The 288,358-nt window shown below is 40.1% G+C and overlaps 2 protein-coding genes, 1 non-coding gene and 1 pseudogene across 4 annotated transcripts; 3 read left to right on the plus strand and 1 right to left on the minus strand.

The window, feature by feature from the left end:
- The first annotated feature begins 4,516 nt into the window (after nucleotides 1–4,516).
- On the plus strand, nucleotides 4,517–91,992 carry Tbc1d15 (TBC1 domain family member 15). Of its 2 annotated transcripts, XM_004650108.3 has the most exons (18): nucleotides 4,517–4,592; nucleotides 22,893–22,991; nucleotides 24,119–24,193; nucleotides 32,431–32,569; nucleotides 43,572–43,782; nucleotides 49,786–49,888; nucleotides 51,081–51,131; nucleotides 51,416–51,613; nucleotides 60,604–60,732; nucleotides 61,459–61,562; nucleotides 63,546–63,640; nucleotides 70,804–70,920; nucleotides 80,619–80,719; nucleotides 84,834–84,933; nucleotides 85,778–85,875; nucleotides 88,269–88,385; nucleotides 89,032–89,118; nucleotides 90,683–91,992. In XM_004650108.3, the coding sequence occupies exons 1-18, from the start codon at nucleotides 4,554–4,556 to the stop codon at nucleotides 90,899–90,901; spliced, it is 2,082 nt and encodes a 693-aa protein (XP_004650165.1). In that variant the 5' UTR covers nucleotides 4,517–4,553; the 3' UTR covers nucleotides 90,902–91,992. The 2 variants fall into 2 exon arrangements, with proteins under 2 accessions (XP_004650165.1, XP_004650166.1); XM_004650109.3 differs by lacking the exon at nucleotides 51,081–51,131.
- Nucleotides 90,131–90,237, plus strand: LOC123461804. The gene has a single exon (XR_006637869.1). It is a non-coding gene; the product is annotated as a U6 spliceosomal RNA (small nuclear RNA).
- A 17,982-nt stretch (nucleotides 91,993–109,974) lies between the features above and the next one.
- On the plus strand, nucleotides 109,975–242,384 carry Tph2 (tryptophan hydroxylase 2). The gene is made up of 12 exons (XM_004650111.2): nucleotides 109,975–109,992; nucleotides 115,141–115,298; nucleotides 118,228–118,368; nucleotides 123,046–123,229; nucleotides 123,349–123,449; nucleotides 132,541–132,608; nucleotides 155,296–155,492; nucleotides 163,615–163,750; nucleotides 189,269–189,395; nucleotides 228,826–228,921; nucleotides 241,574–241,707; nucleotides 241,871–242,384. The coding sequence occupies exons 2-12, from the start codon at nucleotides 115,194–115,196 to the stop codon at nucleotides 242,043–242,045; spliced, it is 1,464 nt and encodes a 487-aa protein (XP_004650168.1). The 5' UTR covers nucleotides 109,975–109,992; nucleotides 115,141–115,193; the 3' UTR covers nucleotides 242,046–242,384.
- On the minus strand, nucleotides 177,337–178,751 carry LOC123461590 (annotated as a pseudogene).
- Nucleotides 242,385–288,358: the final 45,974 nt, after the last annotated feature.

The following is a 288,358-nucleotide window of genomic DNA, read 5'->3' on the forward strand; positions in this document are numbered from 1 at the left end:
AGAGGCAGATAGAGAGAGAACAGGTGTACCAGGGCCTCCAGCCGCTGTACACAACTCCAGATGATTGTACCACCTTGTATATCCACCTTACGTGGGTCCTGGGAAATTAAACCTGGGTCCTTTGGCTTTGTAGGCAAGTGCCTTAATGGCTAAGTCATTTCTATAGCCCTCATATAGATTTTTTGTTTTGTTTTGTTTTTTCAAGGTAGGGTCTCACTGTCTAGTGCAGGCTGGCCTGGAATTCACTATGTAGTCTCAGGGTGGCCTTGAACTCACATTGATCCACCTACCTCTGCCTCCCAAGGTCTGGGATTAAAGGCATGTGCCACCATGCCTGGCTCCTCATGTAGATTTTAAAAAATATTTTATTTTTATTTATTTATTTGACAGAGAAAGAGGGCGGGAGGCAGGGGGAGAGAGGGAGAGGGAGAGGGAGGGAGAGAGAGAGAGATAGGAGAGACACACCAGGGCCTCCAGCCACTGCAAATGAACTGCAGACATGTGCGCCCCTTGTGCATCTGGCTAATGTGGGTCCTGGGAAATTGAACCAGGGTCCTTTGGCTTTGCAGGCAAACACCTTAACCACTAGGCCATCCCTCCAGCCCTCCTCATATAGATTTACAACCACTGAAGTCAGAATATTTTAAAATTGGGCTGGAGAGATGGCTCAGCAGTGAAGATGAATGCTTGTGAAGCCTAAGGGCCCAGGTTCAATTCTCCAGTAACCATGTTGCACATGGCTAGAGGCTCTGATGTGCCCATTCTCACTCACTCTCTCTCCCCCTTCTCTCTGTCTCTAACAAATAAGAATGTTTTAAAATTAATATAAATGAAAATAAACTTGAGCATGGATGTACACACCTAGTCTCCAGGACCCATGTAAGCCAGATGCACAAGGGCGCACATGCATCTGGAGTTCGTTTGCAGTGGCTGGAGGCCCTGGTGCACTCATTCTCTCTCTCTCAAATAAATAATAAATATGTTTAGAAAGCTTAATTTTGCTCTATGCATTATTTATCTTGTGCCTCTGGCTTTATATGGGTACTGGGGAATTGAACCTAGGCTGTTAGACTTCGCAAGCAGGCACCTTTAAGTGCTAAGCCATCTCTCAAGCCCCATTATTTGTTTTCCTTGAATTTCTATTTAATTTGCTTATTTATTTTGATATTTGCTGTTCTCATTAACGGTTTTCTTCAAATGTATAACAGTCTATAGTCCTTGTGTAGATGGGGATCAAAAGCTGGTTGGAATTCTGGATAACACAGGTTAGGCTAATCTTTGTTCTTTTCTAAAGTAAATTTTATTTATTTATAAGCAGAGAGAAACAAGAGATACACAGAGAGAGACCACAAATATGGGTATGAGTATGCCAGGACCTCTAGCCACCAGAAACGAACTCGTGCTGCATGTGCCACTTTGTGCATCTGGCTGTACATGGGTACTGGGAAATCAAACTTGGGTCCTCAGGCTTTGTAGGCAAGTACCTTAATTGCTGAGCCATCTCTCCAGCTCTGTTAGCTTTGTTCTTCTGATCATATGGTTGGGTTATTTCAGTGGAAGTCACACCTGTGAGCATCTGTAGGTCTGATTCTTTTAGCTGGTCAATTTCTCCAGAGAAGATTCTTGCAATGTCCCAGCTGTGAGCAAAGCTCATGCTCTTGCCACTACTTTGACTATGCACTAAAACAAAGTGTGTGGTCTGACTCTTATTAAGAGATTACAAAAGGTAGATAGGAATTAGTGGAAAGACTAGGGAAATTTCAATAGATGAAATGTGACATGGATAAGTGCTGAATGACAAACAGGCAATCAGAAACTGAGGAGAAAAGCAAATCAAATGGTAATTAAATACTGTAGTCCAGAGAAGTGAATGATGGATGACTCTCAGGTGATAGCATAGCTGACGGAGGCATGTATCTGGAATTACATCACTAGTCAGCCATAAAGTAGCTTGTGACTCTTGCAGGTCACCAATCTCAAAGAGATTCTATTTTTTAAAAATCTGAATGGGAAGATTATCTCTAAGATCCCTCCCAGGTCTAAAGTTCCTTAAGGTGTTTACCACTTAGATTTGTTTGCATCCTATATTTTTGAATGATGAATTATAATTAGGGAATGACTATATTGCTCATAGGAATCAGCCCAGGAACTTTGAAACTACTCACTCATGAAAGCCATAATTAAGTTATATGGAACTCAATTACTATTTACATTAAATTTTATATGTATGCTACTTAAAAAAACCCCTCTGGTCTACTTGCTAGATATGCACATTATGGTTTTTCTCTTTAATCTAGTAGAAGGCCAAAATCTGAAAGAAACAAGTTGAAATTCTGGCCTTGTTTCTTCCCTTTACATGCAGACATAGGTATTACTGGAGAAAGGAAATTGGTGTCTTCATTCCATGGACTATTGTTCAATGAGGGAACTAATTCTAATTGTTTACACATTTATGTGGTATCTATTATGTGTCAGACATTTGTGCCAGGTGTAGTCATTGTGGACATAAAAAGCTTAAGAATAAAAATCCTTCCAATAATATATTGAGTAGTGGAAGGCAGTTCAGTAAGCTAGAGTACTTTCAGTGTGATATATGGGCACAGTCATAGTGTGATCTGTGACTGACGGCTAGGGCTAGGCCAGCATCACTCCTGCTTTTTTCTGGTTTCTAGATTTTCCCTTTTTCTGGAGTTACCCTTTTCTCAGTCCATGTATTTTGAGTGAACCTGGGGGCATAGGACTCAAACCTGGCCAATTGCAACATCGTGTGCTTGGCTCAGAAACAAGTGTGGTATAAGCCAAGCCAGAGAGCTTCAGTCAGAAACAATTTTATAGTATTTTGCTACATAGCCCAGGTTGGTCTCTAATTGACTATGTAGCTCATGCTGGCCTTGCATATGCAGCAATCTGCCTGTCTCAACTCTCCAGAGCACCTCCACACTTGGCTAGCCAGAAGCAATTTTACAACAAAACAGTACACTTTTTTCTTCTCTAAGTAAATAAATAAAAAAAACCCTAAAATTTACTTAAGATTTATAGACTTAGGCTGGATGATGGCTTAGCAGTTAAGGCACTTGCCTGCAATGCCTAATGACCTGGGTACCCACTAAAACCAGATACACAAAGTGGCACATGTATCTGGAGTCCGTTTGCAGTGGCTGGTTCAGCAGGTATTGGGGTTTGGTTGGAAAATTGGGTCTGAGCAGACAAAACTAGGAGATAAAATTAAATGGTAAGCAGGGATCATTTGTGAGGGACCTTGTATGTAGAATTTGAACTTTTTTATTGAAATGATGGAGGAGCCATTAGGTGATTTTAACCAGGGGTTTACATGATCACGTTAGATTAGGTTGATGCACTGGGGAAAGTTGAAGAAGGGGGATGAATTCAAGTGGCACAGGAGTTATCCAAACCAGTGGTACTGAGGGATCTGTACACGAGACAGGTATTTACTGAGCACTAGACTGCTGACATGGCTAATCACATCAACTTTTCTCCAAAAACAGAACATATTTTTCTCTAACCATACCCCATCCCTCTGAGCTATTACTTCTTTGTGGGGGTGGAGCCCAACTTTTTCGTGTGTGTGTGTGTGTGTGTGTGTGTGAGAGAGAGAGAGAGAGAGAGAGAGAAGGGGGGGGGAGGGAGAGATATTTGGCAAGCCAGGGCCTCAGCCACTGCAACTGAACTCCAGACACGTGAGCCATTGAGTGCTTGCGTCTCTATGCCTCCGGCTTACGTGGGACCTGAAGAGTTGAATGTGGGTCCTTGCGCTTCGCAGGCAAGTCCCTTAACCACTAAGCCATCTCTCCAGCCCTTACCTTAGTAGTCCCTTGCAGGTATAATGCTGTATTTGACTCAATGCCAGCTTGGGCACTGGGAATTTGACCTTGGTTGGAATCTCTTCATGGTCAGCGTTCAGTCTGATGGTGCTATGCATGCATGTTCATCTGAGGTCCTGCCATCATCCCTTTGGTTGTCACTTCGCCTCAACAGGCTGTAACTCCTTTCCACTGTTTGAACAAAGGTTCAGGCGCTTCAGGTGCAAAGTGACTTTTTATTCTAGAAGCCCAGAGCGCTCCTTAGAACATCCTTTCACAGCACTGAGAAAGAACCAAATTAATGCCCTTAGAAATGTTACCATACACACACCGATTTGGGAGGACTCCACTCACAACTCCCACTTTACATTCTAAAACCGAGGTTTGGCGGGTCTTGCTAGACTTGCCTAAGGCTGCAAAGCCCGGGACGTTGTGTGCTGGCTCTCAATGTGGTCCTCCTTTCATGCCTCTAAAACGATGCGCCGTGGGTTCGAAGAGTCACGCCCAAGAAAACCACAACACCAGCACGCACAGTTTCGGAGGTTTCCTGAAAAAATAAACCAGCACCAGCGCAATTTAGCGTCACGGGCTTGGCAGGGTCCCAGCGCACGCATGCGCACGCGCCATCGTGAGTCCCCCGCCCGGATGTCGCTTTAGCTTCACCGGATGTTGTTGGGAGTCGGAGAGGCACGTGAGGTGCCGCTACGTCATCCGCAGGCACGCGCAGGAAACATGGCGGCCGCGGCGGCAGCGGGCGCTGTGAGCGGGAAGGTAAGTAACGGCGCCCGGGAGCACCCTGCTTCCCGCGGGTTGGCAGGAGGGGAAGCCAGGCCCTTCCGCGTTCAGGACGGCCGGTGGCTGTCGGGCTTCGGACGCGGTGCCGGTGTCATGTGTGTCCCACGGAATGCCGGCTCGGGCCGGGAGCTGGAGCCCCAGTTCCTGCTCCGCGGCCCTGTAAGGCCTCGACCCTCGGGTTCCGCGTTCGCGCTCTGCCGGGAGTCCCGGGGGCGTGTTGCCTTCCTCGGGGACGGCTGTGTTCTTGGCTCCATCCTGCTTCCCTTTATCCTGACTCCGGCCCTCCGGGACTCCTGGGACTCCAGCGTCTGTTCAGCGTGAAGCGCTAACCTGACTTGCCTCTGCCCTCCCTGGCTTCCCTCCCGTGGAGGCGAGCGTCTTGTCCGGTTCAGGAGGACCCGGCTAGGAGCTTTGCAGCCGCACTCGAGAAGCAGGGCCTCGGGCCCATTTCACGCCTTGCCCAGGTGGTTGATGGTTGGGAGCGGACAGGTGTGTTTCCACAGAGAGAACTGAAGGTTTATGCCGTCCTTTGGAGGTCTGAAAAAGGCTCTGTTGAGACGAGCATTTTCATTTTATTCTCTCGATGTCTCTGGGTATTTCTTTCGGAGTGTCTGGTTGCTGTTTTACAGAGACTTGCTAGCGACACTCTGCTAGTCCTGGAGGAGCTGACTCCGTAGGCACAGCTTGTGCATATTAAGGGTTTTCAGCTTTATGGCATGCATCTGGCTGCGTTCCCCAGTGCAGGGTTGTGTCGTAAACATCTGGGACGGACTGGTAATGACTCATAGGACGTTAAGGACTATAGTCATCGCAGATCGCGTCCTCCGTTCCTTGAGTTAGGTTTGCCTACTCGGTTCTCGATGCTGCATTCCATCCACTCCATTTTGAATTAATTTGACAGCATTTGTGGTTTGACCTTTGAAGTAGCGGACTTGGCAGAATAATTTTGCCGTTGATCTGAGATTGTTGATTTGAGAAATTAGGAAATTAGATATCTGGGTTCCTATGTGTATAATGGAATGCACTCTAAGGAATACACAAAAACATAAAAGGACTTTAGGTATTTACATGTATTTTCCCTTTTTAATAATAAACACAATTTTTGGGATTTCCTTGCTCTTACCAGTTTTTGCTTTATATTTGAGGTGTATGCTGGTTATCCACTTGAGTCCCTGCAGAATAGAAAAGTTATCCTGTTGGACTTATTATTTGGAGAAGAGATCTTTACAATTAAAACTAGAATTAACTTTTCCGGTTTGTTCTGAAAGAACCTGAGAAAGCAGTGTGAAATACAAAACACCTCATCTCCATTTTCCTTGCAGCCATTACTTTCCATAGACCGACTTGAAATTAATCTTATATTTTATAACTATGCATTTTCACCTTATTCTTACTTATTGCAAATTCATATCTATTCCTGTCTCTACTGAAACTTTATTCCATGTAAAAAACGTACTTCTCTCCTGTTTAATGTTAACCACAATCAGCAAAATTCACTCCCTGACTTTAGTTCCCGGTTTAAAGGCCTCATCATGTATCTGGTTGCATGGAAAGCATCCAATTGTATAATACAATCTAATAACCCATTCCCACTAATTTTACAGAAAATAATTTTTTTTCCTGGTTTTTCGAGATAGGGTCTTGCTCTAGCCCAGCCTGCCCTGGAATTCACTATGTAGTCTCAGGGTAGCTTTGAACTCATGGTGGTCCTCCTACCTCTGCCTCCCAAGTGCTGGGATTGAAGGCATGCACCACCATGCCCAGCTACAGAAAATAATTTTGAATTTGCTGCATTTTAACTCTCAATGCCTGGTTCATGCCTTCTACTTCAGTCTACTTCTGGTGTTGAGCTACTGGGTGATATTTCTCCTTGTTTGCAATCTGTCCTTCCTAATACCTGCACTGGTGGGGATGTCTGTGTGCAGAAAAATATGATTCTCTTGCTCTAGGAAAGCAAATGAGAAACTTGAACTTTGTTAGGATCGCCATTCAAATAAGGATCCAAACTGATTAACTTGCTGTAAAAAGATATGCTACCTTTATGCTTCCTTATTTCCCATCTTGTTTGATAGAAAAGGAATATAGAAAAGTTTGTGTTTGTGTATACATTTTCTTTTCTCTCTCCCTTACTTCCAAGGTTAAGACTGTGTATTATCTCTACTACTTCCTTCAAAATTCAGCTAAGACTACCTCTGTGTGCACACATTTATCACCTCCCTTATTATTATTTTAGGAATTAAATATACCTTGTTTTAGGGCTAGGACAATAGCTTAGCAGTTAAAGGTGTTTGCTTGCAAAGCCTGCTGCCTTGAGTTTGGTACCCTAGTATCCACAAAAAGCCAGATGCACAGAGCAGCACATTGATCTCGAGTTTGCAGAGGCAAGAGGCTGTGATGCCCATGTGCATGTTTTCCCTCTCTCAAATAAATTGATAAATTAAAAAATTAAAACCTTGTTTTAGAAATCATATATCTATATGTGATTAAATACATATGTACATGGAGAGAGAGAAAGAAAAAAAAATATGGTCATGCTGGGGCCTCTTGTCATTGCAAATGAATTTCAGATGGATACTGAGCCATCTCTCCATTGTCTACAAGTCATAGAGTAGTTTAAAAAATTTTTTTTGCTCATTTTTTACTTATTTATTTGAGAGCGACAGAGAAAGAGAAAGAGGCAGATAGAGAGAGACAGAGATTGGGTGTGCCAGGTCCTCCAGCCTCTGCAAATGAACTCCAGATTCGTGCTCCCCCTTGTGCATCTGGCTAACGTGGGTCCTGAGAATTCGAGCCTGGAACCAGGGTCCTTAGGCTTCACAGGCAAGCGCTTAACCACTAAGCTATCTCTGCAGCCTATCATAGAGTAGTTTTGAAAGATAATTAAACATCCTTATTCTAGGGACTCAGTGGAGGGACGATTCAGGAGGAGGGAAAGGGCATCATGATCATTTTCTATTATATCTATAGACCGAGGTTTTTTTAATAAAACGTTTTTAATAATTAAAATTTATTCTGTATTTGTGCAACTTTGAGAACATTACTTAACCTCCCTGTGCCCATTTTCCAGTTGTGTAAAATGGGATAAATATGCTTTCATCATGGACTTGTGGATAGATTTAATGTGATGATACTTGCAAACCATTTTTGACAGTTCTTGGCATCAAGCATGTGCTTATTAAATATTAGCTGCTATTGCTACTGGTAAGGAAGATCATTCAGATTGTTTCACGATTGTCAAGTTAGTATTGGTTTGGATGTTTATTTTTGCTGGCAGTTTTCTGAAGGAAATGGAAGTTACATCCAAATATCAAAGTAATATAGTTCTATAAATATAGGGAAAAGGCAGTAGCAAAGTAAATACAGTTAGGAATTGGAGTGTGATTTTTTTTTTTATACTTAAAAAAATTTTTTTTGTTCATTTTTTATTTATTTATTTGAGAGCGACAGACATAGAGAGAAAGACAGATAGAGGGAGAGAGAGAGAATGGGTGCGCCAGGGCTTCCAGCCACTGCAAACGAACTCCAGACGCTTGCGCCCCCTTGTGCATCTGGCTAACTTGGGACCTGGGGAACCGAGCCTCGAACCGGGGTCCTTAGGCTTCACAGGCAAGCGCTTAACCGCGAAGCCATCTCTCCAGCCCTGGAGTGTGATTTTTAAATTTTTGTTTATTTTTATGTATTTATTTGATAGTGACAGAGAAAGAGGCAGAGAGAGAGAGAGAGAATGGGCGCGCCAGGGCCTCCAGCCACTGCAAACGAACTCCAGACGCGTGCTCCCCCTGTGCATCTGGCTAATGTGGGTCCTGGGGAATCGAGCCTTGAACTGGTGTCCTTAGGCTTCACAGGCAAGCACTTAACCGCTAAGCCATCTCTCCAGCCCTGGAGTGTGATTTTTAAAAAGTATTTTATTTTTATTTATTTATTTAAGAGAGTTAGAGAGGGAGAGAGAGAATGGGTACACTAGATCCTCCAGTGGCTAGAAATGAACTCCAGATGCATGTGCCACCTTGTGCATTTGGCTTACATGGGTCCTGGGGAATAAAACCTGGGTCCTTTGGCTTTGCAGGCAAGTGTCTTAACCACTGAGCATCTCTCCAGCTCTGGAGTTTGATTTTAAGTTAAGTTTAGTTACTTACATGTTGTCTGTATTGTCACTATGTAGTCTCAGGGTGGTCTCCATCTCACATCGATCTTCCTTCTCTGCTTCCTGAGTACTGGGATTAAAGATTTACACTACCACACCCAGCTTTTACAAGTTGTATTTTCTATCAGCCAGGAATTTTAGAACCCATGGTAGACTAAAACAACCCCCTCCCCCAAAAAGTTTCTAAAGAACATGTGGTCTTCTGTGAGTTATTTCTGTGTAATATAATAAATGTGATTGTATAGCATACTCTAGGCTTTTGGTAAGAAGAAAAATAAAAACCCCAAATGTTCTATAATATATGACAATGATTAGATTATGAATATGGGATACTGTTGCAGGCAGGTTCGCATTGCTGGCAGAAATTGCCCAACCAAGAGCAGCTTGTGGGAAAAAAGGCTTACAGGCTCGAGGGGGAAGCTGCATGATAGCAGGGGAAAATATTGGCATGAACAGAGGTTGGACATCACCCCTTGGCCAACATAAGGTGGACAACAGGAACAGGAGAGTGTGCCAAACACTGGCAAGAGGAGACTGGCTATAATACCTATAACCTCACCCCTCAAACACACAGTCCCCAGGAGGTGTTAATTCCCAAATCTCTATCAGTTGGGAACCCAGTGTTCAGAACACCTCAGTTTAAGGGGGACACCTGAATCAAACCACCACATTCCACCCCAGCCTCCATAAACTGATAACCATCCATGATGTAAAATACAATGCATTCAGTACAGCTTTCAAAGTCTCCACATTTTTTAATCAATCTTAATAATGTTCAAACATCCCCATAATCCAAGGTCTTTTAAATGAGCCATAATTAAAAAAAAACCCAAACCATAAAGACACAGAAGAAACATTCACACTGCAAAAGATGGCATTTGGACATAGCAAAGAAAAATTCAGCCAATACATGATTTAAAACAACCAGGGCAAACATCAGACTCCATAGCTTTAAGTCCAGCAATTCTAGTCAGGGACAAATTTCCAAGTCCAGTAATTTTAACTAGCAACAAGTCTCTGGAGTTTCAATTCTGCCCCTCCAGCTAGGCTACTCACAGTCCTGGAAAACATCCAGGGCCAGCAGCTCTCCCTGGTTGCCATCTTGTGTCCTGGCATCTCCACTGGTTCTCTATTGCAAGCCATGGGTCATCCTCATGGCTGTATTGGGTCTCCATGCATGCATCCAGAAAACCTGCTTCACACTACCCATGGCCATTTCCAAAAGATAAGACCACATTGCAAATTCAATGACCCTCTCTTTCCTGTATTTCTTATACTCCACAATACCATGTGGAGTGCCAGTTTGGTAATCTAGGGGGGAATGAAGCATACTTTGAGCCACAGGATAATCCTTGAGAACTCAGGCCCCTTCAAAAGAGTCTGTATTCTTTCTGTTGCCCCAGTTCAGGTTACCTGGCCCAATCTCGAAGCTTGTAATTTCTCAATTGCAGCTGAAGGCCAGGAGTTCACCGAAAGATTCCTTTTTTTTTTCCTTGTGCCATGTCCCTCTGAACACACCAGTCCATTTCTACGCAGTGCAACCGTGCACAACTTCTCAGGACATGGGCATAACAGCAAGCCTCTTTCTCACCTCATAAGCCAAACCTCATAGCCCATAGTTCTTTACATTCAGGTCTTTTAACTGACCAGAACAGTCCATCAAGCTGTATCCACAGCACTGCAAGGTGTCTTTTAGGCCAAAGTTTCAAATCCTTGCACATGCCTCTTGAAAATCAGCTCCAGAAGGCCAAAGCCACACAGTCAGGTGTCTAGCAGCAATGCCACTCTTGGTACCAACATCACTGTTTCAGTCAAGTTCTCATTGCTAGCAGAAATCACCCAACCAAGAGCAGCGTGTGGGAAAAAAGGTTTATTTTGGCTTATAGGCTTGAGAGAAGCTCTATGATGGCAGAGGAAAACGATGGCATGAGCACAGGGTGGACATCACCCCCTAGCCAATATGAGGTGGACAACAGGAGAATGTGCCAAACACTGGCAAGGAGAGACTGGCTATAATATCCATAAGCCTGCCCCCAACAATACACTGCCTCCAGGAGGTGTTAATCCCCAAATCTCTATCAGCTGGGAATTTAGCATCCAGAACACCTAAGTTTGTGGGGGGCACCTGAATCAAACCACCAGAGATACATAATCAGTTCTCTGATATTTGTCTGGAGTTCATTTGCAGTGGCTGGTGGCCCTGGCGTGCCCATTCTCTCTCCCGCCCTCAAATAAATAAATACAATATTTAAAAAAAATGAAGATGTTAAGTCTTCATTTTGTGGGGGGGAGGATTCGAGATAGGGTCTTGCTCTAGTCCAGGCTGTTCTTGGGCTCTTGGCAATCCTCTTACCTTTGCTTCTCAGGTGCTGGTATTAAAGGCATGTGCCACCATGCCTGCAAGTCTTAATTTTGATGAGACATAGCTTCTGAGACAAATGAGTTCTTCTCATCTAACCATTCAGTGTTCATTTATTTCCTTCCCTCCCTCTCTTTGGTTTTTCAAGGTAGTGTATCACTGTAGCCCAGGATGACCTGGAATTCACTATGTTGCCTCAGAGTGGAATTGAACTCATGTTGATTCACTTCTTTCTGCCTCCCAAGTGCTGGGATTAAAGGTGTGCACCACCATGCTCAGCTTGAAGGTTCATTTTCTGGTGGAAGAAAATCCTTAGGAAATCTTTGTGCATTTCCTTTTTGTACTGTAATGCATCTGATTTAATATAATGAATATGTCAGCATAAGTCCTTCATTTAGTCATTTTTTAACTCCTTTAACTGCTACATTTTTCTTATGTCTGACAGTCTTTGTGCTCTGATGTCCTTAAGAAGCAACATACTTGTTTTTTATTGAGAATTGTACCATTTTCTGTATCTCAAAGGTTCACTCTTCTCCTGGAATGTCAATGGTGTGTTACCTTTATAACCATCCCCTACATTTTTTTTTCATGACTGTATGTGTGTGTATGTGTATGGCTGCACATGTGTGTCTAGGTTTCCTTGCATATATGTGTGCTTGTGAAAGCCAGAGGTTGGTGTCATGTGTGCCACAGCCTCTGGCTGCTGCACACAAACTCCAGATGTATGCATCACTTTGTGCATCTGGCTTTACGTGGGGTATTGGGGAATCAAACCTAGGTTGTTAGGCATTGCAGGCAAGTGCCTCAACTGCTGAGTCTTCTTTCCAGTTGCCTCCACCCGGTCACCTTTTTAACACACATCACTCGGTAGTCACTGGAGCTTACCAGTTAGGCTGGATTGGCTGGACAGTGAACCCCAGTTATCCTCCTGTTTCCCTGGGCTGGTGTACAGGCAGGTGCTGTCTTGTCTGGCATGTTCATATAAATTCTGAGGGTTGAACTCAGGTCCTCATACTTTCAAGACAAGTCTTTTTTACATTGCAGGCTTGTGTTCTATTTTTTTAAATTTGATTTTTATTAACATTTTCCATGATTATAAAAAAATTCCCATGGTAATACCCCCCACTTTCCCCTTTGACATTCCATTCTCCATCATATTACCTCCCCATGTGTTCTATTTTTAATTATTATTTTCTCAAAATATTATTTATTTCAAGTGGGGGAGAAGGAGTACTGTTATGTACATTAGGGCCTTTTGCCACTGCAAATGAACTCCATATGCATGCACTTTCAGACTTTGCAAGCAAGTGCCTTTTAACTGCTGAGCCATTTCTCTAGCCCAGCCTTATGTTCTTTTGAAGGATTTAGTAGAAGGTTTTAGAGAGGAGGCAAAATATGGTGCTTGAGGAAAAAGATGAAAGATTTTCTGGCAACAGATAAGCAAGAAGGTTGTGTTTTCCAGGAGCTGTAGTATCACCATAGTGGTAAAGAATAGAAGTCAGCCTGATTTTAAACTGTTAGGATGTGATCAGATGTACAGTTTATAAAGATTGGCTTTGGTACTTGGTTATATACTTCACATCTTACACAGATTTTGAAGGTGACTAGGTAGGGAAAAGAGAGACCAGAGTGTTATTTGTATAAACTGTCCTAGACACGATGACTGATCAGTGTCACAAAAGGACCTAGGGGTTGTAGAACACAGGCTTGGGATGGTGAAAGAGGCATTTAGGATAATTGAATGGATGTGATGTCATTGATAGTGTTGAAGTATTGTTTACGTGGAGGAATTGAGTTGAAGAAGCCTTTGGACTTTGAAGTGTGTACGTGTGTACACTAACAGGTTATACTCTTTTATCCTCTCCCTCTGCTCCCATTTCTCTGGAGCCCTCATCAGTGGGGTTATGATAGTCACTGTGGGGTCATGAAGGCCTCAGTCCCTGTGGGGTCAGGGAGTGGGGAGGCTGTGCCTCAGGGTATTCCTACCCATGCTGTGGGTATTTCCATCCCCCTCTTGTGCAGTGTTCCCTGGATCATGGCGGTCTGAGTAGCCTCTGGATTTCTGCTTTGGTGGGTTTTGCCCTGGAGCTGGTTGTCAAGCTAGTATAAGAGCACTATTCATGTTGCTGCTTCCTTTGCAATTTCTTCTGGGCCCTGACAGATGTGGTAGAGGTGGCACATCTCGTGGAGGACAGTGGCTGTTGTGGTGGTTTGCATTATGTCCCCCTGGTAGACTCAAATATTTTATTAAAGCTCGTAACTTGGATTTCCAGCCGCTTGGCTGGAAAATGTGTTACTGGGGGCAGATCTGGATTCCAACCTATTTGAGCTCAGCCTGGGGTTCCTGGAGTGGGCTTGGCTTGCTCATGGTGCTGCTGGTGGTTTTTCTTTCTGTGTGGATTTGGAAAAGGGGGTCAGCTTCCTCTACCATTGTGGAACTTCCCCAGGATCTGTAAGCTTCAATAAAGCCCTTCCTCCCAAAAACTGTGCCTGGTTTGGAATTTCTTTCCAGCACCCTGAAGCTGACTACAACAGCTGTCTTTTTGTCTTATAGATCTTGGTTCTCCTGTTTTCTCTGCCTTCTGTAAAGCAAAGCAGATTCACCATCCAAGAGTGAGAGCAGCCTGGGTTAAAGGGGATATGTACAGTTATTCGAGAGATTTTTTTTGGTGTGCAAGCCCACTCTTCTTTTCCAGAGAGAAGTAGGGGATTCTCTGTAGTGTGTTTTCTGTCCATGGTATTCTGACTTGTTTTCCTGTACCAGATATGAGTTCTCTCCCACTGAGTGGGCCTCATGTCCAATCAGAATAGTTGGTTACCAGCAGAGCCTGTGTGCCACTATTGCACAACTGTGTAGTTCTTGTCCAGCTGGTTGATTTTGTAGTATGCAGGGTCACCTTCTTATTCATGCTGTTGGTGACTGTTGTCTTCAAGCAGCTTCCAGCACAATGAGGGCTAGCCAGGAGGGAGCTAGTTTCCCTTTCTGTTCTAGCATGGTATTCCCATGTCCTGTAACCACAGTCTGTGGTGTCTTTAGCAATAGTGTCTTACCTTTTAAGAACTCTTTAAGTAGCATATTTGACATAGTTCCTTTGCTAAAAGGTTATTGCCATCAGTGGGCATCATCAAAAATTTTATAAATGTATGTAATCGCTTGGGCATCTTGGCAAATATTTAAGAAGAAATGAGAGCCTGGAAGGCATGAGAGGGTTTTACCCCATATGGAAAACTTTTATTTTTTTACACATTGTTTCCACCTTTGGGGGAAGGCAGCCATTATACTATATTGAGTAGATTTTTATCTTTTTAGTATTATCAGAACCAGGTTTGATGGCACAGGGTCATAATCTCAGCTACTCAGGAAGTACAGCTACAGAGTGAGCTCAAGGCCATCTTGGGAACTCAGTGAGTCTGTGACTCAAAATAAAAAGTAAAAAGAAGCCTGGGAATATAGCTGAATGGTAGAATGGTTGTCTAGCTAGAGTTTCCTAAACTGTGGATTGCTACTGTACATGGGTTCCAATAACTGAATGTAGGCACTGTGAATAATTAGGCAAGAGTAGAAGGTTTCTGCTTAAATGATTAAAAATTAATTCAAGCCTTGTGAGTGCTGGGGTTAAAGGTATGCACCACCATACCCAGCAAGAAATTTTTGTTTTTTAAAATTCTTTGGGGGGGCTGGAGAGATGGCTTAGCGGTTAAGCGCTTGCCTGTGAAGCCTAAGGACCCCGGTTCGAGGCTCGGTTCCCCAGGTCCCACGTTAGCCAGATGCACAAAAGGGCGCACGCGTCTGGAGTTCGTTTGCAGAGGCTGGAAGCCCTGGCGCGCCCATTCTCTCTCCCTCTATCTGTCTTTCTCTCTGTGTCTGTCGCTCTCAAATAAAAAAATAAATTAAAAAAAATAAATAAATCAGTGGCAAAAAAACCCACAAAAAAAAAAAATTCTTTGGGGGCTGGGGAGATGGCTCAGTGGTTAAGGTACTTACCTACAAAACCTAAGAACCCAGGTTTGGTTCCCCAGTAGCCATGTAAAGCCAGATACACAAGGTGGCATATGAATATGGAGTGTGTTTGCTGTGGCTGGAGGCCCTGATGTGCCCATTCTGTCTGTCTGCCTGCTTACAAATAAATAAATAAATAAATAAAAATTAAAAATTCTCTGGTCTAATTTTATTGTTAAAGATGAAAGCATATTTGAATGTAAATGAGATAGATATGCTCACTTATTTATTTAACTTTTTATTTTCTTTTCAATTTTTTTTTTATTAACAACTTCCATGATTATAAAAAATATCCCACGGTAATACCCTCCCTACCCCCACTTTCCCCTTTGAAACTCCATTCTCCATCATATCTCCTCCTCCTCTCAATCAGTCTCTCTTTTATTTTGATGTCATCATCTTTTCCTCCTATTATGATGGTATTGTGTAGGTAGTTTCAGGCACTGTGAGGTCATGGATATCCAGGCCATTTTGTGTCTGGGGGAAGCACGTTGTAAGAAGTCCTACCCTTCCTTTGGCTCTTACATTCTTTCTGCCACCTCTTCTTCAATAGACCCTGAGCCTTGGAAGGTGTGATAGAGATATTACAGTACTGAGCACTCCGGTCACTTCTTTCCAGCACCATGATGCCTTCTGAGTCATACCAAGGTCACAGTCATCTGAAAATTCAGAGCAGATTCTCTACCAAAAGTGAGAGTAGCATTAATATATGGGTATGAACATTAAGAGAAGTGCTTACTAGACAATTTGATGAGCATAGTATATACATTTATCCAGATGGCAGCAGACATAATCCCTAGGGCTCATGGCTACTCCTGTTTTAAGTTTTCAGTATCAGGGATGTATTCCCTCCCATGGAGCAGGCCTCCAGTCCAATTAGAGGGCAGTTGGTTTCCACCATGATAGACGTGCCAGTATTGTACCCATTGTCTCATTTGGCCTGGCTGGCCAAATATAAGTGTCCACTGTTGAGTTTCTTCACTGGTGATTTCTCCTCCTCCCATTGAACTGCATGCAGCATGGCTTCTTCCAACTTTCTGTCAGCTGGTCTACATGGAGGAGGTTATCAGCTTAGTTCCAGCAGGACTTCTCAGTGGCTTTGCAGCTCAAGTATGTGGAGTCTTCAGCAATAAGGTCTTACCATCTATTCCTCGTGGGAAACCAAGGGCCTCAGCAATGGCCTATAATGTTTTGGGGGCATCAGGGACCTCCCTGGCCAACAACTCACTGTAAGGTATCCCATCCCTGGCACTGAAAATTTTCTAGCAACAATCTATGGCTCCTGAGTGTTCCATTGTCCAAAAAAGTAGGCTTCCATATCACTTATTTATATCCTCTTAGATTTTGGTTAGCCCTCCCTCCACCTTTCCTTTACTCAGTCTCTTCCCTGACCTCACTTTGGACCTTTTCACCCCCATTAATCTGTTCTTCTACTTACATATATACAATACCATCATATTAAATACTCCGTCCCTCCCTTTTTCTTCCTTTTATGTCTCTTTTCTATTTTACTGGCCTTTGCTACTGAGTTTTTTTTTCTACTCACACAAAAGTCCAATCATCTGTAGCTAGGATCCACATATGAGAAAGAACATGCAATGCTTGGCTTTCTCCGCCTGGGTTACCTTACTTAACATAATCCTTTCCAGATCCATCCATTTTCCTACAGATTTCATAACTTCATTTTTCTTTACTGCTGAGTAGAACTCCATTGTATAAATGTGCCATATCTTCATTATCCACTCATCAGTTGAGGGACATCTAGGCTGGTTCCATTTCCCAGCTGTTGTGAATTGGTGCTCACTTATTTTTGCATCAAGAATTAAATCTTCAGGCGGGTGTGGTGGTGCACGCCTTTAATCCCAGCACTCCGGAGGCAGAGGTAGGAGGATTGCCATGAGTTTAAGGCCACCCTGAGACTACATAGTTAATTCCAGGTCAGCCTGGGCTAGAGTGAGACCCTACTTCAAAAAAAACAAAGGCAAAAACAAAAAGTAAAAAAAAAAGAAACCTTCCAGGAAGGAAGTAACTTTTTTTTCTTCCAGTGCTATGGCTTAACCCAGGGTCTTATGATTGGTAGACAAGTGCTTTATCACTAAGCCATATTCTGAGCTTTGGAAGTGGCAGATTTAAAGTTAACAAAAGTATATTGCTGGGCTGGAGAGATTGCTCAGTGGTTAAGGCATTTGCCTGCAAAACCTAAGAACCTGGTTTTGATTCCCTAGTACTTATAGATGCACAAGGTGGCACATACATCTGGAGTTGATTTTCAGTGGCTAGAGGCCCTGTTGCGCCCATTCTCTCGCTCCCTCTTTCTCAAATAAAACATTAAAGAATTAAATCTTGACTAAATATTTGATACTGCAAGACAGCATCTTTAACCTTTTTCAGTTATGACATATTTTGACTTTATAATCATTAATGCTAAGAACACTGATTCATGTCAATACATGGTATAAAATGGCAGAGGTATGTATATTTAGGGACTGTGGTTATTTTAGTTAGGTGTCCCTTATAAACTGGTATTCTGAATGCTAGTTCCCCAGCTGGTGGCAGTTGGTAATTGAAGCTTTGCTGGAGGAGTGTATTGTTGAGGGTGGGCTTATGGTTGTTATAACCAGTGTTCGGCGCACACTCCTGTTGCTGTTGTCCACCTGATATTGGCAAGGAGGTGATGTCCAGCCTCCATGCCACTTTCTCCTCTGCCATCATGGAGTTTCCACTCTAGTCTGTAAGCCAAAATCAACCCTTTGCTCTCACTAGCTGCTTTTGGCAGGGCAACATGAAGCAAACTGCAATGGACCATTTCAGAAATTTTCAAATTCTGTCCTAATATTGTATGCTGTAAAACATACAGTACTCTGAAAACGGAGCCAGTGTGTTTCAGTCAGTGTTCAGCGGTATTGCATACTATGATAACATGTACGTTACAACCTGTACACATTGTGTATTCAGAACCAAGGTTGTAATGAAGTTCCACTATGCAGTGTGGGCAAGCTCTGCCAGAGACTTCTTGGACTGATTACATACTTGATTTTGAATATTTATGTGTGTGTGTGTGTGTGTGTGTGTGTGTGTGTGTGTGTGTTAAGAGAGAGAGAGAGAGGCATATACATATACATATCTATACATATATACATACATACATATATGTGTGTGTGTATATTGAGAGATGCATATGGGTGTGCCAGGGCCTCTAGCCACTGCAGACAAACTCCAGACACATGTGCCACCTGTATATCTGGCTTTACATGGGTACTGGGGAATTGAACCTGGGTCCTTAGAGGCTTTGCAGGCAAGCACCTTAACTGCTAAGTTATGTCTCCAGGCCCCAAAGAATTTCTTTAAAAAGAAGAGCAACAACAAATTTCTTGTTGGGTGTGGTGGCACATGCCTTTAATCCCAGCACTCTGGAGGCAGAGGTAAGAGGATTGATGTGAGTTTGAGGCCACCCTGACATATAGTGAATTCCAGGTCAGCCTGAGCTACACAGTGAGACCCTATCTTGAAAAACCAGAAAAAGAAAAAGAAAAAGAAAAAAAACAAGGCCCCCCCCCCAGCATAACCTTTTATTCTATCCATACCCTACTGGTGCCTGTGCCTTTAAATCTTCCACCTCATCCTTTTAGTCAGTGTGAACAAACTCATTTTCCTGTCCGAGATGAGCCCTTCTCTTGAGGGTGAGGTGCCATCTCCTCTAACTGCTTAATAGACACCATACTCTAGTAATGCTCCCACTCTCTAAGCATAATTACCTTGTTCCCTGCCTTAGATCATGCTTATGATTGATGCTCCCAAGCTCCCTCCTGCTACTGCTGTCTTTCTTACTTCCTGTCGCAGAACATTCATGTACATAGTAATTATAAAATACTATTCAATTCTGTTATCTTTGAATTGGCTTAAATCAGGCTAATTTCTAACTACCATTTTTGTATATTTTTGAATTTATTATTTATTGGCAAGGAGAAAGAGAGAATGAATGAGAATGAGAATAAATGAATATGGGAACACCAGGGCCTTTTGCCACTGCAAATGAACTCTAGGTGCATCTGGCTTTATGTGGGTCCTAGGGAATCAAACCTGGGCAGTCAGGCTTTGCAAGTAAGTGGCTCTGACCACAGAACAGTCTCTGCAGCCCATCAATTATCTTTTTAATTCATTTATTTTAAAAATATTTTATTTATTTGAGTGAGAAAAAGAGACAGATAGAGAATGGGCATACTAGGGCCCCTACCCACTATAAACGAACTCCAGATGGATGCACCACCTTTTGCATCTGGCTTCTGGGTGATTGAACTTATGCTTATGCTGGCAAGTGCCTTAACTGCTAAACCATCTCCCCAGCCCCAATTACTATTTTTAAAAATAATTTTTAACTTTTAAAAATTTATTTACGTGACCAGGGGTGGGGGTAAGGAGGGAGGATGGGCATGCCAGGGCCTCTAGTCACTGCAAATGAACTCCAGATGCATGTGCCACTTGTGCATCTGGCTTACGTGGGTCCTGGGGTAATTGAACTTGGGTCCTTTGGCTTTGCAGGCAAGCACCATAACCGCTAAGTAATTCCTCCAGCTCCTCCCCCCCTTACTACTTTTAAATGTGTGTACATATGCACACATAGGGCAGAGAGAGGCAAGATCAGCATGGACAAGCCATTGTTGATTGAAAATGTGTTCTTTCATCAGATTCAAGTATGTAGGGGGAAGACCTGATTGGTTTGTACATTCAAAGGCCCCCACTGAGGTAGTGTGCTAGATTATGGGTGAAACTACATCAGACACGAGTTCCATTCCTGACAAGGTGGAGTGGCATCTTCTGGTTCTCTTTTTGGGCTCCTGTCCCTAACTGAAACTGCTTTCTCCCGAGTCTCCTTCATTAGTACCTATCTTTTCTGTTGTACCATCCCCTCACCATCTCATATAAAATGTTTATGTCCCCAAATTATTATTTCTTTGAAAATTCCTAAAACATCTGGGATCCTGCAGATTGGAATACAACTATCACATATACTCCTAAAATTACTTAATCAGTGGTGTCCGTATATACTGAAACTTAGCAATCTTATTGATTTTTGGTTTTTCAAGGTAGGGTCTTTCCTGGAATTCACAGTGTAGTTAGTTAATCACACAAGTGAGCTCCTGTGGTAGAATGTAGTTAGGAACCTCTGGCTTAGGATTGTCTTAAGGATTAAGTTTTTATTTTTATTTTTTGTGTGTATGGTGTTTATGCATAGATATGTGCATGGATGGACATACGTATGCAGAGGCCAGAGGGTGACGTTGGTTGTCTTATGTAACCTTCTCTTTTGACTTTATTTATTTATTTATTTTTGTTTTTCAAGGTAGGATCTCACTGTAGCTCAGACTGACCTGTAATTCACTATGTAGTCTCAGGGTGGCCTTGTACTCATGGCAGTCCTACTCGAGTCTGCCTCTCGAGTGCTGGGATTAAAGGTGTGAGCCACCACTCCCAGCTCTACTTGATTTTTAAAATTCTTTTTTTTTGTTTTTTTTTTTTGAGGTAGAGGTTCACTCTAGTTCAGGCTGACCTGAAATTCACTATGTAGTCTCCAGGTGTCCTCGAACTCATGGTGATCCTCCTACCTCTGCCTCCCAAGTGCTGGGATTAAAGGTACGTGCCACCACACCTGGTTTCTTTTTTTTTTTTTTTTTAATTTTTATTTATTTATTTATTTATTTGAGAGCAACAGACACAGAGAGAAAGACAGATAGAGGGAGAGAGAGAGAATTTGGCGCACCAGGGCTTCCAGCCTCTGCAAACGAACTCCAGACACGTGCGCCCCCTTGTGCATCTGGCTAACGTGGGACCTGGGGAACCGAGCCTCGAACCGGGGTCCTTAGGCTTCACAGGCAAGCGCTTAACTGCTAAGCCATCTCTCCAGCCCCACACCTGGTTTCTACTTGAGTTTTTTGAGGCAGGGTCTCACTGTAGCACAGGCTGATCTGGAACTTACTTTGTACTTCCAGGCTGGCCTCGAACTCAAAGCAATCCTACTTTTGCCTTCCAAGTGCTGGGATTAAAGGCATGCACCACCATGCCCAACTCTTTTTTTTTTTTGGAAACAGGATTTCTTCCTCCCCCCCCCCCATTCTCGTGTGTGTGTGTGTGTGTGTGTGTGTGTGTGTGTGTGTGAGCAAGTATGGGCGTGCCAGGGCCTCCTTCCACTGTACATGAACTCCAGATGCTTGCACCACTTTGTGTGCTAGTATTAACCCTAAAGTATACATAAAATATTGTTGTTTTGTATTGCTTGAGATTGAGCCCAGTGTTTATATGTAAGCACTATTTCATTGATCTATACCTTGACTCCAAACTACAAATTTAAAATGGAATTTATATATTGAGTCATATAGCAATTAGTCTGAGATCTTTGTCTAATGGGGATGATTAAGAGTGTGATTATCCATAATCTGCAAAAAACATATTGTCATGTGTATTGAAGCAAGCGTCCTTCCAGTCTTTTTGTTTGAAATTTCTTTTCTTTTTTCTTTTTTCTTTTTTTTTGAGGTAGGAGCTCACTGTAGCTCAGGCTGACCTGGAATTCACTATGTATTCTCAGGGTGGCCTTGAACTCATGGTGATCCTCCTACTTCTGCCTCCTGAGTGCTGGGATTAAAGGCATGCGCCACCACGCCTGGCTTGAAATTTCTTTATGTGTAAGAAATGCCCTTTAGATACATGTTGATTGTCCCTAATCTGAAAATTTAGGACCTGAAATGCCCGCCAATCTAAAATTTTTAACTTTTCCTTGTTGGCACAAAACACCTGACAAAAATTAGTTTAAGGAAGGGAAGCCTTTATTTCAATTTACAGTTCTAAGTTATGTGCATCATGGTGAGACAGGGACGCATGGTAGCAGGAGTGCTCAACCAACTCTTTTTTGTGGTATTTTCAAGGTAGGGTCTTACTTTAGCCTGGGCTGACCTGGAATTCACTATGTAGTCTCAGGGTGGCCTCCCAAGTGCTAAGATTAAAGGCGTGTACCACCATGCCTTGCTCCAACTTTTGTTTTTATGTAGTGTAGGACTTTAGTCCTAGGAGTGGTGCTACCCACAGTTATGATGGGTCTTTCCACCTTAATTAATCTAATCAAGATCCTTTCCAGACATTCTCAGATTCTCACCTTATCTGCATAACCCCTCACAGATTCTAGGTCCTGTCAAATTGACAAGTCAGTATAAACAAACTGGCATCATGCCAGTGGAAAATTCCATACCTGACCTCACCTGACTGGTTGCAGTCAAAATGCAGGCACTTTAAATATATTCTTTCAAATGATCTTCAGCAGCTGTGTGTAAGGTATATATAAAACACATGAATTTTGTGTTTAGATTTGGGCCTTATCTCAAGATAGCCCATTATATATATTTAAATATGCTCAACTCTGAGATACTTCTAATTCCAAGCAACTAGTGATATTTATTTATATATAAGATAATCAGATAAGCAGGCATTATAAATCTCTCTCTATATATATTTTTATTTACTTATTTGAGAGTGACAGACAGAGAGAAAGAGGCAGATAGAATGGGCGCGCCAGTGCCTTTAGCCACTGCAAATGAACTCCAGATGCTTGTGTCCCCTTGTGCATCTGGCTAACATGGATCCTGGGGAATTGAGCCTTGAACCAGGGCCCTCAGGCTTCACAGGCAAGCGCTTAACCACTAAGCCATCTCTCCAGCCCACATCTCAAAATATTTAACAAATGTTGAAATAAAAATAATAGTATCAATCTTACTTTTGCTATTTCAGATTATATATGAACAGGAAGGAGTATATATTCATTCTTCTTGTGGAAAGACCAATGACCAAGATAGCTTAATTTCTGGAATATTGAGAGTTTTAGAAAAGGTAAGTTTTGGTAACTAATTTATTAAGTAATTTCTGTTTGGGACATTATTAGAAAGGATAAATTTCACATGTAAGATTAATGATTAATAGTGGTTCTAAATTTAGCATGGAAATGATGTTAGAAATAAAATACCTTAGATAAGCCAATAGTTGGTCAGGAAAGATGGCTCAATGGATAAAGTGCTTGTAGTATCTGAGTTCAGATCCTTAAACCCATATAAAGCTGGACGCTGTGGTGTGAGCATCCATAATTCCAGTGTGCCTGTGGTGAAAAGTGAGACAATAATCGAATTGTTCAGATGCTCATAGGCCAGCTGGTTTGGTGAATGTAGTGGTAAACAGTGAGAGACCCTATGTCAAGGTAGAAGGTGAGGACCAGCACCCAAGGTTATCCTCTGACCTCCACATGCACACTGTGGCATGCATGCATCTGTACTCATACACATGAATACACATATACACATTCCCCCACAAATAAATCATTTAAAAAGATTTTTAAAGTTTATTTATCTGTGAGAGTGGGGGTGTCGGAAATGGGTGCACCTGGGTACCTATACACTGCAAACGAACTGCAGATGCATACGCCACCATGTGCATTTGGCTACTTGGGTTCTGGAGAGTTGAACCCTGGTCTTTAGGCTCTGTAGGTGAGCACCTTAACTGTCAAGCCATCTCTTCAGCTCAAATAAATTCATTTTGGGAGGGGGTGGTTTCAAGGTAGGGTTTTACTCTAGTCCAGGCTGACCTGGAATTCACTATGTAGTCTTAGGGTGTCCTCAGACTTGCAGCAATCCTCCTACCTCTGCCTCCTGAGTGCTGAGATTAAAGGTGTACGCCACCACACCCAGCTTTAAATTACTTTTTTAAACATAGATAAGTTAATCAAATGACATGGAATATTTTAAAATGTATTAAGAAACATCGTAGTAATATAAGTTTTTCATGATGAACTATAAAGAGAATTAAGAATTTTTAACATTTTATTGTAAAATAATGGTAATAATCATAGTATATCTAAAATGCCAATATTTAAGGGACTAAAGTTTTATTTAGGGTTCAGATATTAAAATGGATTAAGGATATACCCTAGTGATGATTGTAAATATAATTCATGATTTCTTTTTCAGGATGCTGAAGTGATAGTGGACTGGAGACCATTAGATGATGCATTGGATTCTTCAAGTATTCTCTATGCTGGAAAGGTAAGGTATTTAAACATATGATTAAGGAAATGCCATTTCTTTCTCTTATTTTTGGGTGTCCATAATGTGTGTAGTGTGCATATATAAGTTCATGTGTGGGTGGCCTGTGTGTATGTGCGCACATGTGTGTAGAGTCCAGAGGACACCATCAGGTATTATCTCCAGGCATGCCATGATCTGTCACTGGCTTGCAACTCACTACTTAGGCTAGACTCCCTGGCTAGCAAGCTCCAGTATCTTCCTGTCTCTGTGTGCTATGCCACTGCTGTGACTACTGACATATGTCACCATGCCTGGTACTTACATACGTACTGGGAATCGAACTTGAACCCTCATGTTTGCCTGGCAAGTAGTTTACTGACTGAAATATCTTCCTAACTCTGAGGATAATGTTTCTCAAATAACAGCTTTTTTTCTCCCTTTTTATTTTATTTTTTGTTTTGTTTTTTTGGTTTTTCGAGGTAGGGTCTCACTCTGGTCCAGGCTGACCTGGAATTAACTCTGTAGTCTCAGGGTGGCCTTGAACTCACGGCAATCCTCCTACCTCTGCCTCCTGAGTGCTGGGATTAAAGGCATGCGCCACCATGCCCGGTTTCTCCCTTTTTATTAACAAATTTTTTTAATTAACATTTTCCATGATTATAAAAAATATTCCATGGTAACACTCTCCTTCTCCTCCACACTTTCCCCTTTGAAATTCCATTCTCCATTACATCCCCTCCCCATCTCAATCAGTCTCTCTCTTATTTTGATGTCATGATCTTTTCCTCCTCTTGTGATGGTTTTGTGTAGGTAGTGTCAGGCACGATGAGGTTATGGATATGCAGGCCATTTTGTGGCTGGAGGAACATGTTATAAGGAGTCCTACCCTTCCTTTGGCTCTTACATTCTTTCTGCCATCTCTTCTGCATCAAATAACAGCTTTATTTAGAGATAAAATTCATACAACAAAAAAGCCACATGTGGTGCTGCACCTTTAATCCCAGCACTTGGAGGTAGGAGTATTGTTGTGAATTCAAGGCCACCCTCAGATTACATAATGAATTCCAGGTCAGCCTGGGCTAGTGTGAGAGCCCACCTTGAAGAAAAACAAAAACAAAAAAAAAGAAAACAAAACAAAAAAAATTGCACAACATAAAATTCATCCTTTTAAAATATACAAAAGTGGTTTTTAGTGTATTTACCATCTCTCCAGCCCTATGATAGGTTTTGATCTCTATATCAGTCACCATCACCTTGGAACTGGTTGTTGTAAGGCTAGCAGTAAAGAGCAGTATTCTTTTTCCATTTTTTTTTAAAAATTTTTTATTTATTTATTTGAGAGCGACAGACACAGAGAGAAAGACAGATAGAGGGAGAGAGAGAGAATGGGCGCGCCAGGGCTTCCAGCCTCTGCAAACGAACTCCAGACGCGTGCGCCCCCTTGTGCATCTGGCTAACGTGGGACCTGGGGAACCGAGCCTTGAACCGGGGTCCTTAGGCTTCACAGGCAAGCGCCCAACCGCTAAACCATCTCTCCAGCCCTCTTTTTCCATTTTTTATTGTTATTGACAACTTCCATTATTAAAGATAATAACCCATGGTAATCCCCCCTCCATTTTCCCCTTTGCAACTCCACTGTCTACCACACCCCCCCCTTCTCAATAAATAAACATATGTGTGTGTGTATGTATATTTATATAATTTTGGCTTTTTGAGGTAGGCACTCACACTAGTCCAGGCTGACCTGGAACTCACTATATAGTCTCAGGGTGGCCTTGAACTCAAGGTGATCCACCTACCTCTGCCTCTCTAGTGCTGGGATTAAAGGTGTGCACCACCATGCCTGGCCCCTTCTCAATATTTTGATGTCATAATCTTTTCTTCCTACTATGATGGTCTTGTGTAGGCACTGTGAGGTCATGGATATCCAGGGCAGTTTGTGTCTGGAGGAATGCATTATAAGGGGTCCTACTGTACCTTTGGCTCTTACGTTCTTTCTGCCACCTCTTCCACAATGGACCCTGAGCCTTGGAAGGTGTGATAGAGATGTTTCAGTGTTGAGCACTCCTCTGTCACTTCTCAGCACTAACCAAAAGTGGGAGTAGCATTAATATATGGGTATGAACATTAAGAGAAGTGCTTACTGGGAAGTTTGGTGAGCATAGTTTATACATTTAGCTAGACACCAGCAGAAGTTACACTGTTAGGGCTCATGACTTTCTCTGTCATAGATTTTCAGTATCAGGCATGTATTCCCTCCCGTGGAGCAGGCCTCTAGTCCAATTAGAGAGTGATTGGTTTTCCCCATAATGGACATACCACTATTGCACCAATTGGCTCATTTGGCCTGGCTGGCCAAATTTAAGGCTTGCAGTGTCCACTGTTGAGTATCTCCACTGGTGATTCCTCTTTCTCCCATGGAACTGCATGCAGTGTAGCTTTTTCCAGCTTTCTGTCACCTAGTATACATGGAGGAGGTTTTCAGCTCAGCTCCAACAGGATTTCTCAGTGACCTTGCAGCCCAAGTATGTGGAGTCTTCAGTAGTAGGGTCTTACCATCTATTCCCGGTGGGAAACCAATGGCCTCGGCAATGGCCTATAACGTTTTGTGGGCATCAGGTACCTCCCTGGCCAACAACTCACTGGAAAGTATTCTATCCCTGGAATTGAAAATTGTTCAGTAACATTCTATGGCTTCTGAGTGTTCCATTGTCCAAAAAAATAGGTTTTCATATAATTTATTCTTACCCTCTTAGATTTTGATTATCCCTCACTCTACCTTTCCTTTACTGAATCTCTTCCCCTGACCTCACGTAGGCCTTTTCACCCCCATTAATCTGTTTTTCTACTTACATATATACAAGGCCATCCTCTTAAATCCCCCCCTCCTCCCTCCTTTTCTATCCCCTTTCTGGCTTACTTCCCTTTGCTACTGACTTCTATTCCAATTCACATACAAGTTCAAACATTTGTAGGTAGGATTCACATGAGCAAGAATACGTGACGTTTGGATCTGGGTCTGGGTTACCTCACTAAGTATAATCCTTTCCAGACCCATTCGTTTCCCTTCAAATTTTATATTTCTTTACCAGTCAATAGAACTCCATTGTATAAATGTACCATGTGGTGGTTTGATTCAGGTGTCTCCCATAAACTTAGGTGTTCTGAATGCTAGGTTCCCCAGCTGATGGCAGTTGGAAATTAAAGCCTCCTGGAGGTGGTGTAATGTTAGGGGCAGGGATATGGGTGTTATAGCCAGTGTCCCCATGTCAGTGTTTGGCACACTCTCCTGTTGCTATTGTCTACTTTTGGTGGCCAGGGCACCCCTCAGTTCATGCCATTGTTTTCCTCTGCCATCCTGGAGTTTCCCCTCGAGCCTGTAAACCAAAATAAATCCTTTTTTTCCCTAAAAGCTGATCTTGGTCGGGTGATTTCTGCCAGCACTGTGAACCTGACTGAAACATACCACATCTTTATTATTCACTCATCAGTTGAGGGACATCTAGGCTGGTTCAACTGCCAAGCTATTGTAAATAGAGCAAATGTCTCTAAGGCAGTGAGACAATCCTTGGATATATGTGTAGGAGTGCTATAGCTGAGTCATATGGTAAATATATTTTTAGCTGTCTCAGGAACCTCCATACTGATTTCCACAATGGCTATACTAGATTGGATTCCCACCAACAGTGTAGAAGGGCTCCTCTTTTTCCACATCCTCACCAACACTTATTGTTATTTGTTTTCTTGATGATAGCCATTTTGACAGGAGAGAGTTGAAATATCAAAGTTGTTTTAATTTCCATTTCCCTGATTGCTAAGGATGTAGAATTTTTTTAGATGTTTATATGCTATCTGTATTTCTTCTTTTGAGAATTCTTATTTAGCTCAATAGCCCCCCCCTTTTTTTTTGAGGTAGGGTCTCACTCTAGTCCAGGCTGACCTGGAATTCACTATGGAGTCTCAGGGTGGCCTCGAACTTACGGCAATCCTCCTACCTCTGCCTCCCAAGTGGAATAGCCCATTTTTTATTTTTTTTTATTTTTTTAATTTTTATTAACATTTTCCATGATTATAAAATATATCCCATGGTAATTACCTCCCTCCCCACCCCCACACTTTCCCGTTTGAAATTCCATTCTCCATCATATTACCTCCCCATTACAATCATTGTAATTACATATATACAATATCAACCTATTAAGTATCCTCCTCCCTTCCTTTCTCCACCCTTTATGTCTCCTTTTCAACTTACTGGCCTCTGCTACTAAGTATTTTCATTCTCACGCAGAAGCCCAGTCATCTGTAGCTAGGATCCACATGTGAGAGAGAACATGTGGCGCTTGGCTTTCTGTAGCCCATTTTTTTTTTTTTTTTTTTTTTTTTGTTGTTTGTTTGCTTTTTTTTTTTTTTAAAGAATTTTTTTTTTTATTTATTTATTTGAGAGAAACAGACACAGAGAGAAAGACAGATAGAGGGAGAGAGAGAGAATGGGCGCACCAGGGCTTCCAGCCTCTGCAAACGAACTCCAGACGCATGCACCCCCTTGTGCATCTGGCTAACGTGGGACCTGGGGAACCGAGCCTCGAACCGGGGTCCTTAGGCTTCACAGGCAAGCGCTTAACCGCTAAGCCATCTCTCCAGCCCTGTAGCCCATTTTTTTTTTTATTGGGTTGTTTGATGTATAATTATTTAGTTTTTTGAGTTCTTTATATATTCTGGATCTTAATCCTTTGTCAAATATATAGCTGGCAAAGATTTTCTCCCATTCTGTAGGTTGCCTTTTGTTTTGTTTTTTCGAGGTTGGGTCTTGCCATAGCCCAGGCTGACCTGGAATTCACTATGCATTCTCATGGTGGCCTTGAACTCACAGCAATCCTCCTACCTTTGCCTCCCAAGTGCTGGGATTAAAGGTGTGCACCACCACGCCCAGCCTTGTAGGTTACCTTCTTAAAGAGCAGTATTCTTCTTTATTTATTTTTTCCTGTTTTTTGTTTTTTTGAGGGAGGGTCTCACTCTAGCCCAGGCTGACCTGGAATTCACTATGTAGTTTCAGGGTGGCCTTGAACTTACGGCGACCATCCTACCTCTGCCTCCTGAGTGTGCTGGGATTACAGGTAGCAGTTAAACACTTGCCTGTGAAGCCTAAGGACCCTGGTTCAAGGCTTGATTCCCCAGAGCCCACATAAGCTAGATGCACAAGGGGTTGCATGTGTATGGAGTTCATTTGCAGTGGCTGGAGGGCCTGGCACACCCATTCTCTCTCTCTCCCTCTCCTTCTTTCTGTCTCTCTCAAACAAATAAATAAAAATAAAAACAAAATTAAAAAAAAGTGTGCCACCATGCCCGGCCTGCGCTTACTTTCATGTTTTGAATATACAGGCACATTTTTCTCAACTATAGGGACATATTCTGAGAAGTGTACTTCAAGGTGATTGCATCATTATATGACTATCATAGGTTTTGTGGATGCAAACTCAAGATGGTACTGATGAGTCACTTAATGTGGCCAAGAAATGTTTGTGTGAGGTAGCATGCAGTTTTGTAGTAAACTTCTTTTATGTAAATAAAATGAGGAAAGTCTAAACTGATGATACAGTATTGTGTAGTAAATTCATAAGGCACTGACATAGTCATGTATCATAAGTATGTACTGTATAAAATTGCTTGTGCTATACTTGTGTGTGACTGGTAGTGTAGTAGTTTTTATTTAAATAAGCATCACCACAAATACATGAGCAATGCATTGTACTTCAGTGTTAGACTACTGCTAAGGCATTGGGCAACATGACATTTTCAGCTCCATTTTAATGTTTCAGGGCCCCTGTCATATATTTGGTGTGTTGGTGACTTGAAGGTTGTTATGTGGTGCATGACTCTAAGTAAATTTTATTATATACTAGCCTTTTTAAACTATTGGCTAGTATTTCACTCACTACTCCTTCCTTACTTATTATTTCTTCCAGTGATAGATATTTTGAATTTAAAAATTCAGTTAAATTGCTTTCTTAAGTCAATACTAAGGAGTATTTTCATTGACAGTGTAAGATAGTGCATTTTCTCTTACTCTTTTGTATTTGTTGTTGCCTTTTTAGTAGGGCAGAAATAGAAATCTTATTATTATTATTTTTTACTTTTCTTTGATTGCTACTGTTATTAAAAATCTCTGTTTTGTTTTTATATTTCTTGTCTGACTTGCCTTTTGACACCATTTCCTTGTTTTTCTATTTTCTTCTCAATAAATTGGTTATAGTTGTTTTATAGTTTGGATATTTCTCTTTTGTCTGTCATATATTTTAGAATCATTTTATACTGGTCTCATTTATCTTTACCATATATACTATTTTTATTGTAAAAACAATAAAATTGATTTAGTCAAGTTATTTACATTGCATTTTAGACATTTGGTTGTATTATCTTTTTAAAATTGAATGTTTGTAGAGAACATATATAGATGTGTTGTTTTTAGCTAGTTTTTTTTTTTGTTGTTAGAACAACTCAGCAAAATAAAATTCTGGTTTATTGTTGGACATTATTTCAGACATACATCAAAGCTGGGCATGGTGGCACATGCTTCTAATCTCAGCACTAGGAGGCAGAGGTAGGAGGATCACCATGAGTTCGAGGCCACCCTGAGACTACATAGTGAATTCTAGGTCAGACTGGGCCAGAGTGAGGTCCTACCTCAGAAAACAAACAAACAAACAAACAAAAAAATTACATCAAACTGGCCAAAAAAAAAATAAGTAAACGGCAACTTTATAAACAAAAAAAAATGAAAAAAGAAAGATCTTTTATCTTTGGCCTTTTTAACCATCTCATACAAACCAACTACTTGTAGTGCAGCTAGGTATATACACAAAAGAAGTTACTTGAATACTTGGAGTAAATTTTTTTTTTCTCCTTTGAGGTAATGGTGAACATGGTCACACCACGAGTAAAGTCAGAAGTACGACCGAGGACACTCTGAAGGCTTTTCTGGTCTTCAGTTTTCATTAAAAATGGCTGACCCCTGACAATATGTACAAAAATGTGAAATATATATATAAATAAAAATTTTCCTGTTAAAATACTTTTAAGAAAAAAATGCAAGAACCCTGGAAGTTTTGGTTTTCTCCTCCCCTGTTGCAGATCTCACTGGTTTTGGTGTGGTGGTGAAGAGTGTGTTTCATTATGTGAGTGGCACTTCTGGTGGTTGGTGGGCAGGCCTGCCTCTTAAAGGTGACAACATTTAGGTTCTGGGACGGGAAGTGGAGGGTGAATAGGTCAAGGTGGCCTTTTGTCCTTTTTTGCTGTCTAGTCATCTTCATAAGCCTTCTGCTTCTTGGTATCAACACTGTCATCCTCCTCATCTTCATCTCCATCCTTCTCTTCACCGTCACTTTCTTCGTCCTCTACTTCCTACCTTTTTCATCTACCTCATTGTCAGCCTCCTGTTCTTCATTTCCACATTAGCATTCCCATTGGCTGGGGCTTCTCTTCCATTTGCTGCCTCTTCTGCAGCTTCCTTCTTTTCCTTCAAATCCTTGGTGGAGAGCTCAGAGCTGGTGTCCACAGATGAGTCTGACATGTTGCAGCGTGCCAGTGAGCTGATACAGCAGGTAAAGGAGAAAAGCAAGAGTTTGAGGACTCTGGCAGAAATGTTGCCAGAGCTGGTGGCTGGAGGGAAAGAAGGCAAGTGGCAGATGTGTCTATGGCGAGCAGAGGGCTGGAGCCTGGGAACCATGCCAAGATGGCTTTTCTGAGCAGCCTGTTAGCTAGTTTTGATCGTAATTAAAAAATACATAGCTAATTATGGCTTATGTAAAGTTCTATGGGTAGTTAATTTCTATAAATACTTCTTGGAATCTGGGATGTGGAAAAAGAGGAACCCTTCTACACTGCTTGGAATCTGAGGTTGAGGGCTTTTTGCAGTGGTTTTCTTGCTTTCTCTTGTAAGATAGCTGCCCTAGTTCTAGACACCAAAACTCCATTCAAAACATGAAAATGAAGAAAAGGGACAAAGCTTCTATTATGAAAGCCAAGGAATTTCCAGAAGCCCTGACTTGGTTTCTGCATGTTTTGTTGGTAGCCCTAACTGCAAAGAGGTCTAGGCAAGCTTCTCTTGCTGTTTTGGTAAAAATGAGCACTGGGGAAAATAACAGAAAATAGTTTTTAGTTGTCTGCCATAACTTACAAACTTAATATATAGGACCTTAGATATTATGGGCCTGAAAGTACTGGTTTTATTCTTTAAATGCTATGTATTATTATTTTAGGATTCCAGTTCAGTTGTAGAATGGACCCACACCCCAAAAGAAAGAGTTCATCGAGGATCGGAACATCTGAACAGTTATGAAGCAGAGTGGGACATGGTTAATACAGTGTCATTTAAAAAAAAACCACACACCAATGGAGGTATGAACTAAATCTTTTTGTCCCCCCCCCCCCAAGCCCCCAAGGTAGGGTCTCTCCCAGGCTGGCCTAAAACTCACTCTATAGTTCCAGGCTGGTCTGGAACTCACAGCGATCCTCCTCCTACCTCTGCCTCCCTAGTGCTGGGATTTAAGGTGTGCGCCACCACTTCTGGCTTTGAACTAGATCTTTTGAAGTCTTAAAGCTGATTTACCACAATATGCCAATAAAACAGTGCAAGGGAAGTACTCTTAATGCTCCTCAGTCAGAGGAAGAATGACTTCAGTATGTATAGTGCATCATTAGTTATGTTCTATTTTCATCTCCTTTTTATTTTTTATTTTTTGTTTTTTTTGAGGTAGGTCTGGCTCTAGCCCAGGCTGACCTGGAATTCACTTGGTAGTCCCAAGATGGCCTCAGATTCACAGCAATCCTCCTACCTCAGCCTCCCAAGTGCTGGGATTAAAAGCACATGCCACCACCCATCTTCTCTTTTTGTTGTTTTGTTGGCTAGGACTCTAAAAGAGGATTTCAAATTACTTATTCTATTTGTTTTAGTTATAAATGCCAAAATAGAAACCCTATTATCTTTCAGCAGAATGTCGTGATGCTTGTCTCTAATAGTAGCACCGAGTGGCTGAGGCAGGAGGTTCATAAGTTAAAGGCCCACTTGGACTATATAGTGACTTTCAAGCTATCCTGGGCAGCATAAGATTCTGTCTCAACCCCTTCCCCACAAACCAAAACAAAGCAAAACCACTTTATATCTTATTCTACTATTTTTTATAAATTATGTTATTTCATCCTGAAGCATCAGGGGAGATGCAATATACTACTAAGACTAACCATTCTAATTTAAGGGTTTATGAAGATTTTCATAGCTCATTGAAATACCTTTTTTTGTGTGTGAGTTGTTGTTTCCCTTTGTGTATTTCAGTCTGTATTTGCTATGTGGTGATTATATGCATACAGTTATAAAAGGCCAACCTAACAATTTGGCATTGTTATATATGGTAGTTCATGAAAGGAAGCTCATAGACACTAGAATTCATACACCAAATATAATCCTGCCAGTCCATCTGTGTTGTGGCCAGCCTGATTCTGATCTCTTCTGAAAGTGTTGAGTATGTGATAAGAATTAAATGCCAGTTTTTGAGTGTCTCTGTGTGGTGTGTGTGCATTATGATCATACTTGTGTGGATATGTGCGTATGTGCATGCATGTGGAGGCCAGAAGTCAACTTCAGGTCTTCCTCAATTCATTTTTCACCTCATTATTACTTTTTATACCTTATGTTTTAGAGAGATGATATCTCCCTGAACCTGGAGCTCACTGATTTGGCTAGATGAGCTAACCAGGAAGCCCCAGAGATCCTCTGTCTTTGCCTCCTCAGTGCAGGAATTACAGGCATGGGCTGCCATGTCCAACTTTTACATTTGTTCTGGGATTCAAACTTGGGCTGTCGTGCTTGTGTGGCAAGCACTTTAGTAGCTGAGCCATTTCCAGAGACCACAGTTTGATTTTTTAATATTGATTTCCTTTTTATTTTATAATGGAAAAGACATTTTCTCTCTCAATGATTTTGGACTGAATTTAGATATGCTCCATGTCTGTCCACTTGAGGGATAATGAAATCTTAAGGGAGTGCACATTGATTACACTTACATAACATAGTTACTAAGTAACATTGATCCTTTTTTTCTTTTTTTGGCTTTTCAAGGTAGTGTCTCACTCTAGTACATGCTGACCTGGAACTCACTATATAGTCTTGGGCTGGCCTTGAATTTATAGTGATCCCTCAGCTTCTTGAGTGCTGGGATTAAAGGTGTGTGCCACCAGGCTCAGCATAATACTTATTTTAATGTATGGTCTGTGGAATAATTCTTCTCCTTATATATAGTAGTTACACTTTGGACTTCATCATGTTTAATGGTATTTCACAAGCTTTTGATAACAGGTCATGCATGGGCATGGTTGTTTTGGTGGGTGAGGGAAAGTGAGGATAGAGGGCATTTGAGCATTCCTTTTCTACTGAAAGGGGAGTGTAATAGTTACCTTCTTGTTGCTGGGACAGAACATTTAATTAGAAACAGCTTATGGAAGGAAAGGGTTTATTTCAAGCTTACAGTGTCAAGAGGAAGTTCTTCATGGTGGGGAAAGTATGATAGGCCTGAGCAGGAAGCCTGGGTCACATTTTCCCTTCAGTGGGAAGGAAGTAGTCTCAGTACTGGTCTTGGTTTGTGCTACATTAAATCCCCAAAGCCTGCCCCTAGCAACACATTCTTTTCCAGCAAGTCTCCATCTCCCAAAGGCCCTACAACTTCCCCTCATCCTAGGGTCCAGATTTTCAAAGCATATGAGCCTATGGGGGACATCTTATTCAAAACACCACAGGGAAGTTCTTACCAGAACAAGGTTGCTTGTGAAGTGTCAAAGAGAGATAAAAGCCAATGTTTTAGTATGGGGAATGTGAGGTAATACATTTTTAGATTGTCAGGATTGGTATATATAAAATGATTATTTCTTTTTTTTTTTTTTTGGTTTTTCGAGGTAGGGTCTCACTCTGGTCCAGGCTGACCTGGAATTAACTCTGTAGTCTCAGGGTGGCCTTGAACTCATGGCGATCCTCCTACCTCTGCCTCCCGAGTGCTGGGATTAAAGGCGTGCACCACCACGCCCGGCTTAAAATGATTATTTCTTGTTTATTGTTTAATGCTGTTAAATTCTTTAAAGATAATAGGTCATAAGAAGGAGCAAACAGACTGTATTCAGGATTTCATAAACATTACATGGATGAGAAAAGCATAACCTGGCCAATAAAGTTTTCTTTTTAAAAATTTATTTGTAAGCAGGGAGAGAGATAGTGTGAGGGTGCACCAGGGCCTGTAGCCACTGCAAATGAACAACAGATGCATGCATTTCTTTGTGCATATGACTTACATTGGTACTGGGGAATTGAACTCGGCTCATTAGGCTTGGCAGGCAAGTGCGTTAACTGCTGAGCCATCTCTCCAGTCCGGTAAAGGTCTCTTTTAAGAGTAATATATGTGATGGTTAATCCCTGGCTGTAAATTTAACAGGATTTAGAATCACCATGGAAGGGCTTGGGAGATGGTGTGGTGGTTCAAGGTGCTTGCTTGCAAAGTCTGTCAGCTTGGGTTTGATTCCACAGTCCCTACATAAAGCTATAAGAATGCACCTGGAGTTGTCAGCAGTGAGAGGCCCTGGTGTGCCCATATATACACTTCTCTCTCTTGCTTTTGCCCCTCATCCCCATACACTCATCTCTCGCAAATAAAATAATTACCATGAAATCAAATCTCTAGTCATGTCTGAGGAATTTTATTAATTAGGTTAGTTGAGGTGGGAGAATTCACCCTAACTACAAGCAGCACCAATCCCATGGGCTGTATTCCTGGACCTTATGGAAAGGATTGCTAGCTGAGCATTCATTCCTCTTTACTTCTCTGTTGATGTGATGCCAGCTATCCAATCCTGCCATGCTTTCCCTGCTCTCATGGGCTTCTGCTTGAAATAGTAAGTATTACTGGTCAGCTATTTTGTCCCAGCAACAAGAAAGTAACTGATATGTTGTGTCTCTGCCTTGGCTGCCCATTAAATTTACCTAAGGGGGTTAGGTTTAAAAACAAAAACAACAACAGCAAAAAATCAAGCTCTGAAGAACAGAGGCTAGGCTTCAGTAGTTTCTAAAAGATCTTCAGGTGATTTTAATATATTGTTAGAGTTGAAAACTGTTATTGTGTAGCTTAGCAAACAACTACAAATGTAAATACTACTTATATGATTTGGCCTCAAAAAGTGACTTACAAAGTAAACAGATTGTATTTTGCAGTTCTTAAAAGTTAAGGAGGTACTTAATTGGCATGTATTGATTACACAAAATAATGAGTTTCATTATGACATTTTCACATGTATGTAAGCTATTTTGATCATGTTCAGCTCTTCTCCTTCCCACAATTTCCTTTTTTCCTAATATTCCAAAGGAAATAGTTTCTAAAAATTGAATTTCTTATACATTTAAATGAAACATTTTAATATTTTATTTTATTTTGTTGTGAGAGAATATTGGTGTACTTAGGGCCTCAGCCACTCTAATTGAATTTCAGATGCTTGTGCCACCTAGAGGGCATGTGTGATCTTACGCTTGCCTCACCTTTGTGCATCTGGGTTACATGGGATCTGGAGGGTTGAACATGGGTCCTTAGGCTTCACAGGAAAGTGCCTTATTGCTAAGCCATCTCTTCAGCCCTGAAACATTTTATTTTATTTTATTTGAGAGGGGGGCTGGAGAAATAGAATGGGCACACTAGGGCCTCCAGCCACTGCCAATGAAGTCCAAATGCATGTGCCACCTTGTGGATCTGGCTTATGTGGGTACTGGGGAATTGAACCTGGGTCCTTAGGTTTTGCAGGCAAATGCCTTAACAGCTAAGCCATCTCTCCAGCCCTTTTTTTCTTCTTCTTTTTTTTTTTTTTTGAGGTAGTGTCTCTCTCTGGTACAGGCTGACCTGGAATTAACTATGTAGCGTCAGGGTGGCCTCAAACTCATGGAGATACATCTACCTCTGCCTTCTGAGTGCTGGGATTAAAGGCGTGCACCATCACACCTGGCTACTCTAACCCATTTATATATTTTTTTGTATTCACAGAAAATGTTTTTTATTTTACTCACTTTTTAGCCTGAATATATTTTACTTTGCCTATTATTTCTGTTTTCATGATACACAAAGGATCTTGAGACAAACCTTTAAAAATGACTGTCAGGGCTGGGTAGAGGCTCAGTAGGTCAGGGTGCTTGCTTGTAAAGCCTGATGGCCTAGGTTTAATTTCCCAGTACTCACATAAAGCCATTGCACAAAGTACTACAAGCATTGGGAGTTGACTTGCGGTGGCAGGAAGCCCTGGCACACCTATACATACTCACACACATACTCTTTTCTCTTTTTCTATTAAAAAAATTAGGGCTGAAGAGATGGCTTAGTGGTTAAGCGCTTGCCTGTGAAGCCTAAGGACCCACGTTAGCCAGATGCACAAGGGGGCGCATGCATCTGGAGTTCGTTTGTAGTGGCTAGAAGCCCTGGCGTGTCCATTCTCTCTTTTTCTCTGCCTGTTTCTCTCTGTCTGTTGCTCTCAAGTAGATAAGAATAAACAAACAAAAAAAATTTAAAAATTAAAATAAAATGACTGTCAAAGACAGACTTTGTACTTTCTAAGAATATTTAACTTTACAGTCCTTAAATTTCTATTGCCAAGTCCTTTGTTCTATTTATTAGATTAAATGTTTTGAAGGTGTTTCTTTCCAGAACATACTGTCATATTCTGACTGTAAACCCCGATCAATAAAACACCATGTTCTATTCAAGACTTATGAAGACATACTGAATTGTTTTTATTTTACTGTTCAGCTATTCAACTTTCTCATCTCAGTGTGTTGAAGATACTTTATATATATATATGTGGGAGCATAGTAAGTTCATAAGAACTGATTTTACTTTTACTGACCTTTTTTATGGAGAAATTAACTGTTGGCTTCTTGCATTTTTCTCTTTAAAAATATTTATTTGTAAAGAGAGCAAGAGAGAGAGAGAGAGAGAGAGAGAGAGAGAGAGAGGGGAGGGAGGGAGAGAAGGAAGAGGGAGGGAGGGAGGAAGAAAATGTATAGGTTCACCAGGGCCTCCTATACCATTTGCAAGTGAATTCCAGATGAGTATGCTGCTTTATGTGTCCAGCTTTATGTGAGCCCTGGGGCGTTGAACCTGGGTCACCTGGCCTCACAAGCAAGTGCCTTCAACTGCTGAGCCATCTCTCCAGTCCATTGTTTCAGTTTTCTTTCATAGCCATTATGATTTTCATTTAGTTGTTTATAGGTGATCACTGGCAGCATACTTGTTTATTGACTTGGTGCTAAGTTTGTTTTTTTTTTTTAATCATTTTTATTTATTTGAGAGAGGAGAAAGGCAGAGAATAGGCATACCAAGACCTCTAGCCACTATAAACAAACTCCAGATGCATGTGCCGCATTGTGCATCTAGCTTATGTGGGCTTGGGGAATCAAACATGGGTCCTTTGCCTTTGCAGGCAAGCATCTTAAATGCTAAGCCATCTCTGCAGCACAGTGCTAAGTTTTAATGTATTTATTAAGCAACTCTTAGATTACATCATGTATGCTAATCACTCCTTTAGCACTAGAAATACACTTGAAAACAGTAAAATTGTTGTTCTTTTGTTCTTTTGAAGCTTGTATTTTTTTTTTTTTTTGCTTGTGCATATTATGTGTGGTGTGTATGATATATGCTGGTGTGGTGCCCACTGCATGCACATTTAGAGGCCAGACGAGTATGTTGGTGTCCTTTACATCTCTTACTTTCTTGTTTTTCTTTGACATGGAGTCTTTTACTGATTCCCCATGATGATGAGCCTGGTCCCTTCTCCCCACAGGACTGGGGTTACATATATGTGTAGTCATGCCCAAATGCGTACATGCGGGAATCTTTCATGTATCTGAACCCTCAGATCCTTATGTTTGCACACTTAACTGCTGAGTCACCTCTCCACTCCTAAAGCTTGAATTTTTTTTTTTTTTTTTGAGGTAGCATCTCAGTCTAGCCCAGGCTGACCTGGAACTTACTGTGTAGTCCCAAACTGGCCTCAAACTCACATAAACCCTCCTACCTTTTCCTCCTGAGTGCTGGAATTAAAGGTGTCACCATGCCCACCCTGAATTTTAATAGCAAGATTTGTAGCATTGACTTGTAATATATCTCTTATCTTTGTCAGAGCTTTAAGTGAAACAGTGTTTGAGCCATTTTATACTTATGCAGTATGTAGTATATTTATGTAACAGGTAAAATATCTTTCCCACTAAGAGAAAAAATATAAAATCTTTACTAGTCTTCTTCATAAGATTACACACACACACACACACACACACACACATATTTGTTTTTTTGAGGTAGGGTCTCACTCTAGCCCAGGCTGACCTGGAATTCACTGTGCAGTCTCAGGGTGACCTGGAACTCATGGCAATCCCCCTACTTTTGCCTTCCAAGTGCTGGGATTAAAGGCATGTGCCACCACACTTGGTTCCATCATAAGATTTTTATTGCTGGTACATTCAAAGTATTAAAATCTTTTTATCACAACTGACTGAAGCTCTCACTTCTCATAACCTGCAACCCCAGGGGGAGTACTAGCAGTCCTGCTGAGGAGGGCCTTGGACCCTCAGCTGAATGGGGGCAGGGAGGAGGGAAATGATAATCTTAACATATGATGTGTTCATGCAAATTTTTATTTAATAAAAAATCTGTATCATTTTGGGTGTGGTGGCACGTGCCTTTGCTCCTAGCACTTAGGAGACTGATAGGAAGATTGGGGTTGAGTTTGAGGCCAGCCTGGAGCTAAAGATTGGGTTAGAGTGAGATCCTACCTTGGGGGGAGGGGGGAAATATATATCTATATATCTATATATATTCTAAAACAATAAATTATATCTGGTTTTTATTGCTATTTTTCTATGAAAATATTTTTAGTCTTTGCAAATCTAATAGCATATATTGTTTTTCTAGTCAGTTTAGATATTTTCACATTTTAAAATTTATGGATAAGTTGGAATTCTTACAAGTGTTCTTACTTTGCTATGAGCTTGTAGTGGTGTTCAGAGCTCTCTACCAGTGAAACACATAGTCAAGTGGGCTTATCCACTTAGTCTAGTATCAAAATTTGATATGAAGTTATTGAGGAAGTGAGGTAGGTCAGTGATGCAGAGAATTACGGTATCCTCTTTGGATATCTCTCAAGTGGCCCCATTAGAAGATGATGGAACTGTAATGTTCCTTATTACATAGGAAGGTGACATACATGTAGGTCAGCACTGATTGAGCTTTCTTTTGATTAAGTAGTTTTGTAAGCACTTGTCACTGTGTAGTTTATGGGATGGAATTCATAAATGCCTTGAGTAATAGCACAGTATATTTCTTTTGATAGCATAAGAGAAAATGTGGCTTTTTAAATATCACCTATTTATGTATGAGATAAATTATTAAAACTAAGTAGCTTTTTATATAATTTGTAAGTATTGGAATCATTAGTAAGAAGAAATGCATTTTATTGCTTTGTATTTTTTAATTTAATTAGTTAATCCAAAAATTTATTAACAATTAGGCCAACATTCATAGATCTGGGGTTTTAGCTTTTATAAATATACAAATCTACAATATGTTGGATTCTGTATAACTGGTTTTAATTGAGTTCTAATTTAGTAGAAAGTTAATTTAGCAGGGCTGCTTATGTATGTAGCCCAGTTGGTATAATGCTTGCCTAGCATCTGCACAAAGTCCTGCCCAAGGCAGACATGGTGGCACACCTCTGGATCCCAGCCCTTCAGGAGGCAGGGTTAGGAGGGTTAAAAGTTCAAGTTCTTTGTCTATATAGGGAATGCCAGGTCAGTGTGGGCTACATAACACCCTGTCTGGAACAAGAAAGTAGCAAGTTGATTTAATTAATTTTTTGAAGTTTTTCTATCTTAGTTATCTCTTCATTTTCAACCCCCTTCTTTTTGCAAAGTGTACATCTGAATATTTATTCAAATGTTACTTTTTTCTTTTTTTGGAGGCAGGGTCTCACTCTATCACAGTCTGGTTGGAATTCACTCTGTAGCCCAGGCTGGCCTTGCACTGATAGGAATTTTCCTATCTCAGCCTCCCCAATTCTGGAATTATTGCATGCCACCACACCTGTTATTTTTTTTTTTTCAGTCTGTATGTACATGGGTATGTGTATGGTCTGTGTGTGTGCATGCACAATATGTACACTATAGTATAGTGTGGTAGTTTGAGGACAGTGTCAAAGTATTTCTCCTCCTCCCACTTGGCTTGAGACATGGTTCTGCTGCTGCATGTGCACTAGTCCAGCCAGACTAAGAGCTTCAGGATTCTCCTGTTGCCATAGGTACTTTGAGATTACAATGTGTGGGCCACTTTGCATCCTGCTTTATGTGGGTGCTGGGATATCTTACTGGGGTTGGCAGGCTTTACAAGGAAGTGTCTTTAACTTTTAAACCATATCCCTATTCCACAGGAATTTTTTTTTTTAATTCATTTGCAAAGAGAAGGAGGGAAGGGTGAAGGGAATGGGCACACGAGGGCCTCTAGCTGCTGCAAGCAAACTCCAGACAAGCGAGTGCCTTTAGCAGCTAAGTCATCTCCCCAGCTCCAAGAATTACTTAAAAAACATTTTATTTATTTATTTATTTATTTTGAGAGAAAGAGGCAGATAGATGAAGAGAATGGGCACACCAAGGCCTCTAACAACTGCAAACGAATTCCAGATGCATGTGCCACCTCGTATATCTGACTTACATGGATTCTAGGGAATCGAATCTGGGTTCTTAGGCTTCACGGGCATGTGTCTTAACCACTAAGCCATCTCTCAAGCCCAAGAATTACTATTTTATCAGAATGTTTACATTTGCTATAAATGTATTAATTGTGGGAAGTAAAAAAAATGAAGTATTTGTTAGTTATTGTTAAATAAAGTGAATCTTGTAAGAGAATTTTGCTATTTGCAATAAGTATTAACTGTATAACATCATATTAACTATATAATAAGATAAGCATTGAATTTTGTCAAGTACTTTCTCTGTGGCCAAGTATTATCTCTTAGAATTCTGGGAGGTAAGTATAATTATCTCCATGTTGCAAGTAGAGAAATGTTTGGTTGTTTACCCAAAATCATTCAGTTAATACAGTGTTGATGCTACAATTTGAATTCAGCCACCCTGCCTTCAAAGCCATGGCATTTTTGGGCAAAGCTTTTATTTTACACAGGGATAACATTTTATTTTTTGAATTTGTGTATGATAGTATATAAAAGCCATTTCCTTTTTTCTTTTCTTGTTTTTTGTTTCCCCTGAGGCAAGCCCAACAGAATGGTCTTATTTTTTTTTCCTTTTAGAGAAAGAAAGAGACAGACGAGAGAGACAGACAATTGGCATGTCAGGGCCTCAGTCACTGAAGTTGAATGTCAGACGCTTGCGCCACCTCGTGGGCATTTATAGCCTTGCACTTGCCTCACCTGTGTGCGTCTGGCTTACCTGGGATCTGGAGGGTTGAACATGGGTTCTTAGGTGTCATAGGATATGCTAAGTAAGCAATCTCTTCAGTCATGGCCTTTTTTTTTTATCATGAGAGAGTGAGTGTGAGAGAGTGAGAGAAAATTGGCACGGCAGGGCCTCAGCTGTTGCAATTGAAATCTAGACACATGCATGTGTGTGACCTTGCACACCTGTGTCACTGTGTGTCTGGCTTATATGGGATCTGGAGAGTCATACATAAGTCCTTACTCTTCTCAGGCAAGTAACCCATCTCCCCAGCCCAGAAGCCATTCTTTAAAGGAATATCTTGTATTGCAGTTTCTAATTCAGGTCAACTATTATATAGTAAGATGAGTGCTATGGTGAGTCCCTGGTTAAAAAGTTCTTTTCGGGGCTGGAGGCATGGCCTTGTGGTTAAAACGTTTATTGCGAAGCCTAAGGACTCAGGTTTGATTCTCTAGTACCCACATAAACCTAGGTGCACAAGGGGGCGCAGGTGTCCAGAGTTTGTTTTCAGTGGCAGAGACCCTGGTGCTCCCAATCTTTCTCTCCCTCTCTTTCTCTCTGCCTCTTTCTCTCAAATAAAGAAAAAAGTTCTTTTAGGGGTGAGAGTGATGGCTTAATGGTAACGGTGCTTGCCTGTGAAGCCTAAGGACCCAGGTTTGATTCCCCAGTACCCATGTAAACCAGCTGCACAAGGTGGCATCTGCATCTGGAATTTGTTTGCAGAATGGGTCCTGGTGTGCCCATTCTCTCTATCTGCCTTTCTCTGTTTCTCTTTGAAATAAGATTTTATATGTAGATAAAAGTTCTTTGAGGCCGACATGAATAGCATTGTCAATACCTTTAAAAAAGGTGAACAAAAATATCTTGCCCCGTTTTCTTGTTTTTAAGATGCTCCAAGTCATAGAAATGGGAAAAGCAAATGGTCATTCCTCTTCAGTTTGACAGACCTGAAATCAATCAAGCAAAACAAAGAGGGTATGGGCTGGTCATACTTGGTATTCTGTCTAAAGGATGACGTCGTTCTCCCTGCTCTGCACTTTCATCATGGAGATAGCAAACTACTGATAGAATCTCTTGAAAAATATGTGGTATTGTGCGAGTAAGTATCAAAATTATTTCCTACTTATTAAGACTGGATTGTTTTTATCCCAAGGCAAACTGTTCTTGTCATCAGGGATTAGTAGCATGTGAATTTATGAGAGTATGAGTAGCTTTATTTTTTTCTGGTTTATTGACTTTGAGTCAGTGACTGAATAAAATTTTGCCATTTGGGTAATTTGAATCCGAGATTGATGCAGGATTTTAGGACTCAGGAGGGGCCTCCCAAATTTATGAACCCCAATTTTGGGTCCTTATTCTAAGTAGAGAGGAGAAAATAGACGAGAGGACAAGAGACAGGGCACACCAGGGTTCCCAGCAACCACAAATGAACTCCAGATACATGTACCACTGTGCCTCTGGCTTTATGTGGGTACTGGGGAATCAAAGCATGGGTTAAGCTTTACAGGCAAGTGCCTTAACTGGTGAGCCACCTCTCCAGCCTGCTGTTTGGATTTTATTGTTTTTGCTTTTTGAGACAGTGTCTTGCCATGTATCCTGGGGCTCACATTGAACTTGAAACCCTTTTGCTTCAGCTTCTTTAGTGCTGGTATTACAGGAATATGCAATTGGCCTGGCTTGGTGAATAGGCTTAGTTTTAAGATTGTATTTTAAATGTGGTAGACAAACATTTGAACTGAAGAAAGAATCAGTATAAGAACAATCAAACTGGTCTTAGAAAAACAAACCAAACCAAACCAAGGATGTGAGTACCTAATTTGAAAAAGAGCCTCAGTGGAGTATCAGATAACATTTGAACCTCCTGCTATGTTCAGTGAAGTTGATACCTGCCCTGCTAAGCTCTGTTTGTATATTGTTGTTTTCTTTTGAGACAGGGTCTTAGGTGCACAGGCTGGTCTTGAATTTGATATATAGCAGAAGCTAGCCTTGAACTTATGATGCTCCTGCCTCTACCTCCCAAGTACTGGGGTTGCTGATACTTACTCCCATTTACAGGAACTCTGTTTATGTCTTACCTTTTTTTGGGAGAGGGGTTTCAAGGTAAGGTCTCATGCTAGCCCAGGCTGACCTGGAATCTATGTAGTCTCAGGGTGGTCTTGAACTCATGGTGATCCTCCTACCTCTGCCTCCCAAGTGCTGGGATTAAAGGTGTTTATATCTTAAACATCATCACATGCCATTTTGTCCTTTGTTCTAGTCACATAGTTTTGAGTTCTTTAAATCTCCTAAACTCTTACTGTCATTTGGTCATTTACATACATTGTTTTGTTTGCTTGGCTCCTCTACTGATCTCTGAGCTCTCAATTTAGTCCCATTTCCTCAGAAAGGCTTTCTTGGATACCCCCTTTCCTATCTGATGCAGATTTCTGCCTTCACCTTCCTGTCACATTTCCTCCTATGCTTCTTCCTTCATGGTACTTGTGAAGATAAAATAATGCTGTCCATTTACTTCTTTTAGGTTCTACTGGAGAAAGTAATCTTTATAAATACAGGGATGGCATCTTGTTTTCACCTCCCCCCTGTTCCTAGTTATAGAGCCTATTACATGATAGATATGTACACAGAGTTGAATGAATACATTCTTTCTCTTTCTCTTTTTTTTTTTTTTTTTTGAGACAAGCCCAACAGACTGGCCTTTTTTATGCAAGAGAGAGAGAGAATGAATTGGTGCACCAGGGTCTCTGGCCACTGTAATTGAATTCTAGATGCATGAGCCACCTAGTGCACACGTGTGACCTTGCACAGGTTCATTACCTTGAATCTGGTTTATGTAAGACCTGGAGAGTCAAACGTGGGTCTTTAGGCTTTGCAGGCAAGTGCCTTAACTGCTAAGCCATCTTTCCACCCAGGGTCCCCACCCTTTTTTTTTTTGTTGTTTTTTCTTTTCTTTCTTTCTTCTTTTTTTTTTTTTCCTCGAGGTAGGGTCTCACTCTGACCTGGAATTCACTGTGTAGTCTCAGGGTGGCCTCAAACTCACAGCGATTCTCCTACCTTTGCCTCCTGAGTGCTGCGATTAAAGGCGTGTGCCACCACACCCAGCTTGCTTTTTTTTTTTTTTTTTTTTTTTTTTTTTTTTTTTTGAGGTAGGGTCTTGCTCTAGCCCAGGCTGACCTGGAATTCACTATGTAGTCACAGGCTGGCCTTGAACTTATAGTGATCCTCCTTCTTCAGCCTCCTGAGTGCTGGAATTAAAGGCATGCACCATCACACCTTTTCAGGGCTTACTTACTATATCTTAGATGTATTGCTACATCTTGTAGGAAAGAGAACAGTGATCAAAAAAGATAAGGCCACTGCCTTCATGGGCTTTGTAATATTTGTGTAAAGACCAACATCAGTTAAATACATGTAAATTTTTAGCTGTAATAAATGATGTGAATAAGAGAGATATGGTACTGTAAGAACATAAGAGGCTAACAGGCACCTTTTTGTGTGCAGTGGTAATTGAAACTATAGGAAAGATCAAAGTTATCTAAAGGGATGATATAGTGGAATGAGATGTGAGCACATGCAACTTTCAGTGATTTGGTCAGAGAAAAACTAGCAAAGTAGCCTAATATTCCTGCATTTTATTCTCATTGGACATACTTGTAAAATTTATGCCACTTCTGTTTTGTATATTGTCATGTGATGATTGGGGACAGTTAACCCTTTGTCTATAAATAATCTGAAATGTGTGACAATGGTATGTCAAAATGTTTTGCCTCTAATAGGCTAAGTTGAAAATGAGTGCTCCTTACTCCTTTTCCTATCACAGATTAAGTCCAATTATATTATGCCTTCTAGCCCACGTATTACATAATGAGTACAAATAGTAGAAGAAAGATCTTCTAAATAGTTGCCAATCCAAACTCTACAAAATTGTATCAGCTAGCTATATCAGATTCTTTATTATTTACTTATTTATTTATGAAAGCACAAGAGAAACAAGGAGAAGAAAGGAGGGAGGGAGGGAGAGACAGCATGTGTGCACACCAGGACCTCTAGCCACTGCAAACAAACTCCAGATGCATGTGCCACCTTATGCATCTGGCTTTACATGAGTACTGGGGAATCAAACTCAGATCCTCAGGCTTTGCAGGCAAATGCCTTAACTGCTGAGCCATCTCTTCAGCCCTCAGATTCTTTTTTGAAATAAATTCTCATTGTGTACACTCATTGAACATGGTACCATTTTACTGAGGGACACTTTTGTATAAGTATCTCTCTCTCTCTCGCTCTTTTTTTTTTTTTTTTTCCCCGAGGTAGGGTCTCACTCTAGCCCAGGCTGACCTGGAATTCACTATGGAGTCTCAGGGTGGCCTTGAACTCATGGCAGTCCTCCTACCTCTGCCTCCAAGTGCTGGGATTAAAGGTGTGTGTCACCACGCCCGGTTTAAGTATCACTTTTAATCATAGTCCCACCATACTCCCTTCCCCTGTCCTTTTTCCTCTCTGTTCTTCTAGAATTTCATTTCTACTTTCACGTCATTCATATATATATATATATATATATATATATATATATATATATGTATATATATAAATATAAATAAATATATATATATATATACACACATACACATACATACACACACATACATACATATACGATTTTATGTATGCAATCTAGAAATGAGAGAAAGCATTTCTCTTTCTGAGGCTGGCTTAATTTACTTAATATGATTACCTCCAGTTGCATGCACTTTCTACATGCATTACATTCTTAATAAATTTCATTTTGGAAAAATTCCATTGTGTCTGTAGTTTACCGATCCATTCTTTTGTTGCTGAACACCTGGGTTGGTTCTGCTACTATGCTGTTGTGAATAGTTCTGCAATAAGCTTTTGTGTATAAGTGTCTCTGTATGTTGTCTTGCAGTTATTTGTATTAATTCCCAGGGAATGGCTTACCTAGGTCATACGGTAGGTCTACTTTAGTTTTTTATTTTAAGTAAAAATTTTTTAAAATTATTTTTATTTTTGAGAGAGAGGGAGAGAGAAAATGGGTGTGCCAGGTCCTTGCCTGCTGCAAATGAACTCCAGATTTGTGTGCCCTCTTGTGGCATATGTGGGACATTGTGTGCTGACATCTGGCTGCATGGGACCTAGAAATTTGAACGTGAGTTCTTAGGCTTCGCAGGCAAGCGCCTTAACCGCTAAGCCTTCTCTCCAGCCCTTGTTTTATTTTTTTTTAAGGGACCTCCATACTGATTCCCATATTCCTGTTTTGGATTTCATATCCCTTTAGTATTACTGTTGTATCTTGTTATGTTAGAATTGAGAAGAGATAAATGTTACTAAATTATCTTAAGCATTTATAATAAACCAGAGGCATATAGCAACAAAACAACACCTGTAGTTTTTATTTTAAACACAGAAAAGATAGAGATTTATTAAAGCTGACTTACTGAGTTCTAAAACTTACTGGATAGAAAAAAGATTCAATAATTTGTCTCTCATTATGTGAAATTAGTTGTCTATTTGGAAAGCATGTAAATTATTTTCTAGTTTTTGGAAGTCTGGAGACAGACCCATTTCTAGAGTTCTAATAAAAATCAGAAAGAAAAAAAAATGCTGGGCGTGGTGGTGCATGCCTTAATCCCAGCACTCGAGAGGCAGAGGGAGGAGGAGCACCATGAGTTCGAGGCCACCCTGAGACTACATAGTGAATTCCAGGTCAGCCTGAGCTACAGTGAGACCCTACCTTGAAAAACAAAACAAAAAACCCCAGATACTTGTTACCTGAAGTGCACATAATGAGCTTGTCAAATATTTTCACATATATTTGTTTATAATTATGGTTAGTATCATTAATGATCTTTACCAAATACTTATATTTTATATTTTTAATATTTTGTATTTCTTTTTTCCCCAAAGGAAGGTCTCAGTCTAGCCCATACTGACCTAGTACTCCCTCTGTAGTCCCAGGCTGGCCTCAAACTCACATTGATCCTCCTGCCTCTACCTCCCAAGTGCTGGAATTAAAGGTCTGTGCCACCACTCCTGCTAACTTTTGTATCTTTAAAAAAAATACTATTTTCTTCTTAAAATATTTTATTTTATTTATTTATGAGAGAGGGAGAGAATGGACATACCAGGGCCTCAAGCCACTGCAAATGACTCCAGATGCATGCACCCACAAGTGCATCTGCCTTATTTGGGTTCTGGGGAATCGAACCTGAGTCCTCAGGCTTTGCAGGCAAGCGCCTTAACCTCTAAGCCATCTCTCTAGTCAACATTTTATATCTTTAAAAATTTTTTTTGTTTATTTTTATTTATTTGAGGACAGACAGAGAAAGAGGCAGAGAAAGAGAGAGAATGGGCATGCCAGGGCCTCCAGCCACTGCAAATGAACTCCAGATGTGAGTGCCCCCCTTGTGCATCTGGCTAACGTGGGATCTGGGAAATCGAGCCTCGAACCCGGGTCCTTAGGCTTCTCAGGCAAGCGCTTAACTGCTAAGCCATCTCTCCAGCCCAACATTTTTTTTTTTTTTTTTTTTTGTTTTTCGAGGTAGGGTCTCACTCTGGCCCAGGCTGACCTGGAATTAACTCTGTCATCTCAGGGTGGCCTTGAACTCATGGCAATCCTCCTATCTCTGCCTCCCGAGTGCTGGGATTAAAGGCATGTGCCACCATGCCCGGCTCAGCCCAACATTTTATATCTTAATGATAACAAGCCATGGAAAGAATTTGGAAACTAATTCAAAAGATGTTTCCTTATTTTGTGTACACACATGCACACACACTCACTACAAACCTATAATTGTTTAGTTTTCATATATATATATATTTTTTTTTCTGTTGTAATTATAAAAATGAATTTAGGTTATTTTAATATACATTTTATATTTGTTACATTTTAAAATGAGTAAGTTTAATATTTTATGTTTCACATAGTTATGGAGCTCACTTAAGCTATTCAATATTTGTTAGTATGTTATGGGAACTTTGTAGAACTGGAAATTAAGATTTTTTTAAATTGTTGTTAGGAAAAATAATTATGTAGTGTTAAATATTGATTCCTTGTGCCATATTCTACAAATTCCTTTTTTCATTACAGATCACCACAAGATAAAAGAACACTTCTTGTCAATTTTCAGAATAAGAGCCTTTCACAGTCTTTTGAAAATCTTCTTGATGAACCAGCATATGGCTTAATACAAGTATGTTTCTTAAATTTGTCCTGACTTATGTTCATATGATTGTATTATTTACATATACTATGTCTCTTGCTTTCTTAGGATTCATAATGAGGCAGGTTTTATAATCTCTATGACACTCTATTCTCTAATTTTATATATACTAATATGAAGGTCTAGGAGATTGCTCATTTCATAAAGTTGTCTTGCAAGCATGAAGACCTGAGTTTGTTCTTAGAACCTATGTAAAAAAAGCTAGAAATGGTGGCATGTGTTTATAGCGTCAACACTAGGGAGGCAGAACTAGATTCTTGGGACTTATTGGCCAGATTGTCTAGCTTTAGCTTCATTGGTTTGTTCCAAAAGGTTGACATTTATCTTTTGGTCTCCATACACATACATCTACATGTACACACACTCAGGCACACTTATAAGAAACACTAGTATTATCCATATGCTTCTTTAATCCTTAATTATTGTTAAGCCAGCTCTTTATCATAATACTGAAGTAGGATGCAGTAACTATTTACTGTGCTTTTTGTTTAGGTGAAGGGTTATAGGGCAAGCCACTTTGGCTACCAAGTTTATTTTAGTTTAGGAAAAACTAATCCACCCTGAACTTTTATTTTCCATTTAATTAGGTTGTTTTGGGGTTATTATGTGTCTAATTGCCCTAAGTGTTCATGTCTTTTCCTAAACATATGCACTGAACATGTGCAGGATTTCACTGAGATTGAGTAAGTCATGAAATGGTTGTTTTCATTTAGTTACTTAAAAAAAATGCTCCTGTGCTTACTGTATTTCTGAACACCACCCCCCCCCCCCTTGAAGATGTAAAGGTTAACAATATAAGGTGAAAGCTTCTAGAATGAAGCCAGGAGAGCTAAACACTTTAAAAAAGCGAGGAGACAGTTACTCTTTTGAGGATAATTATTTACTAAGTAACTTTCTGATGACTTAATGAGCAGTTGCTTTGGGCTTTAGATGTCAGAATTCTAGGAGTTAATAGTAGACAAAAGCCTTTTGCTCTTTTCTAGGACCGCATTGCCTGAGAACAAATTACTGTTGTTGGCATGAGTTTTACTGTTAGTATAATTAGATTAAAATGTCAGCTCTTACATAAACATTATGAACTTTTCACTTAAATGCTTGTCTGTTGTGTTAGTGTGGTAATGCACACTGTAGAAGATGTACATATGCATTGTTTTTTGTGAAGGCAGGACTGCTAGACAGAAGAAAGCTGTTGTGGGCCATTCACCACTGGAAAGTAAGCACTGTGTACATTTCTGATAAATGCAGATTGAAAGAAGCTGCAAATCATCTGTTCACTTGAAGTTTAATCAGTAGTTTTAGCTGCCGTTTGTTATGCTATTTTAACCAAATGAAGATTGTCTTATTTAAATTTTTCTTCCTAGAAAAAAATTAAGATAATCTTAGAATATTCTGTTTTAGTTCTGATTTCTTTCCTTTTAAGAAGCTTTGCTTTTTGCACCTCATGGCAGTTTTATTCTATTTGAGTTAGTAACGCTAATATTTTTTTCTACTATATAGAAAATTAAAAAGGACCCTTATACAGCAACTATGGTAGGATTTTCCAAAGTTACAAACTACATTTTTGATAGTTTGCGAGGCAGTGATCCCTCTACGCATCAACGACCGCCTTCTGAAATGGCCGATTTTCTTAGTGATGCTATCCCAGGCCTAAAGATAAATCAGCAGGAAGAACCTGGATTTGAAGTCATCACACGAGTGAGTGGGGATTCATATAAATATCATTCTTAACATTATAATAAGAGAATGTGTGTACCAAATACTATAAAAATAGACTCGGTTCTGGTGATTCTTATTTTTCCATAAACCATTCTTAACAGTAGTTTGCTGACTAAAATAATATCTGACAATAAATACTAATCCCCCCAGCATTCCATGATTTGTTCTCTCTCTTACACTGTCTTCAGTAATGTTTTGTCTTTCTTTTCTATGTGTGTGTGTGGGGGGGATAATGACCAAGTTGTAATTGAGTACCCTGGGATAACTTTTTCTATTGTTTCTTAGCTTTGCCCCAAATCTGTATGCTTTCTGTGTAGGCAGCAGAGGTGTTTAATCAAAACACTTCTTTGGACTTTTATTCTTTTTTAAAAAACTATTTTATTTATTTATTTATTCATTCAAGAGAGAAAGAGAGAGAGGGAGGGAGGGAGAGAGAGAGAGAAGAGAAGAGAATGGCTCCATGTGGCCTCTAGCCATTGCAAACTAAACTCTAGATACATGAGTGATCTTGTGCATCTGGCTTTACATGGATACTGGAGAGTTGAACCTAGTCCTTTGACTTTGTAGGCAAGCACCTTAACCACCAGGCCTGGCCTTTTTTTTTTTTTTTTTGACAACTTCCATAATATAGACAATAAATCATAATTCCCTCTCCCCTCACTTTGCCTTTAACAGCTCCACTCTCCGTCATATCCCCTCCCCCTCAATTAGTCTTCTTTTATTTTGATGTCATCATCTTTTTCTCCTATTATGATGGTCTTGTGTAGGTAGTGTTAGGCACTGTGAGGTCATGAATATTCAGGCCATTTTATGTCTGGAAGAGTGCATTGTAAGCAGTCCTACCCTCCCTTTGGCTCTTACATTCTTTCTTCCACCTCTTCTGCCTTGGACCCTGAGCCTTGGAAGGTTCATGTTAGAGATGTTTCAGTGCTGAGCACTCCTGTCACTTCTCAGCACTATGGTGCCCTTTGAGTCAACACAGAGGTCACTGCCATCTGAAAAGAGAAGCTTCTCTAACCACAAGTGAGAGTAGCTTTAATACATGGGTATGAATGTTAAGAAAAGTGCTTACCAGGCAGTGTAGTGAGCATAATATATGTATTTAGCCAGATGCCAGCAGGCGTTATACTCCTAGGGCTCATGACTTTCCCTATCATAGGTTTTCAGTATTAGGCATGTATTCCTCTTGTGGAGTGGGACTCCAGTCCAATTAGAGAGTGGTTGGTTTCCCCCATAACAAACATATCACTGTTCTACCCATTGGCTCATTTGGCCTGCCTGGCCAAACTTGAGGCTTGCAGTGTCTACTATTTATTCACTGATGACTTCTTTCTCCCCCATGGAGCTGCATGCAGTATAGTTTTTTTTTTTTTTTCCCAGCTTTTTGTAAGCTGGTCTACAAAGAGGAGGTTTTCAGCTCAGCTCCAGTAAGAATTCTCAGTGACCTTGCAGCCCAAGCATGTGGAGTCTTGAGCAATAGGGTCTTACCATCTATTCCTGTTAGGAAACCAAGAGCCTTGGCAATGGCCTGTAATTTTGGGGGGCATCAGATCAGGGACCTCCTTGGGCAACAACTCACTGGAAGGTATCCCATTCCTGACACTGAATATTTTCTAATTACAATGAATGGCATCTGGGTACACCATTGTCCAAAGAAGTAGGCTTCCATATGACTTATTCATATCCTCTTAGATTTTGATTAACCCTCCCTCCACCCTTCCTTTACTCAATCTCTTCTCCTGACCTCACTTAGGCCTTTCTACCCCCCGTAATGTGTTCTTGTACTTACATATATACAATACCATCTGTTTAATTCTCCCCTCTCTTCCCTCCCTTATAGTCCCTTTCTAGCTTACTGGTCTCTGCTACCGAGTTTTACTCCCACTCACATACAAGTCTAAACGTTTGTAGCTGGGATCCACATAAGAGAGAAAACATGTGGCACTTGGCTTACCTCACTAAGTGTAATCCTTTCTAGGTCCATTTCCCTGCAAATTTCATAATTTCATTTTTTCTTTACTGCTGAATAGAAAGAACTCCATTGTATAAATGTGCCACATCTTCATTTTTCATTTATCACTTGAGGGACATCTAGGCTGGTTCCATTTCCTAGCTATTGTGAATGAAGCAACAATAAACATGGTTGAACAAGTGTCTCTAAGGTAGTGAGATAAGTCCTTAGGATATATGCTTAGGAGTTGTATAGCTGAGTCATATGGAAATTCTACTTTTAGCTGTCTCAGGAACCTCCACACTGATTTCCACAATGGCTGTTTCAGATTATAATCCCAACATTCCCACTGCATTTATTGTCATTTATTTTCTTGATGATAGCCATTCTGACAGGAGTGAGGTAGAACCTCAAAGTAGCTTTAATTTGCATTTCCCTGATGGCTAATGATGCAGAATATATTTTTAGATGTTTATATGCCATCTGTATTTCTTCTCTAGAGAGCTTTATTTTGTTCAATAGCCCATTTTTTTAATTGGGTTGTTTGATTTCTTATTATTTAGTGTTTTTTTTTTTCGAGGTAGCGTCTCACTCTAGCCCAGGCTGACCTGGAATTTAATATGGAGTCTCAGGGTAGCCTCGAACTCATGGAAATCCTCCTACCTCTGCCTCCTGAGTGCTGGGATTAAAGGCATGTGCCACCATGCCTGGCATTATTTAGTTTTCTGAGTTCTTTGCATATCCTAGATATTAATCCTCTGTCAGATGAATAGTTGGCAAAGATTGTCTCCCATTCTGTAGGTTGCCTCTTTGCACAGTGTCTTTTGTTGTACAAAAGCTTTGTAATTTCATGAGTCTAGTGCTTGATTAATGGTTTTATTTCCTGAGCAACTAAAGTTATATTCAGGAACTTGTTTCCTATACTTAGTAGACATGTGCAACCTTGCGCTTACCTCACCTTTGTGTGTCTGGCTTACATGGGATCTGGAGAGTTGAATATGGGTCCTTAGCCTTTGTAGGCAAGTGCCCTAACCACTGAGCAATCTCTCCAGCCCAAGGATCTTGCTCTTTTTTTTTTTTTTGTGAGGCAAAGTTTTATTGGGTAAAAAAGAAAAAAGAAGCTGGTGCATCAGGTCTGCATCTCAGACTTTGGGATCTCAAGATGCAGCCCTGATCTCTTTGGAGTATCACCTTTTATTGGAAATAATCACATGATGTTTATAATAAAAACAGGATTAGGAGTTAAACCACAAAATTGCATACTGTTCAACAAGGGTGGGCGGCTATTACAAGAAATCACAAGGTTGGTTATATAGTCACCTAAGTGGAACTGAGGCAAGAAATATGCACAAAGATATTTAGAAACAAAGAGATACAGGGGGATCTTGCTTTCTAACTCAGTCTGCAAACCTTTGTCTTTTGGTTGGGGCATTGAGGGCATTGATATTAAGAGTTATTATTGAAAGGCGTATATTTATTCTTGCCATTCTTCTTGTTTTGTAGTTCTTCTGGTGTTTTTCCTCACTCTTGTATTAACTGTTATTTGAGTATGGTTTATTTTTTCCTGTTTCCTTAAGTGTGTGCTTTTCTTTCTTTTTAGCATGGAGAATACTTTCAAGTATTTCCTGTAGAGCTGGTTTAGGTTTTATATATTCCTTTAGCCTGTTTTTGTTGTGCAATGTCCTTATTTTTCCATATATTTGGATGGATAGCTTTGCTGGGTAAAGTATTCTTGGTTGACAGTTGTTATCTTTCAGAACTTGGAACACCTTATTCTATGCCCTTCTGGGTTTTAAAGTTTATTTTGAGTAATCTGCTGTTATCCTGATGGGCTTGCCTTTGCATGTGACTTGATTTTTCTCTCTAGTTGCTTCAATATATTTTCTTTGATTTTTTTTTTTTTTTGTTTTGTAGTCTAATTATAATATGATATTGAGAGGTTCTTTCCTGATTGGTGTTCTCAAGGTTTCCTGTGTCTGTATTGGCATCACTTTCCCTATTGGGGGGAAATTTTCTTCTATGATTTTGTTGAAAATACTTATGCCTTTAGAGTGAAATTCTTCTACTGTGCTCTGAATTCTTATGTTTGATCTCCTCATAGTGTCCCAAATATCTTGAAATTCCCCTTCCTACCTTCCTACTAGTTTGTCTTTCTCTTTTGTTGGACTATATTACATCTGCTATCTGGTCTTCTAGTTTAGATATTCTGTCTTCTCCTGTATCCATTCTACTGGTGAGACTTTCTACAGATTTTTCTATTTGACGTACTCTATTTCCTTACTCAAGTTTTGTATTGACCTCCTTCTTTCATTAAGTTGGTTTTCTGTGTTATCTTGGGATTCTTCAGGAGTTTATTCTCTTATTCTTTTGATTTCTTTGAGCAGAGATATAATCATTGTTTAAAAAAAAATTTGTCGGGCATTTCATCTAAAACAGTCTTAAAGGTGGTCATTTCTAATGAATTTATAATTTTTAAAATTTTATTTATTTATTTGAGAGCAATACACAGACACAGAGAGAAAGAGGGAGAGAGGGAGGGAGGGAGGGAGGGAGAATGGGCACACCAGGACCTACAGCCACTGCAAACAAATTCCAGATGCATGTGCCACCTTGTGCATCTGGCTTATGTGAGTTCTGGAGAATTGAGCCTTACACTGGGGTCCTTAGGCTTCATAGGCAAGCGCTTAACCGCTAAGCCATCTCTCCAGCCCAGAATTTATAATTTTTGATGGACTTGTATTGTCTTGATTTTTTGTGTTTCTGGATTGAGCAATTTACTGGCAAATTCTAAAATTCAACTGAGAATATACACATTCAGTCAAAACCAGCACAGAGTATTTATGCAAGAGTGGGGATTAAAACAAACAGATAATCTAATAAAGCCCAAATCCCTAAAGGTGTGTGTTGCCCCATACCTTTAATCGTGATAACTGAGAGGTTGAGATTTCTGGTCTGAAATGGGTTCCAGGTGAGCCTTGGACCAAGTGAGACCCTATCCACAGCAATGACAGAAGAAAAAAAGACAAAGGTCCTGTAAATTAGGAAAAATCAAAAGCAGCAGTAGGGCTGGAGAGGTGGCTTAGCAGTTAAGCACTTGCCTGTGAAGCCTAAGGACCCCTGTTCAAGGCTCGATTCCCCAGGTCCCACGTTAGCCAGATGCACAAGTGGGTGCATGCGTCTGGAGTTCGTTTGCAGTGGTTGGAGGCAGGCCCTGGTGCACCTATCCCCCCCCGCCTCTCTTTCTCTCTCTTTCTGTGTCACTCTCAAATAAATGAATAAAAATGAACAAAAAAATAAAAAAAAAAAGCAACAATAGTCAACACCAAGAACATGTAACCTTTTCTGACATGGAAAGAGTGATTAGCACTTCTAGTGCAGGCCTGTGTACCTGACTTTGTGTAAGTAGGCCCTGTTACCATTTTGGATGGCTTCCAATCTTACCAATGCTGAGTGCCTACCTCCATCCCTCTCTTATGCTGTGTACTGTTAGGCTGCTTGGGTTGCTGGATCTGGTGTTCTGATCAGCTGTGCTGGATGCTGTGCAATGAGTTCTCTGGTGGTTCTTGTGGCATTGGTGGTTGGGATATGAGATGCAGGATGCCTGGTGTTGTACTGGAGCTGCTCAGCTGGTCCCGTTTGTCTTCTTCTTTAGCAGCTGCTCATCTGGTCCCTGATGTCTTCCCTTTCAGGTTTCCTGACTTTGGGAAGATGCTAATGTGAGTGGAAAATTCCTTCACCTGATTTCTGCTTCTGCAGCTCTGCGCTGGATGTGGGGTGCGTGTATCGGCTGCCTGGGTTTCAGCAGGATTCTGCCTGGTTTCCTCCTTTCTAGATGATCTGAGTCTCTGTTGCTTTTCTGCTGTGATTGATAATTCCTTATTTGCCTTTACTTTTGTTAGAATAGTGTATTTTGTTGTTGTTTTGCTAATTTCCCTCCTTAGGCTACTTTGGCATGGCTACTATGCCGCCATCTTACCAGGAACTCCAGCTTTTTCTAAATAGCAATATTTTCTATGTAAGATGCATTTTGGCCCTGAATTATTGCAAATCTTTATGTACGTTCAGTAAAGATTTTGAATTTGCTTCAATTCTAGGCTTGCTCATAGTTTAAAAATATTGGGCTGGAGAAATAGCTTAGTGCTTTAGGTGCTTGCCAGCAAAGCCTAATTACCTGAGTTCAGTTCCCCAGTACCCACATAAAACCAGATGCACAAAGTGGAGCATGCCTCTGGAGTTTGTTTACAGTGACTGCAGGCCCTCTCATGCCTATTCTCTCCATCTGTCTCTCTCTGCTTGCAAATAAATATATAAAAATTCTTATAAAATTATGAATATCAAAAAAACTATAATGACTAAAAGTCTGGATATTGAATATGAAACTACTAAATTACAAACAATAAAATATAAATATATTGGGTAAAAATTATGAATATCAAAGTTATGGTACTTAATTATTTTATCTTTAGATGGTATTTTCTAAATTACCAACATCTGTTAGCAGAATAAAAATTGTAGAAATTGCAGAATAGAATGGTTATTGAATCAATCCTGAGAATTACAAATTTTAGTGTGGATTAAAAGTGAATTTTAGAATATGATTAATGGGATAATTATATATACTGTTTCTCTTTAATAATATAACATGGGAAAAAAGGAGTTTGAGAATTCTTATTTTATTGTTAAAACTTATGTCCCTAAGAGTCAGTAACAGGAGGAAACTGTGTCAGCATTATACTCCTTTAATTTTATAAATGTTCAATGAAGTATGGTTTGCAGCTTTTAAAAACTATTTTTTTAAACTGTGTGTGTTATGTGTTTCTTTGTGTGAGAGTGGGCTTGCATGTGTTGTGGCACATGTGCCTTAAGTATCAGTTCTTATCATCCATGTTGGTTGTTCACACCACGTGAGCCAGGCTTGTTGGCCCAGGAGTATACAGGGATTCTCTTGTCTCTGCCTTCCATTTCACCACAGGAGTGCTGAAGTTACAGATGTTTACACTGCTATTGTATCCAACTTCATGGGGTTCTAGGGTTCTGAACTCTAGGGTTTCATGCTTGAATGGCAAATGCTTTACCACACAGTGTCATCTCCCTGGTCCAAGGACATTTTTTACTCCCCCATGGTAAAGGTCTCGCTGTAGTCGAGGCTGAGAATTCACTATGTAGTCTCAGACTGTCTTCCAACTTACTAACGATCTTCCTACCTCAGCCTCCTGAGTGCTGAGATTAAATGCATGTACCACCATGCCTGGCCTTAAGAACTATTTTAAGCTAATAAGTAGTAACTCACTCAAGTCAGTTGACTAAAGTTTACTGGGCACTGATAGAACTGATCAGACTTTTAAATTTTATCCTGTCCCTTACCACATATATGGAATGCAGGTAGCCTTGTAAGCAAAATTCAAATAACTACTAATAGCTTCATTGTACATTTGTCCTTATCTTCATATATTCATTGTTCTAAGATGTACAGAAAAAAAAATCAGGTTTATTAAAAAAAATTCTGACTGGAGCTGGTGAGATGGCTCCAGGATAAAGCAGGCTGGCAAGTTAGTTTAGCTGAATCATTGAGCTTTAGACTCAGTGGGAGACATTGTTTCAAGGGGGGAAAAATTAGGTAGAAAGGACTGAAGATATATGATGTTGACTTTGGCCTCCATATGCGTCCAAGTGCATGCACATACATATGCACAGATGAATACCACATATTCATAACACAAGGAAAAAAGTTGAGAATGCATGGGTAGTGGTATGTGAAGTGTTTTTTTGAAATAATTGAAATAATATTAAAGAATTAAGAGGCAGATGGCCTCTTAGAAAAATATTGTCATGGTTTTCTTCTATGGATCTGTTGATTTTACTATATATTCAGCTTTAATATTTACCATGTTTCCTAGCTAAAGAAATATTTAGGTATTGACAACTGAATACAGTATCCACATATTCAATGTGTTACCATTTTTAGTTTTGATAGGTGCTATTGCTGGCAATGAAGTTGTGTCAGAGAAATCTGATGTCTACTACAAATAAATTTACCTAGCCAAGTCCTCAAATTCAAAAATACTCACTGAAAATTTCCGGTGGGTGTCTTGGCACACACCGTTATTCCCAGCACTTGGGAAGCTAAGGTAGGATTGCTGTGAGTTCAAGGCCAGCCTGAGACTACATGGTGAATTCCAGGTCAGCCTGGGCTAGAGCGATCCTACCTTGAAAAACAGTAACAACAACAAAATATTGCAAATGCAGTTAAAAACAGTTTAAAATTAAAAAATACATACATGGGGGCTGGAGGGATGCCTTAGCAGTTAAGGTGTTTGCCTGCAAAGCCAAGGGACCCAGGTTTGATTTCCCCAGGACCCACATTAGCCAAATATGCAAGGGGGTACTTGCATCTGGAGTTCGTTTGCAGTGACTGGAGGCCCTGGCCTGCCATTTTCTCTTTCCTTTCCTCTCTCTGTCAAATAAAATAAAAATAAAATATTTTAAAAAATATACACGTGGGACTGGAGAGATGACTCACTGGTTAAGAGTGCTTTTCAGGCAAGCATAACAGCCTGAGATGACCCTAGTTTGATCCCCCAGCATTCATGTAAACAGCTGGGCATGGCCATGCATGTTGGTAACCCCAGTCCTGTGCCGAGCTAAGAGATTGGAAAATCAATGAGGCTTATGAAAACAGCAAGCTCCAGAATCAGTAAGAGAGTCTGTCTCCAGTAAACCCGTGGATGATCAATGAAAGTTCTCTGGCCTCTGTGCAAGTGGTGCATGCATTTGCAGACACACATGCCACTCCATACCACTCCACATATATGACGTACAGACTAAATTAATTGTGTGTTTTATAGGAGGAACAATGTAATGCTAGCTAATATAGTTCATAAAGTAGATCTTGGAAAATAAGGAAAGATAATAGGAGTATTAGAACTAGTATCTGAAAAGTAGTATATTACACCTAGTTTCTGAAACTCTTGACTTCATCTTACTTGCTTGCAAAGTACTTCTGTTGATCTTATTTTAGATTGATTTGGGAGAACGACCTGTTGTGCAAAGGAAAGAGCCTGTGTCACTGGAAGAATGGACTAAGAACATTGATTCTGAAGGAAGAATTTTAAACGTCGATAATATGAAGCAGATGATATTTAGAGGGGTAATTTAAGTACTCTAATTGATTATAAACCACTATCAATCAGAATTTTCTTTCTTGTTTTTTTGAGGTAGGGTCTCACTCTGGCCTAGGTTGACCTGGATTCATTATGTAGTCTCAGGGTGGCCTCGAACTCACGGTGATCCTCCTACCTCTGCCTCCCAAGTGCTGGGATTAAAGGCATGCGCTACCACGCCTAGCTCCTCAATCAGAACTTTTGCTTTTGGTTTTCTTATAGAGAAAGGAAGAACTTCATTCTTTGATGAATGATACCTTAAATTTTCTTTTTTTTTTTAATTAAGTAGTTTTGTATTTAGCAAATACAGTCAGTTTGGTACCATTGTGTGAAATAAAGTGAGAAGTTGTCATTGTCCTTGGCTGTTGAGTATGGGGGTGCCCATATTCCTCAGGGAAGATAATTCTTTTTTGAAGTTCTGTGGGTTATGTGAAGGTGTTTTGTACCCTTGATAGTCACTTTGTCCAGTAAGGTTGGACTTAGACTCACCAGCCCCACTGTCCTCATGCAGTTTACTGATACCTCTATTATTTGAGCTTTCTGGCTACTACTCACATCTTCAGGTTCTAGATGTAAAAGAGGCAGTAGTATATTTACTGAATTGATCTATTTTGGGGGCATAAAATTAAGTATTTACCTATACAAATTTTGTGAACTTACAGTACTGTGCTCATTCTTTTTCTAATGTGATTAATAAGAATTTTTTCTTTCAGGGTCTTAGCCATTCATTAAGAAAGCAAGCATGGAAATTTCTTCTGGGCTATTTTCCTTGGGATAGTACTAAAGAAGAAAGAACTCAGTTACAAAAACAAAAAACGTAAGTAAGTAGTCTGTATGTGTTTTCATCAAACAGATTTAAGTAACCTAACCATATAAATTAGGGTTTTTAGATGAGAATTTGGAATAGATTAGGAAATAGGAAAATTATTCAATTTTTGTTGTCTTAATTTAAAAGTTATGAAAACTAATTATTTAAAACCAGAAACTCTAGAAGGATCTAGTTGAAGGTATTATGTCCCTCACCCCCTTGGTTTTTCAAGGTAGGGTTTCATGCTAACTCAGGCTGACCTGGAATTCACTATGTATTCTCAGGCTAGCCTCAAACTCATGGTGATCCTACTACCTCTGCCTCCCGAGTGCTGGGATTAAAGGCGTGCACCACCATGCCCAGCTTGGTATTATGTTTTTGAATGTGTAAAATGATAGTAGAATATTCTGGTCTTGTGACAGCTTTGTTCAATCCTTTTGCATACTTAAAAGATAATTATTGAAGTAAATACTAAAAATAGACATCTTCATTCATGTTGAAAATTTAATTATGAAATTACAAAATTGGGTCATAGGAAATGTTAATGTTACTTTTAAGTTATTTTTGTGGTGCTTATATATATGGATAACACTCAGTGTTTCTTTATTTTTTGTTTTGTTTTTTGATTTTTTGAGGTAGGATCTTGCTCTAGCTCAGGCTGACCTGAAATTACCTATGTAGCCTCAGGGTAGCCTTGAACTCACAGTAATCCTACCTCTGCCTCCTAAGTGTTGGGATTAAAGGTGTGCGCTACCATGCCCAGCTCTTTTGTATTTCTTATATTTGCAAAGAAGAAAACGGCCAACTTTTCAGATACACTTCTTGCAGTTATTAGTCTAGTTTTTGACTTAAGACCATTTTCAATCATATGTGCATATCCAAAGTCTTTTTAAACTTGTCTTTTTAAAAAAATTTTTACATTCAGAAGCTTCTGGAGGGTTGAGGAAATGGCTTATTCATTAAAGGCACACATTTTCCAAGTTCTCTGGCCAAGGGTTTAATTCCCCAGCACCCATGTAAAGCTGGACACAAAGTGGCACATGCATCATGCATCTGGTGTGGCATGCCCCCTCCCCCAATGTACGTGCATGCATCTTCCTTTTCCCACTCTCTGCAAACAAAGTTTAAAGTTTCTTCAGTAAATTGGTAGGAAAATAGAACTTAAACTCCCAGCTTTAAAAAGTCATATAGGGGGCTGGAGAGATAGCTTAGCGGTTAAGCGCTTGCCTGTGAAGCCTAAGGACCCCTGTTCGAGGCTCGGTTCCCCAGGTCCCACGTTAGCCAGATGCAGAAGGGGGCGCACGCGTCTGGAGTTCGTTTGCAGAGGCTGGAAGCCCTGGAGCGCCCATTCTCTCTCTCTCCCTCTATCTGTCTTTCTCTCTGTGTCTGTCATTCTCAAATAAATAAATAAAAAAAAAAAATAAATAGAAGAAGCTGGAAAACAATTTAAAAAAAAAAGTCTTATAGGGCTGGAGGGATGGCTTAGTGGCTGAGGCATTTGCCTGCAAAGCCAAAGGACCCAGGTTCGATTCCCCAGAACCCATGTTAGCCAGATGCACCTATCTGGAATTCATGTGCAGTGACTGGAGGCTCTGTCGCTCCCATTCTCTCTCCCTCTTTCTCTGTCAAATAAATAAATAAAAATATTAAAAATGTCATAGATTCATATTTATAATTATTTGGAAGCCTTATTAGCTAGAATATTTAATAATTGATAGGAATTTAGAAATTCTTTCAATAATTGAAAGATTTTCTTAAAAACATCCTAAAATTATTGTAGTAATTAAATAAAGCATATCATAAATTTTGTGATATACGTTAGTTTTCCTTTGCTTTCATTCACATTTAACTTAAACATTTCACTGTTAGGTTTATAAACTTATACCCTGCTAGCTGATAAATACCTTGTTTAATTGGGATTTTCTGTAAATAGTATACCAGTGTTAAAAATAAAATGTTCAAATAACTTTGGTGTAAAATTATTTTCTTTAGTGATGAATACTTCAGGATGAAACTACAGTGGAAATCTGTGAGCGAGGAGCAAGAGAAGAGAAATTCAAGGTTAAGAGACTATAGGAGTCTTATCGGTAATTTTTTAATTACTATGGAAATGCAAAAGGGGTTTATGTTGGACTCTTGAGAAAATAAACAAAGATTCATGGTATTAGAACTCAGAAGAGAAACAGAATTAGAATATAGGATTGTGAGCTGCTTGTTGGTTATTATTCTTCTAGTACACATAGGAATTCAGCCATTTTATGTGTAAGTACAATGGTGTACTTAGTTTCACTTCCAAAAATGTGAATGAAGAAAAAGACCATTTTCAATTTATTTGCCTATTGAGTTTATTTAAAAGGATTTATTATTTTCTTACTATGAAAGTGATGTCATGGAAAACTTAAGAAATGACAGATGAACAAAAGGAAGAAAGTAATAACAAATATTGCTTCTGCCACTCAGAGGTAATATGGTAGTAAGTTTTGGTTTATATCCCTCTAGAACTTCTAAAATGTCTATGTTTCATTTTTTAAATAAATAAATAAATGATTCTAAATGAAAATTTAGAAAGCCCAGTGTTAGGGTGATTCAGTAACTTTTGTAATATAATTACTGAGATCTTGGCAATAGTCCTTTTGGTTGAAAACTTATCTATATTCTGTGTCCTGGGAAATAGATTTTTTCAGTAGGGAAAAACAGTAATGAACTATTTTTTGTCCTCTACCCTTATTTTGACATAAAATAACTAGAAAGAATCTTAGAAGTCAACTAATTTTAGTATGTTAAGCTTTAAATTTTTAAAAAACGTTAGTGTGTGTATGTGTAGACATGGGTCCACATGCTGCAGTGCATGTGTGGAAGTCAGAGCACAACTTGGAGGTATATGTGCTCCACCTTCTTTGAGACAGGGCCTCAGTAACACCTCCCATTGTCATGGGTGCACTGGGTTTCACAGATGCATGATAATGGCTTTATGTTGCTGCTGTGTGGAGAACCTGGACCAGAAAAATCTAAGATATTTTCAGTCTTGCACTTTTTTTTTTTTTCTATTTTCTGAGCTAGGCCCTCATGCAGCCCAGGCTGGAACTCCTGATTCTCTTGTCTTTACTTGGCACATTCACTTCACCAAGCTTTTGTGTCTATGATTTGAAATTAGACATACTTTTGTTTAGTTTGTTCATTTTTAGAAGAAGAGAAAACTGAAGTCTGGAAATATGAGTCAACTATTTTCAGCCCTTTATGTAGGTAACTCCGTGGTCCAGGCTTAATCGTACTCATACCTAATTCTGAGTGCTTTTTAGCCATACTTTCTACTGCCATAAGCATGTATGTAAGAAATTAATTTAAAAACATTCTTTTTCTTTAATACTTTTTTTTTCCACTGTATTGTTAAAAGGCTACTAAATTTTTTGGAGGGGTACAAGTTTACTAAAAATAAATATACATAGTAGGCTGTTGACCTTGTAGGTCATATCGAGAAGGTAGATTTAATTTTAAACATGATAAGAAATAGCGCATTTCAGCAAGAGTATCTTATTAATATTGTAAAATCCTTTTTTTAGTCTACTGTATGGAAATGGGTTATATCAAGATGAGAACAGGACTTAGGAGGTCAGTGTAGTAGGAAGCAGAAGTCCTAGCAACGATGGGGGTAGAAAAGTAGAGAAACATGTGAATCCATGTTCATGTTCCTATTTGATGATGGAATTGACAAGCTCTTCTGTGTGTTGAATCTTGGGGGAGATAGGACTCAGTTTCTTGGGTGCTTGGTGAAAACTGGGATATAAAGAAATTGAATTAGGGGTTAGGTGTGTGTGCGCATGTTTGCACACCACAGACACACACCCCTGTTATAGTACTTAGTGTGTTATATATATATACTTAGCTTTCTGAATTCATAAATGGTCACATAGGCAAAATTCTTGTCCTCAAGGAGCTTTGACTACTCTGGGGAAGAGCAGACAGTAAATAGGAAAGGAAAATATGTGATAGCAATAAGTACTAAACAGAAAAAGGCAAGGAAGAGGGTTAGGAAGTTTGTAAGGTGCTGCACCCACAAAACCTTACTCTGAATCAAAATTTCTAGTGATCTTAGTACTGTTTACCATGATAAACCCAAGCCTTTACCCTTGTAGACATCCCAGTCACTCCCAAAGTAATACCTTCACTTGGCATTTAGGACACTAAAGTCTCATGTCCTTTCTTCCACCATCTCTTTTCACAGTTACCTTTGCTATTTCCAAAATTTTTGTGTTTATAAATGAAAGTGGCTTCCTCTTCCTCTACTTTTTAATTTAATTTTTTATTTTGATGTAGAGTCCCACTCTTGCCTAGGTTGGCTTAGAATTCACTATGTAGTCTCATGCTGACCTCAAACTCAGTGATCTTCCTCCCTTTGCCTCCCAAGTGCTGATACTAAAGCCATCCTCCACTATGCTGGCTGGTCTCTTCTTTTCTGACTGTACTCCTGTATAGTTCTTTTTTTTTTTTTTTTTTTTTGGTTTTTCGAGGTAGGGCCTCACTCTAGCCCAGGCTCACCTGGAATTCACTATGTAGTCTCAGGGTGGCCTCGAACTCATGGTGATCCTCCTACCTCTGCCTCCCAAGTGCTGGGATTAAAGGCGTGCGCCACCACGCCCGGCTCTCCTGTATAGTTTTATCTGTTTTCCTAAGCCATTGTTTCATGTAGTGTCATACCACACATGTTAATGACCCTAAGTTTACTCTAGGTCCTCTTTCTCTCTCTCCCACTCTCTCTCTCCCTTTCTCCCTCTCTCCTGAACTTTAGCCCTCTTACCAACATGTTAGTTTGTGGACATCTCATAGTTACTGTCCATAACTGCATTCCTAAATGGTACCTTCCAAACTTGTTTCTCTCCTGTGGGTTTCCACAGTATTAGTAAAACAGCACTTTTATTTCTCTAGCTGCTCATCCTAAAAGCCAGGGAGTATTCCTTGCCTCCCTTGACTCACATTGGGCATTAGTTAAACCTTCAAAATACATACAGAAATTCTGATCTCCTCTCCAACTCATTCTACTCCCCATCCTAAATAGCTCCATTCTAGCCATGTAGTTCTTTGTTCTTCAAACATTCAGAGGCCCTGAGCAGAAACAAGTCTCAGCTTTGCTGTTTCCCTCTGCTCCAAATGCCCTTCATCAAGAGTTGGATGGCATACAGCCAGCTCCAGTTTCCTCAAGTCTCTGTATAGATCTCACCCATTTACCTGCTAGGCCCCTGGGTCAGCAGCCATTGTCTCTCACCTGGACTTATAGCAGTTGCCTTAAATGGCTTGTCTCATTTAGTATGTTTTTTCCCTGGACAGCAGCTTGGCTTTTCATTCACCTGAGTAAAAGCTAGTCTTCACAAGCCTATATGTAAATCTGTACTTAAACCTCCTCTCAGAACCATATCAGTTTCTATATATTGGAGCCACTCTTGCCTCCATGTTGTATCTCAAACATGCAAAAGTCTCTTGAGGTGGAAGCAAGTCTAACACAGACAAAATGATTAGGGTAAGTTTAAGAGGGAGGAGGAGAGAACTGTGAGACAACAACACAGAACCATACAGATGGGGAAACATTGAGGCAGCAGTTACGGGGGTAAGTAGAGGTAAGAAAGGGTTTTCATGATAATCAAAGAAAAAAGCAGCATGATTGAATGCTAAAGAAATGGTCTGATAAAGAAGAACTGACCAAACTGGAGGGGAGCTAAGAATCTCAGATGAGCTACCCAAGTATTCCATGAGTTTGTTGATAGCCATTGATAGTGCATTCCATACACAAGAAGAAAAGCTCCTGTCTTAATTCACTGTCATTGGAGCAATTTATTGTGCTTAGAAGAAGGGAGGCATGATTGTGAATTCTCATGCAGTTTTGTCATTAAGATAGTTGGGAACTTGTAGAAGTTACCTCTGAGGTAGTGTATAAGTTTGAGAGCTAGGATGTGGGAAAAGATGGAGGCTTAAAGGAGAAAGAAAATTGGAATAGGGAGAGAAATGGGACAGAAAAAGTAAGTAATACCTGATTGCTAGGCAGCATTAAAGGTCCAGTTGAGGTTGGTGATGACTGTCAAGGGGGACAGTCAGCACAGTTGTTTTTCTTTAGCATTTTTTAGCTATGTTAGGTTAGATTGACTGTTGGGTTTGACCAGGGCCTTCAAAACAGAAGTACTTATACACTATACTATTATATACCTTTTTCTGTTGTAGTTGTTTTTTGAGGTAGGGTTTTGCTCTAGCCTAGGCTGACCTGGAATTCACCATGAAGTCTCAAGGTAGCCTCAGATCCATGGTGATCCTCCTACCTCTGCCCCCCAATTGCTGGGATTAAAGGTGTGTATCACACCTGGCTATGTATTTTTTTTTTTTTTTTTGAGACAAGCTAAACAGACTGGCTTTTTTTTTAATGCAAGAAAGCAAGAGAGAGAGAATTGGCGTCCCAAAGCCTCAAGCTACTGCATCAAACTCCAGATGTGTGCACCCCATTGAGTGCATGTATAGTCTTGCGCACTTGCATCACTGTGCGTCTGGCTTACATGGGACCTGAAGAGTTGAACATGAATCACAGGCAAGCATCTTCACTACTAATCCATCTCTCCAGCCCTATATATTATTTTTGATCCTTTATTTATTTATTTGGTTTTTCGAGGTAGGGTCTCACTCTAGCTCATGCTGACTGGGAATTCACTGTGGAGTCTCAGGTTGGCCTTGAACTTATGGCAATCCTCCTCCCTTTGCCTCCCGAGTGCTGGGATTAAAGGCGTGCACCACCATGTCTGGCTCATTTTTGATCCTTTTTGTTTTTTCTGTCTGAGTTATCAATACTACATATCTAAGGAAGAAGTATTGACAGTTATGAGGGTATGAATAAACTTTTTCCTGTGTTTGAAATACCTACTAAGGAAAGGAGACTGTTAGAGATGTAGAAAAGGGTTAAGTAGTTAAGAAAGGATAATAGAAAAGTTGAATATGATTAAAATACACCATTTGTCTTTATAGAAGTGACATAAAAAAGTCCTTTTTACAACTTTTAAAAATGGTGATGAAAAGATGACTCACCTGTTAAAGGTGCTTACTTGCAAAGGCTGCTGGCTCCGCTTCAGTTCCCAGATCATCTAAGTAAGCTGGATAAAAAAGGTGGCACAAGTGTCTGGTGTTCATTTGTAGGGCATGAGGCCCTAGTGTGCCCATCACTCCACATGCAAAAATAAAAATTTAAAACCTTTAAAATATTTACTAAAGCTAATAATCTATATTTGTATTTTAACTATGTGACAAAATTTACTATGAAGTGAGAATTATTTGACATTTTTAATTGAATTTTCATCTTTGTAGCATACAATTTTTATAATGCTTTTGCTTATTCTGCAAAGTATCCATAATTGCTTTAAAAAATCAAATTAGCCAAGTCTGGTGGGGCACACCTTTTATCCCAGTACTTTGGAGTTAGAAGAAGGAAAATTGTTATTAATTTGAGGACAGCCTGGGACTACAGAATGAATTGCAAGTCAGCCTGGCCTAGAGTGAGACCCTGCCTACCTTAAAAAAACAAATCAAATCAAATGTATTTTAACAGAAAGCTAGAATATTGTTCTAGTAGTTTAATTTATTATTTATTTATTTATTTGAGCGAGAGAGAGAGAGAGGGGGGGGGGGGAGGCGCGCAATGTCAGGTCCTTGAGGCCCTGCAAATAACCTCCAGCTGCATGTGCCACCTTGTACATATGGCTTTATGTGGGTACTGGGGATTCGAACCTGGGTTGTTAGGCTTTGCAAGCAAGAACCTTAACTGTTGAGTCATCTCTCTAGCTCATGTTCTAGGATTAAAAAAAAAATTTTTTTTTGTTATTTTTGTTTGTTTATTTGAGAGAGACAGAGAGGGACAGAAAGAGGCAGATAGAGAGAGGGAGAGAGAATGGGTACGCCAGGGCCTCCAGCCACTGCAAACGATGTTCTAGGATTTTTAAAAATATATTTTATATAATCTAAGCTCACATTATTTATTATTAGATTCTACTCTGTTATAAAACACTTCCCCATTTCTTTGGAAAGAGTTTTTAGAAAAATTTCAAAATTATTTAGTTTAATAGGGGTGATAATTATAGCTTCATAATAGATTTAATTATAGAGTGAATTGATCATTTTGATTTTGTGTCTTCCTGGCTTCCTGAGGAATTCAGATAAAAAGAATGTTTTTTTTTCATTTGTAATCTCTCATAACCAGATACACTTAGTAGGCATGAGTGGGTATGAGTTGAATTCTTGGTACTATATTGAATGCATTCATAGTAATGTTTTCGTTTCTGTTATTAATGTCAGAATGCCATTTCTAGCATATGGGTTTTAATGTTTATAATATCCAAGCTGAATGATGCGTATATGAAAATAAGGAAGTAATTTGTTATAGGAAGTGATTATGGAACATGACAAAGGGGTTGATAGTATTGGTAATGAGTGAGGAAATGGTGAATGAAACAGCTCTTTGATTTATGGCTGATTGGATGGTTGCCTTTTAAAAGAAATTGCTAAGTAATATAAATTAATGGTGTTGCTTTCAATTTACTAGAAGTGTTTTCCATTATGCATCTAAAAGGTGCTTATGCTTCTTTAAAACTGAAAACTTAAAAGTTTGCCAATGAGGAAGTAGACTAGTTTTTGAAAAATGTTCCAAAATATGACTTTACTACTATTATATTTTAAATATTTTTACTTGCAAGGAGAGATTATGATAATGGGCATGCCAGGGCTTCTTGCTGCTACAAACAAACTCCAGCCACACGTACCATTTTATGCATCTAGCTTTATGTGGATACTGGGGAATTGAACACAGGCCGTTAGACTTTGCAAGTCAGTGCCTTAACTGCTAAGTTGTCTCTTCAGCCCCTTTATTATTTGGTATGGCATTTGATGGAGTTTCCTTCCCCTTGTTATGTATAGTTTGGTCAAAAGTAAAATTAGGGGCTAGAGAGATGGCTGGTTAAAGGCACACTCATCCTTGATGGCCCAGGTTTAATTCCCCAGTGCCTGTGTGGAGCCAGATGGACAAAATGGCACATGCATCTTGAATTTGCAGTAGCACGAGGACCTGGCACACTCATTCATCTCTCTCTCTCTCTTTTTCCCTTCAAAGAAGTAAATATTTAAAAAGTAAAATTAACAACCAGAAATTCTTTACTTGTGAAGTATGAGTTCTTGAAAAATGTGTTTTTTTTTTTTTGAAAGTTTTCAAGTATCTAACACTTTCCCTTTTTAGAAAAAGATGTTAACAGAACAGATCGAACAAACAAATTTTATGAAGGCCAAGATAACCCAGGACTGATTTTGCTTCATGATATTTTGATGACCTATTGTATGTATGATTTTGATTTAGGTAAGTTCTCCTTAAAATTGTAATTTACAAAAGACTTTTATATTTATTTATTAGCCTGTTAGAGTAATTGGTAGGGTTTGTTTCACAAACCTACAAAACTCTAGTTTCCCATGGAAGAGCCCTAGGTTGCTGCAACTAAGCACATGGGCACTATTGAATAGTTTGAGAGAATTATAGTGACCTCTGAGGGCACTGCTATATTAGCTGAAGTTGTTAAGAGAGTTAGCATTAAATGTGGCATTCCTTTTGATGAAGTCATGGTTTTGCAAAGCTGAGTGGTTGGCCTTGCTGTGATAAGCAAGTGCTGAGTGAAAACAGACGAGGAACTGGAAATGAAGATCATGGTGTCCAGTTAAGTTTCCAGGTTTGGGAAGTAGTATAATGTCCAATAGGTGCTGAGTTCATTGTATAAAAACACAGGCTGACTGACTGTTACCTGAAATTCTGTGAATCAGAAGTGTTCCAATGTTTTGGAACCAAAGAGTTCCAACTTGTAGCACTTTGGATTTTGCAATATTTACATAAATTTTCCAGTTGAGCATCCCTAATCTGAAATCTGAGATGCACCAAAACTTGAAACTTTCTGAACTATTTAATGAGCTCTTATTTGATGGAAGAGTATGTAATGATGAAACTGTTCATTATGTACCTTAGGAAAATCACTGATGTTAAAAATACCACTAAAAAAGTTAAGAACCATTGCTTATGCTTTTTCCACTGTGAAGAAAAATTCTAATTTGAGATCTCAGATAAGTAGTGAACGTTATTTTGTGAGGAATGTAAGACATCTTTCTTTTTTTTTTCTTTTTTTCCATAAGTGTTCCTACCAAAGATGAGTTGTTTGGGTCAGGCCAAAGCAAGTTGATCAGGGAGCCCTGGTGATCCTCCTGTCTCTGTTCCCTTGGCTGTGGTTATGGTCTGTGTACCCTTGCCAGACTTTTTACATGGGTGCTGGGGATTGAACTCAGGTCCTCATGATCGTGCAGCAAGCTCTCTTAACCGCTGTGGCATCTCCCTAGCTCCCAATATATAGGAAAGGGATGATAGGGGATAGAAAACTAATATTATAAGGGACAAGAAAGCTAGAGCTGTTTCTTTGAAGGACCAACAAATTCCCCAAGCATTAGCCTTTAAGTAGATATAAAAAATATTTATGTGCTGGAGAGATGGCTTAGTGATTAAGGTACTTGCCTGTGAAGCCTAAGGACCCAGATTGAACTCGCCAGAACCCACTAAGCCAGATGCACAACGTCACACATGCACACAAGGTGGCACACACCTACATCTGGAGTTCTATTGAAATGGCTAGAGGCCCTGGTACACCAGTTCTGTTCCTCTCTTTCTCTCTCTCTCTGTCACTCTCATTAAAAAAAAAAGTTTATGAGGAAAAGTTTGAGTTACCTTATGTGAATGGCTCCCAGCTAAAGAATAACAGAATTAGGTGCTTTACCCTTCTGTAGAGCTTTGGATGTCTTTTGGAGCACATGAACACTTAAACCCACAAGTTTATATTTATGTAAATTACCTTGACATTCTATACATAAGTTACAGGAAAATGCAAACTTGTTATGGCTCTCAAGATAACAATTTCTCTCTTTTTAAAAAAAAAAATGTTTTATGGGCCTGGAGAGATGGCTTAGGGGTTAAGCGCTTGTCTGTGAAGCCTAAGGACCCCTTGTTTCAGGCTAGATTCTCCAGGTCCCACATTAGCCAGATGCACAAGGGGGCGCATGCATCTGGAGTTCGTTTGCAGTGGCTGGAGGCCCTGGTGTGCCCATTCTCTCTCTCTCTCTCTCTCTCTCTCTCTCTCTGCCTCTTTCTCTGTGTGCTGCTCTCAAATAAATAAAAATAAACAAACAAAAAAAAGGAGCCTGCATGCTCCTCTCATGTTTGCCATTTAAAAAATATTTATTTGAGAGAGAGAGAGAGAGAGAAAGAAAGAGGTAAAGAGAGGGCAGGAGAGAGAGAAAAAGATTTGGTATGTCAGAGCCTCCAACATGAACTCCAGATACATGCTCCTCCTTGTGCATCTGGCTTACATGGGTCCTGGGGAATTGAACCAGGGTCCTTTGGCTTTGCAGGCAAACGCCTTAACTATTAAGCCATCTCTCCAGCCCTCTTTTTTTGCTTTTTTGATGTAGGGTCTCATGCTAGCCTAGGGTGGCCTGGAATTCACTATGTAGTCTCAGGCTGGCCTTGAACTCATAGCTTTCCTACCTTGGCCTCCTTAGTGCTGGTATTAAAGGCATGTGCCACCACACCCAGCATGATAGCAGTTTCTTTAGTGACACTAAATTGAAAATCTCAGTTTTCTTTACAATGTAAAGATGTAGGCAGTCTTTGTCTATCATCTGTAGTAAGCTTCAGATTGGATCATTAAAAGCATGTTGGCAGAATTATTTTCAGGTTATAGAGTGCTGGCTTACTTGATTTGACTTTAATTTTAATTGTAATATCTTTTTGAAGAAGTGGAGGGGAGGGAGGGAATTACCATGGGATATTGCGTACAATTATGGAAATTGTCAATAAAAAAAGAAAAAAGAAGATGGGAGAATTCAGGGGATGTTCCATAGCTAAGCTCACTGCCTGAATGTTCTGCTGTCTTGAAATTCTATATGCCAAAAACAAAACAAAACAAAAAACAAAAGCCAAAACAAAACAAAAGAAGTGTAGAAGCTTTCCCCATTTTGTAGATAAGGTATATTGGTTCAGGGAATGACTCAAGGTTGAACAAATAAATACTTGTGTGGGGTAGAAACCCTAATCTTCATTGCTGGGTGAGCTTTAAAAAAATATGTATATTTATTTATTTGAGAGAGGGAAAGAGGGAGGGAGGGAGGGAGGGAGGGAGGGAGCAAGCAAAAGAGAGAATGAATATGAATGGGCATGCCAGGGCTTCCAGCCACTGCAAACAAACACTGGATGCGTGTGCCACCTTGTGCATCTGGCTTACATGGGTCCTGGGGAATTGAACCAAGGTCCTTTGGCTTTTCAGGCAGGCGCCTGAACTGCTAAGCCATCTTTCTAGCCTGTGGGTGACTATTTTAAAATTTATTTTTATTTTTTGGTTTTTCAAGGTAGGGCTTTACTCTAGCCAGGCTGACGTGGAATTCACTATGTAGTCTCAGGGTGGCCTTGAACTCATAATGATCCTCCTGCCTCGACCTCCTGAGTGCTAGAATTTAAGGTGTGCACCACCATGTCCGGCTGATGGCTGACATTTTGACATCTATATTTTCTATACCTGTTCATTGCATTTTAATTACATTGCTACTGGAGAGAGTAGGACCATTGTCTTTCAGTACAGCAGGCATTGATTCATGCTCTCTGGTAATAATTATGAGACAGAACTTCATATACAGCCATGTATTGTGGCGTGAGTACATTTCAAGAAATGTATCAACTTGTCATCTCTGTTTGTCTACATGAACACCAGACACTTCAGGCAATTCATTTATCTTAGACATAGTCCAGGTTTCCACTAACAACTGGGTCCTATGAGTAGCTGAGGTAGCTTTTATACAAGCAATGGACCACATCTTCTTAACTAGAGCAACCTGAACAATACATTTACTCTGTCTTATAGGTGAGTCCATCATTCTGACTTGGTTGGCTTCTTAGCCTACAGATGATGTACAGATATGTATACATGCATTAAATTCAGTTGTGTTAATAAGGAAATAAAGGTGATCAAAAGCAGAGAAGGAAGGTTAATTTTACGTAATAAATGTGAGTTTTGTGCTTTAGGAGTTATCTACAGGAGAAGCCCCCCCCCCCCCCCCCCCCCCGTTAAATTGTGTATGCTCAGAAAGATGACCCTGAATTGTCAATAGCAGGCTAAATTATAAAAATACTGTAGTGAGAAGGCACTAAAGTGTCAAATGTTTTTTTTTAATTTTTATTTTTTTAAGAGTGAGAAAAAGGGAGTTGGTGTGCCAGGGCCTCTAGCCACTGTACTTGAACTTCAGAAGTATGTTTCACCTTGTGTGTCTGACTTATCTGGGTTCTGGATAATCAAACCTAGGTCTTTAGGCTTTGCAAAGATTTTTTAAAACTTGATATTTCAAGAGATAAATTCAGTTATCTGAAAAATTGGCCTGTATATAGATGGCATTTTTCTTTTAAGTTTAAGAAAATGTACCCTAAGATAAGGAGTTCATTCCTCATACCTTTCCATTGAAACAAATTTCCTAAAAAAATAATTTAAAGAAGCACTTCAGAATTTGCTGTCCCACTGATTAAGAAGTACATCCATCAGCAGTAGTGCAGAATAATTGCCACTCAGTGCTAACAAGTTTAAACCTTTGTTAATGTAAAGAAATTTGTACATTAATTCTACCTCCATACCTCATACCCATATATAAAATGGATTATTTACTGGCTACCATATGATGAAAGTTGATTGACCATGTGCTTCAGCTCAAACTTACAGAAGAGACACAGTATATCATAGAAAAGCTGAAGATTTAAAAGGATTAAATGAGCTTGTTAGGAATACTTATTTTTCACAACTTAATAACAACACCCCCAAAAGGTGCTTAATAAATTCTTTGAATAGCACACTTTAAACAATTTATTTCATAAACCATATGCAGTCAGATTCAGAGCACTATTCTCTTGCACATTGAATTCAGATTAAATTTCCTTCATATCTTAGGTGGTTGAGACTTAATACTTGTGGTTTATTTCACTGTCAGTGTCAGGTTGGAAAGTTCTGATGATAACAATTTGGCCTTTGTGTTCATTACTCTCTTGTTGCTGGGAAAAAATTATCCAGCAAAAATCATTTTAATGGAGGAAAGGTTTATTTTAGCTTACAGTTCCAGGTTACAGCCCATCATGGCAGGAGAGGCATGATGGCAGAAGTTTGAAGTAGCTGGTCACCTTCAGCCTACAGTGAGGAAGCAGACGTAATGAACGCTAGTTCTCAAAGAGCTCTCTTCTTTTTATACATTCCTGAACACTGGTCCATAGAATGGTGTCCTCCAGTTAAGGTGGGTCTTTCCACTTCAGTTAACCCAATCAAGGTAATCCCTGAGAGGGGATTCTAGATCTTGTCAAGTTGACAACCAATATAAATCGTCACTGTCTTCCCTCCAGTATAGTTAGTCTTTTCTTAAAATACTGGATTATTTTTAAAACCATGTGCATAAAATTATAGAAATGTTTACATTTAAATATTTTAGCACATGCCATTTTTCTAGTTCTTATCTCTAAATGTTTAGATTATTCTGTTGCCTGAAACTAATAACTGATGGCCTTCCATAGGAACCCAGACATCTTTTTTTTTTTAAAATATTTTTATTTGTGAGTTACAGAGAGAGAGAGAGTGAGAGCGCGTGCACGCGCGCACGCACGCACACATCAAGGCCTCCAGCCATTGCAAATGAACTCCAGATGCATGTGCCATCTTGTGCATCTGGCTTACGTGGGTACTTGGAAATCAGGCCTTGAATCAGGGTCCTTGGGCTTCACAAGAAAGCACTTAATTGCTAAGCCATCTCTTCAGCCCCAAACACAGATATCCACTTAATGCTGGTAGGAGTAGAGTTTTATTTTCCAGCATGGTAGGGTTTAGACATAATGAAGTAAAAACAAGGGTGTTGGGGTCTGGTTCGCATTGCTGGTAGAAATCACCTGACCAAGAGCAGCTTGTGGGAAAAAGGTTTATTTTGGTTTACAGGATTGAGGGGAAACTCCATGATGGCAGGGGAAAACAATGGCATGAGCGTAGGGTGGACATCACCCCCTGGCCAATATAAGGTACACAATAGCAACAGGAGAGTGTGCCAAACACTGGCACGGGGAAACTGGCTATAACACCTATAAGCCCACCCCCAACAATACACTCCCTCCAGGAGGCATTAATTCCCAATTCTCCATCAGCTGGGAACCTAGCATTCAGAACACCTAAGTTTATGGGGGACACCTGAATCAAACCATCACATTCTGCCCCTGGGCCCCATAAACTGAATACCATACATGATGTAAAATGCAATGCATCCATCTAACTTTAAAAGTCCTGATAGTTTTTATCAATTCCAATGATGTTCCTATATCCCCATAGTCCAAGATCTCTTAACTGAGCCATAATACCAAAAAATAACCTCAAAAAACCCATAATGGAACAGAATAAATATTCACACTACAAATGATGGCATTGGGCATAGCAAAGAAATATTCAATCAATACAAGGTTTAAAGCAACCAGGGCAAACATCAAACTGTAACTCCAAGTCCAACAACTAGCCAGTGACAAATCAAGTCCGAAATTCTAACCAGCAACTAGTCTGTTACTCCAATTCCACCTCTCCAGCTAGGCTACTCACAGTCCTGGAAAACTTCACTGGGGCCAGCAGCTTTCCTTGGCTGCCATCTCGTGCTCCCGGCATTTCCACTGGGTTTCCACTGCAATCCGTGGTTCATCCTCATGGCCCCACAGAGTCTCTATGCAGGCAACCAGCAAACCTGCTTCACACTGCCCATGGCCATTTCCAAAACACAAGACCGTGTTGCAAACTCAGTGACACTCTCTTTCCTCCATTTCTTATACTCCACAATACCAGGTAGGGTGCCGGTTTGTTAATCCAGAGGGGAATAAAGCAGACTTTGAAGAAGAACAAGACACTCCTTGAGCACTCAGTCCCCTTCAAAATAGTCTACATTCTTCCTGTTGCCCCAGTGCAGGTCAGCTGGCCCACTCTCAGTTGTTGTAATCTCTCAAAAAATTTGCAGGTGAACAGGCAGCAGTTTAGGCCCAAAGACTTTTCTTTCTGTGCCATATCCCTCTGTTCATACCAGTTCATTTCTACGCAAAGCAATCTGCACACCTTCTCAGGACATGGGCCTAAGAGCAAGATTCTCACACAAACTGCTAGCCCAGTCCAAGCAAAGCTCTTTCTCACCTTCATAAGTCAAACCTCACAGTCCATAGTTCTTGCTGCATTCAGGTCTTTCAATTCTGACTAGAATAGCCCATCAAGCTGTACTTAATAGCACTGCAAGGTGTCTCTTAGGCAAAAATTTCAAATGCTTCCATATTCCTCTTGAAAATCAACTCCAAAAGACTAAAGCCACACAGTCAGGTGTCTAGCAGCAATCCCATTCCTCAGTACCACTTTACTGTTGCAGTCAGGTTCGCATGGCTGGTAGAAATCACCCAACCAAGAGCAGCTTGTGGGTAAAAGAGGTTTATTTTGGCTTATAGGTTTGAGGGGAAATTCCACGATGGCAGGGGAAAATGATGGCATGAGCATGGGGTGGACATCACCCCCTGGCCAACATATGGTACACAATAGCAACAGAAGAGTGTGCCAAACATTGGCATGGGGAAACTGGCTATAACACCCATAAGCCTGCCCCCAACAATACACTCCCTCCAGGAGGCATTAATTCCCAATTCTTCATCAGCTGGGAACCTAGCATTAAGAACACCTAAGTTTATGGGGGCACCTGAATCAAATCACCACAATGGGTGACATAACAGTAGATGATAGAGCAGAAGCTCATAGTAAGTTTAGCTCCAAGTGTATTTGTAAAGAGTTCCTGAGGTGATCTAAGTGCCTCTCTCTATTATAGTTTGATCTTTTTCTGAAGAGATTTTGGCTTTTCCTGTTTATTTCCACTGTAGGAAACATATACACTAAGATGGTAAAGAGGTCCTTTTACTAGGAAAAAGAGGAAGAAAATGATACACAGTTGTTTATCATTTCTAGCAAAGCTATCTTCACCCCCCTTTAAAAGCGTTCTCTTTGCCGGGCGTGGTGGCGCATGCTTTTAAGCCCAGCACTCGGGATGCAGAGGTAGGAGTTCGTGAGTTCAAGGCCACCCTGAGACTCCATAGTGAATTCCAGGTCATCCTGGTAGAGTGAGACCCTACCTGGAAAACAAACAAACAAACAAACAAACAAACAAACAAACAAACAAACAAACAAACAAACAAAAAGCATTCTTTTTAAATGGTTTCCCTGTAGGAAGATTTTTGATGAATGCAAGCTTTGGATCTTCAAGTGAAAGATTTGTTTCACAGACTTTTCAATCAATAAGTCTTTGTGCTAGCCACAGGCTTAAGCATGCCTTGGCTACAGAGGAAGTTCAAGGTCAGCCTGGTCTACTTAGGAGAGTCTGTCTAAAATTAAGAAAAAAAAAAAGATTGGGGTTAATGCTTGGTTAGCATGTGCAAGGGTCCAAATTTCATCCCGTTACCACCACCACCACCAGAAAAAGATGAGAAGTCTATAATTTTTTGTTTGTTTTTGGAGGTAGGGTCTTACTCTAGGCCAGGCTGACCCGGAATTCACTATGTAGTCTCAGAGTGGTCTTGAACTCATGGAGATCCTCCTACCTCTGCCTCCCAAGAGCTGGGATTAAAGACGAGCATCACCATGCTGAGTTCAAGAAGTCTAATTTTAACAACAGTTAACGAAGTTGAAGGCAGGACATAAGTAAACAGGCTTAGTGAACTCTCTTGCCCTTTTGTTGGTTAAGAATTGATGCCTGAAAATGAGTTGTAAAACAGGAAAATTTTGCAGGGGTAGAAATAGGTTTGACATATCCAGGTGAAACGCAAAATCAACACACTTTTTTTTTTTTTTTTTTGAATAGAGGCAGGGTCTCGTCTCTCTAGCCCAGGCTGACTTGGAATTCACTGTGTAGTCGCAGGCTGGCTTCAAACCTAGCATGATCCTCTTACCTCTGCTTTGGCCCAAGTGCTGGGTTTAAAGGCCTGCACCATCACACCTGGCATCAACTTTTGTTTGAAAGGTTTGATTTCTTAACTAGCCAATTTTCCATTTACTCAAGGGCTATTACTAGTGATTATCATTATTCATATTTAAATATAATACTATATTACTATGATAGTATCAGGAAAAGTAGTTAAAGTGGTAGCTTCAGCTGAAAAAAATACTGATTGGATGAAACCCACTTGCTAGCCTTGTCTGGGTTTGGAATTGTCAAGACAAAAGAGAAACATAGCTTTGATTACTACTAGTGGCACATGGTGTTTTGTTTGTGATTTCCTTTGTAGCGTTAACCAGTGGTAGGCTTGCTAAAGCAGTTGAACCTCCTCCAGGTGTCATTTTGCTTGGCTTACTCATGGGTAGTCTGGCATTGGTTACCACTCTGGCCTCTTCTTTATCCCCCTGAATATTTGCATCTTTCTTCCCCGACTATTCCTTCTCAAATCTCCCTTTGGGTGTATACTCCTACATTTAATTTTAATTTAATTAATTTATTTTTTGTCAGAGCATTACTGAGATACTCATTCTCTCTCACTTAATTTTTTTTATTTTTTTGAAGTAGGACCTTGCTGTAGCCTAGGCTAACCTGGAATTCACTTTTTAGTTTCAGGTGGCCTTGAACTCACCGTGATCTTCTTGCCTCTGCCTTCCAAGTGCTGGGACTAAAGGTGTGCGCCACCGTGCTGTCACTCACTTATTGTTTAAAAATGTTTTTTTCTTCATGAACCCCAAGGTGCTGTCACTCACTTATTGTTTAAAAATGTTTTTTTCTTCATGAACCCCAACTCTGTAATTTTTTATTTTTTATTTTATATAAATTATAACAGGTTATACTCTTTTATCCCCTCACCCCAGCTTTTGATTCCAAAGGAAAGATGTATTTTTCAGTTAAATGATGATGCACACAAACGAACATGCAAAACTTAGGTTTTCAGAAACTTTTCTTTCTCCTTTTTAGGTTATGTGCAAGGAATGAGTGACTTACTTTCTCCTCTTTTATATGTTATGGAAAATGAAGTGGATGCCTTTTGGTGCTTTGCCTCTTACATGGACCAAATGGTAAGAAAATGGATTCCTTCCTTTATGCAGATAGATTCTGAAAAATTTAGTTGTAAAATCTTAAATAAGATTGATTTTAATATCTAGCTCTTATAATGGAACTTAAGGACATTATGCCATGCTTGTTTTATTTTTCTTTGTTTTTAATAACCTTTCAAGAGGCTTGAAAATATTGGAATTGTTCATATAAAAAAGTGGATAATATGTGCCTTCCATACAGGAAGTTTTAGGATTCAATATCCGTAAATGCCTATGTTCTGCAGAAAAGCGGTGAGGTATTACAGAATATTGATGAATTAGATGAACTCAGTTTTGTGAGGTAGTTGAGCTTCATATCACAAATTTCAGAGATAAAGCTTAGTCATGCCAAGTAATATCCTTACCTTTTGTGACTATCTTGGATCGTGTTATTATAGCACCTGTTTTTCCTCCACATGTGCTTTTCAGATGTTTGTAACTCTGACACTTTCTTAGCAAGGCATGGTTATTTTCCAAGAAGTGTTTGATTACTAGGGGTGAAATGTGTTTCTATATTCATACTAGAAAAACATTTTATTTGTCTTTGTCATTATATATTTGAGGCAGAGTACTTAGACATTAGTAAGAGCAGATATTATCAGCAATAAGTAGGAATGTATTATTAATGTATGAAAAAAAAAAGGCAGAGGAGGGGGTATGATTATATGAAACCATATAAAATCCAAACACCTGAGTACATAAGTCACTGTATTTTTTTACAATAGACCTAATAGATTTGATATTCAGTCCTTATGTCAAATATAGAAATGGCTTGCTTACAAGACTTTGAATCTATAGTCACCTAAAGCATTTCTCTGTAACACATGATTTAACTCAGGGATTCTGGGGTACAAATGTGACATTTGAAAGTTGTGCTTTTTATTTCCTTCTATGCTTTCCCTCTTGTTTGTTGTTGTTTGCCCCTCCAATGTTTTCCACTTTTGTCTATTTCTTAATTTTATTGCTCATAGTTTGAATTCATTTTCACTTCTTTTCCAAATGTATACTTGATTATTTCAAAATGTTGTTTGATGGTTGAATTTGAACTTGCTTAGCTTTTGCCATGAATATCAGTTTTTGAATTACTTGGAAGAATTGTTAGTTGTAACTATAGCTGGTCTTATCTTTCTGATTGTTTGATACCACTTTCTTGGTCTTACTTATTCTGCTCTAGAAACCTGGGGCATTTGTTTTGAAGGTCTGTACAACTGATTACTATGCAAACCCCTTTCTTCCTTCCTGGTGTTTGTCCTCTTCATTAGCTAGTATGTTCCTTGATTAAGGGGTCATTGTGCCCCTATTTCATTTGTAGCATACCAGAAATTTTCTAATGCTCTACATGAAGTGGTTCAACAGATACTTGTAGAATAAACACAAGAATCCTTCCTCAGTGTCTTGTTTAAACTTTTATTTAAAGTAGATATTCCCCCTCCCAAATTAACATGGACAGTGTGTTTAGTTTCTTACTGTAATAGTTTTCAACAAAAATAAACAGGTAATTTGCATATTTAACCATATTGACATATAATGTTACATACATACATGCATGCAGATGTGTGCATGAATGTAGGTCTTAGAGTATTTTCTGAATATCTGTAGTTAACATTTTATAGTCTAGTTCTTATTTTTATGTATTAAGTTTCATTGTCTTCATTTTATCTTTTTCTTAGTAAATTTTTTGTGTTTGCCTTTTCCATTGAGGATAGTCTGTCGATTTTTCCATTCTCTAGTTTAAAAAGATCTCTTCTTAGTCTATTAACAACTTATAATGAAGAAACATAGTATTTTGATAAGAGAGCTGTATGTGGCAATCAAAATAATCTGCACGATTACTTTCCATTGCTTCTCTGTTGGTTTCATGTCTTCAAGTCTGCTGTGCTTTCTGACTCCCTGTTCTTGTTTTGCAGCTTTCCATCATGTAAGTTTTATTGCTTTTGTGATTGCTCACCTGATATCCACTAGCTTGCTTTAGTTGATGTATTCGCATCTGCAGTTGGTCTAGACATACTTGTCTTTTGTTATGAAAATATTTGCGAAGATCAAACAATCTAGTGAACTTTATTGCTGTCATCATCCTTTTGCCATATAGCTTCTTTATAATAAGCACAGTGGATAGCAATGCCTATGTCATGTATCTCATCAACCCTTGAGTTAATTGTTATTAATTTTGTCCTTTCCTAACTTGTATCTGGGAAAGCCATGTCTTGGAAGCCTGCATTTATTTATTATATTAGTTCTTCAGCTCATTGTAGAGAAAGAGCTTTTTCCTTTTTTAAAAAAAATTGTTTAAAAAAATTAATTAATTTGAAATAGAAAGAGGTGGGGGGAGAGAATGGGTGTACTAGGGCCTCTGGCCATTGCAAATCAACTCTAGATGCATGAGCTAACTTGTGCATGTGGCTTTACGTGGGTACTGGAGAATCGAACCTGGGTCCTTTGGCTTTGCAGGTATGCGCTTTAACCCCTAAGACATCTCTAGCCCAGAGAAAGAGCTTTGTGTTTTTTTTTTTTATTGTTGTTTGTTTGTTTATTTTCTGAGGCAGAATCTTGCTCTAGCCCATGCTGACCTGGAATTCACTACGTAGTCTCAGGGTGGCCTTGAACTCATGACGATCCTCCTACCTCCACCTCCCGAGTGCTGGGATTAAAGACATGCACCACCATGCCCAGCTGAGAAAGAGCTTTTTAAATATTTTTTTTTTCATTCATTTATTTGGGAGTGACAGACAGAGAGAGAAAGAGGTAGAGAGAGAGAGAGAATGGGCACACCAGGGCCTCCAGCCACTGCAAATGAACTTCATATGCATGCACCTTCTTGTGCATTTGGCTAATGTGGGTCCTTAGGCTTCACAGGCAAGCCCCTAACCACTAAGCCATCTCTCCAGCCCAAAAGAGATGTTTAAAAGCAAAAATTCTTTCTAAACTGGTAGTTCTTGTAAAACACTGTGATTATACTGTAAGAAGGTGTGAGTGGGAACACATTACAAGGGTTAGGGCAGTAGGTCATCATAGAAGGGTAGGGAACATGAGTTAAAGGGCTCAGAATAATGGCTTTGAAGAAGCCATTCTAAGAAGAACACAAATAACTTGTCTATGGGCTGCATTTGCTTTGTAGAAAAGAAAAAAATAATATTTATTTGTAAGCAGAGAGAGAGAGAGAGAGACACACACACACACAATGGGCATGACAGGCTCTCTAGGCACTGCAGATGAACTCCAGATATATTTGCCATTTTGTGTGTCTGGTTTCATATAGGTACTAGGGAATTGAACCCAAGTCACTAGGCTTTGCAGTCAAGCAAGCTCTTTAACTACTGAACCATCTCTCTAGTCCCAGGGCTGCATTCTTGATGAAAAATTATCTATATCATATCTTTCATATATCTTTATATGAAAAATTAATATTGAGTCATTAGTAAATATTTACTTTAAAATAGCTATAAGTTTAGTACAATGTACACATACACTACATTTTTTAATGAAAAATAACTTTTCCAAATGAAAATAGATTGTTTTAAATTGCCTACTTTTAAAAATGTCTGGCTTAGTAGGAGACAACTGGATTTCCATACCTGCTCTTATATTTAGTCTGTAAAGTGTACAATGTAAGTGATGTGTTAGTTTGGTCATGAAAATGATTTTGACCTCACAAATTCCCTGTTTTTATCAAACTTATTAAGCAATTAGTTTCAAATAAGCCTTGTTAAAGCTGTTAATGTTATTTTATGTGGTAAATTGAAGTAATACTTAATAATGGAAATAACTTGATAAATGTTTATTTCCCAAATATGTGCTCCTTTCACCAAGTCTTGTATACAGTATAAAAAGTAAATGTTTTATTTAGCCTGTTTATGCTATTCTGTCTTCATCTAAATTATATCAATAAACCGAAAATAATTCTTAGTTTGAGTACAAGGATTATTTTCTCTTCCTAACCTTTTTAATGTTGCTTTAGCTTTTCCGTTAGTTGTTAAAATATAACCAGTATCGTAGATGTCCAACATTTATCCTTAGAAATCATGTTTTAGTTCTCAGTAATTCTGTATTATGAAATATGTATTAACTATTGTGTGGTATTAATTATTTCCTTTAAAAGCATCAGAATTTTGAAGAACAAATGCAAGGCATGAAGACCCAACTAATTCAGCTGAGCACTTTGCTCCGATTGTTGGACAGTGGATTTTGTAGTTACTTAGGTAAGTTTGGTGAATGAGAACTATACTGAGTAAGCTATAGGGTAATATATATAAAAGATGAGGACTCCTTTGAAGACAGAAATGCTGTTGCTGTTGTCTAGGTTCCTCTTAGGAATACCACTTTTGGCACCAAACTATCTTTAAGAATTCTGTCTCAAATTTTTATTCGTTTGCTTAATGTTCAGTGGTTTTTATAAGTTCCTATAAATTTGATTTGCTTCCTTGAAATGAGAGGATGCAATTAAATATATAAGGGTCCTTCTAATCACCTAAGGTGCATAGAAGAATTTGAGCGTTTCAATCAATAGCAAGGTAGTTTCCATTTAGTTCACTGTTTCTGATGGTCCTCAACTGAGACCGTTACATTTACATAATGGGCTGAACCTGTGCCACCTTTGAGAGCTGCTTCAGGAGTTTTTTTTACCTTTACTGTGTATCATGAGTACTTTGGTGATCACTTTTGAATAATCAGTTTGCAACAACTTGTTTCTTTACTAAAATTGCCAGTTTGTCCTTCATGCTACCATCTTGCAATAAGGTGACAATTGAAACAGTATTAAAAAAAAGAGAGAGAGCCGGGTGTGGTGGCGCATGCCTTTAATCCCAGCACTCGGGAGGCAGAGGTAGGAGGATTGCCGTGAGTTCAAGGCCACCCTGAGACTCCATAGTGAATTCCAGGTCAGTCTGGGCTAGAGTGAGACCCTACCTCAAAAAACCATAAAACCAAAAGAAAAAAAAAAAAAAAAAGGAAAAATTTGAGTATGAGGAAGATTCCTGTGTTCTGGCACAATTAGCATAAGTGTAAGCCATATGTTTTTGATTTTTTGTTTTTCCTTCTGTATAGAATCTCAGGACTCTGGATATCTGTATTTTTGCTTCAGATGGCTTTTAATCAGATTTAAAAGGGAGTTTAGTTTTCTTGATATTCTTCGATTATGGGAGGTAAGTTAATATTTATTATGGAAAGAAACCATTTATTCTAGAGTATAAATGGATCCTCATAGCTTAACTGAAGTTTCTAAGGCAAGTTGTTTACAAAAGTATGAAAGATTTGTACTCTTCCCCTTGAAAATTCATGTTCATGGGGCTGGGGAGCTAGCTCAGTTGGTAAAGTGCTTGCACCAACAGTGAGAACTGGAGTGTGGATCACCAGCATTCACATAACTGTCTGGTAGGTGGTCCACCTACAATCATAGCTGCCTGGGGCAGAGATGGGATTCCCAGAGCACGCTGGCTAGCTAGTATAGCCAAATTGCTGAGGTCTGGGTGAAGTGAGAGATCCTCCCTTAGTAAATAAGGTGGACAGTATCAAGGAAATACCTGACGCTAACCTCTGGCCTCCACACACGTGCATGCACACACGTGTATGTATACACACATACCCCAAATGGACTCCACACATGTGCATGCATGCATGTGTACACACACACATACACGGAATAGCTGATCTTTTTAAGCTTTATTCAATTTATAAGTTGATGAGATTTGAGACCAAAAGTGGCCCAGAGTGAGTTCCCTAGACCATTTGCTGCCTGTATTCCTTCTTTGGTAGACTTTACTTTATGTGAGGGTATGTGCCATTTTTGTACAGAACTATTTAGCATTCAAGGAAGTTTTGTGGGCTTGCCAGTTGAATTGCTGCTTAGTTTGAACCTGAGGTGTTGGGAGGGAGCTTTCTTCTGCTTTCAGTTTCTTTTGCTCCCTCCCCTCCCTTCCCCTTTTCTTTCTTCCTTTTATTTTTTGAAACAGGTTCTCACTCTATAGCTTAGGCTGTCTTAAACTCACTATATAGACTACATTGGTTTTAAACTCCTGGGGATCTGCCTGCCTTGGCCTCCTTGAGTGTTGAGGTAGTAACAAGTGCAGCACACTTAGCTTGTTTTCCTTTTCAAAGAAATTTTAAGTTACAACAAAATGCTAAGGTTTATACAACAACCATATACACACATATTCAAAAATATGTATATGTTTTAAAAATTAAGGTACAGTTAATCTTCCTTACCTCTCCAGTTTCATTTCTTCCTCCTCAGTTTAAAGATATTCATTATTGTGTTTTTGGTGTGTCCCCTTTTATTCTGTTTTGAACCCAGGGCAATTTGCACTGAAAAACAGAAAAATTACTATTTTCAAGTGTGTGTTACAAAGAAGTCAGCATACTTTTTAAAAAGTGAAATATTAGTATAATTACTGATTGTTGTCTTGTCTTTATAAACATTAAGGGATGATAGACATTTTACTAAGGAAATACGGAAAGCTGATCCATTTGGAGAATAAACTTACAGTGAAACCCCACATGTACAGCTCGAAATAGATTCCTATACTCTTAACCATACAACTGTTCAGGGAGGCTGTGTACTGATTTAAGGATTTGCATTGTACTTACTTCTGAAGTTAGATGTAAAGCTACCATGATGTCTGCATGATCTCATGCTTAAAGTGTGTCAGATTTGTTGAGTTAGAATCTCAACTCCAAAGAATGAAGATTACTACCACATATCTGGAGTAACTCCCCAGTATGTGTTTAACAAATAAGTTGAAACTTTTAATGCAGAGTTCGAGGTGAATGTCATTGTAACTAATCTTTTGAAAATTAATACTCTTGATGAACTCCTTTTGAAAATAGTAAAAATACTCAGATATGCTCTACCAGTATTTCTGTGGGTCTTTTTCTCTTCCAAGAAAAGGTACTTGATATATTAGCCCAGGAGAAACAAAGGTTCTGTGTCTTATGAATTGGCTATATTCAGAATGAAGTACAGCTGTTAATCAGTGTTTTGTGGAATTGGGTATAAGTTTTTTAAAGATTGATAATTTATAAGCAAGAAAACAAAGGCTTATAAAAATACGGAGGATGCATCTAACCCTTATTCATTAAATTTAATCTTATGACTGTGGCTCATTGATTAACAATATCATGTTGATTGGGATCCATAATTTGCTTACTATAGTTCCTAAGAGACCACAGTTGAAATTCATCCTTTGTTAAACTTGGTTTTTGTTACTTTGTAGCTAAAGGTAAGACTCTTTCATTTCTCACTTGGCTAGCTATAAAAACTAGATTGTGCCAGCTGGGCACATTTATTTCTTCAGTTTAGCATTGTGTTTTTTTGTTTGTTTGCTTGCTTGCTTGTTTTTTTGAGGTAGGGTCTCGCTCTAGCCCAGGCTGACGTGGAAGTCACTATGTTGTCTCAGAGTGGCCTTGAACTCATGGTGATTCTCCTACTTCTGCCTTCTGAGTGCTAGGATTAAAGGTGTGTGCCTGGCCCAACATTGTATTTTTGAGGGAAATATTTTAGAATTAGTATAGTTTACTAATAGCTTCTCTTTTTTAATAGGTAATGTGGACTGACCTGCCATGCAAAAATTTCCATCTACTTCTCTGTTGTGCTATCCTGGAGTCAGAAAAGCAGCAAATAATGGAAAAACATTATGGCTTTAATGAAATACTTAAGGTTGCTATTCTTTTAAATTCTACTATTTTGGCTGTCTCTCTATATGGTGGTTATCCTTGGAGTGCATTTGAATCGCTTGAATGATTTACATTGTATCATTGATATCTTGAGCTAAGACTGGCTTTCTGAGAATGGCGCTTCACCAAACACATATTGACCAGTTATTTTCTCCTGGCTTTTTAGGAAGAAAAATATATTCAACAGATGTAGTTGAGTTTTTCTTTCACTTATAGTTTTGAAATAGACCTCAGGTGGCTACTAGATTTAATGTTTTGTAAACCTGCTAGCTACTTTTCAGCTTTAAAACTTGCAGTAAAGCCAGGCGTGATAGCACATGCCTCTAATCCCAGTACTTGGGAGGCAGAGGTAGGTGGATCACCATGTGTTTGAAGCCACTGTGAGACTCCTTAGTAAATTCCCAGTCAGACCAGGCTAGAGCGAGGCCTTACCTCAAAACAAAGCAAAACAACAACAAAAAACTTGAAATAATCTAAATGAAAGCTATATTGATTTCTGTGGATTTTCTTATATGAATATTTATATTTAAAGGGTTTTATCTACAGTGAAGTATAACTGATAATAAATTGTTTATACAGTAAAATATAATAGAACTCTCAGTTTTTATTTCATTTTATTGATATTTTAGCATATCAATGAACTGTCCATGAAAATTGATGTTGAAGATATACTATGCAAGGCAGAAGCAATTTCTCTACAGATGGTACAATGCAAGGTATACAGTGTTTCAAATAATTGTGATTCCCTCTCCCCTTCTTATCAAATCTGAAAAAAAATTCATCCTATAAGTAAGATAAATGGAAGTTTTAGCAAGTTGAGTGCAGACACAAAGCATTGAGCATGATTTTTTTTATTAGTTTAAAATTTAGGACAGTTAATTAAAAACAGTTGGCTAATTATGCCAGATTGGAAACATTTAGTAAAATAAGGAAAAATGGCAAAAATGTTTAAAGTATTTCTACAAGTAGAGACTGTTGAATTTAATCAGTGATTTATAGTACATAGCTTCATGAACATAGACTAGGATCTCTAGTATCACCCATTAAAGATAGGTGTTAATCAGAAATCAATAATATGTGATAATCTGTCTCATTGCATTTGTGTCTGTCAGTCTTGTATCTAGTAACAAGGCAAATTTAATGTATTGCCTGAATTCATACCAGATCAGCATAAGAATAGTTTTGTTGTGTTTTGGCTTTTGCATTAAAAAAAAAATGTTTTAGGGCTTGCTGGGCATGGTGGCTCACACCTTTAATCCCAGCACTTGGGAGGCCAAGGTAGGAGGATTTCTGTGAATTCAAGGCCAGCCTGGGACTACAGAATGAGTTCTAGGTCAGCCTGGGCTAGAGCAAGACCCATCCTCAAAAAAATTTTTGTTTTACCTTGTATCATTTGTTTGTGAACCAAAGACAGTTGTTGAGTCTATTAGTTTTTTTTGTTATTGTTGTTATTTGGTTGGTTTTGGTTTCGTTAGATAAGGTCTCACTCTAGCACAGACTGGCCTGGAATTCATTATGTAGTTTCAGGCTGACCTTGAACACATGGTCATCCTTCTACCTATGCCTGGAATACCAGGATTAAAGGTGTCGAGACCGTGCCTGGCAAACATTTATTGTTATGCTGTTCTGTTCTAAAACATATTGATGAGATTACTTTGTATGTGTAAGGAGCTTGTGTTTACTGAGTGAGAGATGTGATATAAATATTATTATAAAAAGGAAAATTCTGTGCTCGCTTTGGCAGCACATACACTAAAATTGGAACGATACAGAGAAGATTAGCATGGCCCCTGCGCAAGGATGACACGCAAATTCGTGAAGCGTTCCATATTAAAAAAAAAAAAAAAGGAGAATTCTAATGTGAGAAAACTATGAAGCCAGGCATATTGATTGATGCCTTTAAACCTTGAGAAGTAAAGATAGGAAAATGAGTTCTAGGCTAGCCTCAACTGCTTAGTTTAAGGCCAGCCTGGATTACATAGGACACTGTAGACTTTAAAAAGCAAAGAAAGAAAGCAAACAGTCAAAAATCCCAAAGAAAAACTATATGTTCCTGCTGGGAGTCAGGTACCATTTAGGAAACAAAATACATAGCTAGGATTTCATTTGGAGTGGGAAGGTAGATGTAAGAAGGATGAATGACATTTGGATTATACACATTCTGTAATCAACTAGTGTTAAATATTACTCGAAAAAGCAAAATAATAATAATAATAATAATAATAATAATAATGATAATGTTACTCCATGTAGATTTTATATTTTATTTTTCATACTCAGGAATTGCCACAAGCAGTTTGTGAGATCCTGGGACTTCAGGGCAGTGATGTCACAACACCAGATTCAGACACTGGTGACGATGAAAATGTTGGCACAACTTGTCACCCATCTACATTTCACAGCAACACCTCGCCTGCTCCTGCTGCCAGTGAAGCCAAAGATGACCGCCCAGCACAGATGTTAGTGTCCCAGAATGCCAGCAGATTAACGCCTGCATGATCATTTGTCTTACATCTTTTTAAGAGATACTTTTGCAATGCCTTTAAGTACACAAAAGGTGGACATTTAAAATCTTGGCGTTGGTCATGCTTTAAGATTTATGAAAGGACAGTGTATTGATGTTCTTGCATTAAAGCTTTACAAAGTTTTAAACTAATTATTTTTGTAGTTACTTCTACCAAATAGCCTTTCCTTTTCAATAACATTCCTTAGTATTTTTATAGCCAAGTTCATTTTATTTTGTGCTAATGAACTGGAATTGTATAAATATTACAAATGGATGCATTGGAAATTATGCACTTTGAAAAACACTGTTTACTCTTTAGTGAGCTTTGGGTTCGATTAAATGTTGAGCCTTTATATAGCATTCTGCACAAAGAAGTAGATTGTTATCCAGTGATAAAATTTAAAAACAATAAATTTTTTTCTATTGTTTACAACAGTTCTCAGCTTAAATATTTATGCTAATTGAATGTGATTTAAATTGGGACATTTTCATAGATATAATTAATGTGTAGATGAACAGTTTCGGACATAGTAAGTGGATTGGCAGTATATTTTTTACATTGAATTTTTCTTCACTTGTATATAAAGACTACCTGTAAGTACTATTTATGAGTATAAGAAAAGATTGGCATATTTTCTTTAACTGAATAAACTTGACTGTTGATTTATATAACCTGATTCAACCAAGTTAATACATGGCTTCAGTATGAGAACTTTTCAAAACTATTTTCTTAACTGAACATTTGTTTCATGAGACTACATTCAACCCTGTCTATACCTGGCATAATTTTAAAATTAATTGCTTGCAACCTCACTTTACTAATAATGTTTATTATGTTTCCTAATAATGCATTGACTAATCAGGTCTTTAATTTTTTATAAAATCCTCTTTGCAGAAAGTTTATGTCAAAAAACTGAAGATACTGTCATAAGTCTCAAAGTAATACTTTTTTTGTATATGAACCAAGCTGTTGTTTTTACCATGCAGTATTGCATGATTTCAAGTTATGTGGAATTAACCTGATTCCAGTTTAATTGTAATTTGTAACTCCTGTACATATCATTAAAATAAATCAAAGCTGAAATAGTGTTTCTGGTGAAATTACACTTAGCATTCATCTGCCAGCTCTTCATCAGAAGGAAAAAAACCTGAGGTGGACCTCAGTGTGTCACATATATTTTATGTTAGTGAAATGATCATTTGAGAAGTTATAAACATGATGACTCCATTTATACCTGAAAACATTTTTATCAGTATAGAAATGGGCAGTTCTGCCTTGAAGGACATAATTATCTGAGTCAGTGAAGTGCTGATAGTACACAGTAAAAGTTGTATAGCTTTGAAATGGTCCAGGAGAAAGATTTTTCTCCCCCAGAAACTTAGGGAGGCAAATTAACTTTTCCAAACCAGCTGAATATTAACTGACAGTCATAGCAGTAGAACCATTAGATTTTAGTTTTTAATATCGTATGTGTTATCTTTCATCAGTTAATAATGAGTAAGCCTGTTTAGGGGGGAAAGAAAACCTGATCAAAAACTCTGCATCTCCAGCTTTTCATTTCCTGCTATTCAGGAAATTGCTCAGAACATCTTGATGTCCTCCTTGTTCTTCCTGGACACGGGGTGTTTGGTCTTTTTCCTACGTAATGTGATATCTACTCCAGATTAAAAAAAATTTAATATATTCAGTAAGTTGAACTTTTGTCAAGTTTTATTATAAAACTGCTTGTTAAAACAATTTTTACTAAACAGTATTCATTTCTGTCTAGCATATTTTGATATGGAATACAGTATACTTTAATGGAAAAGTCTTAATTGGTTCATAAAATATAGTGAACAAATACTATGTAAATTTTAGCTGTTAAGATGCTAACATACACAGTTCAGGTTAACTCCTTAGTCTAACCTTTGAAAAGTATAGTTCAGTTTTTGCAGTATAGTGTTGAACATGTATAACATGTGCAGGATGTGCTGCATTATGTGACACATAAAGTTGTTAAAATTCAGATAGTCTCTACTTTTGACTGTGAGAGGTAGTACATTTTTAAATCTAGAATGAGTGTTGAAGAATCAGTTTTACAGTTAAGAACCTCCCTGTTTTGACCATTTCAGGTGTCCAGAATCTTCATCTCTTTATATGTAGAGAGCTGTAAATAGTCTTGGTGACTAGAGATCTTTTTGTTGTTGTTGCTGTTGTTGTTTTTCAAGGTAGGGTCTCATTCTAGTCCAGGCTGACTTGGAATTAAGTATGTAGTCTCAGGGTAGCCTCAAACTGACAGTGATCCTCCTACCTCTGCTTCCTGAGTGCTGGGCTCAAACATTTTTTAATATATATATATATTTATTTGCAAGGGAAGAGAGGGAGAGGGAGAGAGAGTGCATGCTCACATGTATCCATGTTCTAGGGCCTCTTGCTACTGCACACTAACTCCAGATACATCTAGTACTCTGTGCATCTGGCTTTATGTGGATCCTGGGGAATCAAACTTGGGCTGTCAGACTGCAATTAAGTATCATTACCCCTATTTTTAAATTTTTTTTTATTGACAACATCCATAATTGTAAACGATATCCCATGGTAATTCCCTCTCTCCCCCCACTTTTCCACTCTCCATCATATCCCCCTCCCATTTTGACGTCATGATCTTTTCCTCCTATTATGATGGTCTTGTGTAGGTAGTGTTAGGTACAGTGAGGTCATGGATATCCAGGCCATTTTGTGTCTGGAGGAGTACGTTGTAAGGAGTCCTACCCTTCCTGAGCCTTGGAAGGTATGCTAGATATTTCAGTGCTGAGCACACCTCTGTCACTTCCTTTTAGCACAATTCCTTTTGAGTCATCCCAAGGTCACTGCCATCTGAAAAGAGAAGATTCTGTAACCAAAAGTGAGAGTAGCGTTAATACATGGATATAGACATTGACAGAAGTGTTTACTGGGCAGTTTGATAAGCATAATATACACATTTAGCCGGACACCAACAGACATTCCATTCCTAGGGCTCATGACTACCGCTGCTATAGGTTTTCAGTATCAACATTGTCTTTCCTCCCATGGAGCGGCTTCCAGTCCACTTAGAGAGTGATTGGTTTTCCCCATAAGAGACATGCCACCTTTGCACCCGTTGGCTCATTTGGCCTGGATGGCCAAATTTAAGGCTTGCAGTGTCCACTGTTGAGTCTTCCTGGCACTGAAAATTGTCTAGTAACAATCTATGGCTTCTGAGTGTTCCATTGTCCAAAAAAGTAGGTTTCCATGTGACTTACTTATATCCTCTTAGATTTTGATTAGTCCTTCCTCTACCTTTCCTTTACTCAGTCTTTTCCCCCGACCTCACTTAGACCTTTTCACCCCATTAATCTATTCTTCTTCTTACATATATACAATACCATCCAAATACGTAGCCCCCACCCTTCCTTTCTCTTTATATCTCTTTTCTAGCTTACTGGCCTTTGCTACTGAATTTTCTTCCTACTCACATAGAAGTCCAATCATTTGTAGCTGGGATCCATACATGAGAGAGAACATGTGACGTTTGGCTTTCTGGGTCTGGGTTACCTCACTAAGTATAATCCTTTCCAGATCCATCCATTTTTCCTGCAAATTTCGTGACTTCATTTTTCTTTACCCCTGGGTAAATTGTGTAAATGTACCACATCTTTAGCTACTCATCAGTTGAGGGACATCTAGGTGGGTTCCATTTTCTAGCCAATGTGAGCAGAGCAGCAGTAAACATGGTTGTACAAGTATCTCTAAGGTAGTGAGATGAGTCCTTGGGATATAGGCTTAGGAGTGGTATAGCTGGGTCATATGGTAGATCTATTTTTAGCTGTCTCAGGAGCCTCCACAGTGATTTCCATAATGGCTGGATTGGATTGCATTCCTACCAACAGTGTAGAAGTGTTCCTCTTGCCAGCATTTATGGTCATTTGTTTTCATGATGGTAGCCAATCTGACAGGAGTAAGACAGAATCTCAATGTAGTTTTAATCTGCATTTCTCTGATTAGGGATGTAGAACTTTTTTTTCTAGATGTTTATATGCCATCTGTATTCTTTTTTTGTTTTAGATTTTATTTTTATTTACTTATTATAGTCAGAGGAAGGGAGAGAGAGTGAGGATTGGGTGTGCTAGGGCTTCTAGTCACTGCAAACGAACTCCAAACTCATGCACCACTATGTGCATCTGACTTATGTGGGACATGGAGAATCGAACCTGGGTCCTTAGGCTTCACAGGTATGTGCCTTAACTGCGAATCCATCTCTCTAGCCCCTGTATTTCTTTTTTTTTAATTTATTTATTTGAGAGCGACAGACACAGAGAGAAAGACAGATAGAGGAAGAGAGAGAGAATGGGCGCTCCAGGGCTTCCAGCCTCTGCAAACGAACTCCAGACGCGTGCGCCCCCTTGTGCATCTGGCTAACGTGGGACCTGGGGAACCGAGCCTCGAACCGGGGTCCTTAGGCTTCACAGGCAAGCGCTTAACCGCTAAGCCATCTCTCCAGCCCTAGCCCCTGTATTTCTTTTAAGAACTCTATTTAGCTTTATCACTCATTTTTTTAACTGAGTTGTTTGGTTTCTTATTTAATTTTTTGAGTTCTTTGTATATCCAAGATATTAATCCTCTGTCAGATGTATACCTGACAAAGATTTTCTCCTATTCAGTAGTTGCCTCTTTGCTCTAATCACAGTGTCCTTTCTATACAAAAGCTTTGTAATTTCATGAGGTTCCAGCAGTTGATCTGTGGTTTTATTTCTTGAGCAACTGGGGTTATATTCAGAAAGTCTTTGCCAATACCAATATGTTGATGGGCTTCCCTACTTTTTCCTCTGGCAGCTTCTGGTCTAATATCAAGGTCTTTGATCCATTTGTACTTCATTCTTATGCTTGGAGAGAGATAAAGATCTATTTTCATCCTTCTGCAGATACATATCCAGTTTTCCCAGGCACCATTTGCTAAAGTGGCTGTCTTTTCTCCAATGAGTATTTTTGGCATTTTTGTCGAAGATGAGGTGGTTGTAACTACATCTGGGTTCTCTGTTCTGTTCCATTGATCTACATGTCTGTATTTGTGCCAGTGCCATGCTGTTTTTGTTACTATGGCTCTGTAATATAGGTTGAAATCAGGTATGGTGATACCACCAGCCTTATTTTTGTTGCTCAAAATTGTTTTAAGATATTCGAGGATTTTTGTGCTTCCAAGTGAATTTTTGGATTGTTTTTTCTATTTCCATGAATAATGCCATTGGAATTGTGATGGGGATTGCATTAAATATATAGATTGCTTTCAGTAAGATTGCCATTTTCACAATATCGATTCTTCCAATCCAAGAACAAGGGATATCTTTTCATTTCCTAGTGCCTTCTGCAATTTCTCCCTTGAGTGTTTTAAAGTTTTCATTGTAGAGATCCTTCACTTCCTTGGTTAGGTTTATTCCAAGGTATTTTTTTTTTTATGCAATTGTGAATGGGAGTGACTCTGATTTCATCCTGTATGTGTTTGTTGTTAGCATATAGGAAGGATGCTGATTACTGTGTGTTTATTTTGTATCCTGCTATGCGATGTGGTTATAGGTGTTTATCAGCTCTAACAGTTTGCTGGTAGAGTCTTTAGGGTTTTTATGTATAGAATCATGTCATCTGCAAATAATAACGTGGTGTCTTTTCCCTTTTTGCTTTATTGCTATGGCTAAGACTTCCAGTACTATATTAAATAAACGTGGGGACAGTGGATACCCTTGTCTTGTTCCTGATTTTAGTGGAAAACCTTCAAGTTTTTCTCCATTTAGTTTTAGGTTGGCTGTAGGTTTAGCCTTTATTATGTTGAGATATGTTCCTTCTATTCCCAGTCTCTGTAGGACTTTTATCATGAAGGGATGTTGGGTTTTGTCAAATGCTTTTTCTGTATCTAATGAGATGATCATGTGATTTTTGTCCTTCAGTCTAGTTATATAATGTATTACATTTATTGATTTGCATATATTGAAACATCCTTGCATCTCTGGGATAAAGCCTACTTGGTTGAGGTGAATGATCTTTCTGATATATTCTTGTATTCTGTTTGCCAATATTTTGTGGAGAATTTTTGCATCTATGTTCATGAGGGAGATAGGTCTGTAATTTTGTTGTTGTTGTTCTGTCTTTGTCTGGTTTTGGTATCAGGATGATGCTGCCTTCATAGAAGGAGTTTGGTAGAATTCTTTCTTTTTCTGTTTTATGGGAAAGTTTAAGAAGCATTGGTGTTCATTCTTCCATGAAAGTCTTGAAAAATTCACCAGTGAATCCATCTAGGCCTGGACTTTTTTAGTTGGGAGATTTTTGATAACTGCTTGGATCTCCATACTTGTTATAGGTCTATTTCAGTGGTTAATCCCATGTTGATTTAATTTAGGTAGGTCATATAAATCAAAGAAATCATCCATTTCTTTCAAGATTTTCAAACTTAGTGGAGTATATGTTCTGATAGTATGTCCCTATGATTTTTTGAATTTCTCTGGTATCTGTTATAATGGCACCTTTTTCATTTCTAGTTCTATTAATTTGTGTCTTTTCTCTCTTTTTGTCAGATTTGCTAAGGGTTTATCAGTCTTTTTTTATCCTTTCAAAGAACCAACTCTTTGTTTCATTGATTGTTTGGAATGATTTTTGGTTTCTATTTCATTAATTTCTGGCCCTAATCTTTATTATTTCTTCCTGTCTACTGATTTTTGGTTTGCCTTGTTCTTTTGTCAAGGCCTTAAGGTGAAGCAGTAAGTTCTTTACTTGTGACCTTTCTAATTTCTTTTTTCTTAAAATTTTAATTTTTATTTATGTATTTGATAGCAGAGAAAGAGATAAAGAGGAGACAGAGAGAGAGAAAATTGGCATGCCAGGGACTGTACCACTGGGAACAGCCTCTGGATGCATGCACCCTCTTGTGCTTCTGGATTATGTGGGTACTGGGGAATTGAACCTGGGTCCTCTGGCTTTGCATGCAAGCACCTTAACCGTTAAGCCATCTCTGCAGCCTTCTAATTGCTCTTCCTTTCTTGCTTGGTTTTTTTTTTTTTTTTTTTGAGATAGGGTCTCACTGTATTCCAGGCTGACCTGGAATTCACTATGTAGTCTCGGGGTAGCCTCAAACTCATGGTGATTCTCCAACTTCTGTCTCCTGAGTGCTGGGATTAAAGTGTGCCACCACGCCTGGCTCTAATTTCTTAATATAGGCACTTAAAGCTATAAATTTTCCTCTTAGGACTGCTTTTATTGTGTCCCAAAGGTTTTGGTATATTGTGTTCTCATTATCATTTGACTCTATGAATTTCGTTCTTTCTTGATTTATTCATTATTCATCATTTAGTAGTATATTGTTTAGTTTCCATGATTTTGTGTATGCTCTATATCTTCTTTTGCTATTGATTTGTAGTTTGATCCAATTGTGATCAGAGTACAAGAAATTATTTTAATTTTCCTGTATTTGTTAAGATTTGCTTTGTGTCTGTTTTAGAGAATATTTCATGTGTAGCTTAAAAGAATGTGTATTCTGCAGCATTTGGATGAATTGTCCTGTATATATCTGTTAGGTCCATTTGTTCTGTGACCACATTTAATCCAGATGCTTCTCTGTTTATTTTTTTGACCTGTAACAATGAGCGTGGGGTATTGACGTCACCGACTGCAACTGTGTTTGGTGTTATCTGTGACCTTAGTTCTAATAGTGTTTGTTTGATGAAGTTGGGAGCCCCCAGGTTAGGTGCATATATGTTTAGGATTGTAATGTCCTCCTGTTGGAGTGTGCCTTTAATTAATATGAAGTGATCTTCCTTACCTTTCCTAACTAATGTTGATCTGAAGTCTACTTTGTCAAATAGTAGAATAGTGAGCTCTGCTTGTTTTGTAGGCCTGTTTATTTGAAACACCATTTTCCAACCTTTCACCCTAAGATAGTGTCTATCTTTTAGGGAGAGTGATTCTTACTGACCTTGATACTGCCCAGAGTTTTTTTTTTTTCTTTTTTTTTTGCAAGGCTCCAGGGCAGGTTCTGGGTTCCAGGCTGCTGGCACACAGGCTCCGACTCTCGGTCGCCGGGAAAACCCGCGATTGTAGTCCTACGCCTGCAGCCACGATCGTAGAGGCTGATTTTTTATTTGTATATTAGAGACAGAGAGAAGGACAGAGAGTGAATGAGAATGGACGCACCAGGGCCTCTAGCTACTGCAAACAGACACCAGATGCATGCACCACCATGTGCATATGGCTTATGTGGGACCTGGAGAATCAAACCGGGGTCTTAGGTTTCACAGGCAAGTGTCTTAACCTCTGAGCCATCTCTCCAGCCAAGATTGTATATTTTTTTTTAAATTTATTTTATTATTTGAGAGAGAGAAAGAGGGGGAGAGAGAGAGAGATAGGCAAACACCTTAACCACTAAGTCATCTCTCCAGCCCAGATTCTATAATTTTTGAGTGAAACTTTTTGTTTTGTTTCACTCCTAGGGATGGAGCCACGCCGGGCATGGTGTCGCATGCCTTTAATCCCAGCACTTCTGCCCAGAGTTTTTAAGGATACTGCCTGGCTCTCATGGGGGGTGTCATATAATTGCGCCCTTTACTATAGATTGTAGAAAGGTGAGTTTCTTGGAGGCAACAAATTGAAGGGTTCTGTTTTTTAATCCAGTCTGCAAACCTATGTCTTTTGGTTGGGGTATTGAGGCTATTGATATTAAGAGTTATTATTGAAAGGTATGTATTTATTTTGCTCTCTTGTATTAACTAGCATTTGAGTATGGTTTATTTTTTCCAGGCTATTATATGTGTACTTTTCTTTCTGTTCAGCATGGAGGATCCCGTTAAGTATTTTCTGTAGAGCTGGTTTTGTCTTCAAATATTCCTTTAGCCTGCTTTTGTTGTGGAATGTCCTTATTTCTCCATCTCTTTGCAGGATAAAGTATCCTTGGTTGGCAGTTAATATCTTTCAGAACTTGGAATACATCATTCCTAGCCCTTCCGGCTTTTAAAGTTCATGTTGAGTAATCTGCAGCTATTCTGATGGGCTTGCCTTTGTAGGTGACTTGCTTCTTCTCTCTAACTGCTTTCAATATATTTTCTTTGGTTTGTGTGTTTAGTAGTTTAATTATAACATAGCTAGGATAATTTATTATGCACCATACCATTTTAGTAGACGAGTGTATTTTGCTGGTTTTCTTTTCTTTTTTTTCCAAGGTAGGGTGTTGCTGTAGCCAAGGCTGACCTGGAATTCACTCTGTAGTTTCAGGGTAGCCTGGAACTCATGGAGAGCCTCTTATTCCTGCCTCCTCAGTGCTGGGATTAAAGGTGTGTGCCACTTTGAGCAGTAAGGAAATAGCTTTTTAGGGAGAGTGATTCTTACTGACCTTGATACTGCCCAGAGTTTTTAAGGACACTGCGTGGCTCTTATGGGGGAGTCATATAATTATGCCAACTACTATGATTGTATGTATAAAGTTACCAAATGTTTATGGACTTGAGTGCAACCATGTGCCAGAGTAACATTATTCTGGCTTGGGCATTTTGGGGTTTTGGGAGTATACACACATGGTATACAAAATTTTGGGTACCTATGTGTAAAATTTTGGAGAGAAGTCATGGTTTCTCAGAGCAGTCTGTTTTATCTCATACATTGAGAATAAATTAGTGTAAGAATAATAGAACTTATGAATCATGACTGGTTTAGTGTGACAAACCACAATTAAAAGAGTGAGTGCTAATTTTTAGACCCTTGGTCTGTGTTATCAAAATGTGTCTGGGGCTGGAGAGGGCTTAGCGGTTAAGGCATTTGCCTACAAAGTCAAAGGACTTTGATTCAATTCCCCAGGACCCATGTAAGCCAGATGCACAAGGTGGCACATGCGTCTGGAGTTTGTTTGCAGTGGCTGGAGGCCCTGACGTGCCCATTCTCTCCCCCTCTCTCTCTCTCTCTCTCTCTCTCTCTCTCTCTCTCTCTCTCTCTCTCTCTCTCCCTCCCTCCCTCCCTCCCTCCCTCCCTCCCTCCCTCCCTCCCTCTCTCTCTGTGTTTGCCTCTTTCCCTCTCTCAAATAAAAAGAATAATTTTTTTTAAAAATGTGTTCTGGTTCTCAGAATCTTTGTAGATAATACCAAGACCTCTATTTTAACAGGCATCCAAGCCCCTGAAAGTTAAAAGCACTAATAGTGTATAATTTATTTCATACATGTTGATTGATGACCAGCTAGGCAAATCCTTAAGTTTTTAAAAAACTAGGTTCTTGAATTTCACAGGTTTGCGCTAGTTGTTTGCTGTTTGTAGTATGTTGACAATCACCTTGGCCTATTCTATCTAGATTGTCCTCCTCAACTTTGAACTTTATTTTATTTTTTAACATTTTGAAGAAAATTAAACTTCCAGTGTTACTTTACTTTGAATAGGAAACATTTATTTGGAACAAACCTGGAAAGGTCCCCATGGTATCTAATACCACTATGTGACACTGTTCACCTACACTTGCTTTTACTTTTAAGTAAATACACTGCTACTTGAACATCGCAAGTGGATGTGGCCCCATGGTGTCTTATATGGGGATTTTCAGTTGTGGGTGGTTTTTATTTTTTTATTTTTATTTTTTTGAAGTAGGGTTTCAACTCTAGATCAGGCTGACCCGGAATTCACTATATAGTCTCAGGCTGACCCCAAACTCAAAACCTCTGCCTCTCGAGGGATTAAAGACATGTGCCACCACGCCTAGCTGTCAGTTGTGTTTTTTTTTTTTTTTTTTTTTTCTGGTTTTCTACGTAGGGTCTCACTCTAGTCCAGGCTGACCTGGAATTCACTATGGAGTTTCAGGGTGGCCTCAAACTCACAGCAATCCTCCTACCTCTGCCTCCTGAGTGCTGGGATTAAAGGCGTGTACCACCACGCCCAGCCAGTTGTGGTTTTTGATTATTCCAGGTATCAATACTTACCCTGCTGTTAGTAAGTAGCCTGACATTTACTGTTCATCTTGCCATCAGGAAAATAGTGTTGCCCTTAAATGGAAAGGTGGGAGGGAGGTGGGTAGTTTATACTGGACATACTTTTTTTTTTTGGTTTTTCGAGGTAGGGTGTCCCTCTGGTCCAGGCTGACCTGGAATTAACTCTGTAGTCTCAGGGTGGCCGTGGACTCACGGTGATCCTCCTACCTCTGCCTCCCGAGTGCTGGGATTAAAGGTGTGTGCCACCACGCCCGGCTATACTGGGCATATTCTTACAACTCTTGTTTGATATCCAAAGCTTTTCTTTTCACCATGGAACACTGCATTGTTGATGAACTCAATATAAAGAAAAATTACAACCGAAGTATTCCTAAGATCTATCAGGAAATAGTATTGTACTTGCCTAGTATGGTTCAATCTCTCTGTATATAAAAATTGAAATGTTAGAGTAATAGCAAGTAAACTGAAATAGCTTCCTCCAAAATACTGGGCTAGGGATATAACTAAGTTGGTAGAAGGCTGCCTAATATGCTTGAGATCCTGGGTTCTAGACACAGCACTGCATTAACTGGGCATAGTGATGTACATATGTAATCTCAGTAGTTAGAAGGTGGGGGCAGGAGGATCTGGACTTGAAGGTCATTGACTAGTTAAAGGCCTTTCTCCAAAAAGAAAGATCCTTTCTCCAAAAACAAAACCAACATTGTCCTCACCATATCCTTTGTTCATTAAACAAACAAAAAAAAAGAAGCCTTTTCCTGCACAGCTGCAGAGTGAGCCATGTTGGCATTGCGGCAGAGCCAGCCCAGCAGAGCTCTTCCATAGGCCTCCATCTTTCTGGGGAACTCAGCTTCCTCCTGCGGGCTACCCTCCCCAGAGCCTGTCCCTTGCTTCATGCCTTCCCTCACCACTCCCATGACTGCGGAGCTCAGGGGTGGACACAAGTCTTCTGTGGCAGCAAGGAAAGGCCAGGCTCTGATCTCTCCTGTGCCTTGGATCCCTTTCTGTCCCCATTAATGCTGTGCACCCCAGTACAAGAAACGACGTTTTGAAGATGTATGATTATTGTAAGAAGTGTTTTCCAACACGTTGTCCAAGAAGGTGACCGAAAAAAGCGATTTAGGAGCACAATTGCAAGTAACAAGCATGTAGGTATCTGAGGATGATTGTTCAAGTTCATTAACCATGCTGTTTAAACATACTTAATTATATCAAGTTCAGCACGTTTTAGAAGTAAAAAAAAAAAAAAAGTTAAAGAATTGGGCCAAGAAAACATGAAAAACAAGTGAAAGTAATTTTTTATTTGCTGTTGGAAAACAATATATAGAAATATGCAAAAAGAAAGAAAAAAGAAAATGAATCCAGGTAAGCTTAGCTGTGATCATTGAGCACTACCCTGGTCAAGTTCAGCTTTTTAGGGTGTGTATGTGTTTTGAGATGGTCTCACTATGTATCCCAGCTGGCCTCTGGCATTATAGACATGTACTACTATGCCCAGGTGTTTCATTTTAATTAAAAAGGTTCTTTTTAAAAAGGTATTTATTTGAGAGAGAATGGGTGCACCAGGGCCTCTAACCACAGCAAATGAACTCCAGACACATGTGCCATCTTGTGCATTTGCATCACTTCGGCACAGGGGAATCGAACCTGAGTCCTTGGGCTTTGCAGGCATGTGCCTTAACTGCTAAGCCATCTCTCCATCCCTAATTAAAAAGAATCTTAAGGGATGGAAAGATGGCTTAGCGGTTAAGGCACGCCTGAGAAGCCTAAGGACCCTGGTTCTATTCTCCAGGTCCCACGTTAGCCAGATGCACAAGGGGTGCATGTGTCTGAAGTTCGTTTGCAGTGGCTGGAGCCCTGGCGTGCCAATTACCTCTCTCTCTCCCTCCCTCCCTCTGTCTATAATTAATAAATAAATAAAAAGTAAAAATCTTAACCTCAGAGGTTGCCCTCTTCTGTGACAGTTGGTAGTAGATATTTCCAAACACCAGACTAGGTCTTACTAGTGGCAGGAGAACCAGTGAGTTTGTAGACCGCTTTATTTTATTTTTATTTTTATTATTTTTTTTGTTTTTTTGAGGTAGGGTCTCACTCTAGCTCAGCCTGACCTGAAATTCACTATGAAGTCTCAGGGTAATCTCGAACTCACAGCGATCCTCCCACCTCTGCCTCCCGAGTGCTGGGATTAAAGGCGTGCACCACCACGCCCGGCTTTGTAGACCACTTTAAAAACAGAAATATGCCTGGGTTTAAATGGCCCTTCATGGCTAAGTGACACTGCCACCATCTATTTGGCCATCTTTAAACAATCTTCAAATGTACGGTTTGTTTTTCTTCCTAAAGATTACTCTTCTGCCAAGATAGCCTTTGGGCACCACCCTTCAGTTGGCTTTCTTTTTGTTAGATGTGGTTTAAGAGGCCACTGCTGCAGGCCTAGGCAAACCTTGAAGTATTACTCTCTTACCTGGTGCCTTCCTGCCTGCCCTCAGCCCCTACTGCTGATGCAAGCATGAACAGGGCGGCAGGGCCGAACAGACTGTCCACCTGAGGGCCTTATAGACTGGAGAGAAACCTACTTTTTCACCCACTCGTCCAGCGCCACCATGATTTCTGTCACATAGTCGACACTCAGACATCCCTCCTCCCCCAGAAACTCATAAGAAGTCCATTTTGCTTTCTATGTTCCTTGAAACCTCTCCTCTGGCTTCAGGACCCTGCCAGCTCATTCATGGCATACTAAGACCCCCTTCCCAGTGAACCTCTCCCCACAAAAGAAACCCATGTGAGCGTGTCTCAGCTGAACCTGTGCAAAAACCATTCTTGTAACTGTTTTACATTTTTGAGGTCATTTCGATTTCAGATTAAAGCCTGTGTTCTGGTTTTGTCTGAGCCACTTCACTAACCACCCCTCCCTGCCGCCCCAGCCCAACATGCATCGTCCGCACTGTCCCCTGTGCTTCAGTTTTGTCTTCTTCAGATGGGTATGAATATGCTTGTCTTTTATTTATTCTCCCTCCATAAATGTCATAAAGATGAAAACCCATATGTAAGCTATCTTTTTTAAACTTTTGCCTATTAATTTAGTCTGATTCCAAGGCCACTTTCTCAGTCAACACAGCAGATAATCACAAAATGCAAGCCACCATACCCCAAACCTAGACATGTCTTCACTAAGCATTTTTAACAGTATGGGAAATTATGGTATCTATTTGCAGTACAATAACAAATAGGAAAACGTTGCTGGTTAATGTGGGCAACTGATTCTGGTTATGCTGCAACATCAGATCATCTTAGTTTGATGGATACCAAATTGACTTTTTTGTCTACATGTCTGAATGGCTAAAAAACATCCATGAAAAGTTCAAGTTCCCTTTGTTTATGTGTTTTCCATGAAAATGATTGTTTATATAGTATGCCAGGGTGATTGAGAGGAGTAACTATGTTTCCTTGATATCAAAAACACCTGTGATCATTGATTTCTATATTCACCTTTTCCAGGTAAATAGTGTATTCATAATGATATACTCATTCACAATTGACATATCTCTCCTCTAATTTGAATAAGAGAAAAGTGGAATTTTTTTAGAGAACAGAATTTCAAAAGCAAATAACAAAGTATACAAGAAAAAAAACACACCTCTGTTGGCTATAATATGAATTGAGGTGGTAGAAGCTCAAAAATTATATAACTCGGGAATTTTCCTGTGAACACAAGTGATATCAACTCATACTGACCATGAAGACATTTCTAGTCAGTTCCATGTTGCTGGGACCAGACAGACACAATGCATCGGAGAAGGGATTTATTTCAGGCTTACAGATCCAAAGGATGTTCCATAATGGCAGAAGAAGCTTGGCCTCCTTACTCAAAATCAAGCAGAGAGACACCATCAGTCAACCAGCACCACAAGCTAGCAAACACAAGTGGGCAGCAAACAGCAGGAAACCAGGCAGAACTTAGGCTGTTCTTCATACCTTTGGGCTAGAAATCAGATCTGCCCCCAAACACACCTCTTCCAGCCAGATGGCTGGAAATTCAAGTTTTAATAAAACACCTGAGTCTATTGGGGGACATACATTCAAATTATCAAATGATCAAGAATGCTGTGAAGGTTTTTCAGTCAAATTTGGGGGGAGGGGGGTTTTCCGTGGTCCTTAATAACTTTTATGCTCCATGCTGCTGCCTTAATTTTTTTTTCCCTTTTTTTCTGAGGTAGGGTCTCACTCTGGCCCAGGCTGACCTGGAATTAACTATTAGTCTCAGGGTGGCCTCAAACTCTGCCTCCTGAGTACTGGAATTAAAGGTATATGCCATCATGGCTGGCTGCCTTAATTTTTAATTTTTTAAAATTTAAATTTATTTGAGAGAGAGAAAGAGGAAGGTAGGGAGAGAGAGAGAATGGGCACACCAGGGACTCCAGCCACTGCAACCGGATTCCAGATGCATGCACCACCTTGTGCATCTGGCTTATGGGGGTCCTGGGGAATTGAACCTATATTCTTTGGCTTTGCAGGCAAGCACCTTAACTGCTAAGCCATCTCTCCAGCCCTGCTAATTTTTTTAAAGGTTTTTTTTCAGGTTCTTTTTTATATTTATGAGCAACAGAGAGCAAAAGAGGGACAGCGAGAATGAGAGTGAGAGAATGGGCATGCCAGGGCCCCCGGCCACTGTAAATGAACTGCAGATGCATGTGCCACCTTGTGCTTATGTGGGTCCTGGGGAATCGAGCCTTGAACCAGGGTTCTTAGGCTTCACAGGCAAGCACTTAACCACTAAACCATCTCTCCAGCCCAGCCCTGCTATTTTTTAAGGCTACTTGTGATATCTGAAGTGTCAAGGTAGGTGAGTACTTCATTAAGTATGCATATGACATTGGTTTGTGAATATTTTGAAAAGAAAATGGTGTTAAAGAGAAGCTTCCTTGAGTTCCCTAAAAGTAAATTGTTGCATGCTTATTTCAGGACCTTTTATTGATAAACTTACATAACACTAAGTCATGGGAAATAGATATAAACTTATTTTGGTGTAATATGTAATTAAGTTAGAGAAGTTATGAGTGGATGGCAATAATACAGAACACTTCCTGCCCAAGACCCTAAAGGATATACTCTATAAGACCTATGAGTCAGGTGTCAATGAAAGAAGAGTCAGACAAACTGGTTATTTGCTATAAAATTCATCCCTTGCATTGTTCAAGATGGTTTAAGTGACACAAATGTGGTCGACTGGAATGATGGATGATTAAAACCAAGGAGACAAATTACTCAAGAAAAAGCAATCAGACTTTTTGTTGCATCCTAGCCTCAAAAGTATCATTATCGCTTCCCATTCAAATATATCAATACTCCACATATCTTCTTTTGCCCCTTCCTGCTTCCTTCCCTATCCTGACTTGGGAGCTGCCAGGCACATTCCCCACTCCTCCACCCCGCCTTTTTTTTTTTTCCAAGGTAGCATCTTGCTCTAGTCCATGCTGGCCTGGAATTCACTATGTATTCTCAGGGTGGTCTTGAACTCTTGGAGATCCTCCTACTCCTACCTCCCAAGTTCTGGGATTAAAGGTGTGTATCACCACATCTGTCTCATTTTCCCCCTTTAAGACTTTATTCTTTGTCCTTCTTTCCCTCTTGTTGGGGATTGAGGCCAGGGCCTCATGTGTGCTAGGCAGGTAAGTTATGAATTGTGGTGGTAGGAGTTCAAAAATTATTACAGCTCAGGAATTTTCCTATAAACACAAGTGGATATCAACACATACTGAGCATGATGACATTTATGGGTCAACTCCATGTTGCTGGGGTGAGCAAGTTCTCACTATAGTTCAAACTGACCTGGAACTCACTCTGACTTAGCCTCAAAATCATAGTGATCATTCTACCTTAGCTTCACATGAGTCACCACACCTAACTTTGTCTTTTTATCAAGTGATAATAAGTGAACTATTTCCAGTTCTGCTATTATGAATAATGCTGCTATGAATATCCATGCATAATTTTTTTGTGTGAATATAATTTTCTTAGATGTATATCTAGGAGTACAATTGTTGACCCTGTGCTAACTGTAGGGTTAAATCAATTAAAAAAAATTTTGGCTTTATTTTTTGAGGTAGGGTCTCACTTTAGTCCAGGCTGACTTGGAATTCACAATGTAATCTCAGGGTGGCCTTGAACTCACAGTAATCCTCCTACCTCTGCCTCTCGATGCTAGGATTAAAGGTGTGTACACCATGCCCAGCTACAAAAAGATAATTGTCTTTGAGACAAGACCAGCAGACTGGACTTTTATTTTTTATGTAAGAGAGCAAGAATGAGAGCAAGAGAGAATTGGTGTACCAGGGCCTTCAGCCACTGCAATTGAACTCCAGATGTGTGCGCCACCTTGTGTCCATGTAGGACCTTGCATGCTTGTGTCACTGTGCATCTGGCTAATGTGGGACCTGGAGAGTAGAACATGGGTCCTTAGGCTTTGCAAGCAAGCACCTTATCTGCTATGCCATCTCTACAGTGGCTAGAGGCCCTGGTGCATGAATTCTCTTTCTCTGTGTGTGTGTGTGTCATAAATAAAGGCCAGTCTGTTGGGCTTGCCTCAAACAAAAGCTATTTGAGCCAGGTGTGATGGTACACAACTTTGATTCCATCACTAAAGAGGCAGAGGATCGCAGTGAGTTCCAGGCCAACCTGAGACTACATAGTGAATTTCAGGTCAGTCTAGGTTAGAGTGAGAAGTTATTGGAAAAGAAGTTATACGAGAAAGAGAGAGGGGGAGAGGAGCAGACAGGTAGAGAGAGTATAGGTATGCCAGAGCTTCTTGTCACTGCAAATGAACTCCAGCTACATGCACCAGTTTGACATCTGGCTTTATGTGGGTACTTTGAAATTAAACCTAGGCCATCATGCTTTGCAAGCAAGTGCACATGTTGGCACATGTGTCTGCAGTTCATTTGCAGTGGCTAGAGGCCCTGGTATGCCCACTATCTCTCTTGCTCTCTCCCTCTCTCTGTCTCAAATAAATAAATAAATCTTTAGAAAAAAAATAAAAGAAAATGTGGGTGCACCAGGGCCTTAAGTCATTGTAAACAGACTCCAGATGCATGTGCCACTTTGTGAATCTGGCTTTATATGGGTTCTGGGGAATTGGACCCAGGTCATTATACTTTGCAAACGTGTACCTTTAACTGCTGAGCCAATTCTCCAGCCCTTTTGTATATCAAATTTTAAGGGACCACCAAGCTCTTTTCTAAGCTGTTTTCTAAAGTGGTTGCACCTTGTAGTAGACAGTTTAAGGTTTGTTGAGATGAGCTTTTAGACCAAACACAGTCATGGAAGGAAGGGATTTATTGAAGCTTACAGATCTATGGGAAGTTCCATAATGGCAGAAGAAGTTGGCCCTGTTTTTATAGGTACAAATAGAGAGAACCACAAGTCAAAAGCCACACTCACACTTCAGGAACTCCAGGAGGAACTCAGGCACTTTGCATATCTTTAGATTGGAATCTCAAATCTACCACCAGACATTAGGGGTGGACCCCAGATGGCTGCCGATCCAAACTATAAACTAATAAAACACTGAATATATTGGGGGCCATCTATTCAAAATAACACACATCTCTTTACAACACTACCAGCAATATCTGAGGACTCTGAATTTTTGTTTTCTCACCCACACTTGTTATTGCCTATCTTTATTATTTCAGCTATTCCATTGGGTATGAAGAGGTATATTGTCATTTTGATTTGCATTTCTTTAATGACTAAGGCAATGCATTTCCCCCCATGTGCTTATAGGCCATATTTTTGAAGACATGTCTGTTTAAATATGCACTATTTTGTGTGAATAGTGGTTTGACTCAGGTGTCCCCCATAAGCTCACGTGTTTTGAATGCTTGGTCCCCAGATGGTGGCAGTTTTGGAGGGGGAGCCTTACTGGAAGAAGTATGTTGGCAGGAACAGACCTTGGGGTAGAGACTAACCCTGTGTGTATAGAGCCAGCTTTGAGTTCCGGCTGTCCTTTCTCTGTATGGATGTATGAAGAAGTGAACCAGCTTCTTTCCCCATGATGCAACTTCCCCTGGACAGTGTAAGCCTGAAACCAACCTTTCCTCCCATAAGCTGCTTTGAATCAGGTGTTTGTTCCTGCAACAAAAAGGTAACTGCAATAGCATGTGTGTGTGTGTGTGTGTGTGTGTGTGTGTGTGTGTGTGTGTTACACACTCATGTGCATGCATATTCATGTGTTGAATGTAGGTACATGCATACCACAACACACATGTGGAGGGCAAAGGATAACTGTGGTTGTCAGTCTTTACCTCCCACCTTGTTTGAGGCAAGGTCCTTGATTACTGCTGCATTCACCAGGCTAGTTGGCCTTCAAGCTTTTGTCTCCACCTTCCATCTTGCTTCAGAAGCACTGGGAATACACATGTTCCTGCTACTGCATCTGGTTTTTTATATGGGTTCTGGGGATCTGAATTCAGATACTCAAGCTTGTATGGCAGATGCTTTACCCACTGAGCCATTACTTCAACCCCAAATCCCAACTCAACATTTCTTAGTTGTAAGAGTTTTATGTTTTTTTTTTAATTTTATTTTTATTTATTTATTTGAGAGCAACAGACACAGAGAGAAAGACAGATAGAGGGAGAGAGAGAGAATGGGCGCGCCAGGGCTTCCAGCCTCTGCAAACGAACTCCAGACGCGTGCTCCCCCTTGTGCATCTGGCTAACGTGGGACCTGGGGAACCGAGCCTCGAACCAGGGTCCTTAGGCTTCACAGGCAAGTGCTTAACCGCTAAGCCATCTCTCCAGCCCAAGAGCTTTATGTTTTTTAAGTTAGCAAGAGTTTTATTCTAGATGTGGCTTCTAAAGAGATAAACAATTGAAAATTATTTTCCTTCATTTTTATTTATCTGTCATTTTACATACTTTCTCTTCTTTCCTTTGTTTTTTAAAGGCTCACCCTAGCCCAGGCTGGCCTGGAATTCACTTGGTAGTCTCAGGCTGGTCTCGAACTCATGACAACCTCCTACCTCAGCCTCACAAGTGCTGGGATTAAAGGCATGCACCACCATGCCCAGTTTATTTTGTTTTCTTTTTTTATTTGTAAAATTCTTAAAATATATTTTTATTTATTTATTTGAGAGAGAAAAAGGGGGGGGGAGAAAAAGAGAGAGGAGAGAGAGAGAGAGAGAGAGAGAGAGGGAGAATGGGTGCACCAGGGCCTCCAGTCACTACAAACAAACTTCAGATGTATGTGCCCCCTTATGCATCTGGCTTATGTGGGTCCTGGAGAATTTGGCTTTGTAGGCAAACACTTTTAACCATCAAGCAATCTTTCTAGCCCTCATTTTGTTTTCTTGATGGTGCCCTCTAAAGCACAAAAGTCTTTAATTTCCATGAAATTCTATTTGTCTATTTTTTGCTCTGGATGTCTATGCTTTTGGTGTCATATCTATGAGACGATAAGTCTAATTCAAGGACACAAATATTTAGTCATACATATACTTTTAAAATATATTTTATTTAATTATTTGAGAGAGAAAGAGGTAGAGAGGTAGAAAGAGAGAGAGGCCTACTCATATACTTTTTTTCTAAGAGTTTTATAGCTCTTACACTTGGCCCTTTTTTTTTTTATGTCTATGATCCATTTAAGTTAAATTTGTGTGTGCTGTGAGGTAGAAGTCCAACTCCATTGTTTTGCCATGTATGTATGCATGCATGTGTAAAATTGTCCTAGAACCATTTGTTGAGGTTATTCTTTTTTAATAAATATTTTTATTTATTTATAAGCAAAGAGATAAAGAGACAGAAAGAATGGGCCTCTGCCATTGCAAATGGACTCCAGATGCATGGGCCACTTTGTGCATCTGGCTTTATGTGAGAACTGGGTAGTCAAACTCAGGTCACTAGGTTTTGCAGGCAAGTGCCTTAGCCACTGAGCCATTTCTCCAGCCTGAGAAGGTTATTCTTTTTAAAATTACTTTTTATTAGATATGGACAAATTTTGTATGTAAACAACATATGTTGGTACCATACTTTCCCTCCTCCCTGCCCCTTTTCTGAAGAGGCTTTCCTTATTGGGGATGTAGGTCAACCCCATAGGGATTATGGGTCATGCATTATGGTGCAGCAGTCAATTATGGGAGAGAGGCAATGTCTCTGTGAAAAATATCCCAACTTATGGCTCTAATAATCTTTCTGCTCCCTCTTCTGCAAAATTCCCTGAGCCATTCTGGGAGCATTTTGAGTCTACTTCAGTGATGGGTATGTAGGAGCCTCTGGATCTCTGGTTTGATAGGTATTGAATGTCCTCAGTGTCTATCTCCATCACCCTTATGCTGATATTAGATTCAGTAAGAAAGCAGAACTCTTGCTCATTTCCCCAATTCCTCTGTAGTTTCAGCTGGGGCCAGGCTGGAGTGTACTGAGTCATTTATCTCCTCAGGTCCAGCTCCTGTCAGAAAAAGAGAAGCAGATTCTCCAACAGAGAGTGAAGTCAGCACCAGTTAAATGGGATGACCATTATTAATTTAGAGAGGATTTAAAGGGTGTAGACCCTCTTATAGCATAAGGTTAGTGGGAGCTTGACAATGCAAAGCAGAATCATTATCTGGATATGATTCTGACTTGTTTTCCATTTCCAGATATGGTTTCCTTTCCACTGAGCAGATCTGTTAGCCAATTCTAGAGCAGTTGGTTTCCTACCATGGCTGTGTGCCACCATTGCACTTTTGCGAGCATCACATCAGGTTGTTTGCTTATGAGTCACTTTGACTTTGAGTTGCTTGGACAGATGTTGGCCACTTTCCCCTGGTGGCTCATGTAGTGCCTTCCAGCACTAAATGAGCTAATTGTCTGGGGACTGGCTCTCTCCGAGAAGGTGATTCTTTTCTCATTGACTTTTCTTGGAAATTTATTGATCACAGAGGTATGAGTTTATTTCTGGACTATCAATTTGATTCATTTAACCTATATGTCTGTTTTTAACAAAGTACCATACTTTATTGATTACTGTAACTTTGTCATAAGTTTTGAAATTGTCTAACAGCTTTATAAACTTTGAACTGTTCTTTTTTGGTTTATTCCCAACTCTAGAGGTACTGTGCATTTTAAGGGATTCTATACCACAAAATTAAGTTGCCTTTTAAGCAAATATCTTATAATTGCTCAGCTATCTTCCAGCCCCACAAATTTACTTTTAAAGAGTCAGTTTAAGTAACTCCCTGAAGGTTCTCTGGACTCCCTAAAATCCCATTGAACACTGTACCTTGTGTTTTTGAAGTCTTTTGCTGAAAGATCACTCTTTGTGTTTCACTTCATTATTTGCATGTGTGTGTCTCCCAACTAGACTGGTTTTCTTGAGACTCAGCACTGTGTATCACTCACCTTTGTGTACCCAAGATTCAGTTTCAATGCCCAACAGAAGTTGAGTGCTTAACAAATATTTGTTGAATGACCCATTTTGCCAAACTGTTCTGTGTATGGCTTGAATGGCTCTATGATCTACATGTGGTCAATTAAAGCTATTTTCTTTTAATATTTTAAAAATTTTATTTATTTATTGGGGAGAGAGAGATAGTTAGAGAGAATGGGTACACCAAGGCCTCTAGTCACTGTAAACAAACTCCAGATACACATGCCACCTTGTGCATCTGGCTTGTGTGGGTCCTGGGGATTTGAACCTGGGTCCTTTAGCTTTGCAGGAAAATGTCCTAACTATTAAGCCAGCTCTCCAGCCCTGAAACTACTTTTGTTAAGGTATTTCCTTGTTTGTATACCTGAGGATACTATATATACTGTAACAATGGAAAGCATGGATTCTGAAGCCAGACTGCCTGAATTTAGATCCTGCCTTGGCCACTCATTATTTGCATGAACCTTTGGTAATTTTTCTAAACTTCCCATGCCTCAGTTTATCTTTATATAAAATGTAAATAATAGCGACTTTCTTGATTATGTTTTGACCTATGAAAGTGCTTATAGTAGAAATTCGTAAAAATTGAGAATTCAGCAATGTCAGCTATTATTTTATGATTTCTTCACTTATTAATACTTGCCTTTTCTATGGCTTATTAGCAATAAACTTTAGAGGGAATAGGAACTGAATGATTATTTCCAGAAGTAGATCAAATAGCAATTATATACCCTCAAGACTCCAAAACAATTAAATATTAGCTAGTCAATCTTAACTAGTCAGTATTAGCTTATATGCTCTTGTTTTTTAAATTTTTAAAAAATATTTATTTATGAGAGAGAGAGAAAGAAACAGAGAGAATGGGTATGCTAGGGTCTCCAGCTGCTGCAAACAAACTCCAGATACATGTGCCACCTTGTGCATCTGGCTTTTGTGGGTCCTGGGGAGTTGAGCCAGGGCCCTTTGATTTTGCAGGCAAGTACCTTAACTACTAAGCCATCTCTCTAGCTCTGCACTCTTGTTTTGAATATAGAAAATTATATTGTTTTCTATATAGAGAAATAGTGCCATCCCAGATTTTGGTTAGTTCTTTAGTTAAACACACTTGGTTAAGAATTTTCCATTCATCAGACGATTAGTTATATTTTTCTGTGTGCCTTTCTAAGGTTTGAATAGTTACAATATCATTGGATCTATTGCATGTCACATTTCTGCATTTGATGAAGTTAGAAGTGGAGAGTAAAGATTCAGTGGCCATCAAGAACATCAGAGGAATGAACATCGTAGGATTAATGTATGAGGTCTATTTATATGTGGTTAAATCCAAGCCTCACATTTACTTTGTAGTACAATAGCCTGAACATCAGTTTACACAGGGATACCATAGGATTAGGAACCAGTGACTTTTATGAAAGCCATCATACATAGATGCATGCACACAGCATTTGCACAATTAATTTCTTAAATGATTTTCCTCCTTTTAGAAAGCACAAAGCCCTTGAGTGCAGAGTTACTTAAAGACTGAGCCTTTCTTTCCAGTAGCAGGCTTGAGCAATGAGAGTTAACATTGGGACAGATGTTTTGTTACAAAAAAAAATCCCCTTATGTATTGTTCTCCACCTCCTCTTCCCCAAATAGCTACTCGACCTATGAAAACAAACAAATCTCATCATGAGCACAGATAACCCCAGGCTTCAGATCTGTAATCTGACTGTGGCCATCAGCCACCAGAAATGAGTTTCTTTCTAATCAGCTTTCCATCAGTCCCCAGTCACTCATATAAAGGAGGCGAGGGAGGGTGGATTCACTCTGTTCTTCAGCACCAGGATTCTGGACAGCGCCCGGAACAGCTGTGGATGCCCCTTCCTCTCTCCATCTCCACCAGAGCTGCCCCTCGGGTCCCCCCTGCTGCTGAGAAGGAAAATTACACCACGATCCATGCAGCCAGCAATGATGATGTTTTCCAGTAAATACTGGGCAAGGAGAGGGCTGTCCCTGGATTCAGCCGTGCCTGAAGAGCATCAGCTACTTGGCGGCTTAACAGTGAGTACAGAGTATATGGCACTTGAGAGTGTTCTCTAGGGGAGCTGCTGTCTCATCCTCACCCTGGGGACACCTGGTGTAGAGTAAGAAGGCGCGCTTCAACTCCCTCCTTGCTTATGGTCTTGTCTCTCGGCCTCCCTTCAGTCAGCCTTAGTGCTCCACTAAGTAAAGCAGGTGTACGGATTGCTGTGTGCTAAACTTTCTTCCTCAGAGCAGAACATGAAGTTACTGAACACAAAGAATGCAGTTGTAAGAACCAATGTCCTAACTCCACAACCCAAAAGAGTGTAGAATTTTAAAAGATCTTTCATTATAAGGAAGATTTGAGAGAAGGAAATAAATATATTTTTATAGTTTGTACAAGAGTATAGTATCTTCTAACCGCCCTCCCCACAAAGGAATAACTTTAAAAGCAGAAATTGGGCTGGGAAGATGACTCAGATGCTAAAGGCGCTTTTGCTTGTAAAAACAGAAATATTTCTATTCTTGACTCAAGGTACAAGTTTTGGAATAAGATAAAGATCAAGTTCTTTTAAAAAGTTTTCTTGCCTGCCTTAGTACTCCTTTTTATGGTTTTTTTCAAGGTAGGGTTTCACTCTAGTACAGGCTGACCTAGAATCCATTCTGTATTCTCAGGGTGGCCTTGAACTCACGGTGATCCTCCTACCTCTGCCTCCCAAGTGCTGGGATTAAAGGCCTGTGCCACCACGCCCAGAACCTTAGTACTCCTTTTTAAAAGTTTAATTGCTGTTGGACTTGGTGGCACACACCTTTAATATAAGTGGGAGGTTGAGGTAGGAGTAGCAATCACCATGAGTTCAAAGCCAGCCTGGGCTACAGAGTGACCCTACCTTGAAAAACAAACAAACAAACAACAAGCTTAATTGCTAAAGCAATAGAAGAAAGCAAGGAAGACTTGCTTCAGCTTTCAAAGAAGTTTTGTATTTAAAATGTGAACATATTAAAAACAACATATACAAGGTTTTAGATCCCAATTTGAGTAATAGTAATGAGATTCAGTAAAAACAGTAGATTTTACTTCATGAAGATGAGATAAAAATGTATCTAAGTTCCTAGTCATTAACAATCTTTAATGGCATTTCACTGCTGTATCATAATTTACCAGCCAATTCCAATTCAGCTTGTCACAGAAAAATTGGTTGCATTATCAAAGCTCCAAACATGTAAACTCTACTGATATTTTGTTATTACCAAAAATGATGAAAAATAATCACAGCAACTTTTGTAGAACTATTTAAATCAATTTTCAAAAATGAGGTCAAAATGTAAATAGATTTTCTAACTTTAAAATATCATGAATATTTGGATGAGATTTTACATGAAGGAATTTTGAGGTCATAATGAACTGATAGAAGGAAAACAAATAAAACTTAGTTATGGTTAATGTATAACCCTTTCACATAAAAATTCTACTTAAACATATGAGATCTCTGTGCTGTGTGGTGAGGAGAAAGCAGCTGTTGAGAATACTGAGACATTTGAGCTTTTAATGCCTAAACATACTGTCATCTGCCAATGTCTGCATAAACTTATCTCCCTCAAGTCATAAATAATAAAATATCCATTTCTATTATATATAAATCTGGTGAGTGAGGCAATATTAATGTGTGAAAATAAAGCCAGAAGAGAAATTGAAAGAAGATAATGATGAATCACTTTTCACTGGGCTCCATATCAAACATGTATTTCTCAGTTTCCTGAGGATATTATAGATTGGTATGATTATATTACACCACTATTTGCTGTGGAAATAATATCCTGTTTGCTCAACTCTATATTAGTATATAATGAACACAAAATAAACCACCATAATTTTACTCTGTGAAATGAAAAGTTTCCAGCTTTTAAAAATTCTGTATATCTGACTGTCTGATCTGAGTTGCTAGAATTTGCCATTTTTATCTTTAGCCAACAGAATTAATAGTTGTTACTTGGATTCTGTTTGCTCCTAATGATTGGGTAGCTAGTTTTCTCTACATTTTCCTATACTCCCCAATTTTATTTGTGGCTGAATTTTAATAGTCACTTTTCAGCTATTACCTTCTGACAAAGGACTTTGGTTGCACACATCTTTTGTGGTTGGGTAGACCTCAGTGTGCAGGCAGATTCATATTGGCAATTTATGAAGGCAGTGTGGATCTAATTGTAGAAATTGTCAACCTTAGTGCATGCCCTGACATATTTCAGAATGTTATGGGTGCTTTAAAAAAAGACTTAATTGAAGCTAAATTTACTATTGTAAAAAAATATGCTTAAGGGTATTGAGCATTTAGCTTAGTGGAACAGTGCTTGCTAAGTCCTGGATTCAGTCCTCAGTATTGAGGAACAAAATTATATACATATATGCATACACATAGATTGTTATACTTAGTGATTAAAAGTTTACTTAATTATTTCTTTTAATCAAGGTAGGGTCTCTTTCTAGCTCAGGCTGACCTGGAATTCACTATGTAGTCTCAGGGTGGTCTTGAACTTATAGGATCCTCCTACCTCAGCCTCCTGAGTGCTGGGATTAAAGTTGTGCACCACCACACCTGGCTATAGTTTACTTATATGATTCTATTAAGCTGAAACATCAAATTTTATGCTGAAAAATTAACCTATAAAGGCAAGAATTATTCTTACTTGATATTTTATATTTAATAATAGTCAGCTTTTTGTTGCCACCAATATGAAGCAAACGTGATCCCTTTTTACTTTCACTCTAGATGCTAGCATGAGTCACTGGAAGAGTTCTTGAAGTAAATTAGACCATAGTTTAAGGCTGAGAGTGATGAGTGTCATGACAACTTTAAGTTTGTATGATGGATGGGGCCTCCAGTGGACCATCTGGGGTGGGGGGGGAAAGTAAGTTGTGGAAAACTCTGGAATCCTACTAATTTTCTTTTGTACTTCTACTTTCTTAAAGCTAAATAAAGCTGTCCCCAGCAAAAGTGATGACAAGAAAGGCAGCAAAACCAGTGCCACTCCAGAGAGTGGCAAGACAGCTGTCGTGTTCTCCTTGAAAAATGAAGTTGGTGGGTTGGTCAAGGCCCTGAAGCTCTTTCAGGTGAATGCTAAGTACCACTGTGCAACTTTAAAAATGACTTGTGTGCCTGGCTACTGACCCGTTCTATTGCAAAACATTACTAAATCAATTTCTGGATCATGTGGAAAAGAGACAAAGGAACTTAACTTTATGAGTCATTACAAGGTGGGGGGATTTCCTGCCAAATAACTAAGTAAAAGGATTTGTGGGAGCTGTGATTTATTAATTCAGAGATAACCTATTAGGAACTCTGTATACTGCTACTAGGTGAGAAAGTATGTAATTAAAAAATGTGAGCCTTGGCTGGAAAGATGGCTCAGCAGTTAAAAGTACTTGCTTGCAAATATATAAGCCTCACAATGCATGTGCACTTGGAAATTAAAGTACACACACACACCACACCACACATACCAAACAGGGTAGTTTAAAGCATCAAGTTTGCACCTTAACTGGTTTGCTAAGATTTGAATTGTCCATAGGTAATAACAGCATACTTGTTGCATAAGGTAAAATACATGAGTGCAGACACTTATTATTCTCCTAAGTCCCATTGTTTCTTGAACTGTGTGTTTTGTGAAGATTAGTTACTCTCATATAGATTGCAGAACTATCTTATAGAAATGTATAGCATGGACAGTTGCTGAGTCTGCTTGCTTCTCTCACTTCTACTTCAGAAAGTGCCATTTTTCTTTTTGTTCCTTTCTTTCTCTTCCTTGGATGTGGGCTGAAATCCTAAGCACGTTTGTCCTGACACTGGGTTTTCTCATGTGTCTCTGAAGATTCCCCCCACTCATGCACTTGCTTGTTCTTTTCATTGCTAAGCTTGTCTGCTTTTGCCATCTTATGTCAAAAGGCAGTACCCTCTCTCTCCCTGGTATCCACTTGCCTCCTTCCAGCAGCTGCCAACATTTACAGCTTGCCTTCCCTATAGTTTGTCCCTCAAATGCTAATAAAATTGCTCTTGAACTTTAACAAAATAAAGTAAATATATAGCATCTACCCATGCCCAAATCTGTATTTTGAACCCTGAAGAAAGAGCATGGGTGAGCTTAGTGTCTCCTTAGCAGTGTATACTTGATGACTCCTCTCCCTGTTAGTAAGCACACTCCCTTACAAATGCTTTTTGTTTGGGGAGCACTAAGGAGTCCAGCTCTGCCTGGTGCCTTGGGCTGGTATGCAGTGGAAAGGCAATTGGAATTGCAGTTAGAGGATTTGGACCTGTGTTCTCTTGGTTTGGCTAACCACTAGCTGCTTCCTGTGATCAATGTTGTCGCATATAAAATAGCAACAATAAATTCCCAACTAACTGGGTTTTTGGGATGAAATAATAGGAGTGAAAGTGCTTTGTAAAGGACAACTAGGAGGCAATATTATGATGCCTCTAGGATGATCATAATAGAAAATTATCCTGATTTGGCAAATATTTCTGTGTTCCCCATTTGACCTTGAAGAAAGGAGCAGGTACTGTAAACAGTGTTAATGGAAATCTGGAGTAGTATTTTACACACAATTATGTCATGTGGGGCTGTGTCCATACGGTGCCCACAGGCAAGCCAATTCAATTAAACAGCTGGGTTTAGTGGAAGAATCCCTGGAGAAGGAGTTAGCATTCTGACTTTTCTCTCTGCCATCAGCTAATCACGGGGTCTCAGCTAAACCACTTAACCATCGGGACCTCAGTGCCTTAGTTTAAAAATATCTACTCTTCTTCAACCAAAGGACATTAAATCCCAAAGTGACATAATGTATGTGAAGTCTCTCAAACCTTAGTACAAAGATTAATAAAAATAGAAACAGAACATCCAGTTTCCTGGTCATAGGACTTGGTTCTTTGTGGAGGAGAAGATGCTGTGTGATTTAGTATGAGAAACTGCTCATCCTGCCTCTGTGCTGAGGGCATCCAGGACTGTCTCTGAAAGTGAACAGCCTCTGGAGTCATGGCGGGGTGTGTGCTTATGCTAGGTGGGCTGAGGGAGGAGAGGAGAAATGCATATCACTGAAGAACTTAAACCATTTTTTTTTTTTTTTTTTGAGATTGGGTCTCACTCTAGTCCAGGCTGACCTGGAATTCACTATGTAGTCTCAGGGTGGCTCCGAACTCTCAGTGATCCTCCTACCTCTGCCTCCCAAGTGCTGAGATGAAAGGTGTGTGCCACCATGCCTGGCTGAACCAGATTTTTAAATTCTTTTATTTTTATTTATTTATTTGAGAGAAAGGCATGTAGAGAGAGAATGGGAGAGTGAGAGAGTGAGCGCACGTGTCAGGGCCTCCAGCCATTGTAAATGAATTCCAGACACAAGTGCCACCTTGTGCATCTGGCTATCGTGGGTCCTGGGAATTCGAACCTGGGTCCATAGGCTTCACAGGCAAATGCCTTAACCGCTAAACCATCTCACGCCCCTGAACCAGATTTTTAAGTGCTAACTTACCATTGTCCCCAGAATAGCTTGTAATAAGGAGATTTTTTTTTTTCCCCCTCTGAGGTCTGCGGTCCATCATAGGTTGACAGTTGCAGCAACATAGCTTTGGATGAAGCTGGCCCCAGGATTCTCGTGAGAGCATCAGTGAATGGCCCTGTTGAGGGGCTACCATTATACTTAAAAAAATTATTTATTTATTTGAGAGCGACAGATAGAGAGAGAGAGAGGAGAGAGAGAGAAAGAGGGGGAGAGATTGGGCATGCCAGGGCCTCCTGCCGCTGGAAACGAACTCCATATGTGCGATATTGCATTCTTACCTCACTGTGCATCTGGCTTAGGTGGGACCTGGAAATTCAAGCATTTGGTCTTAGGCTTCACAGGCAAGCACCTTAACTGCTAAGACATCTCTTCAGCCCTAGAGTTTTAAAAAATTGCTTTATTTTGGGTTGGGGAAAGAGTTAAGTGGATAAAAGTACCTGTTTTGTAAGCATGAGGACAGGAGCTGTACACCAAGAACTCACATTTAAAAAGCCAGGCATGGGCTGGAGGGATAGGTCAGAGGTTAAGGTGCTTGCCTGCCAAACCTAATGAGATGGGTTCGATTCCCCAGTACCCATGTAAAGCCAGATGCACAAAGTGGTGCATGCATCTGGAGTTCATTTGCAGTGGCTAGAGTCCCTGGAATACTTTACCCATTCTCTCTCTCTGCTTGCAAATAAATATATTTTTTAAAAATGCCAGGCATGGTGGCTCACATTTGTAATCTCAGCTCTGGGGAGTTGGAGTTTGAGGGGTGGGATTAATCTCTGGAACTTGCTGGCCAGAGTCTAGCCAGCTTGGCTAGTTTTAGGCCAGTGAGAAACTCTGTCTCACAAAAAGGTAGAGGATGTTATTGAGGAACACCACCAGAAGTTGTCCTCTGGCCTTCACACACGCACACACACACACACACTTATTTTACTTGTTTTTTTTTTTTTTGGCTTTTCTCACTCTAATCCAGGCTGACCTGAAATTCACTATGTAGTCTCAGGCTGGCCTCAAACTCATGGTGATCCTCCTACCTCTGCCTCCCGTGTACTGAGATTAAAGGCATGCACCACCATGCCTGGCTTTTGTTGTTTTAAAAATTATTTATTGGAGAGAGAAAGAGGCAGAGAAAGACAGAGGGGGGGGGGAGAGAGACAGACAGACAGACAGAGAGAAAGAGAATGGGTGCACCAGGACCTCTACCACTGAAAATGAACTCCAGACACATATGCCACCTTGTTCATTTGGCTTACATAGGTCCTGGGGCATTGAACCTGGGTCCTTTGGCTTTGCAAGCAAGTGCCTTAACTGCTAAGCCATCTCTCCAGCCCTACTTATTATTTTTGTTATTATTATTATTGATTTGTAGCTGGGTTTTGCTATGTGGCCCAGGTTGGAATTTGCAGTCTATCTATCTCTGACATCTGAGTGCTGGGATTATAAGTGCTGTCATTATGTCTGGCTCTGATGCATTATTTTTAAAGTTCATTTCAAAAGGAAGCTTTATAGCTTTATAAAATGTGACTGTGGGTTTTAATTATGTTTTTCAGACACATTAATTTGCAAATCTTAGGGTTAGATGATAATGTAATAAGCAACTTTTCCCCCTAAATAACCATGCACCATCAGTGGGATGTGGACCACACTGGGAAATGATGGTGCTCATAATTAAAGTATATTTTGCTGTGACCTTTATATATCTTCTATACCTTCCTCTTTTGTATGAGACAAGACCACTTACACAGAGGTATAAATACTCAACTAACTTTCTTTTTTCTCCTCCCTCCCTCCCTCCCTCCCTCCCTCCCTCCCTCCCTCCCTCCCTCCCTCCCTCCCTTCTTTCTTTCTTTCTTTCTTTCTTTCTTTCTTTCTTTCTTTCTTTCTTTCTTTCTCTTTTTCTTCTTTCTGCAAGAGAAAGAGGCAGATAGAGGGAGAGAATGGGCATGTCAGGGCCTCTAGCCACTGCAAACAAACTCCAGATGCATGTGTCACCATGTTGTGTCTTGCTTATGTGGGTACTGGGGAATGAGTCCTGGTTTGTTAGGCTTTGCTGGCAAGCATCTTAACCACTAAGTCATCTCTCCAGCCCTGCTCAAGTTCTTAATAGAGACAGTAGTTGTAATCTTCATGCATTAGTCAATCAAAGTCTTCTTTTATGAGTACTTGACACTTTGTTGTGTTAAGATCTGAGCATAAGCATTCCTTTCATTGTGTCCTGAATGTGACTTAGAAGTACTTCCTTTTCCACAGGAAAAACATGTCAACATGGTTCACATTGAATCCAGGAGATCCCGGCGAAGAAGTTCTGAAGTTGAAATCTTTGTGGACTGTGAGTGTGGCAAAACAGATTTCAATGAACTCATTCAGTTGCTGAAATTACAGACCACCATTGTGACGCTGAATCCACCTGAGAACATTTGGACAGAGGAAGAAGGCAAGTTTTTTTTTTTTTTTTTTGTCTTGGTGGGTGGTTTTGCAATCTTGACAAATGTTGCAAAGGGGAAAACAAATCTGTGAGCTAACATTGTTGTACCTGTACTGTGTCTTCAACAGAACTAGAGGATGTGCCATGGTTCCCCCGGAAGATTTCCGAGTTAGACAGATGCTCGCACAGAGTTCTCATGTATGGTACTGAACTTGATGCCGACCACCCAGTAAGTGTCCAGCAAAATCTATTTCACACAGGCTCTCCCAGCTCTGCCACATGCCAGGTGGCGTGCTGTGTTATGTGCTGTAATGCTTTGTTGTAGAGCAATTTGCTATGTATCCCTCCTAACTGAGAGCAGACTTTCAAATGATGAAGCTTCTTTGTACATGTGTTGGCTGCAAGGAGGTTAGAAAGATGGCATTTTCACATAGCATTTATTTTTTTTTTTTAAGAGTTGGATAGAGGAGGAGATTCCATACCCTGGAGAATACTTCTGTGGAATGAGACAGCCTAACATATACTCTCAGATGGTGACCCTTGGAAAAACGATGAACTAAAATTGATCACGCCTTTGGGAAACCAGTGAGGATTAGATGTGATGGGGCTCAGCCAGAGAATAAAATTCTCCCTGCCATTTTCCTTGACTGGAGGTAGTTAGGAGCAGAGAAATGTGGTTGACTTCAGTCTCAATGGAAAGGCAGAGGGTTTTAAAATAAGACTGTGATGGAAGATGTATCCCTCCCCACATTTACTCTGAATCTATCTACCACCATCCTCTCCTCTACTCCAATAAAAATGACCATTTTCAGAGAAATATGATACTTGGGTAAGCATTTCCCATTTTTCTCCCCCGCCCCTCTTAACATCAGTTTTTATTTAACACAAGAGACCTGGAACTTCTTCATGGTCAGGATGAAGTACAGGTAATAGTCTGGGTGAAGTGAGCAATACACACATTAATTATAAGCATCTTTCCCTCTCCCAGTATCCCTTGTGTAATCCCAGCTGATCAGTCATGCTTTATGGGAAGGCTTTGTGTTATGAAGGCCATAGTTAACAGGCATCTATGCTATTTAAATGGATGAAATCTGAAAAGGTGATTGTGTGACTGCACTCTATACAGTAGGTGTGGGTGCAGAACCAGTAGCATCGGTATCACCTGGGAATTTGCTTTAACCCGTCCACGCTTCAGTTTGTAACCACAACAACTTCAATGCTAAAGGAATTTTCAGTCAACTCAGTCATTTAGTATACTGTACACATGCAAACCAATTCGAGTACAGCATTCAAATAGATGCTCCAACAGGCCTAATTTAATTGCATCATTTTAAAAAGCTGAATTCATGCAAGGACACTGAATTCATGCAGGCATAGCATAAAATTTCACAGCAGTTCACATGTAAGTCTCCTGATCATTTAAAGTGCCTTTAGTCGTCATCTGTTTGTTATCTTCCCCTTCTCCCAGCCTCATATGTGCTGGAATTAGCACAGAAGGTTGATTTAAAAGATTATAAGGACCAGAACTGCACTGACACCAGCTGTTAACTTGTAGAATGACCTTGGCCAAGTCCCTCTACTTCTGTGCCTCCAGATCTTGGTGTAAAAGGTGGAGATAAAATTCTTATTGACCTCAAAGGGGTGTTTGAAAAGCCTGGTTAATAAAGCAACTGGAAGGCATTTTGGCAAGAGTAAACACTTAATTCTAGTAATGGAGATGCTGCATTAAATTATCCAGATCAACACTTGGACAGGAAAGGAGTTTTTGATAACTCCTATTTCCAAATGATCCCCCTAGTCTCCTTTAAAAATCACTCAACCTGTGTGGGAAGGGGTTCAGCCATTTTAAAGGGACAGCCTCAGGAAGTCACTGACCTTGCTGTGAAAAAGTACACTCCATCAAGAGCAAACTTTCCTGCTCTTAATTATTCTACTACTCCTAATTACACCTACTTTATGATACCTTCTCTTATTTTCTGTGCAGCCACTTGAAATAATTTCAAGTACTTAGCAGTTCACTGCTTCTCTTGTCATTTTTTAAGCACATATTTTATTTTTATAATAAGTACACCAAAAGCTTCTTAGGCAAAACTTGCTATTGGTAAATTGTTTTGTGTGTGTGTGTGTGTGTGTGTGTGTGTGTGTGTGTGTGTGTGTGTGAGAGAGAGAGAGAGAGAGAGAGAGAGAGAGAGAGAGAGAGGGAGATATTGATATTATTTCATGACAATGGACAAAGTTGTCTAAACAGTTTTGGGTTTTTTTTTTTTTTTCAAGATAGGGTCTCACTCTAGCCCAGGCTGGCCTAGAACTTACAGTACTCCTCCTACCTCTGCCTCTTCAGTACTGGGATTAAAGGTGTGCACACTATACCCAGTTTAAGCACTTCTTAAAGGATTTTTAATTTTTTCATTTATTTATTTGAAAGAGAGAGAGAGAGAGAGAGAGAGAGAGAGAGAGAGAGAGAGAGAGAGAGAGAGAGGGAAGGAGAGAATGGGTGTACCAGGGCCTCCAGCCACTACAGAAGAACTCCAAATGCATGTACCACCTTGTGCATCTAGCTTACATGGGTCCTGGGGAATCAAACATAGGTATTTTGGCTTTGCAGGCAAATGCCACTGCTATACCATCTCTCCAGCCCAGCACTTTTTATGTCTATGGGTAACCTCAGTCCTGAGATAGACTCAGGGATAGTTCAGAAGGAGCTTGGAACAGATGTCATGCTGCTCTGAGAAAGGGTTAAATAAATACCTAGTTAAATATTTTATGGTCAAAGAAATCACCTAGAAGTTTTTTTTTTTTTTTTTTTTTAATGCAGATAGTGACTCTGTATTTTCCTTTTTTGTAAGCTCCCAGTTGAGGCTCTACACATTGACCTGCCCGGATCTAGACTAGGAGACTCTTTTATTGTTTGTTTTTTTGTTTCCTCTTCAATTTTTATTTCTTTATTTATTATAGACATACTTAGCATGGATACATCATGAGTCGGTGCCATCCTTTCTCTCATCCCTGCCCACTTCTGCTGAGGGGCCCTCCTAGTGGGGATACAGGTATTCACCATAGAGTTGTGGGCTATGCGTTGTGGGATCAGCAGTCAGTTGTTGGAGGAAGGCAGTGCCTCTGGGCGTGATGTCCCAACATGTCACTCTTACAATCTTTCTGCCTCCTTTTCCACAAAGTTCCTTGAGCTGTGTTGGGTGAGTTTCAAGTTTACTTCAGTGGTGAGCTTTTAGGAGCCCCTGGATCTCTGCTTTGGTAGGTGTTGTGTATCCTCAGGGTCTGTCTCCTTACCCTGGTGCTGATTGTCAGACTCACCATGAAAGCTGCATTCTTGCTCATCTTCCAAATTCCTCTGTGGTTTCAGCTGGAGCTTGACTGAAGTGTGAGGGGTAGTTTATCTCCGTGGGTCTCACTATCTTCTGAAAGACAAAAAATGGATTCTTCATCAGAGAGTGAAGTCAGTACAGGTTAAATGAGATAAGCCTTATTAATTTAGAGAGAATTTGAGGGATGTAACCCCTCTCTTAGCCAAAGACTAGTGGGAGCTTGACATTGGAGAGCATCATCTTTGTCTCCATAGGAGTCTGACCTGGTTCCCACTTCCAAATATAGGTTCCTTTCCACTGAGTGGATCTCTTATCCAATCAGAAAGCTATTGGTTGCCCACCAAGGCTGAGTGCCTCTATTGCACTTGTGTGTACACTTGTCAGGGTGTTTGTTTCTGAGTGGCTTAGACCCCTGGACTGTTGTTGGCTACTTTCCCCCAGTAGCTCACGTTGTGCCTTATATCATTAGATGGCCTGTGGGGGGGACTGGATATCTTCAAGATTCTAGCCAGGTCTCTGTGTTCTGTGCAGGCAGCATATGGTGTCTTCAACAATAGGCTCTTACCTTTTACCTCAGGTGGATAATCAAGTGCTTTCACAAAAGTCTGTCTTATTTTGGGGACCTTGTAGGTTTCTCTGATCAACAGCTCATTGTGGTTAGCAACCACATTCTGGTACTTGGAGTTACAGGCCAGCAGGCCAGAGACAAAAATTTTTTTTAAAGGTAGGTTTCATCCCACCCTCGTCAGGGCCTTTTTTTCAGGTACTCCCTCCATACTCCTGTTGAGGGTTCAAGCTTTTAGTATGTCTTCAGGGATAAAGGTTTATATGGTACCAGTTCATTTTGGGTTTAGTTTTGTATTTTTTTTCCCCATCCTCTTCTTCTCCTCCCCTCAAGTCCTTCCATTCCTATTGTCTGGGCCTCAAGTTGCCTATCAGGTATGTCAGCAACTTGAGTTGTTCAGGGTTAGGAAGCACAGATGAGTAAGACCATGCAGCATTTGTCTTTCTATGATTTGTGTGAGTTTGCTGAGTATGATCTGTTCCAAATCCATCCATTTTTCTACAAATTTCATTGTGTCATTTTTTTTCTCACTGCTGAGTAGAATTCCATTGTGTAAATGTACCACAATTTCATTATTCATTCATCTAAGGATGGGCACCTGGGTTTGTTCTAATTCTTAGTTATTATAAATTGAGCAGCTATAAACATATCTCTGTAGTGAAGCATGGAGCATTTAGGATAAATTCCCAGTAAGGGAAATAACTAGGTCTGTTGGCAACTCTATATTCATCCTTTTCAGGAATCTCCATATTGCTTTCCATAGTGGTTGTACAAGCTTACAATCTCACCAACAATGAATGAGGGTCCTCTTTCTCTACATCCTCACCAACATTTACTGTCATTTGATTTTTTTAAACATTATTTTTTATTTATGAGAGAGGCAGAGAGAGAGAGAGAGAATGGGGGGGGAGGATCAGTATACCAGAGTCTCCAGCCACTGAAAATGAACTCCAGACACATGTACCACCTTATGCATCTGGCTTACTTGGGTCCTGGGGAATTGAACCTAGGTCCTTGGCTTTGCAAGCAAACGCCTTAACTGATAAGTCATCTCTCCAGCCCTGTCATTTGATTTTTTTGATGTTTGCCATCCTTATTGGCAGAAGGTAGAATCTCATAGTTGTTTTAATTTGCATTTTCCTGGTGGTTAAGAATGTTGAACATTTTCTTAAGTGTGTGTTAGCCATTTGTATTTCTTCCTCTGAGAACTCTCTGTTCAGCTCTCTGCTCCATTTTTTTGAGTGAGTTGTTTTATTTATTTATTTACTTGAGAGAGAAAGAGAGAATGGGTGTGCCAGGGCCTCTAGCCATTGCAGATGAACTCCAGATGCATGCGCCACCTTGTACATCTGGCTTATGTGGGTCCTGGGGAATCGAACTGAGGTCCTTTGGCTTTGCAGGCAAACGCCTTAACCACTAAGCCATCTCTCCAACCCCAGCCCCTGATTTTTTTTTATTGTTTAATTTTTTGACTTCTTTGTAGATTCTAGATATTAGGCCTCTGTCAGTGGTATAGCTGGCAAAGATTTTCTCCCCTTCTGTGAGTAGTCTATTGGCTCTGATTATGGTATGTTTGTGCAAAAGTTTTTAGTTTCATGTGATCCCATTGATTGAGTGATTGTTTAATTTTTTGGACCACTGGGGTTTTGTTCAGGTTTTCTTTTCCTACTCCTATATCATGGAGCATTCCTCCTATTTTTTCCTTCCAGTAGAAGAGTTTCCAGTCTTATATTGAGGTCTTTAACCTATACTTGGTTTTTGTGTGTGGTGAGATGTATGGGTCTAGTTTTTTTTTTTTTTTTCTACATATGGTTATCCAATTTGTCTAGACCATTTGTTGAAGATGCTATTTTTTTCTGGGAGACTCTTTGAAAGTGTGGCTCAAGGTCCATTCTTTTTTTTCTTTTAGTTTTTCGAGGTAGGGTCTCACTGTAGTCCAGGTTGACCTGGAATTCACTATGTAGTCTCAGGGTGGCCTCCAAGTCACGGAGATCCTCCTACCTCTGACTCGCCAGTGCTGGGATTAAAGACATACCCCACTATTCCCAGCTTAGATTCATATTATATTATATTATATTATATTATATTATATTATATTATTTCATTTCATTTAAGAGAGAGAGAGAGGAAGAGGTAGATAGAGAGTGATAAGATGTGCCATGGCTTCCAGCCACTGCAACTGAACTCCAGATGCTTCTGCTGCTTTGTGTATCTGGCTTATGTGGGTGCTGGGAAATTGAATCTGTGTCCTTTGGCTTTGCCGGCAAGCTCCTTAACCACTAAGGCATTTCTCAAGCCCTCAAAGCCCATTCTCAAGTGACTTTTCAAATGTGTAACCTTTTGCGCTACTGAGATGGCTCACTAGTTAAAGATGCTTGCTTGCAAAGCCTACTGATCCAATTTCCATTCCTCAGCTAGCACCCATGTAAAGACAGATAACAAGCAACACATATACCTGTGATTCCAATATGCCTGCAATAATGGGAGCTGGAGCTAGGGAGGAATCTGAATGAAGCTCAAGGGGCAGCTGGGCTGGCCTCTGTTTGCAACACCAAGAGCCTCTATCTCAAAGCAGGTGGAAGAAGAGCACAGACCCCTTGAGGCTGTCCTCTCACCTCCCTATGCCTGCCTCGGAATGCCCATACCCATGCGCACACACGCCCACACACCCACATTAGTCACACTCACACCAATAAATAAATAAAATTTAGAAGAAATGTAACATTTTGAGACCCCCCTGAAGCATACTGAAGGCAAACTTACAGAAATAGATCCAGGAATTTACAGAAGATTCTGGTGTGTTCTAAGTGTGAGAACAAATGTCCTATCTCAGCGACTATAAGCCCCACCTTCCCATTCAAATTATCTGTGGAGAATTAAAGAAAGAAATACTAGGTCACCATCTTTAGAGCTTAAATCAGAACTTCTGGGGAAATGGCAGGTCTGAAGTATCATTAAAACTTCCCAGGTGGGCTGTAATATTCCATCAGACTGGAGATCTTTGATATGGCTACTTGAGTATCAGTGTAAACTGAGCTGGGCACCTTAGGGTTCACGTCAGGTCCTCAGCTCACTTTGACTTAAACTAGGGGTGGGTGTGTGCATAATGTACTCTCTCTATGCTTGGATTGCTAGATTGTGCAAATAAATGTATAAGGATGCAGTTAAGTTGGAAAAACTGGTCATTTATCTGAAATTGAAAGTGAGCAGGGCATCCTGTGTTTTGTCTAGTGCCTTTGATCCTGGCTTCAGTTCAGAATGGGTGGCCAAGGAATGCCTCTCTGGAGTCACCAGTGCAGTTAGAGCTCTCACTTTTCCAGTTCACAGTTGAATCCAGGAAGCTCTGGCTTGCCCACAACATTTATATAATCACCGCCACTCTGGGCTAATGAGGCATGATGAGTAAATCACTTTCATCCCTGGAAAAGATGCAGGTGTTTGCTGAGGGAGAGAGTTGAGAGTTTTCTGGAAGCCCAGCAGATTATGATGCTGTTAACTTAGTGTCTGGTCTGGCAGGAATCGGGGAACAGATGCTGTGCTTTTTGTGGGACTCTCCCTATTTTCATGGCCTACTTTCCTTTTGAGTCATACAGGTGCTTGGAATTCTACAGCTTTCCCACCCTAGCCTAGAGAGCGACAAACCTGGCACTTTCTAGCTTGACCCTGTCTATCCTCTAGAGTGGAGGTTTCTTGGGCCACTGATCTACTTTGTCAATGTGGTAACTGTGGTCACAAAATTTTGTCTAGAGATATTTGAGGACTTCACAAGCCCATCTATGAAACCCAGGTTAAAAATAATGGTTTTCGGGCTGTAGAGATGGCTCAGCAAAGCCTAATGGCCTAGCTTTGATTCCCCAGTACCCACATAAAGCCAGATGCACAAAGTGGTGCATACATCTGGAGTTTATTTGCAACCACTAGAGGCCCTGGCACACCCATATTCTCTCTCTCTCTCTCTCTCTCTCTCTCTTTTTTTTTTTTTTTTTTTTTTTTGGTTTTTCGAGGTAGGGTCTCACTCTGGTCCAGGCTGACCTGGAATTAACTCTGTCATCTCAGGGTGGCCTTGAACTCATGGCAATCCTCCTACCTCTGCCTCCTGAGTGCTGGGATTAAAGGCGTGCGCCACTATGCCCGGCTACACCCATATTCTCTTTATCCTCCCCCCTCTCTGTTTACAAATAAATAAATAAAAACATTTTTTAAAACACTGGTTTTACAGCGCAAGAAAGAAAGTACTAGCTGCTGGGCAGGGACGATTCGTTTGTATAGGGTGTCAGGGTGATTTGACAGCCTCTCTCTTTTCTGCTACTCTCTTGTCACTCCTCAAAGAAAAGTCATTCTTCATTTCTGTCTGGCAGACAGTCCTGTGAGGCACCCTAGCCTTGAGGCACCTTCTCTTTTAGATGGGTAAAACAAGTGAGCTTTTCTTAGTGTGTTTAATGTTCCTCTTTACTGTCCCACCTTGCAAAATGTCTGTTTTGCTGTAAAGGGAAGTTTAGACCCTTGTAACCCCCATTTCTGTCTGCTACTATTGAACCCTTTGGTTCCTGTGGCTCATCTTCTTGCTTGAACTCTATGGCCAGTGGCTGCTGCTTCCTGGTTATCCTTTGGGGTGCAGAGGTATAGAGGTACAGAGTAGAAACAATCCTACCAGGATTTCCAGCACCTTGAGGAAATGAGTTTAGAGATAATTGGGTTTGTATGGGAAACAAAGGAAAATGGTAAGTCTGTGGACAAGAATCAGGAAGTCCTCTCAGAAGTCCACTTGATTGAAAAATGACACAGTGTTCAGTTTTCCAAATGGATGGTGCAAATAGGTGTTGGCTCACACATGTCAGAGGTAGTAACTCAGGACACTTGAGCCAACCTGCTCCTCTGCATGACCACTTTAGCAGTAGTGCACTGTGTGTCAGCAGTCACAAAACACAGGAAAACCTCTTTAAATCATGCTAATTTGGGGATTTGATGGTTATTCTGAATGACTGAGTTCTTCAAAATCTTACATTTATTAGTTATTTACAGAACACAACTAAAATTAGGTTATCTTACTGAATCACCATGCTAAACAGACCTGTTTTAATGAATAGGCTAAGATTAATTTGTGATTAAGATCAATAGCTTGTAAATGATACTTGAAAACCTCAAGATATTGTTCAAAATATCAATTTGCTTAACTAAGCCATATTGCTTGCTTAGTGGAAAGGTAAACCCTGGCCTGAATTCCCACACAGCCCAAATTAGCAGAACCAGATTGAATGAGATTTTACTGTAAGCACAATTTGCTTTTGCCTGTGTCATCAATATGGTCATCTGAGGATAAGATTTACATTTGAATTAACACTCAATAAACACCACAGTGATTTTCTTTTAGGCCTCCTGCAGCTAATTTTTTTGGCACTTTGTTAAATAACTTAATCTCTTTTCTGTTTAAGGGATTTAAGGACAATGTCTATCGACAGAGGAGGAAGTATTTTGTGGATGTAGCCATGAGTTATAAATAGTAAGTACCTGTATAACTCTTTCTTGTCAATGGCTAGTTAGGAACAACACATGCGATTGTTAAACCGACTTGTCTTCTCTTCACTGTAACTTCAGCAGCAGGTAGACATGAACTGTTTTAAACACTGACCAACTTCAAAGGCTTTAAATGCCAACACTGACGTATGACATCTGGGTGTAATTGTAAAATAATGAGACCTGCAGGCCACATGCCAGTTGTTACACGGACACCATTATGTTTACAACCCCATTAATGCACCACAACTCTATTAATGCAAGGAGCCATTTCTGTCCACCCTGTAAGGCTCAAACACTAGGCTGAAGTTTTACTTTGACTTTTCAGTAACCCATTTCAGTGTCCAGCTTCCCTAATAAATAGTAGAGAATTAAGCAAGAATGGGTGAAGGAGTTATATAAACAGCTAGATGAGTAAAGAAGCGTGTTCACATGGAAAGGACAACTTCATGACTTAATGTCAATTGGAGGGAATATGGAATAGTTTAATAATCACAGAACAGGATTGGGATGAAACTGAGAACCTTGCTTTTGGGTGTAAAGGCTTGTACAGTGCATGGTGATCAGTGGCAGTGACAGAATGAGGTTCTGACCGACAGTGCTGTGTGTGATGATGTGTGTGAGGGAGGAGAGGACAAAAGCATGCCATCGAAAGATCAAAAGGGAGGCGAGCAAGGCAGTCAGAGAATTAACAAGTTTTTTTGTTTGTTTGCTTGCCACTTTCTAAATTAAAGAGTGAAATTGAGCTGAGGTGTTTATGGGGGAAAGTAGAAGATGGAAGTTGGAAAGGTGGAGGTTTTATCCTGAATGGAGGAGGCTGGTTGGAGTTGGGTCCTCCCAGGACCTATGTAAGTTTGGGGGGTGGGGAAAGCACAGGGAGACTAAGGGAGTGTGGAAAGTACAGAAACAACTCTCATATGCTTCACAACACCCTTCCTGCTGTCATGAGGAACATGAGAGGAGCTCTCTTCTTCTACAGTCAAGGTCACATTCTATCTGAGCACTACTTGGTGAGATAGAGAGTCAAAACAAAGTGTGTATATCTAAGAGGGTTTGAAATCCAGGGACATTATGACATGCTCCTTACATAGCACTGAGCCCAGACTGGGCAGGCAGCAAAGTTAAGTGCCTAGAAACTAGGGTGCTGGAGTCAGTCAGTCTGGACTGGACAGCAAGCTTTACTGCTTCCTAGCTGGAGACAAACATATCATGCCTCAGTTTCTTCATTTATGAAGAGTATCCAAAGAAGGACGTATCTAATAGGGAGTGGTAAAGATTGAAAGAGACAATGCATGCACTGAGCTTGGTATAATGTCTGAGCTCTGATCATTGATCACAAGGGACAGGTATTATGATTCTTGCCCTTCCCCTTTTCCACAGACTGCCTTCAGTTGACCCGTTTTCTTCTCTCTCTTTCTTCTTCTTTTAAATATTTTATTTATTTATTTGTAAGCAGAAAAATACACACACACACACACACACACACACACACACACACACACACACAGAGAGAGAGAGAGAGAGAGAGAGAGAGAGAGGGAGAGAATGGGCATATCAGGACCTGTAGTCACTGCAAACAAACTCCAGATGCATGCAGCACTTTGTGCACCTGGCTCATGTGGGTACTGGGGAATCAAACTCAGATTGTTAGGCATTGCAGGCAAGTGCCTTAACCACTTAGTCATCTTTCCAGCCCCTCTTTTTTTCTTTAAAAGCTATTTCAGTACCATGTTTGTGCTGCTATCTTAATAAATAATGTAGCACACATGACCCTAAAAATAATCCTTGGAAGAAACTCTTAGTTTGCCCATTAAGTGACTATTGAATAAATGAATTGATTTTTATACAATTATTTTTAATTGTGTGTGTGTGTGTACATGCATATGTGTGGGCTTGGAAGTTCACATGTGGACTCTTGCACCTGCTTTGGTGCTGGTGAGAAAGGGCCCAGAAACTAACACATTCAAGATGGGCCTTGGCCATTCTCCCTACTTCCATGCAGCAAGTAAGGTTTCTTTTGCATTTACATAGAATCATAGATACAATTTCTAATTGAAATAGGCATTTTCTACTGCTGATAATTGTGTGTGCAGAAAGCCAAAAGATGTCCTCTCCCAAAAAAGACCTCTACATCAAGCCAGACATGGTGGTGCATACTTTTAATCCCAGCACTTGGGAGGTAGAGGTGGGAGGATCATCATGAGTTTCAAGGTCACCCTGAGACTACATAGTGAATTACAGGTCAGCCTGGGCTAGAGCGAGACTGTACCTCAAAAAACCAAACCCCCCTGCAAAAAGAAAGACGTTGATACCACTACAATGACTTAAAATAAGCTCATTTTATGTACTTAGATCAGATTTTGTAAGCCAAGACTGGAACTACTGGTTTGAGGAGCAGATTATCTGAGAATGTGGTAGTTTTAAACATTTCCGTATGTGAGGGCTTGCCAATACTTGTTGCTATAATTGGGCCTATTTTGGTGGGGGTGTGTGTGGAGAAATATTGATCGATTGGTACAATGTTTCATGCAGATAGAAGGAATAAATGATCTGTCTGAAGCAATGACTATGTTAGTTTGGTCCAATCTTTCTGCATTATATACATATATTATAGCACCACCCTGTACCTTATAAATATATACAATTTTAATGTCATTATTCAATAAAAATAAAAGTTGGGGGGGGGACTGGAGAGATGGCTTCATGGTTAAACCATTTGTCTGCAAAGCTAAATGACCCAGGTTTGATTCTCCAGGAATAAACCAGATGCATAAGGTGGCACATGTGTCTGGAGTTAGCTTGCAGTGGCTAGAGGCCCTGGCATACCCATCCTCCCTTTCTTTCTCTTTGTCTCTCTCTGTGCCTCTTTTTCTCTCTCAAATAAGTAAAAATAAATTAAAAATAAAAGTTGGGGGCTGGAGAGATGGCTTAGCGGCTAAGCGCTTGCCTGTGAAGCCTAAGGACCCCGGTTCGAGGCTCGGTTCCCCAGGTCCCACGTTAGCCAGATGCACAAGGGGGCACACGCGTCTGGAGTTCGTTTGCAGAGGCTGGAAGCCCTGGCGCGCCCATTCCCTCTCTCTCCCTCTATCTGTCTTTCTCTCTGTGTCTGTCACTCTCAAATAAATAAATTAAAAAAAAAAAGTTGGGGTATCTAATGTGGGGAGAACAGCTTTTTTAAAATAATGGTTCTTGAACACTGAGGGGCAGTTGTAAGTGCATGAAAAATATGGAGCAAATGTTTTGAGATTGTAGTCGGGACCCACAGTGTGTAGTCTCTAGTGTCTGAAGGCAAGGAAGAGGAAGAAGAACGAAACATCAAATAATATATATTGAAACCACAGCCAAGAAGCCCTCTGGGGGATTTGTGTTGAATACTATATTTTTTCTGATGGTCTTGAAAGGATAAAACAGGGGGAAAGAATCAACACAAGCAGAGAAAAATGAAAAAATTCCACTCTATGATGAAAACGCAGCAGGCTGAAAGTCTGTATTACCGTGAACTCCAAAGAGGTAAGGGAGTGGGAAAGTGTCCGCATGCTGAGAACCGTCAATAGATGCCACTCAGGCCAGGTTCTGATTGACAGTACAGCTGAGAAACGTGATTGATTACCCCGAGGCCTGCAGCCGCCCGCAGACATGCCAGTGCTCCTAGTGCGGGGAAGGCCTAATTGCCTCACCATTAATAACACAGGAAACATTTCATTAGTGCTCATACTATTCTTCCAAAAGACCCGAAAACGAGCACCTTGCACAGGGAAGACACTGTTTTAAAAGTTGTCCAGGAGGGAATGTCCAACATGTGGCTCACACCTCATCCTTCCCAACTCAAATAAGAGAAATCTATAAACAGAAGAAAAAAAAAGTCCCCAATGATTAGAGGATGTGGTGTGCACATAGGCTTGAAGTTCTGAGGAAATAGAAGTGCGTAGGGGGTGGATGGCATGTGGAGGAAGAGAAAATTATGATGGTGGTGGTGTAGCTGTTAGGTTTGTCTGAAATGATACAGTCTTTCTGTCATTAGTATCTTTGTATTTTAAAGCAGGCCATGTTTCTTTGGATTTCACAATTATTAAATTGTTGTGGGGAACAATTAGTAATATCAATTCTTTAAATTGACAAATAAGCAAATTTTTCTTTGGAACTCAGGTTGTGATTATTCTTCAACATCATGTGTGCATATTGAATTTAATTGTATTTTTGGTGGGAGTGGTGGAAGTTATTTCAATCCATTTTATTCTATTGGAAAGAGGCCTTGAGCCCTGACTTTAATTATTCCACTCTGATCTGCTTAAATTGAGTTTGAATATTCCTGTGATTATGTTTTGTCGGGAATGGGTTTTCTCCTGGTTGAAATTAAGGTAGTGCACGAACCTCAGGTTCTCACAGGCTCTCTGAGGCTGCTTCCCTGCTGCTGTACCCCTCCCTCCCCCAACAGGAACTGCTTAGTAGACTGGTAGATGCAAATATCCACAGGTAAGTTAAATAGAATTTCATCATGCTAGAACTGTGGGCTAAATTAGAGTCGGAAAATTTCCAGATCTGCTTCTCAAAAACGTTTGATTTCAAAATCAGGGACCCACATGAGTTTGTACATTTCTCACCTCCAGTTTTCTTCTCTGTGAAAATGGAGATAATACATTTCCTCTGTTTCTTTCTAGGGAGTATTTTCAGGCTTAAGTGAAATAAGTTGGGTATTGCTTTTACTTTATTGTCTTTATCAAAACAATAATCAGAGGATGTAACCATATGTGACCCTGGATCATTCTGGAGGCTCTGCTTGCATTCTGCTATTTCTCTTTTGATCTGAGAGACAATGTCTGGGTGGTTTAGAGGCAGAAGTTGCACTCCCTGCAGTGAATTCCAGCTTTGCTCTTCATCAGTAAACAGGAAAATTACTTAAGACTTCTACATCTCAGTTTTCTTATCTGTAAAATGGGGGTAATTCTACTATTGCTTTCTAACACTGCTATGTTAATGAAAGGAGCTTACAGTATCAGCACTTAGAATACTACTTAGGAAATGCTACACATTTATTTGCTAATGTTACTATTTTCTTCAATGAATCTCTTCTTTGTGTTAATCATGTTTGAGACCTTATTACTCTTTTCTTTGGGGGGAGGTGCCACCTTTTCCCATTTTTCTTAACTAAGGCTTCCTTTAGGTCTTGGCTTCTGTTTGATTTTTTAAAAATTATTTATTTGAGAGATAGAGAAGAGGCAGATAGAGAAAGAATTTGGGATTTATTTATTACACACACACACACACACACACACAGAGAGAGAGAGAGAGAGAGAGAGAGAGAGAGAGAAAGAGAATGAATGGGCACAGCAGGGCCTTTAGCCACTGTGAATAAACACCAGATGCATGTGCTACTATGTGCATTTGGTTTACATGGGATCTGGGGAATTTGAACCTGTGTCCTTAGGTTTTGCAGGCAAACACCTTAACCACTAAACCATCTTACCAGTCCCTGTTTGATTTTTATTTATTTATTTATTTATTGGTTTTTTGAGGTAGGGTCTCACTCTAGCCCAGGGATTCACTATGGAGTCTCAGGGTGGCCTCGAACTCACAGCGATCCTCCTACCTCTGTCTCCTGAGTGCTGGGATTAAAGGCATGTGCCACCATGCCCGGCTTCCCTCTTTGATTTTTATATTGTCTTGGTGTTTATTTATTTACTTTTTTAAAATTTTTTTTATTTATTTGAGAGCGACAGACACAGAGAGAAAGACAGATAGAGTGAGAAAGAGAGAATGGGCGCGCCAGGGCTTCCAGCCTCTGCAAACGAACTCCAGATGCGTGCGCCCCCTTGTGCATCTGGCTAACGTGGGACCTGGGGAGCCGAGCCTCGAACCGGGGTCCTTAGGCTTCACAGGCAAGCGCTTAACCGCTAAGCCATCTCTCCAGCCCTTGGTGTTTATTTTTAAATGACACATTACTTCCAAATTGAGCAGCTTTAAACAACAAACCTGTATTATTTCACACAGCGAGAATGAAGGAGCAACTTAGCTATGAGGTTCTGGAACAAGGGCTCCCATGGAACCAAGTGTAGCTGAGGCTTAATGCAGGTTGAAAGGATGGGCTTCCTATGTGGTTGCTTACTCACAGGGCGGTTGGCAGGAGGCCTCCCTTTCTTACAGCATGGCTTCTGTCCTCTGAGTAGCTTGAGCATCTTCAAGATAATGCACCTGAGCATTACCCGGTCTCTTTCAAATTGGTGATAAAGTGATAGCTCAAGACAGTGCACTGTTTTTATTTTTATTTTTATTTTTTTTTGAGACTGTTTCATGTAGTCCAGGCTGTTTCTTTTCTTTCTTTCTTTCTTTCTTTCTTTCTTTCTTTCTTTCTTTCTTTCTTTCTTTCTTTCTTTCTTTCTTTCTTTTTTTTTTGAGGTAGGGTCTCACTCTAGCCCAGGGTGACCTGGAATTCACTATGTAGTCTCAGGGTGGCCTCGAACTCACGGCGATCCTCCTACCTCTGCCTCCCAGCCAGGCTGGTTTTTATGTGGTTGCGGATGGCCATGAACTCCTGATTCTCCTGCCACACTCAGTTTATGCAGTGCTGGAGGTCAAACTCAGGTCCTTGTGTCTGCTAGGTAAGCGTTCTACCACCTGCAATACCTTCTGTAACCTAACCTTAGAGATGACATGCTGTTATCACTCTTGCTATGATCCGATCAACTCCAGTGTGGTGAAGGAGGGCACTACGCATATACAATGTGGCAGGGTTTTGGAGATCATCTTGGAGGTCAGAACCACATACTTCTGTGCCATTTCTTCAAGCCCCTCCATAACTGCTCCACCATAGTGGGGGCTCCTGTATTATTGGAATGCATTATCCATTGAACTAATTTTTTTTAAATTTTTTTTGTTTATTTTTATTTATTTCTTTGACAGTGACAGACAGAGAGAGAAAGAGGCAGAGAGTGAGAGAGAGAGAATGGGTGCGCCAGGGCTTCCAGCCACTGCAAACAAACTCCAGACACGTGCGCCCCCTTGTGTATCTGGCTAATGTGGGTCCTGGGGAACCAAGCCTCGAACTGGGGTCCTTAGGCTTCACAGGCAAGTGCTTAACCGCTAAGCCATCTCTCCAGCCCTGAACTAATTTTTGAGAGTGGGGCTAGCACAAGGCAGCAGACTGTATAGCTTTGGAGCTGACAGAAATGTCTTTTCTGTAGCCATGAGCAGTGACTTAGTCTCTCTGTCTCAAAACTCTCATATTAACAAATGGGTGCGAAGCACTATCTTGTAGATTTGGGAGGATCAGCAGTGGTTCTCAGGGTTCAGAATGCTGACTGGTACAAGGAGATATTGGTTCTATGATAGATAGAGTTATTACTATGATAATATCTTAAGGTGTTGATGATTCTTTGATTCCATATAATCACTAGGCTTATTTAAAATGACCTCAAGTAAATGACCTTAAGCAGTGGTTAAGGAATTTCAGTCTCTTAAGTTGAGTGCATTACAGTAGCTTTTCAAAAAGTATGTGTGTTTGAGGGAACAGTTTTCAGTTTCTTTTTTAAAAATTGTTTTGTTATTTTTATTTATTTACTTGAGAGAGAGAGCGAGAATGGGTGCGCCAGGGCCTCCAGCCACTGTAAAAGAACTCCAGAAGTGTGTTCCCCCTTGTACATCTGGCTAAAGTGGGTCCTGGGGAATCGAGCCTCGAACTGGAGTCCTTGGACTTCACAGGCAAGCGCTTAATCATTAAGCCATCTGTCCAGCCCCAGTTTTCAGTTTCTTATAAACAATGCATATCATTTATTTCTTTAGTCTGAAAACCTGGCCCTCTTTAAAGGCCTTCCCACACAGGGAGTTTGAGCAGGCTACGGTTGGAGGTTCTGCTTTGGGCAGTGGTGGACTCCTCACTGAATGGCTAATGATGGCAGAGGAGTCATTACAGGTTGGCTTCTCAGCTTACATTATCAGGAAGATTTTTTAAATTACTTTATTTGTAAGTGTGTGCATGCGCGCTCGCACACACATACACACGCGCACACACAGAGAGAGAGAGAGAGAGAAAGAGAGAGAGAGAGAGAGAGAGAGAGAGAGGGAGAGAGAAGAGAGAATGTGTAGGCCAGAGCCTCAAGCCACTGCAAATTCCAGATACACATGCCACTTTGTGCCTCTGGCTTTACATGGGTACTAGGGAATCAAACCTAGGTCTTTAGGCTTTGCAGGCAAGTACATTAACTGCTGAGCCATCTCTCTAGCCCCCCAAGAAGTTTTAACTGCCTCTTCTTAAATCCCCACTGTGTTTTGGGCACTGTGTCAAGGTGGTCACTATGTTCTGTTGCTTACCTGCCTTTGAGGTAGGGGCATCATCACACTCTTTTGAAGATGTAGAGGCTTTAAGGAACTCATTAAGGGTGACATAGGTGATTGTGTCACCTGCATAAACACCAGTTGATGGTTTCATTTCTTTGATATGGGGTGGGAAATTAACAGTAGAACTAAAGCAGGGATTTGTAGTAATGGGACCATTTCCTAGACAGTAGTTTAATTTCCTAGTGGCAAGAACAGTAGAACTAAAGCAGGGGTTTGTAGTTGTGGGGTTATTTCCTAGAAGCACGTTACTTTCTGAGTGGGTCAAGTCCCCCTCCAGGTTCAAAAATGGATCTAAGAATCTTTTTTGGCCCAGGAGGCCATACCTCTTCTTTCCATTTTGTTTTGAAGTGTTTGTGGCTGCTATTTCTTGATGTAGAGAGTTTTCATATCCAAGTTGAAAACATCAGCAACAGAACCAAGTGACTTGGCAGTTATTCTTTTCCTTACAGGACTCTCAGCATATTTGAAATGCACAGTTTGTGTCAGTATTTCATCCACTTGAAGCTTGATTACAGGTAATACTTCAGTCAGTCCTCTGTGACTTCCAGGCTACATAGTTTCTCATAGGTGGCCTCTGCCTAGCTTTGGCCAAACAGAAGCATAACCCGATCCTTTGTGGTGACTTTCTTCTGCTCTCTGAGGTCATGAGCTTTTGTTGTCTCACTCAAAGCTGAAGCATTTTGAGAAGGAATGCAACTAAACACAGCTGGGCTGGGGCTTGAAAAAACAATAGCTGGGGATTTGTCAATTTGGTTTTTTGTTTTCCTAGTTACTAGCCGATTTGTTTCTTGATTTTCTTTTCTTTCTTTCTTTCTTTTTTTTTTTTTTTTGGCTTTTAAAATTATACCTCTTCTGATTCATTTGCTCCGAGTATAAGTACTTAGTAAAATGGAGACCCTAAAATAAAACAACTGCAGATGGAAATTAGCATGGTGAAAAGTGTAAATACCATCCCACCACCAGGCACATTTGGTGTATGTATGTAAGCTTGTGAATCTTCTATGAAGTTCCATCAGGCAGAGAGGAGGGAGGGAGAGAGAGAGGGAGGGAGAGAGATTGGGAGGGAGAGATAGAGAGAGAAATTTCTTTCAATATGGAGTATGTTGATTATAACCTCTTCTTCCTCATCAAAGCAGAGAGGGAAGCCATGTATGGTGGCACACACCTTTAATCACAGCACTCAAGGAGGCAGGGGTAGGAGGAGTGCTGTGAATTCAAGGCCACCCTGAGACTGCATACTGAATTCCAGGTAAGCCTGGGTTAGAGTAAAACTCTACCTTGGAAAAAAAAAAAAAAAAGCAGAGAGGGAAACCTTTTTCCCTCTCTCCTTTCCCACTCAGGTCACCAAACACTAAGCGATGTCAAAATTCCCTTGTGGGAATGAGAGTCAGCGACATGCCTTGCATGTTTAAACAGTTGCATGAGTGGAAGGATGTGTTTCGGAATGAATTTACTGGACTTCCAATCCGGCCCCTCCCCTCCTCTCTCTCAGGCCTTTGCAGTCTCCTTAGTCACTTGTTGATTCAGCAGGGGCCAGTGATCAGTCTGGAAGGAAAAGATGATCAGAGACAAAGGCTAGCTAGGCTCCAGGCCGTGAGTAGAGCTATTTTCCTGCCCTGCCTTTCACCTCAGACTCAGAACTGCCTATACTGGGGATCTCCTCACAGGTAGTGCCGACAGTTTAGCTTTGGGTCTGAGCTGGAGAATGACCCACGCTGAGTCCTTCCTAAGAGGCATTTGCAATTATTGCAACTTGTAGAAAAAAGGCCCAAAAAACTGGGGTGGCCCCACCTCTCCACCTTTCTAGAAATTTCAGTTGACCCTAGCATTTCTCAATTCATGCGAGAAGAGGCATGATTTATGGGTCCCATTTGGTTTCAGAATATAGCTTAAAGTAATACATTACTAACTGGAGTTGTGAGTGCCGCATTACCTTCCTAATTGGAAACGTAACAAATAGTGGATGGAGGAAGAACGGAAGGGAAGGCTAAGCTTTCTCGGTGAGGAAAATCTTAACTGAGGGTTGTTGCAAATTTTCCTCCTTAATGATGTTCTCCTCATCAGCTTCATTGGCATGTGGTCACCTTGATGAATTGTGGGCTCTCTGTGATGTGGGAGGAAGTTTGAATTTCTTCTCTTCTCTGCCTTTTTGAGAAGAGTCACCCTAGAAGGCAAATATGCTTTCTCCCCACTGAGCTAATTTTATCCCATCCCATTATCCCTCATTGATTTGCTTTCCCAGGTTTTGAATGAAACTGAGATATATGTAGCTGTTTAGGTCTTTTTGCCTCGTGCATAAGCACCAGTTGTTGATGCTTTAATTTCTCTGAAATGGAGCGGTAAATTGAAAAGTAGAACAAAACCAAATATTTGTAGTACTAGGGTCATTTCCCAGATGGCTAGCATCATCTCTGAGGAGTCACATTAGGGGATTTAAGAGCACCTCTCAAAAAAAAAAAAAAAAAAAAAAAGAGTGCTTCTTATATAGAATCTAACTATATTTCTCTGTCTGCCCACGACATCACACCTTTTCTTTTTTAGATGAGATTGGATGAGCTAAGGGTGGTATAGCTGTAGACCCTTTTCGTTTTTAAATATCTGCATAGTAACTCCATTTGACTCAGGGGGGTATCTCATACAAGTTGAAAAGAGGAACAGCAGAAGTAAATGACTTGGACTTTCAAATAGCACAAAGTAAAAAGTGTTCTTTATAGAAGTCTCAGCATATTTGAAACACACAGTTCTTGTAAGTATTTAAAAGATTCGAGGTTTTATGGGAGAATCATTTTCATGCCAAACGTTTCTCTCTACCTGAAGTTTAGCTCAATGGCTAAAAGGAAGGGAGCCAGAGAGTTGCAAACAAAGACAAAAGGGAAAATTGATTTGGAAAAGGTTTCTCCTTTTCATTTTTTGGGGGCTTGGTGGGCTTTTAGGTGTGCGTGAATGCCTCGGTGGGATGTTGTCTGATTATAGCATGGCTCCCATGGATGTGGGAAACATTAACTCAGTATGGCCCTGTGTCACTCTCTGACAAGGACAGCAGCTGTACTAGATGCTAATGTGTTTCACAAGGAGAGAGGTAAGGATATTTTTACTTTAAAATGATTTTTGTGAACAAGAAGGATTCAGATTACTTCAGTAAGTCCTGTCTGAGAGGTGAAAGGATTTAGATGGAACAAGGCTGTTTCGTTATCACCAAACCTATTCCCAACCCCGCAGGGAAGTCATGAAATTTTATTCATTTTTGTATACCTGGAGGGAGGGAATCAGCTATGTCTAGTATCTATTAGGTACTAGGCACTGTCCCAGTGCTGTTCAAACCATATTCTGTTCAATCCTTATGGTGAAATAGTCTTATTTCCCTTAGTTTCAACTGAGGAAACAGAAGCCAAACCCAATGCTGGGTACATAGTGAACATTCAGTACCTTGCACTGAGGTGAATTGGTTGAGTGGGATCTCTAGAGCTGGGATTGCTGGACCAGAGTCTCTGCTATGCCACTTCCTAGCTCTTTGGTATTGCATATCCAGGGTTACTTAATAGTCAATCAACCTGTAAGAAGAGCATAACCTGTGTAATGAGGTATATGTTATTATACATGTTATTGATTCAGTTAAATGCACCGATGAATAAATGAATGCTATAAATAACTTGCATAAGGCTATGAACTGCCAACTGAATTGGGCTCTCTTTCATCCACTACTGAAAAAGTCAGGGCTGGGAGTTAGTAAAGATTAGCTACTGTTAGCCAAGTTATAAGACAGACTGGGTTGTTTTGGACTCTTACATACTCTGATTTTGGGTCTCTTCATTCTAGTGGGCCAGGATGGCTAGCTGCCATTGATGACTATGGAATTTTAGCTCCTTTCTATATTGGGCTCCAGGAGCTCAGCCTCCTTGTATATGTCAAGCATGAATGTTTAATTCCATACTAGTTTTTGCAGATGAAAAGCACTCCTCTGTAATGTGAAGAGGGCTCTCTGCAAGGTGAGAAAATGGTGAGAAGCACTGTCCTGTGGTTCACAGGACTGATAAAAACAAATAATTTGCAGGAGTTAAATCTTCACGCTCCCCAAGGCTCCCTAGGTGCAGCAGTTTATTTTCATTATGTCTCTTGTAAAGGCAGCACCAATATTAGCACCGTGAACAAAACAAACTAACGTTTTTGTTTGCTACCATCTGAAAGTTCCTTAGGGCCCATAGACTCATTTACAAAAATTCATGTGCGCAAAACTCATTTGCAAAAGCAAATAAAATATGTGGTCATAAATGCTCTTTACCTGACTGGCCTAGGGCAGGAGATGAAAATGCCTTTGTCTTTATACTTACTTTCTTGTGTGGCTTAGCAGTTACAGGCCCCCAGCCTTTTCCCTAAATGAACAGTCCAATTGCCTTATGTCAGACCACTTGAACCTTTGAGAATCTTTTTTTTTTTTTTGACATATATATATATTTTTCTATTCTGCAAGTGCAGGCAGTTTGGTACCATTATTAGGCTTATCCATGACCTACCCCCTCCCCATTGGCCCCTCCTTGTTGAGGTATATGGTTCGTGCATTGTGGAGTTAGCTCACAGTTATTGGTACGATAAATGTCTCTGCATATCATGACCCAACATGTGGCTCTGACATTCTTTCCGCCCCCTCTTCTGCAAAATTTCCCTGAGTCATGTTGGGTTCATTTTTGGTCTGCTTCAGTGAGGTGTTGGGGCCTCTGGGGCTCTGACTCTCTGATTTGGTAGGCGTTGATTTTTCTCTGTGTTGGTCTTCTTCCCCCTTGTGTTGGTATCTGGTTCATCAGGAAAACAGCACCCTTGCTTGTTTCACCAATTTAGAATCTTTTTTTTTTTTTTTTTTGGTTTTGTTTTGTTTTTGGTAGGGTCTTGCTCTAGCCCAAGATGACCTGGAACTCACTATGTAGTCTCAGGATGGCTTTGAAATCACAGTGATCCTCCTACTTCCATCTCCCAAGTTCTGGGATAAAGGCTTACACTACCACACCTGGCTCTTTTAGAATTGTCACATAACTCAGCAGCTGCTAAGTTGCTGCACTGATTTGTGAGTTCCCTTTGGTGGAAACTTGAAAATACCTTGGAAAACTTATTCATCAGGATGTCCAAGCAGAGAAATATCTTTACATTGAGTCAATTTATACTTTTATGTCCTTTTGGGTTTCCAGATGTTGTTTTCTTTCTTGGTGAAAATGAAACCTGTAAGTGTGTGTGGGTGATAGAGTTGAGACATGGGTTAGGAAGCTGTGTAAAGAAAATTAAAAACAGGAGCTAGGAAGGTAGCTCAGCAGTTAAAGGTACTAGCTTGTGAAGTCTGCTGGCCTAGGGTTTGATTTCCCAGTACCCACATAGAGGCAGATGTACAAAGTGGTGCATTTGTCTGGAGTTTGTTTGCAGTGGGCAAGAGGCCCTATTGTGCCCATTCTCATTCTCTTTTTCTGAGAGATAAATAAATAAATAAAAATATTTAAAAAGAAATTTAGGAGCAAGCACCCTTTACATGTAAGTTGTATATAAGAATAACTGGGAGCTACCATAAAACTTACCGAAGTCTTTATGATCTCCAGAGTTACTTTTTCCATAGCATAACATACATGAGGTAGGGATGAGGGAAGACAAATATGTATCTGCCAGATTTTATGATACACAACTGTTCTTCTTATCAATCCTTAAAAACTATTTACTCAGGGCTAGAGAGATGGCTCAGCAGTTAAAGTGCTTGCCTGCAAAGCCAAAGGACCTCGGTTCAATTCCCTAGGAGCCATGTAAGCACAAGGTAGTGTATGTGTCTGGAGTTCATTTACAGTGGCTGGAAGGACTGCCACACCCATATTCTCTCTTTCTCTCTCTACCCCCTCTCTTACTCTGGCTCTTTCCTGCTCTCAAATAAATAAATAAAAATAAAACATTAACAAATATTTACTCAAGCTGGAAAGATGGCTTAGCGGTTAAGCACTTGCCTGTGAAGCCTAAGGACCCCAGTTCGAAGTTCGATTCTCCAGGACCCATGTTAGACAGATGCACAAGGGGCACATGCATCTGGAGTTCGTTTGCAGTGGCTGGAAGCCCTGGCATGCCCATTCTCTCTCTCTCTCTCTCTCTCCCTCTTTCTCTCTCTCTCTGTCACTCTCAAATAAATAAATAAAAATGAACAAAAAATTAAAAAAATATTTACTTATTCAACAAATGTTGTCTACCTTGAATATCTAAAATATTAATGAATATTTTACCAACATGTTACAGCTTCCATTCTGGGTGGCAGGGATATAAGAAAATGAATGAAGTAAACAAAAATGCCTGCATTCAAGAATCATATATTCTAATGTGGGGCTGATTTAGAATAATAACATATATTGTACTTTTATTATTATTATACTTTTGAGTATGTATTCACTGTATAGATTAATGGCATTCAGTATGATTTTCCATACATGCATTTAGTATGCACTGGTAAAATCCAATTTCCTTTTATCCATCCTTTCCTTCCTCTACCTTTCCCAGCTTCTGCTACTTTCAGGTTGACCTTGTTTTTAACTTCCACAGATGCGAGAGAACAAGTGGTGCTTATCTCTTTGCATTTGGTGCATTTTGCTTAGTATGCTATCTTCCAGTTCCATCTATTTAGTTGAAAATTGCAGGAATCCAGTTTTCATGGTTAAGTAATATCCCATTGTTTATCTGTCCATCTATTAATTGACACTTAGCTGACCCATATCTAGCTGTTGTGACTAATAGACATGGGGTGGTACTTTGGTAATGTTTTAAGTATTTTACTTTTGGGGTTTTGTCCCTCTGATAATTACTGTCAATATTTTATCATTGGTTATTGGGTATCCTTTATGGTTGGAATTCTTGTAGTTTAATTTTACCAAATTTAGGGACCCTAGATATTTATTTTCTTTCTTTCTTTCTTTCTTTCTTTCTTTCTTTCTTTCTTTCTTTCTTTCTTTTTTTTTAGGTAGGGTCTCACTCTAGCCCAGGCTGACCAGGAATTTGCTATGTAGTCTCAGAGTGACCTTGAACTCATAGCAATCCTCCTACTTTTGCCTCCTGAGCGCTGGGATTGAAGGCATGCACCACCATGCCCAGCAACATTTCTTGTGTATTCTTGGAAATCAGTATGAAAAATAAACTTGCTCTCTGCCTAAACCATAATGGAATTCATCCACTCCACTGATGATAATTCTTTTTTTCTGGTAACATTTTTTTTTCTGTCTCAGATGCATTAATCATTTTCTTGCTGAACATTCATTGACTCCTTTGAGTCACCTGGATGTAGGAGGCACAATTTCATGAAGCATAGTGATGAGTGAGCTTATATCACTGGCTATGAGTAAGAGAGTTCTGACTGGAATTTTCCCATACTGGACTCACCTCAATGTGAGAAGTATAATTAGTTGTAACGATGATTCCATACAGGTACAAAAATTGTCAACAAATACGAAATGGAGAACAAATTAAAGAAAATCCATTTGACTTAAAATGGATAATTCTTATACTAATATTGGAAAAAATAGGTCAATCTTACTGTTCTCTACTCTTGGGTGCTTTCCTGGATCAGAAGGAAGAGACATAAATTAGAGACAGCTTCCTGGAAATTATTCAGCAATCAGGGTATACTCATTGAGAGGCTCCATAAATGACCCTCATAAGTCAAGAAGAACAAAGGCAGGGGTGACTAGCCTTGCAGTTCACATAAACTTTCTCCAAAGGCCCTGACATGATCCTTAGTGGAGCTACTAATTGCTAATGAGTTGAAAAGTTTTGATGCATTTTATATTTCATCTCTTCATTTTCTTTCTGCAACCCCATGCAAAGGTGGGGAAAGAGAGAAAAGAGGAGGCAAAGATGAGAGGTACAGTGTCTTGAAGGCAGGTAAACATCTCTTGAAGAAGTGAGACATCTCCTGCCCTAAGGAATATGTAATACAATAAAATAGAAAACAAGTTCTCTCCCAACTCTTTATCAGATTCACCCATCCCCTTAACCAATTCTCCGTTTTCCTTCTGCTCTGTTCGGTCTTTGCCTCTGAGAAAAATCCAACTGTTTTCAAAGAATGAAATTGGTGCTCTGTTTTGGCCAGTCTTACAATCTTGATGTAATTACTGTCAGCTGCTGCCTCTCATGTCTTCCACCACTGAACAAGTGAGTTGCTTCTCCACACTGGAGCATCTCTAAAGATGACACAAACAGAGAAACTGAACATCTTACTGGGAATTGTAGCAGCAAGGATACTCAGAAGCAGCCAGTGAGTGCTACTGCAACAGATATTTTCCAGTTCTCTAAATTAAAAAAAAAAAAAGGAAGAAAAATCGTTTGCCTTTGGACCTGGTGGAGAAGATCAAGCAAATAGTTAAGTAAAATAAAGCATCACTGCTCACTAATCTGGCTATAAAGAAAGACTTCTCACAAGCCCAGTCTTGGTAGTGTATCAGGCCCTAAATTTTTGTGTCAAAATGACTGGTAAATAATGTGACTCTAACAAGCTCAGAATGACTCAGTCCATACCTGCTCCCTGATGGGTTGGTTGGTCTGTGCCCTTTCCAGCGTCTTTCTGTAGGGCCAGGTAGGTTTTCAGAACCACTGTATTCCCCTTGTGCCTATTTCTAGGAAGAGTGGGATGCACCACCCATTTCCACTCTCCTTTCCTCTTCGTTCTCCTCTTGGAGGACTGAGTTCCAGGACCTCTGAACAAACACTAGGCTAGTGCTGTATCCTCATGTATCTAACCATGTAGAAAGAAACAGGCCTCTCACAGCTTTGAACATTTCCCAAGAAAGGTTTTATCATGTCTGAGAAACCTACCAGGTTTCTCTCTCTTTTCATGCCCAGGTCTGGCCCTGAGATGAACATCAGCTCTTTTCTTGTCCCACCCTCAAGGCACACTGATTTCCCTCAATGTTTATATAGCCTCAGCTTGTCATTCTGTGACAAGAAGGCAGAATGTTCAGTGAATGAACTTTTGAGAATCACATCTATTTTTCCTTAGGGAATTAGGAAGCTGTGAATAATAATTTTGGTGGCTGTTAAGACTTTGAGAAATCAACTAATTCTATAGAAATGGAGGAGACTCCCCATATACCCAATTCTTATTCATGTGTAATTAGTGTGTTGGGAATTATCATCTTGATGGAATTTATATCAGCAGAAAATGGTTTTATTTTTCACACTTATTCCTTTCACTTATATTGTATTGGATCTACTTTCCTGCAGGGAAGTGAGTTCCCTAGCAACATCTAATTTCCTGTCATTTTCAATTATTAGTGTAGTCTTATTTGGGTATTTAAGACCTGGTACTGTTCATTTAAAAAAGATTAATCTCAAACTTGAATCAAAGAGCATCCTGTCTTCCCCCTTAATTATTTGGAGTGAATATGTGTGTAATTCTTGGTTTATTTATTTATTTCTGGAGGGTGGCTTGAGGCTGGATTCTGAGGTCTCTACTTTCCTTCCTCTTGGACCTAGTTCCTCTGAAGTGGAGACAGGCAGGAGGTGAGAGTCTTTTCTATGATTTCTGGAATACCCGTGATGGGCAGGTCTTGGGCCATATCCACTCTTGTTCAGTTTCTTTCTTTTTTTTTTTTTTTTTTCTTTTTTTTGGTTTTTTGAGGTAGGGTTTCACTCTAGCTCAGGTTCTCCTGGAATTCACTATGTAGTCTCAGGGTGGCCTCGAACTCACAGCAATCCTCCAACCTCTGCCTCCCGAGCGCTGGGATTAAAGGCGTGTGCCACCATGCCCGGCTCTTGTTCAGGTTCTTTCTGATGGGGTGCTGTTTGCTAAAGTGGAGCTCCCTGCACAGCGTTACACATTGCTTCTGGGGGTGGGGTCATTCTCTCCACCTCCATACATGCAATATGTGCCCTGCCTCTCTTGGCTTTGTCAGTGGTCCCTCCAGTGACCCTTCCTTGGGGTCAGGCATATTGTTGTTTGACTAACATTGGACTCTTCACAAGAGGTGAAAGCAATCAAGAGGTGTTTTGTTTTTTTTTTTTCCTCCTGAGAACTGAATGGGGTGGGATTCACCATCTTTCTCCCAGGCTCAACATATTGGGTTTCACAAAAATTTCTAGATTTTTCTGGGCATTAGACAACACTTTTCTTTTTGAGGTAGGTCTCACTCTAGCCCAGGCTGACCTGGAATCACTATGTAATTTCACTGTGGCCTTGAACTCACAGTGATCCTTCTACTTCTGCCTCCCGAGTGCTGGGATTAAAGGTGTGTGTCACCACGTCCAGCAATACGTTTGTATTCTTTTTTAAAAAAATTAATTAATTAATTTAGTTTTTATTAGTTTTGTATTCAGCAAATACAGGCAGTTTGGTGCCATCATTAAGCTCATCTGTGGCTTACCCCCTCTCCATTGGCCCCTCCTTGTTGAGGTATATGGGTCGTGCATTGTGGGGTTAGCACACAGTTATTGGTACGATAAATGCTCTGGTATTCTTACATTTCAGAGAACACATGTTAAAAGGGTCCTGTCCACCCTTTCCTCTATGGTACTTTTAATGATCTACAAATTCTAGTGACATGATTGTAAATGATATTTTCCTTTTTTTTTGCTTATTTAATTTTTCAATTTTCTTATTTATTTTTTAATTTAATTTATTAGTTTTCTTTTCAGCAAATACAGGCAGTTTGGTACCATTGTTTAGGCTTATCCATGATCTACCCCCTCCCATTGGACCCTCCTTGTTGAGGTAAATGGGTCGTGCATTGTGGAGTTAGCCCCCAGTTATTGGTACGATAAATGTCTCTGCATATCATGACCCAACATGTGACTCTGACATTCTTTCCGCCCCCTCTTCCGCAATATTTCCCTGAGCCATGTTGGGTTCATTTTGGGTCTGCTTCAGTGCTGAGGTGTTGGGGGCCTCTGAGGCTCTGGCTTTCTGATTTGGTAGGAGTTGATTTTTCTCTGTGTTGGTCTCCTTCCCCTTTGTGCTGGTATCCGGTTCATCAGGAAAACATCACCCTTGCTTGTTTCGCCAATTTTCCTTAGTTTCAGTCAGGCCCCTTTTGAGGTATGTTGGGGCAGCTGTCTCCTTACATGACTACACATACCTGCAAGTCTTATTTTAGTTTGGTATATGAAATAAATTGATATCTGGGATAAACTTTTAATTTCATTGGTATGTACAAATCAATGAAGACCACATTATCTTATTCCAGACTGCCTATAAGATTTTAGACAAGCACTTCATCTCTCTGAGCCGCCTCAGTTTCATTAAGTGTGAAATGTAGATAATAGTGTCAATCTTGTGGCGTTCCTGTGAGAACAAAATGGGCTAATTCATTTAAAGACTCATCCTCAAAAAAGTGTCTGACAGCCGGGCGTGGTGGTAAACGCCTTTAGTCCCAGCACGGGAGGCAGAGGTAGGAGGATCGCCATGTTTTCGAGGCCACCCTGAGACCACCTACTGAATTCCAGGTCAGCCTGGGCTAGAGTGAGACCCTACCTTGAAAAACCAAAAAAACAAAAAGAAAGTGTATGACAAACTCTTATAGGAACTATTATATACTTGCATGAAGTACATAGAAAATGGCAGTTTCTTATATTTTCTATATTTTAAGTAGAAACGAGGAGCAGACTAGCTTTTACATTATGACAAAGTTTTAAATACTTAAAGAGCTGCCCAGATCAGGACTCCAAGTGGTGTGAGGTGTTCCTGCATGCATAGGACCAGCCATGCCTCACCTGGATTCAAGGAAGCGGCAGTCTTTTACACCAGTCACCGTCCCAAAGAGGTGAGTTAGCTTCTCCAGCAGGTAGACATATGGAAACCGATGAGAATCTATGCAGCCATCTGTATTCCTGAGATTGCACTCCTGGAAATTGATCAAGTAACAGACCTATATACTTCTTTCTTCCGACCTCAATTCATGCTTATTCTTCTCTTGAACACTGTTGGCTATATGCAGCTGCTCCTTGAAATGCTGCATGTCTGCAGATTGATATTGGAGGGAAAAGTTTGACCTAACGATTCTTTTCAAATGGCTTTTCAATATTTCATTTATTGTTTCAGCCTCATCACTTTCCTACCTTCTGATTGCACACAGCCCTTATTAGCTTTATTGGCCTGCCTGACTCAAATTGATTTAGCTGAATTTTCTGGGTCTAGAGACAGCTCATTTATATACTTATTTCCTTGCATCCTTTCTGTTTTTATCTTTCCATATCAAGCCTCCATTCTAAATTCATCATGGGTCCTAGGATTTAGCTGTCTTGATCTTCCCAGCAAATATTTGTCAGGTTGTAATTTTTTATTTATCAACAGCCAAATTCAAACAAAGCTAATCTTGTTCTAATTTGGTTTGCATAAGCCCTAGTCTTAGTACTTAGAGATAGCAAATCTTAATTTCTCATTCTTTCTTCTGTATATTATTCCTCCATTGATCATGTACTTTAATTTTTCTTAAAATAAAAGCAACTGAGGCTGGAGGGATGACTTAGCTGTTAAGGCACTTGTGTGCAAAACCATAGGACCCTGGTTTGATTTTCCAGGACCCATGTAAGCCAGATACACAAGGTGGTGCATGCTACTGGTATGTGTCTGCAGTGGCTGAAGGCCTGGGCATGCCCTCTCTCCCTCCCTCCCTTTCTCCCTCCCTCCCTCCCTCCTTCTCTCTCAAATAAATAAAATAAATAATTTTTTTAAAGCAGATGGACCACATTTGGACCTAATTTGTAAACAATGTTTGTTTTTTTTTTTCTTTCGAGGTAGGGTTTCACTCTAGCTCAGGCTGACCTGGAATTCACTATATAGCCTCAGGGTGGTCTAGAATTTGTGGTGATCCTCCTACCTCTGCCTCCCTAGTGCTGGGATTAAAGGTGTGTGCCACCACACCCGGCTAAACAATGTATTTTTGTCAGAAACACTGAAATGTGTGGAGTGCAGGGGTTGGGATGCAGCAAGAGATACTATTTTAGATCTTGTTCTTGTTACTGTCCTCTTTCTCTATTATGACCTCGTCACTTCTCCCAAATGACCTAAGCTCCCTGAGGCCCTGCAGTGATGCTAAGAGGCTCTGGCTGTCTTGTCTGTGTGTGGGCTCCTGTGGTGACTACCTGATAAAAGGCCGGAGTAGCAGACTACTGAGGCAAAGGTCCTAATTTTCTTTCTTTCTCTCTCTCTCTCTGTGTGTGTGTGTGTGTGTGTGTGTTTGTGTGTGTGTGTGCGTGTGAACTCACATGTGTGCACTCTTTCTGATGAGTGGCCAAAAAGAGCAGTGGGGGCATGCTGGATTTGCTAAGCACATCATAAGAGGTTTTCACAAGTCCTAATTCACTTTTATAATAGGTATCTTCACCCCACATGCAGGGTCTCCTTATGTAGCTTGGGCTGTCCTTGAACTTTCTATCTTTTCTTCCTCAGCCTCCCAAGTATAGGCATACTTGGCTTCAGGATAGGTTATCTTAATCAGAGGTAAATTCAGATTATATTCCCTTAGTTGATAGTTTTCAAAGGCACATGTCTATGCTTCTTTTGTCTTACTAGCCCCAGGTAACTTTACTCATGATGCTGTCTACTATTAGGTAGCCTGCAAGTCTGTGCTCAAGCAGTGTCTTCCCCAGGGAGCTCTCCATGACTGTACCCATCCAGGATGACTTGTCAGTAATAAGATCAAGTTACCAGGCCACTACCTCTTCCTTCTTCCTCTCCATCTTTTTCCTCTTCCTCCTCCTCCATATTATTTTTACATTTTCTCTGTGGCTGATTTTGAGGTACAGTGGTGGAATTACAACAGAGTTCACAGACCTAAATTACTTACTTTCTGGCCCTTTAGTAAAAGTTTGTTAACACTTGTCCTAGGTAGCAGAGCTTCATGGTGTACCTTTCAGCGTGACCTGCAATAAATAGTTCTCATTTTGTAGACTGCAAAATTCTCACTTTTAAATACAACTTAGACACTTAGTATCTGCCAATCATTTTGGACACTGAACAAATAATTTCAAAATTACATTTGGAAATTGGGGTGAATGTGGATAGGGGAATGAAGCAATTGTATGTTCAACAGACAATACCAGTTTAATATTGTCTCGTGACTACAGAAAATCCTCTCAGAACACAGTTTCACACTTAAGGCAATTTCCTTCTCACCCACAATAGTTACTTGTTACCAACCTTAGCTTCAGAACTGAGTTCTATAAGGAGTCCAAACGTACATACTAGTTGGGAGATTCACACTTATTTTATAAAGCAACACTTAGTGGGATCCTTTTGAGCACACAGGTGTTCTGCTTTACAAAAGTTTGACTTGCCTTGATGACACAACACCTTTAGTCTACTGGTTGAAAGCAACACTCATTTATTTTTTTCCCCACCTGCCCAGTGGTCAGCCCATTCCCAGGGTGGAATACACAGAAGAAGAAACTAAAACTTGGGGTATTGTATTCCGGGAGCTCTCCAAACTCTATCCCACTCATGCTTGTCGAGAGTACCTGAAAAACTTCCCTCTGCTGACCAAGTACTGTGGCTACAGGGAGGACAACGTGCCTCAACTGGAAGATGTTTCCATGTTTCTGAAAGGTAAGATCTCTTCAAACAGGCTGCCTTTTCTCATTTACTATCCTCATGAGCCTCTTAAGAACGTACCAAGCAGCAACAGCCTTTTCCAACAAGGAGAAGTAGTGATTTAAGAACATTGATCCAGCAATTAGCTTGAGCTACCCGTGGGAAGCAGAATGGGCACTTGGCCCGAGAAAGGGATTTGGCTGGTTATGTAGCATAGGGGTTGCTGAGGTCTCTTTCCTTCTGTGGCTTGCTGTTATAATTGGAAGTCCCAAAGGATAGCTACAAAAGATATCAGCTTTGAGCTTTTTATGATCCAGGAACCACTCTGTTGGGCTTCAGAGTACAGAATTACCTCAAAAATCCCTTTCTGTTTGCCTTGTTAAAATAACATACTGGGCTGGAGAGAATGCCCAGCACTTAAGGTACTTGCCCACAAAGCCTAATGACCCATGTTCTTTTTGTTTGTTTGTTTCTGCTTTTTTTTTTTTTTGAAGTAATGACCCATGTTTGATTCCCTAGTACCCATGTAAAGCCAGAAGGGCAAAGTGGTGCGTGCATCTGGAGTTCACTTGCAGTGGTTAGAGGTCCTGGTGTGCCCATTCTTTCTTCTTTCTCTCTCTTTCTGCTTGCAAATAAATGCATGAAAATATTAAAAAAAAAGAAAAAAATTACATACTGGATGAATAAATATGGACAACATTGGATATTAGTGACTGACTTTCCTCTGGGGCAAATCAGTCAGTGAATCATCAATCGATCAATCATTATCTTTAAGAATACATTGTGTTCCAGTGCCTCCTGTATCACTGCTAACATTACAGCACTGAATGACGTGAGTCAGAGAGTAACTCATTTCTTACTTGTTGAGTTGTCCCTCCTCACTGACTGTCCTAGGATAGCAGCTAGGAATGCTTTGGGATCTTGGGAGGGATTGGGCAGGAGGCTTAATTTCATGATGGTCCCACTTCTTTTACTCTTCAATGGGCTTCCCTTTACTCCCCATTTAAAGACAGTGGGTAGAAAAGCCATAGCTGCGATGTGGCCTCCTTTGCTGAAACTCATTTCCTTACCAGGATTCTCTGTTTCTATCAGTAATGCTTTATTCCCTGGGCTTTTCAGGCTTTCTCCAAGGACTCCTAAAAATCCTTGCTCACTGTCTCCCATATATAATCAAGTCTCATATCACTATCTGATCATTGCTAAAATAGCCACAAGCTTGTAACTTCAAAGAATACATTATAGGGCTGAGGAGATTGTTCAGTAGTTAAGCCTGCTTGTTGCTGAAGCATGAGGGTCCTTCTGGCTAGAGACCACCAAGCTCAACTCCCCAACATCCATGGAAAAACTGGGCATGGTCATGCACGTCTGTAAGCCCCGTCTGTGGTGTGGTGCAGAGAGCAGAAACTTTCAGGGACTCACTGATCGATGACAGCTTCAAGCTGAGGGAGAGACCCACTCTCAAGCAAATGCATGGGTGAACAGTCAGAGGATTCCTGATGGTCTCCTCTGGCCTCCACATTCATCCTCTCACACACATACACATACCACACATCACGCCACACCAGGAAAAAGGAACACATATCAGCACCTTATAGTTCTGGAGGTCAGGATTCCACAATCAAGGTGTAGGCAGAGCTGCATTCCTTCCGGAAGCTTCTGTTCCCTTGCCTTTTCCAGCTCCTGGAGTTCACCTGCTCTCCTTGGTTTGTGGCCCCTTTCTTACATCACTCTAGCCTTTTGTTTCTATTGCCACATCTCATGTTTCTGACTGACCCTCCTGCTTGCCTCTAAAAAAGGATCTTTGTGATTTAAGAACTTACCTGGATAATCCAAGATTACCTTCTCACCTAAATATCCTTAATTTAGCAAATTGCGCTGGGCGTGGTGGCGCAGGCCTTTAAATTTTTTTTTTTTATTTACTTATTCGAGAGCGACAGACACAGAGAGAAAGACAGATAGACGTAGAGAGAGAGAGAATGGGCGCGCCAGGGCTTCCAGCCACTGCAAACGAACTCCAGACGCGTGCGCCCCCTTGTGCATCTGGCTAATGTGGGACCTGGGGAACCCAGCCTCGAACCAGGGTCCTTAGGCTTCACAGGCAAGCGCTTAACTGCTAAGCCATCTCTCCAGCCCTGGCGCACGCCTTTAATCCCTGCACTCGGGAGGCAGAGGTAGGAGGATCGCTGAGAGTTCAAGGCCACCCTGAGACTACAGAGTGAATTTCAGGTCAGCCTGAGCCAGAGTGAGACCCTACCTTGAAAAACAAAAACAAAAACAAAAACACACAAAAAAAAATTGCGTCTGTAGATTCCATTTTTTCCCCAAGGATAGTAGCATCTATAGATTTTGGATGTAGACATTTTGGAGGGTTATTTTTCAGACTACTCAATATCTAGAAGTCTGCTAGTCTGTGACTTCTAGCATGATGACCTTTCACAGATTGATCCTTTTCTTTCCATTCCATTACCACCATCCACACTGAGGTCCCTACCATTTTGTCACCTTAATTCCTAGGCTTCCATTTACTCTCTTGCTCACTGCTTTAATATAAAAATTCCTTTCTGAAACATTACCTAAAGCATTATTTCCCCCTCACATATCTGCTCAGCAACTCTCAGTGGCTCCTCCTTGTTTTTATTGTGATGGGCACACTGTTTCACCTAAGTACTAGATTGTAAATATCTGAGGTTTTGTGGCTCAAGAGATAAAATTCAAGGAAGTCATGTGATTATCTACATAGCCATTTCAATATGTTTATTTAAAAATGTAAAAACTAGGCCAAGGAGTGGTGGTATACACCTTTAATGCCAGCACTCAGGAGGCTGAGGTAAGAGGATCTCTGTGAGTTCCAGGCCAGCCTGGGTCACAGCAAGACCCTGCCTTGAGAAACCAAAACAACAACAACAAAAAATTTTAAAAAATTTAAAAGTTAAAAAAAGTAAAAACTCTTCTCCTGGTGACACCAGGATCTGGGCCTGGATTCCCCTCTGTTCCCAAGTCCTTGTGACTTCCATCAGAAGAATTCAGATGTAGCACAGTGTAGAGGAATTTACTAGAGTAGACCAAAGCACCCTGTCAAGGGGACGAAAGTGGGTAATTGGTCAAAATGATCCTGTATATACTTGAAGCAGGCTTTATACTATTTTTAACTTCTTTAGAATAAGTAGCTGTTCCTAAGGGACTTTGTTCAGATGACTGACAGGCCAGTTTGGGTTAACTCCTACAGGAGGAAGCAATGCTTGGTTTTGTTCCCTATTAGAAAGCTTCCTGCTGTATAGTTTTGGGCTCCTGAAGCCAGGTTTAAGTAGTTGTCAAATAATGACCCTTTGGGATTTTCAAAAGTCATAGATCCTAGGACTAGAACAATGATTCAGGTCCTATTCCTCTGTCCAGAAATTGGATTACTGCTCCTCCAGCTCCTGATCATAATAGCTACTGGGATCTCTCCTCCCTTGGTTTTATTGTATACCTGTGTATCAGGAGACAGCTGGTACTCTGAGAAGCACACCTAGCCTTATGACTACACACATGGAGGAGGATCTGGAGTGTGAACATTACCCACTGTATTGAATTTGTTACTGAGGAAAAGATGGAAAACTGCTGATCCGTATCACTTAATTACCAGCTAATTACATAATGCCTCTATAGTAGCTTAGCTTGATTCTGCTCACCCCATGGCTCTGCTGAGACATATGTTTACTGAATATTTACTCTGAGATCCATTGCTTATACATCAGGTTCCCTTTTTACTGTCTTGTATCAATCCTTACCAAACCTTAGTAATTTGAATACTATCTCATATTTTTTGATGTATCTGCCTCCTAAATTTTCATGAAAGGCTATGTGGGTTCAGCTCACCTTACTCACTAGCAATAATAAAGACAATGCAAGTTTGTGATTTTATTTCTTTTAATGAATTAACTGAAAAAATGGAAACTTCTAAAACCAATAATATATACAAATTCAAAATTCTTGATGTCATACTTTTATGTTTCCCAATCTACATAAAAATAAAGTGCATTGCTATTAAAATAAAAAATATTACTCTGTGTACCACAATTCACATCCCACATGTGAGATATATTGGCTTAATTGATGTAATATAGAAAGAAGAAAAATATACTATGTGTTTTTGATATTCAGCGAGGAACCATCAAAGTGAAAACTTTTGGAATGAACATGATACTGTCAGGGTTATGGGTCTGAGGAGGCCTGCAAACACTGTTATTTCCATGTAGGTATCTGAATTCCAGAATGGACTTGTTTTGTAAATTTAGTTATGTTTTTATTTTAGGACTGTTTCTGACCTAATAAGTAGGAACTTTAAAAATGGGAGACTGTACAATGCTGGAATTAGGGATAAGAATATCCCTTCTGGACATTATGCTAGGTGATAGGCCCAAAACAGAAAGACAAATACTACATGATCCCACTTTCATGTGCAATCTAAAAATGTTTACTACACAGGTCCAAACAATAGAACAGTGATTGCCAGAAGTTGGGGAAGTAGGAGAGATGGGGAGGTGTTAGTCAAAGGCTGTGAAGCTTGAGTTATCTATCATGAATGAGTCTAGTTGCCAATTATAGTGTGATGATAATGATGATGACTAATAAATACTGTTTTATATAATAGAAGTTTGCTAAGAGTAGACATTTACAGAGCTCTTACCACACATGAAACTATAGGAGGAGATAGATTTATTGGTTTCTATAATCACAATTTTCATTAAAATAACTATTCTGGGCTGGAGAGAGGGCTTAGCGGTTAAGCACTTGCCTGTGAAGCCTAAGGACCCCGGTTCGAGGCTCGGTTCCCCAGGTCCCACGTTAGCCAGATGCACAAGGGGGTGCACTCGTCTGGAGTTCGTTTGCAGAGGCTGGAAGCCCTGGCGCGCCCATTCTCTCTCTACCTCTATCTGTCTTTCTCTCTGTGTCTGTCGCTCTCAAATAAATAAATAAATAAAATTTAAAAAAAAAACTAAAAAAAAACCCTATTCTTCGGAAGATAAATATAGGGCTGGAGAGATGGCTTAGTGGTTAAGGCACTTGCCTGTGAAGCCTAAGGACCCATGTTTGACTCTCCAGGTCTCACATAAGCCAGATGCACAAGGTGGCACATGCATCTGGAGTTCATTTGCACTGGCTAGAGGACCTGGCATGCCCATTCATTCTTTGTCTCTCTTTTTCCCTTTTTCCTCTCAAATAAATAAATAAATATCTTAAAAAATAAAAAAGATAATGTAAAGCAACCATGTCAAAACACATAACTTTTAAAAACATGTTTCTTTTCTTTTTCTTATTCTTATTCTTAACAACATATTTTGTATGGACACGTTATGTGTTGGTACCCTCTTTTCCTTGTCCCTGCTCCCATTCCATTGGGGACTCTCCTCAATGGAGTTGAAGGTTTTTCTTATTTATTTATTTTATTATTAGTTATGTACACAGTGTGTATATAGCCATGTTGGTATTATCATTAGCCTCTCCCTGTCATCCCCCCTCTGCAGGGACCCTTCTCATTGGGGAATTGTGTCATGCATTGTGGGGTTAGCCATCAGTTATAGGTAAAGAGGAAATGTCTCTGATCATAATGTCCCAACATGTGGCTCTAATAATCTTTCTGCCCCTCTTCTGAAAATTTCCCTGAGCCATGATGGGATCATTTCAGGTCAACTTCAGTGATGAGGTTTGAGAGCCTCTGTGTCTCTGAATATCTGCTTTGGTAGGAGTTGAGTGTTCTCTGTGTCTGTCTCCTTCGCCTTTGTGCTGGTACAAGCTTTACCAAGAAAGCAGCACTCTTGCTCATTTCCCCAATTACTCTTGTTTTCAGTTGGGACCCTGGTGAGTTATGATGGGCTGATTCTCTCCTCAGGATCTGTGTCCATCTGAAAAGGAGAAGCAAATTCTCCAACAGAGAGTGAAGTCAGCACCAAATAAATGGGATAACCATAATTACTGTAGGGAGAATTTAATAGGTGTAGGCCCCCTTGTAGCCAACGATTGGTGGAAGCTTGATAATGGAGAGTGGGCTCATTCTTTTGGATATGGTTCTGAGTTGTATCCCAGCTCCAGCTATGGGTTCCATTCCACTGAGATCAGTTAGCCAAATCAAGAGCAGTTGGTTTCCCACCATGGCCGTGTGCCACTATTGCACTTGTGTGAGCATCACATCAGGTTGTTTATTGCTGAGTAGACCATGACTTGCTTGGACAGATGTTTGTCATTTTCTCCCAGTCGCTCATGTACCACCTTCTGACACTAGATGAGCTAACTGTCTGAGGACTGACTCTGTTCCAGATTCCAGCCAGGTTGCTTCATGTTCCATACCAACAGCATTATGGTGTCTTAGGCAGTAGGGTCTTACTTTGGTGGGCCATCAAGTACTCTGACAGAAACCTGTCTTATTTTTGGAAACATTGTAGGTCTCTCTGATCAACAGCTCATTGTGGATGTTAGCCACATGCTGATACTGAGAGTTATAGGCCAGTGCCAAGGAAAAGAAGGAAGAAAAACAGAGGTAATATAAAAGAAATAGAGAGAAGAGAGAAGAGGGGGAAAGAGAGAGAGAGAAAGCAAGCAAGAGAGAAACAGGAGAAGATTAAGATTAGTCTTTATCATATCCTCTCCAGGGCCCTGTGATTCAGATGTTCCCTCTGAGGACCTGATGAAGGTTCAACCATTAAATCTGACTTTTAGGATGAAGAATTTTATGGTACTATTGCCATTTGGGTCCAGTTTTGTGTCCCTACCTGTACCCTTACCCTCCCCTCCTGGGTTTTTCTTTTCTTTTTCTTTTTTTTTTTTAAATTATTTATTTATTTATTTGAGAGTGACAGACAGAGAGAGAAAGAGACAGAGAGAGAGAGAGAGAGAGAGAGAGAGAGAGAGAGAGAGAGGGAGAGAGAGAGGGGAGAGTGGGCATGCCAGGGCTTCCAGCCACTGCAAATGAACTCCAGACGCATGCGCCCCCTTGTGCATCTGGCTAACGTGGGTCCTGGGGAGTCGAGCCTTGAACTGGGGTCCTTAGGCTTCACAGGCAAGTGCTCAACCACTAAGCCATCTCTCCAGCCCTTGTTTTTGTTTTTTGAGACAGGGTCTTACTTTGCCCAAAGTGACCGAGAACTCACTCTATAGTCCCGGGCTGGCCTCGAACTCATGGTGATCTACCTACTGCAGCTTCCTGAGTGCTTGGATGAAAGACATGTGTTGCCATGCCTGATAACATATTTTAGTTTTTATAAAGTTGAGAATATAGACGAATCACAGTTTAACTGAGTTAATGGTACAGGAAATTTAATAGATTTTAATGTGTAATGTATTATTATTTTGTTTCCTCCTACCATGAACCAATTAATCATCAAGTTTCAAATCACAAGTGATTCATATTCTATCACAAAAGCCATCATACAGAATGGAGTTAGGAGAGATGGACATAGAGGGCTCCAGTGTGATAGCAAGACACTAGTGAAGGAGTGCCTCAGCTGCATGCTGCTGAACATGCAAGCAGAGCAGGTCCCTGGGTGCATCCTTTAGAAAGACAATGGGGAATGCGTAGTAGGCATCACTTTAGAACATAATTTCCTGTGTATTTGGGATTTTTTAATCCCAATTTGGCTTCTGAATTTAGGTATCTTAAAATATTTTCAACTTCCTTTTTGTTTTAATAAATGTCTTGTTCCCTTGGAAGCCATCATTCATGAGAATCTTTTAGTCACCAGAAGCCTCAGATGTGGTAGCTGTTAACAGGATATGTCATTCAGTTGTCAGGAGTTTTAGAACCTGGATTACTTTGTTTCTGGAACAACATTACAAATAATGTGTGGGCCCTCAGGTCTTGAGGTTGATATTTAACTGGCTTTTTCTTTTTTTAAAATAATATATTTTATTTATTTGAGAGAGAAAGAGGCGGGGGGGGGGCAGAGAAAGAGAGAGAGAGAGAGGGAGAGGGAGAGGGAGAATGGGCATGCCGGGTCCTATAGCCATTGCAAATGAACTCCAGATGCATGCGCCCCCTTGTGCTTCTGGCTTATGTGGGTCCTGGAGAATTGAACTGGGATCCTTTGGCTTTGCAGGCAAATGCCTTAACCACTAAGCCATCTCTCCAGCCCCTAACTGGCTTTTTCTAATGTCTCTTTAGAAAGGTCTGGTTTCACAGTGAGGCCAGTGGCTGGCTACCTGAGCCCACGAGACTTCCTGGCAGGTCTGGCCTACAGAGTATTCCATTGTACTCAGTATGTCCGGCATGGTTCTGATCCACTCTACACCCCAGAACCGTAAGTACCCACATTCAAAGCCTCTACACTGTGAGTGGTCAATGCTCAGTTGAATGGGACTTGAATGTGAGCCTTCTTTTATCTTAAGCAATTTATCTTTCTAGCAAGCAAGAACCATAGTACTTTCTTAAGAAGGAAGGGCTGGTTGAAGGGTCCAAGTCTTCAGTTTGTACATGGGACCTCTGATATTCTCGCTTGGCTTTAACATTTTTACTTTATCCCAACTACTGAACCTTCTGCTTGGACCAACCTCAATTCCTGATGAGGAGAGGAAGGCACAGGGGGGTGGACACTGGCATAGAGCCAGGACACACACACACACACGTGCCTCTTATTGGGAGGTACTCCTCATGTCCAAAGTGTCACACACACCTACCATGGTATTTTATTAGCAATAACCTCTCCTCTTTTATAAAAAAGTTAGTTTATGAGATAGATAGATAGATAGAATGGGCATGCCAGGGCCTCTTGTCACTGCGAACAAACTCTAGATGCATGTACCACATTGTGCATCCAGCTTCATGTGTGTACTGGTGAATTGAACCATTAGACTTTGAAAACAAGTTCCATAACCTCTAAGCCATCTCTCCAGCCCTCCTTTCATTCATATATATATTGATGTAGGGTCTGGCTTTAGCCCAGGCTGACCTGAAATTCACTATGTTGTCACAGGGTGGCCTTGAACTCAGAGCAATCCTCCTGTCTCTGCCTCCTGAGTGCTGGGATTAAAGGCGTGTGCCACCATTACAAGCTACTTTCATATTTTTTAATCATACCCAGATTTATAATGTTGTGCTATTATCTCTCTAACATCTCTGTTTCTTGAACATTCCTCCAGTTTTGTCCATCACCTCCAGATAACTATGAAGCTGGTGGTTCTTCTTTGCATGTCAGCATCCCTCAAGAAAATTCTTTGGGGGCTGGAGGATGGCTTAGCGGTTAAGGCATTTGCCTGCAAATCCAAAGGACCCAGGTTCGATTCCCCAGGACCCACATTAGCCAAATGCACAAGGGGGCACACGTGTCTGGAGTTCGTTTGCAGTGCTGGAGGCCCTGGCATGTGTCCATTCTGTCTCTCTCTCTCTCTTTCTCTGTCAGATAAATTTAAAAAAGAAAGAAAATTCTCCTTTGGGTCTTATGTCCATTTTATCCTGGACAATGAGAGGGCTTAGAGTAGACAGAGGAGCTGCAAGGTGGTACTATGCTGTTCCATTATGGGTGAGTAGTGGCAGGTGAACTGTGAACCTCTATGTTCTAATCTATTGCTGCCATCATATATGGGGTTGGACAGTCTCCATGTTTCTAATGCTCTGCATTCATTCCATTTCTTTTTTATGCTTAAAAATATAATATATAGCCGGGCGTGGTGGCGCACGCCTTTAATCCCAGCACTCGGAGGCAGAGATAGGAGGATCGCCGTGAGTTCGAGGCCACCCTGAGACTACATAGTGAATTCCAGGTCAGCCTGAGCCAGAGTGAGACCCTGCCTTGAAAAACCAAAAAAAAAAAAAAAAAAAAAAAAAAAAAAAAAAAAATATAATATATATTATTTTCTTGAATTGTTTGGGAATGAGTCAGCAGATAGTATCCCTGCCTTCCTGGGTGGATGGGGGAGACTGGTTAGTGTGTGAACAGATAGATAGTAATATGGTATTATTTATACCATGCAGAACCAGTAGGTGCTGTGAAGGCAGGTGGGAAGAGATGGAAAATCACTGGGCTGCCTTTTCAGCATGGGTCCTCTGAACAGAATCCTGGAAAGTGATATATGAACACAGACCTGAATGCACATATTTCAGACTGAAAAATTTCAAAACAAGAGAGCAGCAAAGGCAAGACCCCGAGGCTGGGAGCTGTCAAGGTTTTCTGGCCCTTTGAGCTCCATTCAAAGGCATGACTCAACCTAATCTCGGGCTAATTTGTTGCCCACTGTCCTTTAAGCCATTCAAGTTATCACTTTGCTTATGGTTTTGTTTTACTTGAACAAGCTTGTGATTAATGGGCTGCCAGGGTCTTCACTGGGGAGCAGAGAACCCTTGAGGCCCAAGCAGTTAAGTAGCGGATAGCAGCGGAAGTGGGCAGGGATTAGAGCTGAGTCTCTGAAGCCCCTCCTCCCCCTCCTAGCTTGGCACGAGTCACTGGCCAGGTGGATCCCTACAGGATCGCCACATTGCTTTGCAGCTCTCTGCAGCTTCCCTGAAAGTGTTTTCAGGGTAAACAAAGGTTACTTATAGGACTCCAGACACCTGGAAAAGAAATGCTTCTTAGAGTGGAGTGCTCAAAGGAGCACTGTCAGAGTTAGAAAGGCAATCTCTAAATCTAGCCCAGAGGGTTTACAAATGGTCCTGTTTACAAATAGCAGGCATTTTGTTAGCTCCCTTTGAATAGCTGATCCTCCTGAGACCTGTGATAGCGTGCCAATAGGTATGCAGAAAGAGAGGGCAAAGAAATGAGATTTTAGCCACAGAGGTCTATAAAATTTGGGGATAATGTGTTACGTTTTTACCAAAGTACTTTCAGCCAATTCATTCTGGAATATTTATGTGCAGTGTTAGCAAGGAAGTACAGCAGATTTAAAAATGAATAAAATATAGTAGCTCATTTTTAAAAGCAGTTCACATTCTGCCAGTGGAAGTAGAAACATAAATAATTAGGAAGGAGCATGTTTAGGGCTATTGTTCGGGTATGTGCAAAGTTTTAGAGGGATAGAGAGGAAAGAATTGTTCTAAAAAGCTTTTCAGAGAAGGTATAATGTGAATGGATGTCTGGAAGGGTGGACAGAGAGTTCAGTTTTGGACAAGCTGGGTGGGGAGGGGTAAAGGAGAGAGAGGGAGAAGAGATAAAACAAAAGTGAAAAGGCTTTCCAAAGGCTTTTCCAAATTCAGGGAGGATCAAGAACCAAGTTGTGGAGGCACGTGGGAGGTATAAGTGAGCATAACTTGATAGACCCCAGTATCCAGGGTACAGTTTATATATCAAGGCTGAGATCTATCACCAGGGCAACACCACAGTCATTTGTCAAACTAAGACTTTTGGTGGCACCAGGGCACTATCCAAGGTCTTGAAGCACAATAGGGTTGGTGTAGAAAAAGATGACAGGGTTACAGAGGTGTGGGGAATTATTTCTAATAATGATTGAGAATATGGGAAGGGAAAAAAGGCTTGGATAGAAGAGGAGGATTTGAGTTTGGGATGTACTGTCTTGGAGGTGCCTGGGGTGGATTTCCAGATAGTGAAGACCCTGGTAGTGTTTTAAAAAAAATTTACACAATGCTGGGCATGGTGGTATATGCCTTTAATCCCAGCACTCGGGAGGCAGAGGTAGGAGGATCGCCATGAGTTCAAGGCCAGCCTGAGATTACATAGTGAATTCCAGGTCAGCCTGAGCTAGAGTGAAACCCTGCCTTGAAAAAACAAACAAACAAACAAACAAAAATTTTACACAGACAAGAGGAGACAGAGTCAGAGGATAGAAACTAGGAAGTCAACAATTTGGTGTTTCGTATTGTTTTGTTTTTAAATTTTTTTGTTCATTTTTATTTATTTATTTGAGAGTGACAGAGACAGAAAGAGGCAGGTACAGAGAGAGAGAGAGAGAGAGAGAGAGAGAGAGAGAGAGAGAGAGAGAGAAACAATGGGCATGCCAGGGCTTCCAGACACTGCAAACGAACTCCAAACGCGTGCGCCCCCTTGTGCATCTGGCTAACGTGGGTCCTGGAGAATCAAGCCTCGAACCAGGGTCCTTAGGCTTCACAGGCAAGCGCTTAACCGCTAAGCATCTCTCCAGCCCTCATATTGTTTTTATATGCTCATTTTACATTTATAATGTTCATTTGTTTAAAATTATCATTTTTTATTTAAAAAATTATTTACAAGGAGAGAGAGAGACTATATGGGTGTGCCAGGGCCTCTTGCCACTGTAAATGAACTCCAGATGCATGTGCCACTTTGGGCATATGACTTTATGAGAGGTATCGAACCCAGCTCATCTGTCTTTGCAAGCCAGTATATTTAACTGCTGAACCATCTCTTCAGACCTAAAACTATCATTTTACAGTTAGTTAATTTATGTATATCACTAAGAATTCAAAGGGCACCAGAACTACACTACAAACAGTGGGTTCCTTTCCATCCTGTCCTTTACTGTTGGTTTCTATTGCATTCTCTCAGAAATATGCTATACAGACTAAGTTCCCTGTAGAAATGCCTTTAATACTTGCTGATCACAAAATCCCATGCCCCCTCTTAGCCTGAATCTATGGGACACTCTACTGGAAGTGCTATTTCCTGCCTGAGCACTTTTGCAGGCATTGTCTTTGTAATGAAATCCCATTTTCTCAATTGAAAAGCAACAAGAGGGCAGATTCTCCAATTTGTGATGTTCAGCTTGGCTCCTGTGTTTGGCGCTTGTTCTCTGCTTCCAAATAACAGCCCCCGATTGCTGAACTGTGGTGGGAGAGGCAGCACTAATGAGACAAAGGTGAGCCCCGAAACCCCAGGCAGAGATGGGAATCAAAGTAGCAAAAAAGAACACTATATGAAACATTGATTTTTTTTTTTCTTGTCATTCTGCTAGAGTGCATTTTGTAATCCTAGCTTTCAACATACGTTGGGTTTTAAACACGTTCTTGACTTGTTTTCATAGTTTGCATGTTAAAGACACTGGGTTCTCTTAACTTGGGCAGGCAATGGATTGGGTTTAAAAAGGAATGGCCAGTTACATTGTTTCTGCAATGGAAAGTTTTCTATCTCTGGGGACAGTAGAGAAGAAAATCCTTGCAAATTGGTAATTCTTGGTTTTTCTGGTGGGAGAGTTGCTTTTGCATGTTTTTATGCTTGGATTCAAGGTCACAACCTGCTGGAAGCTAGGGAGGCTCTGCTCTTTCTTCCCAGGGCAGTGCCCACAGCTGAGATTCTGCCCCAGTGCTGCCTGGCTGCGCGCTTTGATCAGCCATGAGCCTAAGCAGTACCATGACTGACCACACGTCATGTTGACAGATGACTTCCTTTATGTAACATTAACTGGTTTAAATTCAAGGTTATTCCAATAAGACCATCATCACACACTGGGATGAGAAGAGGATGCACAGTGACAAGTTACAAGCACATATGTATAGTGACAGAAAAAGAACTTAAAAGTGCTCAAATTTTTCCTAATGTGCTTTTTGTCTCTTTGAATAAAGCTGCTATGGCCTCTGCCATGTTGTGCCCTCTGCCTGCCTCTTTTAGGATATAATTTCATGGTACTATTTATGTGTTGGGTCAGGCAGGCAGTCCTTTGTGATATGTGTGTGTTTGGGAGGGGTATGTCCTGCGCATTATTGGATATTCAGTGATATCCCTAGCCTCTACCTGTTAGCTGTCAAGAGTACACATATCCACTCTCATCCCAGTTGCAAACACCAAAGATACTCCCAGAGGAGAGGAAGTACAATGCCTGTCCGTTAAAAAAAAAACAAAACATTTCTATTTATTTTAAATGGGAGGGGAGGGAAATGAGCATATACCAGGGCATTTTGAGGCTGCAGACAAACTCAAGACACGTGTGTCACTTTGTGCATCTGGCTTTATGTGGGTAGCAGGGAATTAAACCTGGGCCACCAGGCTTTGCAAGCAAGTACCTTTAAGTGCTGAGCCATCTCTCCAGCCTCAGTCTTCTTTCTAGTCTTCTTTCCTTCTGTTGCTGAAGGAAAAGAGCAATTGTGCTCAAGGGATTTCATTTAAAAAGGTTTTAATGAAAACATTAAAATTATCAATATTATTTTATATTTCAAATGTAATTAACATATTGGTAACAAAAATGTATTTGATGCAGCATAGTATAAGCTTATTAAATCAAGTCCTAGGTTCAGGGCTGCATTGGGATTACCAATCATTCAGTGTACACTCAGGGCAGATCTTCCGCCCCAGTGGTGTCTCTCATCAGATCAAAGGCAGGTGTTGACCATTAGGAAAGAATTCATGAGACCACTGATGAATCCTGTAATGTTTATTGCCATAATACAGCTAAATGTATTTGCATTAAGGAAAATCTTTTTGGTCTCACTTGAACAGTTAAGGGACAATTAATGTTACTTTTAAATATAAATGTTTTAAAGTTTAAAAAGGCTTTTCAGACAGGTGATATTTTTTCCTCATAATTGCTGCTATTTATTCTTATAAGAAAAAGAAAAGTGAATTATCTGTGACCACATCTTTCATCCATTTCTAAGTAAAGTGAGTGAATCTTTTGCTTAGCCCTTGCTTGTTAGAACAGAATTCTCTTGAAACTGGCAGAAGATATCATTTATTTCCCTGTCTTGGGTCTCAGACATGAACCCTCATTTGTTAAGTAATAACATCAGCAGGTGAAGACACAGGCTTTCGTGTTTATAAGGAAGGTTGGTGGCTCCCATCTGATTGAACAGATTCCTCTCACTAGGTCTGTAATGAGAGCAAAAATATGATATAGCTTTTCCCACCCTTTTTCCTTGTTCCCATCTGAGGAACTCTACACTTGTGCGGAGTGAGCCCTGGCCATCATGGGTGTTTTTAGTATAGGGCCTTCCTGAATTCAAGTCTAGGCAGATCTCTCACTGCACAGCTGGGTGGATGAACTGTTGCTTTCTGGAATGACCTTCACCCTATCATGGGCTGCTTAGCTTCAACTCTCAGTACATGCAAGCTTAGCACCACACCTTCCTAGCCACCTGGCTTTATCCTCCATGCTATTGTTACCCTTGCTACTCAGGAGTGCAGTGTCTCTGAGAAAAGAGTATGTTTTCAGAAAGTGCACCTCATCTGGTCTCCCCTTTCCTGCCTTTAATATATATATATTATATATATATATATATATATATATATATATATATATATATATTTATTTATTTATTTATTTATTTTGAGAGAGAGAGAGAGAGAGAGAGAGAGAGAGAGAGAGAGAATGGGCATGCCAGGGCCTGGTGATGCTGCAGATGAACTCCAGACACATGTTCCATTTTGTGCATCTGGCTCTACATGGGTACTAGGGAATCGATCCGAGATTGTCAGTCTTTGCAAGTCTTTAACCACTGAACCATCTCTCCAGCTCCCCTTTCCTGATTTTGAACAGAGGTTTCACATGCCCAGCTTTGTAGTCATCTCTCTCAAGAGAAGTTCAGTTTGGAATAGAGCCAGAGCCAGTGAAACTGGTAGGGTTGTGAAAATATTGTCATCTCTTCCACCCCCCAACTTCAGTGATTTCAACATTCACTACCACAATGGCAATAGTGACGATATTTTCTTGTTAACATCAAAGATGAACATTTTGTCTATATACAGTTCAAGTTTGTTAGTGCCAGGTGCTCTTCTTTTTTTTTTTTTGAGTTGGGGTCTTGCTCTAGTCTAGGCTGACCTGGAATTCACTATGTAGTATGAAGACTCAGACTGGCCTCAACTCATAGAAATCATTATTTTATTCTGTGTCCCCTGTTCTCTTTTCCCTGGGGACCTCCTCTGTCTGGTTATGACTCACTGTGGGGTCACTGAAGGCCTCAGTCAGTTCCCATGTGATAGTAGGGGGACTGTACCTCAGTGGTTGGTATTCCCAACCACTCTGTGGCTTTTCCATTCTTTCTTCTCCCTGTAATGCAATGTTCCCTGAGCCATGGCAGGCCTGTTAGCAGTCTGATTTAGTGTTGAGTTCTTTGCACCCTCTGGATTTCTGTTTTTATAGGCTGTGCTTGATCACTGTGCCTGCTACCATTACCCTGGAGCTGGTTGTCAGGCTAGCAGTAAGAGCAGTGTTTATGGTGTTGCTTCCAGTACAAGTTCTACTGGGCCCTGGCAGATGTGGATGAGGTGGCAAGTCTCATGGTGGGAAATTAGTGATCTTGTCTTATCAATGGATCTCCACTCTCCTCTGTTTTCTCTGACAAAATAAAGCAGACTCTCCAAACAAGAATGAGAGCAGCTTGGGTTAAAAGGTATGTAAAGTTGTTGGAGAGATTTTGGTGTGCAAGCCCACTCTCCTTCTCCAGATTGCACTGGGGAGTCTCTCTGAAGTCTGAGTTTCCTGACTATGGGAATATGACATTTTCCCCCCAGTACCAAGGATGAGTTCTCTTCCACTGAGCAAGCCTTATGTCCAATCAGAGAACAGATGGTTACCCACAGAGGCTGCGTGCCACTGGTGCACAAGTGTGTACTTGTTGTCTGTCTGGTTGATTTTATAGTTTGCAGAGTCCCCTGCTTATTCATGCCATTGGTGACCGTTTTCTTCCAGCAGCTCCCATAGAGCTCTCCAGCACAATGAGGGCTAGCCAGGAGGGGGCTAGTTTTCCTTTTGGTTCCATCATGGTATTCCCATGTCCTGTGACCATTGTCTGTGGTGTCTTCAGCAGTCAGGTCTTACCTTTTAGCTCTGGCAGGTAATCAAGGGTTTGGCAATGGCCTACATTGTTTTGGGGACTTCATGATTCTCCTTGGCCAACAGCCCATAGTAGGGGGTCAATCTAACTCTGGGCCTGGGAATTTCCAGCCAGAGTCTGTGGTTTTAAGAAGGTTAACCTTTTCCCACCTTCTGTCTGGACTGTCCCCTTCCCCATTTATTGGTGGTTATATCTCATAGAATGCTAGCTAGAATTAGGATTTCTGTGGGACTGATTCATGTTGTCTTAACTTTAGTGTAATTCTTTCTCCACCCTCCCTGCTTCCTGTCCCTCCAAGCACCCCCCCCCCACCTCCAATAGTCTTCCCTCCCCTAACTAGTCAGGAAACTCCTTCTCTCCTTTCTTTGTAGTTCTTCTCTCTACTGTTATCATTATAGTTATCATTATACCATGTTTCTGGTGCTGACTACTGTTTACACTCATCTGTAACTGATACCAGTTAGGAACTGCAGATGAGAGAGTACACATGGTGTTTGTTTTTCTGTGCTCATGTGACCTCACTTAGAATGATTTTTTTCCAACTCCATCCATTTACTGGTAAGTTTTATTGTTTCATTTTTCCTTACTGCTGAGTAGAATTCCATTGTGTATATGTACCACATCTTTGTTATCCATTCATTAGTTGATGGGCATCTGGGCTGGATGCCCATCAACTGATGAATAGAGCAGCAACAAACATGGCTGAGCAAATATCTCTGTGGTAGAGTCTTTAATGCTCATGCCCAGAAGTGGTATTACTGGATGAAATGATAACTCTATTTTCAACTTTTTCAGGAGTTTCCATAGTGGTTTTACAAGTTTGCATTCCCATCAGCAGTGGGTAAGGGTTCATTTTTCCCCACAGCCTTGCCAACATTTGTTGTCTTTCGATTTTTGAGGAATGCCATCCTGACTGTAGTGAGATGGACTCTCAGAGTTGTTTTGATTGGTGTTTCTCTGATGATTAAAGATGTTGAACATCTACTTAAATGTGTCATGGGCATTTGCATTTCTTCTTTTGAGAATTCTCTGTTCAAATCTCTACCCCATTTTTTGAGTGGGTTTGATTTTTTTATTGCATAATTTTTTGAGTTCTCTGTAAACTTTAAATATTAGACCTTTGTTAGAGGTGTAGCTGGTGAAGATTTTCTCACATTCTGTGCATTGTATGTTGATAACTCCATTGATAGTTTGCTTGTCTGTACAGTGGCATTTTAGTTAAAAGAGATCCCAGTGGCTTGGTGTTGACCCAATTTCCTGTGCTACTGGGGTCTTATTCAGGAAGTTTTCCCCATACCTATATCGTGGAGTGCACTCCCTTTTGTTCACTCTCTTTTTAAAAATTATTTATTTATTTCCGAGGTGGAGTCTCACTGTAGCCCAGGCTGACCTGGAATTCATTATATAGTCTCAGGGTGGCCTTAAACTCATGACAATCCTCCTACCTCTGCCTTCCAAATACTGGGATTAAGGGCATGTACCACCACACCTGGCTGATTTTAATTACATTTTCAAATTCATTAGAAGTAATAGGTTTGTTTTAGGAAGTATATCTGTTCTTGATTTAATTTTGGAACTTATCCATTTCTACCAGGTTTTCCAATTTTGTAGAATACAGGTTTTTGAAATATGTTCTAATGATTCTTCCAATTTCATTGGTGTCAGTTGTGATGTTTCCATTTTCATCATCCCTAATCATCAGAGAAATGCAAATTAAAACAACTATGAGATTCCACCTTACCCCAATAAGGATGGCCAACATCATTTCTAATTTTGATGATTTGAGTCTTCTCTGTTTTTCTTTTGATCACATTGGCCTGTGTTTTATAAATTTTGTTTATTTTTTTTTAAAGAATCAGCTCTTTATTTCATCAGTCTAAAAAGTTTTCTAAAATTGTTTTATTTCCAGTTTGTTGATTTCTGCTTTGATTTTTATAATTTCTTTCCATGTAGTACTTTTTGGTTTAGACTCTTCTTGCCTTTCCAGTGCCTTCAAATGCATATTTAAGTTGTTTATTTGAAATCTCTCTGTTTTTATAATGTAGGTATTTATTGCTATGAACTTCCCTCTTAGAGCTGCCTTCATTGTACCTCATAAGTTTTGGTATGTTGTGTTTTAATTGTAATTCAGTTTGATAAATTTATAGATTTCCTTTTTGATTTCTGCAACAAACCATTCACTGCTTAACAGTGAATTGTTCCTGTCCCTAGGACTTGGTGTGTTTCTGTTGCTTTTGTTGTTGTAGATTTATGGTTTTAATGCATTGTTGTCAGATATAATGCAAGGAATTATCTCAATTTTTCTGAGTTTGTGGAGCTATGTTTTACATCTTAATATATGGTCTGTTTTGGAGAAGGTTCCATGAACTGCTGAGAAGAATGTGTATTCAGTAGAATCAGAGTTCAATTCTATATATGTCTGTTAAATCCATTTGCTCTGTGGAATTGTTTAGCTCCATTGTTTCTCTTTTTATTTTCCCCTTAGAGGGTCTGTCTATTGATGATAGTGGGGAGTTAAAGTCTCCTACTCTTATTGTATTGGGATTCATATCTATTTTATTAGGTAGTAAAGTTATTTATAAAACTATGTACCCTTGTGTTTGGTGTATATACGTTTATTATTATAATATTTTCTTGTTGAATGGTTCCTTTAATAGATACAAAATGGCCTTCTTTATCTCTTTTGATTACTTTTGGTTTAAAGTCATTTTTTTCCAAAACAAGTACAGCTACTCCTGCTTGTTTCATGATTCTATTTTCTTGTAAGATATTTTTCCATCATTTAAACCTAAGGAGGTGTTTACCTTTAACTGTAAGGTGGGTTTCTTGTAGACAGTGAATGGATTGATCCAGCTTCTTAATCCAGCCTGTTAATCTGAGTCTTTTTATTGGGGAATTGAGGCCATTTATGTTCAGAGTTACAATTGTGAGGTATGAGTTAATTCTTGTCATGTTGATGGTTTTGTAGTGTTTGGTGCTGTCTTGGTCTATGCATGCTTTTATGACAAATTTAGTTCTGATTATTTCTCTTTCTCCCTTCTTGTGCATGTTGATTCATCTTCTGTGTGTGGAGTATTCCATGCAGTATTCTCTCTAGGGCTAGTGTGGTGTTCATTTAATCATATATGAGGGATAGTTTTGCTGAGTATAGTAGTTTTTAGGTTTTTTTTTTGTTTAGTTTTTTTAGTTTTTAGTTTTTTAAATACTTCATTCCAAGCTTTTCTGGCTTTACGAGTTTCCATTGAAAAATCTGGGGTAATTCTGATGGATTTACCTCTGTATGTTATGAGCTGTTTTTCTCTAACAGTTTTTGATACTCTCTGTTTTCTGTGTATAGTGTTTTGTTTATTATGTATCATGGTTTATATCTTCTCTGGTCCTATTTGGTGTCCTGGGCACCTCCTGTATTTGGACCAGTTTCTCTTTGGTCAGGTTGGGAAATTTTTCTTCAGTAATTTTGTTGAAGATATTCTCTATGCCCTTGGCTATATTTCTTCCCCTTCCTGTATGCCTATGATCTGAATATTTGCTTTTTTTAAAGGTATCTCAAAATTTCCCCATGTTCTGTTCATACACCCTTTTGAAGTTGGCAGTGTTTTTGGAGTCCTGATCTAATTCTTCTCTCTTGTCCTCAAGTTCTGAAATCCTGTCCTTCATGTTGTCTATTCTGTTGGTGAGGCTTTCTTGGGAACCTTTTAAGAGGGTTATTGTATTTCCGTTTTCTGTTATGTTTTTCTTCAGCATTTCCATCTCCGTTTGAGTTCCATTTTCATTCCTTTTTTTTTTTTTTGCTTAAAATTAATCATAAGACATTTATTTTCAGTTCTGGTGAGATTAGATTTTAAAAAATTAATGTTTGGTTAAGAATTTATTTTATGTAAATGAGTTCTTCATGCTACAATACAACCCTTCAAGGTTTATCAAGTACATGTCAGTATTCACCCTCAAAACATTTAAATTTAAATAATGACCTATAGCCACAGCTTCTAAACTCCAGTAAGGCAGCATCAATATCTGAAAGAGAACACTATTAACTGTAGTATAAATTCCCCTGTCAATGAAAATTTAAAGCAAATTAAAGAAGATTACCAAATTACTAAACCTCAGTAGGATTCATTACTTAATATGCCTACTTCTTAACTTTCTAAACTTGTTTCTTTTAAAAACTTGTTTTTAATAGAATCAATATCTCAACAGTACATCAAAGCAACTTTTCCCCCTGTTTGGTAAAAGCTTACCCCTAACAATTCTCATGTCATCTGGAATTGAGAATTATTGTTCTACCAGAATAGCAAAGCAAAAAATATAAGTAAAAACTTAAAAGCACAGTATAAGAAAAGTTCAGGGGCATGGAGAATGAGATATAAAAATCAAAAGGGCTCACTCAATTTTTTGAACATCTTTCACCTTTTGCAAGGTCCAAAGCCCAAAGATTAACATGTATTACAGTCTACAGATGTCATTACCATATCAACTAACAATACCCAAGGCTGGGGTGAAGACAGTAGAGTGCTTGTAGCAGCCAAGAGGCCCAGGGCTCCATCCCCAGTTCCACTAAAACAAAATCCACTAGAGAATAAATCCTGCAAAGAGCCTGACGAGTTCACTAAAATTATCTGGTATACTAGTGGGGAAGACTAACTTCAGGCCCATGGGAATGAGCACTCATATTCTAGGAGTCAGCCTCCTGTGAGCCTGTTTGTATTGTTTTTGCTCAAAATTTTAAAGGCATAATAATACAAAATATGAGAGTCAAACAAAAAGGAGCTAGTCTTCAAGGAAAATTTGTATCTATCAGTTTTTACTAGAAAAGTCCTTTATTGTGGAGCTACTGAAAGAGAATTCATAAAAAAGAAAAAAGTTATTTCAGATAAATTCTATGATAGGTGTGATGCAGTGAAGACTAGCATAGCAAGTTATTTTAAACAGCCTGACTGTATAAATTAGACATTTTGGAATTCTTTAACCTCTGTGAAAATGTAGGTTCAATCTAATTGTATACCAAGTTTTACACTTATCATAGACCCTATATTGTTCTGGAGGTTAGCTTTTCATCATGCAAAAATGAGAATAAACTTACAGCTACCTATCAAATGAAGGAGCTGTGAAATTATTCCTCTAATAATGCTTTGAAAATATACCTCTAAGTTGTTAAAAGAAGCTCTAACTCTTCCAAATGTATTGTGTAGCTGGGAGTTTTCAGTCATCATCTACGGTTGGCTTGATTGTCACTCCTCTTCTTATCTGACCCCAACCAAGTAAGCGCCAGTGTTTCTCAACTCTTCGGCTAAGGACAATTTTTTCTCCTACTTCTGTGCACACAGGATTAGTCAAAACAATTTTGCCCAAATCAGCCTTCACAGCACTAACTCTCCCTCCTGTTGACAAGGATCCAATGTTGATCATAAGCACTTCATTCTTAGACAGCTTTTGGACCTTTGCTGCTTTCTTGTCTCCTTCAGTGCACACACCTAGAAGGCGTCTCAGTAGGAAACAGGAAATTTCTAACTCAGTGAGTATCTCAGGTAAAACTCCAACAGCACCAAGCCCTTGTCCCACCATTCTGTCAGCCCAGCACAGAGGAGGGTCAATTATTGTTCCAACTCTAATAAGACCTCCTGGAGCAGCTGAAGATCATTATGCTCCGCAAAAAGTGATAAAATTTTGGAAAAGATTGGTTTACACATAAGTTTCCCTTCACTATCTTTGGAAACAATACCGGGTCTCACTTCTGTCTCCTGGACCACCTTTAATACTCATTTTAGAATACTAACAAAAGCCCCACCACCCTTAAGGTCATCAACTTCACAGACAGGTTTGTTGACATCAAATGACCTAATAACAATGAGTCGAGGTTCTGAAGTAAAGTCTCGTGGGGGTACTGGAATTTTCTTTACTATGTACTCACAGACAACTTCAATATTATATTTAAGTTGAGCAGAAATTGGAATAATTGGAGCTCCTTCTGCCACTGTTCCTTGTACAAATATAAGAATATGTTCATATTATTCTTTAGCCTGACTTTCTTTTACCAAACCAATTTTATTCTGTAGGATCAAAATATGCTTGAGTTTTATGATTTCTATTGCAGCTAGGTGTTCTGAAGTCTGAGGCTGAGGGCAAGATTCATTACCAGCTATTAATAGAAGAGCTGCATCCATCACTGCTGTACCGTTCAGCATCATAGTCATCAAAATATCATGGCCAGGACAGTCAACAAAGGAAACATGCCTGACTAATTTGAAGTTTTCTTTAGTTCCTGAAATATCTGTAGGAAACTCATCAGATGTACCACTTCCACAAGACCTATAACATTCTGGCCGAGGACAACTTGGGTCATCAAATTTATAAATCTTAGCATTAGCATATCCAAGCTTGATTGTAATGTTCCTTTCAAGTTCATTTTTGAATCTGACGGTGTGAACGCTGGAAATGGCTTTTACAACAGTAGATTTCCCATGCGCTACGTAACCAATTGTACCTATATTAATCGTAGCTTGTCTGCTGATAACTTCATGTGAAAGTGGCGTTAACTTTGTAATGTCCAAAGTAGCAAGATCCTGTCGTGAAAGGTGCAGCTGCCCAAGAGTCACTACAACCTCACCCCCCGCCATCTTGCCCCAGGAGCTCCATTTTTATTTCTTGATTTGACCTTCTTATTGTTCCCTGGAGCTCATTCCTGCATTTAGATGTGTCCTTGTTGAGCTTGCTCCATTGGCCCATGAGCTCATTTATTTGTTGATTCTCTTCAAATTCCTTTAGCCTTCTGTTGATCTCTTTTTTATTGTCTTTGAGTTCAGTAAGCTATCTATGGGGTACTTTTTGCTCATTCTCTTTGGTTTTCTTCAGCCATTTGTTGAGATGTTCTTGTTGAGTGTCTTCCATTTTCTTCATCCGTCCTTTGAGTTCTTTTGTTGTCTTTCTTCCAACTCATTGAGCCAAACTTTGATTTGTATTTTGAATTAGTTTTGTCAATTTTCTTTTTAAAAAATTTTTATTTATTTACCATCCCTTCAGCCCTCTTTTTTTTTTTTTTGACAGTTTTCTTCAGTCATTCTTAGAGTTTCTGTTTGGTTAGTCTTTGTCCCATTTCTTTCCATCCAACAAGTGATTTGTTCATGGTTAAATTAAGATTGTTTAAAATGCTTGTTGAGATTGTATTCTGGGCTTTTATATCTTGGATTTCCTCTAAGCTTTCATTGGTTGCTTCTACTGTGGGAGTAGGTAATCTTGGTGGGGATCCCTTTGCAAGGTATTGTTTGCTTTGCATTGGGGTCTGCCCATCTTGAGTTCAACTGTCTCAGTGAGGATGCCACAGCAGCAGCTCTTGTATAGCCTGTGTTGGGTGGCCTGGTCTAAGTTGATCATGGTGCGTGTGAGATTGAAGACTGTCTACTAGATTGGGTTGGGTGCATTTGAGCCTGAATAGGGTCTACTTTGATTGCAGCTCCTCTGGGTAATTCTGGGTAAGACCTAGGGAGACCTGACTTTCTTAGTGTCTGAGTGGGGTGATTCTCATCCAGTCTTACTTACTGCCTGGCTTTCTGGGGGTGAGATCTGCTCCCAGTTTCTTCTGGGTCTGAGGATGGTGCACAGTTGCCCTTTACTTCAGCCTTCTTCAGATAACTTTTTGGGGGATTGGAAGGTGAATGTGAGAAGTAGGATCCAAGTTGGTTGGCTGCTTCCTGCTGTTCTTCTGCTGGTCTTTCACTCCCAGACAGCTGTCCAGGGATGGCTCCACCCTGGGAATGTAACCCCCAAGCTCAGCCCCTTCTCACAATGGCATGTGGTACAGCCCTGCTCCCAGCCTCTCTTGTGCTGGCCTTGCCCTCCCAGGCAGCCCCCTCACAGAGCATTCTTAACTCATTTAACATAATAACTGTCTGTATTATTATTTCATATTTAGTATTATTATTTAAAAATATTTTTTTTATTTATTTGAGAGGGACAGAGAGAGAGAGGGAGAGAGAGAGAGAGAGAGAGAGAAAGCGAGAGAGAGCAAGAAAGCACCAGGGACTCCAGCCACTGCAAACAAACTCCAGACACGTGCGCTTCCTTGTGCATCTGGCTAACGTGGGTCCTTAGGCTTCACAGGCAAGCGCTTAACCACTAAGCCATCTCTCCAGCCCATTTAAAAATATTTTTAAAAATTAGTTATGAGTGAAGGAGGGAGAGGGAAAATGGGCATGCCAGGGCCTTTTGCTTCTGGATACAAACTCTAGATATATGCTTTACTTTGTGCACCTGGCTTTATGTGGGTACTGGGAATTAAGCCCAGGCTATCTGGCTTTTGTAAGAAAACACATTTCACCACAGAGCTTTCTCCCTTGCATGAAGTCTTATTATTTTTTCTAGGTTTATGGATATGGAAATGAAGCACAACAAGGTTTTGTAATTTGTCTAAGGTAACACAGTTGATAAGTAGGGGAGCCAGGATTTGAACTGAGGTGGTAGTGCTAGCATCTCTGGGCTTAACCACTAGTTTATGGTAAGTAGTAACAATGAACACAAAAAACTCAAAATTTACATGCATGTCAAAGTTGAATAGCTATTTTTTTCTTAAATTTTTAGCTTCTGTTTTTTATTTTCAAGGAAACAAAGAGAGAAGGGAAAATGGGTACACCAGGGCCTCTTGCTACTGCAAACAAACTCCAGATTCATGCTGGCTGGGTAATCAAACCCAGGTCGTCAGGCTTTACAAGCAAGTGCCTTAAACACTGAGCCATCTCTTCAACCCTTAAATTTTTAATTGTAAAGTTTGTATGAGATCCAAAAGTGTAATTTTCTTTTGTTTAGCAATTCTGCTTTGCTAGAACCCTGAACACTCTCCATGCCTATTGGATAGAATAGTCCTGCACTGTCCTTTTTGGTCCTTGTTCTACCTGCCAGGCTTGTTAGGATGGCCCTCTTCTGTGATCCTCATGGGACTATAGTTGGCCTCCCCCACTTATCAGGAGGAGGCAAGTCTCCCATGTCTCTGGGAAAAAGAAGGGGACAGCACCACAGGGCAGCAGAGCAATGTAGAGAGGAAGCCGCTGTGCAGTGTCCTCAGACAGAAGGAAGCAGGCCCACCATCAACTCTTGGTCATTTAACTTCCTTGTGTGCAGGATGATGAAATAATGCTTTTATCTAGAGAGAGAGAGAGAGGGAGGGAGGGAGGGAGAGAGGGAGAGGGAGAGAAGAAGAAGAAGAAGAAGAAGAAGAAGAAGGGGAGAAGGAGGAGGAGGGAGGGAGAGAGAAAGCGTAATATAAATACTAAATAGGTCCACTCTTTCCAGACACCTCTTAAATTCTTGTGGAGGTTGATGTGCCTCATGCAATTCCAGCACTTTCTGAGTTACAAGGCAATGTTTCTACACCTGGCCTCTCAAGTTTTCAATTACAGTGTTATGTCTTGTTTTGTGAAGTGTCCTGAAAGAAAAAAAATCACCTTTAAGACTTTTTACAGTACCTATTGTCTCAAGAGCTTTGAGCACTCTTAACAGTACATGTTCTACTTAAAAAGTTCTATACATTATTTAAAATCTGTGCATTGTGAAACCAACTATGTGCCTAAGTGCCCAGTGCAACTCGGTTTTGCTCATTGAAGCTATCCTGTGGTGACTTGGAATAAACCTTCAATCTCCCTCTCTACCTAGTCTCTTTCGCAACTTACTCAAAGCAAGATTCCTTCCATGTCCCTTGCCCCAGCAGGGAATAAAGACCCAGGTTTGTCTTCCCTGGTCCCTTTCTTCCCAGAATTCAAAATTAGCACTCACAGGTAACCACACTTGAATGAAGACTCATATTCTCTCAGCACACTGTAGTCAGGAGGAAGTTCATTATGTCCTTTCAGGTGTGGAAGATGGAGATGACCAGGGAGCAATTTTTTTCAGGAATATTTGCATTTTTAAATTGGAAGTTCAGAAGAAGAAATTTAAAATGATTGAATTCTAGAAAAAAAAAAAGAGAGAGGTAATCACCCTCCATGTCTCTTCATTGCTGTGTGGAGAATGACATCCGTGGATAGGACAGTCGCACACTGCCACCAGAGAGGCAGAGAAGGGGTCTGCCATTCTCATGCTCATTCTTTCTCTCTGGCATCATCCCACTCATCTTCTGAGAGGCCTTCAGGGCAGTCACCATTTTACAGATGGCAATTCCAAGGTTCAAAGAAGTCAGGTAATTTCCCTCAGGTCATACACCTAGAAAATAGCAAAAACCATGATCTGGTCCAAAGCCTTTATGTGATTCTGGAAACTGGTATTTGGATTTCACGTGGATTCATCCCTGTTTGCAGCAATGGAACTCCTTCAACACCTGCTGTATTCAGTGAAGTGACAAGCAGTTGCCAGGCATTCCTCAAGGTCTAGGGATCCCTAAGTACTAGCAGCCCAGACAAGAATGTGGCATGGCTTCTGCTCTGGATAAGCCTACACCTTCCTAATGATAAAGTACCTGCTGAAAGGGCAAAGCTCCTTTAGAGCAGTAAACTTAGATATAGAATCGAGTTAACTTATTTTGAACAGAGATACTTAAGGAAACTCATGTTTTCAATTCTTTTTATATCGTTTATGAATGCCAGGAGATAGAGACTTCTCTACACTCTTCATTTTCTAGGTGAGAAATCACAATGTGTGCTCTCCAGTATGGCAAGATGTGGCTACTTCTATTTATTAATAGGTATCAAATTAAGACTTAAGCCATCAGTAGGTACATTTCAAGTATTCTGTAGGCACAGATGCCCACTGGCTATTACGTTGGACAGTGCAGATAAAGGACATTTTCATCACTGCATAATGTCCTATTTCTCAGGGCTACCTGTCATTTGCCTGCATAGGAATGCTAACTCTCACTACAAAGTACACTGTGTGTGTGTGTGTGTGTGTAGTGTATGCATGTGTGAATGCATATTTGTATCACTCTTGCACGTACATGTGGAAGTCAGAGGAGAATATGAGGTGTCCTACCTATTGCTCATCTGCATGTTTCCTTAAGATGGAGTTTCTCTCTGAATGTGGAGCTATTTTTGGTCAGACTGGCTGACTAGTGAGCCCCAGTGGTAACTTGCTCTCTGTTCCACACAGGACTGGAGTATAGATATGTGTGGCTATGTTTAGCTGTTTGGGGGCTGGGAAATTGAATTCAGGGTCATTCAAGCCCCTCAGGCCCTCATGCTCATGTGGGAAATGATCTTACCACTGAGTCATCTCCCCAACCCTACTACTTCCTCCCCTTCCCTCCCCTCCCCTTTTCTTTCTTCCCTCCTTTCTTTTTATATTTTTCAGTGCTCTGGATCAGCCTTATTCATGCTAAGTAAGTGTTCTACCACCAAGCTCAATCTCCAGCCCCAAGAGCACATTATTTAGACATTATATTTTATTGCTGCCTTAATTTTTGTGAAATTGGGGAGGGGATGTTAAATGTCTCTTCTGTCTTTGGGAAAAAAAAATATTCCAGAAATGGTGAGGAACTAGTGACATAGCAACTGAATTTCCATTATAGTCCTTGCACAATTTAGAAACTACTTCTTTGGTTTGCTCAAGAAAGGTGGTTCTTCTTGGTTCACTACACCTTGTGAAGTTACAATAATGTAACTTTTACTCATGATTCTCCTAGCATTCTGCTTTACTTACTTTTGTTTTGTTTTGTTTTTTTGAGGTAGGGCCTTACTCTAGCTCAAGCTGACCTAGAATTCACTATGTAGTCTCAGGTGGCCTCGAACACATGGTGATCCTCCTACCCCTGCCTCCTGAGTGTGTGATTAAAGGCGTGTGCCACCATGCCTGGCTGCTTTACTTACTTTTAAGTTTTGGTTCTTACATGAGACACAACAAATGTTTCTGGAACTGAAGCATTTTTAGGCTTTAAGAAAGATAACTATACTAACCTCTAGTGTCAACAGAATGTAGCGAAGGCTATGAATGATAGACTTCCTGATGATTCCGGGGGAAGGAAAGTAAAGACTTTCTCTAGGGCAACACGAGAAGGTATGGCTTTGTGAAAAGAAGGCCATATTTGTATGCATATATGCTGTGATGGAGATGTAAGTACATGCTACTGAAAATTTTATCTGGGCGAGATGTTTATAGTATGCTATTTTATTTTATTCTTTGGCTTTTTGAGACAGTCTCATGCAGCCCAGGCTGGTCTTGGACTTGCCAACCCACCTTTCTTCCACCACTTCCCAAATGCTAGGTCTACAGGCGTGTGGTACCGTGCCCAGCTTACAGTATGCTATTCTAAATCTAAACCAAAGATATCTATCATCTATCTACCTATCTATCTATCTATCTATCTATCTATCTATCTATCTATCTATCTATCTATCTATCATCTATCTATCTATCTCAGCAAGCACTGTGGGGAAGTTGCTATCATACAAAATTAATTCCTATCATCATCTTAGTGCAGTGAAGACAAAGCAACTCACCTGCTGGCCATCTGTCTTAGTCCTGTGCCAGCGTCACCTAACTGCCTCTCCCACCAGATAATGTGCTGAAGCTGAAGAAATGCCCTTCTCTGGCTCCTACCTCCACCTCCTATTTCTCTCATCAGTGCGAACTCTCTACTCCTCCCTCTTATCTCCCATCCCTTCTCTTCATGATTTAGTGAAAGTATTGGCTTCTGTCATGTAGAACAAACAAAACCTACAGCAAAATGTTTTAAAGGACAGATACACTGATTTGGGATGGTAAGTGAGCTTGTTGACTGTTCACTCATTGTGCTTTAAAGGCTTTAATTTACAGTAAAAATAAAAAGGATTTGTTCAACACTGAGCACAAGGAGTCAGCTTTGAAAACTGTTAAGAGGAGAAAAATGCCAGACTCATTTTGAATTTGAACTTAACAACCAGGACCCTGATTTACCTGCAGCAAGAATGATCACAACTTTCTTAGAATGATTTAAGAATTCCATGGAGACATTTTGTCCAGACCTCTTTGTGGGCCTATCTCTGCAGGCCTTAGAATCCTCCTAACACGGCTTATCAGAGAAGATTCCAATTTAGAGCAGCAAAAGTCTAGTGTCTGATATCAGCACTAGCTCTTTTTTTTTCTTTTAAAGAGACATGATGTTTTACTGTGCTAACAGTTTTGAAAGGTCTTACGTTTCCAGTTAACACAGTGCTTTTGTGAAAAGGGCTCTGAAAAGCATTATTCGGGTGGAAGTGCATCAAAGGGGGCTAAAAAAAGAAGTTTGCCGATGTAGCGATTGGAGGCAGCCTGTGCTGACAGGTGCAATTATGACCAAATAATTGAATCTTTCCAGAGAGATAAGGTGAGATAAAGCAATAGTTGTACTCACATCGGGAACCTGTTCATAATTAGATACCCAGGAGTCCAGCTGTGGATGTAAGGACCTAGGGGTCTTGGTCTGCTTTATAGGTGGGGCATAGCAGCAGGCAGCATTTATACTTTGTAACAAAAAGGAAGAAATAGTATAACTTCAGCCTAACAGACCTTGACTGGTAGAAAGGTTGGAGAAGAGGCTTTGCAGTCTGCGTTCTCCTCACTCTGTTCACCCTGAAATCTCTCAGCCTCTCCAAAGCAGAGGTTAACTCCAGCTTTCAAGTCCTTCAGTAAGAAACTAAAGGAGCCAGAAATTTTCATAGTTATGAACTGTTTTTCTTGGGAGCATTAAAAGTCTTGTTTTTGCACATTGGCTAGTGTTTCCAGGCACTTCAGATCCTGTTGTCGACAAGCTCCTTAGCCACAGACAATGGGAGATAGATTAATACAGAAGTTATCTTAGACAATGGTCCAGCAAAGTAATAAAGAGAATCACCTTGTTCCTGGTCTTGCACTGTAGGACTAGAAAGTTCTGGCCCTGGTAGAAATGAGGGTATTGTCTACATGGCATCCACACTTTACTCAGGAGTCTCGGGGACAGGCATTCACAGGGTTTTTGCATGGAGATGGAGCTGAGGGGAGAGTGCAAACTGTTGAAATACAGAAGAGTCATTTCTTTTAACAACAGGCCAAAGGGCATCCCAAACCTTCCATGAATAATTCTGTTAGATACCTTGCTTTAGGCTTTCATTTTTTAATGAAACAATATTCTGCTATATTTTATGTATTTATGTATTCTGCTATAGTTTATGTGTTTTTTTCTTCCAAATTCATAATTTCTTTTTTCTCCTATGTATAGGTGGAAAATCTTGTCACTGTGATGCTGGTAGATGTTCTTAAGTTAGCTAGGCTTCTGATAATGATGTTTTGATTTGGAATCTAAGTGAAAGCTATTTTATACCCTAGAGAATTGGCTCTTTAATGTCTTTAGACATCTTAGTGCTTTCTTTTATTTCTATAGCCATCACCTTTTATTTATTTATTTAACCAAGTTTTTGGATTTCATTCCTTCCTGGGTAGATGGAAGACTGTCTTTCTGCATTAAGCTTTAAGATTATTTGTCAAGCTCACAGGTGATTCATTATCACCCAAAGAGTCAACCTCCTTGACATGCTCTGTTCTCTTATGTTATGAAGCACCTAGTGCACCTGCCCATGATGAGCATACACTGCAATCATCATTGGCCCCCTTGCTCACTGACCCTATGAGCCAAAACCGTTTTCAGTGTCTTCCAGGAGCTAGCCATCTGCTCTGATGTGGAATTATTGTTACAGTATTTCTTCTAGGAGCAGTAGGCATAACTTTAGTATTTACATCAAAGGCTAAAATGAGGACACCTGGAGTTTTCCACGGGAGGCCACTTGACCTTAATTCCAACAGGGTACAAGCTGCATAAGCTCTTAAAAATTCATCACAAGAGCGGCTTTATAGATTCCACTCCAAGCATGAAAGTATTAAACCTGTAATTAAATTAAATGCATGTGGAAGAGTAATTAGTTACCTATTAACCTTTCATTCTTGCCTTTTTTTAGTCCCCAGTTTCATGATGTAATTTGAGTGGAATTCAACTTACACAGCTCAAAATCGCATAAACACATTCAGCTTTAGTTTTAAGCCATAGTTACTTACAGCCTGCCAGGGGATCTTCTAGTGTCATTTGTTGTGAGAATGGGCCTCAACCCTGGCTATATCTCATTATCACCTGGGGAGCTTAAAAAAGGGATGCTCAGGCCAATCTCAGGGAACCTAATTGAATTGGTTTCAAGTGGGGCCTGGTGACTTGGTATTTTTAAAAATCCTCCTCAAGTGATTTTGAAGGCTGAGAACTAGTGAGTGACAGGAGAAAGGACTCAGGACATACTAATTCTTTTTTTCTTGTGCTAACCATCTTGGTTAAGCTCTCCCTACACCTAAACCATGCCACCTTCACTCATGCCCTATCTGCAAACTAAAAGAACAAAGTTTTGATTCCACTAAATTTATTTCAAATTTTGTCTTTCTTTTACAAAAATTATGACCTTAGAAAACATTATTTAGTTTACTGAATTTTAGTTTCCTCACTGGACAAATGGGTTTCATGAAGCCTCCTTGAAAGTTAAGGTTGAATTACAAATACAATATTAAAATTCTCAAGTATTGTATTTAGTAAATGATAGCTCAGTATACTTGTTTTCTTTATCTCCCTTTCTCATTTCATCTCAGATAAGTGCAAAGCTTTGATAACATTTAAATCCTCCTTATGCTATATAATTCAGTGACTCTGATTCCCTCCCTAAGCAATATGACTACAAAATAAACTGTCATAGGCAAAGAAAGCTCTTGCCAGGGAGGCAAGAGGGTCTTTGAGAAACCCACCTGGAGATTCAGGCTGGGATTTTTTTTTTAAAAATTTTTATTTATTTATTTGAGAGCGACAGACACAGAGAGAAAGACAGATAGAGGGAGAGAGAGAGAATGGGCGTGCCAGGGCTTCCACAGGCTGGGATTTTTAATGAGTCCCATGAGTGGGTGGCTAGTTTAGCCAATTTGTCTTGACTTCAGTTGTCTGGAGTCAGGATCTCTGGAAAAGGGCAATCTTCCCAGGAATTTTAATTCTCTTGGAAGAACTCTCTAAGGGGTTAGAGATAAAGAAACACTAGATCCTTCTGACATTTCTGACTTGTAGAAGTATAATGACTTAGGTTTTCCCCTATAGACCTAAGGACAATTGCTACATTTAGCCAAGAAAAATCTATTACTTTGGGGTCTGGTCACCCCTAAGCTGACTGGCCAACTTTTATCTCCTGTCACTATGATCCCCAGTGCTGTGGGGGCAGAGAGAGAGAGAGAGAGAGAGAGAGAGAGAGAGAGAGAGGGAGACTGATTACTGGGACTCTCTAATCATCCAGCCTTTCCAAAAACTGGTGAGTTCTAGGTTCAGTGAGAGAATATAGAGGATATAAAGTGGAAAAGTAATAGATAAGGACAGCTGGTGTCTTCCTCTGGCCTCTGCCCACGTGTACATGGGATGCAGGGAGCTGATAAAAGTGACCAACGACAATGCATAAATGGGAATGTTTCAATAAAACTTTTTTCATGAAAACAGGCAGTGTGCCAAACTTGACTACTGCAGTTGTCCATCCTGTTCTTTTGGTTATTGTGCTAAGGAATTAACTTTAATTTCTAAGGTTTTCTTGAGGATGAAAAGATGTTATGTGTAAGATAGAACACCATGAGCTCTGCGCATAGTAAACACTTGACAATAATAGTGGCTTGCTGAGATGATGGGGTGTGCTTGTGACCTCAGCACCAGGGAGGCTAGAGGTGGGAGGATTGCAAGTTCAAGGCTAACCTGGGCTACATAGCAGGGCTTTGCCATCTCAAAACAAAATTAAAAAGCAACAACCTCCCCCATAAAACAGTTACGGATTGGGATGGAGAGATGGCTTAGCAGTTAAAGAACTTGCCTGCAAAGCCTAAAGATCTAGGTTCCATTTCCCAGAACCCATATAAACCAGATGCTCAAGGTGGCACATATGTCTGGAGTTTGTTTGCAGTGTCTGGAGGCCCTGGCATGCCAATTCTCTCTCTGTCTCCCCTCTCTCTAATAAATAAATATATTTTAAACATCATACCTTTTTATTTTATTAAAAGTATATATCATTTGCCTTGAGCTGCCATTGATGGTGAAGATGTATGTGGATTTCAGAGGTTCAAAGTGATTGCCACAACAAGGTGACTTTTAGGACTTTAAGCCTTGTTCTATAGTTCAGTGTCAAGATTTTTATGTAACATGCCTTTGTCATGTTTTTGTTTTCCTCAGAGACACATGCCATGAACTCTTGGGGCATGTTCCACTACTTGCAGATCCCAAGTTTGCTCAGTTTTCACAAGAAATTGGCCTGGCATCTCTGGGAGCATCTGATGAAGATGTTCAGAAACTAGCCACAGTGAGTTAATGTTCACCTCAAAAAATTGTTTACAGAAGAAGAAGGGTTGAGGGGATGGGGAGGGGGGAAAAGGAAGGGTAGCTGAAGGGAGGGTGATCAAAAAGCATTATATACATGTGTGAAAGTGTAACAATGTAAAAAGCAATTTACATGAAAATTGTCAATGAAATTCTTATTAAAAAGTAATTTGTGGGCTGGCAAGATGGTCTAGTGGTTAAGGTGCTTGCCTATGAAGCCTAAGGACCCAGGTTTGGTTCCCCAGTACCCACATAAGGCAGATACACATTTTTTTCTTTTTACTTTTTTTAAAATTAGTTTTCTATTCAGCAAATACAGGCAGTTTGGTACCATTATTAGGCTCATCCATGACCTACCCCCTCCTCATTGGCCCCTCCTTGTTGATGTATATGGGTCGTGCATTGTGGGGTTAGCCCACAGTTATGGGTATGATAAATGTCTCTGTATATCATGACCCAACATGTGGCTCTGACATTCTTTCCACCCCCTCTTCTGCAAAATTTCCCTGAGCCATGCATGTGTCTGGAGTTTGTTTACAGTGGCTAGACGTCCTGGCCCAACCATTTTCTCTCTCTCATAAATAAATAAATAAATAAATAAAGTATAAAAAGTGGTTTGCGAATTCAAAAAACATTATTCTATGTTCACTTATAAGGTAAAGAAAATTTCATAGTCATTAACTGTGAATTAGAGGCCAGTGTTCTGGACAGAGAGTGCATGGCTTCACCCTTCCTGTGTTGGCATTTGGAAAAAGCAATGAACTTATTAGCTTATTATCTACTTGTATTTTATTCTTGTTGTTCAGGGATCAGCTAGACACAAAGAGCTAGTCAATATTTTGGGATTGGAAGTCATATAATCTCTGTCATAAGTACTCAGTTTAGCTGCTATTGTACAAAAACAGCCACAACACCCCCCAAAACAAATAAGTGAATGAGTATGGCATGTTCCAATAAAACTGTATTTATAAAAGCTAGAATTGGGTCAGATTTGGCTTATGGGATATAGTTTGCTGCATCCGATGGAAATATTCGTCATGACAAAGTAGAACTATACCTGGGATTAGCTCTAGTTGATAGTATAGTCAGAGATGTGATAGGAGATAGCAGTAAAAAACTCAGACTCAATAGTTATTCTAAATACATAACCAGAAAGATTAAATAGGTGTTATGGAGCTGGGTGTGGTGGCACGTGCCTTTAATCCCAGCATTTGGTAGGCAGACATAGGAGGATCAACATGAGTTCAAAGCCACTCAGAGACTACATAGGGAATTCCAGGTCAGCCTGGGCTAGAGTGAGACCCTACCTCAAAAAAAAAAAAAAAAAAAAAAAAAAAAAAAAAAAAAAAAGATGTTCAGATATCAGTAACATTCTTCTAAAAACAAGTGATATAAGAGGAAAGGAGGGGTATTAGATTTATATAAAAGATGTTAAAGAGTCAGACCTAGAAAGCTTATATACCTGATTTTAGCCCCATTTCAGAGCCCAAGAAAAGAAATAAGTTTAGTAAGGTCAGTTACTGTGGTAGACAGCCTCAGTTCACTGGGATGAACTTTCAAACCAGGCACAGTTATAGAAGAAGGTATACTTATTGAAGCTTTCAGATCCAGGGAAGTCCCATAATGGCACAAGAAACTGGCCCACTTTCACAGGTCCAAGCAGAGTGAGAGAGAAAGCCACAAGCTACCACTAAAAAGGAAGCTCAGGAACCCCAGCAGAACTCAGGCACTTTGCCTATCTTTAGACTGGAACTCCAAATTCACCACTACTCCTTAGGCTTGGACTCTGTGGTCTTCCCATTGACACCACCTCCACCCAGGTGGCTGCAGATCTAAATCACAAGGACCAGACAGCTCATATGAGCAAGGCTACCAGGTGAAGAAAAAGGCATCTTTGATTGTGTGCAGTTGATACAGACACATATTAATGGCACATTACATATTCTTACTCCCAATAAGAAATGAGTTTTATCTTGCACTTCTTTTTTAATGTATATTTTTATTGACAACTTCTATACTTACAGATAATAAATCATGATAATTCCCCTTTTCCCCACTTTCCCCTTCACAATTCCACTATCCATCATACCCCCGCCCCCTCTCTGTTAGTCTCTCTTTTATTTTAATGTCATCGTCTTTTCCTCCTATTAAGAAGGTCTTGTGAAGGTATTGCTAGGCACTGTGAAGTCATGGATATTGAGGCCAATTTCTGTCTGGACAGTTGCACTGTAAGGAGCCATACTTTTCCTTTGACATTCTTTCTGCCACTCTTCTGCAATGGACCTCTAAGCCTTGGAGGATGTGATAGAGATGTTTCAGTGTTGGGCACTCCTCTGTCCCTTCTTCTTAGCACTGTGTTGCCTTTTGGGTCATTCCATTGGTTATCCCCATATGAAAAAAGAAGCTTCTCTAACCAAAAGTGAGAGTAGCATTAATATCTGAATATGAACATTTCGTGGAGTGCTTATAGTGAAGTTTGGTGAACATAATATATGCACTTAGCCAGATAAGAGCAGGCTTTATACCCCTAAGGCTCATGACCTCCCCTGCCATAGGCTTTTGATTAGATTTTCAGTACCAGGCATGTATTTCCTCCCCTAGAGCAGGCCTTCAGTCCGATTAAAGAGCAGTTGTTTCCCCCCAGAACAGACATGCCACTCTTGCACTTGTTTGGTCATTTGGTCTGTCTGGCCAAACTTGAGGCTTCCAATATCCACTGTTTTTTTTTTTTTTTTAAACCACTGATGACTTCTTTCTCCCATAGGGCTACATGCAGTACAGCTTTTTCTAGCTTTCAGTTGGCTGTTCTATAGGGAGAAAGTTTTCAGCTCAGCCCCAGTTTAATTTCTCAGTGACCTTGCTGCCCAGTCATGTGGAATCTTCAGCATTAGGGTTTTGCCATCTGTTTCTTGTGTGAAACCAAGGGCCTTGGCAATAGCCTATAATGTTCTGGAGGCAACATGGACCTCCCTGGCCAACAATTCACTGGAAGGTATCCCATCCCTGGCACTGAAAATTTTCTAGTATGGCTTCTGGATGTGCCATTATCCAAAAACCAGATTTTCATATGTCTTGTTCAGAATATCCTGAATTTTGATTGACCTTCCTCCCACCCTTCTTTTCTTTAATCTCTTCCCATTGCTTTACTTAGGCCATTCCACTCCCTGTAATCTGTTCTACTTACATATATATAATACCATCTCCTTCCTCCCTTTTAGCCTTTTTTTTTTAGCTTACTGGCCTCTGTTACCTATTTTTGGTTCCAGTTCACACACAAGTCTAAACATTTGTAGCTAGGATCCACATATGAGAGAACATGTGATGTTTGGCTTTCTGGGCCTGGGTTACCTCATTTAGTATAATCTTTTCCAGATCCATCCATTTCCCTGCAAATTTCATTTTTTTTCTTTTATTTACTGCTGAATAGAACTCCATTGTGTAAATATACCACATCTTTGTTATCCATTCATCTGTTGAAGGACACCTAGGCTGGTTCCAGTTCCTAGCTATTGTGAATAGAGCAGCAATAAACATGGTTGTGCAAGTATCTCTAAGGTAGTGAGAAGATCATTAGGTTATATATCTAGGAGTACTATAACTGGATCATATGGTAGATCTATTTTTAGTTGTCTCAAAAACCTCCACACTGATTTACACAATGGCTGTACCAGATTACTTTCCCACCAACAGTGTAGAAGGTTCCCTATTTCTACACCCTTGCCAACATTTATTGTCATTTGTTTTCTTGATAATAGCCCTTCTGACGGGGGGGGGGGGGGGGGGGGGGGAGGAGGGGCGGGGGGATGATGGTATCTCAAAGTAGTTTTAATTTGCATTTCCCCAATGACTAAGGATATACAACATTTTAAAAAGATGTTTATATGCTATCTGTATTTCTTCTTTTGAGAACACTCTATTTAGTTCCTTAGCCCATTTTTTAATTGGGTTGTTTATTTCTTATTGTTTTGTGTTTTTAGTTCTTTATATATCCTAGATATTAATCTGTTGTCAGATGTATAGTTGGCAAGGATTGTCTCTTATTCTGTAGGTTGTCTAATTGCTCTATTCACAGTGACCTTTGCTGTAAAAAAGCTTTGTAATTTCTTGAGATCCCAGTGGTTGATTAGTGGTTTTATCCTGAGCAGCTGGGGTTATATTCAGAAAGTTGTTGCCTATACCAACATGTTAAAAGGTTTCCTCTGCTTTTTCCTCTAGCAGTTTCAGAGTTTCAGGTGTGATATTAAAGTCCCTGATCAAGTTTGGGCTTGATTCTTTTGTATGGAGAAAGACAAGGATCTATTTTCATTCTTCTATATATAGATATCCAGTTTTCCCAGAACCACTTGTTGAAAAGGCTGTCTTTTCTCCAGTAAAATTTTTTTTTTTTTGGCATTTTTGTCAAAAATCAGATGGCTATAGCTGCCTGGATAACATCTGGGTCCTCTATTCTGTTCCATTGATCTATGTGTCTGTCTTTGTGCCAGTACCATGCTGTTATTATTACTATGGCTTTATAATATAATTTAAAATTGTGTATGGTGATACTACCAGATTTTTTTGTTGCTCAAAATTGTTTTAGATATTCGAGTTTTTCTTTGTGCTTCCAAGTAAATTTTAGGATTATTTTTTCTATTTTGGTGAAGAATGCAATTGGAATTGTGATGGGGGTTGCATTAAATATGTAGATTGCTTTTGGTAAGATTGACATTTTCACAATATTGGTTCTTCCAATCCAAGAACATGGGATGTCTTTCCATTTTCTAGTGTCTTCTGTAATTTTTTGTTTGAGTGTTTTAAAGTTCTCATTGTAGAGATCCTTCATTTTCTTGGTTAGGTTTATTCCAAGATACTTTTTTTTTTTTTTTTTTTTGAGGCAGTTGTGAATGGGAGAGATTCCCTGATTTCATCCTCTTCATTATTGCTGCTAGTATGTAGGAAGGCCACTGATTTCTGTGTGTTTATTTTGTATCTTGATACATTGCTAAAAGTGTTTATAAGCTCTAACAGTTTGCTGGTAGAATCTTTAGGGTCCTTTATGTATAGAATCATAGCATCTACCAATAATGATAACTTGATCTCTTCCTTTCCAATTTGTATCCCTGTTATGAGTGTCTCTTGCCTTATTGCTATAGGTAAGACTTACAGTACTATATTAAATAAAAGTGGGCACAGTGGACACCCTTGTCTTGTTCCTGAATTTAGTGGAAAAGCTTCAAGTTTTTCCCCATTTAATATTATGTTGGCTGTAGGTTTGTCATAAACAGCCTTTATTATGTTGAGATATGTTCTTTTCCCAGTTTGTGTAGGGCTTTTATCATAAAAGGATGTTGGACTTTGTCAAATGCCTTTTCTGCATCTATTGAGATGATCATGTGATTTTTGTCCTTCATTACATTTAGATAGTGTATTACATTCATTGATTTGTATATGTTGAACCATCTCTGCATCTCTGAGATAAAGCCTACTTGGTCCCGGTGAATAATCTTTCTGATATATTCTTGTATGTTGTTTGACAATATTTTGTTCAGGATTTTTTTTTTTTTCAAGGTAGGGTCTTACTTTGGCTCAGGCTGACCTGGAATTCACTATGTAGTCTCAGGGTGGCCTCGAAATCTCGGCGATCCTCCTCCCTCTGCCTCCTGAGTGCTGGGATTAAAGGCGTGCGCCACCACTCCTGGCTTGTTCAGAATTTTTTTTTTTTAATTTTTTATTTAATTATTTATTTATTTATTTGAGAGCCATAGACACACAGAGAAAGACAGGTAGAGGGAGAGAGAGAGAATGGGTGCGCCAGGGCTTCCAGCCTCTGCAAACAAACTCCAGACGCGTGCGCCCCCTTGTGCATCTGGCTAACGTGGGACCTGGGGAACCGAGCCTCGAACCGGGGTCCTTAGGCTTCACAGGCAAGCGCTTAACCGCTAAGCCATCTCTCCAGCCCTTGTTCAGAATTTTTATAACTATGTTCATGAGAGAGATTGGTCTGTAATTTTCTTTTGTTGTCTTTGTCTGGTTTTAGTATTAGGGTGATGCTGGCTTTATAGAAAGAGTTCAGTATTATTCCTTCCTATTCTATTGTATGAAAAAGTCTGGGAAACATTGGTGTTAGTTCTTCCATGAAGGTCTGGTAAAATTCACCAGTGAATCCATCTGAGCCTGGACTTGTTTTTAGTTGGTAGATTTTTTTATAACTATCTGGATCTCTGTACTTGTTATAGGTCTATTTAAATGGTTTATCTCATTTTGAGTTAATTTTGGTAGGTCATATAAATCTAGGAAATCATCTATTTCTTTCATATTTTCTAACTTAGTAGAGTATATAATCTTAAAGTATGTTCTTATGATTTTTCTGAATTTCTTTGTTATCTATTGTAATGGTGCCTTTTTCATCTCTAATTTTATTAATTAGTGTCTCTTCTCTCTTTTCATCAGATTTAATAAAGGTTTATCAACCTTGTTTACCCTTTCAAAGAGGCAACACATTGTTTTATTGATTTTTTTTGTTTCTATTTCATTAATTTTGGCCCTAATCTTTCTTATTTCTTCCCATCTACTGATTTTTGGTTTCCCTTCTTCTTCTTTTTCCAAGGTCTTAACAAACAAACACTATTAACCCTTAAGTCTAATAGTGTTTGTTTGATGAAATTGGGAGCTCCCATGTTAGGTGCATACATGTTTAGAATTGTAATATCCTGTTGAATTTTCCCTTTAATCAGCATAAAGTGACCTTCTTTATCTATTCTCACTAATGTTGGTTTGAAGTCTGTCCTGTTAGATATTAGGATAGCAACACCTGCTTGTTTCCTAGGCCCATTTGCTTGGAATACTGTTTTATATCCTTTCACTCTAAGATAGTGTCTGTGTGTCTGTCTTTTATGGAGAGATGAGTTTCTTGGAGGCAACAAACACAAGGATTCTGCCTTTTAATCCAATCTGCAAGCCTGTCTTTTGGTTGGGGCATTGAGGCCATTTGTATTAAGAGCTATTATTGAAAGGTATGTATTGGTACTTGCCACTTGCCAATTCTTCTTGTTTTGTAGTGCTTCCTTTTCCTCCTTTCCACTCTTACATTGTTTTTCAAATATGATTTATTTTTCCTTGTTTCCTCATATGTGTGCTTTCCTTTCTCTTCAGTGTGGAGAATCCCTTCAAGCATTTTCTGTAGAGCTGGCGGGGTTGTAATATATTTCTTTTGCCTGTTTTTTTGTTGTGGAATGTCCTTATTTTTCCATGAATTTGTATGGATAGCTTTGTTGGGTAAAGTATTCTTGATTGACAGTTGTTGTCTTTCAGAACTTGGAATACCTCATTCCAAGCCCTTCTGACTTTTAAAGTTTGTGTTGAGTAATCAGATGTTATCCTGATGGGCTTGCCTTTATAAGTGACATGTTTTTTCTAACATATTTCCTTTGGTTTGTGTGTTTGGTAGTTTAATTATAATATGGCAAGGGAAGGTTCCAGGTTCTGTATGTTTGGTTTCTAAATGCTTCCTGTACCTGCATTGGTATCTCTTTCCCAATTTGGAGGAAATTTTCTTCTGTGATTTTGTTTAAAATGCCTACTATGCCTTTGGAGTGAAATTCTCCTTCTACTATTCCCTGAAATCTTTTTTTTTTAATTCCTTGAATTCTTATGTTTGATCTTTTTATAGTGTCCCAAATACCTTGAAATTCCTATTCATGCCTTCCTATTAACTTGTCTTACTCTGTATTGGGCTATATTAGATCTGTCACCTGGTCTTCTAGTTTAGGTATTCTGTTCTTGCCTTCATCCATTCTATTGGTGAGACTTTCTACAGAGTTTTTTTTTTTTTTTTTTAAATTTGACTTGCTGTGTTTTTCATTAATTTTTTTTTTTTTTTTTTGAGGTAGGGTCTCACTCTAGCCCAGGTTGACCTGGAATTCACTAAGGAGTCTCAGGGTGGCCTCGAACTCATGGTGATCCTCCTACCTCTGCCTCCCGAGTGTTGGGATTAAAGGCGTGTGCCACCATGCCCGGCTTTGATATTATTTCTGATTGGTTTTTCTTTATTATTTCTATTTCCTTATTCCTTTCTTGTATTGACCTCCTTATTTCATTTAATTCGTTTCCTGTGTCTTTGATTCCTTTGGTCTCCTCTTTGATTTCTTTGAGCATAGTTATAATCATTCTTTTGAAATCTTTCTCAGGCATTTCCTATTAGCCAGTCTCATTGGAAGTCATTTCTGATGGATTTGAAATTTTTGGTGGAATTATATTGCCTTTTTTTTTTTTTAGTTTCTTGCATTATAATGTAGAGATTTTTACAACTGGAATTAATATGATGCTCAGGTTTCTTACTTGCTGTCAGTATTCTTAGATTATCAGCCAACCTGATATTATATATCTTCAGGATAGGAGCCTAAATTCTAGGTGTAGCTCTTAAAACACTCTCAGAGTAACCACAAAAGTGACCCTAGGTGTTGGGTTTACCTGCTATGTGAGTATTCTACTAGGCTGGGTGGAACAAAATACAGGAAAATTATAAAATTTAACTGAACAACATACACATTCAATGAAAACCAGCACACAGTATTTATGCAAGAGTAGGTATTAAAACAAAGAGATCCTCTAACAAAGTCAAAGTCCATAGGATGTGTGTTGCCCCATACCCTTAATCCTTTCTACTGGGAGGATGAGGTTTCTGGTCTGTAGAAGGTTCCAAGGTTAGCTGGTGACTGAGTGAGACCCTGCCCCAATGAATGACAGAAGAGGAGAAAAAGACACTATAAATGAGGAAGCAACATGTGACAACCCTCAAATATAACTTATTTAAGAACGGAAAATCTGACCATTCATCAGATTTAACACATAATTTACTGACATGGAAGGTGACTTAGCACTTCTGATGCCAGCCTATATACCAGGCTTATTTGGTGGGTACTGAGCTGGTGTAAGCCCAGTTACCTTTTGGGATGGCTTTGGTCTCAGCTGTGCTGCCGCCCACTTGGGTCCCTCTTTGCTACACTGTGGGCTCAGGTAGGCTGGCTCTGTTGGTGGGTTGAAGCTCTGATCCCTGGTGCTCTGAGCTGTGTAACTGAGTTCCCTTCCCCAGGTCTCTGTTGGGCGCTGGCATTTGCGCTGGCAGTGGGGGGAGGGGAGGCTGTGGATGTTGGCTGAAGTTGTACTACTGGTGCCTGTGATCCTCTTCCTCACTAGCTGCTCTGCAGGTCCCTGCTGTACTCCTCTTCAGGTTTCTTGAGCTTGCAAGGAGCCTGGTATGCGTGGAAAATTCCCTCACCTGGCTTTTTCTGTGGCTCAGGCAGAGCCTGGGGACCATGGCCATGCGGACCTGGTGCCACCACTGCTGGAGCCGCTTCTGCCTGCTTCTGTGGGCTCTAGATGCTCTGGATCTCTCCTCCTTCTCTGCTGTAGTTGATAATTTCTTATACACCTTCATTTTTTAGTAGAAGAGTGTATTTTGCTATTTTCTTTTCCCTCTCTAGGCAACTTTGGCATGGTTACTATGCCATCATCTTAACCAGAAGTCCCACCTTAGACTTCTTAATTTTAGTATAGCTTCTGTCTCTCACTGTAAAATACTTTTATCCATTTATTTGCAAGCAGAGAGAGAGGGAGAGAGGGAAAGAGGGAGTGAGGAATGGTAAGGAGACACAGAGGGAGGTAAGGAAAGATAAAAATAAACAAAGAGAGAGAGAATGAGCGAGTGGGTATACTGTTAGAATTTGGGATTGACCAAAGCAACATGAGGAATGAAAAGAAAGAGAGAAGAGCCAACCTCAACACCACAGACTTTAAGGTAGTACACAGAGGGGCAGCCTTTTCCCATGGGAAATGAGAATGGTAGCTCCCATGAGTAGTTGATTGGGAGTTGTAAGGAGTTAGGGTTCAGGACAGCCCAAGATGGGGGCAGTGGAGGTAGGGCTAAACAAACTTTAGGTTGTCTGTATCCACTGTTTACTTTACTGTGGGAGTGAATAATGGGAAAAATGAGCCTTTTGTTTTCTGATCATCCACTGAGAGGGGATTGGGGCGTTTTCCTAGGCGGTCTGATAACTCCAAGAGTCTGGCTATCTTCAAGCTAGTAAGTTTTATGGTCCAAAAGAATTTACTAGTGAGGTCAGTGATTCATAAACTTGTCACACACCAGGTCATATTGCTACTGCAAACAAACTCCAGATGCATATGCTACTTTGTGCATCTTGCCTTATGTGGGTACTGAGGAACTGAACTCAGGCTGGTAGGCTTTGCAAGAAAGTGCCTTTAACTGCTGAGCAATCTCCCCAACCCTATTGTATACTTTTTTTGTTTTGTTTTTTGAGTTAGGGTCTTTCTCTAGCTCAGGCTGACCTGGAATTAGTCTCAGGCTGGCCTTGAACTCACAATGATCCTCCTACCTCAGCCTCCTAAGTGCTGGGATTAAAGATGTGTGCCACCATGCTTGGGGGAGGGGGAGATAATATGGGCATGCCAGGGCTTCCAGCCACAGCAAATGAATTCCAGACACATGTGCCACTGTGCATCTGGCTTTATGTGGGTACTGGGGAATTGAACTCTGGTTGTTAGGCTTTAAGGATAAGCATCTTAACTGGTGAGCCACCTCTCCAGCCCCTGTTTCCTACTTTGTTAGAAGTATTAGACTGGTGAAATATTTCTCTTCTAAAAAGAAACCATGGTGGAGCCTGGCCTATCTGGCTCATTTATGATTACTTTCCCATATCCCAAGACCCACACCTATAATCAGCTTCTGTGAGGGCCATTGATTTGTTCTGGGGACTGGGGCATGGATATCTTTGGAGCATTATGCTTTGTTTTTACATTTATACTTGCTAAAAAATTTTAATATTTAGGTTTTGAAACATCTGTGACAAGGGTCACAAATGTTTGGGATGAGTAATCCTATTTTAGGAACTTACATATCTTGGTGTAATTCCTATATACTTGACTTTGGATTGTCCTAGCTCCAACAGCTAAAACCACTTCCATTTTGTGGGGATCATTAGGTCTCTGTCATATGTTTCTCTTTTTCTTTTTCCTGTTCTCATTGTCTTTTCCTCCTTTTCTGCAAAAAACAATTCAAGTTAACCAGCATTATTTAAGTGGTTATAGAATGTCAGGTACCATGAGGGAGTGGCAGAAAGAGAAGTCACAAAGCCACAGGAAACCCAGATCAGTATAATTTGCTCTCTGTATATGTAAACAGAAACATGGGATAGGTGGATTTAAGGCCAATCTGTCTCTGCTGTGGGAGAGTTCTGGGTTCATTGTTGGAGACTGGGATCCAAAGGCATAAGCTAAAAGAGATAGTTTTCTCTTTATATGAAATGATGGCAGACAGATGATGGGGGATCAAGGGTCCATGGCGGAGGACAAGCTGCTTGTAGTCTTTCAGTGGTTTTGACAGTTAAAGTATAAAAATAGACAAGTCACAGTATAAACTGACAAAGACTTTAATGCAACACACTTTGAGTCTCCTCTAAATGCAATAGAGACAGTGCGTATGTGAGATAGAGGGAGAGAAAGAGAGAGAGAGAGAGACCCTGCTCTTGCCTATTTTGTTCATTTCTTTTTCCTTGATAATGGCTTGAGCCCCCACCATAATTCTCTTAGATTTTCTCTCTCATGAGCCTTACAGCTCCAATTCTTTCCAATTTTTTAAACTGGCTATTACTTTGAAGTGTGGCAAGCCAAAGAGAGATTTGTAAAAGATTTTCTGCATGATGTGGAGGGTCTGGGGAAAGATACCCAGTGTGAGAAGGCTGGGGTGATTTTTCCTGAAACTGTTCTAAAATTGCTGTTGACTTCTGGAACTAAATCCCATCTCAGTTGAAAACAAAACGAGTGGCAAACTACCAGAAGATGGATTCTTGAAAGAAAACACAGATTCCAACCAGGCAATTTCAAAGTAAAGTCTGGAATAAATAGCCTGTTGGATAACATGCATATTAATGACTTTCAAACAATATACTGAAGCTAGAAGGCAAATTTAATGACTCACTTGCAAAGACTAAGAGCTGAAGAGTTGAACCCTTACTGGCAGGGGTGTGGTGGGAGAGAGTGGTGGTTGGCTAGGCTGGATGAGAAATGGAGGGATTGTTAGTCGTTTTTCCAAACTTGTTTGCATTAAGTTCCTCGAAGAAGTAGTACTAGAGGAAAATGAGAGATGAGATGAACCAAAGGAGAAAAATCCATAGAGAGGACAAATGGAAAACTGCGGCATCATTGTTTATGCAGAACAATGAGGCGGGCTGTATTAGTCTTTTACTCTGGGTGAGATTTCTATTATTCATGCCTCTGTTTATATAGTACCTGTTTTTCCTTGTTTAGTGAATTTAAGCACTTATAAAAAGCAAGTCATGCCTAGTGAAAGCCGACACTTACTAACTTTTTGTGACTCACTGTCAACAAGCCCATCTAAGGAAGAAAACTACTAGGACTAATTGGCACTGCAAAACTCTGTTTTGTTCAAGGCTACTTATGGACTTCTGGGTCTGATTTTCAGAGAGACCAGGTTTGATTGCCTGTAAATCCTATATCTCCTTGCTACACTTCTGCTTGATATTTATTTTGACATTTTAATAATGCTTCATTTTGAGAATGAAGCTATCTTTGCTGTTTTCTGTGGGCAATGGTTTTTATGCCCTGAGAACCATTTAAATGAACCTCTTTTATATCTGAGGAAATTGATGATGATGCCTGGAAAATGTATTTGGAATGCATTGTTATACATGTAAATAATTTGCCCTCTGGTGGGTAATGAATAAGGCCATTGGTTTTGGCTGCTACATTTATTTTTCTTACTCCTCATAGCTGTCCCAGGTCTGTACATGATAGATATGCAAAAATGTTTCCAATAAGGGCTGCTTAGAGTCTGTTACAGTTTTGAGACTAGCCATTTCCTATTGTAATACTGGCTAAAGTGGATTTAATAGACTATATATTAGTGCTGGAAAGTTAAATGCCTTCAGTGGCCAGGTAGGTAGAAACATCAGCAAAATAGCCTGATATGAGATAGAAAAGAGTTTTAGAGACTATGGAGAACTGGAGGAAATAGATTAGCCATAAAGGCTTTTAGATGCAAAATTAAAACAAAACTGAAGCTTTTTTTTTTTTTTTTTTTTTTGGCAATGAATCAGGTCAACAAGGAGAAACAGAACTACAGGCTTTCATGGCTGGCCCTTGTCTCTGAAGTTAGATTTTATATTAAATGACACAAAGCTACAGGGAGAAGATGATGTAATATCCATCTATATTATATGTATCATATTTATTTCATTCTGTATGTTCTCAGCTAGCTAATTGTTAGACAACAGAATACTTTTTTCTTTTTTTTTTTAATTTTTTTTTGTTCATTTTTTATTTACTTATTTGAGAGCGACAGACACATAGAGAAAGACAGATAGAGGGAGAGAGAGAGAATGGGCGCGCCAGGGCTTCCAGCCTCTGCAAACGAACTCCAGACGCGTGCACCCCCTTGTGCATCTGGCTAACGTGGGACCTGGGGAACCGAGCCTCGAACCGGGGTCCTTAGGCTTCATAGGTGAGGGCTTAACCGCTAAGCCATCTCTCCAGCCCGCAGAATACTTTTTTCTAAAACAAGATGGATACTATACTTATTGTATACAAAAGGCAACTTGTTTTGAATGATAACATTCAGTTATACAATTACTTGATTATATAGTTATACATATGGCATATTGACTATACAATTATACATATGCCATTAATTTCACAGTTATACATATGACTTTAGCATGTGCCATACATGTACTTAATCCATACATGCATTTAATTCATTAGTGAAGGAAAAGTAGGATGGTAAATCTAGTTCAAAGAAGAATTTGAGGAACTGAAAATGTGTAGTCACTGAATTCCAGAATTAGTTATAAAAATGGTTTATGTTCCTGTAGACAGTAAAGCTATAACTTATTTTTCAGACAGGGTCTTATGTAACCCATGCTGACCTTGGACTTATTATGAAGTGAACACTTTGAACTCTGGATCCTCTTACCTCTACCTTCCATGCCTGGCCTGAATTTGTAATCTTGTTATTTATTTTTTTTTTAAAGATTTTTCTGCTGTTACTTTTTTTAAATTAATTAATTAATTAATTTATTTGAGAGCGACAGACACAGAGAGAAAGACAGATAGAAGGAGAGAGAGAGAATGGGCGCGCCAGGGCTTCCAGCCTCTGCAAACGAACTCCAGACGCGTGCGCCCCCTTGTGCATCTGGCTAACGTGGGACCTGGGGAACGGAGCCTCGAACCGGGGTCCTTAGGCTTCACAGGCAAGCGCTTAGCCGCTAAGCCATCTCTCCAGCCCGTTATTTTTTATACTATACAAAAAATCATTTGCATGTCAAGTAGACAAATATAATTTGTAATTTACCAACCTTTACAAGTTAATGCTTGCTATTATGGCACATGGCTTCTAACCGATAGTAAATGGAAATCCAGACCAAGATTATATATCCTAAAGGTCAGTGATTTTTAAATTGTAATGTGTACAAAGTCACTTGGCGTTCTTGTTAAAATGTGGATTCTAGGAGAGGTCAGAGAGTCAGCATTCATGAGAAGGTCCAGATGGCACTGATGTTGCTGGTCCAGAGCCCGCCTTTGGTAGCAGAAGAAGGAAGGGACGGGGCCAGTCATACATGCTTGAGGCACACAATCATCTTCCAACTTTGTTTCTTTACTTTGGAAGCTTTCTTCTAAAAAAACCCATATTATTTTATAGATATCATCTGTGTGAGATGAATTTATGACGTACTTGTTCAAACCCTGAAAGTAGACTCTTGCAACTGGTCCTGTGTTGTGTATCTGCTGTCACACTCTTTTGTCTGCTACACAAGCTACTCATTTGAACAGGAATACAAAAACAGAAGTTTACTGATCAAGGGAATGTAGGACTGAGTCCTAGAAAGACATGGGTTTTCTTTTCCCCTAATATTAGGGAATATAGGGGAGGATCTTTCATCAAATGATACAGTCCATCGCAGGATGCAGATGGCTTCAAGTCAGTCATTTCATTCCTCACATCATAAAAGCAGTTGCAGCAGACAAAGCTGCACATCCTCTTAGGAAAAAGCAATCAGTATGAGGACATCACAGATGTCCTCCAGTAGAATAAGCTGGCCTTTGGCGCAATTAGAATTTTCCCTCTGCAGAGAGTTTCAGGTCATTCATTCAGTACTGTTGATCCTTAAACCCATTTACCTTCATTTTCTGATTGAAGGGATTCTATTACTGGGCTCCATAATGCTGATGAGAACAGAGTCCTAGCCAAGTCATGGAAGGAAGGAAGAAAGAAAGAGAGGAATGGAGGAATTAAGCAGTCTTTCCCAGAATATGTTTGCAAAATGCTAGACTCACGTATGGTACTTTGACTTCTGTAAAAGAAGTGCTCATGGATTTGGGAAATACTAAAGAAGCTTCGTATTAAAGTATAGGACTTTTAAAGCAGGGCATGGTGGTGCACGCCTTTAATCCCAGCACTCGGGAGGCAGAGGTAGGAGGTCGCCCTGAGACTCCTTAGTGAATTACAGGTCAGCCTGGGATAGAATGAGACCCTACCTCGAAAAACCAAAAAAAAAAAAAAAAAAAAAAAAAAAGGACTTTTAAAACCTTTTATAAAGCAATAGTGATAAATGTTAATTTTCCATATTTCCTCCAATCTGAGATGTTATTGAATGTAAAGCACTTCTAATGTAACAGTATTTTTTTTTTTTTGGTGGGGGGGGTTGTCTGAAGCAGGTCTCACTTTAGCCTAGGCTGACCTGGAACTGACTCTGCAGCCCACTATGGCCTCAAACTCACAGCAATACTCCTATCCCAGCCTCCTGAGCAAGAGTGCTGAGATTAGAGGCAGGCAGCACCACACCCAGAAACAGTGGCTTTTATTGTTTGTTAATTTCAGGAAAGAAATTTTGACATTGAAAGATGAAGAACTATTTTAGAAATATTAAAAACATAGGGAAAAAGGGCTGGAGATATGGCTTAGTGATTAAGGTGCATGTCTGCAAAGTCCAAGGACCCAGGTTCAATTCCCTAGTACCCACGTAAAGCCAGATGCACAAAGTGGCACATGCATATGGAGTTGTTTGCAGTGGCTAGAGGCTTTGGTATGTCCATTCTCGTTCTCTCTCTCTCTCTCTGTCTGTCTTTGCTTGTGAAAAGTGACCTTGAAAAAGAAAATACTACATTATCTGGCAGATGTTTTTAAAATGGAATTCAGCCTAGTATCCATATCAATTAATATTTGAAGAAACACAGTTTAGGAGATACAAGTCTATAATACATTTTTTAAAAAAAGTTTTTGTTTATTTTTTATTTATTTATTTGAGAGCTACAGATACAGAGAGAAAGAGGGAGAGAGAAAGAGAGAGAGAGAGAATTAGAATGGGCGTGCCAGGGCGTCCAGCCACTGCAAACGAACTCCAGATGCGTGCGCCCCCTTGTGCATCTGGCTAACGTGGGTCCTGGGGAATCGAGCCTTGAACCTGGGTCCTTAGGCTTCACAGGCAAGCGCTTAACCACTAAGCCATCTCTCCAGCCCACAAGTCTATAATTCTTTTATGTTTATTTTATTATTTGTTTTAGTGTGTGTACATGTGTACAGAATATGTGTGGCATATGTGGTACATGCTTGTGTGTGTGCTGTGCACATACATGTGAGGCCGTCCTCTTTCGCTCATCCATCTGTTACCTTGAGACAAGGTACTCTTACTCTTTTTCTTTTTTGGTCAGTAAACTTCAGTGATTCTGTGCTCTCTGCCTGCTGCACCCTCTTGCCCTAGGACTGGGGTTCCAGTTGTGCATGGCCATCTGTGTGTACATGAGTGCTGGAGGTTGATATCTGGTGGTTTCAAGCCTTCTCAGGCTCTCATGCTTGCACATAAAGTGCTCTTCACTGTTAGGCCATCTCCCCAGGCCCTAGAACATTTTTAAAAGTATTTTTGTTTATTTGCATGCAGGGGAGAGGTAGAAAGAAGAGTAACAGAGAGTCAGTGCTCCAGGGCTGCCAGCCGTTTCAAACAAACTCCAGATACATGTGCCAGTTTGTGCATCTGGCTTTATGTGGGTACTTGGGAAATGCACCCCAGTCATTAGGCTTTGCAGACAAGTGACTTAACTACTGAGCAATCCCTCCAGCCATAGGATATTAAAAAATATCTTTTATTATCTATTTATTTTATTTATTTGAGAGAGAAAGAGGCAGATGGAGCGAGAGAGAGAGAGAGGGAGGGAGAGAGAGAGAGAAAGAGAGAGAGAGAGAGAAGAGACAGAGAAAGACAGAGAGAGGATGGGCAAACCAGGGCCTCTAGCCACTGCAAAGGAACTCCACATGCATGCACCACCTTGTGAATGTGGCTTATGTGCGTCTTGGGAACTCAAATCTTGGTCTTTAGGCTTTGGAGGTAAGTACCTTAACTGCTAAGCCATCTACCCAGCCCTAGAATATTTTTTGAGGGTAGAATTCATTGTAAGTAGAGACCTGTTCCTTAATTAATATGTTTTTCAGTAAAAGTTACCAGAAAACTAACAATACAGAGTTCTGATTGTGCTTTTCTTATAAAAAAAAAAATATTGCTGGGCATCGTGGTGCATGCCTTTAATCCCAGCACTCGGGAGGCAGAGGTAGGAGGATCGCTGTGAGGCCACCCTGAGATGACAGAATGAATTCCAGGTCAGCCTGGACTAGTGTGAGACCCTACCTCGAAAAACCAAAAAAAAAAAAAAAAAAAAAACTTATTTTTTCCTAAAGCAATTTATATTGGTTGAGGCTTTTGATGACCATGAGTCAAGTATGTTTGAATTTCTAGGTATAACCTGTACTTTTTTTTTTCTGTTGAGAGCACTATTGTAATGTAAACTAAGAACTAGCCATAATTCATATTATAAGTGTTATTATAAAGGTAATCTTAGCTTGTGATTTTCTTACTATTTCCTTATTTGCCAAGCACATTACTCTGTTTCCTGGACTATCCTATCTTTCTGTATCTACCTGGCTGTAGGTAGGAAAACTTCATATGCCCAAAGTCTTTAACCCAGCTATATTTTTCTCTGAGTGTGGTTGACAATAAAAATAGCACTTTAGTATTGCTACAGAAAGCTTGGATAAAGCCTGGGCTCATTTATTCCATTTTCAGTCTTTGAAATAGTTCAGCTGTTTGGATCATTTGATACAAAACTGACCAATTGCTGGAAGGAATGCACTTTTATATGTTCTTAATTGAGATGTTTGGGTGGATGATGAGTTTGTGTGTTATTTCAACGAGTAACTTAATTAAAAGTTAATAATATCTATTCCAACTCATTACTTTCACTTTAATATCTGCTGTGCATATAGAAAAGTAGAATCATTTTTTAAGCAATGCCTGAATTCTTTAAGTAGCCCCATGTAACCTAACTTCTGCCTTTTAAAAATTGTTTTCACAAGTATCTTTCTTCAGTCTTTTTCCTCTTGGATGCTTTGAGGCCACACTTTCTTCTGAGTCTCTTCTGAGGACATTTAATACTGTGGTGAGGGCTGTTTAGTTCCATGTCTTTGTGTATATTTCACTTGTGGTGTTTGCTGTTGTGGTTATGAGGTGCTTGCCATCTATTTATATTATGATAAGAGCACTGCAGTTATTGGGAATTAAACATGAGCTCTATGTTACCACTATATTTAGAAACAAATCTATTTGCTATCTGGAATAGTTGTACTTTTTTTTTTTTTTTGAGGTAGGGTCTCACTTTAGCTTAGGCTGACCTGGAATTCACTATGTAGTCTCTTGCTGGCCTCGAACTTATGGCCATCCTCCTACCTCTACCTCCCAAATGCTGGGATTAAAGGCATGTGCCTCCACGCCCAGTCACTTTTTTTAAAATTCAAACCTTTCTTTGTCAGCTAAAACCATAGCTGTGGGACCTTAGAGAGTCATCATATAACAGCTGAGAATCAAAAGAAAACAAAACAAACCTATTTTAGATATTTGGAACCTCATAATAACAGAGCTGTTTTGATAACTCCTTATTCTCTAAATGGTGGGGTTACCCTGCTCCTTCTTCAAGTGGTTCCCATGGTCCACCACTGTCAATAGGTGAGATCTCTTGGTACTCATCAGAGCCTGATGATACTATTTGGGATGTCTTATGGGAAGCATAGGGGAATTCACACTTTCCCTGTGAAGGTTCAATATTTGAGTCTGCTGAAACAAAATAGTGACAGAGATTAACAGAGAAAAGAAGCATACAGTTAACTAATATGTGTAAGCATTGGCATTGTATTTTGAAATTCAAAATGCAAAGACAAAATATTGTCTCCTGAGCCCAACATCAGTCAGTGGCATGATGGAATGCGGGAAAAGGAGAGTAAAGGTCAGCACAGCTGGATTTGAGTGACAGCTTTACTACTCCCTATGCTCGTGCTCGGCTTAGACGCAAAGAAACACATTACATTACCTCTTCATGTCTAGTGCCTTCTTTACAAGGAGAACATTCATCTCCTACCTGCTGTTGGATGAAGGACAAATACTATGCCTGTCTTTGCCATGAATGCCATGCTGCTATTTACATTGTACTCAGGCATGGTGTTGTGCTCTTATCAGTATCTAAGAAATCCTCACTCATCTGTCATTTAAGGCCCCCAAGTTCTCCAGGTCTTTCTGTGTGTCAAATGTCCTGGCACAAAGGCTTTCTTAATTTTTCTTCACAAAGAAAATTCATTGAGTACAGAAGATTTCTGTAGTCATTTTGTTTTCCATGAAGATATACCAAAGGAAGAATTTTCTGGTTCAACTACAATAGAGTAGGCTCTCAGAATCTTAACTTATATTAACAGAAATATCTATGGTGTAATTCCATTTGCAGCCAAAGCAGAAAGAAGATGGTTGGGATTTTCTTTTTATGAGCAGCAATACTAGAGGTAATGTTATATCAAACTATGGGAATTTAATTACCCCATTCCACAAATGTAGTTTTCGAATAAAGGAGTCAAAAGGATTTCCAAAGCTATTCTTCTGAACTGCGATATAAACCCCAGAATACATTCAGTAAATGTAAAATGTATTACTGTACATTATGAGCTACCACAATGAATGGGAGGGAGCACAGTAACAAACCGATGTGAGATTGAACACACAGTGATTAAAAATCCCTTTGCTTGCTTCTTAGAAATATTGCAATTTGCTTGGAGTTTGATATGCTTGTCACTGTAAGGATGGGCATCTCTGGGATAATTCTGGGGCTGGATTTCATGTGGGGACAGGTCTTCCAGAAAAATGGAAATGCTGTCATTTGATAGTTTACATCCAAATTAGGGAGAAATGCAGTTAGGCTTGGAGGAATAAATCACCTGGAGGGGGGAGACATCATCATTCTTTCTAGGTCTGAAAGTCTGTCCTTTATAATGTCCATAGAAAATCATTCTCTCAGCAATGAAGAGAAGGTTGCTACAGGGTGACTTGAGAATTTCCTAGTTGAAAAGTCTTTATGAAAACCATTGTTATCCTTTCTTATTATAAAAGTGACACATATTCATTATAAGAAAATTTTAAAAAATGGATAGGGAAGGAAAAGAAAAAAAAGGCCATTTGTAATATCACAATAGCAAGGACCACACTTAACATTTATGCATACAGCCTTTGAGTCTTTCTGAGAAGTCATTTTCTCACATCAAGTAAGAACTTAGTATAAGGGACTTCTGGCTTTGGGAAAAGGAGTAACGAGGTGTTCACCCATTTATCAAACACTTGTGCTGTCAAGAGAGACCATATTTTTTATATCCATAGGAGACAGAATAAATTGGAAATACTCTGGGAATAGGGGATTGTAACTTTCCACTCAGCTAAGTTGCAAAGTGTTTCAGTGATTTTCACATATGGCTGATAAGTTTTGTTTATTTTCATTTCTTCTTTTTCTAAGAAAAAATAACAGACATGAATCTTTTATGAAAAATTAGGCTTCACCCAGACAGGACTGGACTGACCAGCTCAGTCTCTATCCAGTCAATACCCATAAAAGCCCCAGTTAGAGTCACCAAGGTGGATCACCAGCTCAGGACCCCTCCCAGCTTGGGAGCTTTCTGCTAGGCTTGCCTTAGTTCTTTTTTTTTCCCCTTCCATGACTGGGGATTCCTCCTGCTATATGGGAGCTTTACTTTCTTTCCTTTTCTTAAGCTCTATGAGAAATCTTTTTATATCTAAAAAAATAGGTTTCAACATTACATACACACACACCACCTCAATCTTCACTTCTTGTATTAGTCTTATTCCTATTAGCACATGCTAATTTGTCCAACATCAATATCCATCCCCTCTTATTGGTCTTTTTCTTTTACATGTGTGTGGTGTGCATGCATGTGTGTTTATATGTATGTAGGTGTGCATGCATACAGAGGTCAGATGACAGAGGTCTTCCTCTATAGCTTCCTACCTTGAGATAGGTTCTCTCACTGAACTCAGCACTCGGCAATTCTGCTAGACATGCTAGCCAGCCAGCAGCCTACAGGATGCTCCTGTCTCTGCCTCCCTCATGCTGGAATTGCAGCATTTTCACATGAATGTTGGTGAGCTGAATGCAGCATGAAGATGGCAGGGCATGCAGACATGCACTTTACTGCCTGAGCTGCTTCACCAGCACCGTGTTGTTCTCCTTTTGAGTAAGATCCTGAACATCTACCAACAGCAAAATTATTCCCCTTCTTTCTCATAGTTGTACTTGATTCCAGTATACTCACACTGTTGGGAGTAAAGAAGGAAATTGTAATCCACAAAATAGAGTGAACTCTAGAGTATATGTGGGTTCTGTGATCCTATGCATCTTAGGGAGATGGTATAGTAATTATAGTGTCATGGGAAACTGGGAGTGCAGGCTTTGGAACCAGAGTACCAGGTCCATATCCAAAGCAACAATTATTTATTTATGACATTTGTTAAAGAATGATAAGACAAACTTGATTTAGCAGTATCCTTATGATAGATGCAGGGGCCATTGCAACGGATTTTGAAATAGGAAATAATTGGCCTCAACCCTAATAAAACAGAAGAGAGTAGGATTTTTGAGTTAAGGAGTAGGAGGGAGTGGTAGTCAGTGCAGGGAAGATCCCAAGGGCATCCTTAGGAGTTAGGAGGGCTTCTAGCCAGTCAGGCCTAATAGGACTGTGGACAAAGGTCAGCATAGTAGTCAGCTTCACCACGCTGGGCTGAACATTCAGCCAGACAGTGCTTATGGCAGGAAGGGATTTATTTCAAGCTTACAGATCCAGGAGAAGTCCTGTCTATGGTGGAAGAAGCTGACTCCCTTTCATAGATCCAAAGAGAAAGAAAAACCACCACCAGCCAGCAAATGCCAACCTTCAGCAAGCAGGACCCCCCAAAACTCAAACCTTTCAGAATTCAGGTCTGTCTCCAAATGCACCTTAGGGCTGGACCCCAGGATCTGCCCTCAGTGACATATCTAGCCAGGAGGCTGAGGACCCAAGTTATAAGCTTTAATAAAACACCTGAGTCAAGCTACTATAGCAGGCCAGGTTATCAAACATCACCTGGGGAACAGTGGGAGGGATGATTCTGATTAGGTGCTGAGGGAGAGGGATTCTGGCTATACCAACTTAACAATATCATAGCTAAAGTTGGACAATGTGGAAATGAATATGCAAACCCCCAGGTCAAGGCCTTGCTGAAAAAAAAAAAAAACACTAGAATTTGAGCAAGGAGATTCTCCTTATCTGCAATCTCTTTGTGTTCCAATTTCATCATCATTAACATGAGACTAATAACACTAATGTACTCTGATAGTGCTGTTGTTGGGATCAACCCACCAATACACTGAGAAGCTGCTTAGCCCAGTGGCGAGTGTTCAGAAAATGTCAGTAGTTTATTTCACATTCTTGCACCCCTAGACGTGTGGATGGTTCTATCAGTAAGCACTTGTGTACAGGGAAGGCCCCTGGAGAGAATTTCTGTTTTTCCCTGTGACCTTGGGTAATTTTCTTAACTTTCAGCACCCAGGTTTACCTTTCTGAAATGCAGACTGTGCAATTTATTTCACAAAAGGGTTTTAGATGAGGAGAGCCCAACTACTTTGCAATGTAAAGTGTTTTATCTATAAATAATAGAAGGACGGCCTCTCCTAAAAGATGTCAAGTTTCTCCCCGGAGATGGAGGAGCCTCCCTTGGCTTAATAGCACATCTCCCCTGAGCGAACACAGGGAAAGCAGTCTCAGGAAACAGCTTGAGAAAATAAATGAGAAGACATCGTTTGTGCCAGGGAGAGCCTGTGAAATATGAATTCCTGACTAAACTTCTCCAGTAGATTAGGAGTGATGCCACTCACAGTTACAGCCCTCCCTTAATACTGAAACTCAGCAATCAATTTAGAGTTTCAAACCTTGGCTGTTCTTCCTCGTGAGCTCAAGCTGCCATGAACTCCAAGCCAGGTGTTTGCAGTTTGGCTGTAAGATGTCTGGGTTCACATAGACACAGCTAAGGAAAGCTTGCTGGGTGAGTTCCAGAGAGATTACTTGCTCTACTTTTGAGGTACTTGGATATATCTCCATGTTCCATACAGGGGTCCTGTGTCGGTGTCCAACTGACATGGCTTAAAAATTCTCTATAGTAAAGCCAGGGGAAGTACCTTAAAATGGCTTACTTTAGAAACACTTAAATGTTGAGCTGTCACAGAACCTTTTTTTTTTTTTTTTTGGCAGGTTGTTTACTTTTTCCTTTCTCAAATCTGAGGAAATACTTAATTCTTCTAGGATAAAGTCAAGGTTATAATGGGAGAAAGGGGCACTTGTTTCTGTTTCTTTGCAAAGAAGAGGCTGCTTTGTAACCCACGTATAGGTATGCATATTAATATATATTTATGGTAAAATTTACATATATTTATATACACATAAGTGCCTTCATCTTGCTTAAACTAATGTGTGTACACACACACACACACACACACACACACACACACACACACATATACATATATACCTACACTTAGCCATGCGAGAACATCACACAAGTGTTTTGATTCCAGCTTCTCCTAATAAGAAGAGCCTTCTTCCCAGGAGGTAACATTGCCTTTGCACAAGGGGACAATTGGCCAGCACTGAGCTGCTGTCATGCTGTTCAATTGAGAAGTGTAACTTTATGCACACCTCCCTGCTTCCCTTCCTCTACTGACTAAGGGCTTTACTGATTAGAGAAGGTGAGTGGAGAGATTGTCAGCAGCAAACATTACCAGCTCTCCTGGTAGCCAGAGCCAGAGAATCAGTTTAGCAAAATAGCTGTCATGAGACTTTAATCTCAAGTCATGGCATTCTGTTTTTATAATTAGCTTTACACTTTACAATAATGCATCTGCATTAAAAATGTAAGTATATATTGCTATGGTTCAGTGTTATATAACATTTTATTTTGTGCTTGCAATCTGACTCTCGCTTTTACTGTAAAAGCAGCACATTGTATTTCTGACCTAGCCTCATTTATTGTACTCTCAGCTCTCCTGAGCTGTCTGTGCTCATAGCTGTGCTATTTCCCACTAGTAAAATTCAAAGGATTTAGCTTCTTTAAAAATTTTTAATAATTTATTTATACATGCATACTTTATTTGTGCACATGGCATGCAAGCCGGGATCTCTTGCCACTAGCATGTACCACTTTGCTCCAGCTTTGTAGAGGTGCTTGGGAATTGAGCCTGGCCAGTAGGCTTTGCAAGCAAATGCCTTTAACTGTTAAGCCATCTCTCCAGACCCCTCAGCTTCTTTTATGCCAGGTTTAGTGTGTGCTTCTCACCAGATCCCAACTGGCCTATAATGTGTTGCCCAGCTGATTTAGGGGTCACAAAGGAGAGAAAGATACATAGCCCTGGATGGCTGCAGGTAAGCTAGACAGTCCCTCATCTGCCTTGTTTTTCTGAACTCAACTGTGAAGAGGATCAGTCCTAGGGTCCTATAGTGTTCAATCACTTGGGGAACAGTAAGAGGACAGGGTGGCATGGTGTAAGCTGTATGGACGTAGGCGGCCAGGCACACCTCCTTCTCGTCCCATTATTATCCCTAATCTTGCCAAAGTTACTCAACCCACACCTCATGTTCTCCATTTGTAAAATGGGGAACCCAACAGTGGAATGTAGTAAGAACTCGGTAAACAATAGTTATATACCTTATTTTCTATATTTTCTAGACAAATAGGTTAAGACCTAGAAGGGTTAAATAATATTTCTAAAGTTGAGTTAATACAGAGACGAGCCTTGGTTTCTCACTTCAAAGTCAATGTGCTCAAATTCCCATAGGATGTTACCATCATAGTGCCTTCCTCTCAGGGCTTCTGTGCATATGATGTAAAGTGCTTAATGCTGTATCTGGCTTCAACAACTGGTAGTGATTAGTATTAGATATGGAAAAAGCTCATTTGAGCTTAAATCTAGATGATTCAGGAAGTTTGGGGTTCCTTTGCCAATGTACCAACACACTGATAATTTGGGGGTATTCCTGGATCCTTATCTTATGAATTTGATGAATGCAATCTATAGGCCCAAGGATAAGGTTTTATCTTTATAATAAAATAAGGATTTTATTATAGCTTAAAGCTTCTAGAGGGAAAAGAGAACATAAGGAAACAAGGTGGACTTCTTACCCAGGGAGGCAGAAGGAGGTTTCCTGGAGAAACAAGAGAGTGTTTGAGAGCACACCTTAAGACTGAGGTTGGGTTTTTTTTTATGAGCCCCATATTTGGTTAGTCAGTTAGTCTCAACATCAGGTGTCCTGGAGTTAAGATCTCTGGAAAAGGGCAATCTTCCCAGGAATCTTCCTTCTCTAGGAAGGGATTGGAAGAACTCACTAAGGGGACAGAGGTTCAGAAAGACCAGTTCCTACTGACCTATAGCAAAGTGTCATGACCTAGTTTCCCCCTATACATCAAAGACAATCCCATATTTAGTGGAGAATGTTATGTATTCTGGGTGTCTTGTCACCCTAAACTGCCAAATTCTATCTCCTATGCTACAAAGAGTTTCTATTGTCTACAGGCCCTCATGTGACAGGGACTGTAATCCACAGGTATTACACATGTAGATGATTGGTGTCAGCTGTGAGTGCGAGAGGATGATGCTAGGGATGACAATGAGTGACAAATCATAAAGTAAAAGGATGTTCAGTGCAATGGAATGATGAGAATGGCTGTTCCTGTGAAACATCCCTTTCTCATTGACTTTGAGGTATATAATTATCTTCTCAGATTCCCAGTCTTGCTTAGAAAGAAATAGTTGAGGAAGTATAAAGTTTAACTGTAATGTCTGGGAGGGTGTTGCTTTTAGTAATGCAGGGATAAAAATAAAATGACCCTGTAAAGCAAGTGGTGACTACATGCGGCTCACTTGAAAGTCAGTAAAAACCTCATTTTTCATACTAGCATTGGAGAGCTGACCTTTAAAATCACCACATCTGGGGAGAATGTGTGATCTGATGCAGAACATTTCAGGGCAAACCTGAAGATGAATGGCTGAGAATGTGCTCATCACTTCCCTCCTCCTTCAAGGAACTCAGAACTACTTAGGTCATGAGTCAGTTCTTGGGGGCTTCCAAGCTTATGGCATTTGCTTAAGCAGGCTTCTGTGCAAGGAAGATTAAGCACACATAGAGATTGAATTCTGATCCATGCACCTGGTATGAAAATAATGTGTGTGTGTGTATGCATGCACACATTACATATCTCCACAGTAAAGTTCAGCCATTTCAAGGTGGCTGGTTATACATGTAGCCAAGAATCTTTTGGAAAAAGATAGGACTGCTCTAAGAGATGAGCTGTATTCTGTGACTGTCAGTGTTATGGAGATGTTACATTGGCACTAAGGCACTGCATCTGGGGTCCCAGGAATAATATTGCTGCATATAAACCTAGGCTTTGATTTGTGAAGCTTGTGACATGAACGTAGGGGGGAGTAGTGAGAGGAGAAGGCTTAAGGATGGGCATAATATGCTTTTTAAAGAGCCATAGTTTTTTTGTGGATAGTGGAATTGCATGGATAGACATCTTGGAATTTACCTCCAGGAGAAAATAGCATCTGTCTGAACTTGTGTGTCTTCATCTGCTAAATGAAGCTCTGGGCAGTGGTGCTTGTGGACATTCTTTGTAGCTGGTAATTCTGAGCATTCTAGGCTGTGAAGTGCTTTGGTGCCCGAATCTGTCACATCATAAACTCCTCCACACTCTGACCCAGAACACTTAGCATTTTTCCCTGGCCCTGCTTCAGTTGGCTCCAACCTTCAGAAGCAGCAAACTGAAAAACTTTCCCCCTGACATTTTTGGATGAGGATACAGATGTCAGAATCAATGAGTTTCAGTTGACTGCTTGCAGTGTGGAGGCCAGAATCCACTTAACCACAAGGATGCTCAGCTTCTGAAGGAGACTGTGGTTGTTTCAATGTGAAATGTTCTCCATAGTCTCGTGTACCTGGGATTAAGCCTCACATGCAATCCCCAGCCCGTGGAGCCATTGGCAGTGGAGGCCCCCTTCACTGGAGGAGGTGAGGCGAGTCTTGGGGTTTAATAGCCAAATTTGCCAGTGCTAGCTAGCTAGCTCACTCATTGGCTACTTCTTGCCAGCTGTTATGGCAGTATGTGATGTCCAGCCTCTGCTCTGTTATGGTGAAACTTCCCCTGAAGACTGTAAGCTCAGATAAACCTTTTCCTCTCATTGGCTGCTGTTGGTTGGGTGTTTTGTCTCAGGAACAAGAAGGTAACTTCTATAGAGACACCTACCCATCAGCCTGCATCCATGCTCCTGAAGGCTTGTCATGTGTGGGGCTTGGCTGTGGTAAGGAAACCAGCTCCTCCCTTCCTCACTGGTATGTAGGATTATTGTTGAAGTGAATGTGGAATGACATCATCAAAGGGCAAAACTGTTGCTGAACTTACATATGAAACTTAATCTAAGGGCTATTGTAGATGAGTCTTTACCTTTTCAGTTTGTAATGTTGGAAAAACTGGCTGAGATTAGAAACTATAGATCCAGGTTGGCATCGACTCTGTTGACAAAGCCACCTGCGAAAGTCTTCTAGAATGTCCCCCCACCAACCTTCCTCCCATATTTGATGAGTACCTGCTACATGTCAAACAGGATGTTAGAGAAGATTGTTAAACAGTAACAAGCGTGCAGAAAGTCAGGCCTTGTCCCTGATTTCAGGTTGCCCTGTGTTTGGTAGAGGGAATAGGTGAGCGGATTGATGACTTAAATCTATGCTACATAGAAGATGCAAGACAAGCCGCTCAACCTGGACACCAGCAGCAATTACGTGACCGGGTGACAAGAGTATTCCAGGCAGAGCTGTCTCCCCCCCCCCCCCAGAAGTGAGCATGGCCAGTCTGTGCAGCTGCCACCAGTTCCCTGAGGGGAAGGGCTATTGGGAGGAAGAGAGATGAGAACTGTGTATCTAGAGCCTTAAGAAGGTGAGTGAGAACATAGAGGTCTCTTCACTGTGTGGAAAAGTTTGGGCTTTCATGCTAGGGCAGTGGGACAATGAAAATGTGTAATTAGACCATCATATGTCCATGGTGATCTGACATTGAGCCCAGGAGATGGGCATATTTTAAATGGGTCTTGTCTAAATTTTAGGGTAGACCTACTGTGTAGGTATCTCTAATGTTAAATAAATTCAGTGCAATTCTGTTAGTCCTTGAGTGAGAGGGAGATAGCAGTGACTTTTCTTCCTCCCTCCTTCTTTCCCTCCCTCCATCCTTCCTTCCTTCTTTCCTTCTTTCTTCTTTTTAAAATTTAGACAATAACATTAAATCCCAGTGAAGGAAAAGTAAATGCTAAATGATAATAAGTCAGGTGGCTTTCTTCGGAATGAAAAATTCTCCAAGATAAGCTGACAATGGGGCAGTAAAACTGAAATGGCCAGAGGGTACTTAACAGAATCATGCATTTTTCTCAAAAGCAACCAAAAACATACAGAAAGCAGCAGTTAGTTAAACACACAGGAAAATTACCACTAATACAGGACTGCTGAAAATTGCCTATGTCGACGTATTCTTCAATAAAAGTTGTTTTTTTGCTGACACTTTTTTCCCCTCTTTAAATGTTCCACTTATATTTGATGATCAATTTTCCACAAGGTTTGCCATAACACTTCCTCAGAGTTTAGGACTTTGCATTTAAATTTATTTGATGGCTGTTAGCAATGTAAGACAATGTGCATTGTTTTCACAATTTAGGGTCATCAGTTTCTAGCTGACAAGTTGTTACTCAAATCCTAGCCCTTCTCTTTCTCTGTCTTGGCTGCAGAGATGCTGGCAACAGCAGCAGTTGCTATGGTCCCAGTATAGCCTGTGATCTGACCCATTCTGTAATTTGACTCATGCCTGCCTTCCTTGATGTACTTCTGGGTTAAGTCTCTCACTCTCACAACACCTCCACATATGGTTCCCAAAGCTATGTAAGAACTCATTAATCCTTCACAGTCCAACCCAAGCTTCAAATTCTGCCTGACCCAAAGCTGGTAAGCAAACACAATTTCTAGATAGAGTGAGTAGTTTTTGGGAGAACTACAACCAGGAAAATTGTATGAAAAATTATTATTATTACTAATCATTTCTCCTCATCCATTGTATGGTTGTTTTTTTTTAAATTTATTTATTTATTTATTTGAGAGCGACAGACACAGAGAGAAAGACAGATAGAGGGAGAGAGAGAGAATGGGCGCGCCAGGGCTTCCAGCTTCTGCAAACGAACTCCAGACGCGTGCGCCCCCTTGTGCATCTGGCTAACGTGGGACCTGGGGAACCGAGCCTCGAACCGGGGTCCTTAGGCTTCACAGGCAAGCGCTTAACCGCTAAGCCATCTCTCCAGCCCTGTTTTTTTTTTTTTTTTTTTGGTTTGTTTGTTTTGTTTTGTTTTTTCGACATAGGTAGGTTCTCTCTGTAGCTCAGGCTGACCTGGAAATTCACTATGTAGTTTCAGGGTGGCCTTGAACTCACAGCAAGTTCACTGCTTCCGAGTACTGGGATTAAAGGTGTGTGCCACCAGGCCAGGATCAATAGTATGCCTTTCTTAAACACAAAGGTCATCTCTACATTTTTTAAAAATCATAGGTACTGGGGATTGGACTCAGGTCCTCATGCTTCTGCAGCAAGTGAGCAAGTGCTCTTTCACTGTAAGTTTCTTCTCCAGCCTTTCAGCTACACATATATTTTTAATAGATTAGGAACTTTATTGTATGGACAAATCCTGTGTTGGGCCCATTCCCCTTATGTTATCCTCCTATATCCCCTCTTCTCTGTCCCTATTCCACTGAGGGCCCCCTTCAGTGGGGTTACTGGTATTCACTATGGTGTTATGAAGGCAGCAGTCAGTCTCTGGAGGGGGCAATGTCTCAGGATACTCCTTCCTACCCTGTGGCTCTTATAATCTTTCTGCCTTCCTCTTCTGCAATGTTCCCTGAGCCTTGGAGGTATATTATAAGTCTACCTTAGTGTTGAGTTCAGCTGAATTTTTAAAATATACCAATATATAAATATATATTTGGTGCTGGGGATTGAGCCTTGTACATATTAAGTATATGCTCTACCATTCAGCTATATCTCCAGTTACACTATAGATATAAATGTAATTATGTATCTAATATGTAAAATTCTATAATATATAATTTATATCATACTATACTATATGTAACTCTATCTATCTATCTATCTATCTATCTATCTATCTATCTATCTATCTATATCTATCTACCTATCTATCTATCTAAATAAAATTGTGTGGTTTAAGTGTGACTTGCTGAGATCTATGGTTATTTTTATCTAGAGACATGCTATAAGTGAACTGTGACTGCAGGGCTCCATGGCCCCAGGTCTACAGATGACCATATTGATGATGGATACATCACTTGACCAGTCCTAATGCCTTCTACCCTCATGTCTATTTCTAGCTCACTTATGCATTTATTTGACATAGGCATAGCCTGGGGCAAAGTGACAAGCCTGCAAATCCCCTTTCTGTTATTTCAAGAAGCTCAGGATGGGCTATGGATTATCCCACTGGGAAAGCTTTGCTGTGGAAATCAAAGCTTGCTATAGCCATTGATATCTTAGTGTGATTTGACTTTATGTGTGGCTTTTAAGATAATTCAGAGTTTAAAACGTTTAAGAACAATAATTTTGTGTGTGTGTATAGATGTGTGCACATGTGTATGTGTTTGCACATGTGTGTGTGTGGGGGGGGGAAGGTTGATTATGCACATGTGTGTATATGCATGTGGAGGCCAGAGGTTGATGTTGAGTGTTTTTTCTCAATGCATTTCAACTTATTTTTTTGAGACCTAAAACTCATTTATTTGGCTACACTAGCTAGTCAGCAAGCCCTAGGGACCCTCCTGTCTCTGCCTCTCCAGTGCTGGGATTAAAGGCATGTGCCACTGAACCCAGCTTTTATGTGGGTTCTGGGAATATGAACGCAGGTCCTTATGCTTGCTCAGCAAACACTCTACTGCCTGAGCCACCTTGCCAGATCTGTAAACTGATGTTTTGATGCATCTAAAATTCAAACCAGTAGCTGGGTGTGTGTGAGATAGAGGGGCAAGTGTGAGGGGAACCTTGAAAGTCTCCCATCTTCTCAACAACCTCATTGACATGCTAGTTGTTTGAATTGAGATGGAAAAATTCTCAGCAACAACTCTGTGATAGGAAGTCTGTGGCATACAGCCCTTTCTATGTTTCTGTCTGTGCTATTCAGAGCTGTAGACCTCTGATGTTGTGTTTTTCCGTTCTGGGAGTTATCCTTCTGTTATGACATGGAGATCCAGTGGAATAGATGTGTGTTAGAGGCATTTCTGAGCAGTGTCCAGGAGGCCTCAGCTCTGTGGCCATTGAGCCTTTATTTGCTAAGACGATGAAGAAGAAATAGAGGCATTTGTGGGAAGCAGCATTCAGGAGTAGACTAGAGAAGTATGTATTTCCAGGAACACTCAAAGAATGTAGGGTCATTGTTACTTATTCTACTTCTGGAACCATTTCAGCATCTTTTATGTGTATGTGGCATGCATGCATGTGTGTATGCAGATTATATGTGTGTGGGTGAACGTGTGTATGTGGTTCAGAGGTCGACCTCTGGTGTTCTTATCTATCACCCTCCACTTTACGTTTTGAGACAGGGTCTTTAACTGTACCTGGAACTCACTGATTTGGCTAGACAAATTAGACAGCAGGCCCTGGGGAGTCTCTTATCTCTGCCTGCCAGTACTGGGATTATAGGTACATGTCACTGTTCCCAGCATTTTACATGCTTGTTGAAATCTGAACTCAGGTCTTCATGCTTTCATGTCAAGCACTTTACCTACAAAGTCACCTCTGCAAGTCCTATTTCAGCATTTTAACATCAGGTACTGTGTTGCTAGTGTGACTGGTTGATAGTAGCCTTCCCTGAATAAGTTCAATTACTAATGAGGAAAGATGCTGGATTTGAAGTTGGAGACTTGTGGCTAATTCCTCAGCCCCTGACCATTAATTACGGAAGATGGGCAATCACTTAAGCTTTAAATCTCCGTTTCTCACTGTGGAAATATGACTAATAATTGCTCTATATAATTTACCGCTAGAAGGATAACACACATCAGAATGTTTTACTAAACCAGGTAATGTTTTCTTATTGATATTTTAGCATCATTGATGAACTGTGTTGTTTAGTGATCATTTCTAATATGGAAGCCTTTAAAGTTATTTACCCAGACACCAATTATTATTATTATTATTTTGTTGGTCTTGATTTTTAAAAAATATTTTATCTATTTATTTAATGGAGATGGGGAGTGAGAGAGCGAGAGGAACAGGCAGAGAGAAAGAGAGAATGGGCACTCCAGGGCCTCCAGCCACTGCAAATGAACTCCAGACACATGTGCCTGCTTGTGCATTTGGCTTATGTGGGTCCTGGGGAATCAAACCGAGATCCTTAGGCTTCGCAGGCAAACACCTTAACCACTAAGCTATTTCTTTAGCTCCTTGATTTTTTTTTTTTTGACTTCTTAATTTTTTTTTTTAATTTTTATTTGAGAGCGACAGACACAGAGAGAAAGACAGATAGAGGGAGAGAGAGAGAATGGGCGCGCCAGGGCTTCCAGCCACTGCAAACGAACTCCAGACGCGTGCGCCCCCTTGTGCATCTGGCTAACGTGGGACCTGGGGAACCGAGCCTCGAACCGGGGTCCTTAGGCTTCACAGGCAAGCGCTTAACCGCTAAGCCATCTCTCCAGCCCTTTTTTTTTGACTTTTTGAGGTAAGATCTCACTCTAGCCCAGGCTGGGATTAAAGGTGTGCACCCCTATGCCTGGCTAGTCTTGAGTTTTGCATATTGCTCTTGCTCTCTTGTGTACAGGGGGCTCGGGAATCCTATGCTTGAACTTTGTTAGACCTGCCAGCAAGATAAAGACAGATAAAGTCTGAACAAGGGCAAGAGGGGCTGTCTGATAAGTAAGGCCACCACAGTCAGGGCACAGCTCTTGTTCTGCTTACACAGTTCACCCAGGGCTCTTTCAAGTCTTTGTTGCTAACTTCTTGCTTTCTGCCTGTGTGCTAGGTATGTGGATAATAGAATTCTAGATGTGGAATGATTTATGTGGCTACTTAAAGTGTATGCCACTACTATGCAAGAGCAAGTTTTTAGGAAGGGTGACAGAGAAAATATACCACTCATTTCCTCATCAGCTCAGGAATTTATTAATGATGCATGGAAGTCAATTTCCTAGAGACTTTGAAATGAATAGGGTACACAGGCTAGAAATTTGTGTATACTGTTTTAACTCGAATTTATCAATACCTAAGGAATCTCAAAAGAGGTAACATAATTACTTCAAAGCACACAGGTAGTTTGAGAGGCAGAAAGCTAAAAGGTCACTCACAAGAGAAAGTGGAAGAGAAAAATGTCTATTCCATCGATTGGTCTATGTGACCATAGCAAGAGTTTCAGTTTCCACACCAAACAGAAGAAGTATCACATGGAATGTTTTTGAGGTCGGCCACCGTGTATTTTGTTGGTGTGAATTTATTCTTTGGAATATTCTATCAGACCTTGATCCCTACTCACGTATCTATCTGGTTGAGCCTGAACAGTTCCGAGCACGCTGTAGTACCAGTAGTGGTCTGAAGATGGCAGCATTGTGCGAGCTATTCACTTTTCTGTGGTCCACAGCTCTGTTTGGGTTTCTGATTGTCACTCAGGCTTTCTTCTGCTTAATGACTGTGTATATGTAAATGACTCTGCTTTTCTTCTACAGAAGAGGTCCCATCTATCATTCCTGTTTTGGTTTTCAACTAATGATTACATGTAATTATATTCAAATAAAATATTTACAAATAATTACATATTATTAGTGGCATGTAAAACTTGGAATTCATGAACATCAGTGTTGATGAAAGGTACCCTTCAATTTGGGAGGTGTTAGCCTGGGTATTATTATTTGTTTCTGCTTAAAAGACATTAGCGACTAAGAATCAGCAATTCTCTTTTGCAGGTGTTTTTACAAGGCTTAGGAGTTGTTTTTTTTTTTTTTTTTACCCACTTCTTGTTTATTTTTTGATAATAGGTAGTATATTTGTTTGGAAAATCTCCAGGGAATGTATTATAGATTCACATCTGGAGAGTTCTATGAGGCAAATAAATTATATTTTCCTAAATTTTCCAGTAGCAATTAGGTATCCATGACCTCTAAAGAGTCCCCACGGGGTCATCCAGTTCAACTCTCAGCCAGCTTTACATATTAAACCAGACAATGGGAGAGAAATGTGGCTGCTCCCTCCCCTCAATTAGTGGTCTGATTGAGGTCTTCGTCAGTATTGAAAACAGAAAGACAAGTGTCACAAGCGAACCCTTAGTTCAAATTTTGCCAACACTTGAGTTTCAGGTGCAATTTACCATTTCTCATTATCCGTCAGCCACACACAGAGCTGCAAATGGAAAACTACCTCAGAGCCAAAGGTCTTATTCTCTCAGGACAGTGGCCTGCAGAGACTGCATTTAGGGACTTTCTTTGGTTGATGAATGCAGGGAGCCAAAGGGACCGACAGACAGGGAAGGAGCAGATGGAGCTGTGGAAGGTCAAAGTTTCTGGAAGGACTCCCAGATGAGGTAAGGGGCCAGAGAGCATGTGAATCACAGGCGCTTCTTCCCACTGGGGCTGCCCTGATTCTAGAAGCACTTTGAACTAGAGGCACATTGGAAAGTCCATTGTGCAGTGACGGGTTATAGTTAGTCAAACAGATGCTGTCCTTTGAATTCCTGCTGTTGAGTGGCATGAGTGACCACATCCATGCGCAGACGGGTGAAGTTCTCAGCCTGGTTAGATTTGGATCAGAGCTGTGATGGTGCACTACTGCATTATGTATGTGGTGATGTAGCATAAGAAAGATTAAAAATGTTCTTAATAACTAACCTACATGCTCCTGCAGCTGGCTCCATATGTTGTGTGTTGGATGTTTTTGAATATAGCAGCACATTTTCCACAACTCCTCCATATTCAATGTTAAGGTTCCCAAGGATGTCACATCATGAGCCATAAATGCAAGATAAAATAGAGAATCCAGCTAAAGGCACACTAAGAAGACACCATGAGATTCAAGTTTTCTCTATTTTAGACTTTTATTTTCCCATTTTTGGCTATAAAGGAAAATTGTGTATTTATTATTAGTATTCTTTTTAATCTAATAGCCTTGAATTGTGACAGATGTGTTGAATTCTTTAAAATACTGAGCATTAGATCTCATGAATGTCACCGTGTAGAGACTGGTGTGGGTAAATCATTTCATCATCCTATAATTGAGTTTTCTTTTGGTAAAATAGAAGGACTGAGCTTCCAGGTGTCTTTCATGCTATTTATTTATTTGCATATGTATGTATGGGAGTTTGGGGGTGTGCCAAGGCCACCTTGCTTGTTACACTTTTTTTAAGGTTTTCTTTTTATTAAGTTTTTTTTGTTTGTTTTTATTTATTTATTTGAGAGCGACAGACAGTGAAAGAAAAAGGGAGAGAGAGAGAGAGAGAGAGCAGGTGCACCAGGGCCTCCAGCCACTGTAAATGAACTCTACATGAGTGCACCACTTTGTGCATCTGGCTTATGTGGGTTCTGGTGAATGGATCCTCAAACCGGGGTCCTTAGACTTCACAGACAAGCACTTAACCACTAAGCCATCTCTCCAGCCCTTGTCACACATTTTGCATCTGGTTCACATGGGCAGTTTTGGAATTGAACCTGGGCTGGCAGGCTTTGCAAGCAAGAGCATTTAGCCATCAGAAACTTGTTCCCTCTCCCACAGGCAGCTGTTGTAATTAATTGATTTTGGGGGCGGGGGTTCGAGGTAGGGTTTCACTCTAGCCCAGGCTGACCTGGAATTCACTATGTAGTCTCTGGGTGGCCTCGAGCTCATGGTGATTCTCCTACCACTGCCTCCCAAGTGCTGGGATTAAAGGCGTGTGCCACCATACCCGGCTATTAATTGATTTTTTTGAGTCAGGACCTCACTATGTAACCCAGGCCTAGCTTAAACTTGTAGTCCTGCTTCAGTTATCTAGTATTGGGATTACTAGTTTGTGTCACCATGCCTTGTTCACTGAGATCTTTTCAAAGCTGTATCAGAATTTATGACTTCCCGCTGTCCTTGGAAATGCAAATTGATTCTGGCTTCAGGGCCTTTGCACGTGAGAGTCCCTCTTGAGAACACTGTTTGCAAAATCTTCACACAGCTGTCAGTGTCATTTCTGAATCTAAAGTTGCTTTTAAAGAAGATTGCTACTAAAATACCCCCATTCACAGAGGACTTCCCTCACCACCCTGTCATGTTTTTGCTTAATATCTGACACATTACATTGTTTTATTACCTGTAGAGCATATTCTACCTGAACTTGTCCTGTTCATTGATTGATTGATTGATTTTTTTTTTCCCCCTCTGGTTCCCTGCTTCATCTCAGCAGCATGAGCCTTGATAGGATCAGGGACTTGTTGGCTTGTTCATTACATATCTTTAGCACATATAGCAGAACTTGGCAGAAAACAGTTGCTTAAGAAGGATGTGTAGAATAGATGGATAGACTTACAATCAGGAAACGAGTAGCCCAGAGACGATGGTGCTACAAAGTCACAGTAGGGCCCAGAACTCAGGTTCCCTGATGAATACATCCTTCAGATCTTACACACACACACACACACACACACACACACACACACACACAAGACTAATGTGATTTATTAATTGACTCATTTATTTATTTACCAAATATTTGCTGAACTCTTAGAGTGTTTTCAGAACTCTTACAGTGCTTTGGGTATTAGAACTCAACTAGGGATGGTATTGTTTGCCTGGGAACATTTAGCAATGCTTGAAGATATTTTGGTTGTTAACATGGAGGTGAGGGTGTTGGGGAGATGGCTTGGTAGGCAGCTGCTTGCTGTGCAAACGTGATGATCTGAGTTCAGATCCTCGTACACATGTAAAAATCAGATGTGTAGCGCATGCCTGTAACACCAGGATTTGTGAGGCAGGTGGATCCCCAGGGCTCACTGGGTACTCAGCCCAGCTAAATCAGTGTGCTCCAGGCTCAGTGAGAGAACCTGTCTTGAAAATAAGGTGGAGAGTAACTATGGAAGATAACCGACATCAACCTGTGGCTTCCACATGCACGTGCAATATGGGCATGTGCACCCTTCTCATGCACATGTGCCCATTTAATGTAAACACATGTACACATATGCATGCACACAGCCCCCACACATAAAAGTGAAAAAAAGAAACCCACCTGAGGTGGGCGATGTTAATGGCACCTAGTACATGTCAGGCAAGGATGAGGCTAAACATCTCTATATAGGATAACTTCCCCAAACAGAGAATTATACATTCCAAAGTGCCCACAGTGCTCAGGTTGGGAAGCCTTGCTTTGAAAACATAGAGATACCTGCTTCCATACAGTTCATAGTCTGGTGTGTGGGGACAGATGATTGAACAATTTCCATCGTGCATAAAGGAAACGCTGACAATATCAAATGTGGTGTGCTGGAAAGTAAAGAGAGCATGCCCCAGAGTGAGGAGCTGTGTTCATGGGTGCCATGAGCTGTGGTGTCCACAGCATGGACTGGAATGTTGGAAATAAATCTGGAAAGGAGATTTTGCCTCTGCAAGGTAAGCTTAATGATGTGGAAATGACCAGTCCTTTGGGTCCAGCTCAATCCTGCAGTGAATGGGACTGTCAGCTTCAGAGGTCACCCCATATTAAAAAGCAAATAAAACCCTCTGGAGCCAGGGACATCTTAACCCCCAGATAAAAATACAACAAACTTTCATGTGCTAGCAATCACGATTAGTTTGTGCACCTTTTCAGGATGTTGAAAGTCTCCTTGTTCTCAACACCGGCCCTATCATCACAACGCAGTGTTTAATTTCACTCCACTTCTGTTGCTCATGGCCAGATTCTCATTCTTCTCTCAGAGTAAACAGTGATTTTAGCCCCACTCGACAGCAGCATGAGTTTTATTGGTTGTGCGGATATCTCGCTCAGTTAATTTCTTGAACCTAACTGAGGCAATGGCAGATTTTAGTATCAAGGGGGAATTGTAATAGCAGATGCTGATCAAGCTAGGGCCAATGAAGACATTATATACACATCTACACATATAAATCCACTTGTGCACATTCATATGCATGTGTAAATACACATTAATATTTTACTAAAGACATCCTCAAATTATGGCTTTGAAAGTTTGGTAGGTACATACTTGGTTTCTTGGTTTTTCTTTTGTTTCTTTGCCAAGTACTGGCACCTGGTATGTGCTCAACAAATGTCTTCTGAGTGAATAACCAAATTTCAGAGGTCAGTTGGAGATGACTAGGTTCCAGTTTATTTTTCTAAACTTGTTCGGATTTACTTATGTCGCTGACACACAAGTTGGTAAGTACGAATAGCATATTCTTTTTTTTTTTTTTTTTTTTTTTGGTTTTTTGAGGGAGGGTCTCACTTTGGCTCAGGCTGACCTGGGATTCACTATGTAGTCTCAGGGTGGCCTCAGTCTCACAGCGATCCTCCTACCTCTACCTTCCGCATGCTGGGATTAATGGTGTGCCCCACCACGCCCGGCTCAGAGTATTCTTATGGAATATCACTGACGTACTCCACTCCTTCATTCCTAAATCTGTTTTTTCATTTTTATGATTTTTTTTTATAGGGGCTACGACTTGGCCCATAAGGTTTCTGAATACGGGAAGCACAAGACTCCTCATGGCTAAAACTTTCCATATTCCTTAAACTTCAGGCAAGATAAGCAAACAAGAGAATGGGTTACAATACATGTTCTGATTTAGCTCTAAATTGATAATGCTGAATAGACTATACATAGTTCAACATTTTTTATTGGGTGCCATTTTATTCTGTGAAAGACCTGTTGACTAAGTAGTTCACCTGATGTGTGCCCCCCTTTTTCTTTTCAGTGCTATTTCTTCACAATTGAGTTTGGACTTTGTAAGCAGGAAGGTCAGCTGCGGGCATACGGAGCAGGACTACTTTCCTCCATTGGAGAGTTAAAGGTATGAAGCTGCGAATGAAAATATCCTTTCCCAGCAAACTGGATCAAGGTCATGGGAAATATTGATTTGTTTGTCTGAGCATTTCTACTCACAGTTACCCCATAAATATTTAACACGGAGGATTTGGCACCTCAGACATGGGTGCTGACCTAACTTTTTGCACTTCTGAAAATGGGTCAAACCTTTCTGGGTTTGTGGTGTGACTGGCATGGATGAGCAGGCATGTGCACAGATCAACAGGAGTGACAAATGCACGCGCAAATGCTGGGTAACAAATGGTTGGCCTAGATTTTGTGCTGAAAAGGGGGCAGTGCCAGCAGTGATCCCACTGATGGGAATCCACATGTGTGGGTAGCCCCGATTCTTTGGTTTTTGTCACATTCATGGCTACCACTGACTTCCCAGCTTGTCCAAAAAAGAGTTCAAGGTTAGTTCAGCGTCTTTGAAATTAATGTATGCTAAAATAATTGTGAATGTAAAGAGTTAAAAAAAGCCAAGCATATTTTCAAAGAGGCATGTATGTTTATAGAATGTTAATTCTTTGGTGCAAAATGATCATTTATTCAAAAATGGTGGAGCCAGAGGTATTCTGATAGCTTTAGTGTTTTGGTAATTTAAGAATCGTATATTATGGGGAAATAGTAAGTTTTGATCATATACAATATGGAAATGTTACTGAAAATAATTTACTCTTTCTTCAATTCTTCAGACTAAGGTCAGTATTATTGACTAGATTAGGGGTTTTATTATGAGCATTGATTATTGTGATTCACTACAATTAGGAAATAAATTGTTATTGGAACTTTGTGCTTGTTTATATTCTTGAAAGATGTGATTTCATTGTAGTTTGAGTCAGCTAGTATTATGACTCCACTAATAACTTATTCATCCCTTAAAAATTTGGTTGAGCACAATGTGGCATGCACTAGGCCCAACACTGTAGATGAAAAGATAAAAGGTAATGAAGAGGGCTGGAGAGATGGCTTAGCAGTTAAGTGCTTGCCTGTGAAGCTTAAGGACCCTGGTTAGAGGCTCGGTTCCCCAGGTCCCACGTTAGCCAGATGCACAAGGGGGCGCACGCGTCTGGAGTTCGTTTGCAGAGGCTGGAAGCCCTAGAGTGCCCATTCTCTCTCTCTCCCTCTATCTGTCTTTCTCTCTATGTCTGTCGCTCTCAAATAAATAAATAAAAAATGAACAAAAAAGAATTAAAAGCATGCGTCACCACGCCCGGCTTTATTAAAAAAAAGGTAATGAAGAAACTGAGGCTGAAGAAAATAGCAACTTTTGCCAGGCCAGGCGCATGCCTTTAATCCCAGCACTCAGGAGGCAAGGGTAGGAGGATTGCTGTGAGTTCGAGGCCACCCTGAGACTCCATACTGAACTCCAGTTCAGCCTGGGCTAGAGTGAGACCCTATCTCAAAAAACCAAAGGAAAAAAAAAAAAAGAAAATAAAATAGCAACTTTAACAAACTCTTAACTAGACCTTAGTATTTTTGGTGTTTTAGACATCTTAACCCACTTATCCTCATAACAGCCCAGTGACATAAATGGTGTTGTTGTTACAGGAGAGAAAACTGAGGTGTAGAAACTAAAGGACTTGCCTAAGTCACACAACCAATGTGTGAAGATCTATAGCCAAATCCAGGTAGTGTGGAGCCTGGGATAAAAGCCTTAGGCTATCTTGCCTGGGGTTCTTGCCATCCAGTAGCTGACATACAGTGTTAGGGATAAACAGCCGAATGGATTATAGTAAACATGTAGAAAGTGTGTCTGGAACGTCCTAGGCCATGCCTGAGAAGGCTTCCTGATGAGGATCCCATTGCCTTTGCTGGGTCTTTGAGGATGGGGAAGCTGGATTAGGAAAGGACAGTACCACCTGGGCTGCAATCACTTAAGAAATTATTTGAGGCTTGTTATGACTGGAATAGATGATAATGGTCAACATAACAAAAACCTGATGTAATGTGGAAAATTAAAAAAAAATTCTCAATGAAAAATATACTTGGTGTTAATTCAGAGCAGAGGCTAAAGCCTGTCGCAATAGCATGCTGTCATTACCCCACGAGACCATGTCCACTACAGAATGCTTCTGATCTCCCTGAAGGAAGTCACTCAGAAAATGATGTAGCTCCTGAGCTGCATCTATTTACATTCTACTCAGACAGTTTATAAATTATACCAGAAGCAAAGAAACAAATCTCTCCCACGGCCCCCAACTTTCGACAGGGCCTCCTGGTCTGTTTAATGAGGCATGAGCAGGCAGTACTGGGGTGAATCTGTTGTTTTTGCTCCTGTTGGTGTGGACAGAATTGTCTAGAAATGGAAATAGGCCAGAAATATGCACACTGAAGGGCATTGTCCTCCGCACATCTTTATGTTCTGGTCCATCACCTCTAGTCATTAGCATTCTTCTATTTGCAAATCTCAACACTCCAGCATCCTTATGACTGCTACTTCAAACCATTTTTACTATTCAGATGCTGTTTTTGAAAGAAATACCTGCTGACTGTTCACAGAGATTATAGAACATGAGAAGCCTTCCTTAGGCCCTTTTTGCCTTGCCCCTGTAAGTGTCTAAACATCTCTTCTTAATACTGTTTTTTTTTTTTTTTTTAAGGTAGGGTCTCCCTCTAGCCCAGGCTTACCTGGAATTCACTATGTAATCTTAGACTGGCCTCAAACAGCAATCCAATCCTTTTACCTCTGCCTCAAGCCATTAGGCTTTGCAGGCAAGTGCCATAACCACTGAGCAATCGCTCCAGTTCTCCTACCACTTTTTTTAAACATAGTTTTTTAAAAATATTTTTATTTCTGTATTTATTTGACAGAGAACGAGGGGTGGAAAGAAAGGGAATGGGCACACCAGGGCCTCCAGCCACTGTAAATGAACTCCAGACGTGTATGTTCCCTTGTGTGTCTGGTGAACATGGGTCCTGGGGAGTTGAACCTGGGTCCTTTGGCTTTGCAGGCAAACACCTTAACCGCTAAGCCATTCCTCCATCCCCTACCCCTTTTTTTTTATGTGAGGAAAGAAATGATGCTCCTGGGTCCAATATAGGGATTATTTGATTAATTATATTATCATCATTCCTATCAAATATCCTTACAGTTTTGAATGAAGTTATTTCTTACAGTAAAATATTTTATGCTGTTCTAACTGCAGCTGAAATGTGGGTCCCTAAGTTGCTGGAAGCTTTGGTATAGCCTTTACAACTTTTACATAAATATCCACAAGTCACCTTTACTCCTGGAATAGAAGAACACTTCTGAGATTTATGTTGTAATTTTTCTAAGGGCATAAATGTTATTCTTCAGAACTGGCCAAGTACTTCCAAGTGGTATATCTATAGTTTGGCGGAGATCTTTCAGTTTTTCTTATTCTTAACAATGTTTATTTGTACACTTGGAGATAGAAATAAGATAAATACGAAGAAGCTTATGAGAGCTGACATAAATCTGATAACCATGAAGAGCATCCCTGCTCCGCACCTGGTTTGCTCTTGTGTTCCAGTGATCTGTTCTGAGGCATGCTGGCAGACAATCCGAGATCGAGTTAGGATGGGACTCGTCTGTACCTCCCACCACTGCAGAGAGCAGTTAACTGCCAGCTAAGCTACCCAGAAAAATGACTTTGAAAAACAGATTGAAGACAGGACAATTGATTGCCATTTCCCACAGTCTAGCATGTGTCTTTCATTTCACACCTTGTATTTCTATCCTAGAATTGATTTAATAAGTGTGACATTTTTTTCATTGATTATTTTCTTGATTGTTCATTCAGTTTGTTCAACAAGCACAAAATGGATGGCCCAAATTTTAAGGAACAGGGAGTTTAGTAAGATAGTCCTAAGAAAGGGATTGTTACGGGTTTCTGTTCTCTTCAGTTCTCTTATAGACAATGAAGTTTGTTCACCATAGGTGGTACCTTAATTACTTCCCCACATCACTGATAAAATGCTTGGCTAAAGTTACATAAAGGAGGGAATTTCTTTTTTTCCAGCTCGTGGTTTAAGTGGAAACGGTACTTCATGGCTGGGAAGGTGTTAGGTGCCAGGAATGGCTGGTGGCTATGGTGGAGGGAGATTGTGAAATGCCTTACTCACATTTCTCCAGACGACTAGGAAGCTGGGAATACTACTGGGATACAGTCTTCATGCCAGCAGCCAGTGGTTCACCTCCTCCATCTAGCTCCACTTGCTAAAGGTTCCACTCCCTTTCAAATCAGTGCCATTAGCTTGGGACCAAGTGTTGAAGTGTAAGAGCCCATGAGGGTGCATTTCCCATGCAAACCATAACAGGTGGTAAGGAAGGGGTTGCCAGCCAATGACTTGTGCATCTTTTCATATATGTATACACACACACATGTATATATATAATCATCTCAAAACAAAAGGCAATTTCTACTTCTTTGTGGGTAAATTCTGGTTCTTTATTTCATTCAGTCAAATACTGGATTTTTTTTTTTTAAATAAATGATCTTAGCATTTACCCCCATAGTAATTGCTGGAATAGTACATATAAGTCTATCTTTTTGTGTTTCAGGTTTAAGCAAATTTAATTACTTTTTAAGCTTTCATTTTAGGATGTCCTTTTATGGTGAGTTTATTGTTTTGCCTTTATATAGCTACTCGTTAGAATTCTCAGAACAGCTTTCTACTTATTATGATCATTTGTGCTTACTACCACTTCTAACAACTCTGGGAAGGTGGTCAATTACTGCCAGGCTGTGGTGAGCCTCCACAGGCCTTGCAGGTTCTCTGAGGTCATTAGGAAGGTTAGTGGTGCTGACAGAGTTGAGACTTTTGCTGCTTAGCTTTACACAGTTTAGCTGACACACTCCTCCCTTCCTCTTCCCCCTCCTTTCATGAAGTAATGGCAGAAAAAATACTGGGGGTAATGGCTTATATTGTCAAACTGACAGGACCTAGAACCACCTGTGAGGGATTATCTACTTTAGGTTAGCTTCTGGGCTTGTCTGTGAGGAACTATCTCGACTAGGTTAATTGAGGTGAGAAGACTCACCTGAACTGCAGGAGGCATCATTCCATGGGCTGGAGTCCTGGACTATATAAACAGGATAGAGAGCTGGAGAGACGGCTCAGCTGCTAAAGGTGTTTGCTTGCAAAGCTTGACAGCCCAGGTTTGATTCCCCAGTACCCACATAAAGCCATAAGCACAAAGTGGCACATATGTCTGGAGTTCATTTATAGTGGCATAAGGCTTTTACATGTCCATACTCTTATTTTCTCTCTCTGTCTCAAATAAATATAAAAACATCTTTTTTTTTTTTTTTTTTTTTTTTAAAAAAAGGAAATTGCTGGTTGAGCACTACTATTCATTGGTGTCTGCTTTCTCATGGTGGGCTAAATATGACCAACTCTGTTTCAAGTTCTAATCTCCATGCCTTTTCTTTTTTTGCTTTTTCTTTTTGTATTACTTTTTATGAGAAAGAGAGAGAAAGAGGGGGGGGGGAAGAATTGGCATGCAAGAGCCTCCAGCCATTTCAATCAAACTCCAGATATGTGTGACCTTGCATATTTGCATAACCTTGTGTGTCTGGCTTACATAGGATCTGTATAGTCAATCATGGGTCCTTAGGCTTCACAGGAAAATGCCTTAACTGATAAACCATCTCTCCAACCCATCTCCATGCCTTTTCTTCCATGATTGGCTATAACCTGGAACTGTAAGCTAAAATAAGCATTTTTTCCCTTAAATTGGTTTTTATTAGGTATTTTGTCCCAGCAATAGGAAGGTAACTAATACACTCTAATTGAGAGGGGTCTCCTTTTAAAAAAAGAGATTGTTTGGGGCTGGCTAGATGGCTCAGAAGTTAAGGCACTTGCCTGCAAAGCCTAATGACTTAGGTTCAACTCCCCAGTACTTACATAAAGCCAGATGCACAAAGTGGCATATTCATCTGGAGTTCATTTGTGGTGGATAGAGACCTTGATGTGCCTATATTCATATTTTCTCTTTCTCTTTCCCTCCTTGAAAATAACTAAATAATACATCTATTTTTAAAAGGGATTATTTGAAGAGGGAGGCTGCTCCTTTGCCCGTGTAGTTCATTCAAACTGATAAAGCCTAAGCATCACTGATAAAACATAAGTGTGATACATCCTTGTCTAATTTTTCTATAGAGATATTGATGCCTTGCTGTGCCTGGTTAGTAGGATGAGTATATAAGGGAGGCTCAAAAATAATCACCTACATGCATACGTAGTACATGTACAGATATTCAACCGCACCTATTTGTTATTGTTCTGATGTGGGAAAAGATGTGGTATGAGTGTAGGAGTGTTTGCAAAATCTTATTTTTGAATCTGGGACCTTAACTACCCATAAATCTGTCTTCACACTTGAGGTTTTTGCAAAATTTAACCAGTGCTAAGATAGAGAGTGAGAACCACAGGGCTTATGTCTAGAATAGTTGAGATAATAACTGTCTTTGCAGAAGGAATGCCTGACAGGAAGGAAGATGTCAGGTCGGTGAGCTGGGGTTGGCAGTACTGCAGACTGGGCCCAGGACTCCTCATAGCGGGGCCTAGGCGTTCCTCAGGTTCTTAACCCCTCAGGGAGGGGGGCTGCCCGCAGAGCGAAAGATGACTGACTACATATGCACATCAAGAATCCTCCCCGAAGGATGGAGCTAGCAATAATAACTGACAGATTGGCAATGATAAGTAAATACATTGAGCAGTCTCCATAGACAGGCATCTGCATGTACTTCCTCATTTTATTCAGACCAGAACCCTGGGTTAGAGATACCATTACTTTCCTCAATGTCAAATAGGAAGGATAGAACCAAATTTGAATCTCAACTCTTTTTCTTAAAGATCTGCACTTATTATCTTACAATATCTTTTTACAGTTGGGCTCTCAGAAACACTTGGTATTGGGAAAGGTATATATTTTAGTTAATTTTTAATAATTTCATATATATATATATATATATATATATATATATATATAAAATATACTGATCATATTCACTGCCATTACCTCTTCTTTCCCAACTCCTTTTGAACCCCTTCTTCTCAATAAGTTCCCCTTTTATTTTGTGTGATCTATTGAGTTTAATTAGGGTTGCTTATATGGCATGGGTGGGGGCCTGCCAGAGAATGGGGAAAGTTACCACTGGCCATAGCACTGAAGGAACTTGTTCCTCTTTCCTCAGCAACCATTAAGTACCACTTACTTGCTCCTCAAGCAATGTAGGACCTCATGATCCCTTCCTCTATCCAGGTCTTTTTATATTTTTTTCTTTTTTTTTTTGTTCCTTTTTATTTATTTATTTGAGAGTGACACAGAGAGAGAGGCACATAGAGAGACAGAGAGAGAATGGGCACGCCAGGGCTTCCAGCCTCTGCAAACGAACTCCAGACGCGTGCACCCCCTTGTGCATCTGGCTAATGTGGGACCTGGGGAACCGAGTCTCAAACCGGGGTCCTTAGGCTTCACAGGCAAGCGCTTAACCGCTAAGCCATCTCTCCAGCCCTCTTTTTATATTTTTTAAGGATGAAATAGAAAAGAAGCTGTAAGTTGTTCACTAGAACCAATTAATTAATACTGGGTACCTATGTGGGAAAGGTGGCAAGGTGGTCCCAGGTTCAGTGGGGAAGGATGCTTTGGTCTGTTTGCACTGGCAGAGAAGAGGGGTAGTGGTGGCATTGTTCTATACATTGACAAGTCCTGTGAAAATTGTGTTGCAAAAAGGTTCTTAAAATTCATGTATGTCAGGGGCTGGGGAAATGGCTCAATAGATAACAATATTTGCCACACAGACATGAGGGCCTGAGTTTAATCTCCAATACTCAAAAAAAAAAAAAAAAGTCAGGTGTGGCCATTCACACCTATAATCCTAGTCTTGTGGTGGGCAGAGACTGGAGAATCACTGGGGCTTGCTGGTCAACCAGTCTGACTGAAAAAATTGTAGTAGCACAGCAGGAAACTCTGTGTCAAGGAAACAACATGGAAGTGTGAGGACACCCAATATTCTCTTCTGGCCTCTATATGTATGCACATGAGGTATGTGCATTGTCATGTACATGTGCATATGCTATACATACACAAACACCACACCACACATATTATACACATACAGGCAAAAAAAAAAAATCATGTTTCTCTGTCTTGTGAGTTTATCAGAGAGCAAATAGCAATCTGTGGGGTTCTTCTCATTTGGGTGAAAGTTATTTCTCAGTTCTTGCCTTCACCAAAAAAAAAAAAAAAAAAAATCAGCTGAAGCCGGGCATGGTGGCACATGCCTTTAATCCCAGTACTTGGGAGGCAGGGGTAGGAGGATCACTGTGAATTCGAGGCCACCCTGAGACTACATAGTGAATTCCAGGTCAGCCTGGGCCAGAGTGAGACCCTACCTTGAAAAAAAAATTAGCTGAGAAACATAAACAGTTTAAGCAGAAGTTTATTTAGCAAACCAAAGCATGGAATACTCCAGAGAGTGACTGGAGCAGGAGGACCTGAGGGGACAACATGAAGGGGCGTGTTCTGCATTGCTTGAGAAGTTTTTATGAATATTTATTTCTCTCGCAAACCACATTACCTTTTAAGGTAATTCATGCCATAATCCTGTTGAAAAGCTCATAAAGGAAGGGGTGTCAAGTACCACAATGCAAATGATATTATAATGAACCCAGTGTCTTTTAAGGATGCATGCCCTTCATTAATGTACATATGTGACAATTGGGAAAGCTTCCTGGTGCCTCAGCTTCTTACATAGCAGTAGACTCTAACTTTAGCTCCAAGGGTATTCTGATCATCAAGAGAAATGGCTACCAAGGCACAGTTGGTTACTTCATATATATAACTCGGTCTCTACTCATTATGTCTAGTTAAACTGAGAACCTAGGTCTCTCACTTTCAGTCCTGTGCTGGTGTCTTTAGCACATGGGAAAACCAAAAATTGCCCTTATTGAGTATTTGGATAGAGGCAGGGCACTCTCAAGCATTCCCACATCTTTACAATGGCTTGAGCACAAGACTGGCAGCTGTGTTCTATTACCATTACCAAGCTTCTCTCTGCATGAAGTTGGATCAGTTCTTGAAGACATTAGATGTTTTATACCTCAGGAAAGATTCACCACAGAGTTCCTCAGGGATATCAAGTAACTTTGGATTAATATGTACAGAGAATCCTCTTTGAGCTTAGAAGAGAAGGCATATTAGCTGCTCCCCCAAAGTGAAGTGACTTTTGGAGAACAGTGATAGGAGTCAAGAAGACACTGTTGATTGGGCAATTGACGTTGGAATCAAGGGAGACATTGGTGTTATTGTATTCTTCTTGGAACACATGTTAATGTTCAGAAATGTAGATCTCATGGGTGGCATGGATATTTCTGGTAGTCATCACACAGAATGACAGATCAGAGTGCATCAGACCACTTGTAGAGTGAAAATGCCTTGATTATTAGCTTCATTTATGCATGACTGATCCTGAAACTCTGGCCCTTATTATTTTCCAAGCTAATTCATGGGTTCTATTAGTATCCTCATTTTTACTAATAGACAAGGAATAATATTGGTCCTGTACTCTATGGATACAGAAGGCTCTGGTGACCAGTATATCACATGCAATATACTTCTGAGAATAAACTTCGTTTTCAGCACTTAACAGCAAACTTTGTGCTTGATCTGGTGGGATACATCTATAATCTTAAGAAGTTGAAGCAGGAGGACAGTGAGTTTGAAGCAAGCCTGGACTCTAAGAAACCCAAAAATAAAAAACCAGCCAAATGACTTCCAATTTTTCATCTAAATATTATATCAAGCATGCATGCACCATCTATGTTGCCTAGCATTTTCCCTCAAACAATATGCTGTGAATCCAGTGATGTTGAATTTTTCTTGAAATCTGAGGTGGGGCAGTCTCTGGGCCTTTTCTTGATCTGTTCTACTCCTCAATCCTTGTTAAAATGACTGAATGTGAACACCTGAATAGTTAGTAATCACACAATGAAGTTTTCAGAACTTGTGCCGATTTCAGCTCTGCCATTGCATGCATATGTTCTGCAAGCTTCCTACATGCACCAGGACTGCTAAGAGAGTTAATGTCCTCTAGAGGCAGTGGAGGCCCAAGATGTTGAGCTTCATTTTTTTTTGTGCTTGTGCTTGGCCCATCGAACAGTCTTTGGCTCAGCAGGAATGTCCCTGGGGGAGCATATCTTAAATGTTCTTGTAGCCTGTGCTCTTCCCACTCTGTCTGTCCTCCGATGTAGAGAAGAGAGTGCAGAAAGACTGGGGACAATGAGTCTGCCAGGGTCTCTCCTTCAGTGTACACTGATGGATGAATAGGCAAACTGGGCAGCATATAACAGTTGAATGCAATTATACTGTGTGGCTGCACAGAAAGCAACTTCAAATTCCAAGAACCACGGTAAACCAACAAGGAAGACAGTTCTTTGCAGAGGAACAACAGCTCTCAGCAAAAGATTGTTGTTTTTCAAAACTGTGAAGATTTTTTTTTTTTGAGATAGGTTCTGACTCTAGTCCAGGCTGACCTGGAATTCACTATGTAGTCTCAGGGTGGCCTTGAACACAGCGATCCACCTACCTCTGCCTCCTGAGTGCTGGGATTAAAGGTGTGTGCCATCATGCCCAGTTCTGTGAAGATGTGTTTAAATTATGGGCAGAGTTATTGGTCATGAGGAACCCATGTCACCAGATGTTCGCCATGCTGCACTGGATCCAGCACAAGTGCATTTGGAGGTGTGATAACCTTCTGGCTCATAATGAAGTCACTCTCCAGCCAAAAAATGAGTTCACTGTAAGAGGTCCACTGTATTCCATGATTCATATATGCATTGATCTTGACAATGGTAGTTTGTGCAAAAACAAATCAGGTGCAGGGGAGAGCCTCATGCCCCTTTCCCTTGCATGTCAATCCTGGTTCTCAATCGCATTCTCAACATAAGGAACCACAGACTTCTTCATAAAGGGCTGAAAACAATAGTGTGTATTTGGAAATTGTCGGGGGAGTACACCAAGAATACAGATGAGGGGGTAGGGGTTGGTTTAGAATTTTTTGGCAATTCTCAATTTAGATTTATAAGACAGGAGTCAGAAAAGTGTTTTGGGTGGGCTCAAGAGGAAGTGCTAAACTATCAGGCCCAAATGTCTCACTCAGGGTGGAGGAAGTGGAGGCTCTGGGAGGCAAAGTGACCTGCCAAAGTTATCCAGTTAGACACAGCACCACCTGGACTGCCCTCTGTCTCCTAACGTTCAGTTAAGACAGTTTCTCTGGCCTCTTTTCTCATAAATTCAGGACAGACTCTAGAGGAGTATTTCTCTATATGTACTTCATAATTGCTTATGTCAGAGCCAGTTTGGACACCCTTACAATTTATATTTCTGGGTTTCATCCAGATTTACCAAATAAGACTGAGGCAGGGACATCTGCATTTTCATATGCCCCTCAATGATTCTCATGTATATCATCTTCCAGAAGCATCTATTTAGGGCCTAGACATAGTCAGGTGGGGACTGGGAAGATAGCTCACTGTATACGAGCACTTGCTGCACAAGCATGAGTACCCATATTCTATCCTCAGCATCCAGGTACAAAAAGCTGGGCATGGCTACCCAGAACTGTCACCCCAGTGTTGAGGAGGGTAGAGATAAGAGGCTTCCTGGCCAGCCATCTAACTGAAAAGTGGTGGTGTTCAGTGAGAGGCTTTGTCACAGGGAAATAAGGCAAAGCTTGATAGAGGACATCGGACCCCCTTATTTGGCCTCAGCACGTGTGCGTCTGCACAAACGCATCATTTGCCACATACCCCCTCCCACACACTACATATACATACCTAACAAAAAAATTGTCAAGAACAAGAAATAGGGCTGTGGCATAGGGCTAGAAATGAGCACTAACTTTTAACCTCATGGAATCTATCTTGAGGACACACCATTCATGGTTTCTTGCTGTTCTTAGTGGCAGTCATGTGGTGAGTTGAATGGAGCTAATGATGGCTCAAAGAGTAATCAGGCTCTCCTATTTTCCTAATACCTGCTCTGGGCATAAGTATAACTATTAATATTGGTCTCCCACCCCACTGGCAGTATTTATCTCTGTATATTGCTGTGTTGTACTTGGCAGAACATAATGAATACTTTGCAGGCATGCCTACAAGTACAGGGCTACTCCAGTTTGCTGTTGGTACACAGTACCTGGCCTCAAAATGTCTCACAATGAGTCCACAAATAGTTCAGTGAGAGTCCCAATTACCTTTCCACACAGATAATTATTACTTCTGCCATTTAAGTGAAATTCCAGTACATTGCTTATAGCAATAAGTTTAGGAGTATATTTGTGCTATACCTGCTTCTGTACATGGCATAGATTTAAAATTCCATTTGTGAAACATTCTTCAGCAGGAATTCGACTGATAATAAATAAAATGATAACATTATTTCACCTCCCCCAACACCTAAGAGGCTTCCAAAAGTAAAACAAACAAAACTTGTCTCTAATACCCAATTTACCCTGCCCACAGGGGAGGTCTGTTTTTCATGGAAGACTAGTAATGGAGCAATTCTGTGGATTATTCAGCAGCTGAATGTGTTGTAGAATTGTGATGTCATGGCACGTTGGTGGTCTCCGCGTGGAGTTTCACAGGGTTTATGGTGTGTTTTGCAGCATTCTCTTTCTGACAAGGCATGTGTGAAAGCCTTTGACCCAAAGACGACCTGCTTACAGGAATGTCTTATCACCACCTTCCAGGATGCCTACTTTGTTTCAGAAAGTTTTGAAGAAGCCAAGGAAAAGATGAGGTAAACTTGCTTTTCTTTCACTTATAAAAAATAACATTTTATCTTTTGGCAGATTCATCTGTTTATGACCTACCTGTCTACCTACCTACCAATGTATCAATCACCTATCTCTTATATTAATGAGACTAAGTCATATATCCTTCTATTTCTGTTTATTCTGCAGGGATTTTGCAAAGTCAATTACCCGTCCCTTCTCAGTATATTTCAATCCCTACACACAGAGTATTGAAATTCTGAAAGACACCAGAAGTATTGAAAATGTGGTGCAAGACCTGCGCAGTGATTTGAACACCGTGTGTGATGCCTTAAACAAAATGAACCAATATCTGGGGATTTGATGCCTGGAACCAGTGTTATTGCCAGCAAAGTCTTTTGGGGGCTTAGCAACATTTCAGTCAATGTTACCTAACACCAATAAGTTTCTGTAGCATGGCTTGCCTAGAAAGCATGTGATTTGTTTATGTATACCTACATGTAACTTACTGTGTTAATATGTGGAACACACTGAGAACTCAATGTCAGATAACCGTTCAGTATTTGAAAGATTGTAAGTAGGTTAAATGTCTTAAGTAGATTTGACATTTCTACTTAGTGGACAAACCACATCATTATCAAACTATATCTTACCCAACCCGTGTCTTTGCAATTTGTAACAAGTTGTCTTCTTACCAGTCTAGTTTGTGACCTTTCCTTCCTTGGCTCTGAGCCTTTCCTCTGTATTCATTAGATCAAATGAGAATAGCAGTGAAGTGATCTCTGTTTTCAGTAGTGTCAGTGCTTTCACCATATGATTTGAAATAAATCCAGTTCTGTTGGAAATGTCTCATAACACAATACCAAAAGATTCAGTTTTCTACTTCAAAAATTGTTGAGGTAACACAGTAGTTGGAATGACTTTAGGCTGTGTATTTAAACAGTGTAATAAAAGAGAACTTTTGACAAATACAATATATAAGTTGCACTGACCTTGTAGAAACAGAGTTGTGGCAAGCTTGCTGAAGTATTTTGGAAGGCAATTCTCCCAGAAAAAATATTATAAAACATTAAACAGTAGGGGGAAAGCATCTTGGGACTATGGATTTAATGCTACAATAAAGTGAATTATTACCTGAGGTATTTGACTCATGTTTTTGGTTGAAGGACAAAAAACATCTTGGGAATATAAGAGATCATCTTTGACTCCAAAGATGTAGAAATTGAGTCACAGAGGAGCTAGAGGATTTGCTGAAGGCATTCAGGTAGTACAGTGAGCTGAGGGCTAGTATTAATAGTTTATTGCATTCTCACTTTATATTGACAATTCAACCTGGTATATGTATGTATAGTAAGAGAAGAGAAATTGATGCCTATCAAAACTAATGTTTATCTAAACAGAGGTTAACTTGCAATTAAGAGTCACCAATCATACATATATTGTTTTGCTCCATAGCCCTAAACTGGACCAGACCTGTGGGGGTTGTCTACTTTCTCAGTGTTTGGGAAATTTTGGGTAAAAAACTGTGAAATGCTATAAGTTTCTTGCAGTCTTTGCCATGACAGATAAAATCAAGTGGCTCAGTAAACTAATGAAACTGCTGAGTGAAGCAATTAATTTCATCTTCTGATCCCCTCACCAAGTACAATCATGTTCCCCCTGGCTCTACCTCTTTTGGTAGGTAGTACAGGGATCAGACAAGGATGGATTGCAAGGAGAAGTAAAGAAGGAAATGACTGACTTTTAAGTTAGAAGTTGCTCAAGTTAATATTTTAGACTTAATTGTTTAGAATGTCCTTTAAATAATAAATAACAGAAAAAAATAAATAACGGGGCTACAGAGATGTCTCTGTGGTTAAGGCATTTGCCTGCAAAGCCTAAGGACCCACATTCAATTCCGCAGGACCCATGTAAAGCCTGATGCACAATATAGTGCATGTGTCTGGTGTTCATTTACAGTGGTTAGAGGCCCCAGCACACCTGTTCTCTCCCTCTATCTCATAAATAAATAAATAACATATAGTTTTAAACTAATTCATATTCTTATAATGAGGCCCACTGTTGGATAAAATATTAGGCTTAAATATGTGTAGAAGAAACATGAGAAATTATTCAAGCATGCCTCAGGGTAAAGTCAAAATAAAATGAAAATTCAGGACCTGAAGGTAAAAGTGCTCAAAGGCAGAGCACTTGCCTAGGCAAGTGTAAGATCCTGGGTGCAATCTCTAACACCTCAAAACAAAAACACAAACAAACAAACAAAAACCATTCTCCACAAAACAAGCAGTGGGAGAACAACAACAGTAACAACAAAAGACCACAAGAGAAAAAATATCCCCAAGGGCTTGGATATCGGCTGCCATAAATATCAAAGCCTTTTCATTTCTGAAGCATTCTCGGAACAACTGAGTTCTTGAGAAGACTTTTGGTGCATAGACTGTGAGAGTCCTGAAGTTTAATCACTTCACTAGGTGAAGGGGACAGTGATGTGGGGAATTTTTGGTAGCAGAGATGTGATGAACAAGATTAATCTAATTAAAATGATCTAGAATGACCAAGCAGTTGTACATTCCAATAGTTTTATAGAATCCTAATTATAGTTTCCTATATAACCTCCTTTCCTAGATCTAAATGATCCTGAATAACTGCTTACAAATAATAATGTAGAATAATAATCTGGTGCAATCGATTCCAACACTCTCTGAGTAAGTAGTGGAATCTTCTTGGCTGGGGATATGGCTCAGTGAGTAAAATGCTTGGAACACAAGAGTGAGGATCCAAGTTTGGGTTGCCAGCATCTGTGTAAAAGCTGGGTAAAGCGGCATGCATTTGAAATGCCATTGCTGAGAAGATGGCGAAAGGTTCTCCCCAGAGCTTACCAGCTTCCATAAGAGAGATCCTATCTTTTAAAAAAGGTGAAGAGTGGGCTGGAGTGATGGCTTAGTGGTTAAACGCTTGCCTGTGAAGCCTAAGGACCCCAGTTCGAGGCTCCGTTCCCCAGGTCCCACGTTAGCCAGATGCACAAGGGGGCGCACGCGTCTGGAGTTCGTTTGCAGAGGCTGGAAGCCCTGGCGCGCCCATTCTCTCTCTCTCCCTCTCTGTCCTTCTCTTTGTGTCTGTTACTCTCAAATAAATAAATAAAAATTAAAAAAAAAAAGAGTGATTGTGGAGACACCTGACCTTTAAAAGTAAGCATACTCATGTGCATGTGCAGCCCCAACACATGTGCCCAGAAGCACATGAACAGGACAGAACATGAATACACACATGCATGCACACCATACACACAAGGATAAAATCAAATCCAGAACAATAATCTGGAACAATAAACCCCCAAGCTTCCAGAGCAAGTTGCTGAATTTTCTTGGAGGAGAAAATTAGCTAAGAAGTCTTAAATGTCTGCCTTCCCTGGTGTTTCTAGAACTTAGTGTTGCTTTAGACAAATTCTAAAGAGTTCTGTTATATTAGTTTTCATTAAAAATAAACACTTAGCCACACATAGCCACTGAGCTTTTTGATGGTAGATCTGTAACAGAGTAATTTCTAATTTCTTAATTAAATGTACTCAAGGGAGAATTCTATTTAATTGTAAACAAATCCCTCAGACAAAAGTAACATTTGAGGAATCTTTTGCTTGGCTTATTGCAGAAGCTTCAGTTATCTTATATGTGCAAAAAAAATCTATCTTGCTTTCACAGCAGAACTGCAAAGTAAATAGGCTTTCCCACAGAGCATGTATGGGTGTAATACAAGGCTGAGGAGTTACATGACTCTTAGATTTGTTCTCTGTTCAGGATAGAAGTGACCATGGTTTTCTCACTGTGAAACAATAGAATCATGGTTTTCAATTGTTGCAAGCATTTAATATATAAATGCCATTATAACTAATGGTAGAAAAAAATCCTATAAAATGTAATAGCCATTATAGGAAGTGTTGGCAGAAAAAGTCCCCAAATGAAAATAGTGCAACATATCATATCATAGGCATAACATATCATAGGCAGCTTCTTGTCACATCTGATACCTGTTCAGTAAAAACATTTGTCTCAATTATGTGTCATGACTTTAAGCTAAATTAAATAGATCCAAGGGCAATTATAAATCTAAAGACACTCATCCACTGTCATTGCACAGTGAATTGTTACTTTATTTTGGCTTTGCTACTAGCTTCTATAATTGGCTAATCAGAAATCAACATGGACTTTGTAGCAAAGTCATTTTCCATGCATTACTATTTACAAGAGAAAATAATCTTATTAGTTCAGGTTTACTCTTTTTTTTAAAGTTTTTATTTTAGAGAGAGAGAGAGAGAGAGAGAGAGAGAGAGAGAGAGAGAGAGAGTGAAAGAGACTTGGCATACCAAGGCCTTAGCTATTGCAATCCAACTCCAGATGCTTGTGCCACCTAGAGGGAATGTGAGACCTTGTGCTTGCCTCATCTTTGTGTGTCTGGCTAAGGTGGGATCTGGAGAGTATAACGTGGGTCCTTAGGCTTCGCAGGCAAGTGCCTTAATCACTAAGCAATCTCTCCAGCCTCAGGTTTACTCTTAAAGCATTTTTGTCTTGTGTTACTAAGCACAGGAGGGTAACCATTATATTTTGTATATATCAGTTTACTTGACATAATAACATAGTAGGCTGTTTATAAACTGTACTTCTTAAGAGTGGGGAACTTTTAGTCTTACTCGTTTTTCAAACATTTTAATGATAGCATTGTGAGACTTGAGTTTCTGGATTTCTCTCATTTATTTACTGTGTAATTTAGAAATTATGTTTTAGAGGGACAATATGTTTGTGCTTGTCTTGCTTGCACAATAGTAAATGGGCCTGAGACTAATGAAAATAAAATATCACATTTACTAACATGAAAAGTCCAAAATGAAAAAAAAAAACAAAACACCAGTGTGCTTTAATGTAGAAGCAAATAGAAATACAAGTTTCATTTTCAAATGGAGTCATGGCTCACATCATCTCATTTTCTTCATTCAAGGAGGAAAACATTAACACAAGATGTAGCCTCCAATTCATTTGATCTAATTTTCAACTTCTAAAGCACCAGGCACCGACCGATGCTTACTCATGAACCTTGTCATACTTATTAATGAAAAGGAAAGCAGCCTAGCATTTTCTGCCACGACTGAGGATTTTTTCCTTTCTCTTCTTCAATTTCCAAAGATATCATCTTCTATTGGAAAGTGATTCTTATGCATATTGTGGGAAGGCAGCGGGACACTGCTCTTCAATATTAGATATGCATATCTCCAAACAAACCAGTTCTGAAACACGAACAGGTGATGACTTTAATGTGATTTAGTATCTCAACACATTATTTCAGTGATTTAGAACTTACCAGGATCTGTTTTAGACAGAGCATGCAGTGGGGAATAAGTTAGACAGTTTATACCCACTTTAAATTTATATCCTAGTGGGAAAGACACGAGTTAAAACACCCCAGATGAATTGAAATTGTGGTGAGTTTCATGAAAGTCATCAGGGTTTGGATGCAGGGCAACAGTGAGATAGTTCTGTCTGTAAAATGCTTGCCTTCAAGTGTGAGGACCTGAGTTTGAGCTCCCAAACCCAGATAAGATGCCGAGAGTGGTGGCATGTGTTTGTAATTCCAGTGCTGGGTAGACAGAGATGGTCAGATGCCCAGAGCTCGCTAGCCAGCTGTCCAGCGTCACTGGTGAGCTTCAGGTCAGTGAGGGACAAGGTGTCAGGAAGAGGCAGGCTGTGTACCTGAGGAACGAGACCTGTGTTTGTCCTCTGGCCTCTGCATGTGTGTGCATATGCATCCTCATACACACATGCATCCACACATATGACCACACCCAAACACATGCACACACACCATATACAAACACAGGCAAACACCAAAATAAAAAAGATGAGAGATGGGGTCAGGTGGGTTGAAGTAAGGTGGCTGGATGACCTTACTGAGTAGGTGGCATTTGACCAAAGATCATGGTGTGAGGAGTCAGGAATGAAGAGGGCCACTGAAGACTGGAGGAAGAAATGCATGACGTACTTGGGGAAGAGGCATGCTGCCAGTGGTCAGAAATGGCATGACGTGTGTGTGAGGGGCAGCCCTGTGGGCGGGGGGGGGGGGACAGCGTGAGCTAAGGTAGAGTTCCATAGCAGGCAGGTGCACTCTCAAAGCTGTGCAGGGTCACCAGACAGCTGGGAGGATAGTATGCATTTACATTTTAAAGAGCTTACTGAGGCTGCTGTATAGAAACAGACTGGAAGAGGGTTGGTTTTGCGTGTGTGTGTGTGTGGGGGGGGGCAAAGAATCCAAGCAGGAAAACCAGTCAGGAAGCCATTGCAGGGATCTGCAAAGTCAGTATGTTGCTGGACCATGGTGGGCATTACTAAAAATTATAATCAACACAAAATTTAAACTTAATCAGGTGGATGAGAAGCACCGGATCAACAGGCTGGGGAAACTGGAATAAGCAGCACTTGGTTGATTCTCGTTTGGCTAAAAAGGCAGCCACCCAATGAGATTCTTTGTCTTTCCCAAAGGCTTAAAGCTTTGACAAAACAGCACAGTGTTAAAATTCCCCAGGACACCACTTAATACATAAAAGCTAGACTGGAAAGCAAAGACAGCCCCCCACATAACTCAAAGATATTAAAGACAGAACAAAGATGAAGTGGAAAAATGGAGCACTGTTGGTGATTGTAGGAGGTGCTGATACATAGAACAATTCAAAAGAAAAACCAATTCCTCACCTCCCGGCAAATGAAATCGTTTTGTTCACTGTCTACTCTGGTCAGTTTTTTGGGAATAGGCCATATGATCATAAGTGAACTTGTTAAGTCTATTTCCAGTCTTCTTGCCACTCCCTGACTAAATGAACATTTCTGATATAATAAAAGGGCTTCACTTGCTGTGATTTCTTCCTCTCTCCAAGAAGGATGGGTCTGGTGCAGCAGCTGGAAGTATATTTCCTTCTTTGGGAAGATTGCAGTGAGCCTGATGTTCAACCCAAGGGCATCTGTGGTTATGGTGCCTGTGAACAGCATTCTCATAATCCAGTCTGGATACAGTTTTTATAATTGAACAACAAAGACATCTGACAGATGTGGGCAGGGTAATTTGAAAGCTAGATGGCACAAAGAAATCAAGTTCATTTTTCTGTCAGAATCAAATCTTTAAAAAAAAGACACAAAGCTAGCCCTTAAATTTAGTTTTGAGAAAGATAATATTAATTATAGGCAGGTGATAGGAATTTCCTGCCCCCCTTTACTCCTTCTCTATCCCTTTAGTTTCTTTACTTTTAAGTGTGTTCATTTCCATGGAACTAGCAAGATGCTGATTCAGTAGGTCTATTATTCCCAAAGGTTTGCAAACCACTGAACACATCTAATGTACAGCTTGCCCAATTTTAGTGAACAGCTAGCTTCACAGACGTTAATGAGGCCAATTATTGGCAAGTGAATCTGAAGTGAAGAACACATTAGGTTTGCCACTATAGCAGTTATTTGTTTATTAGGATTGATTGAGGCAAACTTCCTTTTGATCATTACATCTGATTGATCACAGCACATGGCATTATGAAAGAATGAGGTTCCCAAATCAGATAGCTACTTGGAAGAAAAATCTCTACCTTGCAAGGGCAGAACATGTTCCCCTGTCCATTTCAGCGCGAAAGCCTGACCATTAAAATGGAATGGATCCTAATTAGCCTGTTCACAAATCTCTAAAACTTTTTGGTCTTTCCTGTTGAGCAGACCTTAAAAGAAGCCTAAATTTCTCCCTTGCCCACGTAGAGTCAATATCAAAGAAAAATAAGTTGCATGGTAATACTTACTGCTGAAAATGAGTGCAGACAGAGCAATCCTGATTTGAAGTGGCATTGGAAAGTATAATTTGATTCACCCAGCCAAATGATTACTGCAAGTACAGATCATCAGCACAGCCCACTCCAGGACATTTGAATTGGTGATCAGCTGACAGCTAATTGCCAGCCTGAGTTTGCCTCTTGAGCTACTGCCTGGGAGCAGTGAAAAATCCTCCCACAGACTCTTTGCCTAGGTGGAGGCCTTTTCATGTTGGAAATATTTCTTCTAGGGCGGTTGTTATTCTGTTTATGCTGACCAGCTGGTATTGACTCACAATCCTAAGTTTATTTGTCCAATAACTCCCTCTTTTTTGAGACAGGGTCTCACTATGCAGCCCAGGCTGTAGCCTCGTGCTTGCAGGTAAGTGCTACCGTGCCTGAATTCCATTTCTCCTTTTGTAACTCCCATCCCCAACTCTTAATCCATATGATGGTTAGGGCTGATTCCACCTCTCAATCCTAGGGGTAGAATTTTGACCAAAGTTTGGTTAATGAGATATATCATCCTGCCTAGAATGACTGGTTTAAGGGGTGGCCATGGAATTTAGATTGACCCCTGGACTTTCCTGCAACCATTGAGAAAGAAGTGTGTGCTTGCTCCTATGATTGTAAAGTGGCTGAATGAGCATCTGGAGCTCACACAGGCCTCCATATAGAGGATATAGAGCCAAGAATGAAAGACAGAGATGTGGTAAAGACATTGTCAGGTTCACAGACTGAGCTGTGCTTGTACTTGTGGGATTTCAAAGTCTGAGCCTCTATGTCCCTGTGCTCATTTCTGGCTGGCTGATGTTACTGGCATCAAAAAATGTGCTAACATTTTGGGTAAGAGCAAGAGAAGTGAGGCAGAAGATTTTAGATCTGTATTCTTCACACCTTTCCTCTTGGTTCTGGGAATCACAGCTTCCTGGAGAAATTCTGTTGCTGTCCTGCCGATTGGGCTGTTCCATAGAGGTATTTCTCATTCTCCTCTAATTCTGGGAATGGTGAGAATTCCTCCTATGAGATGGGGCTAGCAAAACTGCTCAAGAGAAGTGTTTAATTGGGCTTTAGGTGACAACTTGAGATATAACCTATAGGTCACTAAGTTGTTCCATGGAAAGAGAATATCAAAGCAATTCAACTTAGAGACAGCTTAGATAACAGGACAACTCTTTCTGTCCTAGGTTTTCACTGTAGCTATTAGTAGAATCTGTATTTTGTTAAAAATATATAAATAAAGATGCCCAATCCTACGTATTTTTATTCATTTATTTACAAAGACAGAGAGAGAGAGAGAGAGAGACAGAGAGAGACAGAGAGAATGAGAAAGATGGGCACACCAGAGCCTTTTGCCACTGCAAATGAATTCCAGACACATGTTCTTCTTTGTGCATCTGGCTTTACTAGTGAATTGAGCCCTCACTGCAAGCAAGTGCTTTTTACTACTGAGTCATCTCTCCAACCCTGATTTATGTTGTCTCAGGGTGGCCCTGAACTGATGACAATCCTCCTACCTCTGCCTCCCGAGTGCTGGAATTAAAAGTGAGCGCCACCACGCCCGGTTCAAATTCTATTTTTTATTTAACGACTAATTGGATGATCATTATACATTTATTGATACTTTATAAGCTTCAATTTAGTTTTCTAAAAAGTAGAAATAAAAATCCAGGCATAGTGGGACCCACCTTGAATCCCAGCACTCATGAGGCTGAAGTAGGAGGATTGCTGTGAGTTTGAGGCCAGCATGGGCTACAGAGTGAGTTCCAGGTAAGCCTGGGTGAGAATGAGACCCTGTCTCAAAAGAAAAAAGAAACAAACATGCCAAACATAGCAACAGCAAAAAAGAATCTATAAAGTGGGAATAAACATATTTCATTTTTGCAGAATGATCATGAAAACTAAATATATATTCAGCCACTGAGCATTTAATGGAGGGAACACTTCGAAGAAATGCTTTTCTGGTGAATATCATTATTGTGTGAACATCATGGAGTGCACTTACACAGACATAGATGGTACAGGCTAACAACTTGATGTGGCCTCGCAGTACAATCAAGAAGTGTGGTAAACACAAGATGTATGCCAGCCCAGTCTGGCATATTGCCTTGCAGTAAACGTCACAAAAAGGGATTGTACTCTAAAATAATGATAAAAAGTATACTTCAGTAGAGACATAAATCAGGAGCATAGCCACTTAATATTGTACATAACAATATGGGCTGGACCTTTCTACAACAGTACAGGCAGTTTGCTTACAACAGTATAATCACAGACAGTGCTATGACAACATGACAGTTACAACATCAGGAGGTGATAGGAAGTTTTTTAAAAAAATTGGATTATTTTTATTTATTTGAGAGAGAGAAAGACAAAGGGAGGGAGGGAAGAAGGGAGAGAGAGAGAGGGAGAGAGAGAGGGAGAGGGAGGGAGGGAAGGAAGGGGAGAGAGAGAGTGAGAGAGAGAGATAGAGAGAGAGAGAGAATGGGCATACCAGGCCCTCAACCACTGAAAACAAACTCCAGATGCATGTGCCACTTTGTGCAACTGGCTTACGTGGGTCCTGGGAAATTGAACTGAGGTCCTTTGGCTTTGCAGGCAAGTGCTTTAACAGCTAAGCCATCTCTCCAACCCCGGGAATTTTCATCTCTGTTCTAATCTTACAGGACCATTTGTATATGCAATCTGTTCTTGATTGCAATGTCATTATGTGGTGCATATGTGCATACTAAATATGTATATGTAAAAGTCAGTGAATTGTGGCAAGTTGGTGCTGGCCTCTTCCAGAATTGTGCAGGGGGGCAGTGGTTGCTGAGTGTTGTGTTTAGTCACCAGGCCATCTGCTGCACAGAAGGCTCAACAGGTCCCACCTCTGTCCGAAGTACTGTGTTCTCAAGGCTCCATTTCAGATAGCAACTGCTCAGGGTTGTGTCTGACAAAAATAAAGTCATAGTCAGAGAGAACAAATTAAGTCCAGAATATAAATGTATTTTCTTTGCAGAGCAGGAAAGGGAAGAGCTAAGCGAAAGTAGGAAATTGGAATATCATGTGTTGGGAGAGCAATTCCTTTCATCCTTGCAGCTAATGGACTGTGCAAAAAGTGAACAATTTGCTTCATATGATGATTCACTAACACTAACTGACAAGGTTTTCATTTATGAATCCTGCTCCACATACATGTGCTGTTTTGTAGTGCAATAATGCAATTATCTGTCCATTTTTTGCACTGCATAATCAGGATGATGGAAATATATGTGAGGAACAACCATGGCTACTTTAAGCCATCCTGTTGAGGGAAGGAGTGAGGGGAAGGTAACATGGAGCAGCTCCTATTTTGCTGTCCTCGTCTCTGGAGAATTTACTTTTAGAGAAATATTATGATAGGAGAAGGGAACAGAAACTGGATTCATTTTTAATATGACTTTTATTCTTGCCTTCTTTTTGTCATAAATCAAACAACTTTGAAAGAGAACCTAATTCTCACCTCTAGCGGAGGCCCAAACCAATTACCCTTGTGGCTTGCCTTGACCTGACAAACTAGGATGGCCACGGAGAAATGTGGCATATATCAGCCCACTTCATTCCAGTGGGGTGAATGATTAAAATGAGCCTAATCTTAGCTTTATTTTCTATTTCTAAACATTAATTTTTAATTACTGGATATTCAACACAGAGCCTTCTGAATGTCAGGCAAGTTCTCTTCCGTGTGATGTCTCCAGCCCTGTTCATTCATTTTTTTTTTTTTTAAACAAAGTAGGATTTCACTTTAGCCCAGGCTGACATGAAATTCATTATGTAGTCTCAGGGTGGCCTCGAACTCATGCTGATCCTCCTACCTTTGCCTTCCAAGTGCTGGGATTAAAGGTGTGCACCACCACACTGGCTCCCTGTTCATTCTTACTAGTTCCCATTTCACAGATAAAATAGACTAGTTAAGACAGATAACCTACTGGGTATTTTTTTTGCCATTGATTTTTAATTTCTCTATTTGTATAATTTTAGTTTACTTATTTATTTATTTTTTTAGTTTACTTATTTTATCATAAATAAAACCCATCAACAAGGATACAAGAGATCTCCAAAATGGTATAGCTGGTAACTTGAAAAATTTTGGAATTTTTCTCCTTGCCTTCACCGTGAATCTCTTTTATCTACTTTATGTGGCTACCTTTTCTTTTTCTGTAGTGTTGAAGATTGAACCCAGGCTCTTGTGTATGTTAGGCAAATGATCTGCCACTGAGGTATACTTCAAGCCCTCCATGACTGCCTTTTTTTTCTCTATAAATAGGACCCTTCTCATTAATTATTTGTGTGATGAAATATAGAGCCCTGTTAATTTCTGGGTTTCCCTGTTACAGTTTTTACCATAACCAGACTCACTCCATGTGAATTCAAGTCTGAAATTCTTGGGAAAGAAAATCTGATTGATCCAGGATGGGTCAGCTGTCTAATTCTATAGTGTGAAGGGTAAGGTGGTTCAAAATATGGCTGCAGAGAACATTACATGTGGGGGGATGTATGGCTTTAGGGATCCTCACCTATGGAAGGCAGTTTTGGGAGAAAAATTGAGCCAAAGCCCAATTAGGTTCTTATAGTACAGGTTGCATTGTTGTCACATTTTGAAAATCATCATTCCTTATGAAGCTTGCCCTTGGATCTCATGTGATCAGAATTCAGGTCATCTTTACCCCCATGTCTTAGGTTTATCAATCTTTTTTTTTTTTTAATTTGCTGGTGTTTCATTCAAATGTTCCAGTTTTTGGAGTAGGTGAAATGAACTAATACTAAGCTACCCTTGGCCTTCCTCTGTCCCACTCCTTAACCACTTTAAATCTGAAGTCTCAGTTATAGGGTACATAGGGACTCTTCTAGAGATGTGGTGGCTTGAATGGAGAGGCAGTGGAAACATCCAGAGAAGAGGAAGACTTAGTAAGGTGAGGTCCCAGGCCCTGGAGGAGAAATACTTTAAATCAAGCTCAATGAGTGATGGATGCTGACCTGAGCCTACAGCCCCACAGCCCCATTACTGGTGTCTATGGAGCACAGAACTCCAGACATAGTGTTGATGAAAGCCAGACAAGTTCTGCACATCACTATTTGTTCCTACCGTTAGAAGTGCCTCATATCTGGGAGTGGCTTTTTTCTTTCTTTTGAGAATGAAGCCAATTTTATTGTGATTTGGTTTTCATCAAGATATATAGGCTGACAGACCAGATCTATTTGACTACATAGGTGTCATCAATATGTGAGAGGTTTGTGACTCCCACTGTGGGAAAATTTTGCTCTATTTCCTTTCTGTCTCAAGATTTTTTTCCCTCCTTCCTTGCGGTACTGTTACCTTGTAGGTGTGAATGTTCAGACTATGTAGCTTAGAAAAATAAGAGCAGAAGCTCATGTTTAAGATGTCTACATAGTGATCAAGTGTTTCCTTCAATCTTAGAAACAAGTGGACTCATTCCCTTCCCAATGCTTCAGAGCAGCAGCCTCGACCTGTTCTAGAAATGGTATCAGGGAATGATCATACACAGCTTTGGAAGATAGCTTCAGCTCTCCCTTGACTTTTGACATGTGAAACATTTTTTTCAAGTTTACAGATTTTATTAGATGAAAGATAGAACTTAAAGTGCTTACAAGAAGGAAAAAGGAGAGTACAGAGAGCTCTTGGACAGGAGAATGCAGAAATAGGGTAAAGCCCAGAATATAGGGTGGTCCTGTCCTAGGCAGAAGTGGGGTATAGCCCCTTGTAGCATTTTTAAATTTCAGTAGTAGCTTATCATAGCTTATCACTTAGAACTACTTATCCAGACAAAGTTAGGTTACTGTTCACTAATATTAATTAGCCTCTTTTGACAGGGTTAGTTTTTTATCCATTATTTTTAGTGTCATTGTTATACATAAGATGAAATCAAAGAGAACATAATGGTGGGCTTGTCTGAACACATCAATTTGCCCTGTTATTTTAGAAGCAGACAAACAAAAATTACACATGTTTCTTTTTTTATTTTTATTTTTTTTTCATGTGGTAGTTTTAAAATTATTTTAAATTATTTATTTATTTTTATTAGTTTTCTATTCAGCAAATACAGGCAGTTTGGTACCATTATTAGGCTCATCCATGTCCTACCCCTCCCCATTGGCCCCTCCTTGTTGATGTAAATGGGTTGTGCATTGTGGAGTTAGCCCACAGTTATTGGTATGATAAATGTCTCTGCATATCAAGACGCAACATGTGGCCCTGACATTCTTTCTCCTCCCTCTTCCACAAAATTTCCCTGAGCCATGTTGGGTTCATTTTTGGTCTGCTTCAGTGATGAGGTGTTGGGGGCCTCTGAGGCTCTGGCTCTCTGATTTGGTAGGAGTTGATTTTTCTCTGTGTTTGTCTCCTTCTCCCTTTTGATGGTATCCGGTTCATCAGGAAAACAGCACCCTTGCTTATTTCACCAATTTTCCTTAGTTTCAGTCGGGGCCCTTTTGACTATGATGGGGTGGCTCTCTCCTTAGGATCTGCATCTATCTGAAAAAGAGAAGCACATTCTCCAACGGAGAGTAAGTTAGCACCAGGACAAATGAGATAACCCTTACTTTTTTTAATAGAGAATTTAATAGGTGTAGACCCTCTTGTAGCCCATGATTGTTGGTAGCTGGATACTAGAGAGAGGGTTTATGTTTGGATATGGCTCTGACTTGTTTCCCAGCTCCAGCTAAGGGTTCCATACCACTGAGGGGATCAGCTAGCCAAATCAAGAGCAGTTGATTCCCCACCATGGCTGTGTGCCACTATTGCACTTGTGTGGGCATCACAACAGGTTATTTGCTGCTAAGTAGGTTAGACCATGAGTTGCTTGGACAGATACTGGTCATTTTCCCCCAGTCGCCCATGTAGCACCTTCTGGAACTACACGTGCTGTCTGGGGACTGACTCTCTCCGGGCTTCCAGCCATGCTGTTCCATTTTATGTGTCAGCTGCATATGGTGTTTCAGCAATAGGGTCCTACCACTGACCTTTGGTGGGTCAAGTACTCTGACAGAAATCTGTTATTTTGTAAACTCATTTTATTTTCCTTCTTTGCGAATTAGATTTAAAAATTACAAGACAGTAAGTAGGTATTCTGTAAGTGTGGGTAAGAAGACAGATCTGTGTAGGTATAGCAGATATGTGGATTTTCTTTTCTCTGTCATACAGAAGATAAGAGTTTAGATGCTGGGGTCAGATAATATAGTTGAGCATCCAGCTTACTAAATAGAATATTTATTGTAGCCACTCTATCTATTAAATGGGAACTAACAAATAATAGTAATGAGTTTATACACTACTCGTGAACATTGAATTAGATGATAGATTTAAAGCACCTAGAATACTACATACCTGGGCTGGAGGTGTAGGCCAGTTGTAGGCTGACCATTTGACTGTGGAATTCCACACGATAACATAATCTCAGACTTCTTGTGACTAGAAAAATACAGGATAAACATCTTTCTCAATGCCTTATGCATGATGTTTGGAGACGCTCAATACATGTGAACTACTATTAAGTCTTCTCATTGTTCTTGTCCAGTATATGTTAAAACCAAATGATATGTCTTCTTAATCTTTTTATTATACAATGAATATATCGACACACTTAAAACTCAACAAAAGTCAAAGACACAAGGAGTGGAGAACAAAATATGAACATTTGCCTTTGTTCAAATGTTGCTAACTTTTGCTATAGGGAGGAGGTTTCTTCCCCCATCTTCATCAATTCTTCCCAACCGTTCCTTCAGTAATTGTTATGGCTTGAGTCTAAAATGTCCCCCAGAGGCTTATGTTTTTGAATACTTGGGCCCTAGCTGATGGAGACTTTAGAGCACTTAGGAGGTAGGGCCTAGCAGGAAGTATATCTTTAGCACGTATGTGATCTCTGCTTCTTCCTATCACATGCTCTATTTTCTCATCTGCCCAGAGGTGAACATGCTGTGCTGTAAGCTCCTGCCACCATAGGAGAAGCCACTCCTATCACCAAGCCTTCTCCATGATTGTAATCCTTTGAAACCAGAGCCAAAACCTGACCTCCCTCAAATTGCTTCTGTCCACGTATTTGTCACAGTAATAGGAAAAGTAACTAATGCTGTAATACTTTTCTTTCCCCCCTCAGTTTATGCAAAGTTCCAAGCAGAAACAGCTTGGATCTGTGTCTACTATTAAAAATTTCTAACCTCTATACACAATTTCAATACTCTATATTCATATTTCTTGAGGGAATATTTGGGTCCGCAGTACATATTGTGCTTTTGCTAACATTTTTTTTTCATCTTGGAATTCTTTACATGTCAAATTATACATCTGTTCACACATTTGTTAAACAACTACATCACATCTGTATCACAAATAGACCAAAGTTCATTAATTATTTGTAATGATATTTTTGTTTGTAATTTTTCATTATTATTTCTATTGTCAGGACTTTTTAAAGTAACACATACTCATTTGTTTTTGAACATATGTGGTTATTTCATGAAATAAATTTATTTCAATAAATTTACACTGAATATGATATTTGTAATTTTGATAGTAATAGCCAAATTATTGCATATGAAAAGCTTCACAGTAAACATGTTACCAGTTAACTTTAAAGAATCTTCATTTCTTTTTTAAAAACATTTTAAAAATATTTTACTTATTTATTTATTATCTGAGAGAGAGAGAGCAACAAACTCCAGATACATGCGCCCCCTTGTTCATCTGGCTTACGTGGGGCCTGGGGAATTGAACCAGGGTCCTTAGACTTTGCAGGCAAATGCCTTAACTGGTAAGCCATTTCCCTAGCCCCCAAGAATCTTCATTTCTTATAAATTCAGCAACATAGAATATTATTCATTAGAATTTTTTTTCTAATTGGAGAAGCAAAGGAAAACATGTTACTGTATGATTTGAATTTTTAATTATCAGTGAGGTTGGATCAATTTGGAAGTTTTCCACCATGTTTGAGAGGTTTTTTTTTTAAAAAAACTCCTTTCTGGACCTGAATAACATGAATGTGACATCTTTTGTCATTATCTCACAGGACCCTGAGGATCTTTTCTGCATTTTTTTTGGTCTATTACTTTCTCTCTGTTTATGCTGCTTAATTAGGCTGGGGATCAGAACTGAATAAATACAGAAAGTGGGGCTGGAGAGGTGGGCTTTGCAGTTAAGGCACTTGCCTGAGAAGCCTAAGGACCCATGCTTGACTCTTGAGATCCCACGTAAGCCAGATGCACAAAGGTGAGGTAAGTACAAGATCACCAGTGTCTAGAATTCAATGACAGTGGCTGAGGCCCTGACACACCAATTCTCTCTCTCCATGTCTTTCTCTCAAATAAAAAACATTAAATTAAATTTAAAAAAGAGAAAGTGGTCCGGTTTGGTGGCACATGCCTTTAATCCCAGTACTCAGGAGGCCAAGGTGGGAAGATCACTGTGAGTTAGAGGTCACCCTGAGACTAAAGAGTGAATTCCAGGAGAGCCAGGGCTAGAGTGAGACCCTACCTTAGGGGGGAAAAAAAAATAGTACATCCTTCTTGAAGGCATTCACTGGCAATATAGCTCTAATAAGCATCTTTTGGGTTCTGATGTTCCAAAACCACATCTCATGTCTCCTTGGGGAGGTCAGACAACAGAATGAGTGAAAAGATGAAAGATTTCTTTGTCATGAGCCAGCCATGCTATCATATTTTACTCCTTAAGCTGTGGATAAATCCTGTTGATTTCATTCACTCAAAATATTTGTTGAGAGGGTTGGAGAGATGGCTTAGCAGTTAAAGCTTGCCTGTGAAGCTTAAGGACCCAGGTTCAACTACCCAGAACTCACTTAAGCCAGATGCATAAGGTGATTCAACCACACATATCTAGAGTTCATTTGCAGTGGCTAAGACCCTGGTGTGCCAATTTTCTGTCTCTCACTTTCTTATAAAGAACAAAAAAACTGTTTGTTGAGGACTGGGCAGATGGCTTCGTGGTTAAAGTGCTTGCCTGCAAAGCCTAAGGATCCATGTTTGATTCCTTAGGAACCACAGAAGCCATATGCACAAGGGGGCGCATGCGTCTGGAGTTTGTTTGCAGCAGCTGGAAGCCTTGTCATGCCCATTCTTTCCCTCTCTTTCTTTCATAAATAAACAAAAATAAAATATTAAAAAATTGTTGAGCACCAACTACACACACACACACACACACACACATATACATAGATATATATTTTATGTTGAACTGTCTAGTGTATGTGTACATGTACATCAGGTATATGTCATTGCTGGTGATGTCATCTCAGTGTGAACAAAAGGGGACAAGATTTCTCTACTGTATTGCAAGCATATTGTTTTTTTCTTGTGTTTTTTACATCTTGGATAATGCCATTCCAACCAGAGTGAAATGATATCTTGTGGTCTTGGTTCACATCTTCCTGATAAATAGTGCCACTGAGGGTATTTCCATATACTTGCTGGCAATTTGTACAATTTGTATCCCTTCTTCTGAGAAATGTTTGTTTACATGTGTTAATTGTATTATTAATATTTTTGTTATTGAATTATTTGAGCTCTTTATATATTATGGATATATAGTAAGCTGTATGGAGATTCATCAGAAACAAAAAGGAAGCCGGGCATGGTAGTGCATGCCTTTAATCCCAGTACTTGGGAGGCAGAGGTAGGAGGATTGCCATCAATTTGAGGTCACCCTGAGACTATATAGTGAATGCCAGGTCAACCTGGCATAGAGTGAGACCCTACCTTGAAAAATCAAATAAAAATAAAAACAACAACAAAAGAAAAAGAAAAAGAAGCAAACCATCATATTATCCAGCAGTCCCTGTACTGTGCATATATATATCTATATATATGCACACAGCACACACACATGCATGCACACACACACATGTAAGGGAAATTAGTATGTTGAAGACATGTCTGTACATCTGCGTATATCACATCATTTACGATAGCTAAAGATAAGGACAGAATCAGCAGAGGTAATCACTGACAGATTAATGATAAAAAAAAGTGTTGGACATGATGGACTTTTATTTATTCAGTCACAAAAATTGAAATCCTGTCATTTGTGGCAACATGACCCCAGAGTACATTATGTTTAGCAAAACAAGTCAGACACAGAGAGAGACAAATACCCCATATTCTCAGTTATGTACAGAAACATTTACAAAAGTTGGTGTTCAGAAGAGTAGCATAGAAGAGTGGTTATCAGAAGTTTGGAAGGGTGAGGCTAGAGAGAAGGTTAACAGGTACAGCCATGTGGTTGTGTAGGAGGAATCACTTCTCTTATTATGGTATGGCAGATCACTATGCTTACCAACAATTAATCACACATTTCAAAATAGCTAATAGAAGGGATTTCCTAATGTTTGCAACATAAAGAAATGAGAAGTATTTGAAATGATGGAGATGCTAGTTTTTCCAATCTAACCATTTTATGTTGTGCACACATATTAGAATATCACATTGTGCCTCACAAATACATACAACTATTAGATGTCAATCAAAAATATGCACACATTATGCACATGTATGTATCCTATAATCTGAAGAAAGCAGATGTAACAAAATAAATGGAAATGCTACTTAGTTGTAGTCATTGCTGGAAAGGAGAGGTACTGGTTCTGGCAGTTTATGGATTGTCTGGGTCACCTTTCCTGGTGTGTGTGTGTGTGGTGGGGGCGGAGGATAAGCTAGAAACTTAAGGATGATGATGAGGTAAGCCAGTAAGTGCAACAGATTGACATGGTTGTGGGGGAGGGGGGTATGAGAGAACTTCTCAAACAGAGGTGACAGCATGTGTCACATCAGCAGAGTGGCTGTGAATAGCACTGTTCTTTCCAAGAATGTGTTTGGACCTTATGGCACCTTATGCCAACATTAGTCCATACAAGCAAGTTTTTTTTGTTAATTTTTATTTATTTATTTGATAGTGACAGAGAGAGAAAGAGGCAGATAGGGACAGAAGAGAGAGAATGGGCATGCCAGGGCCTCCAGCCACTGCAAACGAACTCCAGACGCTTACGCCCCTTGTGCATCTGGCTAACGTGGGACCTGGGGAATCGAGCCTCGAACAGGGATCCTTAGGCTTCACAGGCAAGCGCTTAACTGCTAAGCCATCTCTCCAGGCCACAAGCAAGTTTTTTGATTACAGATGGTTGCTTATTAGTTTACTTACAATGCACAGTTGTGGGGATGGAACTCAGGGCTTTGTGTATGCTAGCCAGTGCTCTGCCATTTAGCTGTGACCCACCCCACCCCGCCCCACAGAGGGTTACATTTAAGAGTTATATGGCTTAATTGCACTGTGAGCAAATAATTGAATCTGTTTATGCCTGCTGTTTATCAGAAAAGTTGTGGAAAGCTAAGTATGATAAAATCTTTAACTTCAGATAATAATGTCCATTATAGCTCTTAAACTATAGATACATAATCATTCAACCACTGTTAACTGAGCCCCTTTATAAATGACATGGAAACATTTCAAAAATGTATTAATTCCTGTCATAATTAGATTTTGATCAAACTATGATAGAATGAATGTGAGCATTTTTCTGAGGCTCTGGTCTGTCTTGTAATGAGAGAGTAAACTCAGCGCTGATCTATCATCAAGCAATATCTGTTAGTTCATTCACCAAACTACCATTACTAGACTGGTATGAGAAGTTAAAGTTGAAACCCATTTGTATTCTCTTCTTTGTGGTCATTCTGACACACTTATCATTTTGATTATTTTGCGCAGGAGGGACATATTTTGTCTAAGTATATGATAGATTCTCTGAGGATGGAGATTGTGTCTTACGTGTCCCTGGGTTCACAAGGTCTAGCATCACATTTGGTGCAGAGGAAATATTCAATAATATTTCTTTGATGATCGGTCAGGATGAAGTAGGTTCTGGATCTTTGGTAGTTATGAAACATCCAAATCTAATGTCTTAATCTGAAATGGTTAAATTTTATGATATCACATTAGTATAACAAGACTGAGTCAGCTATTTGTTAAAAATAAATATTTGATGGAATTTTTAAATGTTTAAAATTTACTTGACATACCTGATCTACTTTTTTATGCAAATAAATATCAGTCAACAATAAAAAAAAGTAGGTTCTGGAAACTTGTGTCATCTAAGTGGCAACTGAAAGAACAAGATATAAAAGTAATAGAAGACCTAACCATAGGTAAGAGAACTTAAGAGGCATTGAGGTTTGGGGACATTTAAAAGTAATTTTGGAAGGTAAAGAAAGATCAAAATAACTCCATGTTGAACAGTCTTGTTATTTTTCAAATATACAGGCTAGGTTAAGCCCTTTAATGTGCTATAGATAATAAATATTCAAATTCACAACAACCTTTTGGAGTATCTCTTTATTATGCTCTTTTCTTTTTGAAAATAAATAATATGAGATACAGAGAAGGCAAACGAAGCTTACTGAAGGCCACACTGGGTGCTGGTGTTACTTTTGGAAGTCTGAATGACTGACCCTGTAGCCCAGCGTCTGACAGGGCTCTGCTCTGCTCTGCCCTGTCTGTGCTCAACTGATGCCACGCCTCAGGACTGCGAAGATGGTAAAACCTGATTCTTGCTTCACGAAGTCCGTCATCTAAACAGCTACAACCTCAGAGGTATCCCCAGCTAAGCTCCAGAGTGTCTCCTGGGCTCAGACTCTAATGCAACCACTGATGACTTGCGAGCCATTTTTGTTTTTGTATTTAAGACTTTCATTTGCTTAGTTCCTCATATCACCAAGCATGGATTGCATATCATGAATATGAGAGGCTGAATCAAACATAGCCTTCAGAGATCTTGATTTCCCAGCCCCACAAGTCTTGCTTGAAGTGACCTATTGATTGACTTTGGACAAGTTACTCAACTTCTCCATTCTTCTGTATGCGAAATAGGGATATCGGTATCTGATAATCCACCAGTGACTGTGGGGAGACAATGGAAGGACTGAATGTACGTATTTGCCCCTTACATGACAGCACACGTACTAACATTACTGAACGCTCAGTAACGCTGACTGTCCCACTGTCCTTGTCAGTGTTGCTGACTTTGGTGACACTGACTGAGCTGCTATGATATCCATTGAAGGAACAAGACTAGCTCCATGGTGACCAAGGGCTTTTCTCCTATTCCCCGAGGGTGGTTAGATAAATGTGCCAAGTTTGGGACAATTAGTTGAAGTTTTCGTGGTGCTTAGCTACCAAGACTCAAAAAGTTGCCCCACTTCCCTAGGAGATGATATTTCTTAAGTTCAGAGTACTTTTTTTCCTACCCAACATTAAAACCTCATTTGGGGCTGGAGTTAAATTTATTCTTTCCACTATCCAGAATCAACTATTTTGCTCCTGCAGTTTACTCTTAGAATTTAATAGCGAACAGACGGGAAGTTGCAGGAAACCTTGCCACATCACACATTTGTGTGATGTTCTTGTCTTGGCAGTGATATTTGCTGGCTTGAGCAAACCATTTTATCTCACCAAGCTTCAGTTTCTTTGCTTGTATAAAAGGAGAATTGAAAGCCAGGCTGGGTGGCACACACCTTTAATCCCAGCCCTTGGGAGGCTGAGGTAGGAGGATCACTATGAGTTCATGGCCAGCCTGGGCTATAGAGAGAGTTCCAGGTCAGACTGGGCTTGTGTGAGACTCTGCCTCAAAAAATAAAAAGAAAGAAAGAAAAAGAAAATGGTGTTACATAATTTCTATGACTGCTTTAATTTCCAAAATTCATGTGACTTAAGATCCTGTGACTTTGCTTTTGTGTCACATAACTAGGCTAAATTTTATCCAGACTATACAAAATCTACACAATCCTCTGTCACATATGATTATTACAGGTTTTTAGGGGTTTTCAGAGCTGTATGGTTTGCAATAAAGTGTATTAACACCACTGAACATTTCTCAGTGTCATCCTAGCAGATTGCGTCAGTCCCTTCCCCTTAGTCCTGAGCTGTACCTCCCTCTAACCACTTTCAGCTACCCCCCACCCAGGCCAGCAAGAGCCACTCAGGTAGACAGGTATTCTTTTCTTCAGTTTCCTTCTAACTCTTGCTTTCTCATCTGCCTGTGCTCACAAGCAGCCCTCTTGCTTTAGCAGTGGGTCATGTTTCTGTTGTTGCTATAACAAATTACTACAAGCTCAGTGGTTTAAAACAATGGGGATTTATTATCCCACATTCTCTAAAGGTAGAGGTCTGACATCACAGTCTCACTGGGCTAAAGTGAGGGTGCTGATGCGACTGCTCCTCTTCTGGAGGCTTGAGGGGAATCTCTTTCCTTGCTCTTCCTCCTACTGGAGATTGTGGGCGTCCTTGGCTCATGGTTGGTTCCTTTCTTCCATCGTCGAGGCTGCAGTGGGAGGTTAGATCCTTGCATATCACCACGCTGATCGTGCTTGCACCATTGCTGCTTCTCTTTGTCCTCTGCTTCCCTTTCCCACTCTGAAGGACCCTTGTGATTACACTGGATCTACATGAACATGTGCCTATTTCAAGGCTAGCTGAGCAGCATTTTAATCCCATCAGTAACTTTAGTTCTTTTTTTGCAAACTAAAATATTTATATTTTGACAATTGTATATAAGCATCTTGTTTTGCCCATTATAAACTGAAGCTACACCATCTAGATCCTCCCGTACTTACACGTTCTCACAAGATAAAACAGTAAAGAGTTCTGAGGGAATCAATGGTGATACTAGCTAAAAAAGTTTAAGGATGGTGATGTTAGGTTTGCAAGCATTCTTCATGGCCCCCATTATCTACAAGACTTAAAGGAGTTCCAGTGAGATGGGAATTCCGTGCTTTCTCCTCATGGACTCCTTCCTAGAGCGCAAAGCATATAAGAACAAAGCCTCTCTCTCTCTCTCTCTCTCTCTCTCTCTCTAATAGCTATGGAGATTGCAGAATCCTCATTAATTATTTCAAAAAACCACATTTGTTTTATTATCTTTAGGTTTATTCGGGTTGACATTCAATTTCCTCCTTGCCACTTTTGAGTTGAGGAGTTCTAAATCTGCAGGGCGTCACATTGCTAACAACAGAATTAAGCATTGAAAGTGAAAAAAAAAATTACATCACTTCCTACAGTCATTCATTCTTCCTGAGCAATCACCTTTATAGGCTTAAGGTTACAGAGATAAGCAAGACAACTTTTCAGTTTGCAGGTTCTTTACTCTAGAGGGGGTTTACAAGCAAGTAAACACCTTTAATCCTTGTCTTAGTTCATTTTATTACAATAACAAAATACCGGAGACTAGGTAATTTTTAAAGAATGAGAGCTATCTTTTAGCTCATGTTTCTGGAGGATGAGAACTCTATCAGCACACCACGAGTGTCTGCTGGGCATCTGGCAAAAGACTTCTTGCTTCATGATGATCTTGCAGAGGGTGTTAGTGCACACACAACACACGTGGTAGCTCAAATCTCTTCCCATGAAAAGCTATTAAGTGCATCTGGGGCCACATATATGACCTTATGAAGTCCTAATTACTGGGCAGTAACTCTAATTATAGGCCTCACATTTTTCTGTAGGAACAAAGTAGTTCTATACTAAGGAAAATGAATGCTCCCTCTCACATAATTTTCTTTCTCTCACTAAAATATTGGTAATTTATTGTCCTTTAACAAGAGATGGGCTAAGTCCTAAAGTCGGTGACATTGGGAAAGCTACTTAATGTGTTATATTCTCATTTCTTTGTTGAAAATGGGGAGAATGTTGTTTTCTCATACAGTTGGCTCAAGGGTTAATTAAAATGACACAGTAAAAAGTCCTAGGCTAGTACCTTTCACATGAGCAGTGTTGGACAGATGACTAGTTGGCATACCCAAAGAATATGATTAACAGAAATTTATAGTAGAAAAAATTAAAGAATCTCTTCTGTGCATTCAGAAGTTTTTAATTATAACTTTCCTATTGGGGAAGTGTTATATTTTTCTTAAGGATGTTTGAGAAGTTTAAAAATATTACAAAGCAAGCTAAGTGCCATACAGACCTGCTACACAATTGCTACTCCTGACATTTTCATGTTTTCCTTGCTGTTACTTTTGTTCTCTTGCAACCTTAGTTAGAGGTTTTCACAGCTGTAAATAAAAGAAACTCAGACTGGCTTAAGCAAAAATGGACATTTATTGAAAAGGTTATCCATGAAATTTAGGAACATCAAAACAGAATAGGTCCAGTAACTGATAAGTTAGCAAAAACAACTTACTGTCTTCATTTTTCTAAGGCAGGATGGTCTTGCTTATATTTTCCATTTGTGTTTCTGTTCTCTTAAAAAACAACTTTTTCAGCTTTAGGCAACCATGGCCTTTATATAAGTTTCAGAAAAGACCAAGCTACATCAGTGAGTCTACAAAATTCAGGATCTCTAACAGATTCCTTTCTGTTTCATTCCAGGTTGATGGAACAGGTCTGCCACATGCAGACGTTCTCTGTGATAGATTTTTTTTTTTTTTTTACCCTTTTTGTATTTGCAATTCCCTGAAGCTGGTTCATGGGCAGGTCCAAGTTCCAACTCATAAGAGAGGGTAGGGAGTGATAGTAAAGGAGAAAATGCTTATCTTTTAGAAATAGTTACATGTCTTATGTTCCCAGTCCTTTGATTTGAACAAAACCATGTTACCACAGCCAGTTGCAAGAAGCTAGGGATTGTCAAATCTACACATATCCAGTCACAATAGTAGTTATGGGAAAAGGGGTCTGATGGACAATCAGTACCTCTGCTCTGAGTTTCTAGCTCAAGCACTTTATGGTTTCTTTACCTCAATTCCAGACTCTCTTGAATGGGCTCTGATTGGATAGTGTATACTCAGTTCATCAGTCCTTACTTTGGGTGGGAGGGTTATGTGGAATAAGGCGACATCATAGGGGCTCTGAGAGAAGACTAAAAAGGGCAAAACATTCAAAGTACCCACCTGTGTATGATTACACATTCATCTCCCCCCACTTGGAGCACAGACAAATATGAGGGTAGTTTCTCTGTTTTTCTCTCTTTCTCCTTCAAATTATACATTTTAATTTGTATTCCATCCATTCATACATCAATTCCAAAGGACCCAGTTTGTGGAGACTTAAATAAACTTAAACTTAATTTGAACTTACTGAGTCAGAGAAAGTAGTTCTCCTTTTCTCATGTACCTAGACCACATTTCTCAGCATTTTTTTATAGTTTGGTTTGTCCGTATCATTGAATTATAGCTAATAGAATGTGGAATATACAAATATTTTGCATGATTTTCTCCCTCTCCTTCCTAGACATAGCTGAATGCCCTGACTGACTTTATAATCCATGTGCTGTATCCTCTGCTAGTCTGGGAACTCAATTACTATGTAGAGCAGAGCTGCTAACCTCTCGCTCACTGCCGGTGGAACTGTGATATGAAATGGAATTGAATTTCTATCATTTTAAACCACTGATCTTGGGAAATCAGGTAGAGTTACCCTAATGTACTCACTAACTTCTGCCTTGTGGGGTGTCCAGTGCCCTAGCTATGATTTTTTTATCACTTCTTTGGGGCTTATGGTATACCTCTCTTTGTTTCTCATTTTAATTTAAACCTTGAAACTCTTCATCTCTCAGTTCCCAGAGTGGTTATATTCTTTCTTATTTTATTTTATTTATTTGAGAGAAGGGGGAGAGAAAGAGAAAGAGAAAGAGAGAGAGAGAGAGAGAGAGAGAGAGAGAGAGAGGGAGAGGGAGAGGGAGAGGGAGAGGGAGAGGGAGAGGGAGAGAAAGGGCATGCTAGGGGCTTCAGCTGCTGAAAATGAACTCCAGACACATGCACCACCTTGTGCATCTGGCTTATGGGGGTCCTGGGGAATTGAACCTGGGTCCTTTGGCTTTGTAGGCCGGCACCTTAAGCCATCTCTCTAGTCTGGTTCTATTCTTTATTATGTACACTAAATCATTTGCAAGAACAAAGAAATCCTGTCCTTTAAGTTCCCTCAAATTCCATCATTTAAGGCATCCATGCTTGTGGCCTACTTCACTGACGATCATGGAACCTTTAGTGAATTGACTATAAATCTTTATTCCATCCTCTGCTCTGTTATTTGGCTTCCTATTCTTTCTTCTCTTTCTCTTTGTTCACTTCTCCCACCCCTAACCTAACCCATAGAACAGTGTAGGTAGCTTCTTGTTGACTAGTTCTAGCTTATCCAGGGTATGTCTGAGAGAGTCTATTTGTCATACATGCACACAGTACCACCACCAACAATAAAAGACAATATACTCCAGAATATTTGCTGTAGCATGTGTGGCATTGTAATTTATTTTGGCCTGTAAGTTGGATGCAAAACCAGACAAAACATCCTGTGTTCTTTGGGTTAAGATAAAATGACCCTTTTCCTAATTGGCTACCACACCAAGTACACAGCAAAAACGCAAATGGTTGGCTCTTTACGAAACATCAAATTGGAAGACATTCTCAGCCACTGAGAATGGGCTGTCTGTGTGGATGGGCATGGGCTCTGCAGTGCATTCTCTCTACCTGGTGGTCACAGATCATTGCTCTCACTATGACACTTGCCTGACTTTGGACATATGATCTGGTTACTTCTCTCCCATCTGAAAATGTGATAAGAAGAAAGTGCCCAACTCTCAAAATAACAAATATTCACCTCTGTCCATACACACTGTCCATTGTTCCATTTGACTGGTCCTACTGAAGACCAAACAGCAATATAACCCATCACAATTCAACCATTTCTCTGGAGTTGTTAATTTGAGTTGTTTCTACATCTTTGTGTATAAATATTTGTTTATACTTCCGCAGTCTAAATTTCCAGATGCAGTATCACTTGGTAAATAGATATGAATAATTTCTGGTACCTGAGACATATCATTAAAGTGTTCTAAAAAGAATGACTTAAGGACTGAGTATCAGAGTGCTTTCTGCAGTGTTTAACAGGGTAGCATAGCTTAAATCATGGCTCCTACAATACCTGGAAGGGTTCTTTGACTTTGAACTTTAATTTTGACAGAATTCATAGTATGAGATGAAAGCTATATATAGTTTAGTATCTAGTTAACCTAAGTATAATTATGTCTGCAAAACCATAAATGAAGATAATGAGATGAGAGTTTCAATTCATCCTGACTAAAGAATGAGCTAAATGTTACTGGTAGAACAGTTTTTTCTTCAGTGCCATCCAAATTTCGTGGATCCTTTTTGTGCATTTCATAGTGTTCTTGCTCCACATTGGAATGCTCTTTCCTCTAAACGGGACATTTCTTACTATTTGTTAGGCAAACATGATAACCACTGTACTTTGGAAACTTCTTCTTACTATTTGTAAGAAATTTAAGTTTCCTTCTGTTTCTTAAAATATAGAGTCCATTTCAGCATCCAAAACCAGAGTGGTAACTGCTCTTTTACCCTGCCAATTCCTTCCCATCCAAGATTTATTACCTCACCAATGTTCTCCCTACCTTTAAGGTCCTCTGCTTCTACATAGAAGTTCAAAAAATATTATTTTTACTATTTTCAAGCAGAGAGAGAAGAGAGACAAACAGAGACAATGGGTACATCAGGGCCTTCAGCCACTGCAACAAACTCCAGATGCATGCATGCGTCACTTTGTGCATCTAGTGGGTACTGGGGAATCAAGCCAGGGTCATTAGGCTTTGTAGGCAAGTGCCTTCCTGCTGAGCCATCTCTCTAGCTCATATATACAATTTTGTCTAGTGTTTTAGATCTGAGAACAAATACTAGGTCAAACTGTAGAGTAACATCACCAGTGTTCCATGAAATATCTTATTGGACAAGTAGGTCAGGCTAATTGTCTAACTACTTGTGAACCATACTCATGCGGTCTAAACTGGTAGATAACGAATGTAAAATTATGATGTAATTTATTACAGCAAACTTTTATTCTGATCCGAAAGGAACCAAAGGGAAACTTCAATGTAGAGAGTCTCATCTAGTTAGGAATCCAGGAATGGCCTGCCTTAAAGGAAAACATATGGCTGATGCTCTTGTCACACTGTTCCAGTTTCCCATAATTATAAGATGTAACTCTACATAAATAGCAACAAAAAGCCAAGTCACTGTCCAGTTCAAATAAGGGATATTTCCCCGTGTTTGTAACAGGTTTACTTTGGTAATAAATCATTTGGTTTCCTTTTGCTTGTCTAAATTCCGGCCTGCTTTAAAGTAACATGAGAATGTCTTTTATTTAGTCATGACAGTCGTTGGGTATTAAATTTAAGGAAGTTGATAGACGGGGATTATTTTCAAACGACATTTCCAAGATTTTATTTAGTTTAAAAACATAAAATTTGTATCTATTCACCAACATTTTGTTGTAGATCCTCTGTTTTCATTTCCAGTGTGGGCCCCCTGACTGAGCCCTGCACCATCTCACCTCACCAGTCACACCCATAATTCATTGCCTCTGAGTTCTGTTAAGTGGAGACATAACCTAAAGACATGGGGAAAGCAATCTAAGTTTCCACACCTTCTACATTTTTACGATTCTTTAAAAATACTTTATGGCTGTCTCACTCACACCCAACCTGACGGCATATTTCTTAGTGACTTACCTTTATAAAATCTTTCCACTATCCAATATGATTTTCAAAGCAGCCATGTTTTCCTTACACTTATATATCACTGACTTACATACTGTTTCATGAAATCATGTGGTTATGTAATTACAAAAAAAAAAAAACAAGTTTAAGAGGCATAAACAGTGTTGGGAACAAACATAACAAACTCTTGGCAAGCATCCAACTCAGCTGGTGGAGCAGAACCAGAAGGTGGGCTCTGCCAAAGGCTCTGGCCTTTGCAGAAAATGAGAAGCATCGTTCAATCTGCAAGTTAAGTGAGAGAGGTCACGAGAGTTCAAATGCATGCTGAATTGTGGTAAGTGTTTTAGAAATTTGAATGCTACTTCTTACGGCTTCGTTTAATTTGTGAAATAAATGTTTTGCAGAAGCTTTGAGTGTCTGGAAGGGTGTTTTTTTTTTTTTTTTTTTTTTTTTTGAGGCAGGGTCTCACAGTAGCCCAGGGTGACCTAGGATCCTAGAATTCACTATGTAATCTCAGAGTGGCCTCGAACTCATGGTGATCCTCTTACCTCTGCCTCCCGAATGAGTGCTGGGACTAAAGGCGTGTGCCACCATGCCCGGCTTTGACCTTCACTTCATTGGCACTCTGACTATTCTCTTGATCAAGTTCTTGGCTATGGAGCCTAGATAAATCTTCCAATGTCTTCTCACTTCTCACTTTCTTAAGTCTTTTCCTTCCATGTACATAGAATTTACCTTTTAGGAGTTTTGCTCATTCTCAAAGTCATACTTCATATTTGTTGCCTATAATTGTGACCTCTCAATGTTGTGATTTTGAATATTACCAAAACTCTTATAATGTTAGTCATATCAATTTTCAATTAGCCCTCTTTTGTAGTATATGCAATTTCTGTTCAGTTTCCATTTGAAAATCTAATGGGAAAATAAAGCTAATATGGCCAAGACTAAAACCCACATTTTCTTCCCTCACGCTTCTTTCTTAAAGACAGACTCTCATTAAATCTGGAGATACCTTTTTTTTTTTTTTTTTGTTAGACTGGGGGTTATAGGCGTGTGTGGTTACACCCAGCTACAGTTCATGTGGACACTAGGGAATAGGACTTAGGGCGAGTTGGGCCTCACAGGCTCTCACGCTGGAGTGGTAAGCACTTTTACTCCCTGAGCTACGTCTTCAGTTCCCATTCCATGTCTCTTGTTGGTATGAAAGCATGTCTGGTGCTGAGCCATGGTGGGGAGCACATGCAAGAATTGCCCACGAAAATATATGGGTTTATAATCAGGCAGCTCAGTGTTAACCTGCACAGAGCTGCAGTTGACACTTGGCTTCTGCTTTCTTCTATGGATTTCCTCAGCAGAAGCACACAGCGCTGTTGACTGAGGGTAGTGCATGACTGTGCACCTGGGAGGACACGTGAATGGCACCGTCTGTCCTGCAGCACTTATGTGACATAGACTGACAAATGACTTATTCCTGGGGGCAGGAAGGGTCGGGTGTCACCCTATACATTTATCAGTGAATTAATACTGCAATGGTGACAGTCCCTACCAACCTGTCATCCAGCCACCTGGTGTGTGATCAGAACTCTCTGTGTTACATGGGATTCAACATGATGCTCACTATTTACACAGCCTACTCCCTATCTGCCTGCTAGTCCACTGTCTGTCTGATTGGACTTGGTCCTGTCCTTCCCTTCACCCCTGCAGCTCAGCCTGATCCTGAAGCCTGATTTTGCTAACGCTTTATAGCCATTCTGTCACATGCATGCCTGCATACATACATACATGTATTTACTTATTGTGTGATTTGGAAGTTAATATTAATAATTAAGACTGTAATAAAGGAAGCTGTGCTTGTCTTGGCAAGGGCTGTCAACAAAAGTAGAAGCACCTGGCAAAGTTCTGCCACTGAAAGCATCATACTTCTGAATTTGTTACTCAATAAAGTTTGATATTCTGGGAAACCAAGGGTGTTCATCTGTGTTTCCCCTGTAACATGCTCATGACATAGTCTACCATCTCCTTATTGCTGCTGTCCCTTTTCCTTTGTAGTATTTTTAACAAGGCCACCAGAGTAGTCCTTATAAATAAAACATATTGTCCTTTTCTAACCCTCAACTTTTTCGACCTAAAATAAAAGCAAGAATTTTTATCCTGGCCTAAAAGAATACACATGATCATGGGCTGGAGAGATTGTTCAGTGGTTAAGGTACTTGTTTGCAAAGCCTAGTGACCCTGGTTCTTTCCCCCAGTACCCAAGTAAATCCAGATGCACTAAGCAGTGCCTGATCCTGTAGTTCATACACAGTGGCTAGAAGCCCTGGTGCACCCATACACTGTCACCGTCTCTCTCTCTGTATCTCTCTGCTTGCAAATAAATATATTATATATTCATTATATTATGAATGTACATGATCTTGATCCCAACCCCTTACATTTATAATACCATCTTGCCTATCCTGCCTGACATGGTTCTCAGCATGTTTACTCCTTCATAGTCCTTGAAAAGGGAACCTGTCACCCTATCTTTGAACTTGTTATTCCTGTACCTGAAGTGCTATTGCTCCAAGGAGCAACACATCTTACTCCTTCACTTCCTCAGGTCCTTCCTCAGGAAAACTGCTACCTTTTTGGCAAGAATGACAATTCTCAATTTTACTTATTTATTTTTTGGTTTTCTTTCCTAGAATATGAACTGTATTTTAGAGTCCACTGGCTGAATTTTTCCCTCTCTTGCTCAGTTTTGTACTTAGAAAGCCCTTAATAAATACTGTCTGCATAAATCTTATTTTATTTATTTACTTATTTTACTTTTCTACACGTGTGTGTAATGTGGTGTGTTGTGGTGTATGCATGTGTATATGCCCTTGTAGCACCCCCTAAACTTGGCAGGGTTCACTCACTTGTGGTGGCCAGAGGGGAACACTCAGTGTCCCACTCCATTGTCTTTCCACCTGGTCATGCTTGTGCCAAAGTCTACTTTTACTAGCTCCAGGGCTTGCTGCGATCCTTTGATGCTCAAGTCCCTGCTTCTCCACCAAGCCCCCCTGTTTTAAGTGGGATCTGGAGATTTGAACTCAGGTAGTCTCAAGCTCTCTCAGGTCCTTATGCTTGTGCAAGAAGCATTCTACTGAGGCATCTCTCCAGCCTGAATTTTATTTTTTTCATCAGTTTAGTTTGTAGCAGACAGAAAGATCATTTCTTTTGTTATTTATAAAAATCAGTAAATGTTTTAGAGTTAGATGCTTAACTTTTGATGATGTTCTATAGACAACTATAAATTTGAAAGTTATTTTGCCAGAAAATTCTATAATTTTGTTATTGATGAATTAATTGCTATCAATAGTAGAGAACCCCTGCACTGAAGCCATTTTCCATTGCACCTTTTTCTCCTTGTTGAAGCCGTAGTGTTAACTGTGGATATTACAGAATCTTTATGCTTTGTTCCTTTTATAAAATGGCGAGTTTTGCCATTTCAGCAAAAATGGCCTTAGTTGTGGAAATAAATAAGTTTTTAATTCCCCATCAGGTTTTGAGATGATTAAAAGTTGGACCAGTAAGAAGGTTCTTTCATATGTTATTTTCTCAGCTTTATAATTTTATTTTCAAGCTAGTTCACTTTTTTTTTTCCTAAGCCCTCTCTTTTTTCCTCCACTGAGGGCAAAGTAAATCGCTTTACCCTGCTGAACAGCGCCGGCAGCTTTTTGCCATTCATTTTGGGAGATTCATGGGGCTCTGTAAAAGACATAAAAAGTCAGTGTGTGGAAGCTGGTGATTATTATTTTTTATTTTTCTCTTCGTTCATATACACGGGGTGGGTGGGTACAGTGTCTTAGTTTTAATGGCAGTGACACACGATCACAGGTAGTCACTCTTCCTCAGTTCTAGGAGGAGGAGGGATGCTCACTAAAAAGATGGAGGCTGGTCTGCAGTCAGAATTATGTGCATCTGGATGAAAGGAATTGGTTTGGGTCTCCTAGTATATATCAGTTAGTTTAGTTTCCTTTGTATATCTTATAAAGTTCCTTTCATTTCTTTTACTTTATGAAAGGTGATTGAAGTAGAAGTTTAAAGGAGCTAAATATATTGCTGCAATTCTCTGTAACTATTATGTTTCTTTCCATATGTCAGGCTGAAGAGAATTATCAATAAAATGTATGGAATTATTATTTGGCATTGACACACCGCTTGTCATCCACACTTGTAAAGGCACAGGGGACATGCTGGGGTTGGTTTTCTTAGTTTGTACAAATAACTCTTTTAATCTTTGACTGTTTCCATTCATATTTAAATGCTTTTTAATTCATATTTTAATCCTTAGTCTGTTTAGTGGGAAAAATCCTCATTATCCCACTTCATGTTCTGCATTCCAAAGGAGGACGTTTATCCACCCCCTCCCTCCAGCTCTTTTGGCAGTGTGGCATACTCTTGTTTTTATCCCTTTGAAATGATCAAATGATAGTTTATCGTTGTACAAAAAATCTGATATTAAATGGTGTCAATTTTTAATGAATGGCATATATTAAGAGAATATTTGACATTCAGTGTTCTTTCTCTTTCCCCAAATAAAAGTAATAGAACAAGGGCCTTTGAGAATGGTCCCTTAGTATTCACTTACAGAAACTTTTGACACTTGTCACTAGGAATTTTGGGTACTTTTTTGGGGGCGGGGGCCCAGTGAAGATTTGCTCTCATATTTTCTCCAGAAAAGAAATGGGAAGGAGATTCTGCCTTAACCAAATAGGAAGAAAAATGAATGGCCACGTCGTCCTGGCCATACTCTGCAGCATTTCTAAAGTTAATTTCTCCTGGAGGAAATACAGTAAGCAGTCATTCACTTTGGAAGGTCAAAGTCTTATTTTCAGTCATTTGAAATGGGAATGTTAATAAGAACACAATTAGAGTAAACAGTCTACAGCCCATGTGAGAATCATCAAAGTTATGAACAAGAGGAGGCATTTAAGAGATAAACATTATTGCTGAAATTAGGTTGCAAAGAAAAAGGAGATTAGGCTGAGGATATTCAGTGGGATTTGAATCAGATGTTTGCTCTTCTTAACGACTTCCTAACCCACTTCCTTACCTCCAAGTCAGGCAAACCATGATCTTCCTCATGGGCCTACAGGGAAGAGGTATGAATTTCATAGACAACATAGTGAATGTCCCTTTCCTTCCTTACCTTGTGATTGTCTAGCCCTTCTTCCTAGCCTGTGCTCCTTGCTGGGGCCATGGCTTCATGCCCAGGGTACAGGACCATTGCTTGCATAAAGGCACAGTCAACTTGCAGATGGATACATCCTCCCACCAGAAGTCTTCTTCTCTCGCTCATCAGTATTTCTTTGACATGGAGTCTTTCTCAACCAGAGGCTGCCATTTTCATGAGCCACAGTATACTGCTTCCCACAGAACTGGGGTTACAGGTATGAATTAATTGCCATGTCCAGCAGTTTACATGACTGCGGAGGTGAGGGGGGAGGGAATGGAACTAAGGGCGAATCAGGCCTTCATGCGTGAGCAGCAAAGTGCTCTCCCCTGCGGAGTCATCTTCCCAGCCCTACACCCAACTTACAGTGAGTGAAGTGCCTAGATTTTCTCTATCCATTCAGGAAGATGCTTAAAAGGGGGGGGGGGTTGCTGGTTGTACTTCAGCATACCTTTAAAGACCATTTTTAAAGCACTGGGATAGGCAATATTGTAGAAAGAAGCTTTACGTTTCTGCTTTTGGAGAATGTAAAGGAAAACGCTTCAGTTAATCAGCAGCTATTCACTGAAGCTTGTTTTGTTTTGTGTTCAGTTTTAACATCTGCTATCTGTGGCTACAGCAGGACATGGGTGACCCACACAACTTCCCCATAAATTAGACTTGCTTTTTTGTAAACGTAGAGCCTCCCACTCAGCCTGAAGACCCAGGACAGGAGCTGTAACCTTTATAGTGCTATCGCCTGCTTTTGAGTCCTGGTTCTCTTATTAAGCTACGTAACCTCCGTCTTAGTTTCCTCATCAGTAATACAAGAGCAGTAATAGTCTCTTCCTCACAGGCTGTGGGCTACCTGCTTAGAACAGTGTCTGACACTCTGTAGCTCAAGAGCTGGGAGTGGAGGAGGCCAAGATAAGAATGACTCTACTCTGCATTTAATGTGAGATGTGACTGAACTGTATAAAATGAAAGTGACTCATTAAAAAGTGCTACAGCAGCAATGAATTTTATTCCACCTCAACATTGAAGTGCAAGAAATTTCCTTTTCTTCTCTAAATCATGTTTAATTTGATCCAGTTATTCATATCATTACATTGGTTAGAAATTCAATTTCAGGAATCATGGGGCACAGTGGGGTGGGAGGGAGTTCTCTAGGACTGCTGTGGGCAGAGGTGCCAGCCACAGTGGGATGGAAAGAAGATGGATGGCAATGTCTTCAGTTTGGGTGGATCTCTGTGTAAACACAACAGCCCAGTAGGGGGGAAACTCTGCTGCTTTCTTTACAAGGTGGGGCTTGGGTCTGTGTGACGTTGGGTGCCTCACCCCTCAATTCTTTCCGAGGCCTTACCATCTCTTCACTTTACTTTGTGGAACCTCCTTGTGGTAGAATCAGCAGAACTCAGTCTTTTTCTAATCCTTGGGTAAGGTTTCCACTCCAAGTATTCATCGCATTTCCTTCCCTTCTTGTGTCTTTAGGAAAAAAAAAAAAAAATCTAATCTTTGGGCAAATTCGTCTTTGGCCGTGTAGCATAAGCTCCCTTAAGAATAAGTAAGACCCTGTGGCCATCTTGGAGAAAGGAGGGAAGGTTTAGGAAAGTGGTCATGTGTTAATTTCTTACCATCTTGTTTTCAACATTGGTTTCAGAGTGCACACCATTGAAGGTGATTTTCTGGAGAGTTCCTTTGGCACCTTCTTATGTTTTCAATCATCTCAGTTACTCATTGAGATTAGTGAGTGATAGCCAATAGAGTTAGTACTTTCTGGGTCACATATGTGCTTTCATTGGCAAATGTGGCTGGGTTCTTCCAATGATCAAGCTTGAATGATGGAGGTATCATGTTCAGTCAAACATATCTGTGGATAACAGAATCAAAATATTTCACCTGAATTTTAATATTATTTATTTGTTTGCAAGGAGAGAGCCAGAGAGCGAGGGCCAGGGCCTCTAGCCACTGCAAATGAATTCCACATGCATGTGCCACTTTGTACATCTGGCTTTACATGGGTATTGGGAAATCGAACCCAGGTTGTTAGTTTGTTTGTTCTTTCTTTCTTTCTTTTTTCAAGGTAAGGTTTCACTCTAGCCCAGGTTGACCTGGAATTCACTTTGTAGTCTCAAGGTGGCCTTGAACTCATGGTGATTCTCCTACCTTTGCCTTCCAAGTGCTGGGATTAAAGGCATGACCCACCATGTCCAGCTCCTGTTTCTTGTTATTTCTTCCTTTCTGATTCCTCTATTTTCTTCCTCATAAATTATTTTGTCTCTCTACTTTTCTTGATTTTCCCCCCTTTGTATTATAGAGCAGCTATGTTACAGCTTGATTAGGGATAGTTGGGAGTAAATTGACTGTTAATTTTTATGTGGAAGTGTTTTCCTTCTTTTAATCCTAAAAACATCTTTATTTTTACCTTTAAGAAAATAGTGAACACATACATTTATGTGTGCAATATGGTTTCCATTGGTTATCCCTTTAAAAAAAATTAAATATTTATTTGGATTCAGAGAAAGGGGGGTGGGGAATGAATGGGTGTGCCATGGCCTCCAGCCACTGTAAATGAATTCTAGATGCATGCACCACCTTGTGCATCTGGCTTTTTGTGGGTACTGGGGACTCAAACCTTAGTCCTTTGATTTTGCTGGCAAGCACCTTAACTGCTAAGCTATCTCTCTAGCCCCTATTATTCATTCTTTCCAATTTTTGTTTTTTTTTTTGAGGTAGGGTCTCACTCTAGCCCAGGCTGACCTGGAATTCACTATGTAGTCTCATTCTCAGAGCGGCCTTGAACTCATGGAGATTCTCCTACCTCCACCTCCTGAGTGCTAGGATTAAAGGTGTATGCCACCATGTCTGGCCTTTTTTTTCCCAATCTTTTGTTTGTTTTTGTTTTTTTTTCAAGGTAGGGTTTTGCTCTAGCCCAGGCTGATCTGTAATTCACTATGTAGTCTCAGGTGGCCTTACAACTCACAGCAATCCTACCTCAGCCTCCTCAGGCTGGGATTAAAGGCGTGCACTACCATGCCCGGCTCTTTTTTCCAAACTTAAAACTCTATCAGTTAGTGAAGCAACATAAGCTCACTAAATTTCATTCCTAGACTTCACAGAGACAAAGTCAATTTCCTCTATCCTTGTCAATAGCATGTATCTTTAAGCTTATACTCCGTTAGATCGTTTCTGTGTGCCTGTGTGTGAGTGTGTGTGTGTGTGTGTGTGTGTGTGCATGTGGAAGACAGAAAACATCCTTGGTTGTTGTTCCTTAGGAATGTCATCTACTTCCATTAAGACAGGGTCTCTCATTGGTCAGGAACTCACCAACTAGGCTAGACTGACAGACCAATGAACTCTAGGGAATCTATCTGTTTCTGCTTCCCCAGTGTTGTACAAGCACACACTGCGCTCAACTAAAAACAAACAAACAAACAAACTTTAACATGGATTCTGGGGTTTGAACTCAGGTTCTCATGCTTGCAAGGCAAGCACTTTACCTACTAAGCTATCTTCCCAACCTCCCTTGGGTCTGCAGATCTTTGTCATTCTCTTTCACCCTCTCTACACACACAAATATAGATAGACCATCTCTCTTTTATGCTTTTATGTACATATATACATGTGTATGTAATCTGGTAAATATCTGATATGTATATGTCAGATCATATATATGTGTCACATATACATATAACATACATACATACATACATATATATATACATATATATGTATATATATGTTATATGTATAGTTCAAACTCAAAAGAATAGTCTCCCAAATTGTTCAATTTAACAAACTACAAGGATGATAAAAATAGTTCCCATCTTCTGGAACATGTTCAGCAAACTATGTTATATAGGCTCAAAATGGTTCCCTGCTGGTAAATAAAGTTTTATTGGAACATGGTCATATTAATTTACTTTCCTATTTTCTATGGTTCCTTTTGTGCTATAATGACAGAATGAAAGAGTTGTGACAGAGTTGGTTTGGCCTGAAAAACTTTACTCTTTGGTATTTTGAAGCAAATTTCTACTGACACTTACTATGAAGTTTACACTTGGCAAGAGGAATGGAGGGAAGGGTGATAGGCGAGGAGCCGTGGAGGTCTTGCTTATTCGCCTTTATTATATGTTTTGCTGGCTGAGGAGGTAAAGACTTTTGGGTTTCCATTGTTATACATCTTTTACAGTACTTGCTATTGTGTAATTGCAGTTATTTTTAGGTAGCTCTCTCCCTTACTGTTTTGACAAACTGTGTAGCTGTAACAGACATTTATTGAAGACTTACTTTGTGCCAGGCATTGATGGAGGCAAGAAATGATATGACAATAGACAATGGCAACAAATGTCTCTTTTCCCATGGGGTTTACAGTCTTGGCCAAGTGTCAGCAATCCAAAAGCCTCCAGGGACCAGGCTGGAAATTTGAATGAGTGAAGAGGCCAAGTATAATAAGATATAGATTCACTTTCTTTGGCTTTTAAATATATATATAAATAGTTCTGACTTTTATGGATTTTGTATTGTTTCCTCATTTTCTTAAAGCACAAGCTCCTCTTGTAGAGTCCATCATTTTTCTAATTCTGATACAGTTCTCTTCTATGTTCAATAGTGTTTGATGAGTGGGGACAGGTACTTGGCTTCAGTGTCAGGGAGGCAGCCCGTTTCCCTAAGAAGAGAGTAACTTCTCAGGAGGCAGGAACTAGAGACTAGGATCAAGGCAGCTTCTTTTGCTGGTATTCAGTTTGGGGGCAATAGGACTGAAAGAACAAAACTGCTGCCATGCCCTGGTGAGACTGGAAGAAAATTTCTGTCTGATCCATCAAGATGAGAGAAGGAGCATGTTTCTGTTTTTTTCTCCTTAAATATTCTTAGCCTTACACCCCACTTGGCAGGGTGCCCTCTTTTCTTAGGCTCACCAACCAATCAAGGTCCTTCATATATATTTGACCTTGACAATGAGGCTCATCCTAATTGGTTGTTTAATTCATAGAGAAACCGACCCCAGTTGCCATATGGATTTCCCTACAGTTTTCCTCTTAGGATCCCTCCCAGCTGGGAGTGAGGGGGGGAACCCCTTTTGAGGTTTTCTTTGCTTTTATTTCTATTCTTTCTTAAAATAAACCTTTTATAATTAATAATATATAGAATGATAGAGACTGTGACACGCTGCTGGCAAGTACTTTCTTCCTAAGAAACACCAGCTACTCAGCTCTAGGACAATATTATTACGTAGGAATACAAAATACTTCTTCACTTCTCCTTTCTTATCTTGCTCTTTTTCTCAGGGAGGGAGGGAGGGAAAGAGGGACAGAGAAAGAGAGAGAATATCTGATATTTAGTTTATGTGTTTAATTATTTTGGTGTTAGCTCAATTTAAAAAAATGCTGCATAAGACAAACTGAAAATATGTTCCCATCCAATTTTGTTTGCTGTCTGCATGAGAACTATTTAAGGTTGTTGGGAACAAGTATACCTTGATTTAAAAATAAAAGATATTACTAATTATTCCTTAATTGTGTTATTGTTATTCCTGTTTTACAAATAAAAATGTTCAGACAGCAGTAACTTTTCTGAAGTTGTGACCAAAAAAAGCTTTCTTTTCCAAAGAAAATGCTAGAAACACAAGACTTTTGTGATACAGTTCAAACTGCATGCAAAGATTTTTGTAAACCATAAAGCATTACACAGATTCTGGCTTGTAAAGTAATAAAAGAGAGCTTCCACATGATGTGTAAGCGTAAAGAAAGCAGAGGTTCATTTGTTTTCTTGTTGGAGACCAAGTTTTTCTTGAATATCCATAGAAGGCTGCGGCTTTGCATGTGTGGAGAAAGGCATTCCAGATGCAGGGGGCCAACTGAGAAGATCCCTGAGCTTGACTTCATACGCATTTTAAAAGAAAAATTTTGTGTTTATTTTTATTTATTTATTTGGCAACAGACAGAGAGAAAGAGGCAGATGGAGAGAAAGAGAGATAGATATAGAAAGAGAGGGAGGAAGGGAGGGAGAATGGGCGCGCCAGTACTTCCAGCCACTACAAAGAAACTCCAGACGCGTGCGCCCCCTTGTGTATCTGGCTAACGTGGGTCCTGGGGAATCGTTCCTCAAACCGGGGTCCTTAGGCTTCACAGGCAATCGCTTAACCACTACGCCATCTCTCCAGCCCCACAAACTTTTTTTAGGAAGCTCTTTAGTACATTAGTGCTTGAGAAATGTTGGCTTATAAATAGGTAGTTCTGGAATTCGTTTAAAAAATTGAATATAATTATGTGACATAAACGCAAATAGGTCTACTAAACACACATTGAAAGAATTGAGAAATTTCCAAATTGTAGAATTTAAGGGAGGAAAAGAACTCCTTAAACAGTGGCTTGCATGATGGATAGCTTTTATTTTTAAAAAATGTTTTATTTATTTATTTGAGAGAGAGAGAGAGAGAGAGAGAGAGAGAGAGAGAGAGGAAGAGGCAGAGAGAGAGAACGGGCTTGCCAGGGCCTCCAACAAAGAAACTCCAGATGCCTGCGCCCCCTGGCGTATCTGGCTTACATGGGTCCTAGGGAAGCAAACCCGGATCCTTAGGTTTCACAGGCAAACACCTTAAACACTAAGACATTTCTCCAACCCGGATAGATTTTATTAATTGATAAGAGGCTGGGAAACAAGTCTGCCTAACAAGGAAGACACCCAAATAAGTCTAGAGTATTTTGTACTAAGGATAGTACTGTGAGAGACTTTCCATGCTCTCATTTTTAAAATAGTATTTTATTTACTTATGATGAGAGAGAGAGAGAGAGAAGAAAAAATGGGCACACCAGGGCCTCTTGCCACTACAAATGAACTCCAGATACATGTGTCACTTTGTGTTTCTGGGTTTACATGAATATTGGGGAATCAAACCCAGGCTGTCAGGCTTTGCAAGCAAGTGCTTTTAATTGCTGAGCCATCTCTCCAGCCCCCCCCACATTCTCTCTTGTCTTTGATGAAGGTAGATTTTAATGTTTATTAAGTGTTAAAGAAGAATAATTTGAATTTGATTTTGCAGATTAATTCCAGAAAAACCGAAGAACTTCTACATTATTAAAATTTTTATCTTTTTTTTTTCATCAGTAGTTTAGAGAGAGAAGTACAAGCCCTGGGCAGAATGAAGAACATTTGTTTTTGTTTCAAAAAATTTAAGTATGGGTGGAAGATCTGTTTTGATGGTACCACTTGATGTTGTGATGTTCATGAAATTGGGTGCACTGGAGTTATGTGCTGGATCTGCAGGAGTGGTATTTTTCTGCCAGGGGATTGTAAGAAGCTTTTAATGTCTTCTTTCTTCTTCTCTATCTTTTTTTCCCAGTGGCAGTCATTAGTCTCTGCTTCATTTACTTGCTTCAGGACATTATTCAGTCTAGCAACTCCTACAGACTTGTTTTCTTATCATTTCTGGGTTGCTTAGGCAGGTTGCTTTAGTAGTGTTTGTTTTTCATTGCTCTTTTCTCTTGTAGAATCCTCTATCCAGCAGGTAATAGTAAATAACCTATCTGCTGCTGTTGGAAGCTGGTTTTCTAGGCCTCCTGGAGATTACCTGGATAAGAAATAGTTAAGGGATCTTTTTCCAGAATGGGGATTTTCCATGTCTAGGTCAGTATTTGCTATCTGCAGATGTTTAAGAGTTTTGGTATCTGATATCTCTTTGTTAAGGCTCCAGATTCTAGTTTAGCTTGTAAATATTGGTCTCAAGGGAAAACTAAGGGGAAAAAATATGGATAAAAGGAGTTTATGCAGATGGATTGAGATGAGTATTGCTCAGCACAGCAGCAGCTTGTGCTGGTTAATAATAGCCAACATGCCACGCTGTGGAAGGTTACTTATTAGGTAGTATGAATGTCCCTTCAAAGACATCTTTGCTATTTCATTCAACAGGCAATGAATTAGTCCTGGACATCTGCCATCCACAATTTCTATCCAGTGGGAATGCCCTTCTTTGTCTTGTAGTAGATTTTTGTGCTGGGAAAATTTTATCATCAACTGACATCTTGTTAATCCTATGGGAAAAAGGATGAAGATGATGTCAGGAATGAAGCTAAAATTTGCATGTTGTTTTTTGGACACAGTTGTCTTAATTTTATTTTAAAACTTATGCGTAAATATACATTTAAATCAGGATATATATATATATATATATATATATATATACACATATATATATATATATATATATATACATACACACACACATACATACACACACATACACACATATATATATGACAAGTTATTTTGAAATGGATTCATTTTTTAAAATTATCTGGAGTATGATAGTTCAAATTCTGCAGACAGATATGCCTGGATTCCATCTAGGTCCAGTTTCTGGTTAGGCATGATGTGGGTAAATTACTTAACCTCTGAGCCTCAACTGCCTCAGTGCAAAATGAGGATAATAATGGTTGCTTTATATGGTGGTTTTGAGAACTAAATAGGCAGTACTTAGAAAGCACTTAGCACAGTGTATAGCACAGGGTAGGCCCTCCATAAATGCTAGCTATAATTATTACTGAATCAGATCTTTCCAAGAACTGATCTATACCTTTTTAACTTTCAATATGATTTTGGAATATATTCTGTTAGATAATACTTTGTAGTGTTTGAAACAAAAGTGTCTGGCTTAGAATCTAGGTTCTTCTATTTACTTAGCCACGACCACAGATAAATCATCCCTTTGTTCTTGCCTTCATCCACTCAAAACACTTGTTCAGTGAAACATGGTCCCATTCTCTGCCAATTTCTGGAGCCCAGGGGTAAAGAGGTGATGAAAGATAAAAACCTTTGTTCTTATTGTACCTCTTGCATTCTAATAACACATGTTGAAATAAAAATGGGACAAATAATAAAATTATAATTTAGGATAGTATAAAAATACAGTAAAAATAGACCCTTGTATTTGACAGATAATGAAGAAAGAGAGCTACAGAGTATGACTCACACATGGAGGCATTTCATTTAGGATTCAAATTGTAAAACAGTTAAACAAGTGTGGATCTGTGAAGAACATTCTAGACTGGGTGAGTTATAAGCACTGAGTTGGAGAACAGGACACCCTTGATGAGGCAGAAAGAGCCAGAATGCTGTGCTGAAGGGGAGTACCAGGAGATGAGGACAGAAAGACACGGAGCCAGATGATGGAGACCCTTTCACCATGGAGAAAATCAGATAGAACTTTGAGAATAATAGAAACCAGTTGGCAATTTATTGACTTATTGTTTTTTTCAAGGTAGAGTCTTACTTTATCACAGGCTGACCTGGAACTCACTCTAGGCCCAAACTGGCCTTGAGCTCGCAGCAATCCTCGTACTTCTGCCCAAGGAGTGCTACAACTAAAGGTGTGTGTCACCATGTCTAGCTCCACTTGGTAGTTTCAATTAGCATGAAGACATGTTCTGAGTTTTATTTAGCCTTTTGGGAACATTTTTTTTTTTTTAAATGTAAAAAGTGTACCACAGAGGAAGTCTCCCACCTGGAGGAGTGGATGAGATCCTGTGAGTGAAGCATGCCAATCATAGAATAAAGGTGGGTCCTGTTACTTTTGTGCATCATTATAGCTGCTAGGGTCTGAAAATTGTGTTCTTCCTCCTCTGAATTCGTGTGTTGAAGCCCCAGTCAGAATGTATTTGAAGGCAGGGCCTTAGTGAGATGAATTAGATTAAAGCATGGAGTGCTTGTCCAGTAGGACTGGTGACTTCCAAGAAAAAAGCAGAACACCAGAGTCATCTTTCTATCCTGGAGGACATAGTTAGCCACTTTTTTTGTTTGCAGGTATGTTTGATTTGTGATAATGCAGTTATATTTTGTGCATTTTCCTGTATGTGTTTTATCTTCATGAAAATGTATGTTTAATGAAAGGAACAAATTAGATAATAAAAATCAGCCTACAAAATACACTAAATATGGAGGAGATAAAGCTAATTTATCTCAAATATATGAGGAGTATGCGTTCTTTTCAGAAATAACAAAAACAACATTATGTCCTTGTATTAATACCTCCAGCCTTGTCTGTGTCAGGCCCAGGTTTGGGCTGCTAGTGCAGGACCCTCAATGGGCTAGGCTTGGCTGGGTGGGAGAGGACAAGGCTGGGTTGTCACACAGGAGCACTGTGAGGCGGGCCGGCAGGTGGGTAGCTGGGCTCTCAGAAGCCTGGCAGTGGTCTGTAGCAGATGTCCTGGCTGGTGGGTTCGGGCTCTCAAGCTGGCAGCAGGCAGGCAGTGAGAGTCCAAGTAGGCAGGTGGCTGGTGGAGAGGACTCGAGTGGCACGAAGTTCTGATGACGGCTCCTGGCCTGGCCCTCAGTCATGAGAGGCATGGGAGGAAATGAGCTTCAAGTTCCAGAGGAATCAGGTACAAGGCAGGAAATCAGGCAGCCACTGGGTTCTTGAAAATGGGTTACAGTGCGGAGGTTTGGTCATAAGAGTCCCTGAGCCGGGAGCTATTTTGAGCCTACAGGTGGGAGTGGAGTATTTATAGCTGTGCAGCTTGGAGGCTAGAAGAGAGAACCAGGGAACAAGGTTGAGATACAGTGCCTGGAAAAAAAAAATATCAGAAACATAAAATTTTAGCACCAGAAGGGACATAAAAAATTGTCTAACTCAACCCTTTCATTTTACAGGAAAAGAGACTGAACACCACTTGTATGAAGCTATGATAATTGCTTTTTACAAGCTGATCCATCTGATCCATACAGTCACCTTAAGAATTACACTATTATTTTGATTTACAGATGGATCAGAGAAGTCGAGAAACTTCCTCTGTGTCAGACAGCACAGTCAGTGTTTTTGCTCAGAGCTGTACTGTTTGAAAACCCATACTCTTTCTACTTTATTAAACAGCAACTTATGGCAAAGGTAGGTCTCAAATTCAGCCTTTTTGACTAGTAGGTTTACTCGAATGCAGCAAGAATATCTTTCATTTTATTTACATGGTGCATTCGTTATATTTACCATCACTGTGACAAAATATCTGACAAGAGCAATTTATAGGAAGAATGTATTTTGGCTCCTGGTTTAAGAAGGGATGTAGCCCATCATTGTTGGATGGCATGGTGGTGGTACTTGTGAGGCTGCTGGTCACATTACATCCAGAGGCAGGAAGCAGAGAGAGGAATTCCAGTGCTCATGTTTTCTCCTTCCCGTTTTATTCCGTCTTAGACCTCAGTCTATGAAATGGTGCTGCCCACATCCCGGGTAGCTTTCTTTTGCTCATTTAACCCTTTTTGGAAATGCCCTCATAGCTGTATCCAGGAATGTGTTTCCTAGGTGATTCTACATCCAGTCAACTCTGAGGATTAGCCACCACCCCCGGATTGACTAAAAAGGAGAGAATCTACAATGTCAATATGGCTTCTATCTCGCCTGGGCTCAAAACATGGCTTGATTGATAAATTGCATGAAAAACATTGGGGTCCTGTGTTGGAAGGTTGCTGAAAATGTGCTTTATGCCTGTAATGGCTTCAAACACAGAAGGATGGATAAATTAGTGAAATTGTATCTTTGACTTTTAGGTTGAATTTTTTCTATGTATATGATCAGGAAAATCAGAGCATTCTAACATCAAAAAAAGAAGAAGAAATTAGGGCTGGAGAGATGACTTAGCCATTAAGGCACTTGTCAGCAAAGCCAAAGGATCGAGTTCAATTCCCTGTCACCTACGTGAAGCCAGCTGCTGCGCTCATCTGCAGCTTGGTGTGCTCATCCCCCCCTCCCCCCACCTCTGTGCCTCTCTCTCAAAGAAGTAACTAAATAAACATTAAAAAATTACTTAATACTCCCAGCATGGCTCAGGGAATTTTGCGGGAGAGGGGATGGGAAGATTGCTAGAGCCACAAGTTGGGACATTTTGCACAGAGACATTGCCTCTCCCCTATAATGCATGAGCCACAATCCCCATGGGGTTGACCTGCACCCCAAATGAAGAAGGTCTTTTCAGAAAAGGGGCAGAGAAGAGGGGAAGGATGGTACCAACGTTGATGTTTACATACTAAATATGTCCATATCTAATAAAATTTATTTAAAAAAGAAATTAGGCAAGAAAATCAAATAGGAAATGTCTAGCAAACTATCTTGAAGCTCTTTTACGTGTCAGGTGAGCTGGCACAGCGGGGTG

Source organism: Jaculus jaculus, chromosome 6 (genome assembly GCF_020740685.1).
Source record: "Jaculus jaculus isolate mJacJac1 chromosome 6, mJacJac1.mat.Y.cur, whole genome shotgun sequence".
Taxonomy (NCBI): domain Eukaryota; kingdom Metazoa; phylum Chordata; class Mammalia; order Rodentia; family Dipodidae; genus Jaculus; species Jaculus jaculus.

Excerpts from the sequence above, each read along its gene's own strand:
- Tph2 (XM_004650111.2), top strand. The coding sequence starts at position 115,194 with ATGCAGCCAGCAATGATGATGTTTTCCAGTAAATACTGGGCAAGGAGA. Across the intron at positions 155,493-163,614 it reads TGTTTCCATGTTTCTGAAAG|AAAGGTCTGGTTTCACAGTG; the intron begins GTAAGATCTCTT and ends ATGTCTCTTTAG. Across the intron at positions 228,922-241,573 it reads CCTCCATTGGAGAGTTAAAG|CATTCTCTTTCTGACAAGGC; the intron begins GTATGAAGCTGC and ends TGTGTTTTGCAG.
- Tbc1d15 (XM_004650108.3), top strand. The coding sequence starts at position 4,554 with ATGGCGGCCGCGGCGGCAGCGGGCGCTGTGAGCGGGAAG. Across the intron at positions 61,563-63,545 it reads CAGTTACAAAAACAAAAAAC|TGATGAATACTTCAGGATGA; the intron begins GTAAGTAAGTAG and ends TATTTTCTTTAG. Across the intron at positions 84,934-85,777 it reads TGGATTTTGTAGTTACTTAG|AATCTCAGGACTCTGGATAT; the intron begins GTAAGTTTGGTG and ends CCTTCTGTATAG.